At 47.1% G+C, this 235,684-nt stretch overlaps 10 protein-coding genes, 1 long non-coding RNA gene and 1 pseudogene across 28 annotated transcripts; 8 read left to right on the top strand and 4 right to left on the bottom strand.

Moving 5' to 3' along the window:
• Positions 1-2,933: 2,933 nt before the first annotated feature.
• DCHS1 (dachsous cadherin-related 1) lies at positions 2,934-37,468 on the top strand. The gene is made up of 21 exons (XM_004050597.5): positions 2,934-3,209; positions 17,048-18,964; positions 24,483-24,671; positions 24,769-25,000; positions 25,141-25,377; positions 25,733-26,758; positions 26,980-27,173; positions 27,382-27,478; positions 27,579-27,736; positions 27,928-28,792; positions 28,880-29,119; positions 29,214-29,339; positions 29,961-30,170; positions 31,132-32,010; positions 32,134-32,247; positions 32,419-32,630; positions 32,725-32,879; positions 33,072-33,202; positions 33,318-33,601; positions 33,931-34,069; positions 34,408-37,468. The coding sequence occupies exons 2-21, from the start codon at positions 17,168-17,170 to the stop codon at positions 37,017-37,019; spliced, it is 9,897 nt and encodes a 3,298-aa protein (XP_004050645.4). The 5' UTR covers positions 2,934-3,209; positions 17,048-17,167; the 3' UTR covers positions 37,020-37,468.
• Positions 37,469-39,301: 1,833 nt separating this feature from the next.
• Positions 39,302-46,024, top strand: TPP1 (tripeptidyl peptidase 1). Of its 2 annotated transcripts, none has more exons than XM_004050602.4 (13): positions 39,302-39,413; positions 39,530-39,601; positions 39,882-40,021; positions 41,021-41,171; positions 41,369-41,496; positions 41,644-41,822; positions 41,938-42,136; positions 42,288-42,476; positions 42,717-42,786; positions 43,229-43,349; positions 43,462-43,620; positions 43,800-43,925; positions 44,105-46,024. In XM_004050602.4, exons 1-13 carry the CDS (start codon positions 39,340-39,342, stop codon positions 44,243-44,245), a joined length of 1,749 nt encoding a protein of 582 aa, XP_004050650.2. In that variant the 5' UTR covers positions 39,302-39,339; the 3' UTR covers positions 44,246-46,024. The 2 variants fall into 2 exon arrangements, with proteins under 2 accessions (XP_004050650.2, XP_055211247.1); XM_055355272.2 differs by having other exon boundaries at positions 39,340-39,413; positions 42,288-42,481; positions 42,722-42,786.
• On the bottom strand, positions 42,367-46,467 carry LOC129525332 (uncharacterized). Its single transcript, XR_010135356.1, has 3 exons — positions 46,131-46,467; positions 42,722-43,035; positions 42,367-42,481 (listed from the first exon to the last, which is right to left on the bottom strand). It is a non-coding gene; the product is annotated as an uncharacterized lncRNA (long non-coding RNA).
• An 84-nt stretch (positions 46,468-46,551) lies between these two features.
• TAF10 (TATA-box binding protein associated factor 10) lies at positions 46,552-47,950 on the top strand. Its single transcript, XM_019036083.4, has 5 exons — positions 46,552-46,834; positions 46,974-47,128; positions 47,340-47,404; positions 47,489-47,603; positions 47,781-47,950. The coding sequence occupies exons 1-5, from the start codon at positions 46,603-46,605 to the stop codon at positions 47,868-47,870; spliced, it is 657 nt and encodes a 218-aa protein (XP_018891628.3). The 5' UTR covers positions 46,552-46,602; the 3' UTR covers positions 47,871-47,950.
• On the bottom strand, positions 47,920-55,079 carry ILK (integrin linked kinase). Of its 2 annotated transcripts, XM_004050599.5 has the most exons (13): positions 54,977-55,079; positions 54,439-54,573; positions 50,587-50,752; positions 50,309-50,404; positions 50,008-50,104; positions 49,831-49,914; positions 49,642-49,727; positions 49,390-49,499; positions 49,159-49,286; positions 48,947-49,068; positions 48,757-48,856; positions 48,514-48,644; positions 47,920-48,330 (listed from the first exon to the last, which is right to left on the bottom strand). In XM_004050599.5, the coding sequence occupies exons 2-13, from the start codon at positions 54,525-54,527 to the stop codon at positions 48,181-48,183; spliced, it is 1,359 nt and encodes a 452-aa protein (XP_004050647.1). In that variant the 5' UTR covers positions 54,528-54,573; positions 54,977-55,079; the 3' UTR covers positions 47,920-48,180. The 2 variants fall into 2 exon arrangements, with proteins under 2 accessions (XP_004050647.1, XP_055211263.1); XM_055355288.2 differs by lacking the exons at positions 49,642-49,727; positions 50,008-50,104; positions 54,977-55,079 and having other exon boundaries at positions 54,439-54,567.
• Positions 55,074-146,126, top strand: RRP8 (ribosomal RNA processing 8). Of its 4 annotated transcripts, none has more exons than XR_008669546.2 (8): positions 55,074-55,395; positions 56,578-56,941; positions 57,191-57,644; positions 57,739-57,868; positions 58,019-58,125; positions 58,212-58,308; positions 65,979-66,082; positions 146,024-146,126. XR_008669546.2 is itself a non-coding variant. In XM_055355287.2 (7 exons), exons 1-7 carry the CDS (start codon positions 55,297-55,299, stop codon positions 66,012-66,014), a joined length of 1,287 nt encoding a protein of 428 aa, XP_055211262.2. In that variant the 5' UTR covers positions 55,074-55,296; the 3' UTR covers positions 66,015-71,906. The 4 variants fall into 4 exon arrangements, 2 of the variants coding, with proteins under 2 accessions (XP_055211262.2, XP_004050651.5); XR_008669545.2 differs by lacking the exon at positions 146,024-146,126 and adding an exon at positions 115,819-120,079; XM_055355287.2 differs by lacking the exon at positions 146,024-146,126 and having other exon boundaries at positions 65,979-71,906.
• On the bottom strand, positions 88,789-164,818 carry DNHD1 (dynein heavy chain domain 1). 6 transcript variants are annotated; one of them, XM_031007633.3, is made up of 42 exons: positions 163,128-164,818; positions 162,011-162,848; positions 158,031-158,204; positions 151,849-152,052; positions 151,660-151,770; positions 149,501-149,657; positions 141,125-141,379; positions 140,878-141,015; positions 140,691-140,742; positions 132,201-132,466; positions 131,867-132,110; positions 127,806-127,963; positions 126,817-127,309; positions 122,454-122,581; positions 122,158-122,356; positions 121,655-121,749; positions 120,860-121,067; positions 116,713-116,838; positions 116,288-116,385; positions 113,281-116,167; positions 112,907-113,084; positions 112,545-112,737; positions 112,014-112,302; positions 102,674-104,291; positions 102,278-102,486; positions 101,867-102,071; positions 101,690-101,792; positions 97,813-97,962; positions 97,377-97,559; positions 96,816-97,247; positions 96,137-96,608; positions 94,950-95,246; positions 94,548-94,700; positions 94,176-94,354; positions 93,081-94,046; positions 92,699-92,885; positions 92,365-92,487; positions 92,075-92,276; positions 90,841-90,932; positions 90,545-90,694; positions 89,518-90,323; positions 88,789-89,304 (listed from the first exon to the last, which is right to left on the bottom strand). In XM_031007633.3, the coding sequence occupies exons 1-42, from the start codon at positions 163,258-163,260 to the stop codon at positions 88,954-88,956; spliced, it is 14,502 nt and encodes a 4,833-aa protein (XP_030863493.3). In that variant the 5' UTR covers positions 163,261-164,818; the 3' UTR covers positions 88,789-88,953. The 6 variants fall into 6 exon arrangements, with proteins under 6 accessions (XP_030863493.3, XP_063566685.1, XP_063566686.1 ...); XM_063710615.1 differs by lacking the exons at positions 88,789-89,304; positions 89,518-90,323; positions 90,545-90,694; ... (22 more) ...; positions 121,655-121,749; positions 122,454-122,581 and having other exon boundaries at positions 120,944-121,067; positions 127,184-127,309; XM_063710616.1 differs by lacking the exons at positions 88,789-89,304; positions 89,518-90,323; positions 90,545-90,694; ... (22 more) ...; positions 120,860-121,067; positions 121,655-121,749 and having other exon boundaries at positions 122,194-122,356; positions 127,184-127,309.
• A 2,473-nt stretch (positions 164,819-167,291) lies between these two features.
• On the bottom strand, positions 167,292-179,643 carry TIMM10B (translocase of inner mitochondrial membrane 10B). Of its 3 annotated transcripts, none has more exons than XR_002007779.4 (4): positions 179,445-179,531; positions 179,148-179,243; positions 178,712-178,956; positions 167,292-168,507 (listed from the first exon to the last, which is right to left on the bottom strand). XR_002007779.4 is itself a non-coding variant. In XM_004050605.5 (3 exons), the coding sequence occupies exons 1-3, from the start codon at positions 179,487-179,489 to the stop codon at positions 178,780-178,782; spliced, it is 318 nt and encodes a 105-aa protein (XP_004050653.5). In that variant the 5' UTR covers positions 179,490-179,643; the 3' UTR covers positions 176,318-178,779. The 3 variants fall into 3 exon arrangements, 1 of the variants encoding a protein (XP_004050653.5); XR_002007778.4 differs by lacking the exon at positions 167,292-168,507 and adding an exon at positions 176,318-178,161; XM_004050605.5 differs by lacking the exon at positions 167,292-168,507 and having other exon boundaries at positions 176,318-178,956; positions 179,445-179,643.
• Positions 171,628-172,824, top strand: LOC101153051 (voltage-dependent anion-selective channel protein 1-like; annotated as a pseudogene).
• Positions 179,613-184,492, top strand: ARFIP2 (ARF interacting protein 2). 4 transcript variants are annotated; one of them, XM_004050608.5, is made up of 8 exons: positions 179,613-179,775; positions 180,547-180,687; positions 180,942-181,038; positions 181,752-181,870; positions 182,051-182,272; positions 182,813-182,970; positions 183,119-183,293; positions 183,743-184,492. In XM_004050608.5, exons 2-8 carry the CDS (start codon positions 180,589-180,591, stop codon positions 183,896-183,898), a joined length of 1,026 nt encoding a protein of 341 aa, XP_004050656.2. In that variant the 5' UTR covers positions 179,613-179,775; positions 180,547-180,588; the 3' UTR covers positions 183,899-184,492. The 4 variants fall into 4 exon arrangements, with proteins under 4 accessions (XP_004050656.2, XP_004050657.1, XP_063566694.1 ...); XM_004050609.5 differs by having other exon boundaries at positions 179,662-179,775; positions 180,587-180,687; XM_063710624.1 differs by lacking the exon at positions 180,547-180,687 and having other exon boundaries at positions 179,669-179,775.
• Positions 184,493-187,037: 2,545 nt separating this feature from the next.
• TRIM3 (tripartite motif containing 3) lies at positions 187,038-212,413 on the top strand. Of its 3 annotated transcripts, XM_019036070.4 has the most exons (13): positions 187,038-187,224; positions 187,770-187,934; positions 195,324-195,491; positions 202,727-202,958; positions 203,176-203,327; positions 203,547-203,727; positions 203,994-204,726; positions 204,848-204,951; positions 209,589-209,756; positions 209,965-210,133; positions 210,405-210,475; positions 211,580-211,720; positions 211,846-212,413. In XM_019036070.4, the coding sequence occupies exons 3-13, from the start codon at positions 195,361-195,363 to the stop codon at positions 211,996-211,998; spliced, it is 2,235 nt and encodes a 744-aa protein (XP_018891615.2). In that variant the 5' UTR covers positions 187,038-187,224; positions 187,770-187,934; positions 195,324-195,360; the 3' UTR covers positions 211,999-212,413. The 3 variants fall into 3 exon arrangements, with proteins under 3 accessions (XP_018891615.2, XP_018891614.2, XP_030863495.1); XM_019036069.4 differs by lacking the exon at positions 187,770-187,934 and having other exon boundaries at positions 187,039-187,224; XM_031007635.2 differs by lacking the exons at positions 187,038-187,224; positions 187,770-187,934; positions 195,324-195,491 and having other exon boundaries at positions 202,727-202,953.
• A 7,603-nt stretch (positions 212,414-220,016) lies between these two features.
• HPX (hemopexin) lies at positions 220,017-229,909 on the top strand. The gene is made up of 10 exons (XM_004050596.4): positions 220,017-220,134; positions 220,285-220,343; positions 220,464-220,535; positions 220,716-220,837; positions 222,490-222,643; positions 223,347-223,559; positions 223,822-223,953; positions 228,972-229,102; positions 229,186-229,348; positions 229,488-229,909. The coding sequence occupies exons 1-10, from the start codon at positions 220,052-220,054 to the stop codon at positions 229,745-229,747; spliced, it is 1,389 nt and encodes a 462-aa protein (XP_004050644.2). The 5' UTR covers positions 220,017-220,051; the 3' UTR covers positions 229,748-229,909.
• The last annotated feature ends 5,775 nt before the right edge of the window (positions 229,910-235,684 follow it).

Here is a 235,684-nt window from a genome sequence, read left to right as displayed (position 1 = left end):
GCCACATCCTCTCACTTTCCTTTGAGGGCTCCTCCTCTTCTCAACCTTTACATGTTGGAGCTTCTCGGCATCTGTCCTAGACCTTCTTTTCTTCCTAATGTACATGCTCTCCCTCAGTAATCTCATTCACTCCCTTACCTTCACTTACCATTTGTCACACTTACTATACAATACAGCTTACTGTATACAAAGCAACACAAATTGGGTTGTTGAGGACATTTCAGGTTAATGGGTCTTGACCAAACAGTAATTTTTCATTTTTCCCAGTGAGAAGATCCAAAAAGCTTTTCAACCAACCTAGAAATATAAACCTTTAAGGATGAGGATGAAACAATCAAAAGTGTACTTCTATGAGTTAATGGACTTTATTGGACGTATATTTAAATTCATATATCATATAAAAATATATAACTGATAAATATTGTCTTTTCCATTCTCATAAATTATGAAGCAATTTTATGCATACTCAACACAAGCAGTGTCTTTCTCCTCATTAGGATCACTTTTTCAGCCATCTTACATGTTTTCCCAGAACAGATGTCCTTCTCTTCAGTTTAAGCGAAGGGCTTGGGAGAGGACACAGCACAGTTTGAATTCACAGATGATGCAGTCCTTGGAAACTTTATCCTAAGTCACAAGTTTCCTTTGCATCACACTAGAACAGTTGGTTTTTTGCATGCACCCTGCCTGAGTATATTCATGACTTCAAAACATCACTTAATGTAATACTTTTTAAAAATTATATTTCTGTTAACTTTTTTACTGAAATATAACATCTATACAGAAAAGGCCACAAGCCATCATAAATATTCAGCTCAATGAACTGTCAGAGTGAAACATCCCTCAGGTCCATATAACCACTCAGGTCAAGAAATAGAACATTTTCGGCATCCCAGAAACCTCTTCCAAGTACTACTGTATTGCTTTTTAAAGCAATCTTTAAAAAGCATATTTTGAGACATCCAACACATGCGATTATGAGGTCATACTACCAGGAATAGTTACCAAAGCTGTGTTAAATTTCTTTGACTACAATACATCCAAAATAGCATTGTTGAGGACATTTCAGGTCAATGGGTCTTAGCCAAACAGTAAAAATAGTTAGCATTTATTGGACACTTACCATATAGTGCCAGGTATATAGTGCTTTATATATATTACATAATTTAATCCTTAGGCCCACTTTATAGATGAGAAAACTGAGGCAGAGACAAGTTAAGTAACTTTCCCAATGCCACACAGCTTGTAAATAGGAGAGTCTGGACCCCGAGCCAGGGAGTCTGGCTCCAGAGTCCACAAGCTTAGTCACCATACCATACTGCCCTATCCAGTGGTTTGTTGTTCAAAATAAAGTAAATGAGAGCAAACCCTGTAATATGAGAGACCTTGTAAGGACTCAAATATAAGGTTACTCCCTCTTTCCTGAGGGATGATTTTGGAAAAACAAAAAAGCAAAAACCTCACCCTATATTCAAGCTTATACGGCATTTGCAGATGACTCCCAAATATTTATGTCCATCCCAGACCGCTCCTCTAAGTTGCAGACCTACCTACCCAACCAGCACTTCAAAGTCAGCAGCCCCAAGTCACAGTCATCACCTCCTCATACGAACCCCCTGGAGCCTCCTCCTGCTCCTTTTGTGGAGCACAGCCAGCCTCACCACCATCCATCCACCCAGCTGCCCAAGCGCCGTGGATATGATCAAGGACCCCAGTCTCTCCCTCACTCCTCTTCCAAAATCACACTCCCTTCTTCTTCAGCTGAAACTTTGTTCCTTCTCCACAGAAGTTCCTGATTTCTTTGTGCCATTTGTACACATCTCAAGTCCAGAAAACGTGTTTTTCTCACAGTCTACTCGCAGTCCTAAGGAAGAAGGACAGGAGTCAGAACTCTCCCAGTTCCTTTAAGATTGCTTGCTCTTTGTCTCTGTCTGATTTCCCCTCTCCCCATATTCTCTCCCAAGTTGGTTTTTTGAGCCCCTTCCCACTTCCCTGCCCGGTTTCCTCCTCACTTTATTTTTCTAGGGAGTATATCGTGAGTGGGACCACCATCCCCAAAGCTCTTCTTTCCAATATCTCCCGATCTCTACCCTCAAATTTGGGATAAAGAGAAAGTGGGGGAAAGGGAGCCTGGGGGTGAAGGAGAGAAAAGAGACAGAAATCATGGGATAATGAAAAGTGACTAACAGGGGAGAAGGTCGAGGTTACGATGGAAGAAGGGGAAGAGAAAGCGGGTAGTGAAAAGGGCAGGGGTGAGAAAAGGGAACGAGGAGAAGGCGTGAGGAAAAGGGGATGATGAGGTGAGGCGAAAGACACAGGGAGAAGGGGATGGGGAGAAAGGTGGGGAGAAGAGACGGGGAGAAAGGGATAGGAAGAAAAGGATAAAAGAAGAGGTGGGGAAGGAGAATCTGATGTAAAGAGGCTGGAGAGAGATCAAGCAGAAGGGGTAAGGAGAAGAGAAAGGGGAGAAGAGGTGGGGAGAAAATGATGGAGATGGGGCGAGAAGAAGGGGATGGGAGAAAGGCAGAGGGGAATGGAGATAACGGTTGGGAAAAAGAAGGGGCGAGAGGGAGACCAGGGCACTGAGGGAGAAGAGGGGAATAGGGGATGGAAAGAAGATGGAAGAGGAGGTGAGCAGCAGGGAGCAGTGAGAAGGGGAAGAGACGAGAGGACGTAGAGAACCGAATGGGAGGAGAGGACGGGAGAAGTGACGGGGAGAAGGGAAGGGAACCGGGACGGGGGCGCGGCGCGGCGCTGGGGCCGGATCCGGAGCCGGGGCCTGGGGCCGGGAAGTGGAGGGGCGGAGGGAGGCCGGGCGGGCGCCGGGGGGAAGGGGGGGCGGCGGCGCGGAGCGCGGGTGGGGGCGGGGGCGGGGGCTCCGCGGGCGGAGGGGCGGGGGCTCGGGTTACCGCGCGGAGGGCGGGGGGAGGGGAGGGGAGGGGAGGGGGCGCGGGGCCGCGGCAGCGAAGCTCGCATCCTCGGCGGGGCGGCTGTGCAGGAGGCGGCGCCCGGGCGTCAGCGGACGGACCGATCGACGGCCAAGGGCGCGCGGACCGACGGCGGCTGCCCGGAGGGGATCGCGGGCCTCGGAGACAGCGACTGCGGACGATGCGCGGCCCCAGGCCCCGCGCGAGCGGGCGCTGCCCGGGGGGCTGACCGCGGCCGGACGGCGCCCCAGCACCGGGCGAGGGAGCCCGCGTCGCGCGGAGGTCAGTGCCCGCGCCCGCCCGGCCCGTCTGGCCGCGCCCGCCCTGCCCGCCGGCCTCCCCTGGGCTGCGGCAGCGGCGGCGGAGCCGGGGGCTTTGTTCTGAGCCGGAGACAATGGGGGAGGGGGGGGCCTGGGCCTGCGGGACCCGGGCGAGCGTGAACGTGAGCGTGGGGGCAGGGCCTGGGGGTCTTTGTGTGCGTGTGTCATCGAGTCGGGGAGGGTGGCGGCGTGAGCGTGCGCCGGGGGTGTGGGGTGCGACAGCGTTGTGTTCCAGGGCATCGTCGGAGTGTGTCAGTGCGTGTCACTGGGAGGTTGTGTGTCCCTGGGCGTCTCTCTGGCTGTGTGTGCATGTGCGTGTCACTCTGAGGGTGTGAGGGTCAGAATGACCGTGTGTCATGGTGAGCGAGTCCCTGTGAGGGTGTGTTGCCCGCTCTGTGGGAGCCCATGTGTCAGAATGTGGAGGATGGGTGTGTGACAGAGACCAACTGAGACAGAGACAAAGAAACTGAGGGGGGAGAAGTACAGAGAAGCAGAGGAGAGGCAGGCACAGCCTGAAGTGGATGGAGGGGGGGTCACCCAGACGTGTTCTGAGTGGGAGATTCGAGCAACTGGGAGTTTGTGTCTGGGATACCCAGCTCAGAATCCCGTGCAGGGGACAGAGCAAGGTCACTGCAGGCGTGGGTCCCACGTGGAGGGGGTGGGGAGAAGGAGGTCTAGAAGCACAATGAACTCAGTGTGGCGGGCTGGGCCCACAGCCACAAGGTCATAGGCCAGAAAAATATTGTCGCTTATGTCAACTTCTCAAATACCCATAGGGACACAGTCATAGCCCTACTCAACCCACAAGAGGACACAGTCCCAGGGAACACACATCCTCAAGAGATACCCTCACAGCCATCATACACTTCCAGGAAGCCCACCCCCAGGAAGCACCCCCAGTCAGAACCAACACACACCCACAGCAGACTCTATCAAGCCAACACACACCTACGGAAAATGCTCTCATGACAACACACACCCACAGCAGAAACGCTGCAACCAACATACTCCCACCGGTTCATTGTCAAGGCCAACACATACCATGGAAGACACTGTTACTGCTAACACTCTCCAGAAACACTGTCACCAGCAACAAACAAGTAGACCAGCACCTCTCAGGAGACATTATCACCGCAATCCACATCCATCAGAAGCACTGTCACAACTGTCACAGCACATCTTATTAGGTTTACTTCCTTGGAGCTGCCCATACATAGTGGGTGTCCTAGAAGCCTGTCACTAACAGGAGGCTGTGCCACAGTTGCCCTTACCACACAGCCACTTGTACAACCCCCAGGAGACAGTCATGGATGGCATGCACACCACAGGAAGAACTGTCCCAACTTCTGAATAAACTGTGCTTAACTTATCATGCTCACACCATCACCCCTTCTCATACGTAGATCTCCCAGGCATACCCTCTTGTTCCCTGAAAACTTCGAGATCTGGATAGTGTATCCTGCCATGGTTTCTCAGTGTCCTTCAACACCACAGCTTCACAGATTCTTGACCTCCTTAGCTCCTGTTACCTTCTTCTTCCCTCCCAGGACCACTCTGTAGAACTATTCCACCTTTAAAATTCTAAACTCTTGCATTCCTCTCTCTACCCACAACCTCCTATATCCTTCCAGCTTTCAGATGTTCTCGCTCCCATTACACTCTTTAACCTCATAATGACCTCTTGCCCTTGTTTTCTCCTACTCTGTTCCTTTCTGACTTTGTGCTTTCTTTCCAGCTCATATGCTGAGGATCATCCCTTCAACCACTCCTTGGCCACTGTGTTTCCTTGTCTTCTATACTCATCCCTCAAATTATTGCCCCTAACTAGAATGATTTCTCAACCACACCAGGGGACGCTTCTATAAATTCGTACTTCTAAAAAATTCAAACCTCAACTGGGCCCTTCATAAATAAATAGATGAAATTTTTTCTATTTTCTTCACACTCATTACCCCACATCCCTCACACCATTGTTTTCAGTAGATTAATTAATCAAAACACTAATTCATTCATTTAACAAACACATACTAGGCACCTACTCTGCTAGGCATTGTGATGGGAGTTGGCAGCACAAGTGTGAATAAAATGGACATGGTCCTTATCCTCATGGAGCTTACAGGCTGTGGAGTGAGTGTTGTAACACAGCAGCACACAGCAGAGTAACCTAGGCCAGTGTGGGGAGGTCAGAAGAGGCTTTCTGGAGGAAGTGGCATTTAAACTTAAACTTGATGGAGTGGGTGGAGAATATGCCAAGCCAAGGGAGCAGCATGTAAAAGCCCACATGAAGGAAAATAGTGTGTGTGTGAGGGATAAAGCAGTTCAGTGAGCCTGACACTTACAGCATGAGGTGACGAGAGGGGGAGAGTCTGTGGGAGAGGTAAATGGAGGCTTAGACCATGCAGGGTCTAGGAGGCCACAGAAAGAAATTCATTTAACCCAAGAATAATGGAGAGTTACCAAATCATTGGAAGCTTGGAGCGATATGATCAGATTCATTTTAGAAACACCACCCTGACAGCCATGTGGAGACTGGAGAAAGAGCCTGAGAAGAAGGACAGTTGGCTGTTGCAGAAACTCTGGAGGGTATAACACTGGCCTGAACTGGAGTAGTGGCCGAGAAGAAGAAAGTGGATGGTTTCCAGAGCTCTTTAGGCAGCGGGATCAGCAGGGCTCAGTGACAAAGCAGACATGGTGGGGTGAAGGAAAGGAAGGAATTAAGAGTGGACGACCTGGTCTTCTGGCTCACTGAGGAAATTGAGGCCATCTGTTTTGAATTCCCTCAGATTTCTGCCTCCTCCCTCAAATTTTATCTGCATCCTCTTCAATCTTTTCTCCTTCCTTCCTATAAGAACGAAGTGCTGTCTCTTCTACTTAAGGCCAATCCTCTACCTGTGTTACGGATCCCATCCCCTTCCTCTTTCACAGGGACCTCACTCGACTGATTATTCCATGTGTTTCCCACATCTCCAGTTCCTTCCTTTCTCCCATTCCTCCTGGGAGGACATAAAGATACTCCAGCCTCTCCTATCTTTCTTTAACCCTGTAATACCCCATTAACTAAGAGGCTTCCTCACTTTTCTTCACTGTCACATTTTGTAAACGAGTCTTCTGCATATAGCTGTTCCTACTTCCTCACTTCCCATTTGTGCCTGCCCCTCAAATGTAACTGCTTTCCCTAGGAGAAAGTAACATCTCTTCTGCTCAATCTGGAGGATCTTTTCAAAAGTCGTTAACTGCCTGACCTCTCGGGAGGAGCTGACATTATTGACCATTCTTTTCTCCTTGAGTTGTTCTTGTTGTTTGGCTTCTGAGCCATGATTTTATTCTATCAACATTTAACAGGCAAATAAGTGGAAAGTTACATTATGGTACGTATCTCTTCTGGAGCTCCTCCTAGCTGTTCTCTCAGTCTGCTTTGAGGGATCCTTTGTATGCCCCCTGAATGTCACTGTTCGTTAAAGTTCTGGCTTGGACCTTCTTATTGTCTCACTGTATACACACCTCTAGGTAATCAATTTCATTCATTTTTCAAGGCTTTTATTAACATCTATAGGCTGATGACTCACAGACATCTCTCTTCTAGGCCACATTTCTGCATACCTGCTGCATGCCTGCTGTTTACTGTATAGCTCACCGACCCCTTATCATGTGCAAACCTGATCTCATCATTCCTTCCTTCCCCGAATGACCATCCCTACTCAGGTTGCAAGCTGGAATCCCAGAAATTAACTGTAACCATTCCCTTCTCCACATATCCCATAATCCAGAAAGCCCTTGGAACGTGCTGGTTCTGTCTTCTCTCCAGCAATCTCTGATATCCCATCCCCTTTTCTCCATCACCTCTGCTGTTGCCCTCGTCTACCATCTTTTCACATGAATTTTTGCAAGAGCCTCCTAACTTTTCTTTCTACACTTCTCTTCCTTCTTTCAATCCATTCTTTTCATTGGAGTAACAGACATATTCCTAAAGTACAAATCCAACTATGTCACTCCCTGCTCAGCATTATTCAAATGCCTTCCATTTTCCTTGAACAAAATCTTTTCTTTCTAACGAAGGTTTTGAGATCACAGTCTGACCTCCCCAAGCCTCCTAGTCTCATCACCTGTCCCATTTCCCTAGCCCCTCACATTTTGAGTTTCAGCCATATTGAATTTCCTGTAGTTCACCAAAGACACTACATTTTTCCATGCTTCTGACCCTTTGCACATACTGCTCTGCCTGCCTGAAAGGCCCTCCACTCCGTTCTCCTCCTGGCTTATCCCTTCCCTTCCTCATATCTGGTCTCAAACCCTGCCTTTAATGACTCCACCAGGCAGGCTTGAACTCTGTGTTTCGTTGTTGTCATTGCCTCTTCCCTGTCTTATCTCCCCAAACCGCGCTGGGACCTCCTTGATGGCAAGAGTGCATATTACTCATCTTTGTGACTCAGGGTCCCACACAGGTGCTTGGCTGTGAACAAAATGAATGAATACATGGGTACCTCACAGCACATCCCTCACCCTCGTTCACTCTTCAGAAGACTGACACCTAGTCTCAGCTGCCCACATAATTAAGAAATTTTCACACTACTCACTTACTCTGCTGGAGACACTTCCACTCCCCTCACCTACAATGTATTCTTCCTTCATCTCCCTCGATCCTCTTCCTCACCCTTATCTGTACTTTATCTTTCATTCAGTTAGCAAATATTTAAGAAGTACCAGAAGTTTGCAGACCCAAATCCATTGAGCCAGGTGTCTACTGGGGCTCTGGGAAGGGATGGAAGAAGCAGAAGCTGTGCCAGACTGCAAGGCATTACAGTGCCTCACCAGATTCTTTCCCCAGAGGTGTCCTAGGCTGCTCCTTCCTTTAATGCCCTCTTAGCCCGCGGACTCACCCACCCTGAGCCCTCCAACTCCTGGCATCCTGGCCTCAGTCCTCCCCATATTAGGTTCATTGATTCTTGTACTCTTTTCCTCTTCCCTCTCCTGCCACTCAGTGTTAACAGAGGCAAGACTGGACTCTCTCTTCTCTGATGCCCTGGTATCTGCTAGGAAAAGCGCCTCCCAGGGGTTCATGCTATTGTCTCCTAGCTTCTTCCCAGCTTCCTGCTAACCCCCCTTCCTTCAGCTCCTGTATCCATCTTCCGTAGGTAACCTTCTGACACCAGGCCACTTTCAACCACTGCCACTTGGGAGGGGCTTCCATTTCCCTGTGTCTCCTGGTGAAAGGGCACCTCCTCCAGGAGGTCCACCTGGATCTTCCAAGCCCTTCTCTGCTCACTTAGTATGCTGCAGTGTCCTTGTTATTTTTTTCTCTTTCTAAGCTACTGGATAGAAGAAGCTTGTTATCTCTCAGAGCCTAGAACACACCTCTTATGTGGACGGTGAGAAAGAAAGAAGGAAAGGAAGAAAGAGAAGAAAGAGGGGAGAGGGAGCCACACTTTAGACTTTCCAGCCACACTATTTATGGCCTGGATGACTTAGCTTCTTTGAGCTCCCCTTTCATCAGGTGAAAATGGAGGTAGCAGTATCTCCGTAAGAGAGTTGTTTTGGGGATTCAGAAGGAAAATTATTAAGTGTTCAGCTATTAACTTAGTTAAGTTTACTTCTACCATCTCAGCCCCTCTACTATGCTGTCCTACCCTCAGCTTCCCACTTTTCCAAATTTGTTCTTCTCCTTCAGCATTCTGGTTGCTACATCTCCAACTTTTCTGCTAGCTCTGGCCTTGCTGGCCTCTTCTACAGCCTAGACCCTGATTGTCAGGGTCAGAATTTAGGGCAACCCTTGCTGCATGTCACTACCCCGTGCCCCAGCTCCCTCACCCTGCCCTGCCCGTCCCTGCCGAGTCTCCCTACCTGTGAACATCATGAAGGAAAGGACTTGATCTGTCCATGTCACCTCTATCTCTAGGGCTTAGTATGGCATTTGGCACATGGTAAGTCTTCAACAAGTATTTGTTGAATAACAGATTTATCAATGAATCACTTCACATGTGTACCCTACGACCTCCTCTCCCCTCTCCATTTTTTCTTTGTCTCCTGGAGGCCTCCAGTCATCCTCCATGTTCCTTCCCCTCTCTTACCACCTGCCCCCATGCTCACCTGACCCTCTACCTGGACTGACAGTTGTCTCAACATTGAGCTCCTCCTCCTCTCACCCACCCTGCACACACTGCCAGATGTATTCTCCTAAAACAGAACTTTGATCATTCTCCTTCCCTGCTTTGCTGCCTGACCAGTTATATGAGCTTTTATCAGGGCATCCCGAGCCCTCCAGCAGGCAAGCAGTGTGGTCTAACAGAAAGCACTAGCTTTGGAGTCTGTCAGGACTGCATTCTAGATCATTCTAAATGTCTCTCTGCTACCTTCTTTGAGCCCTCAGTTTCCTCATCTGTGAAATAACACTTATTGCAGAGTTACTGTGTGTGTGTGGCACACAACAGCAGCAGCTAACATTTAATGAGCGTTCACTGTGTGCTGGACATTGTGTTATGTTTATTGTTAGCATTATTTCATTAACTCTCATATCAACCATTTAAGGTAAGCACTTTAAACCCCAGAGGTTTAAGAGGAAACTAACACTTAGAATGTTTAGTAACTTGCCTAGACTTATGCTTAAGTGGCCGAGTCAGGATTTGAACTCCAGCCTGACAGTCGAGCCTGCCTTCTTAACCACTATAATAATATCCATGCTCACATACTTATAAAGCTTACTATGTGCCAGACACTACTCTAACAGCCAAATACAATGTAGTAGGTATTATTATTGTCCTTATTTATAAATGAGGAAATGGAAGCACTGAGAAACTAAGTGGCTTGCCCAAGGTCACACAGCCAGTAAGTGAAACTGGGAACCAAATCCAGCTGGCTTGGCCCTGGAGTCTGCATCTTAACCACTATCCTGTCCTGCCTTGCTATGATATATTGTCTCCCTATTCTAGGGGTGTAGTAAGCATGTATTGGTGAATGAATCCATGCTGATGTCTGGTCTATGGCTAGCTATTGCTTGATCCATTCTTTCTCATTTCCCACTGCAAGAGGCTTGCACCCTTAGTACTCTTCTGGCACGATTTTCTCCATGATCACTAGAGACCTCCTCACTGCTAAATTTAGTGTCCACTTCTCAGCCCTTATCTTACTTGAATTCTCAGCAGCATTGGACATTATCGATCCCTTTCTTTTTTGAAATGTTTTCTCCCTTAACTTCTGTGATGCTGCCCCCAGGAAGAATAAAGGTCTCTTCAACCTGCTGCTTAATGTGACTAGTTCTCAGGGTTCTGTCCAAGACTCTCTGCTCACTCTACACATTCTATCTGATGGAGTCTCTAAGGCCACAGCTTTCAGTTACCCCATGATTTGTGCAAATCCACATCTCCAACCCTGGTCTCTATGCTAAGCTGCAGGCTTGCAAACCCAGCTGTGCTTGAATATCTTCACATGGGGATCCCAACAGTCAGTCACCCCTCAAAATGGCTTTTCCTCTGCAGTGTCCAAATGGAACCACTTTAGTAACCTGGCCAGAACCCTGGTAGGCAGGCTGGAGTCTAGAGTCCTTCCACTCCCTCATCTTCCTGGAGAGTCAGTGACCAAGTCTTCTTACCTTCACCTCCTCACATCTTTCACGTCTGTATCCTCAGCCTCACCACTGCTAACCCGGACTCTCCCAGAGGCCTCATTCTTCACCTCTCTCCTCCAGATTCTCTTCCTTTTTCAGGCCTCCGTTGCCCTGCGAGGACTCTGTCCCCTCAACTTCCCTGTAATTTCTTATTCTCTCCATCTTTCTCTCCTCCCTGAATCTCAGGCAACATAGACTACATAGTCCTGCGACCAAATTAAGGCTGTGTTAACTCAGGAAAATTGTTTCACTCTGAGTCTCAACTTCCTTGTTTGCAAATGGAAGCCGGGATTCCTTCCTCACAGGGTTGTTATGGTGATTAAATGAGATGCTGTCTGTGAGTTGCTTGGCACAGGGCCCAGCGCACCATAAAAGCTCAGAAAATAGACTTTTCCTCTGCCTCTTTTGCTCACATCTGTCCTCAGCTTCTCCCTGGAGTGCTTCCTGGGAACCAGTCCTCGGGAGGGACAGAGCCAGGCCCGGGCACTGCTCTGGCCACCGTCCTATGGGGCTGTCCCAGGGATATCCAGGGAAGCTAGTTTGTTAGCTGTCTCCTCCTCCCTCCTGAGCCCCCTCCTCCTTCTTCCAGCTCTGGCCCAGCACGCACCGGTGGGGCTGTGGCTGTTCCTGCCTCAGCTCACCTCCCCTTTCTGAATTAGCTCTGCTCCCTCTTTCCTCTGCCATACACAGTCACTCTCCCTCAGTCTTGTTCCCTGTCATCCCCCTACCAGAACCTCTTCTCACTTCCTCTTTCTTTTATGCCTGGCCCTGTATCCTCACCCCTTTGCTCACTGAGGCTACCCTCTTCTTCCTCCACTTCTAGCCCATCTGCCTTTTGTGGCGCCCCTCCTCACGCCTGTTGTCTTTCTGCCCCTCGCTGGCCCTGGGACAGGAAGTTGAGGGAGGAGGCCTGGGTGGTGCCAGCTCCCCCAGCCTGCTTCCCCTTCAGCGCCTCGGGCCACTCCTCTACTTCCTCCTGGAGCACCCCCTTCCCTTGTAGTCCCCCTGCTCCTCCCCGCCAGCCCACCTCTCTTTCCTCTCCCATGTTCCCCCTGCTTCCAGGTCCTGTAGACACACAGGCTGGGGGTGTGAGGGAAGCTCTGTTGGTGAGGGAGGGGGAATTGACATCACGTTTCAGGCCCCAATGAACAGTCTTGCCCCTCCCCCTCCTAATGAGAACCAGCTGTGTTCCAGAGGCCCAGATGTGGGGATGGAGGAGGAGAGCAGGATGGAGTCAGAGGACCAAGTAGCAGGACCAGGGACAGAGTGAGGGCACGTAGCAAGGCAGAATCAGGTGGGAGAAGAGCCATGACAGATTTGGAAGAAGGAAGAAGACAGATCTAGGCAGGAGGCAGCACATACTGGGGAAAGAGACAAGATGGAGGGGCAGGCCAGATCTGGGGGAAGGGATGGGACAGACCTGGATGGGGAAAGATACAAGAGCAGGGAGGAGGAGCCAATTTCAGGGAAGAGGAGTGAGAAACACTGGACGGCCTTGGGGAGATGGTGCAGGGGAGAGCTGGAGCGAGCATGAGACGGTCTCGGGAGAGAGTCTGGAGTTCGAGTTTGGAACTGGAAGGCTTGCAGCAGGAAGTGATGAGGCACAGTCCAGACAGAGGCCCCAGGGACCTGGAGGTCACAGCTGCAGCCGCAGAGCTGACCACGAGTGCCCCGGCAGCATGTGCAAGAGCATGCCTGCGTGTGGGTGGGTCTTCAAGTGTGAGTGCATGCTCGCCTTGTCAGTCTGTGCATACGTGACACTGGGCCTGTGTGTGTGGAGGGTGGGTGTGTGTGGAGGGTGGGTGTGTGTGCGTATGTGGGGGCGTATCAGAGGGTGTGAACTGCCTCTTGGTGTGAGGGCCATGCGAAAGTGTCTTTCTGTGTGTGTGTATGTATGCCTGCATACGTGTGGGGGTGGGTTCCATGTGAAGGAATAGGCTCGTCTGTGTGGAAAATGTGCTTCTGTGTATATATGTGAAAGGGTCTCCGTGTGTGTGCACTGGCTGTGTATGTTAAAGCAAGCCTCTGCGCACGTGTGTATGAGCATGTGTTGAATGTACCTGTGTGCATGTGAATCTGCCTGCATGGGAATGCATCTTCGTAAGCCTGACAGCATGAGAGAGAGTGCCAGGCAGTGCATGGGGCTGTGATGTTGTGAGTGTGCACCTTTGCGTGTCCACCGTGAAAGTGTTCTGCAAGAGTTTGCAGTGGTAGGAGCACAGGTTGAGAGAAGGAGTTGTTTTCACACAGGGCATCTGCCTGGACGTGAGTCTCTCCTCTTGAAGTCTGATCATTCACCTGAGATTTATCTCAAACCATTCATAGATTGCTTCATTCAGAAAACGTGTTTATCATGTACTATATGCTGTGCTCCACGCTACATACAAAGATGAATAAAATACAGTCTGGGCTCACAAACAGCTACTTGTCTGGGTAGGAAGACAGGTAACTATAATACAGAGTATGATAAGCACATTGGCCTCACTATTATCTTCCCTCCCTCCAAACCATGACTGCTTTCTCTCCACTAACTGATTAAATCAATAGAGCCATTCTTACCCCTTGACCCCTAGCCCAGCCTTTGGGCTTAGATCCCTGATCTGGGCCCTGGAACCATCCTTGTACTCTCATCCTCTCCCTTCTTCAGATCAGGTCTGGGTTCACCCTGACCTCCTTGTTCTGAATCCCTCTGACCTGTTATTCCATGTGACACACATACAACCCCAGCATTCTGAAGCTGGGATGAAGGCAGAGAGGGGGCCTATCAGGGGATGGTGCTGGGAATTAATGAAAGAGAGTCTAGCAAATACCCAGCTCTGTGTTCCTTTCTTACATTGTTTCTAATTTTCACAAAACCCCACAGGATAGGTGTCACCATAGCCATTTTACAGATTACGGACATAATGCCCAGCCTGGGGCTCAAACCCAGTCCAAGCTCCAAAGCCCCCGCTCTTTTTGTTGCTTCACACAGATGGGAGAGAGGAGGTGGGTCAGAAGTGTAAGTAGGGGAGTCAGAAACCCACCTCTCTCTGTGGAAAGGAAGTCCTACAGCACAGCAAATCTGTAAAGACCTGAGAACAGGTTTGTGTAGTCACAGGACTGACCGAGGTGCCTCAGGGTCCTGGGCTCACATGTGTTTGTGTATGTTGTCTCAGTTGGCATGACCATGGATGTGTCTCTCTGAGTGTGTTATGTGAGTATGGTGGTGTGGAAGCATGAGGCTCTGACCATTCATTTAGCACGGGCTGCCTGCTCTTGCTATAACTCTACTAAATGCTGGAGAATCAAGAGGCTAACCAAGACCTGTCACTGCCCTCAAGGAGTCTCCAATCCAGTGCAGAGGGCAGACACATGAACAAATCGAGGCTGCTGTGCAATTTATTGTCAGTGCTTACCAAATGTAATAAGAGCCCAGTAGTGTGTATAATAGGCTCTGCACAGGCAGGAGGGAGTGATTTTGTGGAGAGGATTTTTAGAGGTGATCTCATGACAAAACAGTAGCAAATACAAGGTTAGGAAGGAGCGTGGCAATAGATTTCATGTTGGAGTGCAAGGTATGGTGGGGGCAGTAAAGGTGAGGGACAATGGAGAAGTTGGCAGGGCTCGGATCATGAGGACATGTTAAGGACTTTATCTTGTAGATCAGAAGTTCTATACCTAGTCAGTGTCCATGAACCTCTTGATGCTATAGACATAAGTTTGTGTGGTTGCCTTTCTTTCCATAGAGGGGCATTTGTTTTCTGCTGTCAGTTATGGGAACCAGTGGAAACCTTTCATCAGGAGTGGTTTGGTGAGAGTTGTGTAGGTATCTCCAGTCAGGTGGAGATGGATCAGAAGGTCCAAGCCAGTAAGTGGAAGACCAGTGAGGAGCTGTTGCAGGAATCACAAGGAGAGATGTTTGGACTGGGGTGTGGCAATTTGGAGAAACAAGAAAGACCTGAGACATGTCTAGTTGAAGTGGTGGGGTTTACATGACTAATTGGAAATCAGGACTGAGGATAAGCAAGGACACAAGGAGAGCTTCTGGATTGCTAGTTGGACACCTGGATGGATGGTGGCCCTATTCACAGGAAAAGGAATGGAGGAGAAGCAGTTTGAGGTGATGGCTGGGGATACTGAAGCCCAGTATATGGCTGGACATGTGTCTCCAGAGGTCTTCAGAGGTGGAGCTGGAGATTGGAAAGTCATTAGCAAATAGATGGCACATAAAAAATGATTGATACATTTGAACTGAAGGCATGGGAGTGGATAAGATCACGCAGGCAGAGTATGGAGAGTGGGAAAAGACACTGCCCAGGACCGAACCCCGAAAAGCACCAATTGTGAAGGAGTAGGCAGAGGAAAAAGAACTTGCAAAGGAGACGGAGGAGTGGGCAGGGGAGCATGATGGAAATAAGAGGTGGGGGTCACAGTGTGAAACCGAGGAGAAGAGATTTCAAGGAGCCAGTGATCAGTGTTTCAGAGTTCCAAAATAACCCGATAAAAGGAAGATAAAAAGGTGGCCGCCAACATAGAACATGGAGATGTTTGGAAGCTTAGTGAAAGCAATGTCACAAGAGAGGAAGCCTCACTGCGTAGAGGGAGGAGAGTGTGAGAAGTGAGAAAATGGGGGAAATGAAAAAATCTTTCAGAAAGGGCGATAGCTTCTGAATGTCCCTCTTTCCTCTGGTGACTACATCCCATCTTCAGTCTGCGCTTTCACTTATCCACAGATTCTTCTTAGTCACTAGACTAAGGGGCTCCGGGGCATTTCCTTCCTGATCTTAAGCACCATTTGAAACCCCCCTTAGACTCAGAGGCACCACCCCTCTCTGGTTCCTTGCCCCGCCTCTTTTTCTTTCTGAGCGGTTAAGGACACCTTTATCCAGCTGGTAGTTCAGGTCAGAAATGTGCGCATCATCCTTGACTTCTCCCAATCCTTCATCCCCTGCCTTCAAACAGTCGGCAAGCCCGGCCTCTCTACCTCCTGAACCCCACCAGAGACCTATCCACTTCTCGCCATGTTCATTGCTTACACTCACCCAAGTTACCATCAAAGCAGTGTCATCTCCTGGATGCCCATAAGTGCCTCCTCACTGTCCAATCTGCGTGATCTTTGCTTTCCAAAGGACTGCAATAGCCATCTTCACAAAATATAGGTCATATTCTGGCCCTCCTCCTTGAAGTGCTTTAGTGGCTTCCATTTGCCTTTACGATAATGTCAAAATCTTCAATACAGCTTACAAGTCCCTGTCTCATTTCATACCCTCTGCCCCTAGCACTATGCTTCACACACATGCCCCCCCCGACCCCACCCCACCCTCAGACACTCTGAGCCCCACCTTGACTGTAGGCTCTAAGCCTTTCCACATACTGTTCACTCTTCTAGAATGTCCTTCTCTCCTTTCTATATCCCCCTTCTCTGGCCACCATTGCGTAGCTAGCACCTAGTTATTTAGATTTCAACTTTAATGTCACTTCCTAGGCAAAACACGGACCCCCTGACTCCCTGCCTGTGTTGCTTCTCTTATAGTCCTCCTTGCTCTTTGTACGTCTTCTTCACAACTCTTACCATACTTGTAATTACTTGTTCGACTCCTGGACTATAAGCTCTATGAAGCCAGAGACCATTTCCTTTATTCGCTGTGGTATCCTCAGTGCCTCTATATTGTAGGTGCTCAATCTCTTGTTGAATGGAGAGAGGAGTAGGGAAGTAGAGCTAAGGAAACAACATCATTCCCTTCCAGCAGGGTGGTGGGTGGGGTGAGAGAGAGAGACTTGAGCATATGTAGTATTGATGGAAAGCTCCAGGAGAGAGGAAAAGGTTGACAGTTCAGGAAAAGTTACCAAATACATGGTTATAGAGGCTGGAAGAAGCGAGTATTAGTTCTGGATGAGAAGAAAATGAGAAAAGAATGTCCATATTTTTAAGCCTAGAAGTAGGAAGAAGGGAGTTTGTGGGCATTCAGACCCGAAAAAATAGGACGCATAAAAATCTGCTGAGGGTAGGAAAGGATGAGGTCTGCTGAGGGTAGGAAAGGAAGACTGGAGTGGCCTCGAAGAGTCCTGAGGCAGAGATCCATGTGGCCCCAGATGAGTGTGAGGCAGCACAAGGGCCTGCTGAGAGGGCTGAGCATATCTGAATGTTGATGTGGCCTTGTCCAGGTTCTCTGGACTGCTGATCCCTCCTCTGTCATGACCCGTTTCCTTCTGTTTTCTCCCAGGTCAGGGAGCCTGAGCTGGAGCCAGGGCCCCAGTGGGACCTGACCCAAAGTCTGAGGTCAAGCTGGGCCCAGAGCCTGGCCTGGAGCTGGAGCCCAAGGCACAGCTGGACTACCCTTGTCATGCAGAAGGAGCTGGGCATTGTGCCTTCCTGCCCTGGCATGAAGAGCCCCAGGCCCCACCTCCTGCTACCATTGCTGCTGCTGCTGCTGCTGCTGCTGGGGGCTGGGGTGCCAGGTGCCTGGGGTCAGGCTGGGAGCCTGGACTTGCAGATTGATGAGGAGCAGCCAGCGGGTACACTGATTGGCGACATCAGTGCGGGGCTTCCGGCAGGCACGGCAGCTCCTCTCATGTACTTCATCTCTGCCCAGGAGGGCAGCGGCGTGGGCACAGACCTGGCCATTGACGAACACAGTGGGGTCGTCCGTACAGCCCGTGTCTTGGACCGTGAGCAGCGGGACCGCTACCGCTTCACTGCAGTCACTCCTGATGGTGCCACCATAGAAGTTACAGTGCGAGTGGCTGACATCAACGACCATGCTCCAGCCTTCCCACAGGCTCGGGCTGCCCTGCAGGTACCTGAGCATACAGCTTTTGGCACCCGCTACCCACTGGAGCCTGCTCGTGATGCAGATGCTGGGCGTCTGGGAACCCAGGGCTACGCGCTATCTGGTGATGGGGCTGGAGAGACCTTCCGGCTGGAGACACGCCCCGGTCCAGATGGGACTCCAGTACCTGAGCTGGTAGTTACTGGGGAACTGGACCGAGAGAACCGCTCACACTATATGCTACAGCTGGAGGCCTATGATGGTGGTTCACCCCCCCGGAGGGCCCAGGCCCTGCTGGATGTGACACTGTTGGACATCAATGACCATGCCCCGGCTTTCAATCAGAGCCGCTACCATGCTGTGGTGTCTGAGAGCCTGGCCCCTGGCAGTCCTGTCTTGCAGGTATTCGCATCTGATGCCGATGCTGGTGTCAATGGGGCTGTGACTTACGAGATCAACCGGAGGCAGAGCGAGGGTGATGGACCCTTCTCCATCGACGCACACACGGGGCTGCTGCAGTTAGAGCGGCCACTGGACTTTGAGCAACGGCGGGTCCATGAACTGGTGGTGCAAGCACGAGATGGTGGGGCTCACCCTGAGCTGGGCTCGGCCTTTGTGACTGTGCATGTGCGAGATGCCAATGACAATCAGCCCTCCATGACTGTCATCTTTCTCAGTGCAGATGGCTCCCCCCAAGTGTCTGAGGCCGCCCCACCTGGACAGCTCGTTGCTCGCATCTCTGTGTCAGACCCAGATGATGGTGACTTTGCCCATGTCAATGTGTCCCTGGAAGGTGGAGAGGGCCACTTTGCCCTAAGCACCCAAGACAGCGTCATCTATCTGGTGTGTGTGGCTCGGCGGCTGGATCGAGAGGAGAGGGATGCCTATAACTTGAGGGTTACAGCCACAGACTCGGGCTCACCTCCACTGCGGGCTGAGGCTGCCTTTGTGCTGCACGTCACTGATGTCAACGACAATGCACCTGCCTTTGACCGCCAGCTCTACCGACCTGAGCCCCTGCCTGAGGTTGCGCTGCCTGGCAGCTTTGTAGTGCGGGTGACTGCTCGGGATCCTGACCAAGGCAGCAATGGTCAGGTCACTTATAGCCTAGCCCCTGGCGCCCACACCCACTGGTTCTCCATTGACCCCACCTCAGGCATTATCACTACGGCTGCCTCACTGGACTATGAGTTGGAACCTCAGCCACAGCTGATTGTGGTGGCCACAGATGGTGGCCTGCCCCCTCTAGCCTCCTCTGCCACAGTTAGCGTGGCCCTGCAAGATGTGAATGATAATGAGCCCCAATTCCAGAGGACTTTCTACAATGCCTCACTGCCTGAGGGCACCCAGCCTGGAACTTGCTTCCTGCAGGTGGGTAGGCCTGGCACATAGCAAGATAGTGTTGGGGGAATCTGAGAGCCACAGGGGACCTCAGAGCAGGGACCAAGGCTTACAAGGTCATCTGTTGATGGTGACTTATGCTAGAGGGTTCTGCCCTATGTTGTAAGCTCCAAAATCTGTGCAGAGGATGAGGGTTAATGAGAAGATGAGAAAGCAGGGTGCAAGAGCTGAGGCAGATGGTCTTGGCAGGTGAGGAAATTAAGATTGGATCTAGTGGAGAAATGATTTGTGGTGTCAGGAAATGAAAGCCTCAAAGCTGTTCTGCAGGGCAGAGATGGAGATTCTACATACCTATGTGGCTTCTGTTCCCCAAAGAAGACACCAGAATTTATGGGGCCCTCCATTCCTTGTCAAGTGCTGGGTTGTGCTGGAAGAAATCCTCATCCCTGCCCTCAGAGCTGAGCCTTAATAGGCCATTTGGTCTCAGACATGAGAATGAGAGATAGCAAGAATTATCTCAATATCCAGAGCAGGAAGGCCTCTCAGGGGAAGAGGCAGGAACCCTGGACAGGCTGAGAAAGACACATACTGGCTGCAAGTCAGTCCTGGAGAAATGGAGGGAATATGAAACTGGAAAGGAACTCTGAGGCCAGGTTGCAGAAGTCCTTGAACACAAAGCAGTAGTTAGGACTACTTGGGAAGCAAAGGAGCTCACTGAACTTCTTCTTTTTTTTTTTTTTTTTGAGGCGGAATCTTGCTCTGTTGCCCAGGCTGGAGTGCGGTGGCATGATCTGGGCTCACTGCAAGCTCTGCCTCCCGGGTTCACGCCATTCTCCTGCCTCAGCCTCCCAAGTAGCTGGGACTACAGGCACCTGCCACCACACCCAGCTAATTTTTTGTATTTTTAATAGAGACGGGGTTTCACTGTGTTAGCCAGGATGGTCTTGATCTGACCTTGAGGAGCTCACTGAATTTCTTTGAGCTGGGAAGTGAATGATCAGGTTGGGTTTTATTAAGTTAGCTATCTGGCTTTAAGGGTGATTGGATCAGCAGGTGTGTGACAGATCGTTCCTTGATTCATATGTTCAAGATTTTATTTAACTACTGTAAGCCTAGCACTGTGCTAGGCCCAGAGAACAAAGAAAAGAGACAATCCTGTTCCCAGGGTGGTCACAGTCTAGATAGGGAGACACATCAGCAACTAGTGCTGCAGCAGGTGGCGTATGAGTGCTGTGGAAGCCCAGAGGAGGGGCCTGGAAGAACTAATGAAACTTTGCCAAATGGATAATATGAGGTGTGCAGATGGAGACTCCAGGCCTAAGGAAAGAGCTGCTGAACAAATACCAGGACGTGTTCAGGAGACTGTATTGTTCAGGCTGGCATCAGCTGTACTGATGAGAAAGAGTCGGGGGAGATGAGAAAAGACAGTAGACAGGAGCCAGGTCACAAATTCAACTTTATCTTGAAAATCATAGGGAGCAAGTGAAGGACTCTAAGCAAATCTGATATGTCTTTAAGAAAGACTGCTTTGGCTGCACTGTGGAGAATGGCAGCAGGAGAGAGGACAGTGGGCAGGGAGTCCTCTTAGGAGGCTGCTGCTTAGTGTCCTTATGTCTCCAAACTCCACCAGACTCTCGAACATCTCCTCAGGGCATAGACTTCCAGGCTAGCTCTGGGCCTGGCTGACCTCTTGTCCTCTGGCCAGACTCTGCATATTTGCTCGCCTGCTGCTGTGCAGCTCCGCCACCCACTCTTCCATGTGTTTACTCTCCTTCTTGGCCAGGACCAATGGGCTATGGCTTCCAGACTTCTCTCCTCACTAGTGCCTGAAGCAAGAGGGCAACTCTCCAGGTGGTTTCCTGGAGTTTTTACTATTAGTAACCATAGAGAATCGGGGTAAAAATGACCATTTGGGGTTTACAACTGTCACAAGAAGTCTTAATGTTTGATTTATTCAATATAAATGTATTGAATGTCTACCATGTGCTAGTCACTGTATTAGAGACACGGAATACAGTCATGAATGCGTCACTCCCCTCATCTTAAGGAGTTTATAGAGGGGAGATTCATGTGCAAAGAAATAGTTTCATTCCAATAAGAACATTTCCATTTGGGGATATATATGAGGTACAGATAGGCAGTATGAGTGCTTTCCCGAAGGAAGGGATCCCTGAGTTGAGACTTAAAGAATGAGCAATTTATGAGAGTATCAGATGGGGGACGGCTTCCAAGCAGAGGTGAGGTGCACAGAGGTGTGGGAGGGCCCAGCTTGTTCAAGGGCCTACTAGGGGCTCAGGATCTCTGGAGTTAAGACTGGAGATGGGAGGGTGGGAGATGAGACTGCAGGGAGGCTCAGCCAAGTCAGAGGGTTTGAGCTTTTTTCTATAGCAATATTATCAGATTTGTTTATGCAAATGGTAGTCAATGTAGAGCAGTGGTTCATAACCAGGGGTGACTTTGCCCCCCAGAAGGGATATTAGCAATATCTAGAGAAATTTCTGATTGTCACAACTGGTGGGATACTATTGGCATCTAGTGGGTAGAGGCTGAGAATGCTGCTAACCATCCTGCAATGTACTTGACAGCTCCCATAATAAAGCATTATCTGGTCCAAAATGTCAGTAGTGCCAATGTTGAGAAACCCTGGTGTAGAGTACAGATCAGAGGGTCAGACCTCTATAAGAAGGTAATCAAAATAATGCAGGGGAGCAATAACTCAGGACAGCTCAGGCCTAAGTCAGAACGGTGATAATGGTGATGGAAAGGAACAGACAAATAGAGTTAATGAGGACTTACTTAATCCCTGGTTGATTGATATACCAGGTGAAAAAAGGGAAGAACTGATTTCTGGCTTTAGCAACTGTGTGGATGGAAGAGTCATTAGAGCAGGTTTGGAATGATCATGAGTTTAGTTTTGGGCTGGTCAGATTTGGGGTGCCTGTGGGGCATCCAAGTGGAGGTGCTGAGCAGCCATCTGGATGTAGAAGTTGGGAAATCTCAGAGGAGTGGTCTAGAGTGAAAGTATAGACGATGGCTGAAGTAAAAGACAAGGCCCTGAGAGAATGTGTGGAGTGAGAAGAGGCCAAGGAGAGATTCCAGGGAACAGTGTGTAAGAACAGGCAGATAAGGGGAGATGGAGGAAGACTGGCAGTGGGTGGTGGGGGAAGCAGTGGGTGGAGAAGCAGGAAAAGTAGCATCAAGAAGTCATAGCAGGAGAGATGGGCATGGTGATGCATCCCTGTAATCCAAGCTACTCGGGAGGCTGAGGCAGGAGGATTACTTGAGCCCAAGAGTTCCAAACCAGCCTGGACAACATAGTGAGAGCCTGTCTTAAAAAATAAATAAAGGCCAGGCACAGTGGTTCACGCCTGTAATCTCGGCACTTTGGGAGGCCAAGGTGGAAGGACTGGTTGAGGCCAGGAGTTTGAGACCAGCCTGGGCAACATAGTGAAACACTGTCTATGCAAGAAATAAAAAAACTAGCCAGGCATGGTGGTGCACGCCTGTAGTCCTAGTTGTTCCGGAGGCTAAGGCAGGAGGATTGCTTGAGCCCAGGAGTTCGAAGTTGCAGTGAGCTAGGATCACACCACTGCACCCCAGACTGGGCAACAGAGAGCCTGTCTCAAAAATAAATTAAATAAATAAATAATTTATGTCTTAAAAAGTCAAAGCAGGAGGTACACCTGGGAAAGAGGTTGGGATAGGCATATGGAGTAAGTTTCGAGGCTAGTAGGAAGTTTAGAGAGTTCACAGATAAGTGTCTTTCTTTTCTCCTTGAAATAGTGCATCTGATGAGAGCAAGGGATGGGATGGGGGCAAGAGAAGAGGGATGAAGTTTATTATGGCTTTGGGGCAGAATGGGAGAGGGAGCTGATCAAGGTCGGACTGAGACGCTGAGCTGAGAATGGGCTGAAAATGGAGACTGTATTTGCAGTGAAACCTCTGAGCAGGGGTTGTACAGGCCAGGAAATTCACTTCTGCCTTGCTCACTTCCAGTCAGTGGCCCCTGTGCCTTTTGGGGTCACTTCCTGACAACTTCCCCAGACCACTGTTTATTGCTTTCTTCCTGCAGCGAGTCAGAGGGCAAAGGTCGTTAACAGCTTCTGGAGATCGTGCCGCAGCTGTGCTGCTGCCTGCCAGGATTGATGCAGGGGAAGTCTGTCTCCTGGGATATCCGGGCCCACAGCCACAGTAGAGAGTTGGAGCAGAAGCTGTTTCCAGGGTTCAGCCATGGCAGGGTCTTGGTGTCTCTCAGGAGGGTAAACAATGGCACAGATCATTTCTGTCAAGGGTCTGGGCCACAATCAGAAGTCCTTGGCCAGCTTTCTCTCTAAGCACATTTTCTGGCTGAGAAAGGGGAACTCTCCAGCTTCCTCTTGCAGCATATCCTGACCCTGAGGTCCTTATATCCACAAAGAGCACTTTGTCACATGCTACAGTTGTCAGCACCAGCTAACCCACTATTGAGGGCCTAATGTGTACCCAATGTATAAAACTTAGTGTGAAAGAAGGTTTTGTTACAAAGCAGGATGATCAGACTGTCGATGTACTTGGTGAAAAAATACACATAAAGCACCTACTATGTACCTTGCACTGTACTAGGCTAACGATGCATGAGCCACACACCCATAAATCTATAGAACAGACCCTATAGTGATCAGATCCCAGTATTAATCAGATCCCACTCTGTAATAATCAAACTCAATAAAGATCAAACCTATAAATCAGTCTCAATAATTCCACTGTTGGTGAGTTCTTGGCTTGGGGTGATTATGAGACTTGGTGAGGGTATTAACTTCCTGGACCCACCTGGAATTTGAGGTCACAGCCCTTTCTTCTTTCTAAGTACAGTTGGTCCTCATTATTTGTGAATTCACTTAATCTCGAAAATTTATTTGTAACTCCAAAATCAATACTAGCATTCCTGGACATGGGCAGAGAGATGAAAAATTTGAGTTACCTAATGTTCACATTCCCAGCACAGGGTGAACAAGACGACGTTCTGCCTTCTCGTTTTGGCTCTCATGCTTGTAAACAAATGTCCCTTTCAGGTCTGTTTACTGCAACTTTTTTTTTTCATTTTTTTAGTGCAAAAAGCTGATGATTTCACGTTTAAATGGTCCCCAAGTGTAGTACTGAAGTGTGGTCTAATGTTCCTCAGTACAAGAAGGCTGTGATGTGTCATATGGAGAAAATACATATGTTAGATAAGCTTTATTCAGGCATGAGTTACAGTGCTGTTGGCTGTGAGTTCAATGTTAATGAATGAACAATGTATATTAAACATAAGATGTCTTTAAACAGAAACACACATCAAACAAGGTTATGTATTGACCAGCTGACAAAAAATGTTATGGCTAGAGGCACTTAGGAACCTAACTAAATGGTGAGGTACGGGCTGAGGTTGGGTTTGGGCCCATGTCCTACTAGTCCTCTCTGTGTGTCCGCCATCCAGAGACTTAGCACCAGTTGTTCATTCTAATGGCCACCTACCTCTGGCTTTTCTGGCAAAGAAGAGGGGACCCCACTCACCCCAGCCTCTCCCTAGGTGACAGCCACAGACGCGGATAGTGGCCCATTTGGCCTCCTCTCCTATTCCTTGGGTGCTGGACTTGGGTCCTCCGGATCTCCCCCATTCCGCATTGATGCCCACAGCGGTGATGTGTGCACAACCCGGACCCTGGACCGTGACCAGGGGCCCTCAAGCTTTGACTTCACAGTGACAGCTGTGGATGGGGTAAGTCAGTAGACCATGGGCAGGTTGGGATGTTGGGGTAGGGCACTCACCAGGGCCAGACGAGGCCCACCTGACCTATGGCTGCATGTCCCACCAGGGAGGCCTCAAGTCCATGGTATATGTGAAGGTGTTTCTGTCAGACGAGAATGACAACCCTCCTCAGTTTTATCCACGGGAGTATGCTGCCAGTATAAGTGCCCAGAGTCCACCAGGCACAGCTGTGCTGAGGTTGCGTGCCCATGACCCTGACCAGGGATCCCATGGGCGACTCTCCTACCATATCCTGGCTGGCAACAGCCCCCCACTGTTTACCTTGGATGAGCAATCAGGTGAGGATCCTCCCATTCCCGGGGCCTTCCCCCAGGTCCCCCTCCCCACCTGCCTAAATGATGTCCTACCCACCTCTTCCATAACCTTTCTAGCCCTATTATGTTTCCTTATATAGCTCTGCTTCTATTCTTCCTCTCAGGGCTGTTGACAGTAGCCTGGCCCTTGGCCAGACGGGCCAATTCTGTGGTGCAGCTGGAGATCGGGGCTCAGGATGGAGGTGGCCTACAGGCAGAACCCAGTGCCCGAGTGAACATCAGCATTGTGCCTGGAACCCCCACACCACCTATATTTGAGCAACTACAGTATGTTTTTTCTGTGCCAGAGGATGTGGCACCAGGCACCAGTGTGGGCATAGTCCAGGCACACAACCCACCAGGTATCATTTAGCTTTATACCCACTTGGTGCCAGACCCAAATACCCCAGTATAACCCTCCAGCACCATCCGAAGATACCTTAGAGTATCACAGGGAAGATAGCCCCAGTATAAAACACTCCTGTACCAATGCCCGACACCTCCTTAGGCACAGTGCAGGCACACTGCTTCCTGAGGCATAGGAATGTCACCTCAGTGCATGCCAACCAACTTCTTTGCCAACCCCTGCCCCTCCTCCTAATATTTTGAAAGGCATGGGTGTGGGCACTGCCCAGTCCTTCTCGGGATCAGACTCTGGGTCCTGACTCAATAAGTGCCCCTCCATCTCTTTCCTTATCCCTTTTTCGTCCTCCCTAGGTCGCTTGGCACCTGTGACCCTTTCCCTATCAGGTGGGGATCCCCGAGGACTCTTCTCCCTAGATGCGGTATCAGGACTGTTGCAAACACTTCGCCCTCTGGACCGGGAGCTACTGGGACCAGTGTTGGAGCTGGAGGTGCGAGCAGGCAGTGGAGTGCCCCCAGCTTTCGCTGTAGCTCGGGTGCGTGTGCTGCTGGATGATGTGAATGACAACTCCCCTGCCTTTCCTGCACCTGAAGACACGGTATTGCTACCACCAAACACTGCCCCAGGGACTCCCATCTATACACTGCGGGCTCTTGACCCCGACTCAGGTGTTAACAGTCGAGTCACCTTTACCCTGCTTGCTGGGGGTGGTGGAGCCTTCACCGTGGACCCCACCACAGGCCATGTACGGCTTATGAGGCCTCTGGGGCCCTCAGGAGGGCCAGCCCATGAGCTGGAGCTGGAGGCCCGGGATGGGGGCTCCCCACCACGCACCAGCCACTTTCGACTACGGGTGGTGGTACAGGATGTGGGAACCCGTGGGCTGGCTCCCCGATTCAACAGCCCTACCTACCGTGTGGACCTGCCCTCAGGCACCAATGCTGGAACTCAGGTCCTGCAAGTGCAGGCCCAAGCACCAGATGGGGGCCCTATCACCTATCACCTTGCAGCAGAGGGAGCAAGTAGCCCCTTTGGCCTGGAGCCACAGAGTGGGTGGCTATGGGTGCGGGCAGCGCTGGACCGTGAGGCCCAGGAGTTGTACATACTGAAGGTAATGGCAGTGTCTGGGTCCAAAGCTGAGTTGGGGCAGCAGACAGGCACAGCCACCGTGAGGGTCAGCATCCTCAACCAGAATGAACACAGTCCCCGCTTGTCTGAGGATCCCACCTTCCTGGCTGTGGCTGAGAACCAGCCCCCAGGGACCAGCGTGGGCCGAGTCTTTGCCACTGACCGAGACTCAGGACCCAATGGACGTCTGACCTACAGCCTGCAACAGCTGTCTGAAGACAGCAAGGCCTTCCGCATCCACCCCCAGACTGGTGAGCACAGAGACCCAAATCCTGAGACCCCATAGCCTTATCCCCAGCCTGGTGAACATTCAGACAGGATCCCCAACCCCCAGCTCCCATCTCGCCCCTGAGAATGAGGATTTAGCCCTGGCATTCCCTCCCCCACTCCCCAAACCCCAGCTTCTTAGGTGCAGGCCTCAGGCTCTGCATCCTTAAACATCTCGTACATGATCGCCTTCTTGCACTCCCAGGAGAAGTGACCACACTCCAAACCCTGGACCGTGAGCAGCAGAGCAGCTATCAGCTCCTGGTGCAGGTGCAGGATGGAGGGAGCCCACCCCGCAGCACCACAGGCACTGTGCATGTTGCAGTGCTTGACCTCAATGACAACAGCCCCACGTTCCTGCAGGCTTCAGGAGCTGCTGGTGGGGGCCTCCCTATACAGGTATGTGAAGTGGCAGGACTTTGTCCTGAGAAGTGTGAGAGGGAGTGGGGATCTCCCCATAGAGCTGTAGGTGTAGGTAAGAGACTGCCTCCTGGATTGGGTGTGAGAGCCGAAAAGAGGTTCTGCCTGCCCACAGGTGAAGGAAGCTTTATCCTGAGTTGTCTGAAGAACAGGAAAGAGACTCACTAGGTGAGCTGTGTTCCCACAGGTACCAGACCGCGTGCCTCCAGGAACACTGGTGACGACTCTGCAGGCAAAGGATCCAGATGAGGGGGAGAATGGGACCATCTTGTACACGCTAACTGGTATGGGAGTGGAGAGAAGAGAATTGGTGGGTGATGGCATGCCCTCATGGCCTGCCCAGCTCTGGGCCCCAAGCCCTCATCTTCCTCTGCCTGTCCCCAGGTCCTGGCTCAGAGCTTTTCTCTCTGCACCCTCACTCAGGGGAGCTGCTCACTGCAGCTCCCCTGATCCAAGCAGAGCGGCCCCACTATGTGCTGACACTGAGTGCTCATGACCAAGGCAGCCCTCCTCGAAGTGCCAGCCTCCAGCTGCTGGTGCAGGTATGGCTGCCCTTCCTCCCCTTGGCTACCGCTGTAGGTCCCCTTCAGTAGCTCCAGCTTCACGGGAATCCTTTGGCTCCACTAGCAGTCAGGCTACTCTGACCACTCTTTCCTACCACCCGGGAAGCCAGCCCAGATCCCCTTTTACACGGGCCCTCACAATTCTGTTCTCCCTCCCCGGTCCACAACAGGTGCTTCCCTCAGCTCGCTTGGCCGAGCCGCCCCCAGATCTCGCAGAGCGGGACCCAGCGGCACCAGTGCCTGTCGTGCTGACGGTGACAGCAGCTGAGGGACTGCGGCCCGGCTCTCTGTTGGGCTCGGTGGCAGCGCCAGAGCCCGCGGGTGTGGGCGCACTCACCTACACACTGGTGGGCGGTGCCGATCCCGAGGGCACCTTCGCGCTGGATGCGGCCTCAGGGCGCTTGTACCTGGCGCGGCCCCTGGACTTCGAAGCTGGCCCGCCGTGGCGCGCGCTCACGGTACGCGCTGAGGGGCCGGGAGGCGCCGGCGCGCGGCTGCTGCGAGTGCAGGTGCGAGTGCAGGACGAGAATGAGCATGCGCCCGCCTTTGCGCGCGACCCGCTGGCGCTGGCGCTGCCAGAGAACCCGGAGCCCGGCGCAGCGCTGTACACTTTCCGCGCGTCGGACGCCGACGGCCCCGGCCCCAATAGCGACGTGCGCTACCGCCTGCTGCGCCAGGAGCCGCCCGTGCCGGCGCTTCGCCTGGACGCGCGCACCGGGGCGCTCAGCGCTCCGCGCGGCCTGGACCGAGAGACCACTCCCGCGCTGCTGCTGCTGGTGGAAGCCACCGACCGGCCCGCCAACGCCAGCCGCCGTCGTGCAGCGCGCGTTTCAGCGCGCGTCTTCGTCACGGATGAGAATGACAACGCGCCTGTCTTCGCCTCGCCGTCACGCGTGCGCCTCCCAGAGGACCAGCCGCCTGGGCCCGCGGCGCTGCACGTGGTAGCCCGGGACCCGGATCTGGGCGAGGCTGCACGCGTGTCCTATCGGCTGGCATCTGGCGGGGACGGCCACTTCCGGCTGCACTCAAGCACTGGTGAGAGTTAGGTCTGGGGGTGAGGGCGAGGAAGGTGCTGATGTGGAGTGTCGGGGTCCCCACCAACCTGCCTTACCGCTCACCTAGGAGCGCTGTCCGTGGTGCGGCCGTTGGACCGCGAACGACGAGCTGAGCACGTACTGACAGTGGTGGCCTCAGACCACGGCTCCCCGCCGCGCTCGGCCACGCAGGTCCTGACCGTCAGTGTCGCTGACGTCAACGACGAGGCGCCTACTTTCCAGCAGCAGGAGTACAGCGTCCTCTTGCGTGAGAACAGCCCTCCTGGCACATCTCTGCTCACCCTGCGAGCAACCGACCCCGACGTGGGTAAGACCTGGGGGGGTGAATTATGAGTGGGATGGACTGGGGCAAGAAACAGCATTTTTACCCTCTGATCGCCCTCCATGCTGCCCCTCCTCAGGGGCCAACGGGCAAGTGACTTATGGAGGCGTCTCTAGCGAAAGCTTTTCTCTGGATCCTGACACTGGTGTTCTCACGACTCTTCGGGCCCTGGATCGAGAGGAACAGGAGGAGATCAACCTGACAGGTACATGTTGACAGGACCCCAAGAGCCTGAGTGAGGTGTTGTAAACACCAGTGTTACCTGGATAGAATACCCAAAGTACTACCTTTTAGAAATTTTTGCCTATTACCACACAAAGCTCCTGTTATGTTTTTGGACCCTTTTGGGGAGTCGAGAGTTTGGCAGGGTGCAAGGTCAACTGACTTCTAGACTGTCACAACTGTGACCATACAAATTCTAAAATGCATAATGTCACAGCTATGCCCTCCAGGCCTCCCTCAGATACTGCAGCCATTTAACAGAGGAGCATTTTGATACTGAATATTGGAGAGGTCAAGTGACTTGCTCAAGCTCATGCAGCTTGGAAGTGGCAGGGCTGGGACTTGAACCCAGATCTTTTCATACCTCATTTAGTGCCTTTCCTGTTACACCACAACTAGTCCAAGATATATCTTGCATGCACCAAGCATGGGAGGTAGGACACATGTATGTTTATGTATGCATGACACGTGTGCCTGAGAAGTATGGAGAGATGGACATTTTCTGGTTTGTGTGCACCTAGTGAACATATATGAACACTGTGTGGTGTGGATTTCTCCATGTGGTGAGGGCAGACTAGACCTCATTGATTTTGCTTCCCCACAGTGTACGCCCAGGACAGGGGCTCACCTCCTCAGTTAACGCATGTCACCGTTCGAGTGGCTGTGGAGGATGAGAATGACCATGCACCAACCTTTGGGAGTGCCCATCTCTCTCTGGAGGTGCCTGAGGGCCAGGACCCCCAGACCCTTACCATGCTTCGGGCCTCTGATCCAGATGTGGGAGCCAATGGGCAGTTGCAGTACCGCATCCTAGGTGAGAACCTTCCCACTCCCACTAACTCAGCACCCACTTGCCTGGTTCTTGCTCCTTCTTGGCTGCTGTCAGCCTCAGTGCATGTGTCTGGGTCTCCTTTTCCCTCTTGATGTCGTCCACCTTTTCTTTCATGCTTATACCCAGTGTAGCTGGGTATCTCATTCCATGCTCTTTATCTCCCTGTGTGTCTCTGTTTCTATCTTCCTATTTCTTTTCTTTCTCATTTGTCTCTCCCTGTAGAGCAGTCGTTCTCAAGTTTTTGGTCTCAAAAACCCTTAACACTCTTAATTTTTGAGAACCCTAAGGAGTTTTTATGTGGATTATATCAGTATTTACTGTATTAGATAATAAAACTGAGACGATGTTAAAATATGATTGTGAAACAAGCCAATGGAGTATACAGCTTGCCAGTATTTCTGTGTAAGCACAAGGAAATACTAAGATTTCAAGTAACAATTTGTTGGACAGTAGTTAATTTCAAAGATTAAAGCAGGTATAACTGAAGATAGCCAGAACAAACTGAATCTCTGAAGACACACAGATTCATGCTCTAAACTTTCTGTCTAGAATATTCTAGAACACACAGGAATACATAAGCACACATTCCATTAACCAAGACATTATATCATCACGTCATAGAGCATCTGCAAATTCTACTGTACATCTGTGAGATGAGAATAAAAAGGCCATATAATGGCTTAGTAGTGCTATGAAATAATTTTGATCTTATGCACATGAAAAGGACTTGGGGAACTCCCGGGGTTCCCAGACCACACACAAATGATACCAGCTGCTTTATAGTATCTTCTGTTACTTTCCATTTCTGTTTTTCTCTGCTTTTCTTCCTTTCTCTCATAGGTTCACTTGCTTTTGTGTACATGCTCACTCTCTGCTGTTGTCTGTAAATCACCCCCATCCCCACGACACATGTGTATTTATATGTGCATGCCCTTCTCTGCAGATGGGGACCCATCAGGAGCCTTTGTCCTAGACCTTGCTTCTGGAGAGTTTGGCACCATGCGGCCACTAGACAGAGAAGTGGAGCCAGCATTCCAGCTGAGGATAGAGGCCCGGGATGGAGGCCAGCCAGCTCTCAGTGCCACGCTGCTTTTGACAGTGACAGTGCTGGATGCCAATGACCATGCTCCAGCCTTTCCTGTGCCTGCCTACTCGGTGGAGGTGCCGGAGGATGTGCCTGCAGGGACCCTGCTGCTGCAGCTACAGGCTCATGACCCTGATGCTGGAGCTAATGGCCATGTGACGTACTACCTGGGTGCCGGTACAGCAGGAGCCTTCCTGCTGGAGCCCAGCTCTGGAGAACTGCGCACAGCTGCAGCCTTGGACAGAGAACGGTGTCCCAGCTACACCTTTTCTGTGAGTGCAGTGGATGGTGCAGCTGCTGGGCCCCTAAGCACCACAGTGTCTGTCACCATCACGGTGCGCGATGTCAATGACCATGCACCCACCTTCCCCACCAGTCCTCTGCGCCTACGCCTGCCCCGCCCAGGCCCCAGCTTCAGTACCCCAACCCTGGCTCTGGCCACACTGAGAGCTGAAGATCGTGATGCTGGTGCCAATGCTTCCATTCTGTACCGGCTGGCAGGCACACCACCTCCTGGCACTACTGTGGACTCTTACACTGGTGAAATCCGTGTGGCCCGCTCTCCTGTAGCTCTAGGCCCCCGAGATCGTGTCCTCTTCATTGTGGCCACTGATCTTGGCCGTCCAGCTCGCTCTGCCACTGGTGTGATCATTGTTGGACTGCAGGGGGAAGCTGAGCGTGGACCCCGCTTTCCCCGGGCTAGCAGTGAGGCTACGATTCGTGAGAATGCGCCCCCAGGTGGGTCCCCAGCCATTTCTTCCAGATTCAAACTCCCAAATGGGCTGGGGTTGTGCTTTGAAAATGTCCCCCAAACTCTCCCAGTCTCACGCTCACAGTCCAACAATACCGTTCTTTCTGCAGGGACTCCTATTGTCTCCCCCAGGGCCGTCCATGCAGGAGGCACAAATGGACCCATCACCTACAGCATTCTCAGTGGGAATGAGAAAGGGACATTCTCCATCCAGCCTAGTACAGGTAACAAATAGGAGCAGGGGCTCTGTGCAGGACAGGCTACTGGGGAAGCAGGTTCTTTGCATCAGAGGAGCCTTTGATGGGTGAAGGGCTGTCCTTGAGTAAGGGGTCTCAGAGAAGGAGGCTCCAGGGCAAGCAAAGGGGGCTATCACTGATGCATTCTGTCTCCCCCAGGTGCCATCACAGTTCGCTCAGCAGAGGGGCTAGACTTCGAGGTGAGTCCACGGCTGCGACTGGTGCTGCAGGCAGAGAGTGGAGGAGCCTTTGCCTTCACTGTGCTGACCCTGACCCTGCAAGATGCCAACGACAATGCTCCCCGTTTCCTGCGGCCCCATTATGTGGCCTTCCTTCCCGAGTCCCGGCCCTTGGAGGGGCCACTGCTGCAGGTGCGGGGTGTGATGGAAAGATTGGGTCGGGGAGCAGGGCTAGTCAGACTTGTCTGTGGCCAGACCAGTCCCAGCAGCCTCCTACCCTCACCAGGTGGAGGCGGATGACCTGGATCAAGGCTCTGGAGGACAGATTTCCTACAGTCTGGCTGCATCCCAGCCGGCACGTGGATTGTTCCACGTAGACCCAACCACAGGCACTATCACTACCACAGCCATCCTGGACCGTGAGATCTGGGCTGAAACACGGTGAGGTCTGGCCCTGTGGACCCAAGACCCCATCTTGGGCCTGTCCAGTTTCAAGCCCTGCCTTGAACTCATCTGGTCCCTTGGCCACATCCTGAATTCCCCAGCCCTAAGCTCTGTCCTGAGTCCTCCTGGCCCTGCCCAGAGTTCCCCCTTATTGCCATGTCCCACCCACTGATTATGCTTTGTGTCCAGGTTGGTACTGATGGCCACAGACAGAGGGAGCCCAGCCCTGGTGGGCTCAGCTACCTTGACGGTGATGGTCATCGACACCAATGACAATCGCCCCACCATCCCCCAACCCTGGGAGCTCCGAGTGTCAGAAGGTGAGGCTGGGTAAAGTGGGTGGCATAAAGGGTGGCAGAGAGACATTTTTCTCCACCCTGCAGCTCAAGGTGGGACTGTGTCCGTTGCCAAACACACTTGTCTCATGTATTTCAGATGCGTTATTGGGCTCAGAGATTGCACAGGTAACAGGGAATGATGTGGACTCAGGACCCGTGCTGTGGTATGTGCTAAGCCCATCTGGGCCCCAGGATCCCTTCAGTGTTGGCCGCTATGGAGGCCGTGTCTCCCTCACGGGGCCCCTGGACTTTGAGCAGTGTGACCGCTACCAGCTGCAGCTGCTGGCACATGATGGGCCTCATGAGGGCCGTGCCAACCTCACAGTGCTTGTGGAGGATGTCAATGACAATGCACCTGCCTTCTCACAGAGCCTCTACCAGGTATTGACACCCATGGATCCACCTATACCTGGGCCTGGGTTGTTCCTGTTGGAGGGAAGTATCAGAGCTAGCAGCTGCTGAGGTGGGCTGGACGTTGGAGCTGAGCTGGGAATGGGAAGGTCCCAAGTCCTGTGAACCACATCCTGGTTTTGCATCCTGTACCCAGAAAGGGGAGAAGGTGGGCATTTCCCATTCGAATACTTAGGAGTAGGGGCTCCAAGTTGGAATAGACGCCAAGCAGGGCACAAGGAACCAAGCTCCAGAACAGGCTGCATGGACAGCAGGGCAAATGGGAAGCCTGGCAATAAGCGCTTTTCCTCACACTTCAGGTAATGCTGCTTGAGCACACACCCCCAGGCAGTGCCATTCTCTCCGTCTCTGCCACTGATCGGGACTCAGGTGCCAACGGTCACATTTCCTACCACCTGGCTTCCCCTGCCGATGGCTTCAGTGTTGACCCCAACAATGGTGCGTCTTTCCCAGGATCTGCCCCTTGCCTTTGACTGTGTTGGGCTGTAATCTGACCTCATTCCTTGAATTTGTTACTCAAACTCTTTAACTCCTGGATCTCTGGCCTAGGGAGGACATTCCTCCCCTCTGTCTTCATTATAAGCCCCTTGTTGACTGCATGTCTAGAAGCTGTTCCCTAAGCTGTGAATCCTTGAGGCCATCCCCTTGTCTCCCAGCAGATAGGCCATTCCCTGAGTCTGACTTCCAAAACCATTTCCTAGATCCTGAAGGGTCACTCTTCTGTTCACTCACAGCCTTTGCTGAATATATTTCTTTCCCTTCCGTTCTCATCTCAGGGACCCTGTTCACAATAGTGGGAACAGTGGCCTTGGGCCATGACGGGTCAGGAGCAGTGGATGTGGTGCTGGAAGCACGAGACCACGGGGCTCCAGGCCGGGCAGCACGAGCCACAGTGCACGTGCAGCTGCAGGACCAGAACGACCACGCCCCGAGCTTCACATTGTCACACTACCGTGTGGCTGTGACTGAAGACCTGCCCCCTGGCTCCACTCTGCTCACCCTGGAGGCTACAGATGTTGATGGAAGCCGCAGCCATGCCGCTGTGGACTACAGCATCATCAGTGGCAACTGGGGCCGAGTCTTCCAGCTGGAACCCAGGCTGGCTGAGGCTGGGGAGAGTGCTGGACCAGGCCCCCGGGCACTGGGCTGCCTGGTGTTGCTTGAACCTCTAGACTTTGAAAGCCTGACACAGTACAATCTAACAGTGGCTGCAGCTGACCGTGGGCAGCCACCCCAAAGCTCAGTCGTGCCAGTCACTGTCACTGTACTAGATGTCAATGACAACCCACCTGTCTTTACCCGAGCATCCTACCGTGTGGCAGTACCTGAGGACACACCTGTTGGAGCTGAGCTGCTGCATGTAGAGGCCTCTGACGCTGACCCTGGCCCTCATGGCCTCGTGCGTTTCACTGTCAGCTCAGGCGACCCATCAGGGCTCTTTGAGCTGGATGAGAGCTCAGGCACCTTGCGACTGGCCCATGCCCTGGACTGTGAGACCCAGGCTCGACATCAGCTTGTAGTACAGGCTGCTGACCCTGCTGGTGCACACTTTGCTTTGGCACCAGTGACAATTGAGGTCCAGGATGTGAATGATCATGGCCCAGCCTTCCCACTGAACTTACTCAGCACCAGCCTGGCCGAGAATCAGCCTCCAGGCACTCTCGTGACCACTCTGCATGCAATCGACGGGGATGCTGGGGCTTTTGGGAGGCTCCGTTACAGCCTATTGGAGGCTGGGCCAGGACCTGAGGGCCGTGAGGCATTTGCACTGAACAGCTCAACAGGGGAGTTGCGTGCACGAGTGCCCTTTGACTATGAGCACACAGAAAGCTTCCGGCTGCTGGTGGGTGCTGCCGATGCTGGGAATCTCTCAGCCTCTGTCACTGTGTCGGTGCTAGTGACTGGAGAGGATGAGTATGACCCTGTATTTCTGGCACCAGCTTTCCACTTCCAAGTGCCAGAAGGTGCCCGGCGTGGCCACAGCTTGGGTCACGTGCAGGCCACAGATGAGGATGGGGGTGCCGATGGCCTGGTTCTGTATTCCCTTGCCACCTCTTCCCCCTATTTTGGTATTAACCAGACTACAGGAGCCCTGTACCTGCGGGTGGACAGTCGGGCACCAGGCAGTGGAACAGCCACCTCTGGGGGTGGGGGCCGGACCCGGCGGGAAGCACCACGGGAGCTGAGGCTGGAGGTGATAGCACGGGGGCCTCTGCCTGGTTCCCGGAGTGCCACAGTGCCTGTGACCGTGGATATCACCCACACCGCACTGGGCCTGGCACCTGACCTCAACCTGCTATTAGTGGGGGCCGTGGCAGCCTCCTTGGGAGTTGTGGTGGTGCTTGCACTGGCAGCCCTGGTCCTAGGACTTGTTCGGGCCCGTAGCCGCAAGGCTGAGGCAGCCCCTGGCCCCATGTCACAGGCAGCACCCCTAGCCAGTGACTCACTGCAGAAACTGGGCCGGGAGCCACCTAGTCCGCCACCCTCTGAGCACCTCTATCACCAGACTCTTCCCAGCTATGGTGGGCCAGGAGCTGGAGGACCCTACCCCCGTGGTGGCTCCTTGGACCCTTCACATTCAAGTGGCCGAGGATCAGCAGAGGCTGCAGAGGATGATGAGATCCGCATGATCAATGAGTTCCCCCGTGTGGCCAGTGTGGCCTCCTCTCTGGCTGCCCGTGGCCCTGACTCAGGCATCCAGCAGGATGCAGATGGACTGAGTGACACATCCTGCGAACCACCTGCCCCTGACACCTGGTATAAGGGCCGAAAGGCAGGGCTGCTGCTGCCAGGTGCAGGAGCCACTCTCTACAGAGAGGAGGGGCCCCCAGCCACTGCCACAGCTTTCCTGGGGGGCTGTGGCCTGAGCCCTGCACCCACTGGGGACTATGGCTTCCCAGCAGATGGCAAGCCATGTGTGGCAGGTGCGCTGACAGCCATTGTGGCCGGCGAGGAGGAGCTCCGTGGCAGCTATAACTGGGACTACCTGCTGAGCTGGTGCCCTCAGTTCCAACCACTGGCCAGTGTCTTCACAGAGATCGCTCGGCTCAAGGATGAAGCTCGGCCATGTCCCCCAGCTCCCCGTATCGACCCACCACCCCTCATCACTGCCGTGGCCCACCCAGGAGCCAAGTCTGTGCCCCCCAAGCCAGCAAACACAGCTGCAGCCCGGGCCATCTTCCCACCAGCTTCTCACCGCTCCCCCATCAGCCATGAAGGCTCCCTGTCCTCAGCTGCCATGTCCCCCAGCTTCTCACCCTCTCTGTCTCCTCTGGCTGCTCGCTCACCCGTTGTCTCACCATTTGGGGTGGCCCAGGGTCCCTCAGCCTCGGCACTCAGCGCAGAGTCTGGCCTGGAGCCACCTGATGACACGGAGCTGCACATCTAGCTGTGGCCCAGGCTGGGCCCCGACCTGGGATGCGCACAGTGTCCCCAATGCAGGCCCCACTCTGAGCCTGCCCTGGGCAGCCTCGGACTATGACTGGCTACGGGGAGGCCACCACCAGGCCCCAGCTCTCCACCCTGAACTCCCCAGCCCCCTCAGAGTACTAGGACCACAGAAGCCCTGTTGGTCACTGACCTGTGACCAGGTGCAATGTGGGGAGAAATATGAAGGAGGTAGCAGCCCTGGGTTCTCCTCAGTGAGGGATCCCTGCCCTGCACCAGCACCCTGAGATGGAGCTGAGACTTTATTTATTGGGGGTAGGGGGATGGAGGAGGTCCCTCCAACATGTTTGGACCCAGCTCCTTTGGGTTCCACTGACACCCCTGCCCCTGCCCCTGCCCAGAACCAAGTGCCAATTCTCACTCTGGAGCCTTAATAAACTGCAATTTGTATCCAGTCTCCAGCTTTGTTCTATAGGGATGACTGGAAGACACCTGGCAGAGTATTGTGGATACCTCAGGAGGCACAGAGGGGTGGTGGGGTGGGGATGGCACTGGGAGCTCAGGAGCCTACCCTGAGGCTGATGATCACATCTTTGTGCAGCTATTCTTTTCCCTCTAATATGGGCAAGGAGGCCAGCAGGGCCTTGAGAGGGATCAGTTGGGTGGGAGAGGGGATCTTGGGGATGACCAGCTCTGGGCCCGAAGTTCTTAAAATAAGTTGGGGTGGGTACAAGAGCAGTCAAGTGGTTTATTTGTTCTTCTTGGGGCCACTAAAAATCCACATTGTAATAAGAGCTCAATTTGTTGAGCCTTTGTCATGTCAGGCTCTCTGCAGGTGGCTGCCTTGCTTAATCTCAGTGTAAATTTTCACAGTCATACAAAGGGATTTGGGAACCACTGGTGTTGACTGTTCTTTGGGGAGCCAGGCTGTGAGGGAAAGGCGATTGGCCAGTGTTTGAGAAGTTCATGAGATTGAGGAAATTAGAAAAAAAAAAAAAGTTGTGGTCAAAGAGAAATGTTTCTGAGCATGATGCTAGTAAATACAGCTCTAGGATCCACGCTTAGTGGGCAACTGGAGGGATCAATGGACAGAAGGAAGTCAGATTAATAGGAGTGAGGAAAAACAATGGCTTGAAAAAACAGAAGGTTATAGTCTAAGAAAGCATTCTATAATTATAATTTCAAAGGTAGAGCAGTTTTGAGAGATAGCAAGCCCAATGTAGCCATGGGACTGGTTTGCTTAAGTGAAGTGAAGGTAATGTTCACTGGGTTTAATGAGATGAAGAAATGGAAGGTTAGGGTGTTGAATGGGTCTTTTACCTAGATATCTTGATCATCTAGGTCAAATGATCGCAGGAGTTGGGATGGACAGAAAGGCGAAGTGCCATAATCTTCAGTGTGGGAACATAATCTATAGGTTAATGGATGTCAGTGGCCTGTAGGACAACAGCAGGAGTAGAGGGATCTATCTAAAAAGTATTGAGGTCAGAACAAGGGATTTCACATGAGTATTGGATTAATGGTTTTGGAAGTTAAAATGACGCTGCTGACACCATCTTCCATATGGATTTTTGGGGGAAAAAAAAGGAAGACTGGAAGGGAATTGAATCCTCAGGATTTTAACTCTCATTGAAAATCCTCTTGTAATGACCGCAGTTCGAAGTAGTAAACTCAGACCTCCTTGTGGGCTTTGAGTTAACCATTAGAAGCAGCAAAGGTCTGTTTCCATTTTATCCACCTGAGCCCACTAAACAAGATGCAAGATTCCTCCATGGCCCTTAGAACAAAGTTGATTTCCTTGAAAACCTTGGGAACCCATAATAAACAGGACCCCAGCTGATTGTAGATCTCCTGGGAAGCTACTTAAAACTGGAAACTGATTTGAATAAAAGGATCCTGGTCTTGCAAAAGCTTTACTCTGTTCATAAATGTAGTCCTAAAATGAACACAAAATTGATAATATGGGGACATAAAGGATAAAAGAGGAAAAAAATTTTTTCACTGCAATCTTTCGAGGCAGATCAGTTTTATATAAGTCTCCATATTGTAAATGCAGAAACCTAGGCTCTGAGAGGTTATTTTGCTGATGTCATACAACTAGGAAGAACCCCAGTCTGTGGGTCTCTACAGCCTACTCACTTGTGGTGATTCCCAGGGGACCAGGCTCAGGACGCAGGTGGGGAGCCCTGGGCTTACTCAGTGCTTGACTGGCCAGAGGGGAGAATCCGAGTGGCGGCCCCACCCTTGCCTAGCATTCGGGACCACCCATGCAAGGGAGGAGCCAGTACCGTCACTAGTTACTAGGCAGAGGGGTAGTGGTGATGGAATATAGAGCTCATGTGATCCGTCACATGACAGCAGACCTGCGGAAGGGCAGAATGGGACTCCAAGCCTGGTGAGAAATCGAGAGGGCTCGGGAGAAAGGGATCACGTTGGAGGGAGCACACATTGGGAGGGTGGGAACACAAGGACAACGTAGCTCCCACTGAAACCCACCTGCTGCCCCTACAGCCTCCTAGGGCTCTTTGCCCTCATCCTCTCTGGCAAATGCAGTTACAGCCCGGAGCCCGACCAGCGGAGGACGTGAGTTGACTTAGCACAGACTGCCCCCTTCCCCATACCCTGTTCTGCCTCCCACTGTCCTGGTCCTAGCTTCTCTCACCCCCGTGCCAGCTCCTAGTACGCACTCCATAGCTTCATCTCTAGGTTCCTAGCCTCAGTCCCCTATCATTCACCTCATGTGATCTGTATCTGCTCCTAGGATCCCACCCAAGGTCTCAGCTCCTAATCTGGAACCTTCCATGACCAATATTTTCCATCTCCCCCCTAACCAAAGCCATGTCCCTGACCCCTGACCCTACAGGCTGCCCCCAGGCTGGGTGTCCCTGGGCCGTGCGGACCCTGAGGAAGAGCTGAGTCTCACCTTTGCCCTGAGACAGCAGAATGTGGAAAGACTCTCGGAGCTGGTGCAGGCTGTGTCGGATCCCAGCTCTCCTCAATACGGTGCCTTTTGGGACTGAGGACAGGATGTGGGATGCAGTGGAGGGACACAGGGCTGGGTTGGGCATGGGATGGTGATCATGTCAGGGCCTGCCAAGACACTTGTGTTCCTCAGGCTAGAAACCTAAAAGGGGATGTGGTTCAGTATACAGGCTTTATGATCAAATATGAACTCAAATTCTGACTCTGCTACTTACTAGCTACCAGGCATCTAGTACAACTTACGTTCCTTCCCCTACCCTCAAATCCATTCTAATTTCCTCTTTTGTTCACATACTAAGGCTGCCAGTTCTAACTCCCAAAGAGCCTTTGGATTAGTCTACTTCTTGCTGTCTTTTGTTACTACCAACTCAGTTATTTATTCCCACTCCTGGACTACTGCCCAGCTCCCCAGCTGATCTGCAGTCTCCTCCCTCCACCCCACCCCTCACTGTACTCCCCCACTCTGCTTCAAAACAGTCTCTCCAACAGTCAGAATGGATTGGTTCCTTCTCCTGGTTAAAGCCCTTCACAGCAGGGGGAGTGTGCGCTTGTGAACTGCAGAGGCTGGGGACGGGGCAGTGTGACACTAGTGTGCATGGCAGGAAACAGTGACTCACCATCGTGTTAAGCTTAAAATCAACAAGTATGCAAATTTGAGCTAAACTGAATAACTGGTGCCGAAAGATTTGAAAACATTTACTGGACATAAGCTTAAAATTAAAATGGAAAATTTATATGTATTAACCTCATTCATTTTCATGATCATGGCGATACATGCTGTGGTGCGACATTTGCAACTTACTGGCCTTTAGGGTAAATCCATATTATTGGCCATGGCATTTCAAGTCTCTCCAGCCTTTTCTTCCTCTGCTTCCCAAGTACACCCTACACCTGCACACATAGCCCTCCTTTACCCTGTTCCAGGCTTTGGGAAGTCCTGATGTCTCACAGTTGAGGTCCAAAAGGGGGAGTTTGGGAAAGCAATGAATGAGGGCAAGTGCCTCTTCTGAATCCCTGCAGGAAAATACCTGACCCTAGAGAATGTGGCTGATCTGGTGAGGCCATCCCCACTGACCCTCCACACGGTGCAAAAATGGCTCTTGGCAGCCGGAGCCCGGAAGTGCCATTCTGTGATCACACAGGACTTTCTGACTTGCTGGCTGAGCATCCGGTGAGAGGAAATGATTGCTCCATGGAGGGCACCAGTCATCCCATCAGTGAGATGGATGGGAGGGAGTTGAGAGCTCGCTGGGGCTTGTGGGTGGGAGCTAATGCATGGGGAGACAGTGACTGACTGCCCAGGGATGCTCAGAGGTAGCTTCTTCTGTTCCGTTTTGAGCTTTCTGACCTCTGTTCTCTGACCTCCAGACAAGCAGAGCTGCTGCTCCCTGGGGCTGAGTTTCATCACTATGTGGGAGGACCTACGGAGACCCATGTTGTAAGGTCCCCACATCCCTACCAGCTTCCACAGGCGTTGGCCCCCCATGTGGACTTTGGTAACACCTATGGGGTGAATGGGGGTTGGGGCACACAGATCCAGGGGCTGAGGAAGTTTGGATGCCACTGGGGACTGGGGGTGGGGTGAGTTGTAAGGTGGGCATTACAGTCTATAAGATCTCCTCAAGCCTGACTTCTCCCTACAGTGGGGGGACTGCACCGTTTTCCCCCAACATCATCCCTGAGGCAAAGTCCTGAGCCGCAGGTGACAGGGACTGTAGGCCTGCATCTGGGGGTGACCCCCTCTGTGATCCGTAAGCGATATAACTTGACCTCACAAGACGTGGGCTCTGGCACCAGCAATAACAGCCAAGCCTGCGCCCAGGTGAGCCAAGCAAAGAGCCCCAGGGTCCTCATAGCCTCCCCACAGTGTCCTCAATTCCTTACCACCCTGGGACTCACCCTCGGACCCACGATCTCTGCTCTGACTCCCTCCATAGTTCCTGGAGCAGTATTTCCATGACTCAGACCTGGCTCAGTTCATGCGCCTCTTCGGTGGCAACTTTGCACATCAGGCATCAGTAGCCCGTGTGGTTGGACAACAGGGCCGGGGCCGGGCCGGGATTGAGGCCAGTCTAGATGTGCAGTACCTGATGAGTGCTGGTGCCAACATCTCCACCTGGGTCTACAGTAGCCCTGGTACTACCAAGAGGACTGGACAGTGGGGAAGGGGGTGGGAGATGGGTGTTGATCCCTGCTCCCTCAAGGGAATGCTGTAAGCTGGAGAGAGATCCCGACAACCCCCAGTGACTATCTTTGTGCCCATCCCTCAAAAAAAAAAAAAATCCAGGCCGGCATGAGGGACAGGAGCCCTTCCTGCAGTGGCTCATGCTGCTCAGTAATGAGTCAGCCCTGCCACATGTGCATACTGTGAGCTACGGAGATGATGAGGACTCCCTCAGCAGCGCCTACATCCAGCGGGTCAACACTGAGCTCATGAAGGCTGCCGCTCGGGGTCTCACCCTGCTCTTCGCCTCAGGTGACCTCCTACCCTAAACTTAGACAACGCTTACACCTCTGCAACCTGGGAGCTTTGACTCCACAGTGATCCCTGAGCCTGGTCTCTGACTCATAATCTGAACTCAGACCTTCCAGTAGGGACCACTGACCTGACCTCTACACTCTGACCTCCTAGAGTAACAAATTTCCCCTCTGACATCCGAACCCACATACTAAGCCCTAACCAATTAATATGAATGCTACACTTGGTCTCTCTCAGGTGACAGTGGGGCCGGGTGTTGGTCTGTCTCTGGAAGACACCAGTTCCGCCCTACCTTCCCTGCCTCCAGGTAAGTACTCTAGCCTACCACTCAGGTAAAACCACCACCTTTCACTTGTGATCTCATGATGTAGAACCTTTGTCTTGACCCCACCATGTGCTCCTGTGGTTCAGCCTTAAGCTTTGCCTGCCCTGGTTGCCGTACTCCTGTCTCTTCTTCCTGCAGGTCCCAGGCCCCAAATCTCTTGTGTGGGATACAGCTCCCATTGTTCCTTTTCGTCAGTCCCCAGGCATTTTAGTGGAAGATTCGGTGGGTGTTCTGTAGAGAAAAGTGTGCACAGTCACCTCAGGCCATGCCTTGAAGGCTCAAAATCTCTTAGTCAATCCCATATACATGCTTCCCCACAGAGTCTAGTTCCTCCAGCAAGAACTGGGCTATACTCACCCCTCCCCACATATCTTGGAGGTCCCCTTGGGTCCCCTACTATCCGAATGCTGTCTTCTCCCCTCAGCCCCTATGTCACCACAGTGGGAGGCACATCCTTCCAGGAACCTTTCCTCATCACAAATGAAATTGTTGACTATATCAGTGGTGGTGGCTTCAGCAATGTGTTCCCACGGCCTTCATACCAGGTACATGTGTTTGTGTGGATGGATGCAGGGTAAGAGTGAGGATGGGGGATCCTCAGTTCAGCTCACTGCTGGGCAGTCCACATGCCAATACTCACTCAAAAATGCCTTTCAGGAGGAAGCTGTAACCAAGTTCCTGAGCTCTAGCCCCCACCTACCACCATCCAGTTACTTCAATGCCAGTGGCCGTGCCTACCCAGATGTGGCTGCACTTTCCGATGGCTACTGGGTGGTCAGCAACAGAGTGCCCATTCCATGGGTGTCCGGAACCTCGGTGAGAATCAGCCCATCTCCAAACTCTCACTCAGGAACTACCCTTACCCCCTAACACCTTGAACACCTTGCACCTAGAACCCCTGACTCCTTAGAGATGTCTGATACTTTAAAGCATCGCTCCCAAAAAGCCCAATCACTCAGAACCCCTGACCTCTACTTGCACGTTCACTCTTGTAGGCCTCTACTCCAGTGTTTGGGGGGATCCTATCCTTGATCAATGAGCACAGGATCCTTAGTGGCCGCCCCCCTCTTGGCTTTCTCAACCCAAGGCTCTACCAGCAGCATGGGGCAGGACTCTTTGATGTAAGTATGGAAGGGAAGGGTGTGGACATTTTCAAACAACTATGGGGAGTGCTAAGGGGGACTTGGGGGCAGTTAGGGTGGTGTGGAATAGCCTCTGAAATGTGAGTACAGGGTGAGGAGATATACTCTTTAAGTACTGGTACTAGTAGGCCCAGATCTGATGCCAGCCTCCTCCCTAGGTAACCCGTGGCTGCCATGAGTCCTGTCTGGATGAAGAGGTAGAGGGCCAGGGTTTCTGCTCTGGCCCTGGCTGGGATCCTGTAACAGGCTGGGGAACACCCAACTTCCCAGCTTTGCTGAAGACTCTACTCAACCCCTGACCCTTTCCTATCAGGAGAGATGGCTTGTCCCCTGCCCTGAAGCTGGCAGTTCAGTCCCTTATTCTGCCCTGTTGGAAGCCCTGCTGAACCCTCAACTATTGACTGCTGCAGACAGCTTATCTCCCTAACCCTGAAATGCTGTGAGCTTGACTTGACTCCCAACCCTACCATGCTCCGTCATACTCAGGTCTCCCTACTCCTGCCTTAGATTCCTCAATAAGATGCTGTAACTAGCATTTTTTGAATGCCTCTCCCTCCGCATCTCATCTTTCTCTTTTCAATCAGGCTTTTCCAAAGGGTTGTATACAGACTCTGTGCACTATTTCACTTGATATTCACTCCCCAATTCACTGCAAGGAGACCTCTACTGTCACCGTTTACTCTTTCCTACCCTGACATCCAGAAACAATGGCCTGCAGTGCATACTTCTCAATCTTTGCTTTATGGCCTTTCCATCATAGTTGCCCACTCCCTCTCCTTACTTAGCTTCCAGGGCTTAACTCCTCTGACTACTCTTGTCTTCCTCTCTCATCAACTTCTGCTTCTTCATGGAATGCTGACCTTCATTGCTCCATTTGTAGATTTTTGCTCTTCTCAGTTTACTCATCGTCCCCTGGAACAAATCACTGACATCTACAACCATTACCATCTCACTAAATAAGACTTTCTATCCAATAATGATTGATACCTCAAATGTAAGACGCGTGATACTCAACATTTCATCGTCCACCTTCCCAACCCCAAACAATTCCATCTCGTTTCTTCTTGGTAAATGATATGCTTTTTCCAACCAAGCCAGAAACCTGTGTCATCTTTTCACCCCACCTTCAATCAACAAGTCCTCAATCAACAAGTCCTACTGACTGCACATCTTAAATATATCTTTATCAGTCCACAAGTCCTTCCAATTATATTTCCCAAGTATATCTAGAACTTATCCACTTATATCCCCACTGCTACTACCTTAGTTTAGGGCTATATTCTCTTGAAAAAAACAGTGTCCTTACTTCCTGCCAATCCCCAAGTCATCTTCCAGAGTAAAATGCAAATCCCATCAGGCCACTTGGATGAAAACCCTTCAAGGATTACTGGATAGAATTCAGGCTTCCCCCCTACCCCCACCCAATCATAGCTCACAAACCTTCCTTGCTATTTGTTCTTAAGTAAAAAATCATTTTTCCTCCCCCCTCTCCAAACCCCAAGGAACTCTCACTCTTGCTCAAGCTGTGCCGTCCCCTTACCATCCCTGATATAACTGCCTGGTTAATTTCCAGAATTCTTGCAATACTCAGTTCAGAAGTCACCTTCTTTCGTGAATGTTTTGATTCCCTGAGGCCACTTTATTTTGGTATGGCTGAAAAATCCTACATTTTCTAAACAAAACCTCTTTGAATCTTGGTTCTGATATGGACTAGGAGAGAGACTGGGTCAAGTAAGCTTATCTCCCTGAGGCTGTTTCCTCGTCTGTTAAGTGTGAATATCAATACCTGCCTTTCATAATCACCAGGGAATAAAGTGGAATAATGTTGATAACAGTGCTTGGCACCTGGAAGTAGGTGGCAGATGTTAACGCCCTTCCTCCCTTGCACTGCGCCCCCTGTGCCTACCTCTAGCATTGTAACAACCACATAGTATTGAAATGGCCAGTTTACTTGTCTGCCTTCCTTTCCAAGACCGTTGGTGCCTAGAGGACTAGAATCGTGTCCTATTTAACTTTGTATTCCCAGGTCCTAGCTCAGGAGTTGGCAAATAAGAATTAAATGTCTGCTACACTGAAAACCTCACGCCTCTCATTCGTTGTGATTTTTGCATATGTTGTTGACTCAGGCTGAAACTCCTCCTCCTCCTACAGCAGCACTGTGTGCCGCCCCACTGCTGCCCCCACCTCTCGGGGCAGTTGGTGGAGAAGAGAGGGGGCTTTCCAAATCCACTATGAATCCTTAAAAGGCTGAATAAGGGAACTTGAAAGGATGCAGACAGGCAGGCAACCCGTAGTCGAGGGACGTAGGGCCATAAACCTCGAAGCCAGGTCTTGAGCGTCAGACAGAATGAGGTGTCCCAGAGCGGCGGAGGAGAGCCGGACGCACGCTGGTTCCGGTCTGGACGGAATCGCCGCGGAGCACGGCAGAGGCCAGGGCGGAATGGCTACGGCAGCGCGGTTGGCCAAGGCTTGGTCTCCGCCCTGCAGCCCATTTCCTCTAACCCGCAGATCCACTACGGGAGGAGGCGGGGAGCGGGCTGGAGAGCACTAACAGAGACAGGCGGGGCGAGTCGTGGGCGCGTGACGTCACCCCGGGGTGTGCGCGGCGCGAGCGGAAGCGGAAGCGGCTCTGTTCGCCGCCTCTCCCACCGGCCCGATGAGCTGCAGCGGCTCCGGCGCGGACCCCGAGGCGGCGCCGGCCTCCGCCGCCTCGGCCCCGGGCCCGGCGCCCCCGGTCTCGGCTCCTGCCGCGCTGCCCTCCAGCACCGCCGCGGAGAACAAGGCCAGCCCCGCGGGGACAGCAGGGGGGCCTGGGGCTGGAGCAGCTGCTGGGGGCACGGGACCCTTGGCGGCGCGGGCCGGGGAGCCAGCTGAGCGGCGTGGGGCGGGTGAGGGCCGGGACGGGTGAGGGCGAGGGAAGCGTCTTGGACTGGGTCCAGCGGCGGGTGAGGGCAGAGGGTATAGACAGACCTAGCTGGGGCCCTGCGCCTCCCACCTCTGTGTCTCATTTTGCTGGTTCTCCTCCAGCTCCGGTGTCGGCGGGTGGCGCGGCGCCCCCGGAGGGGGCCATATCTAACGGGGTTTACGTACTGCCGAGCGCGGCCAACGGAGACGTGAAGCCCGTGGTGTCCAGCACGCCTTTGGTGGACTTCTTGATGCAGCTGGAAGATTACACGCCTACGGTGGGCTTCCGCCCGAACAAGGCCACCTAGCCTGCTGTCAAAACTTTCAGCCACATCGTGCTTTTCAGCGTTCTCTTACATTTGCTCCCCTAGTCGCTCTTCTGTGTTTGCCCTCTGCTCACCCAAACTGTGAGCTTCCTGATAACCAGGCCTATCCACTTCCCTCACCCTCCTCCCGCTCTGCTGACAGTTCTCTTAATTGATTTCTCAGATCCCAGATGCAGTGACTGGTTACTACCTGAACCGTGCTGGCTTTGAGGCCTCAGACCCACGCATGTGAGTAAACCCAGGGCAGGTTAGTTTTGGGTGCTTGTGCAGTATGTTGTCCATCTCCTTCTCATCTAAGTTTTTTCTCTCTAGAATTCGGCTCATCTCCTTAGCTGCCCAGAAATTCATCTCAGATATTGCCAATGATGCCCTACAGCACTGCAAAATGAAGGGCACAGCCTCCGGCAGCTCCCGGAGCAAGAGCAAGGTGTGAGGGGAGGCTTAATGAATCAGTAATTACCTTCCACAACAGTGAAGGCTTATCCTGCCACCCCTTTGGGGAAACTGAATCGTAGGGGAGGTGTAAGACTTACTCAGGGTCACCCATCTGGGATTGAAGTCCGGGATTCCTGTGCTCAGTTGGTGCTCTTCCCTCTTCCCTCAGGACCGCAAGTACACTCTAACCATGGAGGACTTGACCCCTGCCCTCAGCGAGTATGGCATCAATGTGAAGAAGCCGCACTACTTCACCTGAGCCACCCAACCTAAATGTACTTGTCTGTCCCCATGTCCCCACACCAGCCTGTTTTCATAATAAACTTTATTGTGACAGGCGGGGCTGATCCCTCCCATGTTGGGAGACACCATGTGGCAAGTGACAAAGCTCTGAGCCCGCCCCTCTTGGGGCCACAGTGGTAGGGATGGGGGAAGGGGATGGACCCCATGGCTGGGGTAGTACCATGACTGGAGGCGGGGGAGGCAACCAGAGGCCTGCTGCTTTGGGGAGGTGCATTCCCCCAACCATGTCCCGACACCTCTGGAGTTCAGGCAAGGACCTTCCAGTCCTACTTGTCCTGCATCTTCTCAAGGATAGGCACAATCATGTCAAATTTGGGTCGCTTTGCAGGGTCTTCATTCATGCAGATCTTCATGAGCTTACACACATGAGGGGAAATACCTGGTGGGATGGTAGGCCGAAGGCCTTCCAATGCCACCTGCGAATACAAGAAAAAAAGCAGCCTCACAATTTGAGTCTGTCATGTAGAGAGAAGCCACTGGCCCTTGGGACAGGATTACTGTATATCCGAACAAATATGTGAGGAGCCAAGGCCCACTACAGTTATTTTCACCATCACCAACCACTCCCGCAACACAAATGTATGCTGTTCTGCTCTCACCTTCATTCCAATCTCCATATTGGAGAGGTCAGCAAAGGGTACCTCCCGTGTCACCAGTTCCCACAGAAGCACTGCAAAACTCCACATGTCTGCTGAGCGTCTGTTTGTGTCTTCAGGCTTCTTCTGCAGAGCTGGAGAGATAGGGCTTGTCTGTTCTGGCCCCCTGGCCTGGCCTGTCTCTGCCCCCTTCCACTACTTCTGAGGTGGTCCTTTTTTACCTCCCGACATGATGACTTCACTCACCTTCAGGGGCTACCCAGGCAGGTGCATACATGCGACCAGGACATTGGAAAGAGAACTTGACATCAGCCATGCTAATTCGGGCAGTCATGTCCTCATCAATCTGAGGAAGAGAAAACAGATAGAAGGAGGTAAGTCATAGATAGGCAAAGGGCTTTTGGGGCCTGGGCCAGGAGTGAGCTTGTGGCCTCACCATTACACTACGGCTATTGAGTGCATGTCGTGGGATGAGGGGCTCTAGTGTGTGTAGGAAGGCCATGCCCCTTGCCATGTCCAAAGCAAACTTCACAGCCTGGCTCTGGTCCACGACGAAATCTGAGAGGAGGCAAGAGTCAAATAGTTCAGAGAGGCTCATGCACCCTCTCTGCCATTTCCTCCCCAAGGAAATTCAACATCCCTACTCACTGGTGCCTTCATGTAGCACATTGTAGAGGGATCCATATGGCATCCAGTGTGTGATGAGAGTAGGATGAGGAGCAGGTGGAGACTGGCAGGCACCTAGCACTGGGAGCACATTTGGATGCGAGAAAATCCTAGAAGAGGGAGGGAGTGGTTGAGACCCAGTACAAAAGATCTCTTTCAGTGCTATTTAGGGTTCCTTGGAACTAGCAGCTTCCAGGTTACGCCTTGCACTACCTGAGCCGGGGACACTCTTCATTGAAGTCCCTGCTCTTCCTTGTACTCCAGTCTCGAACCTTCAGCACCTTCACGACAATGTCATTGCCCTGCCAGCGGCCCTTCCATAGCTGCAGGACAGGTAGGGGTTAGGAGGCTTGAACTGTTGCTGCCACTTCCTTGCCCACTAACTGGAGGAAAAACTTAAAACAGGTACAAAGCAAGTAATTTATGGGGGTTTAGTGAGGGAAGGGCAAGAAGGGCAGGGGTCACCTCTCCAGAGTGATTCTCGTTGAGCTTCGTCAGGAAGTTAAGCTGTTTGAAGTCAATGCCAGAGTGTTTGTTCAGGGTTCCATTTCCTAAGAGTGTGGGCAGGTCAGGTACCCAGCTTCACCCTAACCCAGCCCCAAGAGGCCAGGATTATTTCCTTTTACAACCCTTCTTCCCACGGTGGTGACTCACGGGGCCGAGTGCGGGTGGTCCCCTTCCAGAATGTGTCCTTGTATGGAATACGGTTGAGATTCTGGCCCATCTTCTCTGCCCGCTCTAGGGAAGAAAAACAACCTGAGCTGTGGTACAGAGGGAGAAGACAGGTGGGAAGGGACGAGAGGACACAAGCTAGGGGATGGGGAGATGGACCTCGGAGAAGCTCTCTCAGGGGTGCTTTGGCTTTGTCCACAGGCATCTCTCCATACTTGTTACAGATGCTGACAAGGGCCCCATTTGCCACCAGGTCCTGGAATGAAAAGGCCATTATGATGAGAGCCACTGCTACCTCGCTGGCAGTCACTGAACCAACCATGAATGCACAAATGTAGAACTTAATCCTGTAAGTGTCACACAGTAGTACTGACAGAATGGGTTGAGGGTTCCAAAATCTCCCACCAAGGCTCAGACTTTACTTCCTACCCATCTCAGGAATTAAGGGCTGAGTACTCACCTCTGCCACTTGATCTTGGCCCCAAAAACAGGCATAGTGCAGGGGCACATTCCCATGTTCATTCACTGCATTGATGTCTGCCTTGTACTGCAATAGCTGGACCCCATGGCCAGACAAAAAGAAGAGGCAGAAAGTACAGTCAGTCCCAAATGAGATACTGGTGTCAGGGCATGGGAAAAGGGGGAAGAGTACACATACTTTCTACTGTATGTTACAGTGCCTGTGACTGACCCTCATGGCATGTATGTGATGTGGATGACGAAGGAGTTTGTACGTACCTTCTGTACAATATCACGGTGTCCATGACTGGCTGCCAGATGCAGGGGGGTGTCATCCCCACGGTTCATTACATTGATCCGTGCCCCCCGCATGATCAACATCTCAACCACAGCAGAGCGGCCCTCTCGGCAGGCCCAGTGCAAGGGGGAGAAGCCATGATCGTCCCTTTGAGGAAGGGGCAATGGTCATTGAGCTGGAGGTGGGATGGGGCAAAGGTTTTGATTCCTGAAAAACTGATAATTACATACTCTCTGGGAAGGCTTACCTCTCTAGGACTTTGATTCTCATTCATGCCAGCAACTCCCAAAGCTGTCCATTTCAGACCTTCCCCTGAGCTTCAAACCAAACCAACCACCTAGATATCTCAACAACCTCTATAAAAAAATGTGTTATCTTCACCATATCCCACATCTCATTTCCTTAGGTGGTAGTGCTCTTCCCCTGGTTTCTCTTGCACCCCTTCTGCAACATCTATTGGTACTTTCTGTTTTCCACCACATCTTATATATCCCCTACTTCAGCACTTGCTGCACTGGACTGTAAAAATCTGTTAATGGACTGTCTTGTCTGTTCGACTTTTAAGTTTCTTGAGGGAATGGATTGACAGCAGCTGTTCAGTGCATGTTAGTGGGGGAGAAGGGTGTCTTGGAGAAGGCAGGCCACAACTTATAGAAGAGGGAACAAACTTACTATTTGGCTCTGGTACTGAAACTAACATCTAAAAATGGAATGGAATTTAAGTGATGTTTTGGAAGGGTTTATGTTGAAAAGGAGAAATGCTTTTGACTACTGATGAGGTAGATAACAAACCACCATGCAAAGCAGGATTCCCCTACTTAGCAATCCTGTGCATAGAAAACAGAAGAAAATGAGAATGGCTGTTTTGGGATTAAAACTATACCTGATTTTTTTCTTTTCCAAGAAATATGTATTTTATAAAGTAAAATAAGTATACAAACAAAACAAAACAATTGGTTTGGAGCTGGGCCTGCCTGACAGCCTGGGGCCATAAAAGGAAATTCCCTCTAGTTCGGGGCTGCAGATTCAAGGGGCGGAGCAGGGGGCGGTCCGTGGTCTGGGCCAGCAGCCTCCGGATGCCTTAGTGTTGTGGTCACTTCCTGTGTGCGACTCTAGGCAAGGCCTGGAGCTGATCAGGGGTCTGGCCATCCAGATGCCCCTACAGCTGAAGGGGTTGGGGGGTGTGGCCTTTAAGTTAATCATTTTCCTCCACAACTTGCTCGCATCTGCTAACACAGAAATAGCCAAAAGCTTTTCCTTGAGATGGGATTATCCCCAGGAAGCATTACGCCCCCTGTTTATCAGTTGGTCTTGCCTCCTAGACCTTTAATTTGTGCCCTGACTTATCAGCTTCCAGTACTGCCTGTGGCACCAGGGCAGGCCAAACTCGGGGGGCAAAAGTATGGGCACAAGGGTTCTGTTCACTATCAGGCTGCCTGCCACCTCAGGGCCTGGACTTCTATCTCAAGGAGACCTGCAAGGAATTAACCCCCTCTTCATATCCAGCATATAGCCAGCTTAGGCCCCCATACTTTACTCCTCAAACCAGCACCACAACCTTCCAGTTTCATTAATTCCAGCCCTTTTCCTTCTGGCAGCATCTTCCTAGAGTCTTCCTAGACCCAGCTAGAGTCTTCCTAGATGCTAGGCCCACTGGGCAACTGCCTAAGCCTGTATTTCCTCACCAACAAAATAGTAACAGTGCTTACTGTCTTTATCAGGGTACCCTTTGAGAACTGTATGAAAAATGGAACAAATGACTTTGCAAAGTATTAAAGAGAAATAGTGTAGAACCTAATGGGAACCAGTGAAGTCTAGACTAAGATGACAGGTGATCCTGACCTGTCAAACCTAAAAACTAAACTCCACCAATTTTAAAAAATAAAGAATTTGAATTTGCCACCCTGAGTCACCATCACTACTGCTCTTCTTGCCTTCCTATCTCAGCCAACCTTGTAGAACTGCTGTACATTCACTTTCACTATTTGCTCACCTCTCAACGTTTGTTTTCTTTTTCTTTTTTGAGACAGAGTCTTGCTCTGTGGCCCAGGCTGGAGGGCAGTGGCATGATCTTGGCTCACTGCAGCCTCTGCTTCCCGGGTTCAAGCAGTTCTCCTGCCTCAGCCTCCGAGTAGCTGGAATTACAGGCGCAAGCCACCATGCCTGGCTAATTTTTGTATTTTTAGTAGAGACAGAGTTTCACCATGTTGGTCAGGCTGGTCTCGAACTCCTGACCTCGTGATCCCCCAGCCTCGGCCTCCCAAAATGCTGGGATTACAGGCATGAGCCACCGCACCCGGCCTGCTTTTCAATCTGCCACAAATCTGCTGTATTGAGAGCAGAGATTATGTCAGATTCTGGACTCAAGCACCCAGCACAGAAGGTGTTCATCATAGTGCCTTAAATTAAGGAACCCAATGTAGTCTGATTTCTTCACCCATTATTCTGAAACAACACTCACAGATGGTCAAATACATCCTAACTGCACATTGAGGGGAACAACAGACACTGGGGCCTACCAGAGTGGGGTGGATAGGAAGAGGGAGAGGATCAGGAAAAATAACTAATGGGGACTATGGCTTAATACCTGGGTGATGAAATGATCTGCACAACAAACCTCCATGACACGAGTTTACCCATCCAACAAACCTGCACATGTACCCCTTAACTTAAAAAAAAACCCAACTGTAAATTCTATGGCTACTTTAAAATATTAATGTTCTTTGATCTCTCAGTAGCCTGTACTGCTGTTGACCACCTCCCCTTCATTAAAACATTCTCTTCTGTAAGCTTTACTCACACATTTTCCTATTTCTTTTTCAACTTCCAGTTGCTCCTTTTCTGTCGTGCAGGCTTCCTGTCCCCTGACCTCTTGCCTTCCACTCTCCTGAGACATTCTCCTTCACAACCACGTCTTCAAGTATCATCTATATATATGATATATATATGCTATCTATATGCTGATAGCTCTCAAATCTGTGTCTCCAAGTCAGATTCCTCCCCTGAATTGCAAATCTGCATAACCAACAACACACTCAACATTTCCACCTTGCTGCATTGTCACCTTAACTTTAACATGTCCAAAATAAAATGCCTCATCCTCCAGTTTTCTCCATCTCAGTAAAAACAACCAAGTTCCCAAGCCAGAACCCTGGTCCTCATCTTTGTCCCTACTCACTCCCCACACCAAGTTCCACAATTCTTCGTCCTAAAGACTTCTGGAATTTGATCACTTCTCTTTTTCACTCACCCTAATTCTAGTCCAAGACATCATTACTTCTACGATGAACTAGGCAATTGCCTCCTTTCCACCTGCTCGTCACAAAGCATCCAAGATGATACCGAAAAATGAACAATCTCATTATGTCACTATACAGCTTTAAAACCTTGCTTTTAAAATAAAGACCTTCTTATAGCCTAAATATGCTTGCATGATCTGGCTGATCCTTGGAGACCTCTACAGTCTTATGTCCTGTTCTTTTCCTCTTGTACCCAATGCTCCGACCCACAGAGATCATCTATCCTCCAGCCATATGGAACTCCAGACAATTTCCTGTTCTCTCTGCTCTGTGCCTTGCCCCCTAGCCTTTGGCCATGCAGTCTACTGAGGCTGGAAAGCTCTCTGTAGCCTCTGCCTGTGAAACTGTTATTCTGCAGTCAAGATTCAGCTCAAACTGCGTCCTCTGTGAAAACCCTCTGCCCCCCACAGGCTATGCTTAGCACTCATTACACTGGCTAGCAAAGGCAGCCGCTACCACCAGACATGAGCACTCCACTCCACGTAGCCAGGAGATCTCTAGCCTTCCTCTCATCCACCAACCGTTTCAGCTCACCCCTGGTTGAGGTCGTTCTCCGTGTTGTCCAGCCACAGGCGAACGGCGACTGCGTTGCCCTCCCGGCACTGAGTGAAAATGTCGTCCATAGCAGCGTCCCGGCGCCGAGTCCCCTGGATTGGGGAAGCCTGAGGACTGTGGAGTGATCCAGGGAAGGAGGATGAACCCCAAGCTTTATCCTCTACAGGAGAGAAGTGTTTGTGTTGGGGGTAGGGGGCCTGAGCTGCGTCCCCGGCTAGTGGGGGTCTGTGAAGGCGTTCGGGGCTGCGGGATGATCCCTGGCTGTGTCCTCTAGACGCGAGGTAAAGGCGGGTCAGGGTGGGCAGGGGGTGACGAAGAGGTAGTGTCTGCTGAACGGATGTCCGAGAGCAGGCAACTAGACCCTATCCGCGAACAGAGTTGGGGGAAGTGGGGAGGTTCAGGCTCCGTATACTCTGGGAGAGGGGACCGGGGGTCCTCCCCAGGGTTGGCTCCGTTCCTTACTTGGAACTCAGGAGAAGTGAGGGGTGACAGGGGTCGCGGGTCCTCTCGCACTCACCGGGACTCGGGCTGCAGGATCCTTCTCCGGGGAACTCCCGTCCGGCCGCGCCCGCAGCCCGCCGCCGGCCCCGCCCCGCCCGTGGCGCTCTTGGGCAGCGCGGGCCTCCGTCCCTCCCCTCCCACCGCCTCCCTGCCCTTCTAGCCGCGCCTGGCTAAACTCGATGGTTCGCTGCGCCGCGCCGGCCGCTCTAGCAACCCCTGGCTGTCACGCTTTGGTTTCCGGGTCGGTTCTGGCAGGTCTGAGCGCTCCGACTTCCAGAGGAGCGCTGTGCACGTGGAGAAGAGCGGGGACTCGGCGACCCTGCCCTCCCGACCCTCATGTTCGAAGAGCCTGAGTGGGCCGAGGCGGCCCCAGTAGCCGCGGGCCTTGGGCCCGTAATCTCACGACCTCCGCCTGCGGCCGCCTCGCAAAACAAGGTGAGTGACTCGCAGGGGCAATGGGAGCTGTTTCAGGCCGCGAAGCGGACATTGGTGGATCCCAGCGCTGTGTGTATTGCGGGGAGGGACACCTGTGGCACCGTTAAGGGCGAGTCCTGATGTGAAGATCCGAGAACTTCCAAAAGAAACTGACGTTGGGTCAGAGAGAGTTGTTGAGTAGAAGTTGGTGAGGCGAAGAGGGTTCTTCAGACAGGAAAAAGTACGTACAAGGGCCCTGGGACAAGAGAGCGTGTTCTGTTAGAGTCACAAACACAAGTGATCCTTGTGGTTGAAATACATAGTAAATGAAAGGGGATGCGTTCAAGTTCAAGAGGTAGAAGTTTTGCGTATATTGAGAATAGAAGCCAGTGAAAGGTTTTAAGCAATGGAATTATTTCTTCAGATTTGTATTTTGAAAGGGTCGTTGGTTACAGTGTGGAGGATGGATTGGAGACAGTAAGAGTTGTCAGTATCATTGTTCAAAGGAGGGTGTGGGAAACTTAGAATCAGGGTAAGTGCCTGGCCTAGGATTACCTGGTAGGACTGCAACACAGAATCAGCCTTCCCGACAATACATCTTCTCCTTTGAGCCTTTGCAGATGTGAGGGCCCTGCTTCCTCAGGCTTTTCTTACCCTTCAGTCTGCCTCCAACATGGAATCGGCCTGCTTTGTTTCCTCCTTTTTCATCCCCTAGCCCCATTACCATTGTCCAAGCCGCTGGCCTCTCTGTCTGCAATTTCTCCCCTTCAGTTTGTTTTCTACACTGCAGCTAGAGACATGTTAAATATTTAATATACGTGTGTGATCGTGTGTCTCCTGTGTTCAGAAGCCTCCTTACCTCTTACAGAAATGTATCAGCTCTAAGCAAAAGCTCAAGGTGAAGGGTTGGAATTCCTGGTCTCTGGCCTCGGTCTTGTTGCTTGTGGCCTTTGCATTTTCCTTTGGGGAAACCTCCATTAGCTCATTTACACATTGAAGAAAGTGGGATAGGTGGTTTCTCTGCTCTCCAGCTTCCCAGAAGTTGGGGTGGTGACATAAAAGTTCTTCTGGGTTCTGGCAGGCTTGACTGGGAAGAATTCAGATGCTTCTGCCAGTCTGAATCAGGTCCACATCTCTCCCTTCTTGTTCTCCAGGCCTCATCCATTCTCTTTAGGCCCACTGTCATCCCCTGTTTTCCTCCAGGGCTCCAAGCGCCGCCAGCTCTTGGCCACATTACGGGCCCTAGAGGCAGCATCTCTTTCCCAGCATCCCCCCAGCCTATGTATAAGTGACTCTGAGGAGGAGGAGGAGGAAAGGAAGAAGAAATGCCCCAAAAAGGCATCATTTGCCAGTGCCTCGGCTGAAGTAGGGAAGAAAGGGAAGAAGAAATGTCAAAAACAGGGCCCACCTTGCAGTGACTCTGAGGAAGAAGTAGAAAGGAAGAAGAAATGCCACAAACAGGCTCTTGTTGGCAGTGACTCTGCTGAAGATGAGAAAAGAAAGAGGAAATGCCAGAAACATGCCCCTATAAATTCAGCCCAGCACCTGGACAATGTTGACCAAACAGGTACCATTGGATGTGTATATGTGTGCGTGTTGGTGTGTGTGTGTCGGAGGGTCAGCTGGTTCTACATACAAGAGTGATTATCCACTGCCATTAGGATTGGGGCTAATGGTGTACTCAGGCAATAAGAAGTACTTCTATGCAGGCCACAGTCACGATCTCAAAGACAGAGGTATGGCTGGGATGACTGGCCGTGACTCTGAATGTAAGAGATCTTGCCTCATGTGCACCTTCCCGTCTCCCTCCCTGTAGGTCCCAAAGCCTGGAAGGGTAGTACTACAAATGATCCACCAAAGCAAAGCCCTGGGTCCACTTCCCCTAAACCCCCTCATACGTTAAGCCGCAAGCAGTGGCGGAACCGGCAAAAGAACAAGAGAAGATGTAAGAACAAGTTTCAGCCACCTCAGGTGCCAGACCAGGCTCCAGCTGAGGCCCCCACAGAGAAGACAGAGGTGCCTCCTGTTCCCAGGACAGACAGCCATGAGGCTCGGGCAGGGGCTTTGCGGGCCCGCATGGCACAGCGGCTGGATGGGGCCCGATTTCGCTACCTCAATGAACAGTTGTACTCAGGGCCCAGCAGTGCTGCACAGCGTCTCTTCCAGGAAGACCCTGAGGCTTTTCTTCTCTACCACCGCGGCTTCCAGAGCCAAGTGAAGAAGTGGCCACTGCAGCCAGTGGACCGCATCGCCAGGGATCTTCGCCAGCGGTGAATGGGGGTCAGGGACTGTGAGAAGCCATGTGGTGGGTCAGTCATAGGCTCAGATCAGACCAATATGTGACCCTTGCCTTCCACTTCTCAGGCCTGCATCCCTAGTGGTGGCTGACTTCGGCTGTGGGGATTGCCGCTTGGCTTCAAGTATCCGGAACCCTGTGCATTGCTTTGACTTGGCTTCTCTGGACCCTAGGGTCACTGTGTGTGACATGGCCCAGGTAAACCCCTATGTTATCTGGCTTGTGCTCTAGGCCCAACCTCCGTATGCTAATCTCTAACCCTTCCTTCCCCTTTCCCATCCTGGTATCTCAGTGCTGGCTTTCTTCTTCTGCACTGTGTGCCTTATACAACACTCTCACTCTCCACAGGTTCCTCTGGAGGATGAGTCTGTGGATGTGGCTGTGTTTTGCCTTTCACTGATGGGAACCAACATCAGGGACTTCCTAGAGGAGGCAAATAGAGTACTGAAGCCAGGGTAAGAGCCCCCAGGACACAGATGCATGTATGTATGTGTGCATGCATGAGTCTGTGCACTTACACAGAACTTTCTGTCTTTCTCAGGGGTCTCCTGAAAGTGGCTGAGGTCAGCAGCCGCTTTGAGGATGTTCGAACCTTTCTGCGGGCTGTGACCAAGCTAGGCTTCAAGATTGTCTCCAAGGTGAGGGCCCCAAGACGTCTGTACCTGTTTTTGTCTCATGTGGCCCTTTTCAGGGTACTGGTCTTCAGGAAGGAGGCTTTAGGCACAGGAACAGACGTTTTGCTCCCCAACGGAAGTGGGAGCCCTGGGAAGCTTTCTGAGCAGAGGCAGTACATAGAGGGAGGTGTTTTAAGGAGTTGGGATGAGGATTTGGTTCTCACTGGGTCTTTTCTGCCCCTAGGACCTGACCAACAGCCATTTCTTCTTGTTTGATTTCCAAAAGACTGGGCCCCCTCTGGTAGGGCCCAAGGCTCAGCTTTCAGGCCTGCAGCTTCAGCCATGTCTCTACAAGCGCAGGTGACCTCTGGATCTTCCTTGAAAGGGGAGGCAGATCTCAAACTCCAGGCTCAGAACTGTGAAGACTGTTTCCAGCCTGGCTGTGAGCCAAGACCTGGTTCCTGGTGGACCCCGAGGACAAAGTGTGATAAAACCTCTGGCTCAGACTTGCTCTACTGAAGGCTTCTTGGTTATAAGATGCATAAAGTCATTGGGGCTAGCTAAACAATAAAGAGTTTATTGTGAGAACATGGGGATATCTGTTTCATGACACTCCAGGTGTTATGAAAACTAGATGGTTTGGAATTCAAGGCATCTTTAGGTTTTGCTCTTCTTTCCAACTAAGAAGCCACATGGCCTTCCTGTCCTGCCATCTCCACTCTGCTGTCATCTGATCTGTCTACAGATCAGCTTCCTCTGCTCACCCATAGCTTCTGCTCCTTCAGCTTCAGTTTGCCCAGGCCTTCAAGGTTGCAGACAGGCAGCTGTTGCTGCTTGACTCTGAGGCAACTGGTTGTCCACCAACATCTTGGCTCAAGACATCAGTCTGAGCCACCAACTTGAGACTGTTTGGTTGTCCCCATACCGAGCGTTTCTAGTGGTTTATCTTTCCGCTCTCCCCTCATCTCCATCTTTGGAACCATATAGCATCAAGCCACTCCCAACACCTATTATCCTGTGGGACTTTGGGATGTTTATAGCCGAGAGCACAGATTTTGGAATCAGGTAGACCTGGATTTAATTCTTTGCCTGCTACCCAGAGGCACTTAAAGTCATTTAATCTCTGTATATCACATTCCTCATTTGGAAAATGGTAGAATTTTTGTCTTGCAGGGTGGTTGTGTGGGTTAACTGGAGAAATCTGTAGCCAGGGCTGGGAACATAGGAGGTGCTCAGTAAACTAGCTATGACTATTATGTGTTGTAAGCCTTATTGTTTTTTGAAGATCTTCCCTAGGCTAGTTGGAGGCTGAGGGGTAAAGAATGGATTTGTTGACTAAGGAAGCCTCTGGGAGAGGCTAGACCTTTCAACAGGCTTACTTCATAGGCTATTTAATGACTTTTAATAGATTCTGAGCTTCTGTCCTTGGAGGGGTAGTGAGGGAGCTGGGTCTCTGTTCATAAACAACTTGTTGATGCCGTGTGGGCTTGGGGGCATTGGGCTGTTCATTGGCGGAAGAGTCTGTCCACTATCTCTGCCTTGCAGTGGACTCAGATCAGTATGTCCTGGGAAAGCTATAGGCAAGGTGCTGAGGGAAGGTGAGTTTGAATGATAGATTCTAGGCCTCCCCCAAAAGGTATCTGCCATGTGCCCAGGTATAAAGATATGGCCTCTTGTACTTGTTTCCAGGAATACCTGACAGTACCCATTGGGAGATCATAGGTTCTATGCCCTGAGCCAGTTGGATGCCTCTAATAAGGGGATGGAGGTTTTGAAACAGGCTGTAGTCCAGAGGGCATGTTTGGAGGCTGGGCTGTGAATCATTAGGCAGGCACTACACAGTGCCTCTACACGTACTGTTCTTTCTGCTGGATATTCATCGGACTGGCAGTTTGCTCATCTTTCCGAACAGCCTAGTTGTTTCCTATTCTACTCCCAAAGCAAAATCAGTTCTTCATCTGTACTCTCAAAGTACTATGTGAAGAGTGCTACTTCAGCTTCTAAATATTGCATTGTGATTCCTTTGTGCATTTGGCTGCAGTTTTCTCAAGCCATATTTATCTTTGTATTCCCGGAGCTTGTCATTTGAGATATAGCCAGTGTACTTATTCACCTAGGGAGAGATAAGGAATGACAGGGTCCAGTTGAGTGGGATAGATGAGAACAGGGGTGTTATAGAAACCCAGGTACTAGGGCACAAGATGAGGGCACTGTTGACTAGTCATGATGGAAGAAGTAGGCAGACAGGAGAACTTCATTAGGTAGAATTGGTGGGATGTTGAGGTTGGTAAGAGAGGAATCTGAAGTAAGTTCCAGGTTGCCCAACTGTGGGTAGGCTGGTGATGCCATTCAAAGTGTTGGATTTTAGGAAGTGGGACATGCGTGAAATCTGTGCTGGGGGTCTGGGAGTCAGCAGCCTAGAGGTGGTAATTAAAGTCAGAATAGATGAGATATTCAGGGTAAGATAATGAGAAGAGAAAATGGCTCAGAATAGAACTGAGGCGCATGTCATGGATGGGTAAAGGAAAATGAAGCAGTAAAGGTGATGGAAGAGGAGAAGGTTCACCTAGAGATGTAGGAGTAAAACCAGGAGAGTTAATTTTTTTTTTTTTTTTTTTTTTTTTTTAAGACAGAGTCTTGCTCTGTGGCCCAGGCTGGAATGCGGTGGCGTGATCTCAGGTCACTGAAACCTCTGCCTCCTGGTTCAAGCACTTCTCCTGCCTCAGCCTCCCGAGTAGCTGGGAATACAGGCACATGCCACCACGCCCAGCTAATTTTTGTATTTTTAGTAGTGATGGGGTTTCACCATGTTGGCCAGGCTGGTCTCGAACTCCTGACCTCGAGTGATCGGCCTGCCTCGGCTTCCCGAAGTGCTGGGATTACAGGCGTGAGCCACTGTGCCCAGCCAGTGTTTTTTTTTTTTTTTTTTTTTTATGGGAGGATGGGCAGGTTGTTAGCTGTCGAGTGCTATTGAGATGAGAGAGAACTCAGAATGCAGTGGGGTAAGGATTGCTGAGTAATGTGGAGGGCCTGTTTGAGGTAAATGGCAGTGGTAAGAGGTTGCTCCATTATGAAAGCCCTCTTCCAGAGTTCCTGATAGGGCCGCACAAGTTCATTTCTGATTGCTTTGATTTTTTTTCAGGGAAGCAGGAAGCCAGTTTATCATTTGAGAGTGAGAATAGGGGAGAGGAAATATCTTCCAGGCCCACAGTGCATAGAAATACCCAGTCAGGGCAAAATGATTTATCTGCTTGCCTCTCCTCATCACTTGGGCCCGGAGCAATCAGCAGTGATTAGGTAGAGAGGAGCCGAGGAGAGCGAAGAGCATACCAGTCACTCTTCCCTTTCCCAGTGCAGGCTCCTAGACTTAGCTGGGGCAGAGCTGGGAGAGGAAAAAGGGATTTAAAACCGCAACAGGTGCAGATTATTGTTACACAGGATTAGACATTCTAATTAATTGAGATTATGTTTGTTCCTTAAACTGATCACAGGACTATCTATTAAGAACATCACAACCTCGCTGCAGCTTTTCTCCATAGCAGGGAGAGTACCTCCCAGTGAATAAAATTTGGAGGGTGGTAAGAGACAAGAATAAAATTGGGTTTGGTTATCCGTGCCTCATGCTTGTTCAGCATCCCTTTGAGAGTTCTCCAAATAAATAGTTACTGCTTCTGTAGTTATTGGTGTGCTCCAGCTTCTGTTCCCATAATATAGTCCAGTCCTAAGGGAACACAGTTCTAAAAGAAACAACATGATCTTGGCAGAGACACCGCTCAGCTCCAAACCCAACCATTTATGTAACTGCACAAAACTCTCTACAGCTTTTCACAGAGACCAGTAATTAGAACCTTTCATCCCCTGGTCATCCTCCTTCCCAGGTGAATTCTCTGACCAGCCATCTGGTTTTAGGATACCCAACTCCTGCAGTAACTGCCTTGCTGGTGGTCTCATTGCTTCTACTCATGTCCCTGAAGCAGTTAATTTTCCACACAGCCATGTGATCTTTTTAAAATGTAAATCAGCTTATGTCACTTCCCTGCTTAAAATCCTTCAATGGATTCTCACTGCCTCGAGAACAAAAGAAAAACTTTTCAGGCCCTGTGTGATCTTGCCCAGGCCTCCGTCACCATCACCATCTGCATCTTAACCCACTCCTCCCCTTTCACAAAACTCCAGCCACACAGACTTGCTTTTTATTCCTCAAGCTTTCCAAACTGTTTCTACTGAGAGTCTTTGCACATGCTCCATCTTCCTTGAATACTCTTTCCCCAGTGAGCTCATTTTCATCTTCCTGAATTCATACCACTATTACCTTTGCTTCTGTGGAAGAAACTGGCCAGATGCTCACCCAAATGTCCTCTTTCTGGACACAGGTAAACTGCATTTCCCAGCTCCATGCATCTAGGCCTATGTGAGTAGTTCTCAACAGTGGAAAATGAGTGGAAGTGATGTTTCAATACTAGACCAAGGCAGTTAAAGGGTGGCTGAGCCGTTTCCATTGTTCTCTTCCTCCTTCCTCTTCAAGGTAACCTTGAAGCACATGTTTTGACGGTGATGGAGTCATAGCATAGAAGAAGTCTGAATACCTGAGTTACTATTTAGGGCATAATAGCTACTTGACCAAAAACATCCATATTGGACTTTGAACAAGAAAATAAACTTGATTACATTCTGCTAGTGAGTTTTGAGGGTGTTTTAGCAGTTATCATTATACACACTGGATATATCTTCTATGGTATCCTGTCCACCTTACTCTTGACCACAGTACCCTCTTTGTTTCCTTCAGGGTGTTTCAGATATTTAATTATCTTGCCAGATGCCAGTCAACACTTTCTTTTTGTCCCATGAATTTAAAATCAGGGGAAAACATATACTCCCAATAGGAAGTTGAGATGCTCTTTTTTTTTTAAATCCGTCATTGTGACTGTGACCGGAAAAACAAATCCCACTAAAGAATGTCCTAAACAGATTTTTTTTTTTTTGTCATATAACCTGGAGTTAGGTGATTTGGCATTGGTTCTGGAGCTGAAGGATGTTAGGGATGAGGTCTCTGTAGTTTTCTTGTCTCATGGTCACGAAATGAAGTGTTATTGATTAAGCAGGGACGCCCTACTTAGTATTAGACTTCTTGGAAGTCTCCTTAATTGCCACAGCCCCTATCTTTTTGGCTTCGTTTCAAGGGTCCTTCTACATTGTTAATACTCTGGTATAAATACGTTCCGTTATTCCCTATAACATGACTGAAACCAATCTAAAGTATTAACATTTTAAATATGTTTTTGGGCCAAGTGCAGTGTCATATCTGTGATCCCAGCTACTAGGGAGGCTGAGGTGGGAGGATTGCTTGAGCCCAGGAATTTCAGGCTGTAGTGAGCTATGATTGTGCCACTGTACTCCGGCCTGGATAACTGAGATCCTGTTTCAATAAATAAATAAAACAATTATATATATGTATAATATATAATATTATATATACATATGTATGTATGATGCTTTTCATCCCCACCCTTTCCCACATCTCAGGAACCTGTCAGCAACTTATCCAGTTTCAAGCTGCTGTTCCTCTACCTCAGTGGTTTGGGAGAACATGGTCATTATTTCACTCATTCTTTACTTCCTGTCTCTTCTAGGATTGGAATGGGGGAGGGCATATTAAAGGAAGAAAGTCTCAGCTTACGTGATTAAGGTACCATTGGTGTGTTCTGTGCAGACAAGCGTTTAACTGTTGACTCCTTTGTGAGCTCTTGGGGTTCTCTGGAGCTCTCCATGAGGACTGGGGCACTAACTGACTTTGGTTGCCTCTTTTTGATGCACAGCCCACACTGCCCTTCAGCTCTTCAGCCCCTGACCCTGACAGTGTACCCATAGCCTCCTCGTGCTAAAGTGCCTCACCCTTGTACGCAGCCCTCCTGGGAATGGTCCCAACAAACCCTCAAGACTGGTTACCTTTCATGGAACCCACAGGAAATGCATGCATATTTGTCCTGCCAAACTGGAAGTGCAGCCCAGCCAGCAGCTTGCTTTTCTCACCGTGCCTTGTCACAGCCAGCCTGACTCTTACTTATACATCTGAGAAGTGCCAGTCTCTATAATTCACATGGCTCCAAATCCTCATAAGTGGTTCAGGTTATGTTCTCCCAAGAATCCTCCATGCCGCATTCCACCCTGGTGGCCAGATGGAGATGGGTCTGTACATTTCTGAGCTTACCAAGTCTCTATCTAGAGAATATAATGCTGAATGAATGTAATGCCTCTCCCTCATATGGGAACACTAAATATCTACAAATGCTTCTATTGGAGCCCTCCTCACTCGGTTTAGAATGAAGGGAGTGCACTACTCCTTTGTCTTGCAGGGAGAAGTTATCCCTATTCCTAAAGATTCCCATCAATGAATCTTTTATTTCTAATCTCACATATAATAGAAAGTGTAGTGGTCTGTGGATCAGCTTTACTATCTTAGAATAAACTTCATGTGGATATATCTAGTACCTTTATTTGGAATGTGTTGGTTCCTATCACCTCTTGTCCTCAGTTTCGGTATGTTATCCAAAGATCTTAGATAACTGAAAAACTCTAATTTAACTTCCTCTTTTATGCAGATATTCTTATTATATGTGGTTTCCTTTTTTGTGTGTGCTTTATTTCTGTGGAGTATTGCCTACAAATCTTGTCTTCTTTTTAAAATCACTCAACTGTGTTTTTAATATTCATTCATGTTATCAGTCAGGACCCAGTCAGGAAAACAGAAACCACACTAAGTATTTCAAGAAGAGGACTTTTAATACAGAGACTTAATTACAAGTATTAGAAGACTGAAAGAGTAGAAAGAAGTTGCTGTTGTAAATAAAAAATTAGTAACTGCAGAAGTCAGAATATTCCAAGGCCTGTGAAAACAAAAGGGAAGAGGTGATGTGATTACCAGAAACTAGGAGCTCAGAGAAGGGGCCTTCTTTGACTGATACTGACTTTTATGGGAGAAGCTCCCTCCAGGTATCTTGGTGCTTATACCTCTGAGGAAAGGCATGGCCCTGAGGGTGGGAAAGCAAGGGATGACTGATCTCAGACTGCCAAGTGGGTAGTCAGACTGCTGCAAATATCTCTGAGAAGTGTGGCAAAGCTGATGTTGAGTGCAGAACTAGCTAGTAGAAGCCAAATGTCTGCAGCTGAGATCATGTGACAACTGGAAAACAGGAATGAAGTCTCTCCTATCTTTAAGGGTTCCTTTAGGGTATCCCATTGGCAGACCCTAACAGGAAATTTGGCAATGGGGTCTGGGAAATGTTTGTAGAACCCCAGCTACAGCAACACAGCCAGAATGTGGGGGTGGGGGTGGGTAGAGGAGAGAATTGGGGGAGTTGCAGGGGGAGAGATGGAAAGGCTAGCAGCTGAAAAAAAATAGGCAAATAACCAGTGTATTCCATGTAGCTGTTAATCTAGTTTGTTGCTTCCATCAGCTGCAGGAGTATTCCATAGTATGCATCCACCATAGTAAATTTATCCATTCACCTGGTTGCCTCAAATTCTTTGCTACCTGGAGAAATTAAAACCCTTGAAGCTAGGGTTCTAAGTACAAGATCAGTTCCACCAATTAGATTTCTTCATTTGAGATTTGGGAGGTAAAGGCTGTCTTTCTGCTGTTTTGGTTGTTGCTGCTGGAAAGCAAGTTTATGTACATATTGGGCTTTCTGCAACAGCTTTCCAGCTTTGAAAACCTGCAGCATTCCCATTGAAGCCAAGAACAAAATAAGGATGCCTACTGTAATGGATAAAGTTCAGCCTCGGACTGGACGTTCAACAGGTAAAATAAATCTACTCTGTAATAGTATAAGTTTGACTACAATAAACTGTGGTTAAGAAGAAAAATTGGCCGGGCGTGGTGGCTCATGCCTGCCTGTAATCCCAGCACTGTGGGAGGCCGAGGTGGGCGGATCACAAGGTCAGGAGTTCAAGACCAGCTGACCAACACGGTGAAACCCCATCTCTACTAAAAATACAAAAATTAGCTGAGCTCTGATGGCACACACCTGTAATCAGGAGGCTAAGGCAAGAGAATTGCTTGACCCCAGGAGGTGGACATTGCAGTGAGCCGAGATCGCACCACTGTACTCCAGCCTGGGCGATGGAGCAAGACTCAGTCTCAAAAAAAAAGAAAGAAAAATTATTGGAAGGATAGCAATGAGTAATTCACAGAACTGTGAAGTCTGGAGGTGAGGCATGAAACAGATAGGAATCAACAGAGGATGAACCACTGCAAAAACTAAGGTAATATGTTAGAATCAGTCTGGTAAGGATGGCACTGCTGGCACCACTGCTATTGGGCTTTTCTCTTGCTCTTGGTACATAGATTAATGAGAATTCTCAATTAATGAGAATTGAGTTAATCTTCCTCCTAAGTTCATGACACTATGTTAGGATCAGTCCATGAAAGCCCCCCTTCCTGTTCTTTTATTTGTTCCCTTCATTCCTGATTTGCACTTCAGTTCCTCTTGGGTTCCCCCACAGTGCATTCGTTATATGTCCCTAGACACATATGTGTCTTTGGCAATATATATGGTGGTTTTGGTGTATGTATGTTGTGGCAGAGACTTGCCAGCTGTTTCTAACACCCATTTTCTTCCTGGGAAATCAGCTGGATTGTATTTTCCAGCTTCCCTTATAGTTAAGGGTGGCCATGTGATTGAGTCTAACCAGTTGGATGGTAGTGAAACTAATGTATGTTATTGCCAGACTTGGGTCCTTAAATTTTCTTATGCATAGTCTCTCATATCATAATCAAATTGCTGAGAGCCAAAGATAAAACATGGAAAATAATAGAAAGACACATGTACAGAGAACAAGGATATGACTTAAAAGGCAATGTCTCATCAAAAACAATGGAGGACAGATGATACTGGCATGACATATTCAAAGTGCTTAAAAAGGAAAAAATATGTCAAACAAAAATTCTATATCAAGCAGTTTTGTTGCCTGGACTCAACATGAAAACAAGATAAACACATCTTGAATGGGGCAGGAAGGAACAAAAACAAGAAATTTATTGCTAACAGACCTGCATTACAAAAAATTAGGTTCTTTGGGCTAAGGAAAAATGGTACCAGATGGTAACTCAGATCCACAGAAAAAAATAAAAAGCACCAGAAATGGCAAATATGTGGACAAATATAAAATCTCTCTATTTTCTCTTCTTATTTATTTAAAATACATAGAACTATTTAGAAAAAGTATAACACTTATGTATTGGACTTATATATTGATTACATATACATGGCAATAGCTCAGAAGTTGGCGTGGGGTGGGGGAATTTATTGGAGTTATATTGCTGCAAGTTTACCATATTTTACCTGAAACAACTTAGATTATTACCCCTAAGTGGACTGCAATGAGATTTATAGTGTAATCCCACTAAAATATAATGTGAGAGGATTGCCTGAGGCCAGGAGTTTGAGACTAGCCTAGGCAACATAGTGAGGACCTGTCGCTACAAATAATAATAATAATAATCAAAGCTCTCACCTCAATAACCTAGGAAAAAAATAGCAAAATAAATCCAAAGCAAGCAGAAGGAAGGAAATAATAAAGATAAGAACAGAAATCCATGAAATTAGAAACCGAAAAACAATAGAGCAAGCCAATGAAACAAAGGGCTGGTTCTTTGAAAAGATCAATAAAATTACAAACCTCTAGCAAGACTGACAAAGAAAAATAAAAGACACAAATTACCAATACCAGAAATTAAATATCACTATAGACTGTACAAACATAAAAAAGTAAGGGAATACTGCAAAACCTCTATGCACATGTTTTTGACAGTTTAGATGAAATGAAACAACTCCTCCAAACACAAAGTACCACAACTCATGCAATATGAAATAAATAATTGAAGTTGCCCTGTAACAACTCAGGAAATTAAATTTATAATTTAAAAATTCCCAAGAAAAAAAAACTCCAGGCCCTGATTGTTTCACTGGGGAATTTTACCAAATGTTTAAAGAAGAAATAACGCTAATTCTATAAAATCTTTTTCAGAAAATGGAGAACACCCACCAATTCATTTTATGAAGCTAATATTACTCTGACACCAAAACCAGAAAGAGATGTTATAAACAAAGAAAACTACAGACCAATATCTTTGATTAATATAGGCACAAAGTTCTTAACAAAATTGAATGCAACAATATGTAAAAAAGAATTATACATTATAACCAAGTGGTGTTTATTCTAGGGATGGTTCAATAATAGAAAATAAATCAATCAATGTAATCCATCATATTTTAAGGCTAAAGAAGAAAAAATTACAGAATTATATCAACAGATGCAGGAAAAAGTACTTAACAAAATATAATACCCATTTATGATAAAAACTCTCAGAAAACTAGGAATAGAGGAAAACTTTTTTAACTCCATAAAGACCATCTATAAAAATACATACAGCTATTATTACACTTAATGGTGAAAAACCAGATGCCTCTCCATTAAGATTAAAGAGAAGGCAAGGATTTTCAAACTCATCACTCTTATTGAGTTTAATATAGTGCTACAAGTTCTAGCCGGTGCAATAAGGCAAGAAAGAAATAAAAGGTATATAAATTAGAAAAGAAGAACTAAGCTGTCCCTATTTGCAGATGACATGTTTGTCTACATAGAAAATCCCAAGGAATCTACAGAAAATGTTTAGAATTAATAAGTCAGCTGCGTGCGGCAGCTCACGCCTGTAATCCCAGCACTTTGGGAGGCCGAGGCAGGCAGATCACAAGGTCAAGAGATCGAGACCATCCTGGCCAACATGGTGAAACCCCATCTCTACCAAAAATACAAAAATTAACCAGGCGTAGTGGCATGCACCTGTGGTTCCAGCTACTCAGGAGGCTAAGGCAGGAGAATCACTTGAACCTGGGAGGCGGAGGTTGCGGTGAGCCGAGATCAAGCCATTGCACTCCAGCCTGGGCAATGAGAGCAAAACTCAGTCTCAAACAAACAAACAAAAATAAGTTGGTTCAGCAAGATTGCAAAATACAAAATGAACATAAAAACAAAATACAAAATAAACTATTTCTATATACTAGAAATGCACACATAAAAATAAAATTCCATTTACACTCAAAAAAATACTTGCTGTAAATCTAACAAAACATGTATAGAACTTCTATGCTGAAAACTATACAACACTGATGAAAGAAAAGATCTAAATAGAGGGAAACAAAGATCTACATAGAAAACAAAGATCTAAATCCATGTATATGGATTGTAAAACTCAACATAGTAAAGATACCAGTTATCCTCACATAGATAAAGAAGTCTAACAATTCCTATCATAATCCCAGCCAAGATTTTTTGGAGACAAAGAAAAGATTATTCTAAAATTTATATGGAAAGGTAAGGGAATCAGATAGCTAAGATTTTGAAAAATAAGAATAAAGGGAGGACTGAATCTACCCAATTGTAAGACTTACTGTAGTTACGGTAATCAAGATTGTGTAGTATTGGTGGAAGGAAAGAGATAGATACCTAAATCAATAGAATAAGATAGAGAACTCAGAAATAAAGGCATGCAAATATGTCCAACTTATTCCTTTGTTTTTGACACAGGGGATTCTATAACTTTTAATTAATCAACTGAACTGAATGGGTACACATTTATTAAAGCATTTTAAAAGACTAGAACAATAATCATGTCATAATCTACAAATATGAATGTTGTTTTTAGAATGGCTACTCCATATCCCTTTATTTGGGTATATTATAATCTAACTAGTACTGTATTATTGGATATTTGTTTTCTCTGATTTTTGTAAATGTTCATGTTCTCTGCAATCAACATCCTCTATATATACATGTTTAAGGACTTTTTTAAAATCAATTCTTTAGGGAAAATAATCTTATAGGGGGATTTACTGGATCAAGGGCAATGTACAATTTAAAAGTTTTTTTTATATGTGTTGCTAAATTGCCTTCCAGACTTATTGAACAGATTTAAATTCTCATCAGCAGTGTCTGATATTGTAGTGGGAAAACTTTTCAATGAAGTAACGCCAATTGATCTATAGCACTTTTGGTTGCTGAGAATGTCTAATAAAAGCAAAAGAACAAATGAAACAAACTATTTCCCAATGCAGTGCTTCATAACCCGGATGCACCCATTTCCTATTCCTTATGTTATTCCTTACTTCTTCCAATGTCTACTTTCTTTTTAATTTTTATGAGTATGTAGTATGTGAATATATTTATGGGGTACATGAGATATTTTATTACAGACATACAATGCATAGTAATCACATCAGGGTAGATGGAGTATCCATCACACCAAGCATTTATCCTTTTTTCTTTGTATTACAAACATTCCAATCATACTCCTTTGGTTATTTTAAAATGTACAATAAATTTTTGTTGACTGTAATCACCCTGTTGTGCTATCAAATACTAGATCTTATCATTCTAACTATGAATATATTTTTGTACCCATTATCCTCATTTGTCTGCCCACCCCCCACACTGACCACCACTATCTTTCCCATTTTTCTACTCTTTATCTCCATGAGTTCAATTGTTTTAATTTTTAGCTCCCACAAATGAGTGAGACCATATGTTACGGGGTCTTTGGGGTGTTGTTTTTCTGTCCAGAAACCTTTGTGGCCTGTAGCTTCTTTGCCCAAGTTTTGCTCGGGCCCGCTGGGCTCATTTCACCCACTCAGCCTGGCAGGCTGTGCTTGGCTCACTCTACTGGCCTGGGTCCCATGCCTGCCAAGAGCAAGTCAGGCATGGAATGGCAAGGAGAGTGTGAGCAAACACAGGGTCTGGCTACTGCACACAGTTAGGCATGCTGGCTGCTGCAGCAAGGCAAGCAGCTCCAGTTGCCAGCACAGGTGCCAGCTCTCTGCGAGTCTGCAGCCAGACCAGGTGCACGGCAAGCAGCTTCCACGGCTAGCACCAGGGAACACATTGGTGCCCATAAACTTGGAGACACCAGGAATTGCAGGGTCCCAGAGAGGGGGTCACAGCCCTGGCTTGGGGAGCTCCCAGATCTGGGCTCTTTGAAGGGCTGCAGCTCTTCTTTCCTTCTCTTTGCCCCCAGTGTGGTGGGCAAGGGTCATGTCTCAGCACTGTTTGTGTTACAGCTCTTTTAGCCTCGCCCTTTGGTGGGTCCCGAGTTTTTGTCCTGCGACCAGGAAGAATGAGGTATGCAGACAAGTGGAGAGTGAGCAAGACAAAGGGGAGCTTTATTGACCAATAGAACAGCTCAGAAGAACCCTGCAGGGGGCAGCTTCTTTCTGTAGCCGGGGTATCCCAACAAGTATTCAGCTCCTAGCAGAGAGGGTAGCTCCTCTCCACTAGGCCAGTCATCCCAACAAATGTTCAGCTCTCAGCAGAGAGGTGCCCCCCAGTTGGTCCATGGCGGCCATGGCTGGCTGGGAAAAGCGCCAGGAGTTCCCACTCCTGTCAGTGGTACTGGAAACCCAGACCCTAGCCTTCAGGCCCTCCCTGGACTGAAGGTGGGGCCTCACCCAAGACCTACCCCCTTACCCCCAGGAGCCCGTCTGCCTCCTGCTACCGTTCATGGCACCCAGGCTATAGGTGCCAAGGGGCGCCTGCAGGCCAGCACCAAGCTGCTCTCAGCCCCTCCCTCAGCTTCCCTCCTATGCTCCTTGGTGCCCAAAGCCCAGAGGGGGCCGAGGCAGCAGGAGGCTGGCGTGGCAGCCCTGCCCTGAGCATGTGCACACCCGGCCGGGCCATGGCATAACAATGCCTGGGCTTGGCCCCGACTGTGCTGTGAGATCGGAGAAGTGCCGACAGCAGGGAGAAGCCACGCATGGAGACCAGGGCTCCCGCCTGCTCTTTGTAGCGGGAGGCCCAGATCTATAGCCTTGGTTTGGGTGGCTGCAGCTGTGCCCAGGAGGGCGGGGCTCCCGCCTGCTCCTGGTCCCGAGAGCACAGGGATGCCTGGGTCCACAGCTGTGCAACAGCACCAGGGGAGCTTCCGCCGGCTCCATGGAGCATGCAGCCCTGGCTGTGCCTCCCTGTGCAGCCAGAGTGATGGCAGCGGCCGCTCCAGATGGCCTGCCGCTGCCATCACATGCAAAGTTTGTCTTTCTGTGCCTGGCTTATATCACTTAATATCTGTCCTCCAGTTCCATCCATGTTGTTGCAAGTGACAGGATCTCATTCTTTCCTATAGCTGAATATAGTATTTCAATCTGTATATGTGCCACATTTTCTTTATCTATTCGTCTGTTGATGGACACTTAGGTTGCTTCTGTATCTTGGCTATTGTAAATAGTGCTGCAATAAACAGGGGAGTGTAGATACCTTTTCCATATACTGATTTGTCTTTTTTGGGGAGAGGAGTATATACCTAGCAGTGAGATTTCTGGATCATATGGTAGTTCTTTATTCAGTTTTTTGTGGAACCTCCATACTATTCTCCACAATGCTTGTATTAATTAACATTCCCCCCAACACTGTACAAAAGTTTATTTTCTCCCCATCGTCACCAGCATTCATTATTGCCTGTCTTTTGGATAAAAGCCATTTTAACTGAGGTGAGATGATATCTCATTGTAGTTTTGATTTGCATTTATCTGATGATTAATGATGCTGAACACCTTTTCATTTACCTGTTTGCCGTTTGTATCTCTTCTTTTGAGAAATGTCTATTAAGATTTTTTTGCCTGTTTTTAAAATCAGATTATTACATTTTTTCTTTTTTAAAAAATTTTCTTTTTGAGATGGAGTCTCTATCATCCAGGCCTGAGTGCAGTAGTGCGATCTCAGCCCACTGCAGCCTCCACTTCTTAGGTTCAAGCGATTCTCATGCCTCAGCCTGCCTAGTAGCTGGGATTACAGGTGTGCACCACCATGCCTGGATAATTTTTGTATTTTTTTTAGTAGAGATGAGGTTTCACCATGTTGGCCAGGCTAGGTCTCAAACTCCTGACCTCAGGTGATCTGCCTGCCTCAGCCTCCCAAAGTGCTGGGATTACAGGTGTAAGCCACCATGCCTAGCCTAGATTTTTCTTTTTTTTGGAGGGGGTTGGGGGGTACAGAATCTTCCTCTTGTCACCCAGGCTGGAGTGCAGTGGCACAATCTTGGCTCACTGCAACCCCCACCTCTCAGGTTCAAGCGATTCTCCTACCTCAGACTCCCAAGTAGCTAGGATTACAGGCACCTTCCACCACGCCCAGCTAGTTTTTGTATTTTTAGTAGAGATGGGGTTTCACCATGTTGGCCAGGTTGGTCTCGAACTCCTGACCTCGAGCAATCCACCTGCCTCAGCCTCCCAAAGTGCTAGGATTACAGGTGTGAGCCACTGCACCTGGCCAATTTTTTTTCTTATAGAGTTAGTTGTTTGAGCTCCTTATGTATTCTGATTATTAATCCTTTGTCAGATGGATAGTTTGCAAATATTTTTTCCCATTCCATGGTTTGTCTTTTCACTTAGTTGATTGTTTCTTTTACTGTGCAGAAGCTTTTTAACTTGATGTGATCCCATTTGTCCATTTTTGCTTTGATTGCTTGTGCTTTTGGGGTATTACTCAAGAAATCTTTGCCAAGACCAATGTCTTGGAGGGTTTCCCCAAGGTTTTCTTTCATTAGTTTCATAGTTTGAGGTCTCAGATCTAAGTCTTTAATCTATTTTGATTTGATTTTTATATATGGCAAGAGAGAGGAGCCTAGTTTGATTCTTTTGCATATGTATATCCTATTTTCCCAGCACCATTTATTGAAGAGACTGTCCTTTCCCCAACGTATGTTCTTGGCACTTTTGTCAAAAATGAGTTTACTGTAGACGTATGGATTTATTTCTGGGTTCTGTATGCTGTTCCATTGGTCTATGTGTCTGTTTTTTTGGCAGTACCATGCTGTTTTAGTTATTATAGCTCTGTAGTATAATCTGAAGACAGGTAATACGATTCCTTCAGTTTTGTTCTTTTGCTCAGGATGGCTTTGTCTCTTCTGGGTCTTTTGTGCTTCTATATGAATTTTAAGATTATTTTTTCGATTTCTGTGAAGAATGTCACTGGTATTTCGATAGGGATTGCAGTGAATCTGTAGATTGCTTTGGATAGTATGGACATTTTAACAATATCAGTTCTTCCAATCCATGAACATGGAATATCTATCAATTTTTTGTCTGTGTCCTCTTCAGTTTCTTGCATCAATGTTTTATAGTTTTCATTATAGAGGTCTCTCACTTGTTTGGTTAAGTTTATTCCTAGGTATCTTATTTTATTTGTAGCTATTGTAAATGGGATTGCTTTCTTGATTTCTTTATCAGATTGTTTGTTGTTGGCATATAGAAATGCTACTGATTTTTGTATGTTGATTTTACATTCTGTAATTTTACTGAATTTGTTTATCAGTTCTAATAGCTTTTGGTGAAGTCTTTAGGTTTTTCCAAATAAAAGATAATATAATCTGCAAATATGGATAATTTGGCTTCTTCCTTTCCAACTTGGATGCCATTTATTTTTTTTTCTCCTGTCTGATTACTCTAGGTAGGACTTCTATTACTATGTTGAATGACAGTAGTGAAAATGGGCATCCCTGTCTAGTTCCAGATCTTAGAGGAAAAGTTTTCAGTTTTTCCCCATTCAGTATATTAGCTGTGGGCCTGTAATATATGGCTTTTATTATGTTGAGGTATGTTCCTTCTATACCCAGTTTTTGGAGGGCTTTTTTAAATCATAAAAGGATGTTGAATGTTATCAAATGTTTTAAAAGCATCAATTAAAATGATCATATGGTTTTTGTTCTTCATTCTGTTGATATGATACATCACATTGATTGATTTGCATATGTTGAACCATCCTTGCATTCCTGGGATAAATCTCTCTTGGCCATGATGAATGATCTTTTTAATGGGGTGTTGAATTAGGTTTCCTAGTATTTTATTGAGGATTTTTGCATAAATGTTCATCAGTGATATAGTTTCCTTTTTTTGATGTGTCTTTGTCTGGTTTTGCTATCAGGGTAACACTGGCTCACAGAATGAGTTTCAAAGTACTCCCTCCTCTATTTTTTTTTGAATAGTCTGAGTAGGGTTCATATTAGTTCTTTAAATGTGTCATAAAATTAGTCAGTGCAGCTGTTGGGTCCCGTGCTTTTCTTAGCTGGAAGACTTTTTTATTATGGCTTTGATCTCATTACTTGTTATTGGTCTATTTAGGTTTTGGATTTCTTCATGGTTTAATCTTAGTAAGTTGCATATGTCTAGGAATTTATGTCTTCTAGCTTTTCCAGTTTATTGGCATTTAGTTGCTCATAGTCTCTGATGATCCTTTGAATTTCTGTGGTATCAGTTGTAATGACTCCTTTTTCATCTGATTTTGTTTGGGTCTTCTCTCTTTTATTCTTAGTCTGGCTAAAGGTTTGTTGACTTTGTTTATCTTTTCAAAAAACCTGTTCATTTTATTGATCCTTTGTATTTTTAAAATTTGAATCTCACTTATTTCTGCTTGATATTTGTTATGTCTTCTTTTAATTTTCCGTTTGGTTTGCTTTTGCTTTTCTAGTTCTTGAAGATGCATCATTAGGTTGTTCATTTGAAGTTTTCCTACTTTTTTGATTAGGTGCTTATTGCTATAAACTTTCCTCAGTACTGCTTTTGTTATATCCCGTAGATTTTTGTCTGTCGTATTTCCATTTTCATTTGTTTCAAATATTTTTAAATTTTTTTTCTTATTTGTTGATCCACTGGCCATTAAGCATATTATTTAATTTCCATGTGTTCATATAGTTTCCAAAGCTCCTCCTATTATTGATTTTATTCCATTGTGGTCAAGGAAGATACTTGATATTTTTCACATATTTTTGAAATGTTTAAGGCTTGTTTTATGGCCTACTATATGGTTTATCATTGAAAATAACACGTGTTGAGGGGAAGAATATAATATGTATCCTTCAGCCATTGGATGAAATGTTCTGTAAATATCTGTAAGATCCATTTACTCTATAGTGCAGATTAAATCTGACATTTCTTTGTTGATTTTCTGTCTGGATGACCTGTCTAATGCTGAAAGTGGGGTAATTAAGTCTTCAGCTGTTATTGTATTGGGGTCTATCTCTGTCTTTAGTTCTAATAATATTTGCTTTATATATCTGGGTGCTCCAGTGTTGGGTGCATATATGTTTACAATTATTATATCCTCTTGCTGAATTTACCCCTTTATCATTATGTAATGACCTTCTTTGTCTTGAAATCTGTTTTGTCTGATGCAAATATAGCTACTCCTGCTCTTTTTTGGTTTCAATTTGCATTGAATATCATTTTGTATTTGTTTATTTTTAGTCTATATGTGTCTTTATAGGTGAAGTGTGTTTCTTACAGGAAAAAGATTATTGGGTCTTGTTTTTTCATCTGTTCAGCCATTCTATGTCTTTTGATTGGAGAGTTTAGTGCATTTACATTCAATGTTATTATTGATAAGTAAGGACTTACTCCTGTCATTTTGTTATTTGTTTTCTGGTTGTTTTGTGATCCTTTCTTCCATCTGTCCATCCATCTTCCTTTTTGTGAAGGTGATTTTCCCGGGTGGTATTTTTTTTTCTTTTTTTTTTTTTTTTGAGATGGAATTTCACTCTTGTTGCCCAGGCTGGAGTGCAATGGCACGATCTCAGTTCACTGCAACCACTGCCTCCCAGACTCAAGCGATTCTCCTGCCTCAACCTCCCAAGTAGCTGAGATTACAGGTGCATGCCACCATGCCCAGCTAATTTTGTATTTTTAGTAGAGACGGGGTTTCACCATGTGGGCCAGGCTGGTCTGGAACTCCTGACCTCTGTGATTCACCCACTTCAGCCTCCCAAAGTCCTGGGATTACAGGCATGAACCACTGTGCCTGGCTTTTAAATTTTTTTTCTTTTGTTTCCTCTGTGTATTTTCAAATAGCCTATCTTCAAGCTCACTAATTCTTTCTACTGCTTGATCCATTCTGCTGTTGAAAGACTCTATTGCATTCTTCAGTATGTCAATAGAATTTTTCAGCTCCAGGATTTCTGCTTGATCCTTTTAAATTATTTTACTCTCTTTGTTAAATTTATCTGATAGGATTCTGAATTCCTTCTTTGTGTTATCTTGGATTTTTTTTTTTTAGCTTTCTCAAAACAAGCTGTTTTGAATTCTCTGTCCAAAAGGTCACACATCTTTGTTACTCCAGGATTTGTCACTAGTGCCTTATTTAGTTTGTTTGGTGATGCCGTGTTTTCCTGGATGGTCTTGATGCTTATGGATGTCCATCAGTGTCTGGGCATTGAAGAATTAGGTATTTGTTGTACTCTTTGCAGTCTGGGTTTATTTATAACCATCCTTCTTTGGAATGCAATCCAAATATTCAAAGAGAATTTAGTGTTGTGATCTAAGTCTTTGGTCACTGCAGCCATATCTGCATTAGTGAGAACCCCCAGCCCAGTAATGCTGTGGCTCTTGAAGATTCATAGAGGTAGCACTTTGATGGTGTTGGGTAAGATTCATGAGCATTCCCTTGATTATGAGGCAGAGACTCTTGTTTTCTTCTCTTAATTTCCCCCAAACAAACAAAGTCTCTCTGTCTGTGCTGAGCTGCTTGGAGCTGGAGAAGAGGTGACACAAGCACCCCTATAGCCACCATCACTGTGATTATGCTGGGTTACATCTGAAGCCAGCACAGCACTAGGTCTTGCCCAAGGCCTGCGGTGACTACTGCCTGGTTACCACTGATGTTCCCTCAAGGCCCAAGGTCTCTACAGTCAGCAGGTGGTGCATCTAGCCAGGCTTGTTGCCTTCCCTTCAGGGTAGCAAGCTACCCCTCAGTCCAGAAATACCATCCAATAGCTGGGGCCTGAAGTCAGGAACCTTAGTAATATACTTGGTGGCCTATTCTACTGTGGCTGAGCTGGCACACAAGCCGTAAGACAAGTCCTTCCTACTCTTTCCTTTCCTTTCCTGAAGCAGAAGGACCCTCTCCCTGTGGCCACCACTACTTCAAGCCTGCAGCAAGTATTGCGTGGCTAACACCGTTGTTCATTCAAGGTCCAGTGGCTCTTCAGTCAGCTTGTGGTGAATGCTGCTAAGCCTGGATGTCTCCCTGCAGGGCAATAGACTCCCCTCTGGTCCAGGGCAGGTCAAGAAATGCATCCAGGAACCAAGGCCTGGAATCAGGAACCCCAGGGAACCCACTTAGTACTCTACCTCACCCTGGCCAAGCTGTACCCAAGTTGCAAGACAAAGTCCCCATTATTCTTCCCTCTCCTTTCTTCAAGCAGTAGGAGTATCTCCCCATGGCCACCACAGCTAGGAATGTGTTGGGTCACCCCTGAAGCCCTCACAGCACTGGGTCTCACTGAAGGCCCCTGGGTAAGTACTGCCTGACAACCACTGAGGTTTATTCAAGGCCCAAGAGCTCTTTAGTCAGCAGGTGATGAATCCTTCCAGGACTGAGTCCTTCCCATGAAGGACGTGGGTTCCCTTCTGGCCCAGGGTGTGTCTATCTTGTAGAAAATAGGACCTGAAATGGGGGTCTCAGGACTCCTGCTCGTGCTCTATTCTACTGTGGCTGAGCTAGTGTTCAAGTTGCAAAACAGAGTTCTCTTTACTTTCCCCTCTCCTCTCCTTAAGTGGAAGGAAAGAGTCTCTCCCAGAGCTGCAAACTGCACTGCCTGTGGTTGGGGGACAGGTAATGCAAGCACTCCTTTGGTTGCCTCAGCTGGTGTCCCACTAGGTCATGTACACCCCAAGTCCACTGGCTCCAAGCCCAGCACAGCACCAGTACTTGCCCAGAAATTGCAGTCCCTGTGGCCTAGACTGCCTTTCAAGTTTATTTAGGACACCAGGGCACTTTAGCCTATGGTCATGGGGCTTGCCAGAACTCAGGTTCCAGCCACCGGAATGGACAGTTCCCCTCTGGCTGGGGCTGTTCTAAATTCTCCCTTCATGGGCACTGGCTGGATTCTGTTTGTGCTGTTTTCCACCCAGATAGGCAGCACTGAGTTCCAATGCAAAGTCCCACAATCACTCTGCCCTCCTTCCAGCAAGTGCACAGATTCTCTCTGTGTGCCACCTGGCCACAGAAAAATAAATAGAAATAATGAAAATACAACAAAGCAAAAGTTGTGAGATGCAGCTAAATAAATGTTAGAGAGTAATGTATAGCTTTAAATGCTTATATGGGAAATAAACACCTAAAATCGGCCAGGCACGGTGGCTCATGCCTGTAATCCCAGCACTTTGGGAGGCCAAGGTGGGTGGATCACCTGAGGTCAGGAGTTTGAGGCCAGCCTAGCCAACATGGTGAAACCCCATCTCTGCTAAAAATACAAAAATTAGCTGGGCGTGGTGGCACGCACCTGTAATTCCAGCTACTCGGGAGGTTGCGGCAGGAGAATCGCTTGAACCCAGGAGGTGGAGGTTGCAGTGAGCCCAGATCGTGCCACTGCACTCCAGCTTAGGTGACAGAGAGAGACTCTGACTCTGTATTAAAAAAAAAACAAAACCCGAAAAAACCCTAAAATAAATAATCTAAGTTTCCACATTAAGAAGCTAGAAAAAGAGAAAATTAAAACAAAAATAAGTAAAAGAAAGGAAATTTAAAAAGATAAAAGTTGAAAGTGATAAAATAGAAACTGGAGAACCAATAGAGAAAAATCAATGAAACACAAAGCTAATTCTCTGAAAGGATCAATAGAATTGACAAATCTTTTATTTAGACTGATCAAAAATACGAAGACTGAAAATATGAATGAAAGCAGGGACATCCCTATAGATCCCACAGACATTAAAAGGATAATAAGGGACTATTATGAACAACTTATACCAGTGACTTCAAAAACTTACGTTCTATCTAAGATAAAATTTTTGAAAATACCACAATGGACTCAGAAAGAAGTGGAAAATCTGATAGCCTTGTATCTACTAAAGAAATAGAATTTGTAATTAAAAACCTCTCTCTCTGTCTCTCTCTCACACACACACACACACATACACACACACACACATACACACACATCAAAACAAAAAAACTCCAGGCCCAGATGGCTTTACTGGCAAATTCTATCAACCTTTTAAGAAATATCACTCCTACATAAACTTTTAGAAAGTACAGTAGGAGAGAACACTTCCCAAATCTCTTCCTCCCTCCCTCCCTCCCTCCCTCCCTTCCTTCACTTTCTCTTTCTCTCTCTTTCCTTTTTTTTTTTTTTTTTTTGTGACATAGTCTTACTTTGTCACCAAGTTTGGAGTGCAGTGGTGAAGTAGTGTAATCACAGTTTACTGCAGCCTCCACCTCCTGGGCTCAAGCAATTATCCCACCTCAGCCTCCTGTGTAGCTGAGACCACAGGTGTACACTACCACACTGAACTAATTTTTTAAATTTTTTACAGAGATAGATTCTGTCTATGGTGTCCAGGCTGGTCTTGAACTCCTGGGCTCAAGCTATCCTCCCACCTCAGCCTCTCAAAGTCTCAGCTCATTTTGTGTGTGACCATCTGAGACATAAACCTGAGAGTGGAACTGGTAGAACAGAGTATACTTAATTTTACTAAGTGCTGTCAGATTGCTCCCCAGAGTAACTACACCAGTTTCCGCATCTGCCAACAATGCTTGAGGATTCTTGTTTTCTGCTATCTCACTAAATCTTGGTATGACAGAGGCAACAGAATGCTGTAGAGATCATGGATTCTGGAGACAAATGCCTGGGTTCCAAAACAGGTTCTACCATTTTCTGGCCGTGTGACCTTGGGCAATTTACTGAATGTGTGTCTCAGTTTCCTCATCTATAAAATGGAATAATAATAGTACCTATTTTACAGATACTAGGGCTTCATAAGCATTAGTGGATGAAACTGTCATTTTTTAATATTTCAGACATTTCCCCCATTTATCCTGTTTCTGAATATAAATTTCAAATTAGACTGTAAAGCTGCAAAACTAAATGAGTTTTTAGGTGAGCTGCAGAGTGCTAGTCAGATTTTTTTCATTTTTGGGTTCTTAGTCTATGTAGTATACAGAGCAGGATCACAATTTTTCTTACAAAGTTGGATACATAAATAAAATGTAGCTTTTTTCTCAATTACTGATCTGATTTTCCTCAGAAATCTTACTCCTTCCTCTTCACTGGGTAGTGGAAGAGGCTGGAAATAAATTTGGTTTCATTTCATTAGGTTTCATTTATTCTCTTTGACATAAATGCTCAGAATTTTAAATTCCTCCCATTCTGATGCTGCTCCTCTCTAAAGTGGCATCTGGGTATAGAGAGGAGGGCTTATGTAACCTTTTGATATTAGACTGAAGGGATCCTCAAGCCTAACACTGGCTTTGGTTGTGCACAAGTTGGAATCCTCTGGGTAGTTGGCTCAGTTTCATACCTGGGCATTCTGCCAACATTTGCCTCTAAAGCTGATGAATTTGTGGTCTTGTGCCCCCTGTTCCTCCCCACTCCCCCCAGTTTGGCCCTCTCTCAACAACTCTCTTTGGTGCTGGAAACCCCAGTGATTCTCTGCCGCATACTCCTGTGGGCCTGAAGCCTCTCTAGTCAGTATCTACGCCATATAGGGATTAAGAGACACCTCTTCCTGACCATGCTGCTCTGCTCTCTTAATGCTGTTGGGACCACAGTTAGTCCATCCGTGCTACAGAACAGCTTCCTTCCACAGTCCCAGTAGGGAAAAGGCAAAAGCCTCTTTGCCCTTGGCGCTGCTGCTTCCTTCTCTGAGGCTTCGCAGCCCCAGGTCAGGTTGATTACGTCATATTCTTCCCTTTCTTGTCTCTACTCCATTTACCCCCGTTCATCAGAATGGGAAGAGACAGATTTCTCCCCTTTGTCAAGCCTCTTACTTCTTCCTTCCTTTCATTGTTTGGGATTTTAACTTCCTAATGGGATTTTAATTGCTCTAGTAGAACTTAATAGTGCAATTATCAAATCTGGAACATTTTTACATAGCAGTCATTGTATTTGGGCTATGCTGTCATATGGAACTCATTTAATAATCTCTACTAGACAAAGTTTAACAACTTGGCTGGGCATAATTCAAGAATGACTTCAGTCTAGAAAATGGCATGGATTTGTAGAAAATACTCTAACCAATTTCAGATGGTTTTACAGATATCTTACTATTGTTCCCTGCTCCCACTGGAGGACAAATAGTGGTAATGGTAAACATAGACAGATGGTTCATTTTTCCAAACGGACTTCTTTTAATACTCTACTTATCTCCTTTCCTGAAGGCACAGCCATGCACCCTAGTTGACTGTAGAAAAGGGCTCTGAGGAAAGTGGGAGTTTTTGCCTCTCTGCTCAGCCTTTTGTTAAAGAACATCAGTTGCACCACACTCACTGGTGAGTTACCATTTTGAAGAGGTTGTGAAGAGTGATGCTCAGTACAGGCACACCTCATTTTATTTTTTGCTGTGCTTTGTTGCACATCATAGTGTGTTTTATAAAAATTGAAGATTTGTGGCAACCCCGTTTTGAGCTAGTCTATCAGCACTATTTTCCCAATAGCATGTGCTTACTTTTTGTCTCTGTGTCACATTTTGATAATTCTTACAGTATTTCAAACCTTTGCATTATTATTATATCCGTGTGATCAGTGATCTTTGATGTTGGTATTGTAATCTTATTTGGGGGCACCACAGGCTGCACTCACATGAGATGGCAAACTTAATCGATAAATGTCGTGTGTGTTTTGACTGCTTCACTGACCGCCTGTTCCCCCATCTCTCTCCCTCTTGTTGGGCCTCCCTGCTCCCTGAGACAAACAATATAGAAATTAGTCCAATTAATAATCCAACAGTGGCTTCTAGGTGTTCAAGTGAAAGGAAGAGTTGCATGTCTCTCACTTTAAATCAAAAGCTAAAAATGACTAAGCTCGGTGAGGGAGGCAGGTCAAAAGCCACCGTAAGCTGCAAACTAGGTTTCTTGTGCCAGTTAGCCAAGTTGTGAATGCAAGGAAAAAGTTCTTGAAGGAAATTAAAAGTGCAATTCCTGTGAACATGTGACTGATAAAGCAAAACACAGCCTTACTGCTGATATGGAGGAAGTTTTAGTGATCTGGATAGCAGATCAAACCAGCCACAACATTCCCTTAAGCCAAAGCCTAATCCAGGACAAGGCCCTAATTCTCTTCAATTCTATGAAGGCTGAGAGAGGCAAGGAAGCTGCAGAATAAAAGTCTGAAGTTTGCAGAGGTTGGTTCATGAAGTTTAAGGAAAGCCATTTCCATAACATAAAACTGCAAGGTGAAACAGCAAGTGCTAATGTGGAAGCTGCAGTGAATTGATGAAGGTGGCTACACCAAACAACAGATTTTCCATGTAGATGAAACACCCTTCTGTTGGAAGGAGATGGCATCTAGGACTTATTGTAGCTAGAGAAGAGAAGACAATGCCTGGCATCAAAGCTTCAAAGGACAGGCTGACCTTCTGTTAGGGGCCAGTGTAGCTGGTGACTTTAAGTTGAAGCCAATGCTCATTTAACATTCCGAAAATCCTAGGGCCCTTAAGAATTATGCTAAATCTGCTATGTCTGTGCTCTCTTAATGGAACAACAAAGCCTGTATGATGGTACATCGGTTTACAGCATGGTTTACTGACTATCTTAAGCCTACTGTTAAGACCTACTGCTCAGAACAAAAAGATTCTTTTAAAGATTTTGCTGCTCATTGACAATACACCGAAGAGCTCTGATGGACATGTACAAGGAGATTAATGTTATTTTCATGCCGGCTATCGCAACATCTATTGTGCAGCTCATGGATCGGAGAGTAATTTTGACTTTCAGATCTTATTAAGAAATACATTTGTAAGGCTATTGCTGCTATAGTCTTATAGTGTTATTAAGAAATTCATTTTGTAAAGAAATGAAAATTTAAAAAAAGAAATACATTTTGTGAGACTATTGCTGCTATAGGAACCACTATAGATAGTGATTCCTCCAATGGATCTGGGCAAAGTAAATTGAAAACCTTCTGGAAAGGATTCACCATTCTAGATGCCATTAAGAACATTTCTGGAGTAGTAGATTAGTGCTCCCCCTCCCCCTCCCCCTCTCCCTCTCCCCTCTTTCCACGGTCTCCCTCTGATGCCGAGCCGAAGCTGGACGGTACTGCTGCCATCTCAGCTCACTGCAACCTCCCTGCCTGATTCTCCTGCCTCAGCCTGCCGCCCCACCTGACTGGTTTTCGTATTTTTTTGATGGAGACGGGGTTTCGCTGTGTTGGCCGGGCTGGTCTCCAGCTCCTAACCGTGAGTGATCTGCCAGCCTCGGCCTCCCGAGGTGCCGGGATTGCAGACAGAGTCTGGTTAACTCAGTGCTCAATGGTGCCCAGGCTGGAGTGCAGTGGCGTGATCTCGGCCCGCTACAACCACCTCCCAGCCGCCTGCCTTGGCCTCCCAAAGTGCCGAGATTGCAGCCTCTGCCCGGCTGCCGCCCCGTCTGGGAAGTGAGGAGCGTCTCCGCCTGGCCGCCCATCGTCCGGGATGTGAGGAGCCCCTCTGCCTGGCTGCCCAGTCTGGAAAGTGAGGAGCATCTCTGCCCGGCCGCCATCCCATCTAGGAAACAAGGAGCGCCTCTTCCTGGCCGCCATCACATCTGGGAAGTGAGGAGCGTCTCTGCCCGGCCGCCCATCGTCTGAGATGTGGGGAGCACCTCTGCCCTGCCGCCCCGTCCGGGATGTGAGGAGCGTCTCTGCCCGGCCGCCCCGTCTGAGAAGTGAGGAGACCCTCTGCCTGGCAACCGCCCCGCCCGAGAAGTGAGGAGCCCCTCCGCCCAGCAGCCACCCCGTCTGGGAAGTGAGGAGCATCTCTGCCCGGCAGCCACCTCGTCCGGGAGGGAGGTGGGGGGATCAGCCCCCCGCCCGGCCAGCCGCCTCGTCCGGGAGGGAGGTGGGGGGGCCAGCCCCCCGCCCGGCCAGCCGCCCCATCCGGAAGGGAGGTGGGGGGGTCAGCCCCCCTCCCGGCCAGCCGCCCCGTCCGGGAGGGAGGTGGGGGGGTTAGCCCACCGCCCAGCCTGCCGCCCTGTCCGGGAGGGAGGTGGGGGTTCGGCCCCCCGCCTGGCCGGCCACCCGGTCCGAGAGGTGAGGGGCGCCTCTGCCCGGCCGCCCCTACTGGGAAGTGAGGAGCCCCTCAGCCCAGCCAGCCGCCCCGTCCGGGAGGGAGGTAGGGGGGTCAGCCCACCGCCCAGCCTGCCGCCCTGTCCAGGAGGGAGGTGGGGGGTCAGCCCCCCGCCCGGCCAGCCGCCCCGTCCGGGAGGGAGGTGGGGGGGTCAGCCCACCGCCCAGCCTGCCGCCCTGTCCGGGAGGGAGGTGGGGGTTCGGCCCCCCGCCTGGCCAGCCGCCCCATCCGGGAGGTGAGGGGCGCCTTTGCCCGGCCGCCCCTACTGGGAAGTGAGGAGCCCCTCTGCCCGGCCAGCCGCCCCGTCCAGGAGGGAGGTGGGGGGGGGGTCAGCCCCCTGCCCGGCCAGCCGCCCCGTCCGGGAGGTGAGGGGCACCTCTGCCCGGCCACCCCTACTGGGAAGTGAGGAGCCCCTCTGCCCGGCCACCACCCCGTCTTGGAGGTGTACCCAACAGCTCATTGAGAACGGGTCATGATGACAATGGCGGTTTTGTGGAATGGAAAGGGGGGAAAGGTGGGGAAAAGATTGAGAAATCGGATGGTTGCCGTGTCTGTGTAGAAAGAGGTAGACATGGGAGACTTTTCATTTTGTTCTGTACTAAGAAAAAATTCTTCTGCCTTGGGATCCTGTTGATCTGTGACCCTACCCCCAACCCTGTGCTCTCTGAAACATGTGCTGTATCCACTCAGGGTTGGATGGATTAAGGGCGGTGCAAGATGTGCTTTGTTAAACAGATGCTTGAAGGCAGCATGCTCGTTAAGAGCCATCACCACTCCCTAATCTCAAGTACCCAGGGACACAAACACTGCGGAAGGCCGCAGGGTCCTCTGCCTAGGAAAACCAGAGAACTTTGTTCACTCGCTTATCTGCTGACCTTCCCTCCACTATTGTCCTGTAACCCTACCAAATCCCCCTCTGTGAGAAACACCCAAGAATGATCAATAAAAAAAAAAAAAAAAAAAAAAAAAAAAAGAACATTTCTGATTCATGATAGGAGGTCAAAATATCAATATTAACAGGAGTTTGGAAGAAGTTGATTCAACTCTCATGGATGATTTTGAGGAGTTCAAGACTTCATTGGAGGAAGTGACTGTAGATGTGGTGGAAGCAGCAAGAGAATTAGAATAAGAAGTGGAGCCTGAAGATATGACTGAGTTACTGTAATCTCATGATAAAACTTTAATGGGTGAGCAGTTGCTCTTATGGATCAGCAAAGAAAGTGGTTTCTTGAGATGGAATCTATACTTCTGATGATGTGAACATTGTTGAAATGACAACAAATGATTTAGAATATTACATAAACTTAGTTAATAAAGGAACAGCAGGGTTTGAGAGGATTAACTCCAATTTTGAAATAAGTTCTGTAGGTAAAATGCTGTAAAACACCATCACATGCCACAGACAAATTCTTCATGAAAATATGAGTCCATTGATATGGACTCATATTCACTGTTGTTTTATTTTAAGAAATTGCCACAACCTTCAGCAGTCACCACCCTGATCAGCAGCTATCAATATTAAGGCAAAAAAGATTACTATTTGCTGAAGGCTCAGATGATTATTAGCATTTTTAGCAATAAAGTATTTTTAAACTAAGGTATGCAATTTTTTTTTTTTTTTTTTTTTTTTTTTAGACAGGGTCTTGCTCTGTCACCCAGGCTGGAGTACAGTGGCACAATCTCGGCTCGCTGCAACCTCCACCTCCTGGGTTCAAGAGATTCTTCTGCTGCCTCAGTCTCCTGAGTAGCTTGGATTACAGGTGCCTGTCACCACACCTTGCTAATTTTTGTATTTTTAGTAGAGACAGGGTTTCACCATGTTGGCCAGGCTGGTATACCTTGTTTTTTTTTTTTAACTTAACATAATGCTATTTCATGCTTAATAGACTACAATATAGTGTAAATGTAACCCATATGCAGTGGGAAACCAAAAAGTTCATGTGACTTGCAATATTCGCCTTATTGTGGTGGTCTGGAACCAAACCCACAATAGCTTCAAGTATGCCTGTATACACTTCTGTTTGCATTTCCTCCCACCACGTAGCTGGTACCTAGCCATAGAGCAAGGGAGCTAAGTTTATTAATACTACGTAAGTTTTGATGCTTGGGGGCAAGGAGTGAAGCTCATATATGCCTTTAGTTCTGCCATACTCTAACTCAACTTTTGTCGGACAGGCTCGCCCTGGCCTAGCATGCCGTCATGCAACTAATAATAACAGAAAATATCAAAGCAGCAGAACTCTTGATTCCTTAGCTCCAGCTGCTTGCTCCCTCAAATTTCCCATCTCAGTTAATGACACATGATACACCTAGTTTCTCAAGCTTAAAATCCAAATCACCCTAGATTCTTCCTCTTCCTTTATTCTCCACATCCATTCCATCAGTCCTGCTGGTTTTACCTCCAGAATATTTCTTAAATCTGTCAATTCTTCATCTCTATTGTTTAGACCCTTGCCCAAACTCCATTATCCCTTACTTGAATTACTTCAATTGGGTCCAAATAGATCTTCTGCCTTGTCACCCTGGCTTTTCTAGCATCCATCCACCATAGAACAGGCAGAGTGACCTTTGAAAAAATGCAAATTAGATCATATACTCTCCCACCTACTATTTGACAATACATCCTCATTATACTTTTGAAAAATACAAGATCATTACCATGGCAACGTGAGCCACCCTTTTCTATACGTTCTCATCATTTTGGGTCGCTCTGCCCCTCACTCGCCATGCTCTGGCTGCATACGCTGTTTCTTGAACACTTCAAGGTTGTTCCTGCCTCAAGACTTTTGTACCTACTGAGGGCTCTACCTGAATGAATATTCCTTCTAGATCTTTAAACAGCTACTTTCAAATATGCAGAAAGCTTCCCTGACCACTCAGATTATACTAACTGCTCCCCTCTCATCACATACCCTCTTGACGCATCAGTCTATTTTGTTTTCTTTATAGGACTTCAAAATCATCAAAATTATTTATATGTCGGCCTTTTATTGCCTGTTGCCCTACACTAGAATAACCTTATTAGCACATAGAAGAATACCTGGTTCCAAGGAATGCTCAATGAATAATTGTTGAATGAACATAGGACCTTGTATCTTACTTGGCTTTTTTCATATGCATGACTCACTGAGAGAATCCATCGTAGGAGAGGAATGAGTGGTAGGGCAGGATTGAGGCATTGCCAAGAACACCACTAAATGCCTTAAGAAAGAATTTTGAGTGCTAATGTTCTCCTTTCAAACATATCCCTTGTGGATTTAGCACAAGTGCTGAGACCACAGTAGAGAGCGGGGCAAGGATTTAGGATTCTGTGTGTCAGCCACTGCTGGGTCTGCCTAGCTTCTTGGATACATGATTAACACCAAGTCCCACCCCACCCCAAGTGTACCCACACTTTCCCCTTCCCAGCTGCCAGGCACATGCCCTCTTCTACCTTCGGTGTGAATATACCTCCTCTTTTCTCAGTTATGCACACTGTACCTTTCTCCTAGTGTGTCACATTCTGCCTTCTTGGTGTGCACACACCCTACTCTACCCCGATATCTCAGAAATCTTTCATGGAATCACTACAACTTTATTTTGGTAGACGGGCTCAAGACAGGGGTGGGCTGCACACGTGGACCCTCCTTTGGACACAGGTGTTGGGGGTGAGCTTGGTGGGTAAGGGCAGATGCATCACGATGTTCCTGCTCTGCAGCTTAGCGGTGCCAAGGGGCCCTCCCATGTACACAGGACAGGAGTACACAGTCAGGTCGGCTGGGGCTGGCAGGTCACTGGTGCCTGGGGCCTGTGTGCTGATGCTGACGGGAGGCAGAGGGCTGGGTTGGCTGGAAGGACTGTCCTGCAAGGCTCCAGCTATTGGGTCCCACTCCGCATGTAGGACCTGTAGCCCGATCAGCAGCAGCCCTCTCTCTGGAACCGTGGGGTTTGGACCATTCTCCACCTGGGGGCGTCAGAAGCTGGTCAGGCAAGGCTAGGAAGCTGGGAGGTGGCAGGTGGGAAGTGGGGGTTAGCGGGTAGGAGGTCGTGATGGAGCGAGATCGGAGAAGCTAGCAGGGTTACCGAGGGGCAAGATCACCAAGAAGGGGTAACTGCGAGGTGTAATTAGAGACTTCGAGGGGACTGGAACCGCGAACGCGGGGCGGCGCGAAGATACCCTGAAGTGCAGAGGGTTGCTGTTCATCTCCAGACGTTTATACTGGAGCTGACTGGAGACCGAGCCTCGGCTACCAGGGAGATTCGAGCTGGGCACATTCTGGTCCAGGGCAGCTTCCCCACGCAATGCCAGCAGCAGGCGGCGCGGGTGGCGAAAGGCTGACAGGTGGAAGACGCGCTCTGGTACATCACTGCTCGCGTCCGCGCCCACGCCCAAGTAACGAACCAACAGTTGCCCACGGCGCGGCAACTGTCGCAGCCAGTGCCAGGGCGGCTGCGGACAGGCCGGCGCATGAGGTCGCCAAGGCAAGGGTAGGCGGCCAGTCCAGAGAGCGTGGGCCACCGCAGCACAGCGGCGGGAGGGGCACGGGGGTGCGCCCTTCAGCCGCTGCAACAGGCAATCAAGGTCGCGTTGTAGCGTGCCCACCAACTGGCTCAGTTCTAGAGCCTCGGTCTCTAAGACGCCCTCCAGAGACCGCCGTGCATTTGGCCCCAGCACTGACCACCGGGCGCCAGACTCGTCTTGGCGAATCACGTGGGTCAGCAGATCCTGCAGTGACTCCAGCCTCCGGTTGACTTGCACTAGGCGTTGCCGCAGTCGCCTTTCCGCAAGCTGGGCGCCTCTTCGAGACTCAGGAACCCACACGGGTGAACTCCGCTGCAGCGCACTCAAGAGAGCGCGACTCTGGCGTCGCAACAGCCAGGCTTGGGGACCCTCACTCAGTCCGCAGAGCCGGGGTTCAGGTGGTGAGGGCAGTAGGTGCATCTGGGCCTTGCACTCTGCCATTGCATCCAGCTCCCTTAGCTCTTGGGGATAGAGGTGAGGGGTGAGGGACAAGATGGACTCTCCCCACCCTAGACTGGAGAGAGTAGGCCTTCCTCTGATCCTTTACTGCCATCACCCGCATAACAGTATGAATATTACCCCCTCATATACCTTTATTGAGACTGCTGTCCACATTTCTGTGGGGGGTGGCATTGCATTGCACTATTCCCTACCCCAAAACAGATACCTGAGTGAGGCTTACCTGGGAGGGGCATGAGCGTGGCCAGCAAAGACTGAGGTGTGTGTGGCTGGACCCAGCTCCCACTACTGGGGCTCAGGCAGGCTTGTGTGAGGCTAATCAGGGCCTCCCTGTCCTCAGTGTCCCCCAGAGGACCCCCGTAGAAAACTGAAGCTGAAGATGAGGTTAGAGTCTCTCAGTTCCAGTACCTTCAGTTTCCACCACCGCCAAAACCAAAGCTGTGAATTATATCCCACCCCCACCCTCTTCCAGGCTCTCCTGGGGGCTGATGACTCCAAGGGGGAGAGGAAGGGTCTCACCAGCCAGCTCTTGCATGGCAGCACGGGGATTGCTAAGACTTGCCCACAGCTGATCTTGGGTCTGAAGAACCTGGGTTAGAGTCACTTGACTCCTAGAGAAGGGGAGCGGAAAGCAGGGTTTCACATATCATCTATATGCTGAGGACTGTCAAGTCTTGTCTTCAGTTCAAACCTCTCTCCTGAGCTTCAGGTTCATTGCCACTTGGCACCTCAAATACAACTTGCTTTCAACTGAAATCATCATTTCCCCCCATAAAACCTGTTCCACCTCCTATTTCAGTGAGAGGTACCGCCAGCCACCCAATTATCTAAAGCAAAAATCTGAGAGTCATCCTTGACACCTCCTTCCTCTTCACCCCATATTTATTCTCTATTCCTTCCATGGCTACTACCCTACCACCCATACCACAATCTCTTCCCTGGAGACTTCCAGAGTCTCCTAAAGCTGCTCTGCTTGCCCCCAGTCCTGCCTCCTCTGATCCATTCTCGACGTTGCATCCAGAGTGATCTTTCCAACACACAAAAAGGATATTGTTTCTTCTTCTACTTAAAACCCTTCAGTGGCTTCCCACTGTCTTCAGGATAAAATCAGACACCTTGCCCTAGTCTTTTTTTTTTGAGACAGAGTCTCGCACTGTCGCCCAGGCTGGAGTGCAGTGGTGCAATCTCGGCTCACTGCAAGCTCCACCTCCCAGGTTCACGCCATTCTCCTGCCTCAGCCTCCTGAGTAGCTGGGACTACAGGCACCTGCCACCATGCCTGGCTAAGTTTTTGTATTTTTAGTACAGATGGGGTTTCACTGTGTTAGCCAGGATGGTCACGATCTCCTGACCTCATGATCCACCCGCCTCGCCTCCCAAAGTGCTGGGATTACAGGCATGAGCCACTGTACCTGGCCTACCTTGCCCTAGTCTTAAAGGCCCTTTATAATGAACCTTACTTCTCCCTCCTCAACACCCAGCATGTCCACGTCAACCACACTCAAGTCTCCTCCCTTCTGCTGAGTTTAGGTCCCTCTGCTCAGAAAGGCCCATCTCTACCTGATTCGCCTCTGCTTTTAAGACTCAATTCAAAGTAAAATCTCAAAATCTTTGGAGAAGCCTTCCTTGACTTCCCCTTGCCCTTGCTCTTTGGAGCTTCCAAAGATGAATTAGTTTTACTCATCCCAGCATATGGAAGATACTCAATGTTTGTTGAGTGATTGACTGAGCAGGAATGGGTGGGGGTCCCTCACCAGCGCCCCCTGTGTGCCTGCAGCCTTGTTCTATAGAGCTGCCGGTGTAGCAGGAGGCCATGGAGGAGGAGCAGAGGTAGTGCCTGGGTGGGGGGTTGCATGTAGAGTACTTGCTGGGCTAGCTGCACACTGTCAGTCAAAACATGGCGCAGCTCCAGGGACTGGTTCCAGAAAACAGGCATGGAGTGCTGAGTCAGCACAGCTGGGGAGGAAGGAGAGTGCTGAGTCAGCACAGCACAGTTGCCCTCCCACTTCCAATTTGAGAGCCTGTAGGGGGTTAAGCTCCTCACCTGGCAAAGAAGCACTAGACTCTGCAGGCACAATAAGCCAAAGACGAAAATCTCTGTGAACAGTGCTTACATTCCTGCTTTCAGGTTGGTCTAAAAGCTGTTCTGATTCCAGGTCTGCAACCACTAGAGTCAGACAAGGGTCTGAGATCAGTCCTTGGATAAAGGGTCAGGCAGAAGTCTAGGGATCAGACTTGAGGCTAGGGGTGTCAGGAGTCAGACACAAGGCCAAGTGGACAAGTTTGGTGCTAGGTCACTGGCCATGAGGCCTGAGATTTCAAGCTAAGGCCCAAGTGTAGGATAGGATCCTGGAAGCCAATCTAGGCAATAAACTCACCCTTGGCTCTGCCTAACAGTTCCAGCAAGAGCTGTAGCAGCTGTTTCGGCCAATGGGGCATCAGATGACAGTTGTCCAGCACCAGCCAGTGCCCCTCATACATAGCCTGGGATAGAGTGCTGACCACAACTGAGACTGGGTCCCAGGCTTCAGAGCCCAGGGCTATCACCTGCAGTTGCTTCTGCCCCTGGGGACCAAAAAAGAGAGGGCAGCATGACTCAAAGTGATCCTAGGGTGACCCGAGGGACCCAAACTAATGCTACCATGATCCCCAAAGTCCCTAAGTAGTACAGAAAGATCCATGAAAATGCTTGGAGGGGGTCCCCCACGCCCCAGCCCACAGGAGCCTGGTCACTCTGTGGCCAAGAAACTAGGTTCAAACCTGCTGATACTTGGCAGCCAGTTTCTGGATGACAGTCAGAGGATGCAGAGTGGCTGAGGGGTGGCCAGGCGGTGGCAACAAGATCAGCATGGGCTGAGTAGCCTGACTATGTTTAAAGGGCATGGTGGGAGCATACATGTTTTCATCCAGGGGCCGACCCAGGAGGCTAGTGGTGAAGTCTGCCAGGGCACCTGCCAGGCACTCAGGTCGCAGAACGCGCCACAGGATCAGCTTCTGGAGGAGGCTGAGTGGCTCAGGCCCTGGCCCAGGTGCAGGACCCAGCACTGTGGATGACAGTGACAGGTAAGCCTGCCAAGCACTGGAGTGGCCTGCCAGGGAGGCACACAGGCCAACAAATGGGGGCAGCAGCTCTAACATCTCACATTCATGCCAGGCTTTTGGCCCAAGCCAGGCCGGTCGAGCCACATCTGAGACTGGCTTGCTGTGGACTGTGCTGGGAGAGGCTGCTAGTCCAGGCCAGAATGCCAGTCTTTCCAGCTCTGATGCTTTCCCTGTTGCTTGCAGCAGAGCCAAAGCGCCCAATGCACCCACCAAGGGTACTTGGGTAAGGCCCAGTGCAGTCACGGTGCTGCCCAGCAGCTGGCGGGTCAGGTGTGCTCTCAATTGCAGTAGATGGCTGGCCAGGTCCTCCCCGTGATTAATCTCACGTGGCTTCATGCTGTCCAGAGCCTGCTTGGTGACTGCCAGCCAGTTCTCTGGGCTCATACAGAAAAGCGGCAGCAGGTTCTGCAGTTGGCTTAGGGCCTTTACCATGGCCATTCCATGCCAAACCACAGGTCGATAGGGTGCCCACGACACCATCTCCTGTAGTTTCTGCCCTTCTAACTCTTCACAATGAGCACGCAGCTGGCATAGCTTTCCCTGGGCCCTCACCATGTTCCGCAGAAACTTGGCTGGCTTCTGACGCTTCGGATTCTGGAACAGCAGCATCGTCAGCAGCCGGTCCTGCATACACTCATTTGTTGGATGGATCTGGCCCTTTCCCACAGTCCCCAAACATCTACATTCATCTCCACCCCCTTACCCAGGCCCATCCAATGCTCATCTCAACCCACAGACTGAGCCCCCAAGCACCTCAGCAGCCTCCACAGCCTTGCAGGTATCTAGGGCTCTGATCTTTAGGTCCTGCCAGCGGGTCTCGAGTTCAGGATACTCTCTGCACAAGATTTCATGCAGCATCTGTTCTTCCAGTATTTCCATGTTCAGGCCCAGATCCAACACATTCAGCCCCTTTAGCAGTTCACAACCTAGCACTTGGGGTAACATGGGAGATGCTTAACCTCTTCCCCTTGGCAGAGCCAGGGGGTAGGGTAGACAGGGAGTATGGCTCCCTGCTATAGACCTGTGCCTGCTCTGGGCCAGGTTGAGTGAAGCCCTCTTAGGGCTGGTGCTGAGGGCCTAGTGTGTCCACACAACTGTGCTGGCAATTTGCCCTCTAGGCCTCACCTTTTTCCATGGCACAGAGGGAGAGGGTGGTGCTGAGATACAGACAGAAGCCAGGCTGCACCTGGGGTGGACTCAGCTGCTCCCGCTGCAGCAGCCATTGCAGTTCTTCGCACCCTAGACCCAGCTCCACGTTGGTCAGTAACACAGGTAGGCCTGTGAGAGGGAGGCAAAGGCACCCTACCCACAATGCCAGCACCCATGATCCCCATTCCCCAGGCACGAGGTCTGGCTCTGACCAGCTTCCCTGTGGCTGATAGGAGGGTTCCCACAAGACGCTTCAATATAGTTAGTGCCTGGGATGAAGGATGGGAACTGAAGTTAGACTGAGGTGTGGGAGGCCTGTGGGGTCACAGAATGGGGCAAGTCAAAAACGGGCCAGGGTGGGTGGGGACCAGTTCTCACCACAAGCAGCTGCCTCCTGGAGCTGAGAACCCAGCTCTGGGTCAGCACCTGAAAGAACACTAAGGTAGGGAAGAGATGGAAGCTGAGTCTCATAGGCTGGCTTTGACCCCTGGCTCTCTGTCTTCTCCTCCTCTTTCTCTTCATTTTCCTCTTGCTCTTTCTCCTGCTCATTTTTTCTTTCCTCTGCCTTCTGCTCTTTTGTCTGGTCCTTAGCCTCATTACTCTCTTCACTCTCATCATCTTCCTCTTTCATGTCCGTTTTACTCTCTGTCTTTTGATTTCTCATGAGGCCTTTCCCTGGGGCAGAAAGATTCAGAGGAGCTCTTCTTAGGGGAGGAATCAGACTCCTTAGGGGAGGAATTCACTGAAGGGCTCCATTTCATGAGGGAAGGTCTGCAGGAAGACATCTTAGGAAAGTTGCTTAAGCTCTCTATGACTCAATTTTCTTATCTGCAAAATGGGGTTGATATTAGTGGCGACCTCATAGGGTTACTGTGAAGATTAAATGAAATGATACATAGAAAACACTTAGATGTGCACGTAGTGAGCACTCAATAAATGCTGGCTATCACAATTATTACTCTAAAATTCCAGGGAGGGATCCTATTCATCCTCTGTCTTCACATAGCCTCTCTTCTATATTTTCTATGCCTTTTCTTCTGCCTCTTGTAAGGGCACTTGCAGGATTTAGGGCCCATCCCGATAAGAATCAGGGTGATCTCATTCAAAGTCCTTAACTTAATTACATCTGAAAGGACCTCTTTCCAAATAAGGTCACATTTTTCTCACAAACTCAATCCCCAGCCTCTTCTTCTGGGAAATAAACACTCTATTCCTTTTCCTAGAAAATGTTCCTTCCAATACTCCACCCAGATGGGTCCCCGATCCAAACAGAGCCAACAGAAATATTCCCCAGGATTTCTGAACATTGGATAAATTTGGGTAGTGCTGAGTAGACCAGGGAAGTGGAAGATCATGGACCAATCAGTCATGTAGATTCAGAATCATTGTAATAAAGAGAAAAAATAAATGTGACCAAATTTATTCCTATAGTATAGGCTGGTGAAATCTGGGACATCCTGATCACAAAAATACAGTGTCCTCATTATGAAGGGAAAGACCACATGAGGCTGAGCGTCGGGCAGTTCAGATACTCCGGAAGCATTGCATTTATTATGCCTGCTTACCTCTACCCTCAGTGGGGGCTGGTGCAAAAGATCTATTCTCTTCCAGAGGCAGCGGGTCCAACCAGATGAGGGCCTGGTTGCTGGGGTCAAGCAGCAGCGGCCAACGGCAACTACTGTAGTGTGTAGGGCTTCGCAGAAGCAAGCCTGCCAGGTGGGCCGACTTTGCCTGTGGCTTCAGGTTTCCGTCCCACTGGTACTGTTCCGATTCAGAGCTCAGCAAGGACAGAATACTGAAGGGAGAGTGTGTAGCCAGCAGGGGGTTCTTTGGTGGTATGCTGACAGATTTTTGCTTCTGCTTCAGTGCCTGTGCCACATCATCTGGGCCCAGAGCCTCCTGAAAGCCCCTACACAGAGCTAACCACTTGTCCAGTAGCTCTTGGCGCCGCAGTGGTGGGAAGGGACCCAGGTAGATGATGGCAGCTGAACATAGGAGGGTATCTCCGAACACAGTCATGCAGCGTCCCTTCAGCTTCTGGAGTGGAAGGGAAGACCAGAGGCTGTGTAGGCCAGTGAGGAGGGTGCAGGCAGAGATATGGCAGAGGGAGGGCAAGGTGGGGTGTGGAGGAAAGTACGGCAAGGAGTGCAGAGAGGGACAGAGGGAGGCAGTGAGGGCACAGGGAGGAGCAGGCGAACAGCATAAAAGAACTTTGGGGGAGACATCTGGGAGGGGGATGGTTACCTGGAGCTCTGTAGTCCAGGCACGCATAGGCGTGAGCAGTGCAGCCTTCATGGGCCATTTGTGATACTGCCCACACTGTGCTTGACTGAGGGTCTTTGCCACGCAGTTGTGGGAAGCTTGGGCATCCTCCACCATCTTAGCCAGGGCCAAATTATGCTCCAGGGTCTCCTGGGCCTGAAACTGGTAGTAGCCCAGGCGGGCCTGCTCCCGAGTGAGTGTTGCCTCCACTTGCTGCAGCAGCAGGCCCGTGGGCAGTCCCCGGCAATGTGCCAGCCCATAGTGCAGAACAGCCCAGAGCCAGGCTGCCAGGCTGGCTGCAGGTCGGCTCACTGCCCGCAGGGCTGCATCGTTCATACCTGGAGCCTTCAGAATTAGATGTAACTTTATCAGCTCTGAGTCTGTTATCTTCTCCTTGGGGAAGAACACCAGCTCCTGGAAGGATGTATGTTAAAGGGATGTGGAAGACACGGATGCTCTGGACTTTGACCCAACAGTTTAGCCTTGCCAAGTGTCCCTTTTATGCCTCCCCTATCCTCCTTCATTGTGCTCCACCCTTCCTACCTGATAAAAATCCTCAGTGCATAACAGCTGTTTGGCACTGGCCCAGCCTGTTTCATGGTGGAACAAGTCACACATTGCATCAGTCACCCGGACCACAGATTCTGGTGGTGCTCGATAGCTCCGTATCTCCTCAAAGTCAGCCACCTGCAGCTGGCTCAGAGGCTCCAGAAATGCCTTGCTCATCTAAATGAGGAGAGATACCCTCTGAAGTGACCTCCTGAGATGTTCTGTTCTTCCTTCAAGGTGTTTTTAGGGGAATCATCTCCTTCTTGGAGTCCCCATGAGAGGCCACTCCCCAAGCCATCCTATTACCTTTGTCCCCTCCCCCCAGGAGACTCCATGATGAGTCACTCCATCCTCTCCTCTTGGTATCCTTAGAGGGGTTGCCCTCTTTCAAGAGAGGAGCAGTGCAGAGCAGGCGGCAGGAAGAGCCCACCTGCTCCAGGAAAGCCTCTTGCTGAGCCTGCAGGGCATCCCGTTGCTTGGTCAGGTTCTCAATGAGGTTCTCTTGATGCCGACACTCTTCCAGCTGCTGCTTGTATAGGAGCTTGCTTTGCTCTAGCTGCTGCTGAAACATGCTGAGACTCTGCGAAGAGAGATCCAGGCCCTGCAGCTCCAGATCTTGGGCCATGCGGGAAGCCCCAGAAGACCCTATGATCCTGGAACTGTAGCACACTCCTCACTTGAAAGACTGACCACATTGAACTCCAAGTAGGCCACAGAGAGAGGCTGAGCTCTGGGTCTGTCACTTATTAGTCTGTAAGTTATATATCTAGTAACGCAGCCCCAAGTGTGTGGTTGCTTTTTCTGCAGCCGCTTCACCCGAAGACTATGTGTGTAACAGTTATGTTACACTACTCTATATTTTAGTTGACCCATTAGCAGCAGTTGTCACAGGAGACAGTTCCCTCCCTCTTGAGGCATCCTCCTCTCTTGGCCTTCATGATACTGTGTTCTCCTTGGGCTTTCTCTAACTTCTCTGGCTGCTCTTTCTCATTCTCTTCCTCTGTCAGCCCTTAACTATTCCTCATCAATTTTTTCAGAGCCTCCTTTCTCTTCTCACTCTACACTTCTAACTGCCCTCCCTAATCTCATGGCTTTGATTCCTACTTACATTCCAACTGCCAAATCTCTCTCTCTAGCTAGGTTCCCTCCCTGCCCCATACCATGTATTCATTTGCTTAGTGGAAATCTTCCCTTGGGGGTCTCACAGGCCCCTCAGACTCCACATGTCCCCAAATGAATGTATTGGTTATGCCTCCTCAGCTCTCCTGCAATCTGACTCCTCTCCTGTGTATTCTTTTTCTCAGAGAATGGTGGCAAGATATGCTCAAGTTTCCCAAGGAACAAACTGAGTTGTTACCCTTGGCTCCATCTCCTGAATCCCCCCAAATCCAGCCCATCTTTGAGACCTTTCAATTCTACCTCCTAAATGCCTCTCGTGTCCACTGCCCTTCCCAACGTCAGTCACTCATGCTGAGGCCCTCTCACTCCCGACCTTCTGCACTGGCCTCCTAACTGGTCTCTCAGTTTCCACTCTTACTCCCCTCCTTTTATTCCCCCACTGCAGCCTGGCTGGTTTTCTAAAAACTGAATCATTGTCATTAACACTTGTCACTTCTACATTTGATTGACAATACCCCCATGACCAGGCCCCTACTCATCATTTCAATCTCATCTCTTTTCTCTCTCCTAGCATGCTACTTTCCAGCCATTCCTGACTTTCAGTTCCTCCAGTGTGGCACACACTCTTTTGCCTCTAGGCCTTTCACATGCTGTTATATCAACCTGGGACATTCTGTCACTTGGCCCCTTTCAAACAATGATCAAATCTGACCTAACTTTCAGGCATCAACTGTCATGTACTTCATTCATTTGTTTATACAGTTAGTGAATGTTTTTGAGCTGCTACCATGTTATATACATGCTCTGTGCTGCATAGCGGGGCACTCTGCTTTCTCTAGAAAGTTTTTCTTGATATTTGGAGTGCTCTGAACTTACTCTGTTATAACACGGTTTTGTCATTGCCTGGATGAGTCTATATCTTCTTATCTTCTGCTAAACTATAAGCACCATGAAGGTAAGGATAGTGCCCTATCTCCTCTTATTAGGAAGCAATCTAACCTATTTTTTTCTTTTTTTTCTTTTTTGGAGACAAGGTCTCACTATGTCACCCAAGCTGGAGTGCAGTGGTGCAATCATTTCTCACTGCAGCTTCAACCTCCCAGGCTCAGGTGATCCTCCCACCTCAGACTCCTGAGTAGCTGGAACTACAGATAGGTGCTACCATGTCTGAATAATTTTTTGTAGAGACAGTGTTTTGCTGTGTTGCCCAGGCTGGTCTTGAACTCCTGGGCTCAAGTGATCCATTGGCAGTGGCCTTCCAAAGTGCTGGGATTACAGGCATGAGCCACTGTGCCTGGCCTAACCTAATATTAATAGTAACTAACATTTATTGAGCTCTATGTGCCAGCACATTTAAATACTTGACATGTAAGATCTTGTTTAATCCTCATCACAACCTTATAAGGTTAGGGAAGTCTCCCTAACCTTTCTGGATCTTTGTTTTCTCATCTGTAAAGTGAGAAAAGAATAGCTACCTCAGAAAGGTGTGGGCAAGGATTCTATCATCTATCTATTATCCATCCATGTAGATGCAAATGTAGGCATATATTGACATAGACATAAATATTAAGAAATTCCTGAACAAAAAATAAATTTTTGTTGAGTTCAATACATTTTTGTTGAGTGCAATAATGAAAAAATCAACCAGTTAAATATGAGAGTAAAGAGATGGAGGGGCCCAGAATGAGTCCTGGGATTTGGCTCAGTGGGTGGTAATGCCTTTTCTTGGGGTGGGGAACACTGGAAGAAGTACACACTATTACGGCTATTGAATGAACGACCAAGGGATCTGACTCTGAATGACCCTGAGACTACGAACATCTCTTATCCAGACCTTTGGCTTACTGTGTTCTGCTCTGGTGTAACTGACTCACAGATCAAGGAATACTAGGACCCCTAAACCAGATCAACAATCCTGGTATTAATCATCTTGGGAAAATGTAGGGCAAAAAACTGGGAAAGGGGATTTCTGTTGCTCTCTGACTTTCTTTTCTTTCTTTGCAACTTAACTGAGTCTTGAGGTCTAATCTAAGCTGTTCATCCTAGGTGGTGAATAGTAGGAGGGCACCAGTACCTTTAAAACTCCAGGGCATACCATTTATGTAAAACACAGTGAAAACCATATTAGTAGACATGACATATGCCATGTCTCTGGAGTTGTGTGGCACTGGATGATAGTCCTAAAGGCACTTATCAGAAGAGCTGGCTAGGTATTAAGAGCTTAAGGCCTGAAACCCTAGTAGAAAGATTATCTGAGTGTGAGATGGGCACTAGTTCACTGCTCTGAAGTTATACCAGAATATTTATCAACATCTTGTGTAGTAGGAAAAAAAGGTGCTATTTTAGAATTCTTCTTATTAAAAACAAAACTGCTCTTTAGTTTGGGAAAACACCTTTAACTAGGAGTATTTGGCTTTAGAAGGTGTGATAAGCCCTATCATCACCAATTTTAGCCAGATATAAGAAGTTTGTTTATTCAAAGAATAAGATTGTTCTGTATGACAGCAAAAGGTTTTGAGGTTTCAACTAGAAGGGAGTGCTAAAGGAAAAATGGGACGGCTCAAAAACATTGTAGAGCAGGTGTTAGAGAGATGAGAGAGGAAACGAAAAGTTGGTCACTGGAAAATGCCTGGTAGAGGAGGGTGAGTAAGACAATTCAGGACACTCTTGTCTAGTATACCATTATAAATTTACTTCTGGTTCTATGCTATAATACAAATTTCTCCCTGCTGCCATCACCCATCTACATGTCCTCACTGTATGCAACAGTTTTGTTTGTTGCTTTTGTGGAAGAAAGGGTATGGGGACAAAGTGTTATGGAAAAAGAGGATAACTCTAAGAGGTGAGTGAGTGGTGACTGAGATGTAATGCCTGCCCCAACCCCCATGGGAATCTATAAAGATCTTGGCAGCATACTGAACTTCACATGATCATGGTACTAGGGGCAACCAGAAGCAGATGCTTGGGTTTCACCTGTTATGAAGAATCAATCTGGTCTTAGCTGTATCATGGGAAACTTTTGAACCTAAGCTGCAAAGGAGGAGGCAGCGGAGATCAGAGAGATTTCCTAGGGAAAGGGGAAGCTTAGGGGGACAAGAATTAAGGTTCATTCTGGTTGCTTCCTTTCAAGTCCCCTTTTGGGCTCCTGCTTTGACACCACCATGGAAGCCTCAAAATCATCTCCTTACCCTGCCGGAGTCTTTCAGCTGCTGTTCCAAGTCGAAGATCAGATTGGCATGGGTACCGTGCTCCTTAATCAGCATTCTCAGATTCTCCAAGGCATTCTGGACCCTGGAGATACAATGTGCTGGTGAGGAAACCCAAAGGAGCAGAAGGAGGTACACTGCAGGGAACGGGACACTCACCGCTGGGCCTTGTTCTTAATCTTCAGGATTGTCTGTTGCTGCAGCATCAGGAAAGTGTCCAGGAAGTCTAGGAAGGTCTTGGGGGTGACGAGTGGCAATGCAGGGCACAGGTGCTCATGGTAGTGGGAGGCCGAAAGGTGGATAAGAGCCATGGCTTTGGCCACACTGGGAATTGAGGCCTGGAGGTCTGGGTACTTCCAGGAGCCTGCAATGGGCATGGCTTTAGCCTCACTCTGTGAGCTTGTAGGAAAACAGGAAAGGAAAGGGATCCTCTCCTAGCTCAGGAAGAAGGGTAGGAAACGTGAAGGGGGCTCTGTAGGCTCTAGAGAGGGAGAGAGAGACTGACCTAGGTAATAACCCTCATTAGAGCCTGGTAGAGATGAGTGGTAAGGACAAGTAAAAAGGGCTTACCGTCATCAAGGGGTACACTATGAGCACCCTCCAGGTGATGCTGGGCCACCTTGACCAGGGCAGCTTGGTCCCAGGGTTCATAGCGGTCAATGCTGGCAGTGGCCAGTTGAAGGAGCCTCAGGAAAAGGGTGGAGGGCAGCTGCTTGTGGGCCTGTTTATCTCCAATCAGGAAGAACAGGTGAAGGTGGCTGCACACTTGCTGGTGGAACCTGTGGGCCAGGGCTCAGCTAATGTCCTCCCCTTTACCTTCGCTTGCCCCTCCTGGCCCCAGTCCCAGCCAGACCACTTAGCCCCAGTCTTCTCAGCCCTCATGGCAGCCCACAGAATTCCTTTTGGACTTTTGGCCAAGACAGCGTAAGAGCAGAGCAGATTCGCATATGGGGTTCTTGGTCTCACCTCTGCAACACCATTTCCTTCTTGATGTTCTGTTTGACACCAAGGTTCTCCCTGGGGAGGTGTTCTCCAATGTGGTCCAAATCTGCTTCTGTGTATTGGCCAGGGAAACTGCCTGAGGTTGCCAGGGCCAGGAGGCGATGAAGTGTAGTGAGATCCACACCACTGGGTACCAACAGAGCCACTGGCTGGCTTAACATGCCAGCATGCCAGCTGGCATCTTGTAGACATTGGAGAATGGCCTCCTCTGACCCAGATGGTAGATGAAAGAAATGGGCCTGACAAATGCTAGAAGCCAGAGTGATGGCAGTGTGGCGCCCAGTACCCAGAGCCCCCGAGAGCAGCAGGCCATGCTGCCGGGGCCTGGCCAGCACCCGGACCAGGCGGGCCACGTGCTGGGCCATGGAATGACACCGGGCCAGGTGGGGGCTCAACTTCAGTTGAGCAGCTGAGGTGGCCAGCTGCTCCTCTAGCTTCTCCCACTGTCGTTCCAGGTACAAGTTGGGGGTCTCAGAGTTAGGCCCTAGTATCAGCTCCTGACTGAAGACCAGGTCTGAGGGCTTTTCCTGGGGATGTAGTAGTAGCACTGGTAACAACAAGGGTGAGATCAGGTCCATCTGGGGTTTCTTCTGCCACCAAGTCTTGAATGATCTCCTTACCTGGAGCCTATAGTTGGATGCCCTTGTGCCTTTCTCTTGCCTTATCTTGTGACTTATGCTTTCCTTCATCCCCCTGCTTACTGGTCCTATGGATGGTGTTAGACTTGGATCTCTGGAGTTTGAGACTCTGGCGACCTGAAGGCCATAAGGTTCCTCTTCCTCCTCTGTTTCACTGTTGCTGTTGCTGAAGTCCTCCCACTGGGCCAACTCCCCTTCAGATTCTACTTCGGGCACCCTCTCCTCCTCCTCCTCCTCCTCCTCACTCTCCTGATGGTCCTTGCCCAGGTGCTGGGGCCCTGGCCCACAGCAGAAGACACTCTGAGCTACTACTAGGAGCAGCTTGGCACAGTAGGAGCGTTCCCTGGGGCTGTCCAGCCGGTCACAAAATGTTCTCTGTGCCTCATGCAACCAAAGACGCACCACATTGCGTGTGGCCATCATAACAGTCAGACAAGTGCCTCGCAGGCCTGACACCCGGCGCAAGTGCTCCTGGTGGTTGGGATAGTCCACAAAACCTCGGGAGCCTGTTCTGTTGGGCAGCAGCTGCAGGCTGCTCAGTAGGTGGCCTACAGAGTGTAGGGAGAAGTGGTAGTGTGGGTGGAGGGGTGAAGGCATGAAGCAATTGCACACAGCCTCCCAGGCCTCTACTGAGGCCCTAACCAGACCTTGTGCCAGGGCACGCTCCCGTTCCACAGAAGGGAAACGCTCAAGCCAAGCCTGAATGATAGGCACATGTCTGTCCAGCAGGGTGGCCTGGGTCATGCTTTCCAGGGCCAGGACTGTGAAGAGTCGAAAGAGGCGTGGACACAGTGGGCGCTCACAGTATCCTGGCACTGTGACAGTGGCAAGGAAGTTGACTGTAGGCTGCAGTGTCTGCAGTTCCAAGGTGCTGTGGGCATACACAGTGCCATCCATGGCCTGGCGCAGAGTCTCCAACACTGGCTGGCAGCTCTTCTCTGGGTCTATGGGACATGAGGAATAATAATGAGGACATGTAAAAGTCCACATGAGAGTATCAACCTGTTCCCTCTATTCCTGCCACACACGGTTCTAAAGGAATTTTGTGAATCTGACGTGTTGGGACTTGGTCACATTTGAGTAAGCTATTCTCCCTCCCCCACATTCTCCCTAAAATTGAGGAATTTCTTCTCTCTTCTCCCTAGATCCTACCTCTGTGACTTATTGTTCATTAACCGAAGGTTAATAATGATAATAATGAATAATAATTCATTAACTGAAGGTTAATGAATAATAAGATTTGGAAGCTGAGAAGGATAGAAACCAGATCGATCACAATTAGCGGGAAAGTGCAATCATTTCAGTCAAAGAGAATACAGTTATATCACATGTGCACTTAAAAAAAATCAACTTTAGGCTGGGAGGTGGTGGCTCACTCCTGTAATCAACACTTTTGGAGGCTGAGATGGAAAGATTTTTTGAGGCCAGGAGTTCAAGACCAGCCTGGGTAACATAGCAAGACCTTGTTTCTACAAAAAAATGAAAAATAAAATAGCTGGGCCTGGTGATGTGTGCTGTAGACCTGTCTACTTGGGAGGCTAAGGCTGGAGGATCACTTGAGCACAAGAGCTTGAGTGAGCCCTGATCGCACCATCCAGCCTGAGTGGCAGAGTGAGACTTTGTCTCTAAAAATAATAATAATAATAAATTTTAAAAATAAATTTTATTAAGACATGATTTACATACAACAAAATGTATACATGTTAAGCGTACAGTTCAGTGAATTTTGACTAATGTACACACCTGTGTCATCACCACCCCAATGATATTTAGAACATTTTCATCACCCTAGAAAGTTCCTCATGCTCCTTTAAAGCCAATCAATCCCTCTGCCACCACCATCACAGGCATTGTTATTTGATCTGATTTCCATCACTATAGGTTAGCTTTGTCTGTTCTAGAACCTCATATAAATAGAATCATACGGTATGTACTTGATCATGTCTATCTTCTTTTACTCAGCAGGTTTTTGAGACTCATCCATGTTTTTGCGTGTTTCCGTAGTTTGTTCCATTTTATTCCTGAGTAGTATTCTTCTGAGAACCCCCAGTTAAACTGGTGTTCTAGTACCAGAGCAGCCAACAACCCTGCCCTAACAGGAAATAAAGGGGAGCTGAGTGTGGGGGTTTACAGTGTGCCTTTCACAGGATACTTCTTTTATCTGATGGACAGCCTAATGCCTAGTTGTCTGACCTGTGACCAGAGAGTCCTTCACACAGAAAACTTATTCTGGTTCTTTAGATAGAAGGACAAATTCAATACACCACAACAATAGGAAACAAGTTCAAAGATTTTTACTTAATCCTGTGCAAGGAGGGCATAATGAGCCAGGAGATCAGTCCTCCATCCTCATGTCACCTGAGGCAGCAATGAAGAGTCAGATTGAGAGAGAGAGAGACAGAGAGAGAGGGAATGAGGGAGGAAAGGAGGGATGGAGGGAGGGACTGGCAGTATATGTAAGGGAATAGGGTGTGGGTCATTTTAAGTTTTCAGGCAAATGCCTGAATGGCCTGTTTTTAAAGGAAAGGAGGCAAAGCAGGGAGCTAGTCTGCGGGGTGGGAGAGGCACTTCTAAATTCTTATCTCTTGCCACCACCTGGAGCCATTTGGGTGGAGATGTGGATTTACCATTATACAGAACAATGCTGCTATGAATGTTCATGTATACTAAGTCTGAGGATATGCGGTTCTCATTTTACTGGGGTGAATACCTAAGAGTGGAATTGCTGGGTCATACGTTAAGTAATATTTAATTTTGTAAGAAACTGGCGTATATTTTTTATAGTGGATGTACCATTTTACATTCTCACCATCAAAGTGAGAGTTTCAGTTGCTCTACATCTTTGAAAACACTTATTATTGTCAGTCTTTTTAATTGTCACATGGTGGTTTGAATTTGCCGTTCACTGATGCCTGATAATATCGAGCATCTTTTTGTATACTGTTGCCCACTCATCCATCTTTTGTGAAGTGCAAGTCTTTTGTCCATTTAAAACATTGGGATGATGTTTGTTTTCTTATTGAGTTGTAAGAGTTTTTTATGTATTCTAGGTTCAAGTCCTTTGTCAGATACATGTATCATGCATGTTTTCTCTGTCAATAGCTTATTTTTTCATTTTCGTAACAGTGTCTTTTGAAGGGCATAGGTTTTCAATTTTGATAAAATTTAGTTTTTGTGCCCAAGAAATCATTGCCCAACCAAGGTCACACAGATTTTTCTCCAATTTTTTTCTAAAAATGTTATAGTTTTAGCTTTATGTCTGTGATCCACCTATAATTTATTTTTATCTAGATTTTGAGGTAGAATACATGGTTCATTTTTTTCCATGCATATATCCAGATGTTCCAGCACCATTTTTTGAAAAGGCTATCCTTTCCCCCATTGAATTATCTTGGCACATTTATTAAAAATCAACTGGCCACATATGACTATATATCAGATTTTCTGTTCTATTCCATTAGTCCATATATATATCCTTATACCAATACCACACTCTCTTCATTACAACAACTGTATAGCAAGTTTTAACATCACTAGTATAGGTGTCCCAACTTTGTTCTTTTTCAAAGTTGCTTGGCTGCTCTAGATCTTTTGCATTACCATATAAGTTTCAGAATAAGACTGTCAACTTACCAAAAAAAAATCTGTTAAGATTTAGCTTGGCATTGCATTGAATCTATAATCATTTGGGGGAGAATGAAGACCTTAATGATACTGACTCTTCTGATCCATGAACATCATATATTTCTCCATTTATTTACGTTTCCTCTATCTCAGCAATATTTAGTCATTTTCAGTGTACAGATCTTGAATGCTTTTAATTAAATTTATTCCTAAGTATTTTATGCTTTTAAATGACTTTTAAGTGATATTTTAAAATTTCAATTTCCAATGGTTTGTTACTAGGATATAGAAATACAAATGATTTCAATGGATTGATTCTGTATCCTGTGACCCTGATGAATTAACTTATTTATTGTAGTAGTTTTTTATGGGGTTTAAAAAAATATTCCTTTGGGGTCTCTATGTAGACAATCATATTATATGCCAATACAGACAGTTTTAACTTGTCTTTTCTAATTTTAAAAGCTTTTATTTCTTTTTCTTAATTGCATCGATGTGGTCTCCAGTACAGTGTTGAATAGAAGCAGTGAGTATGTTCTTGCCTTTTAACTGATTTTAGGGGGACAGTATTCAATATTTAACCATTAAGTATGTATTTAGCTGTAAGTATAATAGATGCTTTTCATCAAATTGAGAAAGTTATCTTCTATTCCTAGTTTCCTGGGAGTTATGGAATAGTGTTGGAATTTTGTCAAGTGATTTTTATCTATTAATATTACTTACTCATTTGCTCCTTTATTCTGTTAATGTGAGCTACACTGATTGATTTTTCAATGTTTAGTCAGCTTTGCCTTCCCAGGATAGACTCCGTTTGATCTTAAGATATTATTCTTTTTGTATGTTGCTGAATTTTATTTAATAATATTTCAGTGAGGATTTATTTTTGCATTTAGGTTTATGAAAGATAACAATTTATTTCTTTGCTTGAAATGTCTTCATCATGGCTTAGTATTCTCCATTTTCTGAAAAAGTATATATAAGTTGTACTTTTTTTCTAAATATTTGATGTAATTCAACTGTATAACCATCTGGGACTGGAAACATTTATTATTATGCATTCAAACTTTTCTTAGGTATGAGGCTGTTCATTTTCTATTATTTTTCTTCTTTTGTTCAGGCTTTGACAAGTTATGTTTTTGTAAGGCATGTGATATGGTTTGGCTCTGTGTCCCCAACCAAATTTTGTCTTGAATTGTAATCCCCATATGTTGAGGGAGGGACCTGGTGGGAGGTGAGTGGATCACGGGGCCGGTTTCCCCCATGCTGTTCTCATGATAGTGAGCAATTTCTCATAAGTTCTGATGGTACATCTCCTCACCCCACCCCACCCCCGCCAACTGCTATGTAAGATGTGCCTTGCCTCCCCTTCGCCTTTTGCCACGACTTTAAGTTTCCTGAGGGCTCCCCATCCATGCGGAACTGTGAGTCAATTAAACCTACTTATATATATATATATTTTGGGATGAAGTTTCGCTCTTGTCACCCAGGCTGGAGTGCAATGGCGCGATCCTGGCTCATTGCAACCTCTGCCGCCCAGGTTCAAGCGATTCTCCTGCCTCAGCCTCCCAAGTAGCTGGGATTACAGGTGACCCCCACCACACCCAGCTAATTTTTGTATTTTTAGTAGAGATGGGGTTTCACCATGTTGGCCAGGCTGGTCTCAAACTCCTGACCTCAAGTGATCAACCTGCCTCAGCCTCCCAAAGTGCTGGGATTACAGGCGTGAGCCACCATGCCCGGCCTAACCCTCTTTTCTTTATGAATTACCCAGTCTCAAGTAGTTCTTTATTGCAGTGTGAAAACAGACGAATACAGCATGTATCCATTTCACCTGTTGCTAAATTTATTAGCATAAAGTTTTTCATAATTTTCCCTTATTATCCATTTTTTAAAACTTTTTTTTTTAAATGAGGGTCCCACTATGCTGCCCAGACTGGTCTTGAACTCCTGGCCTTAAGAAATCCTCCTGCCTAAGCCTCCCTCCCTAGTAGCTGGGATTACAGGTGCATGCCACCATGCCTGGCTCCCCTTTTTTTTTTTGGAGACGGAGTCTCGCTCTGTCGCCAGGCTGGAGTGCAGTGGTGCAAATCTCAGCTCACCACAACTTCCACCTCCCTGGTTCAAGCAATTCTCCTGCCTCAGCCTCCCGAGTAGCTGTGACTACAGGCACATGCCACCATGCCCAGCTAATTTTTGCATTTTTAGTAGAGACGGGGTTTCACCATGTTGGCCAGGATGGTCTCAATCTCCTGACCTCGTGATCTGCCCTCCTTGGCCTCCCAAAGTGCTGGGATTACAGGCGTAAACCACAGTGCCCGGCCCTGGCTCCCTTTTTATCCTTTTAAATATCTTTAATAAAACCTCTTTCATTCCTGACATTCAAAATTTATGTTTTCCTTTTCATTTCTTGATTTGTGTTAATAGGCGATTGTCAATTTTATCTTTTTCAAAGAAACAAAATATGGCTTTGTTGATATTCTCCATTGTTTGTATGTTTTTCTATTTCACTGATTTCTGCTCTGTTCTTTATTATTGATTTCCTTTTAATTGCTTTGGGTATAACTTGCTCTTCTTTTTCTAGAGTCTTTAGCTGAAAATTTAGGTCATTGATTCCAAGCTTTTCTCTCTAAGATAGATATTTAAAGCTATAACCTTTAGTTGCATCTCACAAATTTTGATGTTTTGTTTTCATTATTATTTAGTTCAAAACATTCTCTAATTTCTCTTGTAATTTCTTTTTTGGTACATTATTTAGAAGTGTGTTAATTTTAAAGAATTTGGAAATTCTCTAGGCATCTTATCAATATTTGTATTGTTATGGTCAGATAAAATATTATTTAAAATGTTAATCCTTTGAAATTTGTTGAGACTTATTTTGTAACCCAGCATATGGTCTATCTTCATTCACCAAATGTTTCATGTGCATTTGAAAAGAAGGTGCATTTTGCAGTTGGTGAGTATAATGTTTTGTAAATGTCAGTGTGTTGCTAGTGTTACTCAGATCTTTAATGTCCATACTTTCTTGCTCCTTGTCTTATCAGTTATTGTGAGAGGCATATTAATTTCTTACTATGATTTCAGATTTACTATGTCTCTTTTGTTTCTATTGGCTTTTTTTCCCTGTACTTAAATGTCTATTTTAGGTGTGGACACATTTAAGACTTTTGTCTTTCTGATGAGTTGAATCTTTCAATTATGAGATGTCCTTTTCTATCTCTGGTAATATCCTTTGTCTTAAAGTGCTTTGGTATTAATATTGCCACATCAACTTCCTTATGCAAACTATTTCTGTAGTAAATATTTTGCATTAAAAACTTCTTTTAATCTATCTGTGTTTTTATATTTAAAGTGCATCTTTTGGACAGCATATAGCTGTAGAGATCTTAGGGTCAGTTTCTATTCTATTGCTTGCTTCTTCTTGACAGCAGGTCACATTATTTTCTGGGGGTTTTTGTTGGCATGTCTATTCATTTTTTATTTTATACTGGATGTTCTGGTGGTTGTCACTCAAGGACACCTTTTACATTCTGCCAGCAGTAATATTCTTCACTCTACAATGTTGCTGAAGTCTCTTCTCAGCTGAAATCTCTTCATATATCTGACTGTACCACTCTTTACTCCTTCTATTGTCTCTAATTTTGTGCAAATTCATTGCAAAGACCAAATAATATAGCTGGAAGGAACTACAGGTTTTGGAACCAAATAGACTTGAATTTTAATCTTGGTTCTGACACTTAATAGCTAGGGTATCTTGGGCAAGTTCTAAAATCTCTGTCTCTGTTTCTTCATCTTTAAAAGAATTGCAAAAATTCCCCATCTTACTTGGCTTTTATGAGCACTGAAGATGACATAGACATATCATAGAGCACATAGTAGATATTCAATAAATTGTACCGGCTATTATTAAGTACGAATACATCTGGTTCAAGTTTTCTACATCTCGTAAGAGACTTCGCTGTTTAACTGGATAGCCTATCCAATGCTTCAGCCCATTGACTTCCTTGACTCCAACAACCTCTACCTAAAATTCACTTCCCAATCCCATGGCCATATTTAGAAACTCTCATCATCTAGAGGCATACCACTTTGGAAACTTTACACTTCAATATCCCAAATTTTTATCAAGATTTTTCTCCTTTCCTTTGTTATCTTGTCTTCTACAAACTTTTATTGAGCACTTACTTCCTGTTGGGTCTATCAAAATGAATGAGACAAATTTCTGTTCTCTGTTCTCATAAATCTCCAAGTGTGGTGAAAGGGACAGATAGGCAAGCATACAATAATAAAATCATGGTTATCACAGATTATTGTACAGAGCACAGGATGGATATCTAACCGAGCCTATGGATCAGGCTTCCTGGAGAAGCTTAGGTAATTTAGAAATAATAAGTAGAATTTAGCCACATAGAGAAGGCAGAGAGGACAGCAATCCCAGGGTCTAGAGGAAGCCTGACTTGTTGAGTCCAATTAGAGAGAGTGTAAGAGGACACAGAAGAAAGCCTCATCACAGAAAGCTTCGTAAGAGCATTTGTCAGATTTCCAAGTAAAGATCATCTGAACCATGGAAATAAGTGGAAAGATTCAAGAAATATGAAGGAGGTAGGATTGAGAAGACATGGTGACTGGATATTGGTGAAGGAGAATGAGATGTCAACAAGATTTCTGGCTTACATGACTGGCTGGGTGGTGAAACTAAGAGGACACACAGGAGCAGATTTTGGCCGCGGGGAGATGATGAGCTCAGGGTTGGGTCTGAGGTACCAACAGGACAACAAGGTGGAGACGTACAGTAGACAGCTGGATAGACAGATCTGGTGCTTGGAAAAGAAGTGAGATTGGAGACAGATTTAGCAAAGCAGAGATGAGGCCATGAGAGTGGATGGGATTGTTCAGGGAGCATATGTAGAATGAGAAGATATTAAGAACAGAACACTAAAGTTAGATCTACAGACATATATTTGAGAGTCAATGAATATTGCTAGGGATTTTATAGTCTCAAGAGATGACAGTAGCTCCTTCCTTCCCTCTTTGCAGCTCCTCACCAGAAGTGGCTAGGTGCAGATCCTCCAGCAAGAAGAGGAGGGAGGGTTTAGAATCCTGGTGATGCCCAGGCTGTGGGCTGGCTTGTGTTTGGCCCTGGATTCCTCTGCTCAGCAGGAGACGGAGGTGGGAGGAACTGAAGGCAGGGTGGATGGGGCTGTATATGTAAGGGTGATGTGGCTCTACCAGCACCTCCACAAAGGCTGACTTCCCTGTTGCTGCCTCTCCAGCCAGCAACACTGGCTGTCCCCCTGACAGAAGCAGGTCCACCACATACAAGAGCCGTTCAGTCTGCAAGACAGAAGTGGGACTTACTGCAGCACCTCCAGTATAAGACAGTAATCTAGCTGAAAATAAAAGTCTAGGGGACTTGTCCTAGAGCTGTACTTGGAAAATATTTCATGTATTCTTGTGATTGTGAAAATATATCAAAGAAAGGGAGCAGGTGGGCCTCAGCTGATCTTTGAACATGGATTACCCCTAAAATAAGTCCTGAAGTTCTAACCCTAGCTCTTGCCTTACTGTCCTCACACCTGGATAGAAGGGTGAAAGGTGCCCAAAGTTCCTTTGATGTGGCTGCTCAGGTACTGGCCAGTGAAGGGGACCAGTGTTCCATCTTCAGGGCTTACATGTAGATCAAACACCAAGGCTGAGGGTGGTGGCTCAGGGTAGTTGGAGAGGCGACTAATAGAATCCCTTATGAAGGTATCAAAGATGGGCCAGAACCTGCTCAGAGGGACACACAGGCAAAAGCATCAGACAGTTACAACACTTCCATTTATGACACACTCACACACTCCACCATACCCTAACAGTGATGTCATGTGGGTTTTTACTTCCATGGGCCAGTCCATCTCAGCCCTCTGCATCTCCCATCCCCCATCCTGGTAGGTACCTGGAGGGAAGGTGGGCTCCAAAGCCCCAGATCAAGGCAAAAAGAAAACTGCTGACAGCCAGCAAGTGTTCCCTGCACTTATTTGGCACATCGTCACTGTCAACCTGGGACCGGTTTAGAAAGCTGCTTTTTGAAGACCTGAAGCTTTGGGCCACAGGATCACTATAGCTGAGGTCCTCTGTGAAAGTTGCCATGGCCACGATAGGAGCCCCAGTAGAAAAAGGTGGAAGGTGAAAGAAAGAAAAAAGGTTGACAGTATTACTTTTCACTCCTGGCCCAGATCCACCAAAGAACACACGCCCCAGGCTCCAGCTATATACCCCAGCTACCCTTAAGGCCCCATCTCTCTCAAACCAGCCCGTCCATCTTCCCACCTGGGCCAGGGGCCTTCTCCTCCTTTAGGTGAAGGTGGAGGTCAAGCAGACTATGCAAGATGCGTGCCATGCTGGTAACTTCTGCCACACCTGCACAAACAGCCTGCTGCCCGTGTACCTGCAGCAGAGAGCTGACACCTTGGCGGGTGAGGAATCGCAATGTTGCAGGCACCAGAACCTCAGCCATGTGGTTGAGCTCAGCGATTGTCTGGTGCTGCAGGCGGTACTCATAAGGAAGGGATGCCATCAGGGCACTAAGTATACACTGCCAAGTCTGCTCTCCACCACACCAGACTAGGGCACAACAGCCTACCACTGTGGGGGATATGCCTGTTGTGTCAGCCACCTCCATCAAGAGAAAGGTGCCTGGGGGTCGTGCTATCTGCTGTCCACTGGGGAGACTAAGCTGGGGAAGCTCACTCAGGAGGCAAGTGATGGAGTCCAGCCAAGCAGCATTGGAGGCTCCATCACATATTATCCAGTGCTGGATCCCGACTGATTCCTCTGTCTGCCTCTTTTGGCCCATGTTGTTACACTGACCGGCTGCACGAAGTACCTTGGGAAAGATGCCATGATGCCAGCAGGAGCCCTCTAGCCATCCCAGGAACTCCTGGGGGCTGAGGCCACTGGGGTACAGGTGGGTAATTTCCACAGGCTGGCAGCCTTGGGTTGAGGTGTCCTCCATGGCTGCCAGCCGATTCTGGATCTTAAATAAGCTGTGCCAACAAGTGGTCTTGCCGCTGCCTGCAGGGCCCAGGAGCAGAATGCCTGAGGCCCGGCTCAGGGCCTGGCTCAACTGTTCCAAGGACCCCAAAATGTCAGGGCTGGGATCCAGACCTACCTGTTGCAGTTCCTCCACCACCAGTGGCTTCATCAGCTTGTAAGTCATAGGTTCTGCCAGCACTTGGCTGGCGCTAGGGAAAAGCGCACACAACAGCCCTCGGAGGTTGTGCAGGTGGAGCCCATTGAGAATGCTAAACAGTGGTGAGCGCAGTAGGGCATGCAGTAGGGCAGCCTCCTCAATGGCAGCTAGGCTGCGAGGCTTCTGGCACTTCGGTTCCTCCTTGGTCACATTTAGTGTCCGTATTGTGTCTTCCAGTATCTGCTTGAGCAGTGGCAGGCGGCAGGGCAGGGGCCCAGACACCAGCTCACGCTCTAGAGAAAAGAATTTGGATAGGCGGGTAGCCATCTGGAAGGCATCCCTCATCCCTGCACCCAGCAGAGTCAGCTCTGCCACTTGCCGCAGATCAGGCAATGCCAATGCCACAGGCCGCAGCAGCAGGTGCAGGTTGGCAGGCACAGCAGAGCTCAGGGCACGCAGTACCAGGAGACAGCCATAGCCAAGGCGCATAGACACATGATGTTTTTCAAAGAAGCTACTGCCAAGGAGCTGGGGCTGGGTGGGGTCTATGGTGCTTGTGTTTCGGGAAGCCTCCTGGTACAATGGGGCATACAAGTGGTGCAGTTCACCCAGGCGCTGGCCCAGGGCAGAGAGCAAGCCAGGGGGCAGCTGATGAACTTTCTCCAACAGCAGCCAGGCACCACCCTGCAGGGCACCATTCAGATAGTTGCTCAGGCATCGAGCCTCTATCTGAGGTGAGCAGGGTAGCATCACCAGCTGGCGGCCCAGGGCCTGTGCCAGGCTGTTCACTACAGCTCTCTTGCCCACACCATTAGGACCCAGTACGGTCCCACAGGCCACCTCCTCTAGGGCCAATAGTAGTACCAGGGCTGGCCGTTCAGGCAGTAGGCTGGGTAGAGGCCCTAGTCTAGGTCCCAGATACTCGTAATTGTACAGGAAGGACCTGCCTAGCACATCTATCCAGCATGCCGCTGGTGACAGAGAGGGTTCAGAAGATGCAATAGTCCTAAGACTCTGTAGGGGGCTTTTGGGGATTATGTGAGGTGAACCCAAGTGATACTTGAGTTGGCGGACCCAGTGAAAGTCTGTGAGATCACTAACCTGGTGCTGTTCCAGCAGCTGTGCTATATCCCGGTGAGTCACTGCCATGACCAGCAGGGCACTGAGAAGGCTGGTCTGGCGGACAGAAGGCAGGGACTGCCCACCTTGGGAAGCCCTCTGGGCCCGCATAAAATTCACCAGTACCTCAAGCTTGCGCATTTGCATGGAGACCATGGCCAGGGTACCCCACTCAAGCAGAGCCTCCTCCATCTCGGCCCGCCATACCACCTCCTCTGCCACCAGCACACACTGCCATGGGAAGGCCTGGACTAAGTCGATCCAGTGCTGGACATACAGTTGCAGGTACAACTTGTTTTGCTTGGGCAGTTGCTTGAGGGCCTCACCTAGAGATGGGCCTCGAGCAAGGCGAGCAGCCACACAGCCCTGCAGCATGTGCACCAGTGCCAAGCGCAGACACTTCTCCAGAGAGGCCAGCCACTTAGGGAGATCTGGATGCAGAGGAAGGGGACCCTGCAGCTTCACCTCCTCCCCACCTGCCCCTAGCACTGCAAGTGCCTCCACCTGAGTCTGTGTGTTTGGGCTTGACTCCCAGTCATCTGTGTTTTTCTCACCAGTTGGGCAAGACCTGAAGCTCACAGCATGCACATGAGGAAAGCAGCGTCGTACCCATAGCTGGGCTTCGCATGATTCCAGTCGAGCAGCCACCAGGGCTACCAGCTCACTGTCACTAAGGAAGAAGAGGCGGGGGAAGTGAGCACACACCCCATAGAGCACGCTCTCCAGACTCATGATGATGCCCTCCAGCTCCACCGATCCTGCTTGCAGCAGTTGTTGTAGCTGCTGGCCTTGGAAGTAAGGGCTCCTCTTGGCACTGGGCACTACAAGTGACAGAACCATGGGGTCAGCTACAGAGATGCGCATCAGGGTTCGATACTGGTCATCCACGACCTTGAAACGAGAGTTCTGTGGTGAGGGAGAGGATAAAAGTGAGGGCCAATATGAAGTGGCAGCTCCCCTTTCCCACGCTGAGCCCTGGTATTCAGGAACCCTTCTTGCCCTCTCTGCCTCAAGCCCCTTCCCTACCAGGTCAGCATTAGGAAACTGGATCTTCATTTCATGCAGAACTTTATTCAGAAAAATCCACTTCTGCTGGAAAGTCAGCCACACCTCCAGCAGGGCACCTGTGTAAGCAGCCAGAGGAATGCTGGTGGGAAACACTAGGGTTCTACCTTCTGCAGGGGAGTCCACCCTGCTCCTGACCTCTCAGGTGCCCCACCAGCCCAAGCAAAATACTCTGCCCAGCAGGACTCAGGGACCTTGCTTGAGGGAGAAAAAACTTTCACTGTGAATAAAAACCTGATCTCTTCATCCCAAGAAACAGCCCTGAAGGAGGTCCTCACTCTGTTCTTCATATCTTCTCCCACCCAACCTCCACCTCTCACCCCCATCCCTCTGGGACATCCTGCCTCAGGTCTCACCCATCAGCCTGGCTAGAGGCCTGCACTTACCCAGGCCATGCATGATGGCCACCCACTCCAAAGCTATTTTGTTTAAATCTCCTGACTTTTCGATGGCCAGGATCTTGGACAACACCTGAAGACTTTCCTGGATGGAATCCTGCAGGTTGCTGTAATCTAAGACAGAAAAAGCTGAACTGGCAGTCAGATGAGGCAAGGGCCGGGGCTGGGGGAGAGAAAAGCAGACCAGGGGAACCTTCCAGGAGAGGCAGGTACAGAGACCCTGATGCCCTTTTCCATGTCTTTTTCTTTCCTTTTTCTTTTTTTTGAGACAGAGTCTCGCTTTGTCGCCCAGGCTGGAGTGCAATGGCATGATCTCAGCTCACTGCACTATGCTTCCTGGGTTCAAGCAATTCACCTGCCTCAGCCTCCTGAGTAGCTGGGATTACAGGTGTGTGCCACCATGTCCGGCTAATTTTTTGTATGTTTAGTAGAGACGGGGTTTCACCATGTTCGTCAGGCTGGTCTCGAACTCCCAACCTCAGGTGATCCACCCACCTCAGCCTCCCAAAGTGCTGGGATTACAGGTGTAAGCCACCATGCCCAGCTGCCCTTTCTGCCTTTAAGGATTCCATCAGCCAATGTGTAGAGCCAGTAAAGCACTGGGGTCTCAAAATGGTGAGAGAAGAAGCTCCTCCTTTCCCAAGGCACTGTGGGCAGACTCCAGGCCAGCTAATTTCCCTGACTAGCTGCTATGAGTATCCACCTAACTCCATGGAAGTGCTTTGTAAGAACTAGAGCCTCTAGCCCGGGAAGAGGGCTGAATGGCTCCAGGACCCTACATAATATTTCTATAGCAAGAATGCCCATTCTGTCTTAAAAGGGGTCCTGGTAGGGAAGCTGAGAACAAACTTTTCTCTCATAGTCTTAGTACTTGGCTCCCTGGTGCTGCTTAAAGAGTTATCCCTTCATGCCACAAGTGCTTGGTAAGACTAGGGCTGGAAATGAGGTAGGGACACTAATTGGGGTAAAAATGAGAAGAATCAAGAAAGGAGGTTTATTCAGACACATGTAGGACTCTCCAAACATCCCTGGTGGGAAGAAAACTCATTATCCTGCTCTCAGAGTCACAAAACTTTTACTCCACTCTCTAGAGAAAACAGCACTGGACTAATGCTTTCAGCCCCTCTGTCTATCTTCTTCCCTTACTCTTCCCCATGTGAGGAGGCAAAGAGGCCCATCTTTTATGCTCTATGGGATATGAGGCAGGCCACAGTCCTCTACACAGCTACCTGTGTAACTGTACTTCAGCTTTCCTCTGCATATCCACACAGACCTCAAGTTCTCAATTAATTGGGGGAAGGTTATGACGAGGTAGCACGAAGTCTCACTTGACCTAGATCCAAGCTGTGTCTGCCAACATGATATATAAAAAGCACAAACTTCCTTGGGGGTGATGGTTCTGATAGTATACTTTCATTTTCATATACATCCTTATTCTCATTTGGTTAAGAATCTAAAGGGGAGATTAATAATTTGTAGGTGTGCCCAATCCTGTAACAACCTGTCTTCTTGAGGTAAGAATTAAATATATAACAAGTCCATCATTTGGGGTTTATTTGGGTGAATGAAGTCACCAGCTTCATGGTGTGTGGCCATTACAAAGATGTGGTCCTTGGTTAACATGCCCGGAGTTAACAGGAAAAGAAAGCCTGGTACAGAGAAAGGAGAGAACCCATAGGGAGAAACCTCAACCACACAAGTGCTTGGTGCAAATGCTAGCTTAGAGAGAGAAGGGAAAACTGAAAAGGAGCAAAGGTGGAGGAAGGGCTGTGAGCTCAGGTAAAGACTGGTAGGACCCAGGCTGGTATCTGAAATTATGCCCACGGCATCCCAAGGCCCAGATTATCCAGAGCCTTTACTTTGTACTATGAATTTTTATTTATTACTTTTAGTGCAGAGAAATCTAAGGATGAGGCAGAAAAGTGGTAGAGATCAAGTAGGAGCAGATTGGCAAAGTCTGGAACCAGGGTCAGAGATGGGCAAATGGATTAGCATAAAATGTGCTCAGGACAAAAGTGGGAAGACAATCTCCTTTCAATATTGGTGCAGATGTTAACTGCAGACATCCAGCCTTTGTGTCAGTCCACACCAAAACTTAAGAGTCCTTAATAAGGGAGATGTGAACAAGGGGGCTGGGTGCCATTTATCAATGTGCTGCAAATGGCTGGAAAAGGCACCCCTAACCAAATACTGGATATAAAGAGGTGATAAGGATAAAGAATTTGGGTAATAAGGAACATCTATACTAGAATGGAAAGGACCTACATTCTCCTCTATGCAGAAGTTGAACCAGTTACACATCTTGCCTAGTTGACTTCTGCCTAGCTTGAGTCCACCCACTTTTCTTTCCCCATTGCTACTATCCTCATCTAGACCACTATTACTTTTCACTTGGGTTATACCGTCATCCCTTAACTGATCTTTCAATTTCCATTCCTTGCCTCCCTCCAATCCATTCTCCATACTGAAACCAGAATGATATTGTTCAACTAAAATCTAATTATGTTACTACCCACAAAAAACATGCAGTGACTCTCTATTGTTTTCATGTTGTTGAGTAAATTATTAATGTGGCCCACAAGACTTTGCATGATCTGATCCTCTCCAGTTCCATCTGCTCCATCCCCTCCTCCACTATTCTTTGGGATCCAGCCACAGAGAAATAGAAGCTCTTTTATTCATGCTCTCCATTCTTACCATCAAATATACTGACTAAAGCCCTAACTGAACTGAAACTCACAGATTTCAAGCTATTCTTTAGAAGACCCAAACATTTTTGCTTCCACTAGTTAAAGTGTGTGCGCGCTAAGAATAAGAGTATGTTTGCAGATCTATTTATGTGAGTTATGTTGTGATTTTAAGTAAAGAGTTGAATCTAATATTGTAACAACCACTGACACATTGGTGGGGGGAAAGTTGCTGTTTCTATGGAAACCACAGAAAGCTTCAGTAAAGGCAAACTGATTAAACATATGCTATTAGGTATAGGCAAGTCAATTTTTATAAATTGGGAACTTACAATAAAAACCTGGAAAAGTCACATAGAGACAGTGTCTTCTATGTAACTCCCATACTGTCTTAATCTCCTTGGAAGTCCTCTCCCCACCTCCCTCTCTCCACACAGTGCCCAGCTTCTGCAGCTAAGGCCCTTCCCTTCATAAGGACTTTAAAAGTGTCTTCATGTTGCTGCCCAACTTTGCAGAAAGTGAAAGCAGAAATAGTAGACAATACATTAATGCAAGAAAGGCAGTGAGGAACTATCAAATCAAACAAAAGCTCTTGTCATTAGGTTAAAACGTTAGTAAATAAATGTACATGTATGTATTTTAAGCTAAAATAAAAATCTTAAACTATGTATGCATCATTAGTTTTTTGGATTCACCAACTGGGTTCTAGTTGCGTTGAGTAAGAAAATTCTCCTCTATTGGCAATGCCCTAGCTATATCATCTTGGATGCTTATGTAAATGCTGTTCCCTTTGTCTGGTCTGCCCTCCTCACCTGGCAAGTCTGGCAAACTCTTACTCCTTCAAAAAGTCAGTATAAGGCCTCTGCCTAAAGAAGACTTCTCTAATTCTCTCTCTGGTTCTTTGAGCTGGTCCTCTCTCTGAGATTCTACTGCCCTCAGTAAGGTGCTCCATTGTGTTTATCCCTATAGTATTGTCTGTCTCTCACTGGACTCAGAAATTTCTGGGGGACAGGGATACTGTCTGTAAGTCTCAAGGTCTCCTGTGTTTAGCACAGAGGAGGCAGGTTTGATGAGGGAGAGAATAAAGAAATGAATTAATGATTAAGGTATAAAATCAGACAGCAGGGTGCAATCTAGAGGACAGAGCATTGAAAGGTGTAGATAACTGACTATGAGGAATTTCTGAGGGTACCCAGAAAGGGGAGGACCTTTGCTGAAGGACCCAGGCATTGAGTAGAGATGGGTGAGGGGAAGGGGATCCCAAGGAGATTAAGACAGTAGGGGGGCTACATGGAAGACACTGTCTCAGAACAGACTAATGTCTTAGGCTGTCTAGTAAGGATGGGGCCCTGGCTAGAGAATCAGATCTGGTAGGCCTTGATGGATATGGTGGATGAAAATGGCCCCCAGCAGGGGGCTTTCACTAGGTCACAAGGTCTGGGTCTCACCTGAGAGGATGAAGGTGCCACTATCTTTGTCCACTACCTCCCACTGGGGGCTGCGGAGCACCTGCCTCTTGGAGCGCTCTGAGGCTGGGGGCTCGTAGGGTACATGCAGGATGAAGTTGAGCAGGCGCAGCTGGCGCGCTTCCCAGTACCGCTGCAACCGCCGTATAGTCTCTTGGGCATGAATTCGTTCATTTTCATTCTGCCAGACCTGGAACAGCTGGGTCTCAGGAACCAGGACTGGGTAACTCCTTCGGGGACAGGCTTGGAGCTGGGACTTGGGGATTGGATCTGAGGCAGAACTCAAGGGCCAGGGCTCAGGAGAGTGGAGGTCTCAGAGATGAAGGGAGAGTAGGACCATCAGGCTTCAAAGATAGGCCATCGGCAGCATCTAACTACCTTGCCCCAGGGCCACTGCTTTGGAACCCCTACCCACTTTTGCAAGGCTCCAACTGAGCAAATACCTCAGTCAGCTCGCACCCTCTGGGGACAAGACAGGTGTTGGGGGGCACCTGCCATTCTGTGTGCCCACAACTTCGGGGCTGCCACCCACTTCCTTCCCCCATCAGGGACATACTCTCAGTCACTGGGAGTCTGGAATCACACAAGAGATCCCCATCTGGAGACTTAAAGAAACTCTTCCTGCCCTTCAGGCAGGTTAGCAGTCTCAACCCCACATTAAATCACATGCCAAACACCCACCACCCTTTTGTCTAAAGGGACTGCTGGGCCTTGACTGGCTTTATTACAGGTCCTGGCTTTGGACCACCTCCCTCGCCCCTGTACTGAGGGCCCCACCTGGTTGATTCGATCTGCAAACTCCAGCAGTGGATAAGTAAGCAGCTGGCCCAGCGTTAGGAGTTCTATAGTTTGGAGACTGCCCAGCCCAAGGGCTGGAGGTAGAGAAAACAAGTCAGAGCAACACCCAGCATGTGGCAGAGTCCAACCCATATCCCATATCCCAGAGCCCAGCCCAGCCCAGCCCAGCTCAGACCCCAGATAGCAGATCTCAGAGCACAACACAGAGCCAACAGCTTAGAATCCAAGGTCTAGAGCACAACTCAGAGCCCAGAGCTAAGGCCCCAGCCCAAGCCCAGCCACCATCAGCAGAGAGGAGGTAGTAAGGGAAGTTAAAAATTTTTGTCCCCGTTAAGGAAAAGAAATTGAAATATGTGGGAAAGGTAGGGAGAAACTTGGGGAGGGAAGGTGTTTCCAGCAGGAGCAGCAGGAAACTGAGTTGTTGCATTGCTCTAACCTCACATATTTCCCTTTCCCCGTCCTCTGACATTAACCAAACATACCACGCAGGAGACACTGGCAGTTGAGGCTCTGTGGCTGGAGGCTGCCCAGCTTAGTGAGCAGGGGCAGGTAGCTGCGAAACTCCCCCAGGATGCGCATGCAGTGCTGCAGCACGGGGCTGTGCAACTCCAGGGTTGTGCTCATCCGTGCTGCCTCTGTCAGCCAGCCCTCTGTCTTCTCCTGGGCCATAGCTGGGCTGAACTGCAGGGAGAAGGGCTGTCAGCTTGAGACTCTTCCCCTCCCCCACCACTGTAATCCTCCACTCCCAGTCAAGAGCTCCAAGGAAGGGTGTCAGCACCTTGGCAAAAGCCATGCACTTCCACTCGCTGATATTTTCGGAGATGACTCGGTACAGGTGCCATATGCGCTGCTGCTGCACAATAGGACGTGTCCCACAGATTGGCAAGGGCACAGGAGTCTCATCCTCTGTGGGGGAGGGCTGACTTGAGACCTGGGCTACTTGCAGTGTTGGGAGGGGGGTGGTGGAATGATCAGTCAAGAGCCCATAATGACAGAAGGTAGGGTCCAGAAAGTGATGGTTGGGGGTGGGGGAGGTGGAGTTCCAAATTGTTTGGCTCAACAATGGAGGTGGGGTTAATCCAAGGAACAGTTACTCCCAGGAAAGACCATCTGGGAAAATGTGATGGCAGTGAAAGGGAAGAGTTCCTCTTTAATTAGTCTCCATCTCATCCACTCCATTCTAGTGACACTGGACTCTTTACTACGGCTGAGATACACCAGATATGCACCCTCCTGCTAAGGGCCTTTGACTAGCAGTCTATTCTTTCTGGAACACTCTTCCTTCAGAGAATCACATGGCTCATGCCCTCACCAGCTTCAAGTCCTTGTTCAAACAAACAGCATCTTCTTTTTTTTTTTTTTTTTTTTTTTTGAGACAGAGTCTTGCACTGTTACCTGGGCTGGAGTGCAGTGGCGTGATCTCGGCTCACTGCAACCTCTGCCTCCCGGGTTCAAGTGATTCTCCTGCCTCAGCCTCCCAAGTAGCTGGGAATACAGGCGCACACCACCATGTCTGGCTAATTTTTGTATTTTTAGTAGAGACAGGGTTTCACTATGTTGGCCAGGCTTGTCTCGAACTCCTGACCTCGTGATCCGCCCGCCTCGGCCTCCCAAAATGCTGGGATTATAGGCATGAGCCACCGCGCCTAGCCAGACAGCACCTTCTTAATGAGGCCTATGCAGGCTATCTGGTTAAAAATTCCTAGCTACCCTTCCCGGCATTTTCAACCCCTCTTACTCTGTTCTATTTTTTTTTTCTCTATCACTTATCACTTTCTTATATACTACAGAATTTGGTTATCATCATTGTTTATTGTCTTTCTCTCCCAACTAGAAGTTTGGGTCCATTAAGAAAAGCGTTTTATCATTTGTTCACTGATGTACCTCAAGCCTAGTGTACACAGCAGTCTCTCAACAAATATGTGTTGAATGAATGAATGAATGAATGAGCGAATGAACTGTCAGCCCAAAAGAGAGTTCAGCAAGATGAATATAAAAAAGATCTGGCCCACATAGAGGACCTGTCATGTTTACCTCCGGCCATTATCCTCCACCTCTTCATCTCACAGGGTACTACATTAGTTCTTAATCAGTTACTTACAGTCAGTTGTGAGATAAGTGTCAATAGGAATTTATAATTAACAATAATTATAATATCGAGGTTTGCAATTTACTTAAAAGACAACAGATATCTCATTAACTTGAACTCCAGTTTACTTTCTTGAGTGGGACAAAAAGTGATAGAGTCACACCCAAATGCTGGGCCTCATGCATCTTACACATGTGCACATCATCCATTTTGGAGATCTCAGAGTATTAAAAAGCTGGAATCACTAGGCTATCAAAGCTCTGATCTGACAAAAAGTAAAATGACAGTAAATCTAAACTCTTCCAGTCTTTGTCTAAACTCAAAGATATGGCTAGAGTCCCATACAATCTTTGACAGCAGTTGTTTCAACATCAAATATTGGACAAATAAACAACTTCATCTGTAAGAAAGAGCAGAGATGATATCTCCAAACACATGAAAAGATAAAGACAAACTGGGGATTAAGAGCAAATGTCCTTTGATGGACATTTTGTGATATCTACTTGATAATTTCCATGCATTTTAAAACTTTTTATCTGAAAATGAGTTCCAATCTTCAAAGTTGTAGGAAAAAGTAGTAAAAAAAAAAAATTGTGTACCTTCTATCTTCCATAGGTATAGATATATATCTATACTGCTTATCTTTGCCTTTTGTTGACATTTTACCCATTTGCTTTATCATTTGCATTCACATGCTCTGTGCATGGGCATGTGTATGCACATATACACACACACAATTTTTTTTTCTGAACTATTTAAGGGCAAGTTACATAAATACTCAAGTATGCATTTCCTAAGAGTAGGGATATTCTTTTATATAACCACAGTGCAACTCCAAATTTCATATATTATATTGATACAATATTTTAATCTACTGTCCATATTTCAGTTTTGTCAGTTGACCTAATAATGTCCTAGATTGCATTTTTTGCCTCAATTATAGCATCTGGTCCAGGGTCAAGCACTGCATTTGTCATGTCTCTTAGTTTCTTTTAATCTGGAACATTTCCATAGCCTTTCTTTCTTTTGTAACAGACATCTTTGAAGTATACAGTCCCCTTTTGCCATTTTTTTGTTCATAGAAAGTTCCTCATGTTGTGTTTTTATGGTTTTTAAAAATGATACTCATTCTCAGCTGGACTACTATATAAGTGATATTGTATCCTTCTCCAGTATCACATCTGAAGGCAGATGATGTCCCTATGTCCTTCATTGGTGATGTTAATTTTTAATCACCTGGTCAAATTATTGTCTGATTTATCCACTAATTGTTGTTTCTTTCTCTTTCTTTCTTTCTTTCTTTCCTTTTTTTTTTTTTACAACAAATAAGTGATCTCTGGGAGAAACTCTCTAAGACAGTGCAAATATTCTGCTCCTCATCAAATTTGCCCTAGATTTGGCATCTGTTGATCCTTATCTGATCTGGTAATTACCATGATGGTTGCAAAATAATAATTTTCCCACTCCAGCCTTCCTTCCACATTTACCAGTCAGCTCCTGGCATTTTACTGTAAGCATGAGTCCTCATTTCTCTCTCATTGATTTATCTATTTATTATTACTATGCATAATAAATGCCTTTACTTCAATAGCTTAGAATTTATTATTGTACTTACTTTGGTGATCAAATTGTTCCAGATTTAGCCAGTTGGTATCCCTTCTGAATCCTTGTGATATGCTCCCATCACTTTTTTAAACACTTTAATACTTTCTTACTTTCTGGTATAAAACGACACTTTAGGTTCATCTTGTACCTACCCTGCCACAGCCCTGGAATCATCCATTTCTCTAAGGCGCTCTGGTTCCTTTTAATGGGGAATGGTATTAGAAACTAAGACCTGAGCACAATGTGGCTTCTTGCTACTGGGGTTTCTTTGCTTCATGTCCTCTTCAGCAGATAGAGATAGCAAATGTGTGCACATGTATATACACATAAACACACAGTTACATGCGTATACATGTGTACATAAGCATGCGTACACATGCAAAATGTGTGTTTTAAAATGCAATAGAAATACAAAGTGATACCATAGGAAATGGAAGCTTATAAAACAAGCTCACAACATTTTTCCAGAACTCAGAGAAAAAGAATAAAGGAATGAGTGATGATAAAGAAGATAAAAGCAATGAGTGAGAGAGATTCAGTAAATCCAACATACATATAAGAATTTTGGAAGGAAGGCCAGGCGCAGTGGCTTACACCTGTAATCCCAGTGCTTTGGGAGGCTGTGGCAGAAGGACTGCCTGAGTCCAGGAGTTCAAGACCAGCCTGAGCAACAAAGTGAGTCCTCATCTCTACAAAAAATACAAAAATTAGCCAGGCATGGTGGCACACAGCTGTAGTCCCAGCTACTCAGGAGGCTGAGGTGGGAGGATTGCTTGAGCCTGGGAGGCTGAGGCTGCAGTGAGCTGTGATCATGACACTGCACTCTAGCCTGATATCCTGTCTCAATTGTTTGGTAATGGCTCTTATATTTGCTCTGGTCTCCTTCCAGAGCCCACAGAGTTCTTTAAGAACAGAAGGGAACCAGCTTACCTGCACTACTGTATGAAAGAATTGAGACCAATAGTTCTGTCCTGGCCTCCTCCTGTGTATTAGTGAGGCCCTCAGTAGCCTCCTCTCTATACCACACTGGCTGGAGGAAGTGATCTGCTAGAGCATCAAGACCTACTCTTATCTGGGGCCTGCTGCCTGGTGTAGGACTGTGTTGAACAGGGCTACAAAAAGGCTAAGTTCTATAAGGAGAACTTACATTTCTCCCGCACATGCTTTTAGCCCCTGACCCCATCACATTCTGATGGAACATTCACTTGTTTGCCTTCCTTATCAGACTGTGAGCCCCCATACCCCCACCCTAAGCACAGCACCTGCCATGGTCAATATATGATGTTTTTGTCCTGAAATTTTCATTTATAAAAGACACCAATGAAGGTGTGTGATTCCCAAGGCTTGCTTGGGGTCATACAGGACACAGAACCCTGAGTTCCAACTCTTATTTCAGTTGAAGGGTCTATCACAGAGTGATAATGGAGGGTGCGGGGATCCTCAGTACCAGCGAAGATGGCATAGGCGTGGTGCAGTTCACTGAGGTCGCTGACTGTGTTCTGGAACTGACGCTCTAGGGAGACGAGCTGGTGCTCAGTACTCCTCTGATCTTGTGTGGGGTCCATAAAGGGACCGGAGAGGGCCTTCGCAAGCAGGCCTTCCAGCTCTGCCAATGCTGCTGCCATCAGCTGCTGCAGCTTGGGCATAATGGCATGTCGCTTGCTGAGCAGGAACTCTGAAGCCTGGCTTTTCTCAAACTGAAATGCCTCCCACATATCCAGAAGCTGTGGGGCAAGCAGAGGGCAGTGGAGTAGATGTGGTTGTGGGGGAGGAGGGCGGGGAGGGATGGGTGACTCCCCGAATTGCCTTCTCACCGAGATGTCCAGTGCTTCATTCTCAGCACTAAAGAGGCTAAAGTGGTTGCGGATGAGTTCATGGAGTGCCCGTACGTATTCCATTCGCTCCTCCAGCTCGACGTACTGTTCATTGGCTTCATTCAACTGCAGGAATTACAGCATGAGACCAGCAGCCCCACAACCCCTTGTACCTCTTTGGTCCCATCCCCAAGGGGAACTCCCACCTTTTGGAGTGAAGTCTCCAGACCCAGTTGCAGCCTTGTAATCAACTGGAATCAGGGGCAATCTCTCCTGAGGGATCTCTCCAGAGGGATCAAATCTCTCTCTGACCCAGATCTCTCCGGTGAAGGGTCCACTTCTCACCCACCACCCCATTACCTTGATGACAAGGCAACAATTTTCTATCTGACTGTCACAGAGAGCACAACTCTCTGATCACACCAGGGCCTCCCTGTGACATGAGGAACCTGAGGGCCATATGGACAGGGTAAGAATTAGCAAGGGTAGATCTCTCAGGTGAGCACAGTTTAAGAGCATCAAGCCCTGCTGGGACCTCAGCAGAGACCTGAAGAGAGTGTGCTGAGCTTTTGAGCAGGATGGGCCCTGAATAAACTGGGAAGGATGGATGGGGAGAGCCCACCTTCTGGGTGCACTGTGCAATGGCATGAATATCTGAGTTGATGGTTCGGAAGATATGCATGAAATCTGTGAGCTCTGTCATGAGTTGTTGACTGAGGTTCCAGCACTCATTTTGCACGTGTGCAAGAATGTCCTTCCTTATGCTGTTCAGCTTGGATTCTGGAGACAGGAGAGTAAGGTGTGAGGGATGCATAAAAAAGAAGGGGTGCTGGGGACAGTGCTGTGGTCCAGAGTGGGAGTAGGCTGAATGGCAGGTCAGACCATGAATTATCTCATTTAATGCTTGTTGAATCCCTGCTCAATGTCCAGTCAGCTGCTATGCACTGGGGACTGTGCTCTATACTGGTAGACAAGAGCAAATGAATGAGACAGAAAGTTTCCCCACCCTGAAAAGCTCATAATATGAGGCAGAGACAGACATACAAATGAGCAATCACAAATCAGTGTGATAAATCCACTGTGAGTGCCTGGAGCCTTCAGCCAGTATAGCTAAGAGGTGGGGGTGCCGGGGGGTATCCTGAGAAGGCTGGGCAAGGCCCCTTCAGAGAAGGGAACACTGGAGTTGGATGTGTTGAGTATTAATTCTCCAAAAAGATGAAACAGTGTGTGCAACAGTATGGAAATGACATGTTTGTGAATAGCAGAGTACCCTAGCAGAGATAAAAGTATTCTGGTTTTGGAGTCTTACTGTCCTTGCTCTAGAAGAAGGGGACCAAGAAGGTAGTATGATCTGCCTTTTGTTTTTAAGGATTAAAGTAAAGAAAGTCTCAGGTGGATAAGGGGCTAGAAAGCAATCCTGGAAGCTGCCCTTGGCAGTATGAACAACTTTATTATCTCAGAGGGCAGGGATAACACCCATATGATACCTCATAAAATCTAAGATCTCGTTGTAAGAAGCACCATTATTTTAGATGCCACTAACAAAGAAAAAACTGATGCCATCTAAACTCTAACACATCTTCAATCACGAGACACCTTTAAAGTTCAGAGATGTTAAAACATGCACAGAATAGGAAAGATACAATATAGAAATATGGTACACCAAATAGAGTATAGAGTGCTTTCTACATACCAGACACTATTTCAAGTACTTTAATTATATTTTATCCTCACAAATTCCCTTTGAAGTAAATACTATTATTTTACAGATAAGCAAACTGAAACTCAGAGAGGTTATGTCACTTGATCAACATCACACAGTGGCAGAGCAAGGATTCAGACTCAGGCAGCATGGCTCCACTTCATTATATTTTAAATATAAATATGTTTATGTTATAAATATAAATGTAAACATAAAAATATATGTTTATAAAAAGTATTTAAAAATATATTTTATGTTATGTGCAAAGTAAACCGACCGATCCTCTATTAGCATCTCTGCAACTAGAAAGTAAAATAGTGAGTTTGGGGGACAGATAATTGAGACATACTGGGTATGTCACTTTCAGAGACTTGGAGGAAGTAACCAAGATGACTGGGTACTAAGACCTGAGATTAAGAAAACCTGCTGAGAGGAAGCCTATTGAGGGACAACCTATATCAAACAGAACATGAAGATCTAAACTCATCCTTTTTCACACTGTCCCTTTGGAACATAACAGTAACTAGGCCATTGCAATGCTGTCACTTTTTTTGTTTGTTTGTTTGTTTTTTTATGGTGCTGCTTTTGGACCAGTAGCAACAGGCAGATGAAGGCAGATGGGAGCTCAACAGTGACACCGTATGGTATAAAGGAGCAATGCATTGATAAAATACCAGGACTCCTTGGGATTAGAAGCTGGAGATGGATAAAAACAGATTTAAGAGATACTTAGGAGGCAGAAGAATGACAAAGATTTGGTGACAGGTTGGATGTAGTAAGGTCAAGGAGAGGGAGGAGTAAAGGGTGACCCCAAGTTTCTGGTGAAGCTAATTCGTCAGAGGGTATAATTACGCCATTCGTTGTTCAAGGGAGTTCAGGAAGAAGAGAAACAACAGAGTTAAGTCAGAGGGTTAGATAAAATTAGATCAGCAAGAAGGATGAGAGTAGATACAAGGGGATAAGGTGAAATGAAAAAAATATTAAGCACCTACTGCATGCCACACTCAATGCTAAGAGTATTGCAAATAATATCTCACTTAATCATCCTTACTATAACCCTGTGAGTGACTGTGTTATCATGCCCAGCTTACAAATAAAGAAACTAAAACACAGTAATCTGAAGTTACAAAGCAAGTGAAAAACAGAGACAGGGTTCTAAATCCAGTGCTTATTTCTCTCCACCTGCTCCTCTTAAAGAGACTAGTTGGTCCTGGATTGAGGATCAAGAAGCTAACAAACTAGAACAACAATAAGCTTTCTCAGCAGCAGTGAAGTAAAGCCTGACCAAAACAGGGCCAGAGAGAAGACAAAACAATCAAAGGTCCTCCCGGTTCCTGCCTTGCCCGCCTGAACCCCCTGTACAAGAGCAGGGAGTTTTAGTGGCCCATTGGATACCTAATGATACATGTGCTTTCATCTGTTGAGAGCCAAGACAGGGAAGGCTAAGCAAGCAGGGCATACAAGCAAACTCTTTCCAGGCCCCAGTGGCTTCTAACCTTCATAAAGAAAGCAGGCCTGGGAAGCCATGGGTCCAATAGAATCTAGTCTTCACAGGAAGTAGATACTATTGGCTATTGCCATCCTTGAGGCTAGGTGAGGAAAGTGAACAACCTCCGTATTTCCTAAAAGAACAAATCACTGGCTTCCAAATCTACCCCATTGTGAGCCTCTCTATGGCGAACTCCTAGGCTGAGGCACTAGCTAGTACACGATAGCATGAGATATCCTTCCCATGGGAAGGGAGAAAGAAAAGAGGATAAAAGACTAGGTCATAAGCCAGATTTCTCAGAGACCCAGGGATACCAACAATTGGGCGTTGAATTAGTAGGGGTAGAAGTGGCAAGAGGAGGGAACCTGAGATGGGTTGAGGAGAAAATAGATAGTAGAATGGTCTTGAGCCCCACTTTCCACATAGAACTTTGGGAAAGACCACCTTTTAGGGTGTCCCTTGCTAACATGAAACAGTCACAGCAGAGTAGAAATCATACTGTTATGTGTTGTAGTAAAAAGAGGGGCAGACATAATGCTTACCAGTTTCCCACAACTCCCAAATGGCAGGGGATATAGATGATAGCAGAGAATTGATAGCCAGTGGCCTAGATGAAGTTCCTGTGTTGAGGGGCTAGGGACCCTGAAGCAAAAGCCATGGGGGTAGCCAGCCTAAGACAGAGACTGGATGAAGAATTCACTAAAACCCCAAGGATCAGCTATGCCAGCAAATGTTAAGACAAGGACAGGTCAGCAAAGACAGACACTCCAGGTCCCTATTAGTCCAAGAAAACACATCGCAGCTCTACCAACCCAGGACACAGCAGCACCAGAAGCAGCAATGTCAGGAGGGCAGAGACCAGGCAAGGATGTATTACACCTCAGAAGCCAGCCCACCGGCCTTCCCCAGTACAGGTGGCACCTTGGGAAGGAAAAGGGAGGAAAAGACATTTGAAAGTAAAAACAACCCAGAACTACAGTATAAATTTCCAATTGCCCAGATACCCCAAATAGACTGAATCAGACCAAAAGTGACTGCTTTAAATTAAAGGAGCTTTCTTTAATTGGAAAGGTTACATTCTTTCACTACCAGTAGAAGTTAGGACTACAGAGTAAGACAAGCTCAGTTAGAGAGTAGCTTTTTACATATGCAAATCGTAGTATAAATTTCACTCAGCTACATGCAGAGAGAAGGCACCCTAGATTCCCAAGAATCTCTGTGAAGACACTGAGCTTAGTAGCCCAAGCACAGGAACATGATTCCTAAGGAATACAGGGTATGAGCAGAGCCAAAACAGAGAGGCCGGCCTTTGCAGTGAGCATAGCTCTGATGGCAAAGGAAAGGGCCTGGGACCTCGGGCTTTGGAAGGCTTCATAGGTCCAATAAGAGGCCTGCACCGAAGGTCTCCGGAGGACATTCCAGGACCAAGGCAGGCCATGTGAATACACATACAGAAAAGGGAAGGAGGAGAGGGAAGAGAAGCAGTACTCACCCATCTCTGCCTGTACATCATGGCAGCTAAGTAGCAGCAACTTGCCTTTTGTGAGCAACTCGATAGGCATACTGGAGACATGGGCCTGCCAAACATTTAGGCGGCTCACCAGCGTCACGTAGTTCTTGATGGGACCACCTCTCATGTCTTCCAGCTTCTGAGGCCCCCAGGATTGCAGGAATTCATAAATGCCTGTTATCCAATGATGTTCCCTGCAGAATTCCTGCACCTCGCACAGCACACCCTAAGGGCAGACAAGGTGTTTAGGGCAGAGGCATGTGGCTATAATGGGAATTGGTGGGCAGCGCCCTATCCCTTAAACCACTGTTCTCACCTCCAGCAGCACCTGTTGTATATTCAGTGCCTGCTGGATCTGAGGGTTGTTGTCCAGGTCTTCCTCCAGCTGCTTATAATTGCGGGGGAAGTATTGGCCCCGCAGCCGATATCCGCGGACCTCCAAGATACCAGCAATTGGGTGAGACTTCCAGGGCCACACCAATCGCACATTAGGGCCACAGAAGATGCTCACAGCATCGCTGGGCTGGCCCTGGAACTTGGGCATCAGAAATTCGGCTTTTGAGTCCTCCTCTTCATCTTCTTCTAGTGGAGCACATGCCATAATTGTCCGTGAGTACCCTCCAGAGCCCACAAACAATCTTCCTTTCTCCTTGCCCTCAGTGTGTACACACACACACACACACACACACACACACACACCCATTCGCTGCTCATGAGTGAGTTAACACATACATCTATATCACAAACGTAAAATACTAGACCCATGGAGGGGATTTATTAGTTAGGGTTCATGTGCAAATAACATAATTTACTCTAGCTAGTCTAAGCAGGGAGGGACTTATTACAGAATATTAAATGGGTTGCAGAATAATAGGAGAGCTAAAATACAAAACCACTCAAGGTTGAGCATCTAGGGCTGTGTGCTGCCTGGCAAAATGGGATATCACTGTTAGACCATCAACTACAAAACACACTGCCTCTGCTATGATCCACAGAATGGATGGCATATGCCCTGACTCTTTCCCCCTCTTAATTCAATTCTGAATCAAAGTCTTTTGTAGATCTAACTGGTGGATCCTAAATTGTATATGACACCTAGCTGCAGGCGAGTCTGGGAAGTGTAGTTTGTAGTCTCTGGCATCTGCAGAACAGAGGAGTTGCTGGGAAGGAATATTGAACATGCCAGTCCTCAGTTATCTGTCTTAAAGAATATTCTTGAACCTAGCCACTCATTAACTCTTTAGGAACTGGTTAATTGACAAGTTTAGTATTTGTGTTAAAACTTCGCACAAAATAAAGGAAAGAATTAAAATGTTCAGAATAAGAGCCATACTATCCACACCCAAACCCTGTAGTACTCCTAGCTGATCTCTTCTCTTCTCCAACTGTACTCACTCTCTAGGAAATCTCATCCAGCTTTATGGCTGTAAGTACCATATATTTGCTCCCAAATTTATCTGTAGCCCAGATCTCTCACTTAACTCCAATCCCATTTAAAGAACTGCCTACTTCACTTCTCTATCTGGATGTCTAACATGCACCTCAAATTTAACAGAGCCAAAATGAACTCTAATTCCTCCCCGCCAAAACTGCAGTCTTCCAACTTCAGTAAATGGAAACTCTGTTCTTCCAGTTTCTCCAGTCAAAATCTTTATAGTCACCTTTGACTCTTTTTCACATACAATACATCCCCCCATTTAAAAATCCTGTTGTAGTTACTTTAAAAATATATCCAGAATCCACCAATTCTCACCACATTTACCACCACCTGCCCTCCTCCCGCAGCCCAAGTCACCATCATCTCTTACTGCATTATTGCAAAAGCGTTGTAACTTTTCTCCCTGCATTGGCTCTTGCCTCCTATACTTTACAGTCTCTGCTCCATATAAAAAAAAGAATCATCCTTTAAAAAAATGCCAGAAGGGATTCTGAGAAGATGATGGCAATGGCAGCATCATTTTGAAATCTCCCCCAAATGCCCAAGTAAAAATGACAGAACAATTAGATAATAAAACCAAAAATGCAAGGATAGCATTTTTTAACAAATGAGGGCAAGGGATCCTCACAGATCCTAAAATACAAGTAGGTGGGGTCAAACCATCTGCAACCTCAAAACACACATGGCATCACCATTTGTGATGAATGATGCAGAGGGAAACAATGAAGCAACAGATGGACCTAAGAATAAGAAAACCCCCAAACAGTCATCAAGCATTTACTGGGAAGCAGAGGGCCCATTTCAGAACAGCAGGTAAAACTGGAAGGGGGTCTTACCCCCTCCAAGAACAGGTGAGGTAAGGTCTATAGAAGCTTAAGTAATCTATGCCCTGTGTACTCTTGAAACCAAACAGTCAGGGCTCCCTTTTGGGACAGAGCTCGTCACGGAGAAAATGCTGGGAGTAGAATAAGGATTGAGCAGCAATAGAGAAAAAGGAAAAGTCTAGATGAAGGTAGGGGAGGGAAACCAGAAAACCTCAGAAAGTAAGCCATCATTTTTTTTTAATACAGAAAAACAATAGAAAGTGAAACTGAGAGGTTAGAGAACTATTTTGAACCAAGTCTTCTTTTGAAAGTTAAGAAAAGCCAAAATTTCCAGTTTTCTATGAGCAGTAGAAAAGTATCAACATCAAACCCCATACCAAGCTTTTATAAGAAAAAAACAAAGCGAGGCATAGAATAAATCCCTAGAGACAATGAAAGCATGTCAAAAACCAGAGCAAAACTATAGCCTATTTCAAAACAAGCTAAAAGACAATAGAAAAATGATAGAAGTCATGAGAGGACACATATCAGAATTAGAAAAACTCAGAAATTATGTGACAGAACTATGGAAAGAATTATAAATGAAAGAAAAAACAATTTCATAATGGAAATTTAACTAAAATGGGGCATAAGAGCAAACAAACTCGACAGATAATTTCTCAAGAAAAATAGAAGGCAAAATAAGGGTAATTATACAACTAAAAAGGAAATAAACAATTTTAAAGATTTCAAGAGAAAGGGAAAAATATTGGGGATGGGTGATAAGGATCTAATGTATCAGTAACAAGATTCCCCCAAGAAAAAAACAAAGCAAGGGAAGAGAACAAATATTAAAAACCGTAATTCAGAAAAATTGTTCTGAAATTTAAAAAAAGATATAAAGCCACATTTTGAAAGAACATACCTGAGAATCCTTCCCCAGAATGTTCAATACCAACACATAGGCTAACAAAAATAACTAGATTTCAATAAAAAAGAAAAAAAATCTAGGCAAAAAGAACAAGTGATTTTGTAAAGCAAATAAAATTAGACTATCGAATGCTTTTTGATAGCAACTCATAATGTCCTAAGAAAACATAGTAACATATTTAAGATACGCAAAGGAAAAAAGTATAAACCAACAACTTTATATCCAGCAACACTAACTTTCAAAAGGTACAAATTGTTATCAACATAGAAGAACTTCAGAATTTTGTCCCTACAAGCCCTTCCTGAGGAATTTAGTAAAAAGTGACCTTCAGACAAACAAAATTACTAGAAAGACATCAACACAAGGGCTGCTAGTGGGCTTAAAGATATTGTTACTTACAGAACTAAGATTAAGTGAGGGATAGAAGGGAAAGAGTATAGTATGAAATGACGATGTAGAGAATGCTGGTGATTCTCTTGCTTGCCAGGTGGACAGAGCCTACCTGAAGAATGGAACTCTGAAGGTACATTGGTTGATTACTCAATAGCTATTCCCTTCTCCCTTCCTCTGTTGTTGTAGAACCATCTTCCATGAAACACTGAGAACGTCAGCCATTTGATTTCCTAGCCTATCTTACAGCTAGAGGTAGACAGATGACGCAGATTTTGATGGTGAGATGTAAAAGTGAGTCTGATGGGGAGTTTCCGGAAAAGATTCCTTTTCCTGGCAAAAAGTGAGAGTCAGACACAGAGCTCTCTTGTTAACCTTGCCTCTCCTTTTCTGCCTGATTTTGCTTGAGAATGGGATGCTTGACATTGCAGCTTGTCTTGCAACTATGAGGCAACAAGCCTGAGAATGAAAAAACAAAAAAACGAAAACCACTTTATTGTGGCCTCCTCCACCACACATAACTCTCTTACAGAATCTGCTCTTAGATATAGCTAAAAGCAGGAAAGAGTGATGGAAAGATACAAAGAACCTGGTACTTGATGACCACTTTTGAGCCACAGAACAAACTCTGGAAGCACCTACTTCAAGACTTCTTGTTTTGTTTTGTTTTGTTTTGTTTAGGCCACTGTAGCTGAATCCAGCTGCATCATGAATTTTTTAGTTATAGGTGTGTACGTAGTTTTGAGTTAAGATTACTTAATCCAAAATCAACCCCCATACTCAGGCCCATATAATAGACGTTTATAGCCAAACACAAGCATAGCTGAAGACTGCAACCTCCCCCACCATACACAACCTTCTAAAGAGGATCTGCCCTTGCCTATAGCTAAAAGCCAGTTATTTTGCACCATGACACATCCCCTTGCCATAGCTTATGAATAAATCATGCAATCTACAGGAGAAGCTGAATCAATCATACTCCTTGTCTTGAAGTTTGAACTAAATCAGTCTCACGGACAGGAAAACTCAAATATCATATAAAGTCAAGGATGGAGTTGGTGTCATAAAAAGTTTAAGTTATTTGAAAGAAGTAGTTATAAGGGAACAGAAAGTCCAAAGGAAGCAGAGATAACTGGTCTCAGGAATCAGGGCAGAGGAACTGGAAAAATACACAGAGAGAAGAGATGAAAAAAAGGATAAGCAGAAATTTGAGAGACAGGGGTTCTCTTCCTGATATTCTACTTTCAAATTCTGTGAAGATGGGTGCTGTTACTTCTTCTCTACCTTTGAATTTAGTAATTGTCTGTTTTGTGAGCTCCAAAATATAAGACAAGCTTGAAGAGCAGTGATTCTAGGTGCCAAGACCTATGAGAGTGCTCAGGCAATATGGTGCTATACAAAGTCAATTGTGGTTCCAAGCAATGGAAAGAAAAGCTAGTCTATTTTTAATGGAATTTGGTAAAAGAACATACCAACAAAACAAAACAAAAGTCACTAACTTCATAGCCAAGGTAAGAATGAAATAAACTTTGCTTATAATGAGAAAATTTTTTTTTAATTTTAGATTTGGTATCTCTGTCACCCAGGCTGGAATGCAGTGGTGTGATCATGCCTCACTGCAGCCTCAAACTCCTGAGATCAAGCAATCCTTCCACCTCAGCCTCCTGAGTAGCTGAGACTACAGGTGCACACTACCATGCCTGGCTGATTTGTAAATTTTTTTGTAGAGACAGGGTCTCACTATGTTGCTCACACTGGCCTCAAACTCCTGGCCTCAAGTAACCCTCCCACTTTGGCCTCCCAAAGTGCTGGGATTACAGGTGTGAGCCACTGTGCCTGGCCATAAGAAGAAATTTGAAATCAACTAAATCAAAGGAATGTAATTTACCTGCCATTTCTAAGGGATTTGGGGCTTCAATTGAAAATTTATATGTATTGATATAATACATATAAGTCAACATGGAGTTGAATTTTAAAATATCAATCCAACTTGAAAGGCTTCAATGATACAGATCTTTACTATAGGCTTCCTTGAATGAGTGACTCAGACATTCCACACAGAGCAAAGCTTCTTGTTAAACATATTTATATGACTCCTCATACCTCCAAGGTTGCTTTCTCACAGAGCGGCAAGGAAAAAAAAAATCTTTCCTTCTCTCTCATCTATAAATCTACTCACAGTCACACTGCTTCCCTCTATACCTCCTCTTCCTAGTCCTACTGCTCATACCTCATACTCCAAAGAGACCTTCCCTGTGCAGTCCCCTCGCAAAAATCACAGTTTTCATATTTTTGCATTATATCTCCAAGCTAATTTCAGCCATCCCAACCAAAATGTACATCAACAGATTATGTAATTAAAATTAGGCAATCCTTTGTCTCTTTTCAGTATAACAGATTTATCTTACCACAAATATCAAAAAGTTATTCCAATCTTGGTAGGATATTGCCATACTAAAGTTTAAGGTTTTTGAATTTGACACCTGACAGATGAGAAAAGTGATTATCTGATCATGTTTTCTGAGTTTTGAACTGCAGAAAACTTCCGATAAAATTGTAAGGACATCAAATAGTAACAGTAATACTGTCTTGTTTAGTTGTAAAATGTTCTCTGGAAAATATTGGAGAACACCTTTTAAGACTGGAGAATATGTTGCAACTATTTTATTAATAATATCCTGAGTATTCTTTTAGTGATTAGAATCTAGTCAATGTATACATTTCTATTGAAAAGGGGTTAATTTTCATACTTTTGTGTGTAAGTGGGGCTATTGAAATTATTTTGTAATTTAGTTAAAAGGCCATACAAATTTTGCCTCATTTAAGTAACAGTTTTCTCAGTTGGATGTATGTTTCTTAAAGACTACTATTAGTGTTTTAACTGCTACTTATTTACCTTTATTCAAAATTTATTCAATTTTTTAAACTTTTATTTTAGATTCCAGGGTACATGTGCAGGTTTGTTATATAGGTAAACTCGTATCACAGGAGTTTTTTGTACAGATTATTTCATCACGGTACTAATCCTAGTACCCAATAGTTGTTTTTTTCTGTTCCTCTCCTTCCTCTCACCCTCCACCCTTAAGTAGGCTCCAGTGTCTGTTGTTCCCCTCTTTGTGTCCATGAGTTCTCATCATTTAGCTCCCACTTATAAGTGAGAAAAACAGTCACAACAAAAGCAAAAATTGACAAATGGGATCCAGTTAAACTTAAGAGCTTCTGCACAGCAAAAGAAACTATCAACAGAGTAAACAGACAACCTACAGAAGGGGAGAAAATATTTGCAAACTATGCATCTGGCAAAGGTCTGATATCTAGCATCTATAAGGAACTTAAACAAACTTACAAGAAAAAAAAAACAGCCCCATTAAAAAGTGGGCAAAGGACACGAACAGACACTTTTCAAAAGAAGACATACATGCAGCCAACAAGCATATGAACAAAAGCTCAATATCATGGATCATTAGGGAAATGCAAATCAAAACTTTTTAATTTTTTTAAAGAATTTAAGGACAACAGAACTTCAGTTCTGGCTAGGCAAAGTGGCTCATGCCTGTAATCCCAGCACTTTGCAAGGCCAAGATAGGAGGATTGCTTGATGATAGGAGTTCACGACCAGCCTGGGCAACATAGCAAGACCCCATCTCTACAAAAAATTTAAAAATTAGCCAGGCATGGTGGTATGTTCCTGTAGTTCCAGCTACTTGGGAGGCTGAGGCGAAAAGATCACTTGAGCCCAGGAGGTTGAGGCTGCACTACCGCACTTCAGCCTGGATGACAGAGTGAGACCCTGTCTCGAAAACAAACAAACAACAAAAAGAACTTTGGTTTTGATTACTCAATTATATGAATCTGATTTTTCATTCAGATCCTTTTTTTCTTCAAATTTTGTAGAAAAGTTTAAAGAATGGTACTATGAATACCCTTATCCATCTACTTAGATTCAACAATTATTAACATTTTGTCACATTGCATTATTTGTTTTTCCATCTTTTCATTCCCCTAAACATTTTGAAGGTAAGATACAAGCATCATGACATTTCACCCCTAAACATACCAATCCGTGTGCTTTTTTAAAAGTAGAAGGGACAACCTAAGACATGGTAGGTGAATATTTTCAGCTTCACTAGAATTTAGAATAAAAATGCAAGAGGTTGTTTTTTGCTCCTTTTAACCATTCAAAAAATACTATAGCATATTTATAACATGAATTAGTACCACATATAATGAGAAAATGCTGTGAAATGTCTGATTTATCTACATATTTAATACTAATAATAGTAAGAAGGCACATCTGTAGCAGGTATTTCTATGTGCTGAGCACCATACTAGACATATTATCTCTTTTAATCTTTAAAATAATTCTTCAGGTTAGGTATTTTTGTTATTCCCACTTTGCAGACTAGTAAACTAATGAGTCTGACTCCAGAGCCTTTCTTCTTTCCACAGCACCATGTAAAACAAATATCAATAGTCTCTATCAATTAACCTAAATTTATTTGGGGAAAACAATGTGCCCCAACTGGTGTATAATTTGTAAAAGACACAGGTTCCTTTCAGTGAACCTTTTTGCTCCTTGTCACCTATTCCCTAAAATTAACGTTATGTCTTTAAATCCTCTTAATGAACAGATAGAAGTTGAATGAGGAAATTAAAAAGTATGGACGAGTCAGATGCATTTAATGATTTTATTTGTGACAGCATTAGTATCCTAAATAAGGGAAATGTGAAGATGTGTTTCCACGCTGATGGTTAATAAGTGTGAAGATTGATAACCAATAATAATTGGTAACCATAAAATATTTCAATACAATGAATTAATCCATATGAAATGAAAAAGAGCTATATGACATAAAGCAAGTGTTGAGCAAGCAGAGCTCTTCAAACTAGTACAAATTTACTTAGCAATAAAATTCAGTAGTAAATGAAATGCAATTATGGCACTGGAGAAAAACCTCACAGAGTTTTGGATGAACCAGGTTTGGAAGGACAATGTACTCACACTCTTTCATACACCCTCTCATTGCACGCACATACACATAACCATGTGAATTTGTGAGCAAAAACATTCCCTGACCTTTCTACCCACAACACATATGTGCAGTACCCAGGTTAGAGCTGCTCCATCCACACCCAATGCCTGACTCTATAGCCTGGACCTCCTGCCTTCTTCCCATGCCGTTCGTACTTGTGCCCTTTCCCTCCTTCAGCCTTCCTACCCCCTGCCTAGGTTTCCCTAAATACCTTCAGAATACAGGGAATCCGAGGAGGTCTTCAGGTCTGCAGACTGCACTACCTTCATGCCAGGATATGGAGAAGGGGCAGAAATGGGAAAGCAATGAGGGATTCAAACCAGGTTGTGAGCTTCTGATTACTCAGAGGATAGGAACTGGGAATTCCCACAGCCAGCTCTCTGCCCAATCCAGAATACCTGCAAGGCAGAGGTCTTGACAGACTGTAGGCCTCCAGTTAGAGTCTGGATCATATTTTCAACACAGGGCACATGAGACAGTTGGCCATGATCATCAAAGACCAGCTGTGATGAGAGAAAGGGTTTCTGCCTTGGGGCCTGTAAAAAAAGGGTCAGGAAAGGTCGAGGGGCTAGATGTCAGTATACATTCCTCAGCATCTGGCCCTGGACTGCCTGCCACCTCCACACATGCCACCCGCCACCTCACTTGAAGGATGTTGGCCACAAAAGAGGTTATCTGCTCTTCCAAGGCAGAAATGAGGCTCTGATAAATCATGTAGTCGACCAGGCGGGCAAACTTTCCCAGCTGCAGCCACCAGGCCTCTGCTTGCTTCAGCTTCTGCTCCAGTTGCTTGTGCTGTACCCTCTGAAGGTATATGGAGCCTTGGCCTGTCCTGATCCTGTCGCAGTTTTGTACTCGCTCCTGTAGGCCCTGTTGCATGTGGTATGTGTCCTCGTGAACCTGTGAGCATAGAGTGGAAACTCATCAGATAGGGGGATGGAGAGCAAACCAGCCACCCACTAGTCTGTGCAAACTCTCAGGTCTTGGAGTCTGGGACCTAGAACCTAGATATACATATGGAGGGCTCCTTTTTAGTAGAGTTTACCCTACCCCACCCCCTCAAATTTTATTTGACCAGAGAAGATGTGAAATAGAGAACATATATTGAGAGGTCACAATGTGCTAATGTGGTAGGCCAGGCCTGTCTACTGAAAACCCCCAGGGTGGAACTCAAATAGAAAATTTGTGTATATGTAAATATAGAGGTTCACAATGCACAGAAGAGACAAAAAGAAAAAGATGGGATAAATAAGGCTAAACAATAATTTCAGGATATGGACTCTGGATAATAATTAGGCTAGGTGATGTGGCCTGCTGAGTAGAATGATATTGGTTTATGTTACAATAGAAGCTGTTTCTGGGCACTGATATACACTTTCTATTAGAGGAGAGGGAATGTGGAATAAAAGCCTGGGAGCCTTTTTGTGGGTTCTTTCAGATCTGGGAGGTTCCTCAGCCTATAAAGGCTGCTGACAATTGCCAATGCTCTGGGCTTTTACTGTTGAGGAACAGAGAAGAGGTACCAGAAACCTATGCTTGGCCAGATGGATCCTTTGTCTTCCCTGCTCTCCTGTTCCTTTTGATGCTCCCTAGAGCTTGTGATTAGAACTGATTGGTTCTGTGAATTGTACTTCTGGTATCCGTGAGCTCAAGCCCCAGTCTTCTCAGACCCAAGCATAAGACAGTTAAGTCCTAAGCACGGGACATCATATGCAAACATGCCCTATGCATATGATGATTTTGTATATGAGACTAAGTGAGATGTTTTCTTCCATGTTCTAACAATACTCCCCAATACCCAGTGCTTCCCACTTCATAACTCTTAGTCCAATGCACCATCATTTTGTTATTTATATAACTCATCCACTACACTGTAAGCTCCTTTAGGAGGCGATCTCTGTTACACCTTATTTCATTTTTCTATTGCTTAACACAGTGCCTGGCATGGGGTAGTTCCGCAGTAAATGTTTGTAAAAAGAATGTATAATCTCACATTGAAAGAGCCTACTGAGTGCCATTAGGATAAAACCATACCAACGATAACAATAATGATTGCTAATACCATAGAACATAATCAGTATACATTTTTAAAGCACCAATACTAGGGGTGATAACAGCCAAATTATGTGAAAAAAATGTTTAGGATGGGCACGGTGGCTCATGCTTGTAATCCCAGCACTTTGGAAGACCAAGGAGGGTGGATCACTTAAGTCCAGAAGTTTGAGACCAGCCTGGGCAACATGGTGAAACCCGATCTCTGCAAAAAATACAAAAAATTAGCCAGGCGTGGCGGTATCAACTGCTGTAGTCCCAGCTACTCGGGAGGCTGAGGTGGGAGGATCACCTGAGCCCAGGAAGTTGAGGCTGCAGTGATCCCTGATCATGCCACTGCATGGGCAACAGAGTGAGATTCTGTCTCAAAAGTAATGATACCAATAAAAAACTTGGAATTCTGTACCTAGCCAGAATATCATTAAAGTTTGAGGATAAATAAAAACATTTTTAGATATACAAAGACTCAGAAAATTTTCCATCCACAGATTCTCCCTTAAAACAATTAGGAATAGTATTAATATATTCCAGGCAGAGGAAAATGAATCCAAGCGGATAAAGTGTTCTACAAAAGATTTGATGGGCAAAGAAATTTGTGAGACATATTGTTAATTTTAAATAGTGCTATGGCCTGTGTGTTTGTGTCCCTCCAAAATTCATATTTTGAAATCTGAACCCATAAGGTGACAGTATTATGAGGTGGAGTCTTTGGGGAGGTGATTAGATCATGAGGTCTCCAGTCTCAGGAATAGGATTAGTGCCCTTAAAAAAAAAAAAAAAAAAAAAAGAAGTCCTAAATCATACAGTATTTGTCTTTCTTTGTCTGGCTTATTTCACTTAGCATAATGTCCCCAGGGTCATACGTGTTGTCACTAATGGCATTATTTCCTTCTTTTTGTGACTGAATAATATTTCATTGTATATATGTATTAATATCACAATTTCTTTAATCATTCATCCATTGATGGACACATCGATGTTTCTATATCTTGGCTATTGTGAATAATCCTGCAATAAAAATGGGGGTATAGATATCTCTTTGAGATACTCATTTCATTTCCTTTGGGTATATACACAGAAGTGGGATTGCTGGATCATATGACAGTTCTATTCAAAGGGTTCAAACTTTTAGTTATAAGATGAACAAGTTCTGGGAATCTAATGTACAGCCTGTGTGGTGATGGATGTGTTAATTAATTTGACTGTGGTAATCATTACACAATGTATACATCTATCAAATCATCATATTGTACACCTTGAATATATTCCATTTTTATTTGTCAATTTTATTTTTAAAAGGCCCCAGAGAGCTGGCTAGTCCCTTCTGTGGTGAGAAGGTGCCACCTATGAGGACTGAGCCCTTGCCAGACTCTGAATCTGTCATCACCTTGATGTTGGACTTCCCAGCTTCCAAGAATAAATGTTTGTTGTTTGTAAGCCACCCAGATTATGGTATTTTGTTATAGAGGCCTGAGTGGACTAAGACAAAGGAGTAGGTTTTAAAACAAGAATGTTCATAACAATCTTGCAGAAGATTCCAGGAGATAGCAATATAAGAGTAATGGGAAGAATAGAGGGAGGAAGAGAGAAGGGAAAGGAAAGTATAATGCTAAGGTTCTTATTCTGCTTGGGAGAACGATATGGTTAAAAATTCATACTTGTCATTCATTCACTCAACAAAAATTACTGAGCACCTACTAAATGGCATACCCTACAGTAAGCACTAGAGATATATTCGTGAATGAGTGCTCAAGTCATTGCCCCTCCAGGAGGAGGGAGAGAGACAGCAAACATAATAAATACATAATTTATGGTGTACGTAAAAAGGTGGTTAGTACTGGTGGGGCGAGGTGGCTCACGCTTGTAATCCCAGCACTTTGGGAGGCTGAGGTGGGCGGATCACGTGAGGTCAGGGGTTTGAGACCAGCCTGGCCAACGTGGCGAAACCCTATGTCTACTAAAAATACAAAAATTAGCCAGGCATGGTGGTGGGCGCCTGTAATCCTAGCTACTCGGGAGGCTGAGGTAGGAGAATCGCTTGAACCCTGGAGGCAGAGGTTGCAGTGAGCCAAGATTGCGCCACTACACTCCAGCCTAGGCGACAAGAATGAAACTCCATCTCAAAAAAAAAAAAAAAGTGATTAGAGTACTATGACAAAACAAAAGAGAGTGAAAACATGTATTTTAAAATGAGTTTAAAATATGATTTTAAAATACATGTTGCAAAAACTGAAAGAACAGCAAGCAGAAATGAACAAATCTATAGCTGTAGGTAGGAAGGGATATTTAACATATACCTCTCAGAAACTGAAAGACAATGGAGGTTAAAAAATTATTGTGTCTTGGCTGGGTGTGGTGGCTCATGCCTATAATCCCAGCACTTTGGGAGGGCGAGGTGGGAGGATCACTTGAGCTTGGAGTTCGAGACCAGCCTGGGCAACATGGTAAAACCCTGCCTCTATAAAAGAAATACAAACATTAGCCAGGTACGGTGGCCCATGTCTGTAGTCCCCGTTACTCAAGAGGCTGAAGTGAGAGGATGGCTTGAGCCCAAGGGGGTGGAGGTTGCAGTAAGCCAAAATCATGCCACTGCACTCCAGCCTGGGTGACAGAGTGAGTCCCTGACTCAAAAAAAAAAAAAAAAGTGTCTATAGAATATTTGAATAAAACAGTGAATGAGCTTGGCCTAATACATATTCTTTTAGGCTGAGTTCCCCAGAAGCAGACCCTGAGACAGGGATTGGGAGAAATGTGATTTATTGAAGGAATGATCTTCAGGGAAACAAGAGCCTCTAAAGGAGTAAAAAAAAAAAAGCAGAAAAGAGAAGGGGAAAGTACCCAGCAAGATCTCAGCTAAATTCTATTTTTGGTCTCATCTGGAGTGGGGAAGGAGGCTTGGAATGTTCCAATCGTATTATAGAGTTGTCATGCCTTGAAGCAAGTAAGGAAAACACAAAGGCTGAGGAACTGTTCCATGTGAGAGAGACTAAAGAGAAGTGAGCACTAAATTCAATACATAATTCTGGTTTGGATCCTGAAGAATGAAAAAATACATCAATAAAGGACATTATTAGAACAACTGCCAAATTTTGAATAAAGATTGGAGATTAGATAACAGAGTTGTATCAGAGTGAAATTTCCTAATCTTTGATCATTGTACTATAGTTATAAAATGAAATGTCCTCATTCACAGAAAAAACATACTGACATATACAGGAGTTGCTATGATTTGAATGATTTGAATGTGTCTCCCAAAAGTTAATGTGTTGGAAACTTAATTGCCACAGTAACAGTTTTAAGAGATGGGGTCTTTAAGAGGGCTCAACCCACATGAAGGGATCAATGAGCTAAGAGGGCTCAACTCACATGAAGGGATCAATGTTCTGATCATGGGAGTGGGTTAGTTATCATGGGAATGGATTCCTGATAAAAAGGATGAGTTTTGCCTGATTTCCTCTCTCCTCTCTCTGTCTCATATTCATGTCTCATCAGTATGTGATACCCTCCACCATGGGATGAGACTCTCGCCAGATGTTCTTGGACTTCCCAGCCTCCAGAACCATGAACCAAATAAACTTTTATTCTTTATAAATTACCCAGTCTTTGGTATTCTATTATAGCAACAGAAAACAAACTAAGACAGGGGTAAGGGGGCTGATGCCTGCAATTGACTCTCAAATTATTTAGAAAATAATGTATACATGTTTAGAAAAAAAGAAAGAGCATAAATGATAAAGGAAATGGGAAAAATAATGATCTATATAAAGGGTATGTGAGAGTTTATCTTACTATCCTTACAATTCTAATAAGTTTGAAATTATATCAAAATACAAAATCACAGAAGGAAGGAAGAGAGGGAGGGAGAGAAAAAGGGAGGAAGGGAGGAAAGAAGGGAGGGAAGGAGGGAGAAAGGAAAGGAAAGGAAAGGAAAGGAGGGAGAGGAGAGAGAGAGGGAGGGAAAAGAAAAAAAATAAGTGTTGGTAAGAATGAAAGGCAACTGAGGCCAGGTGCAGTGGCTTACACCTGTAATCCTAGCACTTTGGGAAGCCAAGGCAGATGAATCACTTGAGATCAGGAGTTCAAGACCAGCCTGGCCAAGATGGTGAAACCCTGTCTCCACTAAAAATATAAAAATTAGCTGGGTGTTGTGGCTCACACCTGTAATCCCAGTTACTTGGGAGGCTGATGCAGGAGAATCACTTGAACACAGGAGGTGGAGGTTGCAGTGAGCTGAGATCACACCACTGCACTCCAGCCTGGGAGACACAGCCAGACTCACACCTGTAATCCCAGTACTTCGGGAGGCTGAGGCAGGTGGATCATGAGGTCAGGAGATTGAGACCATCCTGGCTAACACGGTGAAACCCCGTCTCTACTAAAAATACAAAAAAAAATTAGCCGGGCGTGGTGGCAGGTGCCTGTAGTCCCAGCTACTTGGGAGGCTGAGGCAGGAGAATGGTGTGAACCTGGGAGGCAGAGCTTGCAGTGAGCCAAGATCGCACCATTGCACTCCAGCCTGGGCGACAGAGTGAGACTCCGTCTCAAAAAAAAAAAAAAAAGAATGAAAGGCAGCTGGAAATCAGCATCACTGATGGAAATGTAAACTGGTACAACCACTCTGGAAAACTGTTTGGCAGTATAAAACATACATATATTCTATTCTAGCAGTTCCACTCCTGGAATATATATCCCAAAAAAATAAATGCTTATGTCCACCAAAAGACATGTACAAGAATGTTCACAGCAGTGTTATTCATAATAGTAAAAAACTGGAACCAACCCAAATGTCCACAATAGAAGAATGAATATATAAATTGTGGTCATTCATACAGTGAAATACTACGTAGCTATACAAAAAGAGTAAACCACTGCTACCTAGAACATTATGGATAAATCTCACAAACATAATGTTGAGTGAAAAAAGTCAGGCAAAGAGGAGCACACACTGTCCAATTCTAGTTATATGAAATTCAAAATGAGACAAAATTAACCTGTGGTGACACAGGTCAGAGTACTGGTTACCTCTGCAGGGGTATCAATGAAAGAGGCACCAGGGAGCTTGCTGGGGTGCTGGAAATGTTCTCTATCGTGATCCAGGTATACAAATATATAGCAATACAAATACAAATGCAAAAAATTCAACAACTGTACAGTTAAAATTTGTCTACTGTATATGAATTATACCTTAATATACAAAATTGACTACTGAATTTCAAAAAGTTATAACTATTTTCATAACATTAAAGGTGGGATTGAGGAACTGAGAGGTAGAGAAAGGCTGTGGAGCAGCTCACCCCCATCTCCTGCCTCATTCAGCTTGGTACAATGGCAGGTCCAGCATTTATTGTCTGGAAGCTAAAGGCCACTGCCTCCTTTTCACTCCTGCACCTTGGCTTTAGGATCTTGACATTGCTAATGCCTTTGGCCCCTTTCCTCTAAACCTCCTGAAGAGAGACTTTGAATTTCCTTTTTAGCCACTCTTCTAAAACATCCAAAGAAGATATCACTGAAGAGTCCAATCAGTGCAAACTCGTAAAACATGCAGAGGCTCTTTGTGCAAAGACGTCCAATAATATCCCTAGGTTCCTGGGATACATCAATGAACAAAACAAAGATCTCTACCCTTGTGGAGGTTACAACCTATCATGAGACATTAGTAAAAATAGTAAGTAAATTATATAGTATTTTTAAAGGTGAGAAGGAAGACAGAAAAAGGAAAACAGAGTAGGATAAAGAGGACAGGTAATTCTTAGAAGGGGAAGGAATTTGACTATTTAAAATTTTATGAAAATGTTTTATTACGGGTATTTTTAAATATTTAAGATTTCAACCAGAGCAATCAACAGAAGTTATTGCTTCCTCCTAGGAACAGAAATTCCTTGCAGTCGGCCGGGCACGGTGGTTCACACCTGTAATCCCAGCACTTTGGGAGGCCGAGGTGGGCGGATCACAAGGTCAGGAGATCAAGACCATCCTGGCTAACACAGTGAAACCCCATCTCTACTAAAAATACAAAAAAATTAGCCAGGCGTGGTGGTGGGTGCCTGTAGTCCCAGCTACTCGGGAGGCTGAGGCAGGAGAACGGCGTGAACCCGGGAGCAGAGCTTGCAGTGAGCCGAGATCGTGCCACTGCACTCCAGCCTGGGCGACAGAGCGAGACTCTGTCTCAAAGAAAAAAAAAAAAAAAGAAAGAAAAAGAAAAGAAATTCCTTGCAGTTGAGGCCATTTTTGAGACTTCAGAGTTCTGTCCTTTGTGATTAACCTCCTCTGATGGAGTTTAGAGCAACATGTAGAACCCAAAACCTGGCTCAAGCCAGGCAAGGTATGCCTCCTTCACATTAATTAGTTATTTTCACAAAATCTGAGTGGGCCTCCTCTCTCAGAACCGGACTATCTATACATGGTAATTAGCCACAGTCCTGTGTGAATATCCAGCCCCACCTGACAACAAACCATGATAATAGACCATGGGCAACAGGTCAGTACACAGGAGGGCCTCCCAGAACTCTAGGCAGGGGTTGTGCATCACAGATGCAACGTACGCATAATTAAGAAGGACTCCATCATTGCATCCTTCCACTAACTACAGTGGCCTTCCAAAGGTTCAAGATATGTTCAAAAATAAGCTCAGCAGCATAAAAGACCAGGATTCCTGTTCTCAAATTCCCTAATTCCCAAAGGTCAGCATAAACAACAGAAAAAATAGACATTGATATATTCCTTCTCCTCCCTGCTCCTGGGTCAAGATCAACCCTTAGGGAAAGGTCTAGTTCAAGCCTCTGCACACCTGTTATTGATTCATCCATCCTAGAGCAGAAACTGCTGTTGCTGGGCAGGAAAATGGTTCTGATTCAATTGTAGAGTCCAGGTCACACAGTGGATTCCAGGAGAAACTTAACTAAGAGGAGGCTGGAACTCTGGGGAGCTCAACTTGGGGAAGAGGTCCACAATAAACTAAGAGCCTCTTACCAGTCGAAGAATGGATGTGCAGAGGTTTAGGCAATGATGGAGCAGCCGTAGAGCCTTATGCTTCTCCTTGGCTAGAGCTTTCTGCAGGTCCAGCAGCTCATAGCACCGATCCAGTTCCTGGGGTAGCCAGGACACAGAGTGTAGCTCCTGCAGAAACCTAGAATCAAGGACTAAGCTGGTCAGAGCTGGCATCCCAATCCTTCCTTGGATACCTTTGACCTCTTCTCAGCCTAGCTTACCTCAGACTGCACAAATATTTATAGAGATTGTAATATTACCAACAGTGACCAATAGTGACAGCTCCCTCTCGAGAGTTCTCTGAAAGAGTATAAGCCCAGAAAGCTGCTTTCTCAGCTATACAAGCTGAGAAAAGGCCTGGGGTATGTGCAAGTGCTTATACCTAGTGATCTCTCTGCTAGAAGAGAGGGTCAAATAGGTACCAAGGTCTGACTTAGAAGGAGAGACAGCAGAGGCTTCTTCCTTGGAATAGAGAAAGCTAAAGGTCCTAAAAGTCTAGGTGGACAGGTAAGTTTTAGGATCAAATGTGATGAAACTGGAACTTCTCTGTGGGCTGCCCATCCCTGAGGAAGCCCAATCCTGTTATCCATACCTCCCAAGCCCCAGAGAACTCCACACCTGTAAACATCCTTGAAAAGGATGAAGACTCCTAATAATCAGACAGGATGGTCACAATGGGCATCATTTATTCAGTGTCTACTGAGAGGTACTGAATGTGGCACTTTGTATTCACAGTCTTGTTTAATTCTCATTACAGAATTAAATCTAGAAATCTTTATCCGAGTTTGAAGATCAGGAAACTGAGGCTCAAATACTAAAGTCCCTTGCTAGTACTCAAGGTCTAAATAAGATTTGTCCAGTCTCCCAAGCCCTTATGCTCTTAATTACACCGTGATGATTAGGCCAGACTGGAGGATGAAACTCCCTAGAGCAGAAATTGCAAACTGGGTTAAATTCAGATGGAAAAGTTTTTCAAAATGAGTCACTAAGAGTTGGCTAGCACACAGTGTTTTAATAAAAATTTGAAGGTCTGGTGTGGTGGCTCACGCCTGTAATCCCAGCACTTTGGGAGGTCGAGGTGGGTGGATCACCTGAGGTCAGGAGTTCAAGACCAGCCTGGCCAACATGGCAAAACCTTGTCTCTACTAAAAATAAAAAAAATTAGCTGGGTGTGGTGGTGCATGCCTGTAATCCCAGCTACTCAGGAGGCTGAGGCAGGAGAATTGCTTGAACCCAGGAGGAGGAGGTTGCAGTGAGCCAAAATCGCGCCACTGTACTCCAGCCTGGGCGACAAGAGTGAAACTCCATTTAAAAAAAAAAAAAATTTCTTTTGAGTTAAAATTTGGTTGAAATTTGAGTTAAAAGTGAGAAATTTCATAACAAAATGTGGACTTCTAGGAAATCCTGAAATGTAAGGTGGCTGATCACACTGGACCTATATTCCCAAACAGCAACAATTAGTAATTAGTTGGAACTGAGTAGTGACTATCCTCTTTAGATGCAGTCTCCAGATTGCAGTTCCCACGCTCCCTAATGTCTTCCACCTAAACCACTGCATTCCTTCAATACTTCCTGCTTAGGCCCTTTAGGCAACTGAATTTGCAACTCCTGTCACAGAATATACCTAAGAGTAGCTGAGGAGTCATGTAGGGAAAGCAAGGAAATACTGAAAATAGGAATAACCAACCTTTTCCAAAAAAAACAAAAATAGAATCCAAGTAATATCTTGGAAAGAACAGAGAGTTTGGATTCAAACAACTGAATTAGACCCCCAGATCTGACATTACACATAATTACGTGAGTGCAAGTGGTTTAAGATATATAATTACCTGGAGAATACTGCATATATTCTCCATAGAGAATATATTCTATTCATGAAATAGAATATAATCTAGTTCAGAATATATGTTCAAAGAAAAAACTGGTTATTTAACAGTATGTAAGGTATGATCACATTTTGTATATGTGATAGAAAAAAGACTAGAAAGATATGCAACAAAATGTTCATAGTGGTTGGTAGGATTAAAGGTTTTTTCTTAGTGCTTTTTTGTATCTTTCAGATTTTCTACAACAAACGTACTATTACCTTTAGTAAAACTAATTTTTAAAAACTCAATGAAGTTGTGTTTTTAATACCTCACCTGCTAATATGGAGTAGCCCAGCTCCAAAGTGGGGCACAGCCAAGAGCAGATGATTCTCTAGGAATTTCTGGAGTCGATGCAGCCCCTGTAATCTCACATTCTTCTTCCAACTAGAAATTAGAGGTCAGTGATAATATACTGTTGCTGTCATCCATTTCCCCCCAAATCACATATCCGTCATTACCTACCAGGTAAAGGACTTGCGTAAGAGGCAATACTTAAAGAATGGAATGAACTGGAGCTGCTGCCAGAGAACACAGTGATGGTGCCAGGTACCCAGTGTCATCGTCTCGCTACCTTCCACAGGATGCACATGCAAGATCCCAAAGGGAGAGAAGATGTAGTGTTCGGGATTCACCTTGTTGGGTGGCACCACCATCAGGCTGTAAGGCCTTTAGAAAAAGAGCTCTGATCAGTGAAGGCCCTGGGAACTTTGTCAGACTTTAAGAGACCAAAGGAGGATAGAGGAGATGAAAAAGGGGAACAGGAAGGCAGGCAGAAGAAAGGAGAAAAAGGGGCAAAGAGAGCAGAATGATTTTTAAACTAGAAAGATGAAACAAATATTATTAAGAAGAAACCAAAGCCAAAGGTAGATGGGAAGAAAGAAAAAGGCACCTAGCCAGCTCCAAGAAGTTCATATCTTCAAATGCAGATATCTTACATCCCATCAGATCTAAGACACTGTCCACCGTAAGCTGCAGCATTATCTTATGAAATGCTAAGATAAAAATGCTTCTAATAAGATATTCCATCAATTTGTAAGATGCATCACAATTTTAGAGATGATGAAATGTGAAAAATCCTCATTCTAGACATGATAAAATACATATATACTTGGGTACTGAAAGACATGCAGAGATAATCAGAATGTTATTTGATGGAAAAACTGAGATTGGAGAAAAGCAGAGGAAGACTAGAAAATTCGAAACAGGCAAATAAAGAGGAAAATTGCAACCTAATGAACTAGACAAGTACCTTCAGAGCCATCTTAAAATCTTAGTTGGTCTTGGGTTCTCTTACTTCAGCAAAATGCACCTATATCCCACATTAAATGCAATATATATGGATTGATATAATAGGTGTATCTAGTTACAGTAGGCCAGTTAGCATAATGCTATGTTTAGATACATTTAATAAAGCATTTATTAATTTTTATTTTTCAGTTTTCTTTATATAACTCAGAGCTAGCAATATTTTTAAGCATTACATATATTTTTAGCATTTAAAAGCTGTATCCTAAGTCCTATAATGTCTAAGAGATAAAACAGCTCTCCTCTATCTCTCATCTCTCTCAACTTTCTAGAAAACATTGTTAAGCGAGTGACTTAAGAACATTTAGATAGATACCAGAATGGACACACTAAGTCAAGTCATACAAAAACCTTGTTTTGCTTTTGACAAAGTTACTAAAGTTTCTCAAGTATAGTACTCATATCCCCAAATTACAGATAGGAAAACTGAAACAAAGAGAAGTTAAAGCTTTGCCCAAGACAGTTAAGGGAAGAATACAGGATTTAAAACCAAAGTTACCTGACTCATGCCCCCTCCTTTAATCAGTGGGCCATTTAGCTTCCCACAGTGTAGCTGCCTATGTTAACTGAGCCCTGGCTCTTCCCAAGAGATATTTCCTTTTCCTATGACCTGCTTAATGGAGGCTGATGTTTCTGTGTAGGGCCAGGAGTTATACAGTACTCTTCTCATTCCCAATGGCCACTACTCCTTTGGAGTGTAAAATATACTCCAAATATATATGTAATGCTTAAATAAAAATATATGTAATGCTTAAAAATATTGCTAGCTCTGAGTTATATAAAGAAAACTGAAAAATAAAAATTAATAAATGCTTTATTAAATGTATCTAAACATAGCATTATGCTAACTGGCCTACTATAACTAGATACACCTATTATATCAATCCATATATATTGCATTTAATGTGGGATATAGGTGCATTTTGCTGAATATCCTTTGGAGGATATTCACTCATTCTACAAATGCTTATTAAGGCAAGCAGTGTGTAAGCCACTGAGGATACAGCAGTGTTCAAGAAAAATCCAGTCTCTGACTTTATGGAACTTAGTTAAACCATTTATCAAGTTGTCCCTCTGTTCAAGTATTGTGGTCAGAGATGGGGACATAAAGATGACTTCTACATAGTCCTTGTCCTCAAAGGGCTCAGAATCAACTGGAGTATGACATGATACTAGAGAGTAGATGGGGGAAATCAATATCTTCCTGAGTCCCAGAACCAAACATTCAGCTGTTTCCAAAACATCTCAAACTCCGTCTTGCTTGCACCTGAAACTCAGCAAGTTCTGTACTAAACTCAATATCTACCCCCACCAAATCTGTCCCTAATCTGGGCAATTAGTTCACTCATTAATTCAACGAATATTACTGAGTATCTACTCTATGCCAGACTGTTCTAAGCCCTGAGGATACATCATTAAACACAACAAACCCAAACCCCTCCCTGATGGAGCTCTCATTCTACTAGAGAAGATGATAAACATAATTAACAACAGGAAGGGGGAAAAAGAACAGGCAAAGGGAGATTGGCAGTGCCAGGGGAGAAGGAAGTGCAATTTTAAATGGGGTGGTTAAGGGTGGGGGAGTGACAGCTGAGCAAAGACTCAAAGAATAAAGGAGGTGAAGGAATAAATTCTCTCCTAAATGTAAATCAAACACTGGAGAAAATGCAATTAAAATTTTGATAAATTCAAACACATTAAAAAAATCTGTTACATGGCAAATAAATAAATATAATGAAACAGCAAGTGAAAGAGTTCTATTGATGGTGCACTAGAAATTTGGACCAACATTCCCACTTGAGAACAACTAGAAAAACTAGGCCAACTATCTGGATAATATATGAAACTGGATAATATATGAAATATAATATCTGTATAACACATCAGAGAACCCAAAAATGTAATCCCCCAGCCTTTGGGTCGAGACCCCAAATGGCTACAACACAGGAGTAAAGTGGAACCAGAAATATACCTCCTCTTTGGTATGGGACCTGAACTGCAACTTTTGCTCATTTAGTTCCCTGAGTCTGTTGAAAGCTTGGCTCCTCTTTTCAGTACCTCAGGAATGCATAGTAAAATTGACATTTAACTACCTTTATATTGAGAGGAATTGAGAGGTCCCTCTGTTTGGGGAAAAGCAGCACCAAATGCTGAACTCACTGCAATGGGTTTCCTTCTTTGGCAGATCCTGGCCCTGTAATCATCCATTGCCTTTTTAGTTCTTTTGTCAATAGTTTCTTATCTCTTTATGTGCCTAATTGTCTTTGATCGAGATGCTTCTCTAGTTATAAAAGATGCTGATAGTTTAAAGCCCTAAGCTTGTCATTTGCTTTCTGTAAGCTCTCCACTATGGTTTGTAGGCATTCCATCCCACATTGTTACCATTACTATCATTACAGCCATGACAGTCAAGTGTAGCAGCCACTAGGTGTCAGTATCACATTCAACCACAAGTGATAATTTAATTAATTGTGATGCCACTGTGTGTCATGGATTACTAGTATCCTATTTCCCATTAGCAAGGAATTCAGAACTGTTTTAGGCCAAGGACATTACCAAACCAAAGAAGATCCTATATTAGAGGCTAGTTTCCTGGGACCACTCATAATGCCAAGTACCATGTTAGTCAGGGTCCAGTCAGTAAAACAGAAACCATACTAGGCATTTCAACAAAGTGAATTTAATAAAGAGAATGTGTTTTTAAAAAGATGTCGAGGCCAGGCGCGGTGACTCACACCTGTAATCCCAGCACTTTGGGAGGCTGAGGTGGGTGGATCACTTGAAGCCAGGAGTTCGAGATCAGCTTGGCCAATATGGCAAAACCCCGTCTCTACTAAAAATACAAAAATTAGCCAGTCATATTAGCAAGTGCCTGTAATCAAAGCTACTTGGGAGGCTGTGGCAGGAGAATCGCTTGAACCTGGGAGGCGGAGATGCGGAGATTAAAGTGAGCCAAGATCGCCATGGCACTCCAGCCTAGGCAACAGAGTGAGACTCCATCTTAAAAAAAATAATAAAAATAAAAATAAAAAACCAGCTCCAGAACTAGAGGAACAAATGGAAGAGGTTCAGGTTATTAGAAGCTATGAGGTTGGAGGAGGGGCCTTGCAGAGTTGAGACTCAGAACTCTGAATGGGGCCGGGTGCAATGGCTCATGTCTGTAATCCCAGCACTTTGGGAGGCTGAGAAGGGAGGATAGCTTGAGCCCAGGAGTTCGAGACCAGCTTGAGCAACAAAGTGAGATCCCATATCTACAAAAAATTTAAAAACTAGCCAGTCATGGTTGTAGGCACCTGTGGTCCCAGTCACATGGGAGGCTGAGGTGGGAGGATCACTTGAGCCCAGAAGGTGGAGGCTGCAGCAAGCTGTGTTCAAGCCACTGCACTCCAGCTGGGGCAACAGAGCAAGACTGTCCAAAAAAAGAACAACAACAAAAAGAACTCTGAAGGAAAGGGGCTACCAGCTGGTGTTGGTACCTCTCAGGGTTATGAAGAGGCTGATTCAGACAGTGCTGGCTGGGCCAGGCACGTTGGCTCATGCCTGTAATCCCAGCACTTTGGGAAGCTGAGGCGGGTGGATCACTTGAGGTCAGGAGTTCAAGACCAGCCTGACCAACATGATGAAACCCTGTCTCTACTAAAAATACAAAATTAGCCAGGTGTGGTGACACATGCCTGTAATCCCAGCTACTTCAGAGGCTGAGGCAAGAGAGTCGCTTGAACCAGGGAGGTGGAGGTTGCTGTGAGCCGAGATTATGCCATTACACTCCAGCCTGGGCAACAAGAGTGAAACTCTGTCTCAAAAAAGAAAAAAAGAAAGTGCTGCTGCCAAGGTGAAAGACCATTGCTGAGGCAATGATGGCAGAAAGAGCAAGCAAACGAAACAGCAAGTCCCTTCCCCTCTTATCTTGCTGTCCAGTCTCCTAGCACTCTCCATTAATCAAACCTAATAGAAGGCCAGCTGAAAAAAGAGAAAAAGTTTGCAGAATCTCAGCCCCAGTATCACAAAGCAGAGAGGGAGGAGGAGAATTAGAATCAAGAGGCAATCAATTAATAACCAGCAGGATGCTCTCAGTGAACATTTATTAAATGAATTGATCAGTAAATGAATGAATGATATTGATCATTAGTGCTACCTAAGTTCAAGAGATCAGTGTGCACAGGAAATAAGGTTCTTTGGGAGGCTGTATTAGATACTGCTTAAGAGCATGAACTTTTGGATTAAGATAGTCCTAGGTTTAAATCCTAGTTACACCACTTATTATGTAGCTTTGGATAAATTACTTAACCTGTCTTATGTATCAGTCCACTCATCTCATATATAGAGATAATAATAGCACCTACCTGGTAGATGAGGATTAAGTAACACATGTCATGAGTTTATTAGCACAATGCCTAATATATTGAAGAGTTTGGTTAAAGGCAATTATTACAATTATTTCTGGGAGGAGATGGACTTGAATAGGGCTTTTTAAAATAGGTGAGATTTGAGCCAGGCATGGTGGCTCATGCCTGTAATTCTGGCAGTTTGGCAGGCTGAGGCTTGAACCCAGGAGTTTGAGACCAGCGTGGCAACACAGTGAGACCTCATTCTACAAAAAATAAATTTTAGAAAACTGGCCGAGTGTGGTGATTCATGCCTGTAATCCCAGCTACTCAGGAGGCTAAAGTGAGAGGACTGCTTGAGCCAGAGAGATTGAGACTGCAGTGAGCCATGACTGTGCCACTGCACTCCAGCCTGGGTGACAGAGTGAGCCCTTGCTTCAAAATAATAAGAAGAAATTTTTAAAAGTAGGTGTGATTTGGATCTAATGAGAGGAAGTCAATAAATGTCTCTTGAGTCATGGGGAAGGAGGAGACCTGTTTTTATAGCCCCATAGATAAACTAGAGCCAGGAGGCAGAAGTTAAAAGAATGCAGATTTTGATTCAGTCTAAGGAATAAGATACCTGGAAAAAAATTTTCCTGACACTGTAAAGATTTAAACAAACACGTGATTCTTCCATTGGAGTTGGAATAGATCACCATAAAATTTACTTCTAAGGCTATGAACAAATGTTTCTATCATTCTAGGATAGAATGAAAAAGAAAGAGCAAAATGTGAGAAAAGGATGTGTAAGACAAAAGGCTGTGTAAGCAAAGGGGAGTGAAGGGGAGGTAGAGGGTGGAAAGGAGGAGGAGGCTGAGGAGAAGGGAAGAGAGAGGGACACTAGAGTCAGAGGAGGAGTATGTGGAGAAAGGACAGGGAGAAGGGTGCGCACGTGGAGAAAGAGGAGGGGGAAGATAGCATAGAAGGAAACCAGGCAGGGGGAGGAGAAGGGGCCTGGACATAGGCTATCACCTAAAGTACCGGCTGGGAGCCACATTGAGATAGAGGAAGTGGATCTTCTTCAGGTATCTCTCCGTCTTCAGAGCAGTCATCACCTGGCTATCCAGGAAGGAAGTCTCAGGTGAAAAGCCGGTGCTGCTCTTTTGGAAGGCCTTTTCCCTGGGAACTTCATAGTCAAGCTGAGACCTGTGTGACAGAAAATCAGGAGAGAAAAGGCAGAGCAAAAAGGTCAAGTACCTTAGAGGGAGGCCTTGCCACTGTTGGCTAGTGAAAGGAGGACTAGATCAGGTGCCTGAGGAGACCTGACGTGGCATTGTCGAGCCTGACTACCATCTATACTCAAAGATACCACATACTGGGCAAATATAGCGTATCATAGAACACAGTTAGGCAACAATATTGACACAAACATGTGTGTGAGCAACCTCTCCCTTTCTGATAAACAAATAATCATTCTGGATTGATTGGAATTACCATGAAGTCAGTATTACATAATACTGTGTACAAATAATGGGAAGACTTTATTTTCCCAACTCATTGCTCTGTAAGCCCACAGTACTGGATTTCCCCTCCCAGCTCAACCTTCTTGGCCTTTCAGATTTAATATCCTATCTTTGATTCCATTATACCTGCTTTCCAACCCTGAATGATCTCCATGCCTGTTACATTTTCTGCTCTTCCCCTACCATCACCCAACCTCTAGCTTCATATTCTTTCCTTTCCTGCCGAGATCCAATGGTGGCCCCCTCAAGCCTGCACCAATACACTCATCCTCTTACTCTTCTGCATTCTGGTCAACAAAATTGGTATGGAAATTAGTTACCAATAACTCAAAAGTGAATGACTAATAATTTTTAGTTGGGGTGACCTGAGAGCACACATACAAAAAAAACTCTGGAATGATTTAACTTAGACTTAGCCAGTCAGAATATACCAGTATCATTAACTGACCCAAACTTAGATCAACACAAGTTTCCCCAGGGATAACAGTGCAATCCTATTCTAGAATTCATATCAACAATATGGTTTATAACCTTTATACATATGTCCTTGATGAACTGTTGTGTTGGATCAGGACATCTTAAATGGTATAATTGCTCTTATAGGTTCATTTTCTCAGCAAAGTCCTATATTATATAGTATATTCAGAAGATCGCAAAACCAAGGACATTTGCTCCTCTACGGGTTCCTGGTGTCCAATCAGCTGTGGGCTCATTCTGCCTGATGTCTTCACATAAGTCCTCAGACAGCTACCTCTTTCAGGCCTCTCAAACTGCTATCCCTAACCCCATGCAAGCCCTGCTGAGCTCGCAGTTCCATCCCATTCTCTGTCTCCTTCTCTGCCTGGAGAAAGCTGAAGTTTTTAGCCATTAGCCAATTCCCTCAACTTCAGTTGCCTTCCCCCACACTTATCTGTCCCCCGATTTCAGAGGAAGGGGTATCCTTTCTTCTCTGTAAGATTGATTCCTCCATCAGTGCTCTGGACCCCTTATTCTCTATGATATATTTTTAATCTACTCTTCTTCTTACCTTAGTCTATTTATTCATTTAGTCTACGAATATTTATTGAGCACCTACTTCTCAAGCACTGTGTTAAGGGATATAAACATCTCTCTATCAAAAAAAAAAAAAAATCCCTACCCAGACACCAAAATTCTTTCAAGCTGCTGCCCTGCTATTTGTCTTTTCCCTTCAAGCTAAGCTTCACAAAAAAAATCGTAAAATGCGATTTCCACTTCATCTTCCATTCACTCCTCAATGCACCACAATCTAGCTTCCTCCCCACAAAACTTAACCTCTTCCTTGTTACTACATCCAATGAACATTTTCATTCTTCTTACTTGTCTCATTTAACATGTAATACTACTGACTGCTCCCTCCTCCTTGAAACTCTGTTTGATGTTTTTGTTAATCTAATCTAGACCTGAACACTCCCCCCACATGCTTTCCCCCTAACTACACTCCCTCTCTCTCTCTCTCCCACCCGCAGAGGAGCAGCCAGGCAAAAGACGGTATTCTTTTGTTTTATCGCACTTATTACAATTTGTAATTATATTTTACTTGTTATCAACTTAACTATGTCTCCCTAACTAAACTGTAATACCTCAAGTGAAGGGATTGAGTCTGTCTCATTCACTTCTGTATCCCTAGCATCTTGCAGATCCTAATAAATGTAGCTATCCAACACTTATTGAATGAATGAATGTCTGGCAAACCACTCCGGGAGAACGTAATGCAAATTAAGCCATATTAGCTAGACCTCAGAAGTTTACTGCCAGGTTCAAAGGGAGGGCAAAGAACTTGATCCCTTCCCAACATCTCAGCCCGTGCCAATTCAGTCAAGTTCTCCCAGGAAAGGAAACTTGTACTCAAGGCACAGGGCAGCTCTTTGGAAAAGGAAAAGATTCCAATAGGGCCACCATAAATTTATGGCATTGGCCACCTCCCATTAGGGCCCCAGGAGCCTGCCTATCTATCTAACATTAGGCTTTAATAGAAAGACTTGACCCAGCCATAAACTTACAGCAAAAACTGAGGAAGCCAACCTTAATTAAAGGTAAAACTAGCCTTCTTCCCGAACAGTAAATGTGCCACAGACAGCTGCAAAGCATTGTCTAGAAAATGAGGCCAGAGGACAAGGAGAATTCCAAAACTAAAGTTAAAGAACTCTCTTAGGCACGGTGGCTTATGCCTGTAATCCCAGCATTTTGGGAGGCCGAGGTGAGCAGATCACTTGAGACCAGGAGTTGGAAACCTAGCCTGGTCAACATGGCGAAACACTGTCTCTACTGAAAATACAAAAATCAGCTGGGCGTGGTGGCATGAGCCTGTAATCCCAGCTACTCGGGAGGCTGAGGCAAAAGAATCGCTTGAACCTGTGAGGCAGAGGTTGCAGTGAGCCAAGATCAGGCCACTGCACTCTAGCCTGGGCGACAGAGTGAGACTCTGTTTCAGAAAAAAAAAAAAAAAAAAAATCGAAAGTTAAAGAACGGTGAGAAGAGAAGGTCTCTGTAAGCATTCTGAAATCCTGTAGAGAGCTCTGATAGCCAGATATTTTAAAAAAGAAAACAATAGGGCCGGGCGCAGTGACTCACGCCTGTAATCTCAGCACTTTGGGAGGCAGAGGTGGGCGGATCATGAGGTCAGGAATTCGAGACCAGCCTGGCCAACAAGTGAAACTCCGTCTCTACTAAAAATATAAAAATTAGCTGAGTATGGTGGCACGTGCCTGTAGTCCCAGCTACTCAGGAGGCTGAGGCAGGAGAATCACTTGAACCCGGGAGGCGGAGGTTGCAGTGAACTGAGACCACGCCATTGCACTCCAGCCTGGGCGACAGAGTGAGACTCTATCTCAAAAAAGGAAAGAAAGAAAGAAAGAAAAAGAAAAAAAGAAACAAAAGAAAAATATATCACTCAAGGGGCCAGAGTGCCCACACTGGCAGGGCAAGAAGAAGACTCTGGAAGGGTCAAAATGAAATTCTATCCAGTGGTGCTGCCAACTCCACTCTGCCTTGGAGCTGGTTTAAGTCACATAGACATGTGGGAAGGACACTCGGACACACATTCCCCAGGGGTACCTTGAGGGAAAGACCCAACATCCAGGAATCAACTCACGGTAGGCCCAGGCAATGTTCAGTGATTATGAATGAATTATAGAAAAATAATTAAGGAGACTTCTGGCATCATCTAAGAAAAAAACCTGGAAACTGAAAAGTCAAGCTGTTATTCTAAAGCTTTGGCTGCCTCATAGCTGACTTCTGATTTTCATTAATTTCTGTATTTCTCTATGGGGATTAAGACTAACACCACTGGGTTTATTTTGCAGAGAAAAAGGAAGAGGAAAGTAGCCTCACACTAGCTTTGTGTGGAGTTGGGCTAATCCCTGTGATAAACAGAGAGCTGGATCTAAACTTCCAAGTGACCCTAGAGGCACCCATAAAACAGCTCCTTTTTCTCCTCTGCTCAACCCCTAGACTGAGTCCCTCACTTACCTGGTCTCTTTTCTTCCAACAGGCTCCTCCTCTGCATTGTCAGTGTCACTGCTTTCATACCGTACAGGGATGTCCGTTGCCAGTGCCAAGGGAAGGAGACTAAGTCCATCCAGCCACACAGCCTCTTCTAGGGCCACCTGAGCGCCAACAATGCCCAGGCAGCGCTGTAGCTCGGGCAGTGTCAATGGTCGCAGCCAGGTGGGCAGCTCCTCCTTTACTTGCTGCCTGCTCCACTGGGCCTGCACAAAAGGGCAAGCTGGGCATGGGGGCCTGCGATGGAGCCTCCGCTTCTGGGGACAGCAGTCAGCATGGGAAGCACTGTCTAACAAAGAGCTGTCTGGAGGAAAGGCCTGGACAATGGCACCTAGCAGGTCCAGATGGAGGTGGGTTTGGACCCAGGGTGCCCAGCAGTACAGCTGCTCCAGGAAGGGCAGCAAATCAAGGTGGCCAACTAGCAACTCACGATATGGAGGCAGTAGACCCAGTACTGCATGAAGATAGCGCCAAGCTGCAGGGCTACTGTCCTGCAACACAGCTGAGAACAGAGTTCGGAGCTCAGCTAGCAGGAGTTCCAGCACTGTGGGCTGCTCTGACTCAGTTACTGGCTTCACGAACTGCCTCTGTTTCTGCTGGCAAGCCAAGGGCTGTTCTTTGCTGTCCAAGACACATATGGAGTGCCAAGACTTAAGGGAATCAGATGATGTCTCATCAGAAGACAAACCTACCCTCCTCTCCTCCGGGACCATGAGGAGCTGGGCATTCAACTGCTGTCGAAGTGACCTTGCCCATAGCTCAGGCTCCAACTGCCAGTTCCAGGATGCCAGATGCCGGGCCTCACCTGCATGGGCCAGCCCAGCAGAGGGGCCAGAGAAGGGACCTCAGGCTCTGGGCAGGGGATGGTCAGAGTCAACGGGGTTAGGAGGAAGAAAGGACCTGGGACAGGGAAATAGATGGAGCTACAGAGCAGAGCCAGACCAGCAGAGAGCCTTTCCTGAGACCCTCAGGCCCTCCCTACTGCTTCCCCAAAGACTCTGGTAAGGAGCAGGCCTAAGACAGACGTGAGAGCCCTCCTTGCAGAAGAGTTCCTTCTTACCTCCCAGTACCCTGTCCCCCTCACCTGGCCTAGTGGGGTTAGGAGGCAAGGCAAGGGAAGAGAGCCCGATCTGCTGATGAGGTTTCATTGAAGAGTGCCTGCTGGAGCAGTGAATGAACTTAGACTTGAGTTCCAGTCTGAGGCTCACCCTAATCATAGCCACCCATACACGGAGAGACTCGCACACAGACGTGCAATCACCTGAAGAGGCAAACTGACACACCGACAGAGCTCACTCTGAACCTCGGTCACAGCAAGGAATCTGCACTTGAGCTGGCGATCGCCTGAAAAACGGGTTAACAGGTCGTCACTCAAAGGCAGCAGAGCCCCAGTCCCATGACGTCTTCGCCCACAGGCTAAGGAGGTCGTGAAGACAGAAAGCCGAGGAGCAGGCACAGCAAATGATGGTCAGGATGCAGGTAGGGGAAGACGTTAAGAGGCAAAGGAGGGGGCTGGGAGAGCGGGGAAGAGGAGGCGGACTCTGTGGGAGGGGGTCCTGAGCCCAGGGGCGAGAGCGGGTCCTAGGGAACAAAGAGAAATGGATCCGGAGCCGAGGACTCACCCGCAGCTCCACCCGCAGCTCCACCCGCACCCAGCTGTTAGAACCGTTACAAGATTCCAGAAGGACCGAGTCTTTGCCAGGAGCATCCGGGGGAGCCAGAAAGAGGAGGGGCCAGGGTCCGATATGGGCGGGGCCGAGAGGGCAGAGCCCAAGCCTGGAGGGGCAGAACTAGGTCCAACCTGTGGGCTAAGGCTTGCCTGGGACAGGGACCTGTAGAGGACCAGGCGGGGTCTGAACTGCACGTGCAGTACGGTTGACTCGGGAGACTAGCAATCAAGAGGGTGTCGTAAGCAGGTGTTTATATCCATTCGCTGAGTATCTAAACTAGTGCCAGGTCTTTGGTATGTCTTTGGTACTTCCCCATCCCCACCCCCAACGTATCCATCTACCCTATCCCACCTCCCCAAAAGAAGCCCGAATAAAACAAAATCCTTGATCTCAAGGAGCTCAACATCTATTTGGCACGGGGGGAGGGGGATTTTTTGGGGAAGGGCTTATGGAGGGGCTAATTTTTAAAAATTAAGTTGAATGAGGCCGGGCGCGGTGGCTCATGCCTGTAATCCCAGCATTTTGGGAGGCCGAGGCGGGTGGATCACGAGGTCAGGAGATCGAGACCATCCTGGCTAACACGGTGAAACCCTGTCTGTACTAAAAATACAAAAAAATTAGCCGAGCGTGGCGGTGGGCGCCTGTAGTCCCAGCTACTGGGGAGGCTGAGGCAGGAGAATGGCGTGAACCCAGGAGGCGGAGCTTGCAGTGAGCAGAGATCGTGCCACTGCACTCCAGCCTGGGCGACAGAGGGAGACTCCATCTCAAAAAAAAAAAAAAAAAAAAAAAGTTGAATGATTAAAATAAAAAAAGAAATTCAGCCCACCTCTCCTCTGAAATCAGATTAGTATATCCAACTGCCTACTTAATATCTCCACCTGGAGAGCTTATAGGTATCTCAAACTTAAAATGTCCAAAAGCAGGCTCCTAACCACCCTTTCCCCACCAAAGAAATGCTGCTCCTTTCACTGTCTTTCCTACCTCAGTCAATGGCAAATCCATTCTTTCTGGTTTCTCACACCAAAACCTTGGAGTCAGCTTTGAGACCTCTTCCAAACCCCTTCTTTCTCTTCCCCTCTTCTCTTTCCCTTTCTCTTTCTCTCTCTCCCCCTCCCTCCATAAGTAATCCTTCAGGAAATTCTGTTGGTTATGCCTTCAGAATATATCCAGAATCCAGCTATTTCCCACCATCTTAAGTACTACAACCTTGGTCTAAGCTGCTATCATTTCTCACCTGGGTTTTTCACAGCCTTTGAACTGTTCTCCTTGCCTCAGATCCTTCTCATGCTTCTCACCATTGCCCCTACAATCCATTCTTTTTAGAGCAGCCAGTGATCCTTTTCAAATATAGGCAGATCCTATCACTCCTCTGCTCAAAGCTCACTAATGCCCCCTCATCTAATTCCTTCAGCTGAAGGCCAAAGTCCTATCATGGCCTACAAATTGCTGATAACTGCCTGCTACCTCTGTAGGCTTCTCTCTCCACATTCACACTCTACTACTGCTGTGCCTGAATCACACCAGCCATACCCCCACCTCACAGACTACATACAAGCTGTGCTGTCTGCTTGTGTATCAGTTAGGAGATACACAAGTTATGACTGTTATGTATTTTTTTGTAGAGACAGGGTCTCACTATGTTGCCCAGGCTGGTCTTGAGCCTCTGGCCTCTAGCAATCCTCCCACCTCAGCCCCCTAAAGTGCTGGGATTACAGGCGCGAGCTATTATGCCCGGCTGTGATGGTTAATTTTATTTGTCAATTTGACTGAGCTAAGAGATGCTCAGATAGCTGGTAAAGCATTATTTCTGGGTGTGTCTTTGAGGGTATTCCTGGAAGAGATTAGTATTTGAATAGGTAGACTAAGTAAAGATCATCCTCACCAGTGTGGATGGGCATTGTGCAATCTGTTGCCTAAACAGAATTTAAACAGGCAGCTGGTGGACTTGCTGTTTTAGCTGAGACATTCATCTTCTGTCCATGGACATCAGTGCTCCTGGTTCTCAGGCCTTCAAACTTGGATTGAATTCCACCACCAGATTTCCTGGTTCTCTAGTTTGTAGACAGCAGATTGTGGGACTTCTCAGCCTATCAGTTCTGTTTCTCTGGAGAACCCCCACTAACGCGCAAGTTTTCTGGAGCTGCGTAACAAGTTATTACAAACTAAGCAGCTTAAAAACAACACCTATGTAGTATCTCACAGTTCTGTAGATCAGATGTCCAGCATGACTTTACTGGATTCTCTGCTCATGGTATCATAAGCCTGAAGTCAACATGTTGACGGGGCTACTCATCTGGTGGCTCTAGGGGGTGGGGGGTGTGGGGGGATCCACTTCCAAGCTATTATTGTTGTTGGCAAGATTCAGTTTCTTGCAGTTCTAAGACTGATGTCCCTGTTTTCTTCATGGCCATTAGCCAGGAGCCACTCTCAGGTCCTAGAGGCCACCTGTCTTCCTTGACATGTGGTTCCTCCATTTTCAAGCCAACAACAGTGCCTCTAACCCTTCTCATGCTTCACACTTTTCTGATGTCCCCTTCTGCAACCATAAAGAAAACACTCTGCTTTTAAAGGGCTCATGTGACTCGTGTGACTAGATCAGGCCCACCCAGACAATCGCTCTTACAGTCAACTATGCCATATATTATAACCTTCTCACATAAGTAAAATTTGTCACATTCACAGTCCCATGGAATATGCAGCGTATACTAGGGAGATATATACTAGAGAGCAGGAAATCTCAGAGACAGTGGTCCCCAACCTTTTTGGCACCATGGACCAGTGTAGTGGAAGACAATTTTTCCATGGACCAGGGGAGGGGTTAACGGTTTCAGGATGATTCAAATGCATTACATATATTGTGAGCTTTACTTATTTTACTATCACATTGTAATATATAATAATTATACAACTCACCATAATGTAGAATCAGTGGGAGCCCTGAGCTTGTTTTCCTGCAACTAGACAATCCGATCTGGGGGTGATGGGAGACAGTGACAGATCATCAGACATTAGATTCTCATGAGGAGCATGCCACCTAGCATGTGCTATTCACAATACGGTTCATGCTCCTATGAGAATCTAATGCCACCAATGATCTGACAAGAGGCAGAGCTCAGGTAGTAATGTGAGCGATGGAGAGTGGCTGTAAATACAGATGAAGCTTCACCTGCTCACCCACCACTCACCTCCTGCTGTGTAGCCTGGTTCCTAACAGGCCATGACTGCTACCAGTCTGTGGCCCGGGGGTTGGGGACCCCTGATCTAAAACTTCTACCTACCACACAAATGCTGTAATAAAAAGACCCAAAATATCATGGCTTAAACATGATAGTTTATTTTTTTCTCTCACATAACCATCCAAATATAAGTACTCTGAGGCTACCACGGTAGCCTTCAGTTGTTCTGCCTTCTCCAAGGAAGTAGTCCTCATCTTTAAGGTCCAAAATAATTTACCACCATGTGTGCCACGTCCCATCCCAACCAGTGAGATGGAGGGAAAAGGAAAGGAGAAGGCATACCCTTTCTTTTAAGGGCACAGCCTGGCAACTGCACACATCAATCACATGACCAAGCCTAGCTGTAAGGAAAGCTACAAAATCTAATCTTTATTTTCAGTGGTCATATGCCAACAGAAAATTTAGAGGTTCTTTTCATAAAGAAAGGAGACAATGGATACTAGAGGACCACTAGTGGTTTACACAACTAGTTGAACAGTAGAAGAGTGAACACTTCTTCAAGATGTTCTCAAGGCTTACTCTCTCAATTCTCTGCTCAAATGTCACCTTATTAGTGAGTTCTTCCCTAACTGCCCAACAGAAAATAGCAACTCTCTCCCCAACATCCTTATCCTCTTTACTTGCATTACTTCTCTCCACAGCACTTATTACCACTTCATATAAATACTTATTTATTTCCTATTTCCCCTGACTAGAAATATAAGCTCCATGGTAGCAGAGATTCTGATTGCTGCCTACTCTATCCCCAGCTCCTATACTAGGCACCATGAGTACATGATCAGAAAATATTCATGGAAAAAAATACATAAATGTATAACAATCTTCATTTGTGAGTAAGAAGATGGGCTCTGGAATCAGACTGCCTGGATTGAAATCCTAACTTCATCACTTACTAGTCATGGGATATTTTACCTCAGTTTCACTTTTTGAAAATGAAGATAATGTCTACCTTATAGTACTGTGAGGATTAAGTGAATTAATGCAAACAAAATGCTTTAGAATAGAGCCTGGTAAGTAGTAGACATTTGATATAATTGTTAAGTGTTTAGTTGTTATTAATTTTGACATAACAGTGAACAAGACAAAGGATTCAGTGAGGGCATGAATAAAGAGCATGGACAACTCTTTCATAAAAGGGCAAGGAACAGTACCTGAGTCACAATAGTCCTTAAAGTTTAAGGCCTTGAAACAAGAAAAAGGTGGGTGCAGTGGCTCATTCCTGTAATCCCAAAACTTTGGGAGACTGAGGTGGAAGGATCACTTGAGCCCATGAGGTTAAGGCTGCAGTGAGCCGTGTTCATACCACCACACTCCAGCCTGGGCAACAGAGCAAGACCCTGTCTCAAAAGACAAAAACAACAAAAAAACACAATCAAAGCTCTTCAGACAAAGACAGAAAGGAATTCTGTTCAGCAAGCTCTGCTGAACCCTCAACACTGCCTAAAACTCTGTTTCTTTTGTCAGTTCACTCTTCCATTCCGGGCAATCAGTATTTCAAACCTCTTGTACTCTCTCATCTTCCATTTCCTTCTGCTTTATTCTCAGATGATGACTTTACCTTGAAAAAAAGGAGATGCTGTATTATCAATCAGCATTCTCCAGAGAAGCAGAATCAATAAGATATATACATTCATATAAAGACATATATTTTAAGAAATTGGCTAACACATGTGTGGGAGCTGGTAAATCCAAAATCTGTAGGGCAGGCTGGCATGATGGAAACTCATGCAGAAGTTAATGATGCAGTCTTATTTTTTCCTCTTAACTTTTTTAAATTTTTATTTTTTTAGAGACAAAACCTCACTCTGTTGCCCAGGCTGGAGTACAGATCATAGCTCACTGCAACCTTGAACTCCTGAACTCAAGCAATCTTTCCATCTTGGCCTCCCAAAGCATTCGGATTACAGGTGTGAACCACTGCACCTGGCCCGATGCTGCAGTCTTGAGGCAGAATTTCTTCTTCTCTGAGAAACCTCAGTTTTACTCTGAAGGCTTTCAACAGACCCACATTATCAAGAGTAATCTCCTTTACTTAAAGTCAACTAAGTGTACATGTTAGCCATACCTATAAAAATGCCTTCACAGTAACACCCAAATTAGTGTTTGATTAAATAACTGGGTACTATAGCCTAGCCAAGTTGACACACAAAACTAACCATCACATGCTATTTAAAAGGAATTCTCTCAATCTCCAAATGCTAAATTTTAAAATCATTTAGATCTGCTGTTATCCATTCCTCCCTCCTTACTGTTACCAATTAGAGATGCTCTTTCTCTCTCTAAAGGCAGGTTCTATACATTTACCCTGGGACTATTCTTTCTTGCCTCCTTTCACTCAACAAATATTTATTGAGTATCAACTGCATCAGGCACTGTTTTCAGTGTTTGGTTATATCAGTGTACAAAACAGAAACAGTGACAGAAATTCCTGAGTTATGGACCTTACATTCGAGTGGGAGGGACAGATAATAAAGAATAAAATGACACTTTGGGAGGCTGAGGCGGGTGGATCATGAGGTCAGGAGATCGAGACCATCCTGGCTAACACAGTGAAACCCCGTCTCTACTAAAAATACAAAAAACTAGCCGGCAGTGGTAGTGGGTGCCTGTAGTCCCAGCTACTTGGGAGGCTGAGGCAGGATAATCGCTTGAACCTGGGAGGTGGAGGTTGTAGTGAGCCGAGATCACGCCACTGCACTCCAGTCTGGGCAACAGAGCGAGACTTCATCTCAAAAAAAAAAAAAAAAAAAAGAATAAAATGAATAAACTACATAGCATGTGAGAAGTGATACGTGTTATGGAAAAAAACAAAGCAAAGAGAATCAGGAATGTCTAAGGGAGCATGGGTTACCATTTTAAATAGGATAATCAGAGTAAGCCTGAATAAAAAGGTGACATCTGAGCAAGGACTTGAAGGAAAGGAGGACAGACCTTCTCCCTATCTTTTGTCTGGTTTATTTTATTATTTTGAGACAGGGTCTTGCTCTGTCACCCAGGCTGGAGGGCAGTGAGGTGATCATGGCTCACTGCAGTCTTGATCTCCCGAGATCAAGCAATCCTCACACCTCAGCCTCCCAAGTAGCTGGGACTACAGGCATGTGCCACCACGCCCAGCATATTTTGGTTTTTGCTTTTTTTTTTTTTTTTTTTTTGTAGATATGGGGGTCTCACTATGTTCCCCAGGCTGGTCTCGAACTCCTGGGCTCAAGCAATCCTCCCGCCTTGGCCTCCCAAAGCGCTGGGATTATAGGTGTGAGTCACCATGCCAGGCCTGTCTGGTTAATTTTAATTCATCCTTTGGGTCTCAGCTTCAAAATCACTTCCAGTGAAGCTCTCCTTCATCCCTCAAACAGAAAAAGTTTGCACTTCTGTATGTTTCCATTACAAGATGCATTTCTTCTTTATAACATTCATCACAGTTGTGATTACTGGTCGTATATTAACCTTCACATAACTACGTTAAGTTTCAAGAGAACACGGATTGAACGTTCTTGTTCAGCTCTGTATCTGCAGGGCTTAAGCTAAAATTGGTAAAAGCAGTCACTCAAATATCTGTGGAATATGTGAATATATAGATGAATGTGGGGCATACCCAGAAAAGGAAAAACAGAATCTCTATTACATGTAACTAAGCTAATTCCTAACTAATCAAAAGGGGTCTAGACTCAAGACAAAAAGCTATTAGGAAGCACTCTGTTGAGCCCCTGTGTCTCCGTGCTGGAGCTGCAGGGACTCCTTTTTTAAAAATTAAATAAAAAAAAATTTTTAAGTGTAACAAGAACAAAAGCTGTTAGGAGACTGCTGCTGTAATCTGTATAAGAGCTGATAAAATTTTAAGGGGCCGGGCGCAGTGGCTCACACCTGCAATCCCAGCACTTTGGGAAGCTGAGGCGGTTGGATAACCTGAGGTCAGGAGTTTGAGACCAGCCTGACCAACAAGGTGAAACCCCATCTCTACTAAAAATACAAAAATTAGCTAGGTGTGGTGATGGGCACCTGTAATCCCAGCTGCTTGGGAGGCATCAGGCAGGAGACTCGCCGAGGAGAGGTGGAGGTTGCAGTGAGCAGAGATTGCATCATTGCACACCAGCCTGGGCAGAGCGAGACTCCCATCTTTAAAAAAAAAAAAGCTGATAAAAGTTTGGTTAAGGTAATAACAATGAAGATGGAGAGAAGGAAAATGGTTTAAGAGATATTTAAGCAGAACTATAGGACTTAGAAATTAGGTGGAAACTAGAATGGCAGAGTGATTTGCTCCAGACGGGGCCTTTTAGATGTTGACTGATCTGTGACTATTAAGGGTAGAAGATAACACCTACTGAGATTTTGGGTGAAAAACATCTTTAAATCATTGGAAAAACGTCAAAGGTTAGATGTGCAGGTTCACTTCTGTCTCTTCTGATAAAAAAGCCTTTCTCTTAGTTAATAGTAAATTGAGCTGGGAGGAGATTCAAAGATGCTCATTCAACAAATATTTGTTGAGCACACATTATATGCCAAGCACTGTGATAAGGATACAATGGTGAGCAATACAGACATGGACTCTGACTTTATGAGGCATATAATGAAACACCATTAAAAGCACTACACACCGGCTGCTTGCTTTGCTCCATGCCTCCCTGATGAAGCCCCCATCATAGCTGCCGCCAAGCTTGCCACCACCACCTCTGAGCAGAAGATGGCTGTGCCACCCAAGTATGCCAATCTTGGCAAATCTGCCAGGAATGTCTTCAACAAGGGCTACGGATATGGCCTAATAAAACTTTTGAAAACAAAATCTGAGAATGCATTGGAATTTGAAAGCTTAGGCTCAGCCAACACTGAAATCACCAAAGTGACAGGCAGTCTGGAGACCACGTACAGATGGACTGAGTACGGCCTGATGTTTATGAAGTGAAACACACAACACACCAGGACTGAGATTACTGTGGAAGGTCATCTTGCAAGTGGACTGAAGCTGACCCTCAATTCACCCTTGTCACCTAATACTGGGGGAAAAATGCTAAAATCAACACCAGGTACAAGCAGGAGCACATCAACCTGGGCTGTAACCTGGATTTTGACATCACTGGACCTTCCATCTGGGGCGCTCTGGTGCTGGGTTACAAGGGTTGACTGGCTGGCTACCAGATAAATTTTGAGACTGCAAAATCCTGAGTGACCCAGAGCAACTCTGCAATTGGTTACAAGTCTGATGAATTCCAACTTCACACTAACGTAAATAATGGGACAGTTTGGTGGCTCCATTTACCAGAAGGTGAGTAAGAAGTTGGAGACCACTGTCAATTTCACCTGGACAGCAGGAAACAGTAACACTAATACGGTTTGTCTGTGTCCCCACCCAAATCTAATCTTGAATTGTAGCTCCCATAATTCCCACGTGTGTGGGACCGACCTGGTGGGAGATAATTGAATCATGGGGGCAGTTTCCCCATACTGTTCTCACGGTAGTGAATGTCTCAAGAGATCTGATGGTTTTATAAGGGGAAACTCCTTTCACTTGGCTTTCATTTTCTCTCCTGCCTGCCACCATGTAAGATGTGACTTTCGCCTTCCACCACAATGGTGAGGCCTCTCCAGCCACGTGGAACTGTGTGAGTCCATTAAACCTTTTCCTTTATAAAATTACCCAGTCTCAAGGTATATCTTTACTAGCAGTGTGAAAACAGACTAATACAAACACTCACTTTGGAATACCCAAGTATCTGATCAACCCTGACACCTGCTTCTTGGCTAAGTGAACAACTCTAGCCTAACAGGTTTAGAATACACTGAGACCCTAAAGCCAGGTATCAAAATGACACTGTCAGCTCTCCTGGATGGCAAGAATAACAATGCCAGTGGTTACGTGCTAGGTCTGGAACTGAAATTTTGAGCATAAATACTGTATAATTGTTTACTTTTACATTATTTTGCAGCAGAGCTACCTTCAGAATTTAGTGTATCTTCTACTGCATGTCTGGGATGCAAGCATTGCTAAATGTTAGACTTACAGGCTTAAATATGTTAATTTCCAGGCTAAAGATAATTCAGCTTTAAAGTGTTACTCTTTCAGAGGTAGAGAAGAAACCCAATTCCAAAAAAGATCCTTTCAGCTATAGACTTGGAGAAGGAACTTGGTGGCCCCTCTAGAGAAGCCAGGTTTCTTTTTTATCTAGAAATGACTGCACATGGAAGCTGATAATATGTAGGCATTTTGTAAATTCATATTGAGTAAATGAATGAAATTATGACTTCCTGAGAATTGAACATTGGTTTCCTAACCCTAATTAATGAGAGGCTTGTTGCTTGATGGTGTGTGCAAACTCACTTGAAAGGGACTCTTTTAGACAGATCTTCATGACCTGTTTCCACCCCAGTTAATCATCACCTATTTTACACCAAAAGGTCTGCAGGGTGTGGTAACTGTTTCTTTTCTGCCATTCTGGGGTGGAGAGGGTGGATGTGATGAAGCCAATAATTCAGGACTTAATTCCTTCTCATGCTGTGGTTTTGTGCCCCTCCACCAGAATATGAAATAGCTTCCAGGAGTTCCGGATATAAGCTTGGAAGAATCACATGGTGACAACACTCAGAATCTAAATTGGACTTCCGTTGTATTCTCACCACTCAATTTATTTTTTAGCAGTTTAATGGGTGTATTTTAGAGCCTTCCATTTTGTGTGAATTTAGATCCTCCCCTTCAAATGCTGTAATTAACATCATTCAAAGTAAAACTTGAAAAATATATTGAAAAAAGTGCGATACACCAAAAGCATGAGGAATTATGGGAGCTGGAGTCTGGGGAAGAGTTCTTTGAGGAAATAGTAACTAGGATCTCAAGAATGAGAAGCAGATAAAGGGGGAAAGCATTGTAAGCCAGGAAACAGCACATACAAAGGCCTTGAGATGAAACAGTACATGACAATTTAGAGAAAGTGAAAGAAGGCCAGTGTGGCCAGAGCACAGAGGGAAAGAGTGAAGTGTGATTTGAATAAATTCAGCAAATAGTATTGACAGTCCATTGTTTGATAGTTACTGATAAGATAAAGCTGGAAGTAGTCACAGGCTGGATCATGCAGGGCCTTGTAGGTCATATTTAGAATTTCAGTTTTTATCCTAAGAATGGGAAGCTCTTGCAAAGTTTAAGCATTAGTTTGCATTTTATGGCTTATGAGTGAAGAACAGATTGAAGGGATACAAAAGTGGGTATAGGAAGCAGCAGCAACTGCAATAATCCTGGTGGGAGATTATGGTGAAGGTAGAGAGAGGGGCAGTGAGAATCAAGGGATATTTAGAAATGTAAACTGATAAGATTTGGCAATTGAGTGATAGAAAAAGGCAAATGCCTTCTAGCTTCTCCAACTGGATGAGTACCAGGCATAGGATAGTTTATTAGGAAACATGTTGAGTTTGGGATGTTTTTGAGATACTTAAGTGGAGATGTCAAATAGCTTGGAGGAGGATCTGGAAGTCATCAGTAACTAAAGTTCAGAGTGGGGATGAAACTATCCTAGGAAAATTAGAGTGAGAAGAACAGAACCTAGAGAAACTTTCAGATTTAAAGGCTGGGAGGAGGATGAGCCTGCAAAGGAGGCTAAGCAGCTGTGGTCAAAGAGGTAGTAGTAAAACCATGAAAGTAGAATCAGACACCAATGGAAGAGTATCAATGATAAGAAACTAGAAAATTATACCAAATGCTACTGAGAAGTGAGGTAGTGAGGACTGGGAAATAACCACCGGATTGAAGGATAGGAAGGTGATCACCAAGGTGACCTTGGCAAGAACCATTTCAATAGAATGAGGGTTACAGAAGTCAAAATGGACTCGGTTGAGGAATGAAAATGGGAAATGACTTGTAAAATGGAGAGGCCCAAACTATCCAACTGTTTTGAGAAGTTTAACTGTAAAGTAGAAAAGATAGAAGTGTAACTGGAGGGGAAATGAGGTATGAAGTGGTTTATTAACAGGAGAATCTTTAGCATGTTTAAACACTGATGAGAATAATTCAGTAAAGTGGAAGTCAAAGATCCTCCAAGACGGAAGGACTAAGATTCCGAGCAGAGAATAGGCACTGGCTTTAGACAGATGTATGCTTGCCTTGTTTAGACAAAAGAGAAAGAATGATGCATATGTGTGGGTAAACAAGTTGTAGGATGTTGAGAGAATGACCAATAGCTTCTACTTTTGTCTATGAGGTAAGAAATAGTTACTTGCATAAAGTGAAGATAATGGTGTGGGGGAGTGATAAGAGATTTAAGAATGTTGGTTTGAAATAGTCATTGCAGGGAAAAGTTAAAATGACTAGAAAAATCTAGTAGGACTATGGGGCTGAGATGACATTTGAAGCTGATAACCATGGATTCATAGTGATATAAATCTGCTCCACAGTTGTTTCCTTGGGTGGCATTTAGCTGTCCAAATGCAGGTACAGACAAGTATCACTTTATTTAAGTGTTCAAAAAGAGATGAAAGGCAAGGAAATTCAGCCTATTGCACGAAAACCACTAGTTTAAGCTATACAGGAATCTAAAGAAGGAAGGGACTAATGGAAAGCAGAAGCATTGGCTGCAGCGAAATCAGAGAATGATAGAGGGAATAGTTCAATAAACCAAGTGGAAGGAATATGGTCAATAAATAAGATGCAAGTATTTTGAAGATGGAGCAATTTGAGGTGATGATAATGGCCAAGATATGACAAACGGAGTGAGTGGCCAAGACAGAGTGGAAATCATCAGAGATTGGGCCAAATAACTAGGAGACAAAACACCAAATGAATTGTCTATGTAAATGTTAAAATATCGAGGAGTGGATAGGAAGACCAAGGGCTAGCTATTTAAAGTAGCAGGAGAGTAGTAGTAAATGAGAGTGGTAGACAAGTAATCAGAGGGTTGTATGGATGAACAGCCTCAAAAGAATGAGGCTTTGCAAAGGAGTGGGCAGTTCTGAAGCCACAATGGCAGGAACAACAAAGTATCTCCAACGTTTACATTTATGATAACATGATAAAGCTTGTCAACATTTATTCTTTAGTGTTGTGCTTGGAACATCACATTGCTCCCATTATGCCAATGGCTATCACTTTATGGTAAAACCTGAGGAAGACCAGATTATGGAAGGTAAAGTGGTAGGAATAACGTTTTTCTCCTGAACACTGAACATATTTATAAACAGGAAAGAACAAGGACAAGAGATTGAAATTTTAAGAAAGGGATTAAGAGATCGGTCAGACTGAGGGACATTTGTTTTTTCATGCCTAGAGGCAGGTTAAGTACAGATAGAAGCTCTCAAAGTTCAAAGAGCAAAGGCTTTAGAATCAGACAGATCTATGCTCCTAGCTCTTCTTTAGCAATTACTATTGTGTGACATGGAAGGACAGGAAGCACAGATAATTCACAATGGAAGTTTATTGCAAGGATACACACAAATGTTGATGTGGAAGGGTCCTCCCACCAGCAGCACAGTATCACAGGTCCCATCCTCCTATCTTCTGGAAGTTAAGAAGTTCTAACCTGTTTTACTTGCATTTATATTTCCCAAGGACAGAGTGCCACCTTGTGGGTAAGGTCCTAGTCAGCAACTTTTACCTTCCTAACAAACTTTTCTGTTCAAGAGATAGCAGCTAAAGGGGGCAAAAAACATGATTGGAACCACTTTTCTCAATAAGAAACTTTGTATAGGCCGGCCGTGGTGGCTCACACCTGTAATCCCAGCACTTTTGGAGGCCGAGGCGGGCGGATCACAAGGTCAGGAGTTCAAGACCAGCCTGACCAATATAGTAAAACCCCGTCTCTAATAAAAATACAAAAACAAAATCAGCTGGGCGTGGTGGCGCATGCCTGTAATCCCAGCTACTCGAGAGGCTGAGGCAGGAGAACTGCTTGAACCCGGGTGGCGGAGGTTGCAGTGAGCCTAGATCGCTCCACTGCACTCCAGCCTGGGCGACAGAGCGAGACTCTGTCTCAAAAAAAAAAAAAAAAAGAAGCTGTGTATAAATGTTTGCAAGAAATCTGCAGAATGTGCCTTCTGGCACATTCTGGATTCTTGCTTCCTCATCTGTTAAGTGAGGTTAATACCTGTTACTTATAGTTGTTGTAAAGATTAATATAAAGCATGACATCTACCAAAATCAGAACCTACACAAAGTGGGTGCTCAATAAATACTATCTTAAGAGGCAGCCTGCTGTGTAAAATGAACATGGACTTTAAAGTCAGATCTGCACTTTAATACCGGGTCTGCTACTTGAGAATTTCAATTTTCTGCTCTGTAGATAGGATAGAACATCTGCTTTGTAGGTAGTTGTAAGAAGTTTTAAAATTATTACTGTGGAAACCAATGTCTAAGAGCTTCAATTTCTCTAAAAAAGGAAACAGGGTCACCTGATGAGGGTGGGGTATGGGATTAAGGACAGCAGTAGAGGTGTAAAATAACTGCCATGGTAATTAGAGAAGGAAATGGACCAGGAACCCATAAAGGTGTGTGTTGGTGTGACTGCGTGTTGGTGTGAGGACTTGGCTGAGGTTGGAGGCCTTGAATATTTAGTGGCATTCATTACACAACTGTTTTTCTCTAGCAGTTTGAATGAAGGAATGGAAAAGACAGAATAAGTGGAATGATACAAAAAGATGGCCAATGGTGGCAAGAAAATGGGGTGATGGAATGATATGCTATCCAGGCCGCTGAATACACAAGTAAATTATGCAAAGTTGGGGGGCGGGGAGGCAATAATGAGAAAAGAATGGAGAGGCTGGAATTAGAAATCACAGAATGTACTCAGTGGGACCAATGTGGGGCAGATGATAGAAAGCTGGATTTAGGAGTTTCTAGACGAGCAGTGAAACATTAACGTAGCATTAAAGAAGTCCCGAAGATTTGGTTTTATCCCTTTTTATCATAACCATTGCCATCTACTTCTCCCTTCAGTTTCTCTTCCTCGGATTTGGCTGCATTGCAGAATATGGTCCCCAGCTCTCTCCCTTCCTGATTGCCCGTGAAGACAACCACACAGACCTTTGTTCAAAGGTTTTACTGCTCATCCTGAGAAGACTGTACATACTAAGAAAGTAACAACCCGGGAAAATGGCTGAAGTTCCAAAAGACTCCAGACTTCTTACAGGTTTCATCTCTCTTCTGTGGCCACTAACTTCTCAAGGAGGCAGTGCCCAAAAGCCCTGTGGTTTTTTGATCCGTTGTACTTCGATAGCTCCTCCTTTCCCTAGATCCAGCAGAACTCTAGACATATAAGACATAGTTCACAAAACAACAGTTATGAACCAACAAATACTTAGCTCACGGTTATGAGCCACTGAAGTCAGTCAGACTTAAGGACAACTAGACAGAGCTCCCATTTTCTGTCATCTGGGCAGGAACCAATCTCCTGTTGTATAAAATGACCTTCTTGTACTTTCTGGAATCTTGCTTCCTCATCTGTTAAGTGAGGCTAATACCGCTTACTCATAGTTTTGTTGTGAAGATGAACTAAGAGCATGACATATTACCCGTTTTAAAATTGTACACACAGACCCTGCTTTAACCAGATGCCTGCAAATGCTCAGGTTTTCCTTCTACATATAGAAAACAATTTCTCAGCTGCCAGGGCTGAAGCCAGCAGATATGCACTAAACGACAGAACAACGGATTGTGCCAATAAAGTAGGCAAAGCTTCCTTGCCCAGAATATAAATCAAACTGAGTAAAAACTGGGTATATTGGCTCCAGGAAAAGGAGCAAGGACACCCAGCTTTCAGGCAACCTCAAATTCTCTCTGTTTAGGATTCACCAACCCCAAGGTCCACTGGGTCCTTCAATCTGAGGGTCCATCCAGGGCCTTCCCTCCTGGGGTTGGGGATGGCTAGCTGCCTGATGGAGAGACCCCAGGCTGTTCAGCAGCAACGCCTGGCACAGCCGAGGCAGCCTCGTAGTCTGCGATGCGGCGCTGTACCAGGGCAGGCATGAGCTGCACGTAAGCGGCCATGAGGCGGTGGTTGGAATGGATCAGCTTCCCAGCACAGCTGTGCAGACAGGCCTCCTAGAAGGAAGATAGGGTTTAAGTGGAGGATAAAGGTGCCCTGTCGGGTCCGCCTCCTTTTTCCCCATGCCCAGCCTAGGGGTGACGATCGTGGGAAGGCCAGGGCCAGAGGTACGGGAAGTGGGGTGAGGAGGGAAGCAGTCTACCGCTAAACTCTTCTTGCAGCGTAACCTCCCTACACAGTTCCCCACCTCCTCAGCGTCCAGAGCTCGGTGGTGCAAGCTGGGCACACAGCGCTGGAAGCAGAGTTCTGTCATCCGATTGTAGACCAACAGGAAGTCACGCAGCTGAGAGAAAAGGGGGACCCCAAACTCAGCGATAAGGGCCCCACACTTCTAGTCAAGGTCGCGCCGCCCAAAGTTTCCCAGGCCCGCGCGCCATAGCCCGAAGTTTCCAGCCCTCAAATCCCTGGCCCTATGGGGTTCCCGCGATGTGTGTAGGAATGCGAGCTGAACGTCTGGCCTCGAAACGACTTAGTTCTCACTTACGTTTCTCAGTTGCTGTTGCTGCTGCTGCTGCTGCTGCTGCTCCATCACGCCACCGGCGCATGCCCTACGCCACTTCCGTTTCAGCTTCTCGGTGCCGCCCCGGAAGTAACCTCTCGCTGATCTCGAGAGCTAGCTCGAGTATCGCCCTGCCCTGGCTGCGACGTCAGCTCCGCCCTTATAATCTGCGACGTGGCCGGCTTCTTCTGCCCGGAGAGGACGTCATTTCCGTCGAGTCCCTGACCTGCTGCTAGGATCGCGACGGGAACTGGAGCCCGAGGTCCCCGCGCGGCCCGGGCCTGGCTCCCTGAGGGGAAGAGCGGCCCGGCCCGAGGTGAGAGGAACATGCTTGGGCGACGGGAAGTTGAACGCACAAACCTGTCCAGAGGGCAAGATGCCCCGAGCCCCGGGGAAGGATGAGGACACACCTGATGTCCAGGTGTATGGGGGTGGGGGCGGGGACTCACACACCTGGGAGACATAACTGACTGTGGAAGGGTCACCGATATCCTGGGAGAGAGAGGCTTTTACCAGAGACTGGGAACATACACCAACTGATCTAACTAAGGCCTGGTGGGGAGGGCCCGAGGAAGACGAGGTGTATGAGACGGAGGAGGGGAGACCCCCTGAAGGAAGGGGGAAGAAACGCTAAAGGAATGTGAAAGGCCAAGCAATGGAGAACAAACCTGAATAGGGGGGTGAAGACCTGAGCCCTGGAAAGGGTTCATCTCCTGCTCAGCATAAACACGCCTGCATGGAGATAAGTTCTAAGAGAGCAGACTTTCCCTCTTCACTGTTGTATTTTCATTGTCACCAATAGTGCCTGACACATAGTAGGCACTCACTAAATGTCTGCTGAATGAGTGTAGAAATAATCACCAGAGTCCTGGTGAGGTTGGGGGCTTGTGAGAAGACACCGTGCTTTGGTGTGCCTGTGTACAAATGTGCGTTTTGGAGGGGAGAAATACATATGTCTGAAGAAAGGAATGATGGCCAAATGCTGGGACACTCAAACCCCGGGACAGCCTTTAAAGAAATGACAGAGGAGGCCTCCTTCTTCTAGAGTGCTGGCCAGTGTCCAGAACTTCTGTGTTGGGCTTTGCAGGGTGCTGGGGTGGAGAGTTTTACTCCAATACCTTTCCTAGCCATGACGGACGGGATCCTAGGGAAGGCAGCCACAATGGAGATCCCTATCCACGGGAACGGCGAAGCCAGGCAGCTTCCTGAAGATGATGGGCTGGAGCAGGTGCTTCTGTTTGATTCTTCTAATTGTTTCAATTTAGGAATCCAATTTATAAATCCTAGGTTCTCACCCTCCATTCCAGTAGCCTTCCCCTGACTTATCTGACTCCCTTCATTCTTTTTACATACCATTTTGATTCTGTGCAGACTTCCCTTGTGTACTATCTTTATGATGCTTGAATCCAAACTTGTTCCCACCTCCAAAATGCTTCTGCAGCCCCTGTGTTCCTGAAGCAACCCCTCTTCTCTGGCCTATAGGACCTCCAGCAGGTGATGGTGTCAGGACCCAACCTCAATGAAACCAGCATTGTGTCTGGTGGCTATGGGGGCTCTGGTGATGGACTCATCCCCACAGGTATGAATGTTCAGAAACAGGAATCTTGGGTGGAGGAGGGGACAGGAGTGGTTTGGGGAAGCATAGGATATGTCTAGGAAAGCTTGAATTATGTCTGGAGATCTTGGGAACTTCTGCTTGTAGGAACCCCATGGACTCTCCTCAGCCCAAAAGCAACTCCCAGCATTGTCCATCCATTTCCCTTTTGCCACTTAGCCCCTGAAATGGCTCATTTGTCCTTTCCCTGCCACCACCTGAGTCAACTTAAGACCTACTTCACAGGAATGCCCCCGCTCTACAGCTTGAGGCTGAGTTGGAACTTTGTGAGGCTTCTCAGAATTTTTAGATTCTAAAGTTTAGAGGAACAAACAGCCCTGAATCTCACACTAAGATTCCACAGGGGAATGCAACCAGGTTTCTTGTTATCATGACCCACCATCCTTGACTCCTGCTGCCCCCAAACTCAGTGTATTTTCTTCTGTTTCCTCTGCCCCTGTACACCAACAACTCCCTGCAAACCCCTCCTCTAACCCCCAAGGAGGCCATATGTATATCAGAATTTGGTTCTCACCGTGCAAGGTCCGAGTTCCTCCTAGTAAGCAGGAGCATCCAGTTGTCTCTAGCATCTCCTTCAGGGAAGTCAATTTCATGTGCTGGAAGAGAAGTATGGGTGGGGCCACAGAGGTGTCTGGTGTATCTGAGAGAGGCTGGTGTCAGAGAACTTGATCCTTTAGGGTCTGGCCGCCATCCATCTCACAGCACCACTCCTTCTGGCCCTGGAGATGAGGTGGCTCGGGGCATTGCTGGAGAAAAGTTTGACATCGTCAAGAAATGGGGCATCAACACCTATAAGGTAGGATTTAAGCACCTCTCCCTTCCCCAAAACTCCTTATGGGTACCTTTTTCCCTTTTCCTCGTGATCGTAATATCCCATCTGTGGCTGAGAGTAGGAGCCTGGGGGGTGCTGGGGTAGATACCTGTTGTGTGGGGAGGCTGTTAGGGTCTCTGATTTATTCCCCCATTTCCCAATCAGTGCACAAAGCAACTGTTATCAGAACGATTTGGTCGAGGCTCACGGACTGTGGACCTGGAGCTAGAGCTGCAGATTGAGTTGCTGCGTGAGACGAAGCGCAAGTATGAGAGTGTCCTGCAGCTGGGCCGGGCACTGACAGCCCATCTCTACAGCCTGCTGCAGACCCAGCATGCACTGGGTGATGCCTTTGCTGACCTCAGCCAGAAGTCCCCAGAGCTTCAGGTGCCTCACCCAGACCAAAGAGGGTGGGGGAACTGGGCATGGGCCCTCTCAGGCAGTCATTCCTCATCCTCCCTCCCTCCTGCAGCCCACAGGGAGAACCCCTTCAGGGTGGGCCCAGCCCTACCCCCAGCAGCACTCACCTGTGGAGGCAGCCTAAGGGTTTGTACAGAGGTCCAGAAGTTGGAGGGGGTGGGGGAGGGGGCACACTAGGTGCCTCACAAATAACCCCTCTCTGCATTGGGGAGAATGCCTTCAGTGCTCAGCCTAATCAGAGCCCCTCCCCTGCTTGCCACACTAGCTCTCAGACTGTTCCAGTCTTGTGAACTTACCCAAGAATGCCCACCACCCACATTCCTACCCCAGGTATCCCCAGGGTGATCCCACTAACTTTCCGGCTAAGAGAGCCTTGCTGGAGGCAGTCCTTGGTTGTTCCAGTTTTGCTGGCTGTGTCCTCCCCGGGGAGGAGGGGAATGAAGGGCTCTACAGCTTCAGTCAGGTAGGGAGTGTTATTCAAGGTCTGTTCCTCCCTTCTGCCCTCAGGAGGAATTTGGCTACAATGCAGAGACACAGAAACTACTATGCAAGAATGGGGAAACGCTGCTAGGAGCCGTGAACTTCTTTGTCTCTAGCATCAACACATTGGTCACCAAGACCATGGAAGACACGCTTATGACTGTGAAACAGTATGAGGCTGCCAGGTGTGGGCACTGGCAGGGCTTAGGGTTTGGGGAGTTGGCTGGTATGGGTGGAAATGTGGGCCTTAGGGGCGTAAGAATTCAGGAAGGAAAGGAGAGTATGTGTTGAGGATAAAGGGGTGGAGACCAGCCTTTATCACCCCCTCCCCAGGCTGGAATATGATGCCTACCGAACAGACTTAGAGGAGCTGAGTCTAGGCCCCCGGGATGCAGGGACACGTGGTCGACTTGAGAGTGCCCAGGCCACTTTCCAGGCCCATCGGGACAAGTATGAGAAGCTGCGGGGAGATGTGGCCATCAAGCTCAAGTTCCTGGAAGAAAACAAGGTGCCAACCCCACCCCCTTGACCCTAGCCCACCTTTCCATCTGTAACACTAACCTTCCCCTCAGACCCTCCCCATTATTGAATGAGGAAATGCAGCCTAGCTGGGGAGTAGAGTGTTCACCCCCTCAACCCCTGGGCCTTTCCAGATCACCCTCCCTCCAATTCCTGGCCCTTTCCTGTTGGAGGATTTGGCTGCTGGTCCCAGGAACGTAACTGGGAAAAATCACCCCCTGAGCTGGGGTACCAAAACCCTAGGCCCACAAATCCAATGAGGTTTCTTCCATCAGACTGACCCTTCTCCTTTGACTCCCTGGGTAGAGTTCAGCCCCTACCCCAAAAGCACCATCAGAGCAGAGTCCTTGTGCCCCTGGTCTGTGCCTGGGCTCAGGCTCATAGACCCTCAAGAAGGGCGCCTGAGTCCAGCCTTAGCTGACCCTGCTGGACCCCCAGATCAAGGTGATGCACAAGCAGCTGCTGCTCTTCCACAATGCCGTGTCCGCCTACTTTGCTGGGAACCAGAAACAGCTGGAGCAGACCCTGCAGCAGTTCAACATCAAGCTGCGGCCTCCAGGAGCTGAGAAACCCTCCTGGCTAGAGGAGCAGTGAGCTGCTCCCAGCCCAACTTGGCTATCAAGAAAGACATTGGGAAGGGCAGCCCCAGGGTGTGGGAGATTGGACATGGTACATCCCTTGTCACTTGCCCTCTGGCTTGGGCTCCTTTTTCTGGCTGGGGCCTGACACCAGTTTTGCCCACATTGCTATGGTGGGAAGAGGGCCTGGAGGCCCAGAAGCTGCTGCCCTGTCTATCTTCCTGGCCACAGGGCTTCATTCCCAGATCTTTTCCTTCCACTTCACAGCCAACGGCTATGACAAAACCACTCCCTGGCCAATGGCATCACTCTTCAGGCTGGGGTGTGCTCCCTGACCAATGACAGAGCCTGAAAATGCCCTGTCAGCCAATGGCAGCTCTTCTCGGACTCCCCTGGGCCAATGATGTTGCGTCTAATACCCTTTGTCTCTCCTCTATGCGTGCCCATTGCAGAGAAGGGGACTGGGACCAAAGGGGTGGGGATAATGGGGAGCCCCATTGCTGGCCTTGCATCTGAATAGGCCTACCCTCACCCACCCACCCAGTTTAATTGTGCTTAGAGCCCAAGAAGATTGGGATCTAGCACTAGGAATAAACCTTTCATAAAAGCAGGCCCAGCGAGGTCAATTTGTCGGGGACTCTAGGAGGGTGGCCTGGGTGGAGACAAGCTCAGTCTAATCAAACACCAGAACCCTATCAAGTCAAAAGAGCTGGGGCCAGGCAGCTGAAGTCACAGGTTTCAGAGATGGTTTGAAGGCCCAGTCTTCTCTCCCAGCCTCAGTTGGAGCCAAAGCTTTGTCCTTTAGCCAGCACCAAGATAGCTATGGATCTTAAGAGCACCAGATCCAGAGGGGGTTGGGTTTGCTGACCTTCATCATGCATTCATTCATACAGCAAATATTTACTGAGTGCTTTCATTTGCCAGGCACTGCGTTAGGCCCTGGGGAAACATCAGTGAATAAAACACGGTCCCTGCCCACAGTGCTTAGGGCCTTCTGGGGGGAAAGAAACAAGTAACCAGGCAACTACAAAACAGTGATAAGTATTAGGATACAGAAGTACAGAGGGCGCTGTGGGAGCACAAAGGAGGGGCATCTGGCATGGACTGGGGTGGAAATGGGGATGTCAGTTTGAAAGCTGAGACCTGGCCAGGTGCGGTGGCTCACTCCTGTAATCCCAGCACTTTGGGAGGCCGAGGCGGGCGGATCACCAGGTCAGGAGATCAAGACCATCCTGGCTAACACGGTGAAAACCCGTCTCTACTAAAAATGCAAAAAAATTAGCCAGGCGCGGTGGCTGGCGCCTGTAGTCCTGTAGTCCCAGCTACTCGGGAGGCTGAGGCAGGAGAATGGCGTGAACCCAGGAGGCGGAGCTTGCAGTGGAGCCAAGATTGCGCCACTGCACTCCAGCCTGGGCAACAGAGCGGGACTCCATCTCAAAAAAAAAAAAAAGCTGAGACCTGAAGGGTGAGTAGATGACAAACAGGCAGGGTAAAGGGAAGAGCATCCCAGGCAGAGAGGCTAGCATATAATGAAGGCTCTGAGTAGGAACTGGGAGGAATCGCTTGGAATGAAAAATGAAGAGGGAGTGGCTAGATGAAGACTGCAGGCTGGTTAAGGACTTTTGCCTTCTGGAGAAGGAGCTGAGAAGTGTTTTAAGCAGAAATTTGACTGCATGGGAGAAGTACAGAGTTGAGAAAAGTAGTCCTCTGAGGCTTAAGATAGTGTCATCTAGACTCCAGTTCCCTCATCTTGGGTAGTATAGTAGCCCCAGCCCAAAACTGCAAGCATGATCCCCGTCTGGGTTTCCTTCACAAGCACTGGAGCATCCTGTGCTGTGTGCTGAACTCAGGTGGATAAGAGGTTGAGGCGGTTCCCAAAGCTCCTGCTACACCCAGGTGTTGAGCCTAAATCTGAACCTTGTGGAGAGGTCACAAGAAATATCCCTAACAGCACTTTGGTTTAGTCAGGGCTAGGTGTCATCACCTGTATGCCCTTTGGCCAAGGAAACCAGAATTTTTCAGGATTCTCCCCACCTCTGGAAGGCTGGAGGAAGGGGAAGACCCACTCAGCAGATTCCCATAGTTCAGGGATCCTCACAGGCATGACTTTGCCCTTTGTCATGAATACTGCAGCTCCCAGACAGTCTTCTGGGCTTTGGTCAGCCTGCAATCATCTGACTAGAGCTTGATTTTTGGGGCAGGGAAGGTGGTCCTTATATGAGCTGCCACTTAATGGGCCACTGGGGATTTTTCAACATGAAAGGTACTGAGTCTCCAAATGCTGGCTGTAGGGCCTAAAAACAGGGCTCAACTCCAGGTTCTGCCACTTTCTAGCTGAGTGATGAGGGCTAACGTCTGGGGAGCAAGATCCCTATTTTTTCCCATTGTAAAATTGGGCTAATAAAAGATGCTACCTACTGACTATTAAATAATATATGTAAAGTGGCTAGTTCTGTGTCTGGCGCATAATAACCACTCAGTCCCTGTAAACTGTTACAATTATTTTCCACTTGGGGCTGCTTTTTGCACAAGGCGATGATTCTGAGAATTGTCCAGTGTCTTTGGTGTGAGGAAGGGAGTCGCTGGATGGTCTGAACCAGAATTTCCTCAGGAGGGGGCTCCTGAAGCGCCCAAAGCCTAATCAAATCCCCCACCTTTCTACCCCTTAACTCCTTCTCCCAGAGTTCTGGGTACTGCCCTTCTGCCGCCCAGAGATCGTGCTGAGGTACAGACGGTTTCTACGTCTTCTTGGTCAGCCGATAGACGAGCATATTCCATAGGAGCACTCCAAGGAAGCCGGAAAGGGCGCCTCCAGGAGGCAGGCGGCCCAGACAGGCTCCCAGAGTCCGAAATCCCTGCTGCCCCAGCTGCCTTTTCTTGACGGAGTCTCATCTCAGTCCCTGAGACCGACTACACCGCCCTTCCCGGAGCCGGAGGCAACTGGCGGAGATCCGGGATCCGAGATCCGGGATCCGGCTCGCCGGCTCGCCGGCTCCCTAGCAGCACCAAGGAGGCAGCGTCCGCAGGAGGTGGAGGCGTTGGCGGGGGGGGGCGTGCGGGTGCGGTAGGGGTGGGCAGGCGGGGTGGGCGGGGCCTCCGCGGCGGCGGGCGGGGCGTGGGTGGGTCTTCCCTACTGGAGTCACCCCCTCCCCCGGCCGGTCCGCAGCCCCGCCCCGGCCCCTCCCTCCGGCCTGTGCGGCTAGTCCGGCGGCGGCGCCGGCGCGGGGACAGGCGGAGGCGCGGGCAGGGCCGGGCGGACGGGCGCTGGCAGCAGTAGCAGCGCCGCGGGCCCTTCAGAGTGGCCGCAGTCCGGGCTTTGCCCTCGCATCCTGTTCCAACGCGGTGAGTGCGACGGGCGGGCCCCAAGGGTGCGTTTGTATCCCTGTCAGCCCGGGTCTGGGTCGGAGCGTCTGTGGGTGGGGGCACAGATGATTTTCAAAAGCTGTGCCTCTCTCTGCCCACGTGAGGCGTGTCCATGTCCGTGAGAGCAGCAGGGGGATTCTTCGGGCTGTGGCTGCTCACGTGAGGTCCCTGTTTTGAGGCGGGGAGGCGCGGGTGGATGGGTGATGGTTCCTTGGAGGAGCGCGGGGTTTGGGAGCTTGTGTGTGTTGGCGGAGGGTGCTGAACGCTGCGGCCGAGGGTGGTGGTGGTGGTGGTGCGTGCTGAGTGGGACTCTGGAATATTGTGGCCCATCCTGTCTGAAGGGCTCTTTTCTCCCTGGTGCAGACACCTCCACCCCTTGCTCCCCCACCCCCACCCTACCCCACCCCCCGCCCCTTCCATCCTCTGGTACCCACAGGCCCACCAGTCAGGTTGGAGGACACCCTTTCCTCCCCATGCACTGCTCTGTGGACAGGAAGCCTCATGTGGAGGCTGTTTTTTTGTAGGAAAGGACCCCTCTGGTTCTCCTGTAGCCTGAGCCCTGCCTGGAGGACCCCAGGCCCCTCCCTGGTTCTGACCTCCTCCCTTCTGGAATTGGCTTCAGATCCTGGGCTGCAAACCTGCAGGGACAGATGGTTGCAGGTTGGAGGGGCAGGCTGCACCCCAGGGAGGTCAGTTCGACTGAGGGCAGGCCCTGGGCTTGTTCTTGGTGTGGGGGTTCTCTGATGTGGACAACAGAAACTCAGGACTGGCCCTAGCAGGAAGATCACATCTGGGAGGTCACAGCAGGTGCAGAAAACATCACAGGTCTCCCTTGGTCAGTCTGTCTAGCTCACTGGTGCCCATTCATCGCCTAAGCAGGGGATGATTTGCTGCAGAACTGGAATCAGAGCTGCAGGCCTGACAGTAGCCCTGCCTCCTTAGGCTTGTATGCCTCCAGTGACAGAGCACTTGCTACTTTCTGCTGTGGAAAAGCTTCCTTATATTAAGAAGAGGTCTCTCTTCTTGGGACTTTATTCACTTGTCTTGTTACTGCCATTACTTTTGCATCTCTCTCTGATGAAAGGGAACTGCAGAGATTTAAACAGAGCTCTCCTGTAACCAACATATACTGAGTACTTCCTGCGTGCCAGGTACTGCCACGGCCACTTAGGAGACAATGGCATTCTTGCTGAGAGAACTTGAGCAAAGAGTCCATCGTTGGGATAGTATAGCCCAGGTTCAGAAAAGCAGAAAAACCATATGGTTAGAACAGAGAGCGTTCATAGAGTGTCACAGGTGACTTAAAACTCAGCAAACATTTATTTACGGGGGCGAGGGGGCAGGGGGAGTGTGGAGGGGAGGCAACTAAGACCATCCTCTAACACATTTAGCCTAACAGTGGAAACGAGAAGTCAAATCATCGAGGTAGTACAAGATGGGATTTAATCATGGGCTCATGGTACAATCTGTGGAGGCCCTTGGCTTGAGAGGGAACCTTGGGAATCTCAGATTTTGAGAAAACATCCCTCTTCTCCCAATTTACAAATAAGGGAATGGGGTTGGAACTTACCTAGAGTTTCACCTTGTGTTAGTGGAGTTAGTTACAGCGTTAGGACTAGATCCTAGATCTCCTAACTTTTTAAACCTAGCCAAATTTCAGAGGTAGAATTGAGGATGTAGTCATAGCTTGTATCTGAAAGGTGAAAGAAAAGGTGTAATTGAGAAGACTACCAGGGTTCTCGCTTGTGTGGGTGGGTGAGTGGTGGTGCCTTTTATTTATTTATTTATTTAGATTTATTTATTTTTAGCATATTTATTTTTATGCTTTTAGGATGTAAAAGCACCATGTATAACCTCTGCCTTTTGGAGATTCGCAATCTTGTCCATCTGTTCCATATTTCTTAGTTTCTCATGTTTCTGTTTCTTTACTCACTGTTTTCCCAATGTACGTATCAATGTCCTATTTGTCTCTCAAGACCCAGCTCGAATACCCCTTCCTCTGGAAGCCTTCTTTATTCTGTACCATCCTCAGAGTTAGGTACTTCCTCCAGTTTGCTGCTGTAGCAATTTGAACATGTCAATATCATGGTACTTATCACATTGTAGTTACGTGTTTCCATTTCTGTTTCTCACATTAGTCTAAAAACTTGTGAAAGACGGAGTGTGTCTGATTCAGCTTTGTGTCTCCATTTCACAGCTGAAGGACCTGGCCCACAGTGTGCCCAGAGAAGTTTGATTGAATGGTTCATTCACTTTACTCAGTCTGGCAATGTTGGGGGAGATGGCCATGAATTTCATTGCTTTCCTTCCCTGCCAATCTTATTTAAAGGATTCATTGGCTTTAAGGACTTTGCCTCATCCAAGGCTTCATTTGTTTCAGAGAAAGCCCAAAGACTGTAACCTGCAGTCATTTGTCATTTTTTTGAGGTCTCAAATGATCAGATAAACCTGGAAGCTAGTGAGCAGACGTGAGTTATTTTAGCAAGCAAATGAGCCTAGCTGACCTCTCGCATCCATTTTCAACAATGCCTTGGTTACCTCCATTCACAACTGTGTAACTCATGTGTACTGGGAATCCTGTGAGATTGTAGGAGGAAGTCCTGGGGAAAATTAATGCTATTTGAGAATTTGGAGAAACTGAAAAGCCTTGAAACACATCCTTTGCAGATGTCCAGGATCTAGTGGAGTCAGCACTGGCTGTCTTCATTTGTTCACAATCAGCTTCTTGCTTGACTCCCTGCATCTGGCTTCCTGTCCTCCATCCCCTGAAAACCACATGCTCTGAGGTTAATGAAAGCCTCTTTGGGGCTTAAATAATGGGACCTCTGCAGCATTTCACTCCCTTGTTCATGAAGTTCTCTTCTCCCTTGGCATTCATGACATCTGTTTCCTGATTTTCTTGCTTCTCTGGTTGTGCCTTCTCAATCTTCTTTGCAGACTCTGCTTCCTGGGCCTAGCTCTTAAATATTGAGGTTCCTTGGGGCTTGGTGATAGGCCCTCCTTTCTCTCTTTACCCTCTCAGGGTAATGTCATCCACGTCCATGGCTTCAGGAACCATCTCTGCACCAACATCCACATTCATGTCTCCAGGCCAGACCTCTCTCTTAGGCTTCAGCGTATCTTTCCAACTGCCAACTGGACCTCTCCACTTGAATGACATCCCATAAGCACCTCAGATTCATCACATTAAACAGTGAACTCTAGCTGGGTGCTGTGGCTCATGCCTGCAACCCCCACACTTTGGCAGGCCAAGGCAGGAGGATTAGTTGAGCCCAGGAGTTTGAGGCTACAGTGAGCGATGATCATAACACCACATTCCAGCCTGGACAACAGAGTAAGACCCTGTCTCTTAAAAAACAAAAACAAAAATGAAAAAACCTTAAAAGATAAACACCAAACTTATCACCCTCTCATCCAAACTGCTCTTCTTTGGGAGTTTCCAAAGAATCATCTGTTAATTCCTTCTTCTCCCCTAACTCTTCATATGTAAATACCCAGCCACCAAGTTCTGTTGATATCCCCCTGCAAAATTCATTTATCTTGGCCTGTCTTTGCTATTCTCCTAATCAAGGCAGTTTCTTAATTTTCCATCCTTGCCCTTTAAACTATTTTCCACACAGCAGCCAAAAATGTACTTTTGTCACTCTATACTTAATAGCCCTCACCACTACCAAAGTTTTCCTTTGCTTTTTGGATAAATCCTTCATCCCCTAGCAGGTAAGCGTAAAGTCTAAACTCCTTAATAAGACCAACAAAGCGTTGCATGATATATCTTTTGCCTACCTCTCCATCCTGTTTCTGAGCCCTCCCATCACGGTGTCTGATTCAGCCTCCTGATGCAAAAGGCACCATACTCTCTGTAACTCATCCTCAGCTTGAACGTTACTTTCTTTAGGAGTTACTAAAGTTACTTTCTTTAGGAGAAAGGTTGGCCTCCAACCTCTGGACCCACCCGTGCTCCAGATCTAGGTTAGGTAACCTTTGTACTCCTGGAGCAATTGGTGCTTCCTCATCATGGTCTTCACCACTTTACATTGCAGTAATCTATTTATTAGATTGTGGAATCCATGAAGGCTGAGCTGTGACTATTTGTCTTTGTGTCCCCAGGCCTAGAAGCAGTGTCAAGTGAATGCTGAATGAGGGGGTGAGGTGCCTTGAGAACTAAGCCATAAAGTATGGTGGGAATAACCAATGCAGGGATAGCAGAAGGCAGTATGAGAAAGGAGAGTAAAGTCCGGCTCTGAGACCAAGGCCTTATAAGTGTCTGCTGTGATAAACAGTCCACTTGAACCACCACCTATAGGATCTTGGGGGCAAATCTCTAGAGCACAGTGGGATGGAAGAGCTAGGACCCCACGGGAGGAAGAGAATCTCAGATTCAGGCAGGGGTATGGCCTCAGCGGCTGCATGCCCAGTATGTCTGGGAGGGGAACTGAAGCAGGAAGGGGAGGAGTGGGGGAGGAGCTATTGGTCCTTGGACATAGCCCAATCCCCGCCCCTGTGTGACAGTCTGGGAGAGCCCCTAGGCTTGGAGAGAGGTGGAGCCTGGCATCCAGCTACCCCAGCAGGACCCAGCAGACCACTCCCACTCTTCCTCCCAGCCTTTCCCTTCACCAGACAGAGGCTTCAGCTTGCCTCCTGCCTCCTGGTCCTTCCGCCAACCTTCAATCTGTCCTCCCTCCTGCTATGTTTTCCTGGTATTAAGTCTTCAGACTCCAGAACCCATTACAACTGTAGAGAGAACATCAGGATGCCAGTGTCTACATCAGCAGAGGATACTTTCAGGCATGCCCTTCACACTCTACCCAGGCCCACCCTTACACAAACATAAGGCACAGCAACTCAGCCCTTCTATCCCTCCCCAAATCTAGACTCGTTCCTGCATTCATTCATTCATTCATTCATTCATTCATTCATTCACAGTCCTTAGAAAAAGGCTCATAATGCATCTAACAGCACAGACAATGGTGACCTGGTCCTATTCACTGCCTATTTTGGAGTAATTCAGCTATTGTTCTGCCACCCTTCATGACCAAATCCCTGCCATGTATTGTCTACATCTGCTGTGTTAACTTCATCTCCCATTTACTCTTCAGTCACTCTGACGTGACTTCTGCCCCTGCCACCCCACCACAGCCAAATCTAGTGGGCACTCTTCAGTCCGTTTCTTACTTCACCCCTTCTTTTTCTTGCACTGTTCTGTTGATTTCTTTGGTTTCACATTCTCTTGGTTTTCCTACCATTTCTCTGGGTTCTCTTTCTCAGTCACCTTTGCTGGCTCCCCTCTCTTGTGCCAGGCCCTTTTCTTATCACTGTCTGCCCTCTCTCCCTAGGTGGTCTCATGTCTTCTCATTGCTGAAAGTGCCATTTATATGCTAGTGATCCCAAATCAATAACCAGTCCAGACTTTTCTCTTGAGCTCCTGTATTCTGTTTCTTACTTGACAGCTCTACCTGGACATCAGAGAGACACATTGTACTTAGCATACGTAGAACAGAATGCCCCAAATCAGCTCCACCTCAGCTTTCACTGTCTCTATTCATGGCCCATCACTTGCTAAAATGAGAAAGCTAAGTCATAATTGACATCCCTCTCACACCCAGTTCATCTTGATGTCCTTTGGATTTCTCTTTTATTATTTATTTTATTTTTATAGAGATGGGGTCTCATTATGTTGCCCAGACTGATCTAGAACTCCTGAGCTCAAGTAAACCTCCTTCCTCAGCCTCTCAAAGTGCTGGGATTACAGATGTGAGCCACCTTGCTCAGCCAATGAATATTTCTCAAATCAGTCCAGCTTTTTGCTTGTAGCTCAGATGATACCCTACATTATCTTACCCAAAGAACTTTGGTAGCTTCCTAACTGTTTTCTCTGATTCCACTCTTGCTTCTCTTTGTCTTCAATTCTCACAGCTTGCCAGAGTAGCTTTCTAATTTATTTTCACTTATTTATAAACCACATCATCCCCCGCTCCAACTTAGGATAAAATCACTTTTTTTTTTTGAGACAGAATCTCAACTTTGTCTCATGCCAGGCTAGAGTGCAGTGGCACGATTATGGCTCACTGCAGCCTCGACCTCCTGGGCTCAAGCAATCCTCCCACCTCAGCCTCCCAAGTAGCCTGGACTACAGGTGTGTGCCACCATGCCTAGATGATTTTTAAATTTTTTGTAGATATTGGTCTCATTATGTTGCCCAGGCTGATCTCCAGTTCCTGGGCTCAAATGATCTTCCTGCTTTGGCCTCTGAAAGTGCTAGTATTACAGGCATGAGCCACTGCACCCAGCCAAAATCACGTTCTTAATGGCGGTTATAAGGTCCTTCATGATCTCATCTCTACCTATCTTCCCAAACTCACCTCTTGCTTTTATTGACTTGGCTCCAACCACACAGTCCTTTCAGGTTCTCCATGAGCCTTCTGCCTAAGAACCTTTATCATGCTGTTTCTTCAGCCTAGAATGATTTCCCTTCCTGACTCCCTGTTGTTTCTCACCCTCACCCATACCATTTTTCTCCCATCCACCCAGAATTCTGCTTAAAAGTTACCTCCTTGGAGAGCCTTCCCTGATGACTCAATCAAAAGTGTTCTTTCTCACAGCATCCCTTTTTTCTTTATATCACTTCCCTGCCACTATTATTTACTTTTAAAATATCTGCCACCACCTCCCCACCACAGGGACAGTGACCCTGTCTGTTTTATCATTCCATTCCTAACACCTGTGCAAAGTAGGCAGTAAATATTTATTGAATTCCTGAAATCAATTCAGTAAATATAGGTCAATCTTTATGTCAGGCTCTGTGCTAAGTGCTAAGAATGAAAACATAAAATATAAATAAATAAATAAAATGCCTATCCTCAAGAACACTGCATGGAGTGGAGAAAGCAGAGAAGTAACAAGAACATTACAGCATAGCTTATAAGAGTTAGGATGGAGTAAATACAGGGTGCTGAGGGACACAGAGGTAGAGCACCCAAGCCAGACTCTGGGTAGTCATGGAAGGTATTCTAAAGGAGGTGACATTTATATGGGGACCTGAAAGATGAGTAGGTGTCACATCAGCCAGGAAAAGGGGCCAGGAAGAGGATCCCAGGACAGAGAGAACGAATGCGTGATCTCCCAGAAGCAAAAGAGAACAAGGAATTTTCCAGGAACTGGAAAAAAAAAAAAACCCAGCAGGAATGATTGATCATAGACTTATGAGACATGAGGTTGTAGAAAAGGTATGGGGCAAAGTTAAGCCTCACTGGTCAATATAAGGACTTTGGACAATGGATAACAGTTGAAGGAATTTAAACAGAGAGTACTGACAAGATCAAATCCGTGTTTTAGAAACTTCATTCTGGCTTCAAGGAAGATACATGAAAAGGTGTCAGTGAGGAGACAAGAACACCAGTTAAGAGGCTATTGCTGTATTCCAGGAGAGAACTGATGGTTGCCTGAATTAGGGGTAGTAACTGTGGGATTGGAGAGAAGGGCTTAAGATATTCAGGAAGCAGTCCCGACCTTGATACTAACTGGGTGTGAAAAAGAGTGCAGTTTCAGGCAGTTGTGCTAAGAGGTGGGTCAGGGTATAAATGGAAGAGCTGCAGGTAGTTAGAGGAGAGACACTCCATTCAGGTCTCTGGGAGGAGGATTTGGGGGAGGCAGAGGAGATGAAGGGTAGGTATGTCAGTGAAAATGGACATCTCTGTACCATGCACTCAACAGGCACTATGTCACACTCTCAAATTATTATTCTTGTAATTGCAAATTAAGAGACTGAGGCTCAGAGAAGTTACATGGATTCTCCAAGCTCACATAGCTGGTGAGAGACTGAGCCAGGTTTGAAACCCAATCTAATCCTACGTCTGTGCTCTTAAACAGAACACCAGGCTCAGAGGTCACATCGCCCTGATCCTTCCAGTCACTGCCCTGTCTTGCCCCTAGCAGGGAAGAGGTGGGGGCAAGTTCTCTGCAGGGGATTTGAGTGGCGGGGAAGAGGTGGGGGCAAGTTCTCTGCAGGGGATTTGAGTGGCGGGGATTGGGTGGGGAGAAGAAGTGCTGGACTCCCTGGTGCTGACCATCTCTCCATACAGAGGCTGGTGTGAGTGGCAGGAGCCATCTGTGGGCGCCATGGCAAAGAGGGAGGACAGCCCTGGCCCAGAGGTCCAGCCAATGGACAAGCAGTTCCTGGTATGCAGCATCTGCCTGGATCGGTACCAGTGCCCCAAGGTTCTTCCTTGCCTGCACACCTTCTGTGAGAGGTGAGGGGATGTGTGTACTGGGGAGGGATGAGGACCCTGTGGGCTCCCCTGAGGGAGCATGTGTAAACCTGTAGTAGGTGAGGCAACATGCTTACCTGGGAGGAGAGCAGGTGAACCCCAACCTGCAGGAAATGAGGTTTTGGGGGCAAGAACCTGTGAGAGAACCATAAGAACCATAACACTGGGCCATGGTTCCTGTCAAGAATAGGGCCTTCTCTGTCCTTTCCCAAACCTCAAGGCAGCTTTTGACACCACCTAAGAAATCAAACAGTGCTCAGACTCAACCAGCTTTGGCATCAGCAATTTATGACTAGTTGGAGGATATTTGAAGCTAGGTCTGTCCTTCCCTGCTTGTCCTCGTTGTCCTCAGGTACTGAGTGAAAGGCAACCTGTCCCAGCCTCTAGGCTTCTATGGATCACTTATTCATTTAACAAATATTCATTTATTGAGCAACTACTATGTGCCAGACCCTGTTCTAGGCATTGGGTATGCAGTGATGAGCAAAAACAGATACGAAACTTACTCTTTTTTTTTTTTTTTTTTTTTGAGACGGAGTCTCGCTCTGTCGCCCAAGGTGGAGTGTAGTGGCACGATCTCGGCTCACTGCAACCTCTGCCTCCCAGGTTCAACCAATTCTCCTGCCTCAGCCTCCGGAGTAGCTGGGACTACAGGCGCACGCCGCCACGCCCAGCTAACTTTTTGTATTTTATTACAGATGGGGTTTCACCGTGTTGCCCAGGCTGTTCTTGAACTCCTGAACTCAGGCAATCTGCCCACCTCAGCCTCCCAAAGTGCTGGGATTACAGGCATGAGCCACCGTGCTTACTCTTTTTAAAAACTGATACACAATAGTTTACATATTTATGGGGAACATGTGATACATTGTTACACAAGCATAGAATGGGTAACAATCAAGTAGGGTATTTAAGGTACCCATCACTTTCAATGCTTACTCTTAAAGAGCTAACGGTATAGTGAAAGAGAAAGATAGTCGTCAAATAATCATATAGCCGGATTATAGATAAATATAACTTTCAGTAAGTGCTGCAAATAAAGTGCTGAGCTATGAGAGATTGGCATATGGAATCTGTTATAGTTTGGAGAATCAGGGAAGGTTTCCCTGAGGAGCAATTCAGAGGATGAATAGGAGTTAACTAGGTAAAGGGGGTTGGAAGAGCATTCTGCACAGAAGAAAGACCATTGGAAAAGCCCATGTGACATGAGAAAATATGTCAGGTAAGAGGCCTGGAGGAAGCCTGGTGGGGCTAGAGCAGAGTGAGTGTGACTGAGAGTATCATGGGATGAAGCTGGAGAGGTAGGTGGAGGCCAGACCACCTAGGGCTTTGTAGACCTGTTAGGGAATTTCGCCTTTACCCTGAGAGCCACATGAAGCCTTTGCAGGGTTTTATATGTGATCACATCTGTATTTTGACAATATTCTCTTGGGCCCTCATCTCTCATTGTTCTGTCTTGGGTGGCCCGGTCCCTGGGTCTTCTCACCACTGCCTCTATCCGCACTTTTCCTCTGCCTTCTGCCCCAACTGAAACCTGGCTCTGCACCAGAGATACTGCTTCCCTGCCAGCCCTGCTCTTTGAGATTCCAGCTCCACTGCCCACTCTCCTTTATCAACTGGAAATGGCCTCAGTTTTCCTGTCCATTCAAGTTCTTCTGTCAGCCTGGGGACAACCACCCTCTTGTGCCTGTTGGTTCTTAACTGTTTCTTCAGGGTTGTCCCCCATTCCACCTCAGTAACACTCCCTCCCAACCATGCCCTGAATCTTATAATCCAGAATCTTATCTGTAGTCATAAACGCCAGCGTTCCACTCCTGGCTCCCATTACCCCACTCCCATTACACCACTTTCGATACAATATAGATATCTAGCCCCTTTGACTGCTCCCTCTTTTCCCAGTCACCAACTGCGTCCTGGCCTCCCTTTCTTTCCTGCCCATCCTGGACCCCGTGGCTGACCGACTGGCTCCCCTGCAGTTCCTTCACATCTTTATCCTTTGCAAAACCCATGCAATAGAAGCTCAATGTTGGATCAGAGCTGAAATTGGATGTCTCTGCACTTTCTCCTGTGCCCAGATCACTGAGCACTCCTGGAGAAAATCTGGCTGAGAAATTGTAATAACAATAGCTACCATGTATTGATTGCTTACTGTTTGCCAGGGACTGGCTAAGTGATTTATACATACTGATTTCCTTAATCCCTGCAACAGATACTTTATTAACTTCATTTTATTTTTTTATTTTAATTTTTAAATGTAATTTTTCATTTTAATTTTTTTTGGTTTGTTTTTTGTTTTGGTTTTTGTTTTTTTGAGACAGAGTCTCTCTCTGTCACCCAGGCTGGAGTGCAGTGGCGCCATCTTGGCTCACTGCAATCTCTGCCTCCTGGGTTCAAGTGATTCTCCTGCCTCAGCCTCCCAAGTAGCTGGGATTACAGGCGCACGCCACCACATCCGGTTAATTTTTGTATTTTTAGTAGAGATGGGGTTTCATCATGTTGGCCAGGCTGGTCTCGAACTCCTGACCTTGTGATCTGCCCGCCTCAGCCTCCCAAAGTTCTGGGATTACAGGCGTGAGTCACTGTGCCCAGCTTGTTTCAATTTTTTAAATTTTATTTTTTTTTAGAGATGAGTGTCTTGCTATATTGCCCAAACTGGACTTGAACTCCTGGGCTCAAGTGATCCTCCTGCCTCAGCCTCCTGAGTAGCTGGGATTACAGGTGCAGGCTACCACACCCAGGTATCCCCATATTAGAGAGGAGGAAACTAAGGTTCAAAGTCAGTAAGTAATTAAGAAATATCTCTGGCCAGGTGCAGTTGCTCATGCCTGTAATCCAAGCACTTTGGGAGGCCAAGGTGGGAGGATCACTTGAGCCTAGGAGTTCCAGAGTAGCTTGGGAAACAACATAGTGAGATGCAATCTCTAAAAAAGAATTTAAAAATTAGCTGGGTGTGGTGGCATGCACCTGTAGTTCTAGCTACTCGGGAGGCTGAGGTGGGAGGATCAGTTGAGCCTGCGAGGTGGAGGCTGCAGTGAGCCATGATCAAATCACTGCACTCTAGCCTGGGTGACAGAGAGAGGCTCTATCTTAAATTAAATAAACAAATAAAAAAAAGAAATATTTCCAAGGCTACACAGTAAGTAAATAGCTGAGATCTGAATCCAGTTTTCACTGCAGAGCCTTCACTGTCAACTAGTATTCATTCATGTATCCCTTGGTCCCTGCTCTCAGAGTATGTTCTAGTGGGCAGTGACTGACAGTAAGCAATCAAGAAAACAAGAGAGCTGCAGCTTGTATTAATGTTTTACAGGATATAAACAGAGAGAAGTAGGGGTGTTTGGGGCAAGAACTATTCTATATAGTCATCAAGGAAGGCTTCCCTGAGGAGGTGACATTTGACCTGAGTTCTGAGGACAAGAAGGAGACAGATTGTTCCAGGCAATAGAAAAATCTGTGCAAACGCCTTGAGGAAGAAGTAGACAGGACATGTTCGGATACCAGAAAAGAAACCAGTGTGGCCAAGTGAGGAGTAAAGTGGGATGAGGTGAAATTGGAGAGAATAAGGGCAGTTTAAGGGGGAGCATGTAGGTTTTCAGAAAGTGTTTGGATTTTATTCTAAGTGCAATGGGAAACCATTGGAGTTTTAAAATATATATATATACAGGGAAATAATGTAATGTAAAAAGTTCACCCTAGCTGTTATGGAGAGAATGGATTATAAAGGAGCAAGAGTGGAAACGGAGACCAGTTAGGAAGCTATTGTGAGCCAGGTACACTTGACAAATAGGAAGGGGATATTGCTGAATTAGAAGGTGTTTTGCATGGGGAAACACTAGATTCAGTGAGCTTGGAAGAAAGCTGCTGAAGAATAGAGTAGAATGGTTGAAATGCAGTGCTAGTTGATGAGAAGTGGGTGTTAGTGGGAGCATGGGAAATGGGGGAAAAGATCACTGGGGGTGAGAAGGTCAAGGAATTAAGAAATCACAATGGGGGATGGATGTTAGTGCCACTGAGAATGATGGCAGAGTGGTGGTGGGGGTAATGGAAGAAGAGAGTGAGCCAAGAGAACGATGTCCACAAATGCAAGTGGGAGCAACTATTAGGTTAGCGGAGACAGTAATAAGGAGGAGTGATATAGATAGAAGGCATGAGCTTCAAAGGAGCTAGAGTTGAATAGTTCAGAAATGTTCCAGTTGGGAAGAGGGAGGGCTCAAGCCCACCTTCTGGCCCTAAGGAGTGTGGAGTATGAGACAGAAACCACTCTACTTGAGAGGACTGCAAGGAAAAGTAAGTCACAATTAAATAAGTTACACTGGGCATGGTGGCTCATGCCTGTAATCCCAGCACTTTGGGAGGCCGAGACGGGCAGATCACCTGAGGTCAGGAGTTTGAGACCAGCCTGGCCAACATGACAAAACCCCATCTCTACTAAAAATACAAAAATTAGCCAGGCGTGATGGTGTGAGCCTATAATCCCAGCTGCTTGGGAGGCTGAGGCAAGAGAATCGCTTGAACCCGGGAGGTGGAGGTTGTAGTGAGCCAAGATTGTGCTACTGCACTCACACCTGGGTGACAGAGCAGGACTCCGTCTCAAAAAAAAAAAAAACAAAAAAAAAAAACCACCAAAAAAACAAAAAAAAACCCACACAATTAAATAAGTTAATACTTGTGAAGCACTTAGAATCATGACTGGCACATAGTGTTTGTCAGATTTTAATTAAGATCCTAAGTTATAGGAAACATTAAGAGATGAGATTGAGGATATGGGAGAGTTTGCATAATGCAGATCTTCACTCCACAAATTTGAGGTCCGCAAATACAGCTGCCTTCAGTTCTGATGTCTGTTTCTAGTAAGTGTCCTCTGCTCTCCCATCAGTGACTAATCTGAGCCATCATCAGGCCCCTGAATCCTCCATCCTTCACTCTCCTATGTCCCTAGTGCCTCTCTATATCCTCCTCTCCTTTCCTCCTTTCCTCCATTCAGAGACTGACGTCCAGTCTTCCTCTTCAGGCCAATCCGAGGCACTCCCCAATCCTCAAGATCTTTTCCTCTCAGTTTTGTAGTCTCTTCCCCCTCTCCTTCTCTCCTGACTCCTCCATTCATAAACATGCTCAAAACTCCCATGCCAAACAGGTAAAAACTCTTTCTAGCACCATCCAACCCCTCAACCACCTCCTCATTCGAACTTTCAAGCTCCCCTTCACTCAACTTCCAGCAGTCAAGCTTTCCTTCTCCTGCCACTCCCTCCCTGTTTTCCCTACAGACAAAGTACCCTCACATTTGCCAAATTCAGTGGACATTTTCCTGTCCTTACCTTACCCAACTCGTCAGCTGCTTTTAACGCTGATGACTACTCATTCCCTCCTGGAAATGTACCACTCACTTTTCTGCCCTAACCCTGCTGCTCTTCCTGCCTCTCGGCCTGGTCTTCTTTGTTGTCCTCATTCAGTTTTTGCTAAGTGCTCTGTCCCTCTCTCTTATCACTGTCTATGCTTGCTTGTCTGATCTCATCCTCTCCCAGTGCTACCAAAGCCATCTAAATGTTGATGGCATGCCCATCTCTTATCTCTAACCTTCATTCTCCTGTCTACTGGTGACCTCAACCTGGGTGTTTATTGTTACAGTAAATTCAACCAGGACAAGGCTGAACTTTCCTATAGCTACTCCTCTTTCTATGTTTCTCATCTTAGTGAATGTCACCACTATCCACTCAGTTATCAAAGCTAGGGAGTTGGAAGTCGGCGAAGACTCATCATCTCTCTTGCTCCCCATATCTAATCAGACAACACCTCCCACCTTCCCTCCTTCTTAAACACTTCTCAAATTTATTTCCACCTCATAGTCTACATTACTATTGCCTAAATCCAGGTCTTCTTCACTTCCTACCTAGATGATTGTAAGAGTATGCTAGCTAAGCACATACTTTGCATTTGAAGACAGGCTTCAGCACCTACTGCTGTTGTTACCTTGGGCCACTTGCCCTTTCTCCTGCTAACAGAAACGTAATCAGAAAGCATGGCACCTGGCACATATGCACTTAATAAATGGTAACTAGCTGGTGATGCCACTGCCCTCGCCCCCCAACCCCATCTGCTGTCTCATTCCCTTTAAATTCACTCCCCACACAGAGGGGGTGAAGAGGAGCTTGGTAAAATGTAAACCTGGCTATACCACTCTCTTGCAGCTTCCTATTGCTGGCAGGATAACTTCTAAGCTCCTTTACTTCTGTCACCATTCCTTGCCTTGGACTTTGTCTCTAGCCAGCCACATCAAACTGCTTACAGTTGCTTATTCATACTATGCTGCTTCTTGCTGCCTTCTGTATCTGGACTACCCTTCCCCCTCTGCCTGCACCATTCTTTGGTCAGGCTAACAATTATTTATCCTTGAAGATTTAGTTTGCATCAACTCTCTGAAGACTTTCCTGGACACCCTCTCCACCTGCTTGAGCCAGATGCATTTCCTTATCACTATCTATCATTCCTTATATTAATAATAAGTAATACAAGTAGCCTACCATATATAGTGCTATTATGAGTCAGGCATTTTACATTTAATCCTCTTCAAATATAAGTAAGTACTTTACATGTAATCCTCTAACACACTGTGAAGTCTGTACTTCTCCATCTTACAAAGGAAGAGTCCTTGGCTTGTCAAAGTTATGTAACTTGTCAGGGGTCACACAGTATAACAGGTGACCGATGGGTTGTTGGGCCTGGGCAGCCTAGCTCCAGGACCCATTCCCTTAATCATCATGCTATTTACTTCTGTACTATTCCTGTGACTTTTTTCTCTGTAGATGGGAAGTATTTTAAGGGTAGGCACTGTGCTTTACCTTTTTGTCCCCAGGGCTTGGCATAAATTTGGCAAGAGTAGACAGTAATGTTAATGAATTAAAGAAGTTGGGCAGGGGGTGCCTAGTTGCACATTCCTATGAGAAGCATTTGTAAACATCTGTGAAGGGTGAGCCTGTGTGCACACTGTGAGGAATGTGGATAGTCTGCTCTTCTGAGAGGGGTCAGGGGTGTGTTCCTACTCAGTTGTAAGGGGCAAGGCCATTATACCTGCTGGCAGATGAGATGTGTCAAGCAGAGAGGTTTTAAAATGAAGTGTAATGGCACACCTGTGAGGGAAGGGGTTGGCACCCATGGGAAGTATAAGGAAGGGTGCACTTATGCCACCCCACCCACTCCGTTCTTTGACTCTCCTTCCTGGACAGATGTCTCCAAAACTATATCCCTGCCCAGAGCCTGACGCTATCCTGTCCAGTATGCCGGCAGACGTCCATCCTCCCGGAGCAGGGCGTCTCGGCACTGCAGAACAACTTCTTCATCAGCAGCCTCATGGAGGCAATGCAGCAGGCACCTGATGGGGCCCACGACCCGGAGGACCCCCACCCCCTCAGTGCAGTGGCTGGCCGCCCTCTCTCCTGCCCCAACCATGAAGGCAAGGTGGGCCCAAGCGAGGCCCAGTGAGGCCGGGACTTGGGGTGGGAGGAGGAGGAGAGGCATTGGGGGGTGCCGAGTGGCTGGGTGACAGGGTACTGCTCTGGATGAGTGGTCCAGGTAGGGGGTGCACTTAGAAGGTGAGGGGCAGGGAGGGCAGGTGGGGAGGGGACAAAGAAGTGTGATGTCTAGCCATTACCCGACTGGAGTCCTTGTACCGCAGACGATGGAGTTTTACTGTGAGGCCTGTGAGACGGCCATGTGTGGTGAGTGCCGCGCTGGGGAGCATCGTGAGCATGGCACAGTGCTGCTGAGGGATGTGGTGGAGCAGCACAAGGCGGCCCTGCAGCGCCAGCTCGAGGCTGTGCGTGGCCGGTAGGCACTGGGCAGGGTCCTGGGCTGGTGGGGCCACGGGGATGGTGTCTTAGCTGGGGCGGGGAGGGGAATAAAGGGTCTGGGAAGGGCAGAGATAGAAGTCTCAGGGAGGTCTCAGGAAGGAGATCTCCATGAGGGCAGCAGTAGGTTCCCCAGGGAGAAGGGAAAGTTCGGCAAAGCCACCCTCAGCAACTCTGGAATGAGATATTCCCCTTCCAGATTGCCACAGCTGTCCGCAGCAATTGCCTTAGTCGGGGGCATCAGCCAGCAGCTGCAGGAGCGCAAGGCAGAGGCCCTGGCCCAGATCAGTGCAGCCTTCGAGGACCTGGAGCAAGCACTGCAGCAGCGCAAGCAGGCTCTGGTCAGCGACCTGGAGACCATTTGTGGGGCCAAACAGAAGGTGTGTCTTGTGTTCACCCTTTCCTACCATCATCCATTGTGATGGTGTTATTGCCTCCATTGTTCCTCTGTCTTCCACACCAGCTTCCCATTCCCCAGCCTAGATATTCTGCCTCCTGACATGCCCTCGGTAGGTGCTGTGGGCATCTGTGTCCTCTGTCCACAGGCACCCTCTTGTATTTTATGCCACAGTGCTACAACTTCAGTAATCACAGAGACTCCCCCTGTGCCAGTCTGCTCACCCACTCCTCCCCTACCCTTCATCAGGTGTTGCAAACCCAGCTGGACACACTGCGCCAGGGTCAGGAACACATCGGCAGTAGCTGCAGCTTTGCAGAGCAGGCACTGCGCCTGGGCTCGGCCCCGGAGGTGTTGCTGGTGCGCAAGCACATGCGAGAGCGGCTGGCTGCATTGGCGGCACAGGCCTTCCCGGAGCGGCCACATGAGAATGCACAGCTGGAACTAGTCCTTGAGGTGGACGGTCTGCGGCGATCGGTGCTCAATCTGGGCGCACTGCTCACCACGAGCGCCACTGCACACGAGACGGTGGCCACGGGAGAGGGCCTGCGCCAGGCGCTAGTGGGCCAGCCTGCCTCGCTCACTGTCACTACCAAAGACAAGGACGGGCGGTTGGTGCGCACAGGCAGCGCTGAGCTGCGTGCAGAGATCACCGGCCCGGACGGCACGCGCCTTCCGGTGCCAGTGGTGGACCACAAGAATGGCACATATGAGCTAGTGTACACAGCGCGCACGGAAGGCGAGCTGCTCCTCTCAGTGCTGCTCTACGGACAGCCAGTGCGCGGCAGCCCCTTCCGCGTGCGTGCCCTGCGTCCGGGGGACCTGCCACCTTCCCCGGACGATGTGAAGCGCCGTGTCAAGTCCCCTGGCGGCCCCGGCAGCCATGTGCGCCAGAAGGCAGTGCGTAGGCCCAGCTCCATGTACAGCACAGGCGGCAAACGAAAGGACAACCCAATTGAGGATGAGCTCGTCTTCCGTGTTGGTACAGACAGCCGAGGGCAGAGCCAGATGGGCCAGGCCCAGGTAGTGGGTGGGGAGGGAAGGGAGGTTCAAAATGACCTCTGAGTGAATTATTTTGTTTTCCCTCCCGTCCCTTCCCACAGGCAGTCGTGGAAGGGAGAAAGGTGAATTCACCAATTTACAAGGTGTGTCCGCAGCCAGCAGCGGCCGCATCGTGGTAGCAGACAGCAACAACCAGTGTATTCAGGTAAGCACCTTTACCGCTCTCCTCCACCACCAAAATAAGAGTTTTCAAGCTACAGGCTCCTGAAAAGATAGAATGTACAGGTCACCTCCTGGAAGATGGAACCCTACAGATAGTACCGTTCCTTAAGAGCAGTGAATCAAAGGATCACCCCTTACACACCCACCAGCCACCCCATTCCCAGAGGCCACAACTGTAACCAGCACCTTCAGTCAGAACCCAGAGTTTACTATGCTTGTAGCCTCTACTTTGTAGGCCATGGCTTAGGGCAGGTCAGCTCCTGGACTGCAAAGATCTGGCTCATTCCTCCTTTCCTTCTGCCTCTCCTTGAGCCTCTTACTTTCTCCCTTTTTCTCCTGGTGGCCAGTACACAGGCCTGCCCTCCGTGTCTTCTAACATGCATGCCTGGCTCCTGAATGTATGTAGTCTGTCTGGAGTCTCTGCAGTTATCAGGTTGGCTAGACAGTTGCATGGGGGTATCTTGGCCAAAGGGGGTATCTTTCAGTGGCTAGAAGTTGTAGCAGGTGGTCCTCCCACTGCCTCTCCCATAACCTCATACACCTGATTATGGCATCAACCGCACTGAATGAACATGGTTTCTGCTGCACTGTGAGCTCCTTTTCAAAGCCAGGAAATGTGCCTTTTTTTCTCTCTGTTTCTTGTAGTAAAAGCTCAGAGCCTAGTACAGTGGGCACCAGGGTAGTTGACACAGCAGAGCAGTTAAAAGCTCAGGCTCTGAAACCAGACACCTGAGCTTGAATCCTAGCTCTGTCACATACTAACAAGTCACATGACCTCTTTGAGCTTCAGTTAACTCATGTGTAAAATTAGGAAAAGTATATCTGATAGGGTTGCGGGGAGTGTTAAATGATGTACTATACTTGACATCTAGTGAAACTTCTGATGTTAGCTATTGTTAAAAATATCATCGTCCAGGTGGAGGCTGTAAACAAAGGCAAGCAGGTGGGAAAGTGCTGGAGGAGATGGTTCAGGGAACTGGAAGGAGCCCAGCAGGCCTGGAGGTAGATTACTATTAGAAACCAGGGGTAGCTGAGGTCAGATTGTAATTGGTTTTGGAGATGGAGTGTGGAATTTTGATTTTATCCTATAGGGGATTGTTTCTAACTACCATGCACTTTACTTCTTCGAAACATTTTACTGGGTAGCAAAGCTTTTCGCTGAAGATCCTTACTTCTAAACACCTATACGTTTAAACTTCCTGACCCTGCTTGAGTACTCATGTCATCGATCCAGCTCTGCTAAGGTCCTTTCCCTCAGTGACGGCTACTCCCTGACCCCTGCTTTTCACCTAACAGTCTAAAAGTGCAAGGGACTCTTCTGTGGCCATATTCCCAGTTCTGTCTAGTCGTCCTTTACTCCTACCCTATTTCTAAGAGCAGAGGAATGGAGAGGCCCTGTGCAGCACAGGAAGGCATTTGGGCCCAGCCTGGATAGTGAGGAGGGGATTGCGGGGGAGTAATGAGGTGGTGCTCAGTTCCCTACTCAGTTACACCTTCCAGCTCCTTTCCAACTCCCTAGGCTGGGAATGCTTCCTGGCATAAAAGTTGAGATTTGGGACCCCTTCTCTGTTGTGCACACACACAGGTGTGCTCACTGCTCACATGCACAGAAAAACAAGTGCAACTTTGTCTGTCCTGGTGAGGGGGCTGAACTTCCTCATAGTTTTTTTTTTTTTTTGAGACAGGGTCTCTGTTGCCCAGGCTGGAGTACAGTGCTATGATCACAGCTCACTGCAGCCTTGACCTCCTGTGCTCAAGTGATCCTCCTACTTCAGCCTCCCGAGTAGCTGGGACTACAGGCACATGCCACTATACCTGGCTAATTTATTTTATTTTATTTTTATTTTTAGTAAAGATGGGGTTTCACTATATTGTTTGGGCTGGTCTGGAACTCCTAGGCTCAAGCTATCCTCCTGCCTTGGCCTCTGAAAGTGCTGGGATTACAGGCATGAGCCACTGCACCTGGCCTCCCCATTGTTTCAGAGTGGGGAATTGAGAGGGAACACCTGGTATAGCTCCACTCTCTTCCAAACACCTGCTACTTCTATAGCAGTCCTCCTCTTGCTTCTACTTCCACCTGCCCTCTATGTCGCCACTGCTAGGAGCCTGGCTCAGATTTCTAAGTTGAATTTCTGCTTCTCTTACTCTGGAGTCCTTAGGGCTGGCATGGGCTGGGCTCCCTGATGAGGTCTGACCCCCCTCCTCCTCTCAGTACATGGGGATTGGGGTCCTCACAACATGACCGTTTTCTCTTTTGGACGCTTCTGTGGTGGAGGATGAGGCAGACCTCACTGAGTGGAACCAGCATCAGTTGACAGAAGACAAAAAACATTTTGTGATTCTGAATTAATAATTTGATTTGTATATATTATGTCCTTGTGTAATTGTCTAAGCTTCCAGTTTTATCAGCTCTTCTGTGAAAACTCCCTCATTCCCTTAGGCAGAATGTTAAATCACATTCTTCTCAGTTCCCTCAGCCTTTTGCTATAGTACTTTTCATACTTTACTGGAATCACTGGTTTGTTTTTGTTTTTGTCTGGTTTTGTTTTGTTTTATTTTGGTTTAAGTCTTTCTCCCCCACTAGACTGAGATCCCTGAAGTCAGGGATCTACTTTCAGATACCATGGTATAGGAGAGAGATGTTAAGGATCAAACTAGGACACCAGCAGATTCTAGAGATATTAAGGAAGCAAGAATGGCAGATTTTGCTGAATCATCAAATGTCAAGAATGGCAGGACTTTGTGGACTGGGTAGATGGTGTTGCCATTCAGGAGCAGGCCCAGGTTTAAGTTGATGAATTCACTTTTGCAGATGTTTGAGATAGCTATGCGGCATTCAAGTGGAGATGTCCAGTTCAGGTCTGAGATTGAGCTGGGGAGTTCATTCATTTGTTGAATGCCTACTATGTGCCAAATGCCATATCAGTGCTGCAAACGCAGCAGCAAACAAAACAGATGCAGTCCCTATGCCATGCGAGGCTTACATCCTTAGAAGGGGACACCGATATTTAACAGTTATTTAGCTGCAAAGTGATAATTGTTATGAAGAGAGCTGTAAAGCATATATCCTGGTGACCTAAGTTTATATGTGCATATTGATTTGGTAGGGCAGAGGGTGGCACTTGGTCATTAGTCTTCTCTGAAAAAGTGACCTGGAAATTCTAAGAATGGAAAGATGAGTAAGAGTTGGCCAGGTGTCAGGGGTGGGATAGGCTGGGACTGGAAGAACAAGACATCCCAAAGCCTCATCAGTATTGAGCCAGAACCTGAGCTGCTCAAACTGGAGGGGCATTACCTCACTGCTAAACTGTACCTTTTAGTGCCCCCTCACTTCTACTATTTAGCTCGTGGAGCTCATGGTATCTTCCTTTTCATACTGATGAGTGCTGTCCTGCCACAGGGGACCACTGCAGAACCCAAGAGCTGTGCTGGTCAGCCAGAGAAGAGCTTAGTAGAAGGTCCACATTAGAAGAAAGTGATGCCTGTTGGTGGGACCAGTTTAAACAGCCCTACAGGACTAAGAGATGGAGTTGGGGTGGGGCAGGGGCGGGGAGACCAGTCCATTAAGGAAGGCACAGATTTGAATCCAAGAGCAAGGCCAATGCCCAGAACTTGAGTTCTCCAAGGCTGCTCCTGGCTCTCGTTCATCTTGTGTCCCCAGAGCCTATAACAAAGCAGAGTGTATGAGACTTATGTAGTGAGTAATGTTTTGACTATGAAGGAAAAGCCAGAAAGCTCAGCTAAAGTGGGAAGGAGGATTAAAGGAGGTGCTTTTGGGATGGGGAGACCTGAGCATATTGGGCAGCTAAATTGGAGGAGGTTGGAGAAGGGAGAGGTTGAAAGGTTCACTCTGTGTAGGAGGAAGGTTTCCTTGTCAGCCCCATAGCCTGAATGGACTAATTCTTGTATACTTTCTCCTCTCTCACCTACCCCATTCCAGTCTGCTACTAAGTCTCATGAGCCTACGTCCTACATATGTCTTGAGTCCATCTGCTTCCCTCCAGCCAATTTCCTTGGTCCAAGCCATCATCATTTCTCAACTGGAATACTGCAACAGCCTCTGACTGGGCAGCTAGCTTCTAGTCTTGACTCCTCCCTACAGCCAGAATGTTATTTCTTAAAAGCAAAATTGATCTTGTCACTGCTATGCCTAGAAATGTAAAGAGACTCCTCATTACACCCAGGATAAAACATAATTCCTTCTTTTGTTCACCTGGGTGCTCCCTGCAGTCCAGCCACACTGGACAAGTCCTCAAGTGGTGCCCATACTGGACTTTGTGCCTTTTACAATCTGTTCACTCTGAATGCCTTTCCTCTTCCTTTCCTGGCCGAATTTGGTTTATGTGGCATCCTCATTAGGCTATTTGTTCAGACATCTTCTTCTCTTGGAGCCTTTTCTCACCATTCCCCTTCATCCCTTCATGTTCTCACAATCCCATTCGCATCTCTGTTGCATTGCCCCAGACCTGCTGCGGTGTTTGATTTTGTCAGTAAGTGCTTGTTGAATGACTGAATAAATGGTGGTGGGGGGGTCTCCTCCCTCAGGATCCTACTCCCTTCTGTCTGTGCCCACAGTGTCTCCCCTCCTACCTGCTCCCTCCCCTTGCTCCTCTGCTCCAGGTTTTCTCCAATGAGGGCCAGTTCAAGTTCCGTTTTGGGGTCCGAGGACGCTCACCTGGGCAGCTGCAGCGCCCCACAGGTGTGGCAGTGGACACCAATGGAGACATAATTGTGGCAGACTATGACAACCGTTGGGTCAGCATCTTCTCCCCTGAGGGCAAGTTCAAGGTGAGAGACCTGCTGTCACTTTACTTACTCTGGTCCAGCTGAACTGACCAGTCTAGTGCCTCTTGGTGGTCAGGGTCTGGACTGATCCAATCCTACCTCCTCCTACTCCCTGTTCTTTCCCCAGCCCAAGATTCTGCTTTGGTGCTGGGTTAGGACTACTTTCCCCACTGTCAGAATAAAGCCTCTTATGGATATTCTCTTCCTCCAGACCAAGATTGGAGCTGGCCGCCTCATGGGCCCCAAGGGAGTGGCCGTAGACCGGAATGGACATATCATTGTGGTCGACAACAAGTCTTGCTGCGTCTTTACCTTCCAGCCCAATGGCAAACTGGTTGGCCGTTTTGGGGGCCGTGGGGCCACTGACCGCCACTTTGCAGGTATAGGGGGACAGCTCCAAGATCTATGCTGATACCCCTGTTCCAGAGAACTCCCCTAGATACCCCAGCTGTAAAGGCCCTCTCCTCCTATATCTTGGCTCTGGAGATCCCACTTCCCTATACGTTAGCCCTATCATCTCAGAAATAATTTGTCTCAGTCCTAGAGACCCCACCCCTCTCCTAACACCCTAGCTTTTATCTTCCCAGATACTCTTCCCCATCCCACTCAGCATCCCAGCTTACTGCCCTGAAGACCACTTTGTATTTTCAGGGCCCCATTTTGTGGCTGTGAACAACAAGAATGAGATTGTAGTAACGGACTTCCATAACCATTCAGTGAAGGTCAGTGTCCTCCCTCCCTCCGTGACCACTGTCCCAACATCCTTTCCTCTTCCACAAGACTCCTCTCTATTTTACCTCCTCCTTTTCCCCTTTGAGATCATTCACTCAAACAATACACATTTACACATTTATGGCATGGCTGCTTTGTCCCAGGCAGTATGCTAGAAGCTGGAGATACAGTGATGCACAAAGCAAATGTATTCTGTGTCTTCTTGATTATAGTCTAGTAGGGAAGAGAAAAAGGTAACCAAAAAATTACAATATGATGTAATAGATTCTGTGATAGGAAGGTGCAGGGAACTGTGGGAAGGGATACAGAAGTGTATGATTCAGGAAAGACTATATGAGGAGGACCTCAAGCACAAGTGGGAATTAAATGGAAGGCAGAGAAGGACGAGAGTGTTTGAGACAAAAGACACAGGAAGAGCCAAGAATGCAAGGTGGGAACCTTAATAGTGTGTTCGAGAAATCACAAGTAGTTCAGACTCAGCTTGAGGAGGGGACCGTGAAAGCTGAGAGTGAGGCTTGTGTGCCCCCTTAAGGGGCTTGCTCTCCTCCCAAGAGCTATGGGGAGTCACAGGATTGCAGGCAGGGGAGTGATGCAGTCCTGTGTGTCTTAGATCACTCAGGCTGAGGCAAGACTGAGACAGGAAGATCAATCTTTTGCAGTGATCCAGATGAGAAATGATGTGAGCCTGGACCATGAGAAAGACGAGACAGTGTATGCATAGGATATAGATTTGAGAGAGGGATTTGAGATGGAATCAAGAGTTGTGTTAATTCATTGGCCTATCAAGCAGAGAAGAAATTGGAGTCAAGAGTGACTCATGGCCAGCTGGGTGGCACCAGTCATTGAGATAGAGAACTAAGAGAACTGATTTCCCAAAGAAAATGAGCTGTTAGATTTGATATTCCCAATGGACATCAGCAAGAGATGTCTACTAGGCAGTAGGGCACATGGATGTGAAGCCTATGAGCAGATTTGGGCTGTAGCTGTAGATCTGGGTGGGGGTTCTCAGCCCTGGGGCTTCACCCTATCCTCCTCCAAAGCCCTACCCTCTGCCTGAGGCCAGGTCCCCAGTCCCTAGCCCCTTCCCCCGCCAGGTGTACAGTGCCGATGGAGAGTTCCTCTTCAAGTTTGGCTCCCATGGCGAGGGCAATGGGCAGTTCAATGCCCCCACAGGAGTAGCTGTGGACTCCAATGGAAACATCATTGTGGCTGACTGGGGCAACAGCCGCATCCAGGTGAGTAAGGCCTGGGAATGACATGAGGGGGCGGTTTCCTGGTGTGTCCCGTATGCCCGTTCCCCCAAAACAGACTCTCATCTGCCTGATCTTGCCTCTCCCTCCTTTCTGCACTCCTTCCCCAGGTATTCGACAGCTCTGGCTCCTTCCTGTCCTATATCAACACATCTGCAGAACCACTGTATGGTCCACAGGGCCTGGCACTGACCTCGGATGGCCATGTGGTGGTGGCTGATGCTGGCAACCACTGCTTTAAAGCCTATCGCTACCTCCAGTAGCTGCACAGAGGCCCTGCCTGGCTTGTGGAGGGACAGACATTGGGGTGATTGGACAAGAGGGTCTGGCTGGGAGGTGGGCCAGACCTGGCAGCACTGAATGTGGGCTGTGGGCATGGGTGTGCCCGGTGCCCTCCCTCTCCTACCCCCACCCCCATGGTTGCACTTTATTTATTCGGTTCTTGCTTTGGTGACTGGGTGAGCCTGGACTGTGGTCCCAAGGATGTGTGCAGAGCTTCACCCTACCCTTCTTACACACCTCCCCACCCCTGTCAGTCTGCTCCCCATCCCCCAGCCTGGGGCCAGAACAGCCTACCCCAGGACAGGAGTCCCTCTAGTTGTCTCCCTACCACCCTATACACACTGACAGAGACAGCAATACCCCACCCCCCATATTAAATAAATGTCTTCACCAAGATGTTTTTGCTGGGTTCTTGTGGGGTGGGGCTGCAGTGAGGAGATGGGATGGTGGGACTAGCTCTGGACTAAAAGGTGGGCAGGCAGGCAGGCAAGGGACCCAGCTTCCCAAGCAGGTCCTGATGTTTTGAAACTTCCGTAGAGAAGAGCAAGAAAGGGTGAACCCATGGGACCCTGACCCACCTGCCATATCCCCATCCCCAGGCCCTACAGAAGTAGGCAAGTCCTTTGCCTATCTGCCCTGGGGCTGGGAAGGATTGTGGGGTTGGGGGGTGAGGGAATGACCTCTGCCCAGCACACAGCCAGTAGGTACAGAGAGAACAGTGTCAGGCTATGAAAGCAATCTTTGAAGTTCAAGCCTGGGCAAGGGAATTGAGGCTAGCCCAGGTGGTAGCTACGTGTGGGAGTCTCCATGGCTAATTTTAAAAGTCATCCCTGAATCCCTGGAGCCCTGACATATCCCCTTTCTCACATTTCCAAGACTGCTGCCCCTCCCTGCAGTGGAATGAGGGTCCTCGCATTCTCTCCTGAGCTCTAGTCTGCCAGAGTTTTACTGCTATCTCCAAAGAGAATTGAAAGCAGCATTCAGTGATGATTTGGCAAGTAGGGACTATGATTTCTCTCTCTCTCTACAAAAGACTGAAGCTCACAGAAATAGGTCATATTGTTGATGAAGAGCAGAGCCCAGATTTGAATATGTAGCTGTCATACTCCTAACTGGTAAGTTATAGCACCCTGTTCACCCTTGTGCCCCTTGCACCTAGCATGATGGCTGGCAGAGAAAGCACTCAACAAGATTTGGGGAATGTTGGATCTGGGAAGGTTGATCATGAGAGGTCATGGAAAAGATCAAGACATCGATCTGGTATAGCACAATTCCGGGGCTAGGATAAGAGAGACTATCCATGGATCTGTGGAAGACCATGGGGGCTTTGTAGAGATCAAGGGGGTCCCACTTGGACTATATGGAAAGTCTTGGTTATGCTTACCTCCCTGGTCCTCTCTGCCCCACTAGCTGAAACCTGACAGATAGGCCAGGCACAGTGGTTCACGCCTGTAATCCCAGCACTTTGGGAGGCTGAGGTGGGTGGATCACCTGAGGTCAGGAGTTTGCAACCAGCCTGGCAAACATGGTGAAACCCTGTCTCTACTAAAAATACAAGAATTAGCCAGGCATCGTGGTGGGTGCCTATAATCCCAGCTACTTGAGAGGCTGAGGCGGGAGAATTGCTTGAACCTGGGAGGCATAGGTTGCCATGAGCTGAGACTGTGCCACTGCGCTCCAGCCTGGGCAACAAGAGCAAAACTCCATCTCAAAAAAAAAAAAAAAAAAAAAAAAGAAACCTGATAGATAGGTGGAGGGACAGATGAGCTCCCTGAAGATTTTAGTGCAGGTGCTCTTATGGAGCCTGCCCCTCTGGCTCTGATTGTGAGTGGAATTGCCTAAGCCCATGCCCTGGGCAGCCGAGATGGTGTGCTCAATTATCAGTCGCTCAGCACCAGTGGAGTCCTCCCCGAGAGCTCTCAGGTGATGGTCTATTTTTCTGCACCCCTATCTTGAGCAAGGCACCAGAAGTAATACAGAATGGAAACTCAAAGCTTCCAGCCCTCAACCTGTCACATGTTTACATTGTGAACACCTAAAAGTAGCAGGGGAATAAAAAGGAAGTAAGGGTGACCTTCCTTGGGCGGGATGCTGCAAATGGCTCTTCTGCTAGCCCAAGAACAGGCTGCTAGGGCTGATTTCCATAGATTCAGATTAGGTAGTCTTCCCATGCCATGGAAAAGGTACATCAAGGCGGAGTCATTCTGTTCCTTCTAAATCCAGCCGTGATGGGCATTTTCTTTCCAATTCAGGCCTTGGGGCCAAGTAGATGAAAGTAGTGCCTGACAGTGGAGGCCAAGTCTGGAATGATTGTCACAGATTTGGGGGTCACAGCAAAGCCCCTGCTGTCAGAATGTTATTTTGTGGTCCTGCAAGGGTTCACACTTTGCTCATATAGGGCTGTCTGGTGATCAGAACAGCCCTATGGCCATTTGTGGTCTGCGGGTTCATTTATTTATTGAACAAGTATTTGTTGAGCACTTAATATTAGACAGAGTAATGGGCCCTGGGAATACAGAGAAATGGTCCCTGCCCTTATTAAGCTTATAGTCTAGTGGAGAAGGGAGACAAGTAAGCAACAAGGAACTAAATGTGTAATAACAATTTGAGTTCAAGCTGTGAAGGAAATGAACAGAATACAATGATAGAGAATATAGTGTTAAATAGAGTGGACAAGGAAAGTCTCTTTAAGCAGTGACCTGTAGGGTTGGAGCAGGGTGGGTAGGGAACTAGCTGTGTTAAGGAAAGGAGATAGAGATTTTCAGACAAAGGAAAAACAGGTACAAACGTCCTGAGGGGTTGAGATCTTGATGTGTTTGAGAATCTGAAAGGAGGCCAGGGTGACTGGAGAGGAAGGAGGGTGGAAGGAGAGAGGAAAGGAACAAGTTTGGAGAATTAGGCCTGACTTGGATCATTTAACTAAGATAAAGAGCTTGGATTTGGTCTGGAGTATGACAGTAAGCCACTGAAAAGTTTAAGTGATAAGGATGAAAGGGATGCCCTGTGAAACAAACTTTAAACTGGGCAGTGATTCTGTGGGGTAGGAAGAGAATTGAGAATGAAAATCAGAAAACAATTCAACTTCTCTAAACTGTTCCTCTTGAAGACTGTGTATACATTAGAATTACAACTGACTTCGGCCAGGTGCAGTGGCTCCCGCCTGTAATCCCAGCATTTGGGAGGCCAAGGTGGGCAGATCACAAGGTCAGGAGATTAAGACCATCCTGGCTAACACGGTGAAACCCTGTTTCTACTAAAAATACAAAAAATGAGCCAGGTGTGGTGGCAGGCGCCTGTAGTCCCAGCTACTCGAGAGGCTGAGGCAGGAGAATCACTTGAACCCAGGAGACGGAGGTTGCAGTGAGCCGAGATCGCGCCACTGCACTCCAGCCTGGGTGACAGAGTGAGACTCTGTCTCAAAAAAAAAAAAAATTACAACTGACTTCAAGAAAAAATTTTAAGCAGGAGCATAAGGTGATCTCAGATACGTTTTTAAAGATCACTGTGGTTGTTATAAAGAATGTGTTGTAGAGGAGCTATTTCAATGGTCACACAAGAAAAGGTGGTGTTTGCATTACTAAAGAGGCAGAGAGAAATGGACAGATTTTATGTATAATTAGGAAGTAGGAATAATAGGATTCAATATTTATTAAATACATACAGTATTTCAGGCATGTTCTCAGTGTGAAGATATAGCAGTGACTAAAGCAGGTAGGATCCTTGTCCTGTACACAAAGGCAGCATGGTAGACTGTGGGGTGCTGCAGCTGGCTCATGAGAGCTGATTGTCAAATTTAGAATTTTGAGAGCTGGTTGTTAAAACACAGCTATTATTAAAAATCAAACTATATAAACTTAAATACATTCTATTAAAACCAAAGATAATCAGTACTTAAAAGTAATTACTTCCTAATTATTTTACTACATTTTACTATCCCCTGTGCTCTTGTGATTATTTATATCTATCATATCTGTATGGTAGGAATATTGTATGCAGTGTGTTACTGTACATCCCTTCCCAACTCTACATTTGGTGATGTCTTGTCGGTAGCTTAAAGTTGGCCATGGTAGGAGTATTTATATCACAAAAATCTGCAAATGTTACAAATCAGTGCTTTTTCCCCTCTAGAGAGCAGTTGTTAAATATTTACCAGCAAACCCCTTGATAAGAACACACTATCCTTGTAGGAACACACCTCTAGGAGTCAGGCACCCAGGGTTTAAATCATGGCTCTGCCACTTGCTAGCAATGTGATTTGGCTAAGATACCTAATATTGGCTTCCTCATTCGTAAAACGGGCTCATAGTGCTACCTTTGTCTGTTTGTGCTGCTATAACAAAATGCCCATGACTGATGATTTATAATGAACAAAAATGTATTTCTCACAGTTCTGGAGGCTGGGAAGTCCAAGATTAAGGTGCCCAGCAGGTTTGGTGTGTGGTGAGGTCCTGGTCTCTGCTTCTATGATGGCATTTTGAACGCTGCATCCTCTAGAGGAGACAAATGCTGTTCATCACATGGCAGAAAAGCAGAGGAGAGAGAATCCACTTCTGAAAGCCCTTTTTATAGCAGCATTAATCCATTCATCGGGCAGAGCTCTCATGACCTAAACACCTCTCATGAGGCCGCACCTCCAAACACTGGCACATTGGGAATTAAGCTTCCAACACATTAATTCGGAGGGGACAGAAACATTCAAACCATAGCAAGTGCTATATACGTGCTATATATATATATATATAGCACTAAGGCCCATTATAGACTGAGCAAGAGGAGGGGTCAGCTGGGATCAGCAAGCTCTTTCGCTGCCTGGAGCTTTATCCCTAAGCCTCCTACCCCCGAGGAAAGGAGACATTCAGTTCCTGCTCCCTGGAGTATACAGCCACAGACTTCAGGCCCAGCACACCTAGCACTCAGTGGGCCCAGGAGAAATGGCTAAGGTCAGAGAACTCATATCAACAGCAGAGCAGGCTGGACATAGACATAGCCATTCCAAGGGACAGTGGGTCAGTGTCCAGCTTACATCTGGCTCTTGGCAATGCAGGAGGAAGCTCTGTCATTTGCAGACATTTGCAGGTTCGTGTTCAGACCCCTTCTGGGAGAAGTAAAAAAGCTGCTGGTTAGGAGGATAGAGAAGACTACCCAGGAAAAGAGATGGTTGAATTTCTCTGGGCTCAAGTTCCCAGAGAAGCAAGAGATTGAGGTCCCCAAATCCACTCTGGGCAGCAAGGTTTGCAGAAGAAGGGAAAGAAGCATAGAAGGGTGCGTACCACTAAGGATGCACAGCCAGGGCTGAGAGGAGTGTGGGACAAAGGCTATGGAGAGCTAGTTTCAGAGAGGAAAAACTCCTGGGCTCTGGCCTCTAGCTGAAGGGCGGGAGTGCACTGATTCCTGCGGCCTGCAGGGGGTGCTGAGGCCCAAGTACCGACAAGCTTCTTTCCTCAGCCCCAGTAGGAAGCCTGGGAAGGACTCAGGACCCACAGAAGGGGCCTCCTGTAGTGAGGGGAAGAGAAGCAAGGCAGCTGAGTCTTGACTACCCTGAGAAGTCTTGGCGTGTACCCTGTGACCAACACCAGGGTGGCCAACATATCCACAGCCCTGGGTTCCCAAATGTGTACAATGTTCTACTTTCAACTCCTGCCCAAAACTTGAACTTCAACCTGGACTGCCTGCAGTGCAGATGACTCTGCTGGCCTAGTCCCTGGGTGGAGCAGGAGGATCCAGTAATGGTTTCTAAGCCATTCTCGGGCACACAGGTGAATTAGGAAGCAACAGGGAAAAGGGACCATAAAGTAGTATTCTGGGATAGATGGATCCAGGGGTGCTGTGAGGGGGACCAGAGCCATGTGGGGAAGGGGTCAAGCTGAAAAATGATCATCCAGTATATGTGCAGTATGCCCTCAGACAGCCCTGTTAGGCCAGAAGGAGACTGCACCCTTGGACTGGCAAGTCAGTGCAAGGCCCTGCTAATAGGACTATTGAAGACTCTCACTATGGGTTTTCTGTGGGGTGTTTGTTTCTTGGGGTGAAAGCTTCCCTCTCCCCAGGCAGGCCCAGCAAAATCTGTAGGATTCAGACAGGGTTCTGACAGCTGAAGACAAGTTGTTGAGGAAATTCCTGATGGAGGATCATGGGGTGCTCAGGAGGGAGAATATAAGGTTTCAGAGGCTGAGAGGGAAAGAAAAGGTGAGGGGGAGTCTTAGAATAGTGGCTCCCATTGCCCAACACCCAGAAAGAAGATATGCCCTGCAATGGGGAGAAGGTGAGTATGAAACATTGGCTGTAGCAGCGATGGCATTGCCCAGGCTGCCAAGGACTCAGAGAGTCCAGCCTTGCCCACTGACCTATGAGGAGGGAATGATGTTCACAGCACATTTTCATTCGTAAGTCAGGAGAGGACATTGAGCCCAATGGCAGAGGCCTGGTGACATGTTGTTCCAGAGGTTCCGGAATATGTGTTTTCCTGTTGGAAGGAAACTTCGCAGAGTAGAAAAGGGATCTGAGACTTTTGGTAAGATTATATATGGGACTGTCAGGGGTATGGAGCCATCTGTGAGGGATCAGGGCCCTTTCAGCCTTGGCTAGGGAGCAGGGGTCCTGGAACTTCATCCTGGCCCATAGCTGAGTCTGCCCATAATTCTTTTCTGACTCACTAGGCAAATCTCACATAGAAATGGGGCAGCTTTGGGAGTGGGCCCAGGAAGTACTGAGGATAGCAGGTGAGATCCCAGGAAGAGATGGATGTGGGGCTGAGACACTGGAGAGAGAAACAGGACTGTCAGATAAAGGGTGTCTGTGACTCCTAGATCTCATTATGCCTACTACCATAACCTACCCCCAGTTCCTAATATTCTCCTACCCTAGAGAGGGGGAAATTGTCAGAAATTTGGCTGCAACACTAGCAACACTACTGAGTACTTGAAAGGCATTTTTGCTTTTTTTTCATTCAACAAATATTTCTGGAACAACTCTTATATGCCAGGCACTATTTTAGGAGTCAGGGATATATAACGGTAAACAAGACAGGCAAAACAAAACAAAGCAACAACAACCATCACCAAATAAGTAGACAGATGAAAGAATTTCAAGTTTTAGTAAGGAAAATAAAACAAGTAAGGGTCTGAAATGGCTAGATAAGGTGGTCAAGAAAGGCTTCATTGAGAAGGTAGCATTTAAGCAGGAGTCAGCTATAAATATTGTGAAATTCCAGTTACAGTTCTATTTGTTCTGGGTTGGTTAAATAAAGCTTTTTCCCCCAAGGTGGAAACTACCAAGAAAGACTAATTACTAGTAGCGGTGGTGCTCTCTGGAAGAGAGACACCTCCTGTTTCTGCCTCATTACTGTCAACCCTTCACTTCCAGGCACTTTTTGCAACGCCCTTTGCCAGTCAGGGAAGGCGAGAGGCTGGGCATGGGGCTTGGACATTTGACAACAGTGAGACATTATTGTCCCCAGACTCACTAGCCCAAGGGTAAAGCTGAAGAGGCTTGGGCATGCCCCAGAAAGGCCCCTGATGAAGCTTGGAAAAAGCTGTTCTCTGAGTATTTCTAAGTAAGTTTATCTGTGTGTGTGGTTACTAAAAGTAGTAAGTATTGCTGTCTCTAGCTGCCTTAGAGCGGGGCTTGACACAGTACACAGCAATATTAGTTCCCTCCTTTTCTCACCTCCCCCATTGTGGAGATAAACTCAGTCACAAAAGGTGATCCTCAGTCTACTCACTTCCCTGACTTATGGACGCCTGGACCCATTGCCAGTGTGAGAGTCACAGCTGGACGTCAGCAGTGTAGCCCAGTTACTGCTTGAAAATTGCTGAAGGGGGTTGGGGGGCAGCTGCCGGGAAAAAGGAGTCTTGGATTCAGATTTCTGTCCAGACCCTGACCTTATTTGCAGTGATGTAATCAGCCAATATTGGCTTAGTCCTGGGAGACAGCACATTCCCAGTAGAGTTGGAGGTGGGGGTGGTGCTGCTGCCAACTCTATATAGGGAGTTCACCTGGTCACCCAGAGCTGTCCTGTGGCCTCTGCAGCTCAGCATGGCTAGGGTTCTGGGAGCACCCGTTGCACTGGGGTTGTGGAGCCTATGCTGGTCTCTGGCCATTGCCAACCCTCTTCCTCCGTGAGTAAAGCTGGGACTAGAAGTGAAGGATTGAGTTCTGGGCTAGGGTAAGGTAGGGCCAGTTTTTAGGCCTCGGTCAAATTTGGGGTCAGGGGCTATGGGAAAGGGATCGGTCCCAATGGATCAAGATATCTATTTTGTTCTCCCTAGGACTAGTGCCCATGGGAATGTTGCTGAAGGCGAGACCAAGCCAGACCCAGACGTGACTGGTGAGGCCCTGACTCCCTAAGTCTGTCTATCTGTCTGGTTGTGTCTCTGCATTTTATCACCTTCTGTTTTTTGTTTTTTTTTGTTTTTTTTACTTTGCCATCTCCCTACCTCCACCCCAGAACGCTGCTCAGATGGCTGGAGCTTTGATGCTACCACCCTGGATGACAATGGAACCATGCTGTTTTTTAAAGGTAGGAGGGACTGAGGTTAGGGCGTTTAGGACCTGAGACTTACTCTCCTTCACAAAGGGTGTCCCTGTCTGTGGGAGGTCTTAGGAATTATCTGATGGTATCACTGACAGCTTCTCTCAAGCTATCTCAGTAGGTCAAAGGTTTCTCACTGGGCCCCTCAGTGAGTGTGGGTTTTTTCAGGGGAGTTTGTGTGGAAGAGTCACAAATGGGACCGGGAGTTAATCTCAGAGAGATGGAAGAATTTCCCCAGCCCTGTGGATGCTGCATTCCGTCAAGGTCACAACAGTGTCTTTCTGATCAAGGTACTGCTGGGCCAAAATCAGGGCCAGGCTGGAAAGGGCTGGAATCGACACTGGGGACCCTTCCCCCAAATGGCCTTGGCATGGAGCCCAATAGCAATAGGTAGCAGATTTCTTTCCCATGTGCCCTCCTTTCCTGTAAAAGCTTGGGCTAAGGGAGTGTGCATGCATGTGGGCCTGGCAGGTGCACCATCCAGTGGCTGTTCTTCAGTCCTAGTCTTAGTTCTACACCACTCTTCTGTACCTCACACTGCTGGCCATCCTTTTTTTCTCTGGCGATTTCTTCCCTTGCCTTCCATGATCCTGTATCAAGTCCTCTTCATAGGGCAAGGCAAGTTGTTCCCAACACAATGGCACCTGGCTAGAAGAGCATGTGGAGCATGAAATCCAGTCTGCTGTGCTCACCAAGTCCCATGTGACCCAGGCTGTGTCTGCTCAGAGGAAGGGGTGCCTTTTCCTACCTTGCCAAAGGTGCTGTGTGGTTGGGGAAGTCCTGACTGTCGGCTTTGTTTTCCCTCCTGCCTCTTTTCTCTCTCTTCTCAAATGTCTCATTCTATCTCAACCAGTTCCCTAATGTTCCTTGGGGATCCATCCTAGCCTTTCCATATACCTTCCCTCAGTGATCTCAACCATCACCATGGCTCTGAGGAATATCTGTGCTGTGGACACTGGATCTAGATCTACTTTCTGAGCTCCAGACATCTCTTTCCAATTATATGTTCTACAGGCACCTAAAATTCAGCATCCCCCAAACTAAGCTTTGCATGTTCTTTACAAACCAACATTTCCTCCTGTGTTTCCTGTTTCAGTAAATGACGCCAAAATGTGCCTGATTACTACAAACCAAGTGCACACAGGGTCTCATGATCTGGGCCTTGGTTATCTTCTCAGGTTTATCTCCTCCCCTGCCACATTCACTGTGTGCCAGCCATACGAATCTACATGAGGTTGGAGCACACTGCTTCCTCATGTTTGGGCTCTGCATGCTGCTCCCTCTGCTGGTAACACCCTTTCCTCACTTGTCAACCTGGAAAATTCCTGCTGATTTTTCAGCTCTTGGGCCCAATGCTTCCTCTTTGGTGTGAAACCTTCCACAACTTCTCTAGGCAGACTTGGGCACTCTGTCTATATTCTCAGTGCACTCTTTACACTACACCTTGGTAGTTGCATGGCTAGGATTGTAGGAGTCCTTTCTGCTTTTGTACAGTGAACTTCCTGAAGTGAAAGACAGAGTCTTGTCATCCTCAGTGCCTCTCACAATGCCTGGCATATAGTAGTTATTCAGTGACTGTTTCTTGAATGAATGAATGAATAAATAAATGAAGAAATGAATGAAGAAATAACGTATGGATGATTGCAGGATGAACATTTGTGGATATGTTTGTCAACACTGATAGTGTTGCAGATAAATGTGCCACAGGAGTGTCTGGGTACAGAGGTAGAGGTGTGTGTGTTATAGTAATAGTGACTGGATTTGCACAGACTGAGGGTGTGTAATGTGCAAAAGGACAGCACATTGTTGTCCACAGATGGACTGAGAATGTGTAGGGCCACAGGAGGATATCGTATAAGCACAGTAGATAAAAAATGTGTGTAAATGCAGAGTGGCAGTATCTGGGGATGCACAGTCAAAAAGAGAGTACTTTTGAATGCAGGGGGACAAAGTCTGGGTATACCCTCCTGAAAAGAAGGAGAAAGGATACCCAAAGTTGCTCCAAGATGAATTTCCTGGAATCCCATCCCCACTGGATGCAGCTGTGGAATGTCACCGTGGAGAATGTCAAGCTGAAGGCGTCCTCTTCTTCCAAGGTCAGTCCAGGCTGGAATCCAAGAACCTGGAGTAGTGGTGGGTTGGTAGTGATGCCAGTAGTGATGGTGATAGTGGTAGTGATGGTGGTGGTGGAGCCACTATGTGGCTCTTTAAGGAAGGGAAATAGAGAAGCCACGTATGGTCTAGAGGTCACGTGAGGGAAGAAGAGGAAGTCATTCTGGTGAAGGCAACTGTGTGTAATTCTGTGTGAATAGTCCCTCATTGTTCCCCATGACCCTTAGGACAAATCTACCCTCTTTAGTCTTACATACAAATCTCTCCATGGCCAAATCCCTATTGGCCCTTCAGCTTTGACTTTTATTATACCTTTACCTTAACACTAAGCTCCAGAAACCCTATGCTGTTCTCTGTACACTCAGTTTGCTCCATGCTTTGGAATCTTTCCACTCTCTGGGGTTCCATCTCTCCTTGTGTGCCTTTTAATTCCTACTTCGGATTTCACTTTAAGTATCATCTTCCCTGGGAAATTTTCCCAGACTCTCCCTACTGCCTTTGCTGAGCTGATCCTGTGTGTTTTGCTGCTGAATTTTGGTGTATGATCACCCTCCTTTAGCCATCTCTCTGATGGCTGTGAGCTCCATGTGATCAGTACCATTATCTGGCCCATCCTGGGACCCAGAGAAAGCACAAAGGAGGGCATAACCCGGTCTCACCAAATGCCTGTTGATTGATTGGACAAAGGTGACCGCGAGTGGTTCTGGGACTTGGCTACGGGAACCATGAAGGAGCGTTCCTGGCCAGCTGTTGGGAACTGCTCCTCTGCCCTGAGATGGCTGGGCCGCTACTACTGCTTCCAGGGTAACCAATTCCTGCGCTTCGACCCTGTCAGGGGAGAGGTGCCTCCCAGGTACCCGCGGGATGTCCGAGACTACTTCATGCCCTGCCCTGGCAGAGGTGAGAAAGCCCTAGCACTTGAGACCTGTCAGAATTCATCCACTTTCCCTGAGCTTGTGGATCTCACGTGTCCTAGCTCTCACTTTAACTCCGTGTTGCGACACCTTGGCCCTTAATCTAGCCCCATTTCCATTCTGGATTTTCCCATTACCCTCATATGGGGAAACCCACACCCCACTAACCCCAGCCATCTCTTCCACCTTGGACCTCACTCTGACCTCTGGCCTCCTTCTGTGTTCTCCTCACCCATTTCTCTCTCCAGGCCATGGACACAAGAATGGGACTGGCCATGGGAACAGTACCCACCATGGCCCGGAGTATATGCGCTGTAGCCCACATCTAGTCTTGTCTGCACTGACGTCTGACAACCATGGTGCCACCTATGCCTTCAGTGGTGAGAGATGCCCCCAACTCCCCCAATGTGCTCTCACATCTCTTTTACTTGTATCTCCCATCCTTGACACATTTCTCCATTGTCATCACTGTGTCACTTATTTTGTCCCCTCTGTCCCCGTCCTTCTGCATGCCCTTCTGCGTCCCTCATCTCTGAGGCATATTTCTCAATCTTGTCTGTCATGGCCCAAGCCCCTAACTTCATCTACCTGTCTACCATCTACTCCCATGGCTGTGCCCCCTGTGGACCTCTCTGGGCCCCTGTGACTCCTTGTGTTCTCCTTGCTCAATGCGCTGCTGAGCCCCCTGGCTCTCCCTTGCTCCCTGGACCTCTATGTGTCTCTGTGCCTCCTTGCCTCCGTTTGTTCTTGCATCTCTTTCTGAGCCCTCTGGCTCCCCCTGATTTATCCTCAGAACTCCATCTTGTTTCAGGTTCCTGGTTCCTATGTCCAGACCCCTGGGCATAGCACTGCCTGGGGATGAGATGTTCTCATTGCTGAGAACCAGCTGAGAAGTGTTGGGTACTTTAGACCTTTAGAGGCTGGCTTCACTAGCCTCTGGAGGTTTCTCCTCTGAGTAGCCAGTGGAGATACCCCTCCCTTGACCCGTGGCATCAATTGGTAAAAGCCATCTAATAATACCTAGGGCTGTTCTGAGTTCAGTCAGGCAGTAAATAGTCATGCTGCACAGTTGAGAATATCCCCAAGAGGAGTGAGCAACCACATCACATCCAACCTGAGATATATGTATAATTAGGACAGTGGTAAGAATATAAAATCGTGAAAATATTTTTTTCACACAAAATTTTTTTGGCTCCTGACCCTTGGACAAATTTGACCAGTTATGACTATCAAGTTCTGTTGAAAAATACATCACCACATGGAGAGCAAGTCTCCACAGCAGGGTTGCACACTATAATAAGAACATACAGCTAAGATGAAACACACACCTGTAGTGAAAATACAACATTAAACTGAGAACATATGCCATAGTAAGAACACATAAGTATCAAGAGAACACACAGCCATGGTGGGAGCCCATTGGGAGGACACACAGACAAAGTGAAATTCAGAAAGAGAGAGAGAGTGAGTGAGAGATTGTGAAAACAGGGCCACAGTAAACACACAGAAATAGAGAGACACACCAAGCCATCTAGAGATCACAGAACTTCAAGGCCATGTGGCCATAATGAGAATGCTACCGAACTCCTAAATGAAAAATGTCATATATGTTCCATAGCTGTTGAGAGAGCACACAGCATGGAGAGAACACCTTATATTAAAAATACCCAGGCCGAGCGTGGTGACTCACGCCTGTAATCCTAGCACTTTGGGAGGCTGAGGCAGGTGGATTGCTTGAGCGGCTTGAGCCTAGGAGTTTGAGACCAGCCTGGGCAACATGGCAAAACCTCATCTCTACAAAAAATATAAAAATTAGTTGGGTGTGGTAGTGCGTTCCTATAGTCGCATCTACTTCAGAGGCTGAGCCCGGAAGGTCGAGGCTTCAGTGAGCCATGATCGTGCTACTGCACCCCAGCCTGGGTGACAGAGTGAAACTATGTCTCAAAAAAACAAAAAACAAAAAACAAAAAAAACAAAACAAACAAACAAAAAACCCATATATATATATACCTAGCTGAGGTGAGAATGCACTATTTTGGTAAAAAACACCAACATGACCCAGCTACAGCATGGGGCAGTCCCTCCCCTCTCACTGGTAAATTTTTCTTTCTCTGACTCATAGTTTTGTTGTTGTTGTTGTTTGAGATGGAGTCTCACTCTGTCACCCAGGCTGGAGTGCAATGGCGCAATCTTGGTTCACTGCAACCTCTGCCTCCTGGGTTCAAGCGATCCTCCTGCCTCAGCCTCCCATATAGCTGGGACTACAGGCGCATACCACCATGCCTGGCTAATTTTTGTATTTTTTTTGGGTTACAATGTACTATTTATTAATTTAATTTTTGTATTTTTAGTAGAGATAGGGTTTCACCATGTTGGCCAGGCTGGTCTCGAACTCCTGACCTCAGGTGATCCGCCTGCCTCAGCCTCCCAAAGTGCTAGGATTACAGGCATGAGCAACCACGCCTGGCCCCTCATAGGTTTTTATCTATTCTCTTTGCTTCTTCACAACTTTGGCTTGCACGTGGACCGTCATGTTCTCTCCACCTTCTCACTACTTCATGATCTTTCAGTCTCAGTTCCAACTGATACCTCCCTCAGTTGCTCTTTTTTCCTAGTAAGATTTCCAGAGAGGGAATCTGAATGGCCCAGTCCATATTTTCAGACCACACCACATTAAAGTGGTTGATTGCCAGCCTATGTATTGGCTACATTAATGGGTTGGGAACTCATCATTTACTTCATTGCACAAAGCAGCATAGCTCTGGTTCTCAAAATAGGGCCCCTGGGCCAGGTGTGGTGGCTCATGCCTATAATCCCAGCACTGTGGGAGGCTGAGGGGGGCAGATCACTTGAGTCCAGGAGTTCTAGACCAGCCTGGGCAACATGGTGAAATCTCATCTCTACTAAAAATACAAAAAATTAGCCAGGTGTGGTAGCATGCACCGGTAGTCCTAGCTGTTCAGGAGGCTGAGGTGGGAGGATTGCTCGAGTGTAGGAGGCAGAGATTGCAGTGAACCGTGACTGCGCCTCTGCAATCCAGCCTGGGTGACAGATTGAGACCCTGTCTCAAAAAATAAATAAATAAAATAAAATAAATATGGTTCCTGAGCAGGGTAATTTCAGTGGGAAACCTCCCAGCAGAGGTGGATATGTCAGTCACCACTCTATACTCAGTACACGGCTAATAAGAGAACTTGTGGTAGCAGCAAGAACACTAGGTATTTACTCAACAAATATTTGTTGAGCATCTGATAAGAAGTGGGCATTGTCCTAGGCACTGAGATACAGTAGTCAACATGGCAGACAAGATGCGTGCCCTGACAGGCTCTGCCAAAGTGAGAGAGGACAATAAGAAAGAGAAAGGAGGAAAGAGAATAATTTTAGGTAATATTAAGGGTTGTAAAGAAAATAAGACAGGATAGTGGGATAGAGGTGAGGAGAATGAGGTTTGTCTTCTGAAGAAATGATTTTTGAGCCGAGACTTCAGTGATGAGAAGGAATTAGCCACACGATGTGCTGGAGGAAAAGCATTTTAGGGAGGGTGAGCAGCACATACTTCAAGGAATCAAGAAGGAAGCCTGGTGAGGCTGGAACACAGAGAAAGAGCAGGTGGGTGACTTGAAAGGGCAGGGACGGCAGTGGCCAGGTTACCTAGACCTGGTAAGGGTTTTCAACCATAAAAGGCAGTCATCAGAAAGTCTTGAGCAGGGCTGTGATATATTCTAACTCATTTTTTATAAAAGATCACTCTGACTTTTTGCGGAACATAAGTTATAAAGGTACAATCATGTAAGCAAGGAATCCAGCTAGCAATTCGTGCAGTTGTCCAAATTAGGGGTGATGACAGCTTGAACTAGGATGATAGCAGCAGAGGTGGTGAGGAATCACCATGATATATTTTGGAGGTACAGCTGACAGCATTAACTAATAGCTAAGATAGGCCGGGTGTGGTGGCTCACGCCTGTAATCCTAGCACTTTGGGAGGCCAAGGCGAGTGGATCACCTGAGGTCAAGAGTTCGAGACCAGCTTGACCAACATGGTGAAACCTCGTCTCTACTAAAAATACAAAATTAGCTGGGAATGGTGGCACATGCCTGTAATCTCAGCCTACTTGGGAGGCTGAGGCAGGAGAATCACTTGAACCTGGGAGGTGAAGGTTGCAGTGAGCCGAGATTGCACCATTGCACTCCAGCCTGGGGAACAAGAGTGAAACTCCGTCTCTAAATAAATGAATGAATGAATGATATCAGTCAGAGTAGGGAAGGGAAAAGAGGCATCAAGAATGACTCAGCTTTCGTGGACTCAGCAACTGAGTGGCTGGTGGTTTTGTTTTCTAAAATTGGGAAAGACTAGGGAGTGTGTGTGTTGGTGGGGGGCAGACATCAGTTTGGGCATATTAGGTTTTGGGTGCCTATTGGCACCCCATAAGCATGTCAGGTAGGCAGCTGATTTGGAGCCTAAACCTCAAAGGAGAGGTCAGTCAGAGCTGACGAGAACAGATTGGAAGTCATCAGCACATAGATGGCATTTAAAGCCCCTGGACTAGGTGAGATTACCAAGGAAGTGAAAGTAGAGAGAGAAGAGAAGAGGCCCAAAGTAGGGGATTCCAATATTTAGATATCAGGTTGAAGAAAAGAGTAGTCAAAAAAGATAAGAGGAACACTGGAAGAGTCAGGTGTCACAGAAGCCACGTTCCAAAAAAAGACATTTAAAGGAGAAGGAAGTAGTGAGCAGTCCAGTGCTCCTGAGAGGTAGGGTCAGATGAGAACAGAGAATTGACCATGAGATTTGGCAAACTGGAGAATACTAGCAACCTGGATAAGAACAATTTCAATGGTTGAGGGAAACAGAAGTGTAATAGAAGAGGATTGAGGAAAAAAGATAAATGGGAGCCTAGATAATTCCTTAATAAGTTGTTGTGAAAAGAGGAGAAGAAAAATGGGGTGCTAGCCCAGCTACTCCCTCACTCTTCCACCACCTCATAGGGAGAGACTGGAGAACACAGCCAGAGTGAGAACATTCAGTGGAAGTGGTGCTTCCTTTTTAAGTTCTGGACACTGTATTTCATTATCTATAACCGCATCTCTGTACATGGACACCTGAAATCCTTAGGGAGTGCCCGCCAACCCCATGATGTTGGCCTTACCTGGAAACTTAGCCACTGTTTTCCACACTTGCCTTTCTTTCAGGCACCCGCTGATTCCAGTTTCAACCAGGGCACAGTGCCCAACATTGCTGACCAAGTCTTGCTCTATTTCTCCTTCTCACCTGGCCTCTTCCATCTTGGCCTCTGGATGCATTCTCTCCCTCTCATGACTCATTTCTGCATTCATCACTAGCCTATACTCTGCCTGGGCTTCTGCCAGCGGCTCTAGAGCAACCTATGGTATTCCACAGGGACCCACTACTGGCGTCTGGACACCAGCCGGGATGGCTGGCATAGCTGGCCCATTGCTCATCAGTGGCCCCAGGGTCCTTCAACAGTGGATGCTGCCTTTTCCTGGGAAGAAAAACTCTATCTGGTCCAGGTGTGTATTGGGGGAGAGGCTTGAGGTAGAGACTGGGACAAGCATATCCAACTCTGTATTTATTACCATCCTTTGTCCTCCAGGGCACCCAGGTATATGTCTTCCTGACAAAGGGAGGCTATACCCTAGTAAGCGGTTATCCGAAGCGGCTGGAGAAGGAAGTCGGGACCCCTCATGGGATTATCCTGGACTCTGTGGATGCGGCCTTTATCTGCCCTGGGTCTTCTCGGCTCCATATCATGGCAGGTGAGGGGCTTCTGGGTGCTTAGAGGGCAGCTTGTTCTGCTACCTGTCTGTGGCATAGATCCCCACCAGGGCATGAGAAGGCCTAAGTCAGGATCCCCATGACATGGAAGCCATGCTATGTTTGGTGCCTTCTCCCCAGGACGGCGGCTGTGGTGGCTGGACCTGAAGTCAGGAGCCCAAGCCACGTGGACAGAGCTTCCTTGGCCCCATGAGAAGGTGGACGGAGCCTTGTGTATGGAAAAGTCCCTTGGCCCTAACTCATGTTCCGCCAATGGTCCCGGCTTGTACCTCATCCATGGTCCCAATTTGTACTGCTACAGTGATGTGGAGAAACTGAATGCAGCCAAGGCCCTTCCGCAACCCCAGAATGTGACCAGTCTCCTGGGCTGCACTCACTGAGGGGCCTTCTGACATGAGTCTGGCCTGGCCCCACCTCCTAGTTCCTCATCATAAAGACAGATTGCTTCTTCGCTTCTCACTGAGGGGCCTTCTGACATGAGTCTGGCCTGGCCCCATCTCCCCAGTTTCGCATAATAAAGACAGATTGCTTCTTCACTTGGATCAAGGGACCTTGGTCGTGAAACAATCTTCTTTCTTTGAGTTGAAAAGTTAGCACTTCTCCTTTGAGGGTGTCGAGCTCAAACAAGGCTGTGAGGAACAAGGGAGGGGAGCACTAAGGGGCAAACCTATCTCTGCGCAGATGATTCTTAGGTCCAGATCATAAACTAGCTCTTTGCAGACTATCTACACATAGTGGGGGGGAAAGAGAACCAGAGTTGGAAGAGGAACAGCTGAGTTTATACAGCAAATAAGAGGTGGAGCTAGGACTCTGATTCAACTTGCTGGTAGATGACCACAACCCAGCCGCAAGGCATCAGAAACAACAGGGCCTGGGGCAACTATGCATGTGCAAAGAGGATTGGCTCAGAGTTGTGGGGTAGGAGGTCCAATCTGGGGGACCTCAAATTATGGTTCTGGGTGATTCAAGTAACACCACTCATGGCTTGGGTTGCCATGAGTTAGGCATGACAAGTGGAATGAAGTTGAAGTGGGGAAACAGAAATACACCAGCTGTGTGTCAGAGGCAAGCTGGAGAGAGAAAAGAAAGAATGATTAAGGGACCTGGCACCATGAAGCACATTTGCAGAACACAGTCGCTGGGAGTCTTGCTGGAGCCTCAGGAGCTTTGCTGGCACAAAGGATCTGGCCTACCCAATTAGCCTCCTGGGTATCTGCACCATCTAGACCAGCAAATGTCACTGGCAAGGAGGTTGCAGTGCTTGGTTATTTTCTGGTCATAAACTGGTGAAGGCTTTGGGTTCCAAATTTGCTGACAGCTATTTAACTGGGAATTGGGCCTGGACTATAGGTAGCTATGTCTCAGACAAGGCCCTATTCCTCCACTGCCTTTACAACCCAGCTGAGGTTGGAGGCTGGCTTGCTTCAGGCTCAAAAAATAGCCTGAGTTTCCAGCAGAGGGCCCTTATTCTGAGCTTCCATGTCCTAGCCTCATTTTCCTTTCCTGTAAAATAGACACAATGCCACCCACCTTCCAGTGACAATGAATATAGACTCAAACCCATCCCTTGAACTGTCTTGGGAAGGGGCTCTGGACGTAGACCCAGACTGTGGCTCATGGCCTCATGTGATCTGGAGTCAGCCCCTCCCAACCTGTCAGCCATTTGCTCCGTAGGACTTTGATGGGTAGAGTAGTAGCTAACAAGCTCTGACTGTCACACAAGGCTTTGTACTGGGAGGCCAGGCTATAGAGTGGCTCCAGCCTAAAGGGCTGGGGGCTGGGGGGCAGTGTCTCAGATTAGGGTCTAACTAGGAAGTTGACTGGAGCTGAGAACAGAGGTTAGGGGCCAAGCAGCAGGGTTGTGGGTCTACTCCTTAGGAGCACCTTGAGCTTTACTTTTCATTCCTAATGGTGTCTTGGATGGCTACCCTCACGGGGTTGGCTGCTAGTCTAAGGGGTGAAGACAAGGACAGAGTTTCAGGTCTGGTCCTTATCAAGTTCATGCACTACACTTGGGACCACTGCTGCATCATGCCAGGGAGCCTAGAGGTGTCTAAACAGTTATCCAACAACTCTGATACCCAAGGTTAACTTTCTCTTGTTTTCGGAGGCAGGGAGTACTAAGTCTCCCCTTTCTCCTTTCCTCCCACGTGTTCTCTTGCAGGGAATCCTCTAGCTTGTCTCCAGGGAACTCCCAGAAATGGTTTGTTTCAGTCAGTTTAGGCTGCTATAACAGAATATCTTAGAGTGGGTAATCTATCAGCAATAGGAATTTATTGTTCACAATTCTGGAGGCTGGAAAGTCCAAGATCAAGGCTCCAGCAGGTTCAGTGTCTGCTGAGTGCTTGTTCTGCTTCAAAGATGGCACCTTTTTGCTGTGTTCTCACATGGTGAAAAAGGGACAAGCAGCTCCCTTTGGGCTCTTTTATAAGGACACTAATCCCTTCCATGAGGTTGAAACCCATGTGACTTAATCACTTCCAAAAGTCTCCCCCTCCTAATGCTATCACATTAGTGACATTTGGTTCCAACATATGAATTTGGGGGAGATGCCAATATTCAGACCATAAAAAGGTCCAACTTATACTTCTTTCATTCATTCACTTAGCATCACCTATGTGCAGAGCAGCATGCCATTCTACCCTCAAGAATCTGCCGCTCTATCGCAGTCAGGAGGGGAACACAGAAAAAGCATCAAGTAAATGCAATACAGTGAGATAGATACTAAGATGGAAGACTCAATATACAAAGGGCAGTGGGGCCAGCAATACTTAGGATGAAGAAGGGGTTAGGAAAGGCTTCATATATAATAAACACTTAGTTCAATTTTTAAAGATGAGTAAAATTTATGCAATTCCTTTAGTAAATATATATTCACTGCCAACTATGCATTACCATACCAGGCAGCATTATGAGCAGAGGAAAGGAGAGAAGGGACAACAAGGGGTGCAAACTGCAACCAGCCCCACAGGGCTGGAGTACAGGGGATGTGTGAGGGGCTGGTGAGATGAGACTGGAGAGGGAGGCAGGAACATACCAGTTCACAGGAGGCCTTCCATGGCAGTCTAGGAAGCATGGATATTGTCTATTTTGGGAGCAATAGAGACCTACTGAGGGATTTTAGACAGGAAGAAAGTGAGGTGATGAGATTTACATTTGAGAAAGATTTCTCTGATTGCTGCAGAGTGGATACCAGGTGAAAGAAAACCCCAGCAGATGTGGGCAGAGCATTGTGGAGGTCGATGCGATGGCTAATCTGGTAGATCATGGCGCCTGGACACATGGCGATGGTGGAGTAATGGGCTGATAAAAAATATTTAGAAGACACAGTCTGTAGGACTTGCTGATGGATTGGATCTGAAGGTGAGAGAAAGAGGAATCTCACTTCCAAACTGCTCTATGGCCCCTTTTCCTGGTTCATCATGCTTCTTCTTCCTTGATTTTCCATGGTACCTTTTCAGAGTCATACTCCATGGCTAACAAGCTTCCCTATGTCTTTTACATGTACAAACATGTACATGTACATCGTTTACATGTACAAACATCTCTACGTCTTTACCTCCAGCCTTGAGAACAGGCTCTACCCCAGGGCCCCTCTTTCTTCCCCTGTAGCTTCCCCAGTGGATGGGAAGCTGTATCAGCACATCTGCACCATTTTCCCCCTTTTCATGCTCTTAAATTCTTTCTCCTTCAGCATCATGGATGTAAGCCATATCATTCTCCCTACTATTCCAATGGCCATCATCTACCAGCCTCCTATGTTCTCTCAGTTGCTGAAGGCTTTGCAGACTGATGTCCCCACACCAGCTACCCAATTACTATGACCAAACTTTAACCGTATTCATCACTCACAATTGCTCCACCTGTTGAAGAAATTCCTCAAATTCCAGTATCTCTCTTGTGAGTGCAGGCCCTTATCCTTCTGCCTCCCTCACTTCACTCCCACATTCCTGCTCTTTGACTTTGTTACTGTCACAGTCTTCCATTCTCTAAAAGCTATTTTTCTCCCACCCAAATTAAACATCAACATTGATTATCTGGGCCAGGTGCAGTGGCTTATGCCTAAATCCCAGTGCTTTGGGAGGCCAAATTGGGAGGATCACTTGAGGCCAGGAGTTCGAGACCAGCCTGGGAAACAAAGCAAGGCTCTGGTCTCTGCAAACAATAAAAATAATTAGCAGGGTGTTGTGGCATGTGCCTGTAGTCCCAGCTACTTAGGAAGCTGAGGGAGGAGGATCACTTGAACCCAAAAGTTTGAGGCCACAGTGAGCTATGATTGCATCACTGCATTCTAGCCCGGGTGACAAAGGAAAACTGTCTCTATTTTTTAAAAAAATAATTATTTGAACAACTTTCTTGACAATACTTTAATTTCTTTTCCCCCTTTAACCTCTGTTTCATCTAGCTATTAAAAAAAAAAGAAATCAACAACAAAAACCAACTGTAGGTCAGAGAAAGTTTGAGAACTTTAAAATCAGACATGTCTGAGCTCCAATCCCAGGCAAGCCACTTTCTGCTTAGATTTGAGAAATTTAACCTCTCAGCTTCTTATGTGTGTGGATATATATGATATGCAAATAAGAATGTGTGTTGTATCAATCAGTGTTCAATAAGAATACAGAAACCACTCTAGATATCCAAGTAGAGAAAGATTTAATGCAAGGAGTTTGTTACAAAGTTGCAAGAAGGTTTGGAGACACATAACCAGGGAAAGCAGTTACCCAAAAATCGGGAAGCTACTACTAATCTGGATTTAGAGGAGCAAATAGGAGGAAAGTTATCACCCAAAGATCAAGAAGCTGGAGCCCATGAATCTGCACTAGCTACAGATGCTATTGGGGTTTGTATTGCTGATGCTATGCAACCACCTCCACTTTCACTAGGCAGGAACCACTGCTGCTGATGGTGCCAGAGGCACTGCCAGAAACAAGAGGGCTTTTTCCTTTCTCTTCCCTTCAGACCTAATTGGAGCCAAGCTGACAAGGGAGTCTGAGAAATGTGGTTTTCAGATTTCCAGCCCTGGCGGTGCAGAGAAGATATAGAAAAGTGGATGTGGGAATGAGCACCAATAGACAATATCTGCTACGTGTATTCACATGCATTGTAACTCTTGGTTGCACGTAATAAAACCCAACTTAGGCTGGCACAGTGGCTCATGCCTGTAATCCCTGCACTTTGGGAGGCCGAGGCGGGTGTATCACTTGACGTCAGGAGTTTGAGACCAGCCTGGCCAACATGATGAAACCTGTCTCTACTAAAAATACAAAAAACTAGCCAGGTGTGGTGGCAGGCATCTGTAATCCCAGCTACTTGGGAGACTGAGGCAGGAGAATCAGTTGAACCTGGGAGGCAGAGGTTGCAGTGAGCCTAGATCGCACCACTGTACTCCAGCCTGGGCGACAGAGCAAGATGCTGTGGGGGTAAAAAAAAAAATTCCAACTTAAAGTGATGTAAGCAAAAAGGGAATTTATTGATTTAAAGAGCTAAAAAAATCTATGGGCAGATTTCAACTTCATGGAAAAGGTAAATCTACAGGTTAAGTTGATATTGTTAGGCACCTGTCTCCATCCCTTGCTTTGCTTTCTTTGAGTTAGCGTCATTCTTAGGAAGGTTCATCCTTCCTTGTGGCACCTTGTCCCTCAGGCTTACGTTCTATCAGCACCTCTTGCCCAATAGTTCCAGGAAAATTCCTGAATCTGATTTTTCACTGGCTCAAATTTTGTCATGTGCCTACCTCTGAATTGATCACTTTAACTTAGATAGGCCAATCCTGGGTTAGGAATGTACCACTGCAGTGGGTTGTGGGACTACGATGATTCCCATCTGAACCACATGGACAAAGAGTGGGGAGAGGATGGGTCTCCACAGAAAACAGATGTGCTATTACCAATAAAAGGGGGAAGGGTTACTGGGCAGATAATAATGGCAACAACAGATGTTCATGATGGGATAATACTTATCTTGTGAAGGTTTTCTTGTTCCCCATCCAACCCTCCTTCTCTTCCTCAGCTAAAGAGTTTAAAAGTATTGATATTGGCCAGGCGTGGTGGCTCATTCCTGTAATCCCAGCACTTTGGGAGGCCAGATCACTTTGGTGGGCAGATCACGAGTTCAGCAGTTCGAGACCAGCCTGGCCAACATGGTGAAACCCCGTCTCCACTAAAAATACAAAAATTAGCCAGGCATGATGGCAGGTGCCTTTAATCCCAGCTACTCAGGAGGCTGAGGCAGGAGAATCGTTTGAACCTGGGAGGTGGAGGTTGCAGTGAGCCAAGACCGCACCACTGCACTCCAGCCTGTGCGACAGAGCAAGACTC

Source organism: Gorilla gorilla, chromosome 9, assembly GCF_029281585.2.
Source record: "Gorilla gorilla gorilla isolate KB3781 chromosome 9, NHGRI_mGorGor1-v2.1_pri, whole genome shotgun sequence".
In the NCBI taxonomy this organism is placed as follows: domain Eukaryota; kingdom Metazoa; phylum Chordata; class Mammalia; order Primates; family Hominidae; genus Gorilla; species Gorilla gorilla.
This window is presented reverse-complemented; position numbering and strand designations above follow the sequence as displayed.

Bases quoted from the DNA above. Each gene is read 5' to 3' on its own strand.
- DCHS1 (XM_004050597.5), top strand. From the start codon at position 17,168: ATGCAGAAGGAGCTGGGCATTGTGCCTTCCTGCCCTGGCATGAAGAGC. The intron at 27,479-27,578 runs GTATGGGAGTGG...GCCTGTCCCCAG, and splicing joins CATCTTGTACACGCTAACTG to GTCCTGGCTCAGAGCTTTTC. The intron at 27,737-27,927 runs GTATGGCTGCCC...GGTCCACAACAG, and splicing joins GCCTCCAGCTGCTGGTGCAG to GTGCTTCCCTCAGCTCGCTT.
- TPP1 (XM_004050602.4), top strand. From the start codon at position 39,340: ATGGAATATAGAGCTCATGTGATCCGTCACATGACAGCAGACCTGCGG. The intron at 40,022-41,020 runs GTGCCTTTTGGG...GAATCCCTGCAG, and splicing joins TCCCAGCTCTCCTCAATACG to GAAAATACCTGACCCTAGAG. The intron at 41,172-41,368 runs GTGAGAGGAAAT...TCTGACCTCCAG, and splicing joins ACTTGCTGGCTGAGCATCCG to ACAAGCAGAGCTGCTGCTCC.
- TAF10 (XM_019036083.4), top strand. From the start codon at position 46,603: ATGAGCTGCAGCGGCTCCGGCGCGGACCCCGAGGCGGCGCCGGCCTCC. The intron at 46,835-46,973 runs GTGAGGGCCGGG...GTTCTCCTCCAG, and splicing joins AGCTGAGCGGCGTGGGGCGG to CTCCGGTGTCGGCGGGTGGC. The intron at 47,405-47,488 runs GTGAGTAAACCC...TTTTCTCTCTAG, and splicing joins GAGGCCTCAGACCCACGCAT to AATTCGGCTCATCTCCTTAG.
- ILK (XM_004050599.5), bottom strand. From the start codon at position 54,527: ATGGACGACATTTTCACTCAGTGCCGGGAGGGCAACGCAGTCGCCGTT. The intron at 48,857-48,946 runs GTGAGGCCACAA...TCTCTTCCTCAG, and splicing joins TCAATAGCCGTAGTGTAATG to ATTGATGAGGACATGACTGC. The intron at 48,645-48,756 runs GTGAGTGAAGTC...CTATCTCTCCAG, and splicing joins TGCCTGGGTAGCCCCTGAAG to CTCTGCAGAAGAAGCCTGAA.
- RRP8 (XM_004050603.5), top strand. From the start codon at position 55,297: ATGTTCGAAGAGCCTGAGTGGGCCGAGGCGGCCCCAGTAGCCGCGGGC. The intron at 58,126-58,211 runs GTAAGAGCCCCC...TGTCTTTCTCAG, and splicing joins AATAGAGTACTGAAGCCAGG to GGGTCTCCTGAAAGTGGCTG. The intron at 58,309-58,528 runs GTGAGGGCCCCA...TTCTGCCCCTAG, and splicing joins GCTTCAAGATTGTCTCCAAG to GACCTGACCAACAGCCATTT.
- DNHD1 (XM_031007633.3), bottom strand. From the start codon at position 163,260: ATGATTAGGGTGAGCCTCAGACTGGAACTCAAGTCTAAGTTCATTCAC. The intron at 97,560-97,812 runs GTGGGCTCTTCC...CTCCTCATTTAG, and splicing joins AAGAGGCTTTCCTGGAGCAG to ATGAGCAAGGCATTTCTGGA. The intron at 97,248-97,376 runs GTAGGAAGGGTG...ACATCCTTCCAG, and splicing joins GCACTGAGGATTTTTATCAG to GAGCTGGTGTTCTTCCCCAA.
- TIMM10B (XM_004050605.5), bottom strand. From the start codon at position 179,489: ATGGAGCAGCAGCAGCAGCAGCAGCAGCAACAGCAACTGAGAAAC. The intron at 179,244-179,444 runs GTAAGTGAGAAC...CTTTTCTCTCAG, and splicing joins AGCAACAGCAACTGAGAAAC to CTGCGTGACTTCCTGTTGGT. The intron at 178,957-179,147 runs GTGGGGAACTGT...TCTTCCTTCTAG, and splicing joins GAGCTCTGGACGCTGAGGAG to GAGGCCTGTCTGCACAGCTG.
- ARFIP2 (XM_004050608.5), top strand. From the start codon at position 180,589: ATGACGGACGGGATCCTAGGGAAGGCAGCCACAATGGAGATCCCTATC. The intron at 181,039-181,751 runs GTATGAATGTTC...TTGATCCTTTAG, and splicing joins TGATGGACTCATCCCCACAG to GGTCTGGCCGCCATCCATCT. The intron at 183,294-183,742 runs GTGCCAACCCCA...CTGGACCCCCAG, and splicing joins AGTTCCTGGAAGAAAACAAG to ATCAAGGTGATGCACAAGCA.
- TRIM3 (XM_019036070.4), top strand. From the start codon at position 195,361: ATGGCAAAGAGGGAGGACAGCCCTGGCCCAGAGGTCCAGCCAATGGAC. The intron at 195,492-202,726 runs GTGAGGGGATGT...CTTCCTGGACAG, and splicing joins CTGCACACCTTCTGTGAGAG to ATGTCTCCAAAACTATATCC. The intron at 210,476-211,579 runs GTCAGTGTCCTC...TTCCCCCGCCAG, and splicing joins TCCATAACCATTCAGTGAAG to GTGTACAGTGCCGATGGAGA.
- HPX (XM_004050596.4), top strand. From the start codon at position 220,052: ATGGCTAGGGTTCTGGGAGCACCCGTTGCACTGGGGTTGTGGAGCCTA. The intron at 220,536-220,715 runs GTAGGAGGGACT...GGGTTTTTTCAG, and splicing joins AACCATGCTGTTTTTTAAAG to GGGAGTTTGTGTGGAAGAGT. The intron at 229,103-229,185 runs GTGTGTATTGGG...TTTGTCCTCCAG, and splicing joins AAAAACTCTATCTGGTCCAG to GGCACCCAGGTATATGTCTT.